Source organism: Eurosta solidaginis, chromosome 1, assembly GCF_040869045.1.
Source record: "Eurosta solidaginis isolate ZX-2024a chromosome 1, ASM4086904v1, whole genome shotgun sequence".
In the NCBI taxonomy this organism is placed as follows: domain Eukaryota; kingdom Metazoa; phylum Arthropoda; class Insecta; order Diptera; family Tephritidae; genus Eurosta; species Eurosta solidaginis.
The window spans coordinates 350979573-351267930 of record NC_090319.1 but is presented as its reverse complement, the minus strand read 5'-3'; the positions used below and the strand labels follow the sequence as shown (position 1 = coordinate 351267930).

The 288358-nt window shown below is 36.4% G+C and overlaps 3 protein-coding genes across 9 annotated transcripts; 2 read left to right on the top strand and 1 right to left on the bottom strand.

Annotated features, from left to right (window-relative positions):
* Window positions 1-60004: 60004 nt before the first annotated feature.
* Window positions 60005-175215, bottom strand: LOC137238065 (uncharacterized). 3 transcript variants are annotated; one of them, XM_067762640.1, is made up of 5 exons: window positions 174705-175215; window positions 126693-127134; window positions 117490-117600; window positions 81076-81247; window positions 60005-61252 (listed from the first exon to the last, which is right to left on the bottom strand). In XM_067762640.1, exons 2-5 carry the CDS (start codon window positions 127083-127085, stop codon window positions 60702-60704), a joined length of 1227 nt encoding a protein of 408 aa, XP_067618741.1. In that variant the 5' UTR covers window positions 127086-127134; window positions 174705-175215; the 3' UTR covers window positions 60005-60701. The 3 variants fall into 3 exon arrangements, with proteins under 3 accessions (XP_067618741.1, XP_067618739.1, XP_067618740.1); XM_067762638.1 differs by having other exon boundaries at window positions 117490-117609; window positions 174705-175214; XM_067762639.1 differs by having other exon boundaries at window positions 117490-117609; window positions 126693-127123; window positions 174705-175214.
* On the top strand, window positions 66975-69384 carry Nepl15 (Neprilysin-like 15). The gene has a single exon (XM_067762637.1). The coding sequence runs from the start codon at window positions 67107-67109 to the stop codon at window positions 69159-69161; it is 2055 nt and encodes a 684-aa protein (XP_067618738.1). The 5' UTR covers window positions 66975-67106; the 3' UTR covers window positions 69162-69384.
* Window positions 175216-187090: 11875 nt separating the features above from the next.
* LOC137238062 (uncharacterized) lies at window positions 187091-274121 on the top strand. Of its 5 annotated transcripts, XM_067762632.1 has the most exons (7): window positions 187091-187488; window positions 195878-195946; window positions 237343-237465; window positions 251497-253699; window positions 260261-260474; window positions 260541-260589; window positions 273445-274121. In XM_067762632.1, the coding sequence occupies exons 1-4, from the start codon at window positions 187243-187245 to the stop codon at window positions 253312-253314; spliced, it is 2256 nt and encodes a 751-aa protein (XP_067618733.1). In that variant the 5' UTR covers window positions 187091-187242; the 3' UTR covers window positions 253315-253699; window positions 260261-260474; window positions 260541-260589; window positions 273445-274121. The 5 variants fall into 5 exon arrangements, with proteins under 5 accessions (XP_067618733.1, XP_067618737.1, XP_067618735.1 ...); XM_067762636.1 differs by lacking the exon at window positions 195878-195946; XM_067762634.1 differs by lacking the exon at window positions 260261-260474.
* Window positions 274122-288358: the final 14237 nt, after the last annotated feature.

Genomic DNA, 288358 nt, shown 5'->3' with positions numbered 1-288358 from the left:
TATGTACATTTGTAATAGTGGTATTCATACATGTAGATTTGTATTAATGGTATGCATACTTGTAGATTTGTATGCAAAATCAGCATGCTGATATTCATGTAAAATGTTTGTATGTGAATATTTGGTTAATTCACATTATTGGTTGTATGTAAATATTTTGGTGACAAACTAACATTGACGATCGGCAGTGTATTGACCGGAGTGTGTGACTAAGCAGAATTTGTTATGTGTGAACTGACAAAGGTTTCATATTCGGCATTCCATTGATGTTAGCTAACCGCCGTGTTAGGTCAATGTAATTTATGTCGCATAATATTGTAATATGGTTATGCTATTACTAAAATGCCGCAAATGTATTGCATAGGTGGGCATGTCGCATAATGCTGCAAATGGGCGTGGCACCGCCCACTTTTAAAATAAGGTAATTTAAAAGTTTTGCAAGCTGAAATTTGGTAGGCACGTTACTCTTTTACTATATGTGTGCTAAATAAAACTTAGCGAAATCGGATGACGAACACGCCCACTTTTAAAAAAAATTTTTTTTGAAGTCAGATTTTAACAAAAAATTTAATACCTTTACAGTATAAAAGTAAATTATGTCAACATTCGACTCCAGTAATGATATGGTGCAACAAAATACAAAGATAAAAGATAATTTCAAAATTTTACCAATCCTTGGTAGGGACATAGATTCTTTGACGATAAATGTTTTCTGTGAAAATGGGCGAAATCGGTTGAAGCCACGCCCAATTTTATACACGATAACTTGCGCAAAAAACGATATATCTTAACAAAACTTAGTTGACGTACTTATCTGAAGTCACTTTATCTTGGTATAAAATATGGCCAAAAACCCAATTATGGCCACGCCCACTTCTCCGATATGGAAAATTACGAAAAATTAAAAAAATGACAGAATTCTGTACCAAATATGGAAAAAGAGATGAAACATGGTAATTGGATTGGTTTATTGACGCATAATATAACTTTAGAAAAAACTTTGTAAAATGGGTGTGACACCTATCATATTAAGTAGAACAAAATGAAAAAGTTCTGCAGGGCGAAATCAAAAGCCCTTGGAATCTTGACAGGAATACTGTTCGTGGTATGACATATATAAATAAATTAGCGGTACCCGACAGAAGATGTTCTGGGTCACCCTGGTCCACATTTTGAACGATATCTTGAAAACGCCTTCACATATACAACTAACGGCTACTCCCTTTTAAAACCCTCATTAATACTTTTAATTTGATACCCATATCTTACAAACACATTCTAGAATCACCCCTGGTACACCCTTATTGCGATATCTCGAAAAGGCGTCCCCACCTATAGAACTAAGGCCCACTACGTTTTAAATAATCATTAATACCTTCCATTTGATACCCATGTCATGCAAACACATTCCAGGGTTACCCTAGGTTCATTTTCCTACATGGTGATTTTCCCTTATTTTGTCTCCAAAGCTCTCAGCTGAGTATTTAATGTGCGGTTAAACCCGAACTTAGCCTTCCTTACTTGTTTTTTTTTTTTTTTTTTTTAATTTTGTCGACGTGTGTAATTTGTATGAACCTCAATATGCTGAACTCGAGCTTTTGATCCGTTTAGCTCGAATTCACTAAAATCTTCCTCATTATCAGTGAACTCTTTAGAAATATCGACAGTTCGATAATTTGTTTTTTCTTCTTCTCAAAACACTCTAATGCACGTTCATATACATAAATTAACCATTTGATCATATTAGTTCAGTGGTTTATTAAGCTAAAGATGTTATATACATACATTTATCGCTATTCCCGCAAATATGAAAAAGATTCATTGGATGTATATATGAGTTAAATCGAGTTTAAAACACAAATGATGTGATGTTGATTATATGCGAAGCTTTCAACGAAAGCCAATAGATAACAGTATATATACATATACTTCCAAGCAATACAAACCCTTACAAAGTTCCATACTTGTATAGATGTACTAAAATACTAAGTACGTTGTTACAATGCCACATCATTGAAAGAGGATTTTACCACATAACTTTATTTTTGGTGTTACTACCTCTACACTTTCGTGCGGATAACATTTTGGTGCATTGCATTGCTCTATCATAAGTAAAGCTAAGTTCAGGCTGGCGTTTGTTCACAACACTCCTACTCTTAGGGTGTATGCGGTGTTATTAGTTCTGCTAAGATTGATGAATTTCAAGAATACTTTGACACATAACATATATATGGTGAGTTGGAATAATATTCAGCTATGTATATCAATACTGAAATGTTTGTTGTTCGTCAAGTGCTAAGAATAATTTCGCACAGTAAAAATACAAACAAACGAAATAAGTTGATCTTCCATGGGATCGAATATATGTCCACCATACAACCGATTGTTAAATTTTTTAGAATATGCACTAGGGCGGGTCGATATAAAAATCGCTCATTGCTCTGTGAAAATCGTATTCTAGGGATCAAAATAAGAAACTTTGCAGAAGGGACCATACCTTTAAAACGAATTCTGATGTCCCCCCCTTTGGGTCGAACTTTTGGGTAGGGGCAATTTCAATTCTATCTGCTGTGTCTTGTGGTGGCTTAAAAAAACAGCACAAGCAATTTTACGATCTGCAATTGTGTCACAGTGATACCTTCATTTTTTAAAACGGTTGAATAAAAAACCCACACAACTATGTTTACGACATGCAAAAGCATCACAGTGATGCCTTGGTTTTAAAAGGGGATTGCAAAAACGCTAATTTCTAATAATTTTTTTTAATTTCTTTTCTATTAATAAGTTAAATTCATTTTTTCATTTACATATGTTCTGACTAAATAAATTTCTAAAGAGAAAAATAAACTCCAAAAAGAAAAAACATAGGCATTTCAAAGTGAGATTTTTCAAAATTTGCCCCTACGACCCAAAGAGGTATGGTTCCTTCGGCAAAGTTTCTTATTTTGATCCCCAGAATATGATCTTCTCAGAGCAATGGGCGATTTTTTTGCCTCCCCACAAATCGACCCGGCCTAATATGCACGCAAATACTGTGCAAGCTTTTCTGAAAAATGCATAGAGATGGATGATCTATATATCTTCTTCTTCAGTATTGATTACGATAATCTCTATATAGTCGCTCCCAACGAAAACTACTTAGAAAATTTTAAATTTATTTATTTAATTCATTCAGTCTGAAAGTATATGCTTTCTTACAGACTAGTTAAAAATAGAAAACAATTCAAGCTTAAACTTATATAAGCTATTATTAAAATTAAGAACACTACTGAATCGGTTTGCTAGATGTATAGTCCTAGTTAAAGGTTCATTCATAGCATAATTCGTTTTATGAGTTATTTCGATAAATAATCTATTATGCCGAAGATCACGCAGTGGAATATATGGAATGAACAAATTAGATAAATCAGAGCAATTCGTGCTAAAGTTTATTACATTATAGGCAAGTTCTTCTGTCGTGCAAAGCCTGAAGGCCAAGCAGTTTGCGCCAGTGAAGCATTTTCGTAAAAGATTTTTGAACTCTCTCAATTTTATAGGAGTTAGATCCATAGAAAGGATTCCATATTATTGAACAATATTCTTTAAATCACTGGTGTTTCGTCTAATGAACCCAATCATTGCAAAGGACTTTGCAACAATGAAGTCAGTATGACTGGATAAAGCGAGTTTGGAGTAAAAAATTACACCCAAATCTTTAATCTCTTGACAACGATTAAGAGATTTAGCATTTAGTTTGCAGTTAAAATATGTCACTGTTGTCTTTTTGGAATAAGACACAATGCAGCATTTGTTTGTATTTAAAAACAAGTTAAGGTGTCTAAGATCGGGTGCAACCGAACATTATATACTCAGCGTGAGCTTTAATTGTACATTTCATTTCAGACAAATTACTTTTCTACATAACAGGTGGCACCGCCCGTTTAAAAGAAAAATGCCTCTCCATTTCCTCTTAAAATAAAACTTGATAAGTGAAATATCATTGATTCAAAACTATTTTTTGCTAATTTATAGCTTATTATTCTAATCTTCTACCCTTTTAAATTTGTTTTATATCTAAGTTGCCGTGTTCTTGAACCAATCCGGTCAATTTTTACTAGAAATATTTTCTGCTATAAAGAAAATGTGTGTACATAATTTCATTACGATATGTTAATTTTTCTTCGAGTTATGGCTCCCGAAACATAGAAAATTGCTTAGTGATAAAAGGGGGCACTGCCACGCCCATTTTTCTTTAATTTTGAAGTTTTTCCTATTTATTGGTATAAATCTACTTGGGAAATGAAATACCATTGATATTAAGCTCTTTTTTGCAAAGATATAGCATATTTTATTCGTCTACGACCCTTTTAAAAATCTTTAATATAAAATTGGGGGTGGTCTTTAACCGATCTCGTCTATTTTTTCCAGAAATATTTCCTGCTATAAGGAAAATACGTGTTCCCAATTTTGTTGCGACATGTAAATTTTCCTTCGAGTTACGGCTCCCGAAACATAGAAAATTTCTTGGTCATAAAAGGGGCGGCGCCACGCCCATTTTTTTAAATTTAAAATGTTTCCTATTTATTGTTATAAATCCACTTGGGAAATGAAATACCATTGATATTTTGCTCTTTTTTGCAAAGATATAACTTATTTTATTCGTCCAATACCCTTTTAGAAACCTTTTATATAAAAGTGGGCGTGGTCCCTAACCGATTTCATTAATTTTTCTTCAAAGCATTTCTTACAGCAAAGACAACCACCCTGCCGAATTTTGTTCCGATAGGTTTAACGATTTTTGATTTATGATTAATAATATTTGTAAAATTGATTTTATCACAAGTGGGCGGTGCCACACCCATTTTAAAAAATTGTTCCAAATTTTTATCAAGAGTCTCAATATCAGCCCACACGTCAAATTTCAACATTCTAGGTATATTATTTACTAAATTATCAGATTTTTTGTGTTTCCAAAATTTTAGAAATATAAAAAGTGGGCGTGGTTATCATCCGATTTCACTCATTTTCAACACCAATCTATTATGAGTCCAGATAAGCTAGTGTACTAAATTTGGTGAAGATATCTCAATTTTTAGTCAAGTGATCATGTTAACGGACAGACGGACGGACGGACGGACGGACGGGCGGACGGACGGACATGGCTCAATCGAATTTTTTTTCGATACTGATGATTTTGATATATGGAAGTCTATATCTATCTCGATTCCTTTATACCTGTACAACCAACCGTTATCCAATCAAAGTTAATGTACTCTATTGCCGTCTTTCAGTGAATTTTACAGCTCCGGCTCACGCTCAATTCTCATGGGAATGCTCTGGATTGAGAGACTTGAGAAGCAGATGTCGTGAAATTTTCGCACACGTTAAATGTGATAGGCAGATATCGCCGCTGTTTTTCATTTAACTCATACGGCGAAAGGCTAAGCCGCGACATCTATTTTTGAAAAAGTAGGTATATTAAAGGCCGCGTTGCCAACCTAAAAAGAAGTAATTAACAAATTATCTGGCTCACAAGTTGAACGAGACTTCTATCTGGATTTATCTGGCTCAAATCGTTGTTGTTGCATTTACATGCAAAATTATTTATCTGGCTCAGGATTTTGCCACCGGATGATAGCTTATGTGTTAACGTCTGCATTATCAACTACAAACCTCACCTGGAGGGGTCGCTAGTAGAAGACTCGCTGCAAGTACTCGTTGCTTTTTTTCCTTTCTTGGACTTTGTTCCATCATACGGATCCGTTAAATGGCATCAGTTCCTTAGAGCCTATAAAAGGGACGAACAGCTATAGAATCGCCCTTATTCTTCTATCAGCGATCCACCAGGTGAGTGTTTGCCAATACATTTTTATTTTATCCTTTTATATTTTTAATAAAGGCCTGTGCGACAGGCTATCATATATATATATATATATATACTTTACATCTTTGGATATTTAACTTATCTGTTTGTTGTTGGACAGCTAGGCACAGCTGGTAAGTTTTCCGTTTCATTATCGCGAGTTTCAAGAACCGGCTCCACACAGGTTCCCCGTTTCCGGAATTCACGAGGAATTCCGGCTCCATTTATCCCCTCTCGAACACTATATGTGCAAAGCACCCTGAGTATAAAAACACATTTGGTTTCAGTATGTTTTGAACCCAACACCTCCCGCATGCAGGATGATAACACTAGCAGCTATACAATTTATTTCTAGTTTTGATTTTCATAAAATTCCACGATTCAAATGTGAGTGGAATTCAGTTATCAATTAATTGTTTATTTTAATGAGTGCCGGTCTTGCTTACAACATTTAAAATAAAACAAAACTACATAAGCGAATGCGTGCCAATATACATATATTTTCAAATTCAATTTTGAAGCAACTCGGTACTCTAAATAAAGCAGATGAGGTTTCAAAAATGTAGCAATAAATCATTGGCACCAAAATCTGTGAATTACGAATTCGGTGTGCTTTTGTAAGTCAATACTAAAATTGAAATCCAATTTATTTTATATCACTAATACTTAATTACATTAGCATACATAAATATAAAAACAAGCTTCGCAATGAAAAATTAAACGGAATGAAAATTCGCACAAAATATTCATTAGAAAGTTTTCGCATAAATTGTTTTTTAAATTTTAGTGATTCAATAGTGAAACTGTTCAGCGCACCATGCCTAAAATATATTTATTGTACTTAGTTATCGAAAAACTTGCATTAAAATATTTTGAATTTTTAACAATTGCATAATTAAATCAAACTTTTCGCATATAAAATTCATGAGCCAAAGCGCTACACGCATATACTTATTTACCAGAAGAGTTTGCGTCAACGATACGCAGTCACCAACATGCATTTTTGGTGCACATAATATAGCAATAGGGTGTCACAATTTGGCTTTAGTTTGCTTGTTGCATCTCAATTTCACGTTTTAGCCTAAAACCAATTAAACTCCGAAATGATCAAGATGAAAAACTGAGTTAAATTTGTCGGAACCGGCCGGATCGGATCATTATAGCATATAGCCCCCATATAACAGCTTTTTCAGAAAAGACGATTTTTGTCACATCTTTCTCAATATATCAGATTGAAGCTTAAAACTTCATGATATGCTTTATTATATTGCACATATTATTATCTAAAAAATTGATGAGATCGGTCGTATATATAGCATATATCCACTACAACCGATTGCTCAGATAAGAAACCTTTCTTAATTTCTGCCCCATTTTAACAGCCAGAAGCTTCAAATTTCACCAAATGCCTACGTATATAACATATATTCTTGTCTGAAAAAATCATAGTTTGCAAACTCACACAAACTACTTACCTATTTCTGTACCCAGCTGTACTTGTACACAGTGTATTATAAATTCGATTGGATAACGGTTGGTTGTACAGGTATAAAGAAATCGAGATAGATACAGACTTCCATATATCAAAATCATCAGTATCGAAAAAAAATTTGATTGAGCCATGTCCGTCCGTCCGCCCATCCGTCTGTCGTTTAACACGATAACTTGAGTAAATGTTGAGATATATTCACAAAATTCGGTACCCGACCTTATCTAGACCCAGAATAGATTAGTATTGTAAATGGGCGAAATCAGATGATAACCATGTCCACTTTTTATACTCAGTTGAGCAGAACTCACAGAGTATATTAAGTTTGATTGGATAACGGTTGGTTGTACATATATAAAGGAATCGAGATAGATATAGACTTCCATATATCAAAATAATCAGGATCGAAAAAAAATTTGATTGAGCCATGTCCGTCCGTCCGTCCGTTAACACGATAACTTGAGTAAATTTTGAGGTATCTTGATGAAATTTTGTATGTAGGTTTCTGAGCACTCATCTCAGATCGCTATTTAAAATGAACGATATCGGACTATAACCACGCCCACTTTTTCGATATCAAAAATTTCGAAAAACCGAAAAAGTGCGATAATTCATTACAAAAGACAGATAAAGCGACGAAACTTGGTAGGTGAGTTGAACTTGTGACGCAGAATAGAAAATTAGTAAAATTTTGGACAATTGGCGTGGCACCGCCCACTTTTAAAAGAAGGTAATTTAAAATTTTTGCAAGCTGTAATTTGGCAGTTGTTGAAGATATCATTATGAAATTTGGCAGGAACATTACTCCTATTACTATATGTACGCTTAATAAAAATTAGCAAATTCGGAGAAGGACCACGCCCACTTTTAAAAAAAAATTTTTGTTAAAGTAAAATTTTAACAAAAAATTTAATATCTTTACAGTATATAAGTAAATTATGTCAACATTTAACTCCAGTAATGATGTGGTGCAGCTAAATACAAAACTAAAAGAAAATTTCAAAATGGGCGTGGATCCGCCCTTTTTCATTTAGTTTGTCTAGGATAGTTTTAATGCCATAAGTCGAACAAAAATTAACCAATCCTTTTGAAATTTGGTGGGGGAATAGATTTTATAACGCTAACTGTTTTCTGTGAAAATGGGCGGAATTGGTTGATGCCACGCCCATTTTTTATACACAGTCGTCTGTCTGTCCTTCCGCATGGCCGTTAACACGATAACTTGAGCAAAAATCGACATATCTTTAATTAACATAGTTCACGTGCTTACTTGAACTCACTTTATCTTGGTATAAAAAATGAACGAAATCCGACTATGACCACGCCCACTTTTTCGATATCGAAAATTACGAAAAATGAAAAAAATGCCATAATTTTATACGAAAAAAGGGATGAAACATGGTAAGGTAATTGGATTGTTTTATTGACGCGAAATATAACTTTAGAAAAAACTTTATAAAATGGTTGTGACACCTACCATATTAAGCAGAAGAAAATGAAAAAGTTCTGCAGGGCGAAATAAAAACCCTTAAAATCTTGGCAGGTATTACATATATAAATAAATTAGCGGTATCCAACAGATAATATTCTGGGTCACCCTGGTCCACATTTTGGTCGATATCTGGAAAATGCCTTCACATATACAACTACCACCACTCCCTTTTAAAACTCTCATTAATACCTTTAATTTGATACCCATATCGTACAAACTCATTCTAGAGTCACCCCTGGTCCACCTTTATGGCGATATCTCGAAAAGGCGTCCACCTATAGAACTAAGCCCCACGCCCTTTTAAAACACTCATTAACACCTTTCTTTTGATACCCATATTGTACAAACAAATTCTAGGGTCATCCCTGCTCCACCTTTATGGCGTCCACCTATGGAACTAGGGATTACTCCCTTTTAAAATACTCATTAACATCTTTCTTTTGATATCCATATTGTACAAACAAATTCTAGGGTCACCTCTGGTCCACCTTTATGGCGATATCTCGAAACGGCGTCCACCTATGGAATTAAGGATTACTCCCTTTTAAATACTCATTAACACCTTTCTTTTGATACCCATATTGTACAAACAAATTCTAGGGTCACCCCTGCTCCACCTTTATGGCGATATCTCGAAACGGCGTCCACCTATGGAACTAGGGATTACTCCCTTTTAAAATACTCATTAACATCTTTCATTTGATACCCATATCGTACAAGCGCATTCTAGAGTCACCCCTGGTCCACCTTTATGGCGATATCTCGAAAATGCGACCACCTATACAACAACCACCACTCCCTTTTAAAACCCTCATTAATACCTTTAATTTGATACCCATATCGTACAAACACATTCTAGAGTCACCCCTGGTCCACCTTTGTGGCGATATTTCGAAACGGCGCCCACCTGTATAACTAAGGCCCACTCCCTTTTAAAATACTCATTAACACCTTTCGTTTGATGCCCATATTGTACATACAAATTGTAGGGTCAACCCTGGTCCACCTTTATGGCGATATATCGAAACGGCGTCCACATATGGAACTAAGGATTACTCCCTTTTAAAATACTCATTAACACCTTTCTTTTGATACCCATATTGTACAAACAAATTCTAGGGTCACCTCTGGTCCACCTTTATGGCGATATCTCGAAACGGCGTCCACCTATGGAATTAAGGATTACTCCCTTTTAAAATACTCATTAACACCTTTCATTTGATACCCATATCGTACAAACGCATTCTAGAGTCAACCCTGATCCACCTTTATGGCTATATCCCTAAATGGCGTCCACCTATAGAACTATGGCCCACTCCCTCATAAAATACTCTTTAATGCTTTTCATTTGATACGCATGTCCAGGCATGCTTAACGAACGAAACGATATCATTTCGTTACGATAATCAACGTTAATAAACGAAACGAAGTCATTTCGTTTCGTTTATTAACGTTAAGAACGCCAAATTAACGTTAATTTGACGATCTTAACGTTAATAAACGAAACGAAGTGACTTCGTGTCGTTTATTAACGTTGATTATCGCAACGAAATGATATCGTTTCGTTCGTTAAGCATGCCTGCGCATGTCATACAAACACTTTCCAGGGTTTCCCTCGGTTCATTTTCCTACATGGTTATTTTCCCTTATGTTGTCACCATAGCTCTCAACTGAGTATTTAACGTTCGGTTACACCCGAACTTAACCTTCCTTACTTGTTATATATATAACTGAAAAAGTACCTGTACAAGTACAAGTAACAATACCTCAGTACTTCGAAAAATGAGTACAAGTATAAGTATCGAGATACTTGTACTTGAATTGTTGAAGTACAAGTAAAGTACTTGTAAGTTCTTTTGAAGTACTTTGATAAGTATTGAACGGCTTTGAACGGTTTTGAAGCGGATCAACCAGCACCCTTACGACCACCTAACTTTGATAAAATGGTTGAAGAAGGGTTTTAGAGGTATTTTAATGAACATCAACAGATTTCAATATGCTTCAGAGTTATCCTTTTATGAAGGACCTATCACTCAAAATGTATACATTCTCAGCTTCCTCGGATCCAGTAGAGCGTTTATTTTACTTAGCAGGCATTGTTTATAGTCCTAGAAGGCAATCAATAACGGACTTTTCGTTTTAAAAGCTAGTACTAAGGAAGGCAAACAAAAAAACTACTTTAATATTGTTAGTTGTTGTACAATATATACTTATTTTATATTTTGTTTTACTTCTTGTTGCTTTCTAATATAAATTTTACTCATATTTTGATTTATGAACCACACTGACATATTTTATCAGAAAAAGTACTTCCGTGTACTTGCAAGTATATCGTATGTCTATATACTTGTACTTTCAGATTCCAAGTACAATTACTGTAGTACTAATACTTTGTACTTAGATTTGAAGTACTTGAGTACTTGTACTTACTTGGTACAAGTACAAGTATGTACTCAGTACTTTAGAGGTCTGTTATTTAGTAAATACTACACCTAGAATGTTGAAATTTGCCGTGTGGACTGATATTGAGAATCTTGAAAAAAATTTGAAAAAAAAAATTACAATAAGCGTGACACCGCCCACTTGTGATAAAATCAATTTTACAAATATTATTAATCATAAATCAAAAATCGTTAAATCTATCGTAACAAAATTCGGTAGAGAGGTTGCCTTTACTATGTGGAATGCTTTGAAGAAAAATTAACGAAATCTGTTAAGGATAACGCCCACTTTTATATAAAAGATTTTTAAAAGGGACGTGGACGAATAAAATAAGCTATATCTTTGCAAAAAAGAGCTTTATATCAATGGTATTTAATTTCCCAAGTGGATTTATAACAATAAATTGGAAAAACTTCAAATATTTAAAATGTGCGTGGCAATTCCCCTTTTATGACTAAGCAATTTTGTACGAACATAAGTCCATGCAGTGTTCTTCTAGAGAGCAGGGATTTAGGTTAATCAACGTACACCGAGACACATAAGAAGGCAGCGGATCCTCGAAATAAAGAGATCCAAGCCCACACTGAACAAATTTCCTTTGAACCCTTTCAGTTCTAGCCTGACAGCTGTCAATAGGGTTCCAAATAATAGAAACATATCCGAGCTTTGAGCGAACCAAGGAAATATATAAATTTTCCTGGTATAGAGATCCTTAAAGTCCTTTGCATAACGCCTGCAAGATTTCTATAAGCTGTCGGAATAACATAACAGGTATGATTAGAAAAAGAAAAATTTGTATCAAATAAGACACCAAGATCAACGAAATATTTGACTGCATTCAATCGACTTCCGAAAACAATTCACAAACATTAGGGAAGTGGCCCCAAAGGCTTCCAAAACATGATTTTACGGAAACTCCCTAAATGATCGAAGCATACAAGAAGAGATCCTAAAACGTGCCCATTTCGTTCGCGGAAGAGAGGAGAGGTTGGCACTGCTAACTTTTTCACAAACCTTGTACCTCAATTAAGGGACCAAGATAACAAATACTATTGGCCTAGCTCAAATGAGTTTAGTTGAATTCAGTGAAACAGATAAATACTGAATTTATCACTGAGGAGTTATCCTGAACCCTGCCACAGAAAAATCATTGTTCTTGCCAAGTGAAAGCATGTTATTTATTACTTTCCCACATAGAACATAATTATTGATACAAGATACTTTCTGGTTTATTATTGAAAGATATACAATAGCATGCCTTTACGCGAGCTAGGTAATCCTTTGCTGAGAATAGACTACTTCGAGCAATTGAAAAATTAGAAAAAATTTAAGAAAGGTTTTATTATCTGTATTTGATTAGCGAGATATGCTGACATTGATTTAAGCAATTGCTTTTGTTTTTAATATTAGAGAAAAATTACAAGATTATAAACGGCGTTGGTTGCTAGGAAATGTTTTTGAATTTCACTTCTTCATCAGCTCCCAAGAGTACAGAACTCGAAATTTCCAACATTCATATTTCATACAAGTGTTCACTCAGCCATATGAATGCCCCGCTACTAGCTTTGCAAAAAAAGTTTTATACAAAAATAGAATTCCACAGAAATGTTCCTCAATTCAAAAAATGTGCTTTTCTTGTGCTCCTTACGACCGGTTCGACTTCTCCTTTTCCAAAAATGTTAAATAAACACAAATTTCCACTGAGCTAAGTAGGTAAATAAGTACATGCATATGTGCCAGTCTAAACATATTTATTAGGCCGGGTTGATTTGTGGGGAGGCAAAAAAATCGCCCATTGCTCTGTGAAAATCATATTCTAGGGATCAAAATAAGAAACTTTGCCGAAGGAACCATACCTCTAAAACGAATTCTGATGCCCCCCCCCTTTGGGTCGTAGGGGAAAATTTTGAAAAATCCCAATTTGAAATGCCTTTGTTTTTTCTTTTTGGAGTTTATTTTTCTCTTTAGAAATTTATTCAGTCAGAACATATGTAAATGAAAAAATGAATTAAACTTAGTAATAGAAAAGAAATTAAAAAAAATTATTAGAAATTAGCGTTTTTACAACCCCCTTTTAAAACCAAGGCATCACCGTGATGCATTTGCATGTCGTAAACATAGTTTTGTGGGTTTTTTATTCAACCGTTTTAAAAAATGAAGATATCACTGTGACACAATTGCAGATCTTAAAATTGCTTGTGTTTTTTTTTTTTAAGCCACCAAAAGACACAGCAGGTAGAATTGAAATTGCCCCTACCCAAAAGTTCGACCCAAAGGGTGGGACATCAGAATTAATTTTAAAGGTATGGTTCCTTCGGCAAAGTTTCTTGTTTTGATCCCTAGAATATGATTTTCACAGAACAATCAGCGATTTTCAAATCGACCCGCCCTAATATGTATGTATGTATATTCAACAAAATAAGACTATTTCGAAAAGGTTGCCCCAATCGCTTTAGTTCACTTTGAATCGCAACTGTGCAACGGTAAAAGCTTTGCAAAAGAAAGAGGCGAATTGTACAAAAATTTTGGTCCAAAACATTTTCTTCGATGGCGGATGCAATTGACTCTTCAAAAAAGTCATCATAGTGTATTATACAAGCAGCGCACTTATGGAGAGTTTCTTCCTAGTACTTATATGTACTTACACAAACATACGTATGTATGTATGAATGTATTGAACACAACTATCGACACTTTGTAAACATATTAATAACGCTTAAGAGAAAAAGTAAAATATCAAAAGGCAAACTTAGATTTCCTAAGAGTTTGTCTAGTAGAAGAGTTGTCTGGCTTGGCGCCATCTTCCACGTGATTTTTCAATTCCTCATCAAATATTTGTTTGATAATTTTGGTGCTAAATCGCATTATAAGTTATTATTTTATGTCTGCGTTGCCGAGAACAGACAAACATGAGGAAATAAAATATTTTAAGCCTTCAAATTCTAACAATTTTTATAAAGTTTGGCGTGCTTCTTAACCAATTTCGCAAAAACCTTTTATGATAACAAATAAATTTTATTAATAAAAATTATACTTATCCACTTAGTTAAAGTGCCCAACGTTTAGATTAAACTTAAGGTAATCCAAACAGTTCATAATGTGGCCAACATTCAGATTAGCTGGTTATTTCTCATGGGAAGCAGGTCGTAGGGAAAGCGAAAAATCGTGTACTTATTATTAAGAATTCTTTAGCTTAACACCGGCTTATAATAATTGAATGTTCAATTATTATGTTTTTCTGAGAGAAACTGAAAAGAAAGAAAGAAACATTAACTGGCATATTGCGATGGTACCAGTTCGAAAACCGCCAACGAATTCATCATCAGGCAATTTCGTAATGTTATGAAAGGTTCCACCGAGATTCGAACCGCGAATCACACGGTGAAACTTTTAGTTGCCTTAACCACTAGGCTACCCTACTTGTATTTGTTTACTTGATTAATTCAGTTTAACTCATTTCTACACAAACAAACAAGTGAGACATTCTGCCTCTATTAATATTGTTGTTGTTGTAGCGATAAGGTTGCTCCCCGAAGGCTTTGGGGAGTGTTATCGATGTGATGGTCCTTTGCCGGATACAGATCCGGTACGCTCCGGCACCATAGCACCATTCAGGTGCTAGCCCGACCATCTCGGGAACGATTTATGTGGCCACATTAAACCTTCAGGCCATTCCCTCCCTCCCCACCACCAAGTTCCATGCGGAGCTTGGGGTCGCCAGAGCCTCGTCTGTTAGTGAAACAGGATTCGCCGCGGATAGGTGAGGTTGACAATTGGGTTTGGAGAAGCTATATATTGCGCTGGCAACTTGAAGGGTTGCGCTACACAGCCCCTTCAATATTGTATTTTAGTCGCCTCTTACGACAGGCATACCTAACGCGGGTATATTCTGATCCCCTAACCCGCTGGGAGGTGCCTCTATTAATTTGCGTGGTCTGTAGATTTGTTATTATAAAGTTTCTTTTTCGTTTTGCGAATGGGAAGTTTTGTAAACTCGTGCTCAGTTTTACATATTTATATTTGTTTGTTTTAATGGTGTGTTCAATTTATACTTTAAAGAAAAAATATCAATGAATTTTGAAGCTGAAATTATGCAAACCAATTTCAAAAAATTCGAAATTTATTACTTGAATTTTCCTGGTTCGAAACGAGCTCAAGGCTAGAACAATAATTTTTTGTAATGACTATTGTTTTTTTTTTTTAATTTTTCTATAATTGAAAAACTGTATTTTGTTTTTGGAATAGTAAGTAGAAAATTTTTCAGACAACCTGCCATAGCTGCGCAGATATATCCATTTCGAAGGGTGCTAAGCCTTCATCATCAGTAAGCTTTAGGCACGCTGCGCTAACCATTTATTTTCTAACTAACCATTTTAATTGTATACCAAATACGAAAAAAGAGATGAAACATGGTGATTGGATTGGTTTTTTGACGGAAAATATAACCTTAGAAAAAACTTTGTAAAATGGGAACTTTAGAGCGTTGTTCAATTGCTGGCATAAAAAGCTGCTTGTCCAAGCTCCGCAAGAACTTTCGTCGCGCGTCTGTACGATGGTCATATGGATTCTTTTCCTAGTAAATGATGAATGATGCAAGTGCACTTATATCTAGCATGTAATAAAACATGGCCAAGGGTCAACGCAAAGTTTTGTGTTTCGGTGAATATGCAGAAAGCATTTTATCCATTGCGTCGACGTCTCCCTTGTTTGTATTGTAATCAAGGATATATTGTGGTTAGTTTTTCTTTTTTTTTCAACTGCAATTGAATCTGTTAAAGAAGTACTGGCAAGTATTATGACTGCTCTGTCTCTTTTTGGGACGTAAGAAAAATGTCCATCTAGAAACCCGAAAATGGTAGTCTCTTCTGCTCGATTGCGGTGAGCCTTCATTTCATTTGGTACAAAAGTCTTAGCTTAGCGCACAGTATCAAGAAGAGCGAGAACTTTGGGCATTAAATATTTGCCCAAGTTTAGCGATGTGAAAAAATTTTCACAAATTAGAGTCCTTCCGGTGTTCTCCCAATGGCATACTAACCTTTGCACAACACTTTCTCCTACGTTGGTTGCTCGACTAGCATTTGAGTTCTTTCCCATAACTAAATCACTTTTGAGTGGATAGAATGATTTAGCATCGCACGCAAACTAAACCTTTATCTCATACTTGGCAGGCTTAGAGGGTATGTACTGGGTAAACCAGCGTACTTGGGTAAGGCAAGCGTGCAACAAGCTGAAGTCAACAATATAATGATATTTTGCATACATTTATATGGTGACTACAAATGTAGAATACCGGCTGCAAGATGATGTTTTCTTCAAGTAGGGTCTGGGGGTCAGGCAAATAATATTTCGAGTGATATTATGCTCTTAATCGCCTTAGAATTGATAACTAGGAAGCTACTGAAAACCTTGGGCATTGCTGTTTCGGAACTTTTTCTTTTATTTTGACTTTTTTCCCCAAATTGCTACAATTGTAGACTACCGGGCACATGAAGGTTAAAATACTCATTACCACCTTTCATTTGGTAACCATATCGTACAAACACATTCTAGAGTCTTTATGGCGATAACTCGAAAAGGCGTCCACCTATAGAACTATGCCCCACTCCCTTTTAAAATACTCTTTAATACTCTTTGATACCTATGTCATACAAACACATTCCAGGGTTAGGTTAGGTTAGGTTGAACTGGCCGGTCCATGAGGACCTCACATAGACTTATTGAGTCCGTAGTGTTAACAGAGGTTTGTTTTAACGACCAAACTGAAAAACCCTATCAAAAACCAGGACCTATGTTATAAAAAAATTCCGTCCTCTTGGCAAATACTAGAAGCTTCCTAGGACTCAAGACACTTGCTGCTTCTAGATCTGACAGCTGTATTACTCCTAATAGCGAGAGTCTTAGCCTGGCAAGTGCAGGGCACGAGCACAGAATGTGCTCGATCGTTTCCTCCTCCAACCCGCACTTCCTACATCTGCTATAACTGACCAACATTCCAATGTTACTCTAGGTTCATTTTCCTACATGGTTGTTTTCCCTTATTTTGTCTCTAAAGCCCTAAGCTGAGTATGTAATGTTCGGTTACATCCGAAATTAACCTTCCTTACTTGTTTTTCTAATATCTATAACAATCTAGCTATTCGTTGACTAATTTACAGGAATACAGAAAATAATTCAGTTAAGTGTACTAAAAAATAGAAGGCATACAAAGTAGGTTTGAAGTCAGACAGCGTTGTAATACCAGTAACCAAAGCTGACTACGTTTTGCCGTGACCATGGAAAAGTGGTCAACTCCTTTCAAAGATGATATATAAAAAGGACCGCAGACCTAACCAAAGTCAGCTTGTTTTCCTGCAGGGATAATATACTACATATTTGTATTAGTTGGTAACTTTGCTCGTCTTTAATACCTTGTTTTACGAACCTGTTTTCCACTTCCCTTTTTTGCAGAAGCTAACCTGCAAGAGGTATATGTTCCAACATCTTTACGCCCCTTTTTGTTTGATTATTGAATATTGAAAATTTTAGCTGTCCTGCTTTAAAAAAAAATTGCATCTCAAATCCGCTTATGTAACCAGGTGTCGCTTAAACCGAATTTGTAGTGCATAGAATTGTGCAGTTAAACCATACTTCGAATATCCATATGCAAACATTATTAAACCTCTTCATTCTTCAATATTCTTTTCACAAGTCAACATCAATATACATATATGTATACCTTTACTAAAACATAAAGCTACAAAGGCGACAGAAAAGGTTTAACCTTTTGGCGGTTGCCATTTGTGACAACGCCTAATGCCGTGAAAGACATTGTCTACAGAGTTCTTAGTTATAATTATGTTGTCGCTAAGGCATAGAAAACGTACTCCTCAAGTAGGAATGCTGAGAAAATTACAAAAACAGCAAAGCAAGCTTTATAGGTACACCAATGACGTGTTAAATTCCAGCAGACAAATTGGTATGTGTGAATACAAAAGCTTAGCTGTACCTGGAAAATAAAGCCAGGAAGTACAGGGATGAGCAAGTCAGTGAAATGTACGAGAATGGAAGAAAAGCATGTTGTCAGTGATGCAGATTTATTTGGCAAGGATTTTACTGATTCGGTCTTATACTTACATACTCGCTCGCACTGACGTTTTCTTGAAATGTAGAAAACGCCCGTGTGTATGCAAGTTTATGCATTTACATTGTACGTGTGTGTGTGAGTTTATGTAGAGCTTGACGCCATGGCGACCAGCAGAGCAATCGGTCGGAAGTGCATGAAATAGAATAAGATGTTACAGAGTTAGTATGTATATTAGACTGAGATGATTTGTGTGACAATAAAAAAATGTCAGGTTTATATGGAAAACTTCCAAGGTTTTTCTTTCCTTTTATATGCTCCTACAACATATTTAGGTATAACATACAATGTTGTTTGTTTGATACACTACAAAACAAAACACAAAATAAATATGTATACACTTTGGTGTGTTTATTTGGGCATTGCATAGTGAATAAAAACGTCAGTGACGATAGCCTCCAAAGAGGTTTTAGGCCGAGCTTCTCATTAAATTCGCGCCGTACACCTTTTTAATTTTTCCTACAAATTGGCGGTCGTAGTGTCCCATGTTTTATGCCAACACCCAGCAACATTTGAAAGGCAGATGAGCTTTCCCTGAGAACCTTTACATCTCAGAAATACATTCGTAATGATTGCCAAATCACTGTCGAGGACGACCCAGCTTTGAGATTAGTTTGGGACTTTTTCGGATCGCCATGTAACCAGTTTGCAACAATTTTGGGATCTCTTCGTAATGGTATAGGTAACGCGAGCTCATCTTAAGTCCACTTCGGCACCCCTTCGATATTACTTCCGGCGCATTTCGACATTACTTTTGTTATTTCGGAACCATATTGAGATGATTTCGGGGCCATTTCTTTATAATTTCGGCATTGTTCGAGAAGAGCTTTATTGGTTTGTATCGTTAAAATACAATATTGACGAGATATCGGTTTTTTGTCGAAGAGTTGCGTAGTGCTATCAATTTGCTTACAGAGTATTAATGCTTGTTCCGTGGTACTTTACCAGACACTCGTTGACTTGGAGTTTTAGTATTTTTAAATTAGAACATAAATTGTAACGAAAACGAAGTATTCGAATGGATACCTTTTTGAGAAACACTTCTGAAGTTGTGTTCAACATACGCCGGAGTAAGTTAATGACCCGGCTGCTTCAGGTTACTTTAGACATGATATATTTGGTGTCGCTGCTAATTTTAACTATTCGCAATTCTCGAACTACTCTTAGCAGTTATTGCCCCACATTCATAAAAAATAAATGTAAAGCGCGATAACCTCCGAAGAGATTTAAGGCCGAATTTCTCTTCGAATTTGCGTCGTGCTCCGTTTAACTTTTCCTGCAAATTGGCAGGACGTGATCTACATGGCTTATGCCGACTCCGAACGGCATCTGCAAGGCGGATGAGTTTTCACTGAGAAGCAGTGGCAAAAATACGCTCGAAATGCTTTCCAAATTACTGCCGAGGGGCTACCTTGCTTAGAAAAAATGTCTGCTAATTGAAAAAACTTGTTGCTTTATTTGGGTTTGATTCGCCAAGCGCGTGAACCGAGGTTCTCCGGTTCGGTAGGCGGAGCACGTTACCCGCACATTACAGCGGCCTACCATCATTTATGGATAGAGGTTTAAATTGATAAAAAATTAGCAAAGATACCTTCCTCATACGCTTCAAATTTAACCCTCGTCATGTCTTCGCGTCGAATTTGACCAATATTAGGAAAATAATAGTTTTTTTCCGGAAAAAATTTTCTTTTTGTATATATTTTGTAATTATACCCAGCGTTTTTTGATTGTATTACGGAAGTACGAAATGGCCTTAAGGAATCAAGATAGATACAGACTTCTGTAAATTAAAACTATCAGCAACAAAAAAATGTTGATCGAGACATGTCCGTCCGTCCGTTAACAGGGTAACTTGAGTAAAAATTGAGTTTTCCTTAGGCAATTATTTATGTAGGCTTACCTGGAAGCAAAATAGTTTGGTGTTAAAAATGTGCGAAATCGAACAATAACCACGCCCACTTTTGCGATATCGAAAATTTCGAAAAAAAAGGAAACTAATGCGATGACTCTTTGCAAAAGACAGATAAAGTAATAAAACTAAATAGGTGAGTTGATTTTCTGTTATGAAACAGAAATTCCGAAACATTTTCTAAAACGGGCGTGACCCATATTTACAAGAGCCAAATTTTTATGTTTTTTAAGCCGTAAATCAAAAGACTTTCAGGCTGGTACGAGTTGACCTAAATTTCTACCTAAATAGAGAATAAAAATGGCTTAATTTTGGAAAATGTGCGTGACACCGCCCGCGTTTAGAAGAAGAAAATTTCATAAGTTTTGCAAGCCGTAAATCAAAAGCCATTGAAGGTATCAAGTTAAAATTTGGCATGAAGGTTGTATAGATATATTAATTAATCGAAAATAAACAATATCGGTTGAAGCCGATATTCAACACCTACGAACAACAACAGATCAGAACAAAAAATGATACTGGAGATAACACAACGCCGAACCCACTTTGTCTCTTAACCAAGGTTGACAAGGGATGACGGAAAATCTTTACAATATATAGTAGTTTGACCCATTTAGAAAAATTATTTTGTTTTTATTGGCCAAATTACTTGCCAACATTCTAGCTTATTAAACTAATTTTGTACCATAAATTGACTACTGGGGTCAAATTTATCCAAAGAACTCTACTAATATTAACACTGAAGAACTTACAAAGGTTAAGGGCCACATTTTGCTACTGTTTTTTCTATGCATCCAGTCTAATACACATATACATGAGCATATTTGAGTGCGTTTAAACGTTTCTAAACAATTTTGTTGGCATACCATTTTTTATGCAATACAGTGATCACACATACATATGCAAGTATATTTATACTTATGCATATGTATATGAGTTTTTCTTCTTCTTCCTTAGTTAATTCATGCATGTCGCAATTTACACTTGAATTTTATGTAGCGTACACATTGCCAACTATCGCCTGAAAGTCGACTACACTTTTGTTTTGTTGGCATTTGTAAAGAGATTTGTGAATTCCGGCAGTTGTGAATGCATTTTCCGCACATCAATTCTTTACGAAAATAAGTCTTATTTATTTTTTAATTCTTTATATACACATAAATATGTGCTAAATAGAACTGTGCTGAATGGCTGTTTTCATGCACTTCACATGGTTTTATATGACTTGACTTTGTTTTGTCAATTCTAAACGTAAACCTACTTATTTACACGAATTATTGAAGTGGAACATATGTACTTCTTAATGTAAGTTACTATTAAAAATTTATTTATTTTTTTTTCAATTTTTGTCTTAGTTTTAGAAAAATATTTCACGCGCAAACCTAAGCACTCGTGCAGCAATCACTACCTTGGAAAGCCCATTCCGACCTTTCTTTATTAAAATTAGCAGCTATAAGAATTTTTAACAGATAAGATAAACGCACTTGGAAGCAACGGACAGAAGGTTACCTGTTGGAGCACACCTTTTATACTTATGAGTATAACTTTCTCTATTATATTTCATACATTTCATATGTATATATATATATAATTTTCGCTTTATTATATTTCAATTTACATCTAACATGTAATCTCGCATGTAATCAATGAATTCAAAGTTATTACTATCAATAATTGTTTGCACTCTGCAATGCCTTAATTATTAAACTTTTTGTTTTATATGAATGCACCCCTACGTGTATACAAACACTTATACATCTATTCTCATTTAAATTTAAAATTTAAATACTCATTTTTTCATTTGAATTATATGCACTTTATTTATGCAGTGAATTCGCAATACATAAATATATACATGCACATTTATCCAACTCATATTCATCGTTGACAGATTGACGACGCCGTCGTCATTTTGACGATTTTCAACTAAAATGACGCTTGGACGATTTTGTAATGAAAAATTAAGATTTAAGCCAACATTCCAAATTCATTTTTTATTCTACATAGTAGCGCCGGTAAAGACTGGCTTAATGCATTCTGTAAACGATACAAGGACAAGTTAAGTATCCGTTCTCCTACTGGAACTTCGTTTGACAGATCAAAAGGTATCAATAAAGAAAATGTTAAGATGTCTTTTGATTTGCTTGAGGAAGAGTTTGAGAAGCATAAATTTTCAGCCACTCGCATTTATAATATAGATGAGACGGAGCTTTCTGTTGTGCAAACCAAATTTTCAAAAGTCATTGGAAAGGAAGGTAAAAAGCAAATCGTAATAAGGTGCGTGAGTGCTTCTAGATATTTTGTGCCCCCTTACTTTACTTTTCCTAGAAAAAATCACAACGATCAGCTTGTGAAAAATGGGCTACCTGGCTCTCGATCTTCTTGCCACTTATCAGGTTGGGAGCAGCTTGACATATTCACAATGGTTTCTTCATTTTCTCAAATTCACAAAAAAAAAACGAAAGAAGATCCAGTAATGTTGATTTTAGATGGACTAAAAATAAATAAATGTAAGGCGCGATAACCTCCGAAGAGATCTAAGGCCGAGCTTCTCTTCCAATTTGCGTCGTGCTCCTCTTGATTTTTACCTACAAATTGGCCGGACGGGACCTACATGTTTTATGCCGACTCCGAACGGCATCTGCAAGGCAGATGAGTTTTCACTGAGAGCTTTTCATGGCAGAAATACAATCGGAGCGCTTGCCAGACACTGCCGAGGGGCGACCCCGCTTAGAAAAATTTTCTTCTAATTGAAAAATATTATTTCTAAAATTTTGATGTTGCTTTGCCCGGGAGTTGAACCCAGGGCATACGGTGTGATAGGCGGAGCACGCTACCATCACACCACGGTGGCCGCCATTTTAGATGGACACTACAGTAATAAATATTGAAGAGCTCAACTTAGCTCGTGAAAACGGAGTGGTGATGATATCATTGCCTCCGCATTCCACTCATAAAATGCAACGGCTCGACAGAGCATTCGTGAGCCCACTCAAGACTTATTACAGCAACGAATTAAACCATTTTATGAGAGAAAATGGACGAAAAGTTACTCAATTCGATTTAGTTCAGATCACAAATACTAAAACAATTGCATAAGTGTGTGTAAAAATTGAGTAACAACTACCCACAGTGTGCTAAAAGAAAATGTGGACTATGAAATTCGAAATTAAAAAGGACTGTGGTTATTTTATTTCAAGATAATCCTTACAATATTTACTTATATAACTAACAACGTGGAGGTAGAAGATATGGTGTTTCTTCAATGCAAAATTTACTTAAAAAAATCACTTTTTCATTAAGAAAGAACTATAAAACAAAGTAAATGTAAAGATAGAAATATATATTTTTATACTCAGTTGAGCAGAGCTCACAGAGTATATTAAGTTTGATTGGATAACGGTTGGTTGTACATATATAAAGGAATCGAGATAGATATAGACTTCCATATATCAAAATAATCAGGATCGAAAAAAAATTTAATTGAGCCATGTCCGTCCGTCCGTCCGTCCGTCCGTTAACACGATAACTTGAGTAAATTTTGAGGTATCTTGATGAAATTTGGTATGTAGGTTGCTGAGCACTCATCTCAGATCGCTATTTAAAATGAAGGATATCGGACTATAACCACGCCCACTTTTTCGATATCGAAAATTACGAAAATTGAAAAAATGCCATAATTTTATACCAAATACGAAAAAAGGGATGAAACATGGCAAGGTATTTGGATTGTTTTATTGACGCGAAATGTAACTTTAGAAAAAACTTTATAAAATGGTTGTGACACCTACCATATTAAGTAGAAGAAAATGAAAAGTTCTGCAGGGCGAAATAAAAAACCCTTAAAATCTTGGCAGGTATTACATATATAAATAAATTAGCGGTATCTAACAGATGATGTTCTGGGTCACCCTGGTCATCATTTTGGTCGATATCTGGAAAACGCCTTCACACCACTCCCTTTTAAAACTCTCATTAATACCTTTAATTTGATACCCATATCATACAAACTCATTCTAGTGTCACCCCTGGTCCACCTTTATGGCGATATCTCGAAAGTCCACCTATAGAACTAAGCCCCACTCCCTTTTAAAATGCTTATTAACCCCTTTCATTTGATACCCATATCGTGCAAACAAATTCTAGGGTCACCCCTGCTCCACCTTTATGGCGATATCTTAAAACGGCCTCCATCTATGTAACTAAGGATTGCTCCCTTTTAAAATACTCATTAACACCTTTCTTTTGATACCCATATTGTACAAACAAATTCAAGGGTCACCCCTGGTCCACCTTTATGGCGATATCTCGAAACGGCGTCCACCTATGGAACTAAGGATTACTCCCTTTTAAAATACTCATTAACACCTTTCTTTTGATACCCATATTGTACAAACAAATTCAAGGGTCACCCCTGGTCCACCTTTATGGCGGTATTTCGAAACGGCGTCCACCTATAGAACTAATGCCCACTCCCTTTTAAAATACGCATTAACAACTTTCTTTTGATGCCCATATTGTACAAACAAATTCTAGGGTCACCCCTGGTCCACCTTTATGTCGATATCTCGAAACGGCGTCCACCTATGGAACTAAGGATTACTCCCTTTTAAAATACTCATTAACACCTTTCTTTTGATACCCGTATTGTACAAACAAATTCTAGGGTCACCCCTGGTCCACCTTTATGGCGCTATCTCGAAACGGCATCCACCTATGGAACTAAGGATTACTCCCTTTTAAAATACCCATTAGCACCTTTCATTTGATACCCATATCGTACAAACGCATTCTAGAGTCAACCCTGATCCACCTTTATGGCTATATCCCTAAATGGCGTCCACCTATAGAACTATGGCCCACTCCCTCATAAAATACTCTTTAATGCCTTTCATTTGATACACATTACAGGGTTTCCCTCGGTTCATTTTCCTACATGGTTATTTTCCCTTATGTTTTCACCATAGCTCTCAACTGAGTATGTAATGTTCGGTTACACCCGAACTTAACCTTCCTTACTTGTTAAAACATAAAGTCATTCAATAAAAAAAAATTTATAAAAATTAATAAAACTAAGTAGAACGTATAAAAAGTTACTTATATTAAATTGTCAATATTAATATGTATGTTCAAACGAACTTAATAATACTAACTAAAACGTATTAAAAGTCACTTTAACATTGCAGCATATTGTTTTTATTATGTGCCCAAAAAGTAGCATGGACTTTTCCTTTGCATTCACTGTTGATTTTAGTGAGTGACAAGCGAGAGCAAACGATAGTGATTGCACACCGTTAGCGTCTGTCTGAAAATACGAACTCAAATTGCACAATGTGCAACTTTTGGCCGGCTCTGATTTAGTTGGTCCATTTTCCAAAGCGTATTTTAAGGTTCAGACTGGCCAGGTTGCAGTTAACGGTTTCAGATCGAAATATTTTTACTGATGCAGACTATATTGCTGCAAATGATATGTATGAGCACGTAACTGCCGAAAACTCTGAAGTTTCCGAGCAAAATAATAAAACTTCTGAGACTGGACGACGTAATCTTACTTCACCGACATCTAATACAAATCGAGTGACTTCTCCAGAACCTGTGGCATCAACCAGTAAAGGAGTCATTTCACCATGGCAGATTTTACCATTGCCAAAGATTAGAAAGCCAGTTGCTACCGGAAGAGGAAGAAAGTCAAAAGTGACAGTATTAACAAAATCACAATATAAGAATCATTTGGAAGATAGCTTTCTGAAGATCCGGGAAAAAGTGAAGCCAAAAATTAAAAAAGAAAAGAAACCTTCAAAACACAGCAGCGAAAGCTAGAAAAGCTGGATGTGAAGTATTAACCAGTGACTCCGAAGTAAGCGTCGTCTACGTAGAATCGAACCAAGGGGATTTTGTTGAAATGCGTCCAGACGGAGCAATTTGCTCCTTTTGCGAAAGGTTAGGGAAGGACACAAAAAATATATCAGAATGTAGTGCTTGTTTACAATGCGATACGGTTTGGGCTCTTACCGTCTGCATTCCCAAAAAGAAACCAATTTTTATTTAGAATCCAATCTTTATTTTATTACTAGCAGACCCGGCAGACGTTGTTCTGCCCTAAATTTTGGCCTACCTGCATACATTTTAAAAAGCTTTTTCCATCTAACTCTGCCCTCCCCCTCTTCACTTTTTCCTAATCTTTTATTCACTCCTACCTCCATCTTTTTCGCTTCATCTATCTCCATCTTCGTCTCATTCTATCTCTCTCTCAGTCTTTCTCTTCTGTTCCAGTTCCAGTCCCAGTCCCAGCCCCACTCCGAGTCTCAGTACAAGTCCTAGTCCTAATTACAGTCCTAGTCCATCTCTGGTCGGAAAAAAGGATCGTAAACACTAACATAGGCAAATCTATATACCAAATTTCAGGCAAATCGAATAGGACGTATGTAAATAGATATGTGGGTATTATTAATTCATGTCTCTATTTCGGCTTCGCATGCATATTATCAGTTTTGCCAGGTTGATGCGACTAAATCGAATATCACAATGAAAATTACTTTAGAGCTCACAGCAACAGCTTTCGTTTGATATCCATATTACCCGCACATTCTAGGGGTATCGAGGTCCACGTTTTATGCTATATCTCGAGACCCTAGTCACCCAGCGGTATAGTATATTGCTCTGTACTAAAGCACTCATCAACAGCTTTCATTTGATATCCATATTACATAAACACTGTCTAAGCATTCACAGGCCCATGTTTTGGCCTATATCTCGAGACCCTAGTCACCCAGGGTTACGAAAGTTACCCTCTACTAAAGCACTCATCAACCGCTTTCATTTGTTATCCATATTCTATAAGCACATTCTAGGGGTACCCGGGTCCACGTTTCAACAAAATCGACTGACGCATCTCTTCAAACACCGGCGACCAACTGACACAATTTAGCCTTTCCTTTTATATATAGATTTTTATTTTTCACACTTCACTATAATATTAAAACAAAATGCAGATATTCATTGCTTTTGAAATTCGGCTTAAAAATTGCACATGGAACAATTAAAGACTCTCCTGAATTAAAAAAAAATGTCTTAGTACTTCTAAATCGCGGGTCCCCTGAGAAACCCCGAGTCCGGGGGTAATCCCTCTTTCCCCCTGTCTCTCGACGGGCCTGGTGATGTGCTATACTTGATACCATTCGCTATAATATTTTTTATTGATAAGCAGGCTATTTAATTAAACACCAAGCAATTACACGGAAGTATATCCGCATCACCTGAAAATATGAGTGGCGCTGCGTATACGTAACATTTTATTATTACGTATAAACATTTAAAAAATTTGCAATAAAATAGCATTGCTAATATAAACGGAGATATAAAGTATCCTATATTTCAAGTTAGATCAAACTACACACGGGGTGCAAAACAAATTCAAAATCGGCAGTAGTTTAGGAGTCCATCCCAGACAAACATAGTGACACGTGATTTTTATATATAAAGATTAATAGTTTTTAAGCAATTTTGATATTTCCAATAACTTATTCATTTTTAATATCAACGAGCCAAGGAGGAATTTTATTTTGTCTTTTGAGATGCTATTTATATTTTATTAATCAAATTGGTAAATTTGAAAAGAAGTTCAGTTTATACTTATATTTAAGAATTCATGAGCTTAACACCGGCTTATAATAATTGAATTTCAATCATTATGTTTTTCTAAGAGAAACTGAAAAGAAAGAAACATTTACTGGCATATTGCGATGGACCCATTTCGAAAACCGCCAACGTAATCATCATCAGGCAATTTTGTAATGTTATCAAAGGTTTCACCGGGATTCGAACTGTGAATCACATGGAGAAACTGCAGTCGCCGTTTCTTTCTTTTCAGTTTCTCTTAGAAAACATAATAATTTGAATTCAGTTATTATAAGCCGGTCTTAAGCTCATGAATTCTTAAATATAAGTTGAAAAGAAGTTAATTAATATTTTCTTTAGTAAAACTGATCTGGTTATTATTCGGGTTAAATGGTATATTATACCAAATTAGCCTACGTTTGCGTACCACATTACCCGCCAATCTTTGTGGAAGGGGCATTTCGGGCTCACCTGAATTTCGTGTTATAAATTGTAAACCGTTGATGATATAAAATTTTTGATAAAGTACGCTATAGATGATATTTTACCAAACAAAATGTGACAAAAAAGATGTGAATTGGACTTTTGGTTACGTCAAAATTACCCAAAAACTAAAATAATAGCATTAAGAAAGTGTTGCACACTTCCAGTCAGTGTGGCAGAAGGGAAGCGTTCTTTAAATCATTGTCTCGCGTGAACAGTGTTTTACGTTCTACTATGAGCCAAAATCACTTGACAAGCCTTGGAACATTGGAGTTGGGGTTCAGCCTTGCTGGCAGCATTAGTTTTGAATCGCTAATTTCCATATTCGCAGACCAAAAAGCACGGAAGGTTTTCCTTGGCTGATTCAAGCTTTTAAAATGTACATATTTAGAAAAAGTTAATGTAAACATATCAAACAATGAAGTCTAACATTCCATTTACGTAAGTGCTCCAGTAAATCTTATTTTATATGAAATAAAACTGACAATGTGAATTGAAAAATTTATGCCTGTTATGTTATTTTTTTACTGGATCGAGTTTATTTTTTAGGGGGGGCCCGTAATCGCAAACTGTCCCAGGGGCCCGGCTCGGCTCTCTGCGGTCCTGACTAGAAGCTACGCGGTTAAGAAAAGTGCAGCAAAAACGTTAATAATCACAGCTCCGTGGGTGTGTAAAAATCAAAAGAAACTTGTTGCTGATTGTGGTTGGTGATATATTTGCTAATAAAACCAAATTTTGGTGCTGGTTGTTGCGAGTTCCAAAATAAATATTGGCAAAACTTGGTGGTGATTGACGATTTGGTGCTGTTGTTGTTGGTGCTGCGATTTGGTGCGGTGGCTGTTGGCAATATTGGTGGTGCGTTGTGGCGATTGTGTGCTGTTGTTGTTGGATCACTTTAGTAAGTCTTGGTGCTGTTGTTGTTGGTACTGCGGTTTGGCGCTGTTGCTGAGATTTGGTAAATTGTGGTGGCTGCTTATTACATACGTACATAGTAAGCAATGTGTTTAGGATTGGAAGAGGTATGTAAATTGAAATTAAACAAGTAAGGAAAGTTAAGTTCGGGTGTAACCGAACATTACATACTCAGTTGAGAGCTATGGTGACAACATAAGGGAAAATAACCATGTGGGAAAATGAACCGAGGGAAACCCTGGAATGTGTTTGTATGACATGTGTATCAAATGAAAGGCATTAAAGAGTATTTTATGAGGGAGTGGGCCATAGTTCTATAGGTGGACGCCATTTAGGGATATCGCCATAAAGGTGGATCAGGATTGACCCTAGAATTTGTTTGTACGATATGGGTATCAAATGAAAGGTGTTAATGAGTCTTTTAAAAGGGAGTAATGCTTAGTTCCATAGGTGGACGCCGTTTCGAGATATCTCCATAAAGGTAGACCAGGGGTGACCCTAGAATTTGTTTGTACGATATGGGTATCAAATAAATGTATTAATGAGAGTTTTAAAAGGGAGTGGTGGTAGTTGTATATGTGAAAGCGTTTTCCAGATATCGACCAAACTGTGGACCAGGGTGACCAAGAACATCGTCTGTTGGATACCGATAATTTATTTATATATGTAATACCTGCCAAGATTTCAAGGGTGTTTTATTTCGCCCTGCAGAACTTTTTCATTTTCTTCTACTTAATATGGTAGGTGTTACAACCATTTTGCAAAGTTTTTTCTAAAGTTATATTTCGCGTCAATAAACCAATCCAATTACCATGTTTCATCCTTTTTTTCGTATTTGGTATAGAATTATGGCATTTTTTTCATTTTTCGTAATATTCGATATCGAAAAAGTGGGCGTGGTCATAGTCGGATTTCGTTCATATTTTATACCAAGATAAAGTGAGTTCATATAAGTACGTGAACTAAGTTCAGTAAAGATATGTCGATTTTTGCTCAAGTTATAGTGTTAGCGGCCATGCAAAAGGACAGGCGGACGACTGTGTATAAAAACTGGGTGTGGCTTCAACCGATTTCGCCCATTTTCACAGAAAACAGTTACCGTCATAGAATCTATGTCCCTACCAAATTTAAAAATGATTGGGAAATTTTTGTTCGACTTATGGCATTAAAAGTATCCTAGAAAAACTAAATGAAAAAGGGCGGAGCCACGCCCATTTTGAAACTTTCTTTATTTTTTGTATTTTGTTGCACCATATCATTACTAGAGTTGAATGTTGACATAATTTACTTATATACTGTAAAGATATTAAATTTTTTGTTATAATTTTACTTTAAAAAAAAAAATTTTTTTAAAAGTGGGCGTGGTCCTTCTCCGACTTTGATAATTTTTATTGAGCGTACATATAGTAATAGGAGTAACTTGCCAAATTTCATCATGATATCTTCAATGACTGCCAAATTACAGCTTGCAAAACTTTTAAATTACCTTCTTTTAAAAGTGGGCGGTGCCACGCCCATTGTCCAAAATTTTACTAATTTTCTATTCTTCGTCATAAGCTCAACTCACCTACCAAGTTTCATCGCTTTATCTGTCTTTGGTAATGAATTATTGCACTTTTTCCGTTTTTCGAAATTTTCGATATCGAAAAAGTGGGCGTCGTTATAGTTCGATATCGTTCATTTTAAATAGCGATCTGAGATGAGTGCTCAGGAACCTACATACCAAATTTCATCAAGATACCTCCAAACTTACTCAAGTTATCGTGTAACGGACAGACCGACGGACGGACGGACATGGCTCAATCAAATTTTTTTTTCGATCCTGATGATTTTGATATATGGAAGTCTATATCTATCTCGATTCCTTTATACCTGTACAACCAACCGTTATCCAATCAAACTTAATATACTCTTTGAGCTCTGCTCAACTGAGTATAAAAAGGCAGAACTCGTACCTTTGTAAATAGTAAAAAGTAAAATTAGTAGAATGAATTTAATAAATTAAAATCCCCTAGCAGAATTTATTGAAATAAAACCTCAAATTAAAATTAATAAAGTGAAGTCCCCAAATTGAAATTAATAAAGGAAAAAAGCGCATAAATTATAAAGGAAAATTTGCAGAATTTCGACATTAGAAAAATAGCGGAATTTTATTGAATGAGCACCGGTAAAAATTATATATAACTCCAATAGAAAATATAAATTTGCAACAGGAGAGCAGGTATATAAGAGAGCGGTAAAAGTTAAAAAGCCGGCTACGGAAATTAACGCGCGTTTTTGCTGTTGGACATGCACATACCGAAATACATGTAATTTCAAACGCCCGCATTAGTACTATATATGTACACATTGTACACAGTATACATAGATGATCACATATTTCCCCATAGGGACCCGTTAACGAAATCATACAATTTAATATATGCACTATAATACGGTGATGCAAAAGCAACTGTTGCTAACAGCTAAAAACCAAATTAAATTGGTATACTGATGTTGCATTAGAGTGTCCATCTTTTGATAAAAAATAATTTTCGGTTTGAAAATTTGGTTTTGGGTTATTGGCAATGGCATTTAAAAAATTTTTGTTTGATATAACATTGGGTTATTGGAATCCAAATAATACTTTGGAAATTCTGATTAATAGTTGTTGGATATAAAATTGGGTTATTGAAACCGGATTTAAACTTCAGAAAATTTGAGCAGAATTTTGACAAAATTAAATCGAAAATTTGTTGATATTTGAGCCAAAGGTTTATTGTAAATCTTTTCATAATAATTTGGAGAACAAATCGAAGCCATCTCACACTACAAAATACAGTTTAGTATTTGTGTACAAGTATATGTAGAATACTAGTTCAATTGTTGTCGCCTATTGCTGCAGTTCATCCATTAATTATACTCAGTTGAGCAGAGCTCACAGAGTATATTAAGTTTGATTGGATAACGGTTGGTTGTACATATATAAAGGAATCGAGATAGATATAGACTTCCATATATTAAAATAATCAGGATCGAAAAAAAATTTGATTGAGCCATGTCCGTCCGTCCGTCCGTCCGTCCGTCCGTCCGTCCGTTAACACGATAACTTGAGTAAATTTTGAGGTATCTTGATGAAATTTGGTATGTAGGTTCCTGAGCACTCATCTCAGATCGCTATTTAAAATGAACGATATCGGACTATAACCACGCCCACTTTTTCGATATCGAAAATTTCGAAAACCCGAAAAAGTGCGATAACTCATTACAAAAGACAGATAAAGCGACGAAACTTGGTAGATAGGTTGAAGATATGACGCAGAATAGAAAATTAGTAAGATTTTGGACAATGGGCGTGGCACCGCCCACTTTTACAAGAAGGTAATTTAAAAGTTTTGCAAGCTGTAATTTGGCAGTCGTTGAAGATATCATGATGAAATTTGGCAGGAACGTTACTACTATTACTCTATATGTGTTAAATAAAAATTAGCAAAATTGGATGAAGAACACGCCCACTTTTTAAAAAAAAAATTTTTTAAATTCAAATTTTAACAAAAAATTTAATATCTTTACTGTATATAAGTAAATTAAGTCAAAATTCAACTCCAGTAATGATATGATGCAACAAAATACAAAAATAAAAGAAAATTTCAAAATGGGCGTGGCTCCGCCCATTTTCATTTAGTTTGTCTAGAATACTTTTATTGCCATAAGTCGAACAAAAATTTACCAATCCTTCTCAAATTTGGTATGAGCATAGATTCTATGACGGTAACTGTTCTCTGTGAAAATGGGCGAAATCGGTTGAAGCCACGCCCAGTTTTTATACACAGTCCACCGTCTGTCCTTCCGCTCGGCCTTTAACACAATAACTTGAGCAAAATCCGATATATCTTTACTAAACTTAGCCCACGTACTTACCTGAGCTCACTTTTTCTTGGTATAAAAAATGGGCGAAATCTGACAATAACCACGCCCACTTTATCGATATCGAAAATTACGAAAAATGAAAAAAATGCCACAATTCTATACCAAATACGAAAAAAGTGATGAAACATGGTAACTGGATTGGTTTATTGACGCAAAATATAACTTTGGAAAAAACTTTGTAAAATGGGTGTGACACCTACCATATTAAGTAGAAGAAAATGAAAAAGTTCTACAAGGCGAAATCAACAGCCCTTGGAATCTTGGCAGGAATACTGTTAGTGGTATTGCATATATAAATAAATTAGCAGTACCCGACAGATGATTTTCTGGATCACCTGGTCCACATTTTGGTCGATATCGCGAGAACGCCTTCACATATACATCTAAGGGCCACTCGCTTTTAAAACCCTCATTAATACCTTTAATTTGATATCCATATCGTACAAAAACATACCAGAGTCACCCCTGTCCCACCCTAATGGCGATATCTCGAAAAGGCGTCCACCTATAGACCTAATGCCCCCTCCCTCTTAAAATGCTCAGTAACACCTTTCGTTTGATACCCATATCGTACAAACATTCTAGAGTCACCCCTGGCCCACCCTAATGGCGATATCTCGAAAAGGCGTCCACCTATAGACCTAGTGTCCACTCCCTCTTAAAATGCTCAGTAACACCTTTCGTTTGATACCCATATCGTACAAACATTCTAGAGTCACCCCTGGAACACCCTAATGGCGATATCTCGAAAAGGCGTCCACCTATAGACCTAATGCCCACTCCCTCTTAAAATGCTCAGTAACAGCTTTCGTTTGATACCCATATCGTACAAACATTCTAGAGTCATACCTGGCCCACCCTAATGGCGATATTTCGAAAAGGCGTCCACCTATAGAACTAAGGATTACTCCCTTTTGAAATACTCATTACCACCTTTCATTTGATACCCATATCGTACAAACACATTCTAGAGTCACCCTGGCCCACCCTAATGGCGATATCTCGAAAAGGCGTCCACCTATAGACCTAATGTCCACTCCCTCTTAAAATGCTCAGTAACACCTTTCGTTTGATACCCATACCGTACAAACATTCTAGAGTCACCCTTGGTCCAGCTTTATGGCGATATCTCGAAAAGGCGTCCACCTATAGAACTAAGGATTACTCCCTTTTAAAATACTCATTACCACCTTTCATTTGATACCCATATCGTACAAACACATTCTAGAGTCACCCTGGCCCACCCTAATGGCGATATCTCGAAAAGGCGTCCACCTATAGACCTAATGCCCACTCCCTCTTAAAATGCTCAGTAACACCTTTCGTTTGATACCCATATCGTACAAACATTCTAGAGTCACCCTTGGTCCACCTTTATGGCGATATCTCAAAAAGGCGTCCACCTATAGAACTAAGGATTACTCTCTTTTAAAATACTCCTTACCACCTTTCATTTGAAACCCATATCGTACAAACACATTCTAGAGTCACCCCTGGCCCACCCTAATGGCGATATCTCGAAAAGGCGTCCACCTATAGACCTAATGCCCACTCCCTCTTAAAATGCTCAGTAACACCTTTCGTTTGATACCCATATCGTACAAACATTCTAGAGTCACCCCTGGCCCACCCTAATGGCGATATCTCGAAAGGGCGTCCACCTATAGACCTAATGCCCACTCCCTCTTAAAATGCTCAGTAACACCTTTCGTTTGATGCACATATCGTACAAACACATTCTAGAGTCACCCCTGGCCCACCCTAATGACGATATCTCGAAAAGGCGTCCACCTATAGACCTCATGCCCACTCCCTCTTAAAATGCTCAGTAACACCTTTCGTTTGATACCCATACCGTACAAACATTCTAGAGTCACCCCTGGCCCACCCTAATGGCGATATCTCGAAAAGGCGTCCACCTATAGACCTAATGCCCACTCCCTCTTAAAATGCTCAGTAACACCTTTCATTTGATTCCCATATCGTACAAACACATTCTAGAGACACCCCTGGTCCACCTTTATGGCGATATCTCGAAACGGCGTCCACCTATGGAACTAAGGATCACTCCTTTTCAAAATACTCATTAACAGCTTTCATTTGATACCCATATCGTACAAACACATTATAGAATCACCCCTGGTCCACCTTAATGGGGACATCTCGAAAAGGCGTCCACCGATAGACCTAAGGCACACACCCTCTTAAAATGCTCAGTAACACCTTTCATTTGATACCCATATCGTACAAACAAATTCTAGAGTCAGCCCTGGTCTACCTTTATGGCGATATCCCTAAATGGCGTTCATCCATAGAACTATGGCCTACTCTCTCTTAAAATACTCTTTAATACCTTTCATTTGATACACATGTTATACAACCACATTCCAGGGTTACTCCAGATTGATTTTCCTTATTTTGTCTCCATAGCTCTCAACTGAGTATGTTATGTTCGGTTACACCCGAACTTAGCCTTCCTTACTTGTTTTTTTTTTACTTAATTTTGCTCAAAATGCCTCCGAATGAAAACGTCTCTGATTCATTAGCAAATTCTATTGCTACTTTGAAACAACAGCGCGCCTCTTCTCGTAAAAATATAACTCGCATTAAAAATCTTCTTGATGATTCTTTAACGTCATGGAACCCAGTAGACCTTGAATGTAGGTTAGACATTTTAGACTCATATATAAAACAAGTTATCGCATATCAAACTGAAATAGAGAAAATCGACTCTGAAGATGAACAGCGAGGTGAAATTGAAGAGTTATGTGTTTCAACAAAATCCAAGTTGCTTTCGTTGTTAGGTAGAAATAGACGGCATGATAGTACAGTATTGGTAACTACGTTTAGTGCCACAATTGCATCCGTGAATCGCTTACCCAATTTAAAGCTGCCAAATTTTAACAACAAATATGCAGATTATAAAAATTTTATTGGGACTTTTACAACATTGGTTCATGATGAGACGTCTGTTTCAAACATTGAAAAGTTCTACTATTTATTAAGCTGTTTATCTGGTGAAGCTCAGCATACAGTAAAACGTTTCAAGATACTACCGAAAATTACCCGAAAGCATTAGCGCGTTTAGCTGAAACATATGACAAAAAGTGTCTAATATTTTTTGACAGTGTAGAGCAAATGTTTAGTACACCAAAATTTCTCAGCCAAATGCGTCCCTCCTCCGTAATGCCGTCGATACGACTTCAGCCACATACGATTCATTAAATTTATTAGGCATCGATAAGGATATAACAAATGCGCTACTTATTAATTTAGCCATGTCTAAAGTTGATGGTGCAACAAGGGCAAAATGGAATGATCAACTTCATTAATCTAAACTACCAACATGGAATGATTGCGCTAAAGTTCTTATCAGGCGCTGTCAGTCTCTAGAAGTAAATGACCATAAAAATTATAAGCCCTCGTTGCTCAAAGAAAATAAGTCAGCGGAAAAGAGATCTGAAAAATCCGCATTCACCATTACCGAAGCAAAGGTCAATAAATGCCGTTATTGTAAACTAAAGGATCATTTTATTACAAATTGTGGAGCGTTTTCCAATTTAACCGTCACCGATCGATTTAGTTTCGCAAAGAAAAATGCGCTTTGCATTAATTGTTTAAAAGTAGGTCACAGCGTGTCTAGTTGTCGGGCCGGACGATGTCGGGTTTGCTAATGCACACATAATTCACTGCTACACAAATATCAAGTTCCGTCAGTTTCTGCAGCAAGTAATCATGTTCCTAATATTTGTCAGGCTGCACCAAACATTGCGTCCGTAACTTATCCGGCACATAGTGCAGTCAGTCATGTCTCGGTCTCAGATGACCGGAAGCAGTGATCCAAATTAAAAGACAAACCGGTGAATACATATTAACTAGAGCATTACTAGATTCAAGGTCGTCTACTTTCGAACAAGATCGATCTCACCCCTCTCCTTCGAATATCCTACTAAGCCGGGATCGAAAACTTTCACCTAGTTCTGGCCATTGCTGAGTAGTAAAGCATGAAATGTATCTAAGATGCCACCTCGTCATCCTCAATGCAGCTGCACCTAGAGGGGGTTTCCAGTATGAGACGTAGCACATGAATTCAAAATGGACCTTAAACCGTCTTATCCACAATAACTATTGATTTAAGAGCCTCGGTGAAGCTATCTGCTATCAGAAGGATCTTGCCAAGCTGCAAGAGTTGGTATCCGCCCAGTGTTTCCATAGCTTACTTGAGGAACATCTATACAAGAACAAACCAAAGGTTGCTTCGGGTACTAAATGTTAACTACAGCCTTCTTCATTCAGGTAAAACCATTTGCGCTAAGCTATCCGCGTAAGAGTTTCCAGGGATATTGCTATGACTCGGGACCCAGATTAACTTAATCTTAAAATAGTGTGACGCAATCGCAAAGGATGTCAGACATTACCATACCGTACTCGATCGTGTCACAGTTGAAATAAGGACTTTAAGAATCGCTTAGCTATCAAAGTATATATTAAATTCTCTAAACAAAATAGCACTGGACAGCATTCCATCTACCAAATCCTTAATAGCACGACACCTGCCGCTTCGAAGACGTTAAAGTGATCGCGCAACTTCAACTTGCGGCTTACGTCGATCTCCCGGAAGAACAACCTAATCACCTATTCCTTACACCCTACTACGACACTATATAATTTTCTGACTACATATTTGTTCGATTCGATTTCAAATTCAGCTATAAAGTAATTGTTATGACAACGCTGCATGGCTTGAAAAACAATAAATAGCTTACATTTTTAAGTTAACTAGAAGTTAGATACTTTCCGGGATTCCGACAGACGTTGACTGTCTTAATTAGTTTTTTTACTAATTCATATTTTTTATAATCAGCGTGCGTTGCACATAGAGTATATTTACTTTGGTAACGTAACCGTTGGTTGTCAGGTTAAAAGAAATTGAGATAGATATAGAGTTCTGCTAGCAAGTATTGCGATATCATCACCAAATTCGGTATATGGACTTATCTGTAACCAAAATAGGTTGGTATACAAAATGAGTGAAATCAAATGATAACCACGCCCACTTTTTATATATATAGCCATTTGGAAAATACAAAAAACCTGATTATTTAGTAAATAATACACATAGAATTTTGAAATTTTATGTGTGGACTGATACTGAGACTCCTGATAAAAACTTGAAAACATTTTTTTAAACGTGTTATATAAAAAAGTAATTTATCTGAAATGAACTGTACAGCTGAGGCTTTCGATGAGTATATAACGTTCGGTTACACCCGGACTTAAACACCCTTACTTATTTCTGCTTGCTTTAGCGTAGCGATGCAAAACTTCTCTAAAATATGAACTATTTTTTTATAGTAGGAAAGGTTATTCAACTCAAAAAATAATCATTGAAATAAAAAAAAATAAATGTAAGGCGCGATAAACTCCGAAGAGATTTTAGGCTGAGCTTCTCTTCCAAATCGAACATACCGACACAGGATTAGAAGGTACTTACTCTATCTCAGCATACGGAGGAAGGCCAGTACTACATCTTCCAAATAAAAAGCAGGTGGAGTGTATATGATGAGGGACCCGTAAAACATACGGCTAACGCTGGTGACGTTGCAATTGTAATAAGTGGAAAGAGCCTTCACCGATTAGCTCTTTGATGGATCGGGCGCTTCGGGATATTCATACCTGGGCATCAAATTTCGGGTTGAAAGTCAACGCGGATAAGTCGGGTATGGTCTTGTTTACAAAGAGGTACAAGGTCCAAAATTGGATCAGGCCTAAGTTAGGTGGGGTGAGCCTACAGGAGAAACCTTGCACAAAGTATCCAGGAATCACCCTAGACAGTAAGCTGTCATGAAAGCTCAACGTGCAGGAGAGGGTGAAGAAGCTTCAACGGCACTTTATGCATGTAAAAGAATGCTGGGGTGTACGTGGGGCTTAGCGCCTTATCTTTCTCATTGGGTTTTTACAGCGATTGTAATCCCTATCCTATACTATGGAGTTCTTGTTTGGTCGAAAGACACACAAAAAGCAACTTACCTCAAAAAAATAGAGTGGGTATGCAGACTATCAAGGCTTAGCATTACGGGAGCCCTGAAAACGACCCCGACAGCTTCAATGTATGCCATTCTGCACATTCCACCAGTAGACTTGGTAGCAAAGAACATAGCGTTAACAACTGCAACCAGGCTCGGTGCCTCCGGGCAGCTTGAGCGCCGACCATACGGCCATAGTAGTATAGCGTTATCAATCACAAGACGAACAGATTACCTGATTCCCTATCTGCGCTTCGAGGGCGATATTAAGGCCACAATAGAGGTGGACGGTTGGCGCAAGGGTGCTCAAATGGCGGACGAGGCGATACATGTGTACACAGATGGTTCCAAAGTAGTGGCGGGAGTAGGGTCTGCGGTATACTGTGCTGATCCGGAAATAAACAGATCCTAGAGGCTGCCGGATTACTCTAGCGTTTTCCAAGCGGAAATAGTAGCCGCAACCAAAGCAGTAGAAACCCTGGAAGAAAATAGCCCAAGTTGCAATCGTGTTAACTTTTATATTGACAGTCAAGCAGCAATTAAGGCAATAATCTCGCATACCACAGCATCTAAATGCATGTTAGAGTGAAAGCAGTCCGTGGAGAGAATCACGACAGGGAGAAGCATACATCTATATTGGGTCCCAGGGCATATCGGAATAGATGGGAATGAAAAAACGGATGAATTAGTTAAAAATGGCGCATCCATTGAAGCTTGCTCCGTAGACGTCCCAATTAGACTGGGCGAAATTGAGCGAAGGCGAGAGGTGCACATGATCGACCAAGCAGGGAAGGCATGGGTTCAAGCGCGGGGCTGTAATGTGTCGAAGATTATGTGCAGTTCTTACAACCTTAGACTAACAAAGTTGCTTCTATCATTAAAAAGAGAGAACTGAAGACTCATCCTTTAATCCTAGGAAGCTTCTAGTATTTGCCAAGAGGACGGAGTTATTTTATAACATAGGTCCTGGTTATTGATAGGGGTTTTCAGTTTTGTCGTTAAAACAAACTACTGGTAATACTACGGACTTATTCAGTCTATGTGAGTTCCTCATAGACCTGCCAGTTCAACCTAACCTAACTTTATCTTCCAATTTGCGTTGTGCTGCTTTTAATTTATCCTAAAAATTGGCGGGACGAAACCTACTTGTTTTGTACCGACTCCGAACGGCATCTGCAAGTCAGATGAGTTTTCACTGAGAGCTTTTCATGGCAGATATACACTTGGAGTGCTTGCCAAACACTGCCGAGGGGCGACCCCGCTTGGAAGAATTTTCTTCTAAATGAAAAAGCTTGTTTCTAAAATTGTTGATGTTGCTTTGCCCGGGGCGTGAACCCAGTAACCTCGGTGTGGTAGGTGGAGCACGCTACCATCACACCACGGCCGCCGCTGAAATGCAAGAATTAATTTAAGTTTAATCTCAGCATTTTGTTTAACAACAGAGAAAACATGAGCCACACTTTATTTTGAAAGGCCCTGTATGAAAAAATAATCTTCCATAATTGAAAAACAAGGAAAGTTTAGCATGCATTATCTTGTCGAATATTTTTGGACATATTGGAGCTCTCGGAAGCGAATGACAACAAAAACAAAAGCAAGTGATACAATTAAAAAAGTACCAATAAACAATGTACCAACCCCCAGCTACATTGGAAAGGTTTTCAGTATTTTTATACTCAGCGTGCTTTGCACACAGAGTATATTAACTTTGCTTGGATAACGGTTGGTTGTACAGGTATAAAGGAATCGAGATAGATATAGACTTCCATATATCAAAATAATCAGTGTCGAAAAAAAATTTGATTGAGCCATATCCGTCCGTCCGTCCAACCGTTAACACGATAACTCGAGTAAATATTTAGATACCTTCACCAAATTTGGAGCACGCCTTATCTTGACCCAGAATAGATTGGTATTTAAAATGAGCGAAATCGGATGAAACCACCCCCACTTTTTATATATATATATCATTTTGGAAAACACAAAAAAACTGATTATTTATTAAATAATACACCTAGAACGTTGAAATTTGAAGTGTGGACTGATATTGAGACTTTCAATAAAAATTTGAAAAAAAAATTTTTAAATGGGCGTAGCACCACCCACTTGTGACAAAACTAATTTTAGAAATATTATTAATCATAAATCAAAAATCGTTAAACCTATCGGAACAAAATTCGGCAGAGAATTTGCCTTTACTATAATGAATATTTTGAAGAAAAACTAACGAAATCGGTTAAGGACCACGCCCACTTTTATATAAAAGGTTTTTAAAAGGGTCGTGGACGAATAAAATAAGCTATATCTTTGCAAAAAAGAGATTTATATCAATGGTATTTCATTTCCCAAGTGGATTTATAACAATAAATAGGAAAAAAAAACCTGAGCAATTTTCTAAGTTTCGGGAGCCATAACTCGAAGAAAAATTAACGGATCGTAATAGAATTGGGTACACAAATTTTCCCTATAGCAGGAAATATTTCTAAAAAAATTGAAGATGTCGGTTAAAGACCACGCCCACTTTTATATAAACGATTTTTAAGAGGGTCGTAGACGAAAATAATAAGCTATATCTTAACGAAAAAGAGCTTTGTATCAATAGAATTTTACTGTCTAAATTGAATTATAACATTAAATTGGAAAACACTAAAAGTTTTAAAAAGGGGTGTGGCACCGCCGCTTTTATGACTAAGCAATTTTCTATTTTTTTTTTATTTTTTTTTAATTTTCTATGTTTCAGGAGCCATAACTCGAAGAAAAATTTACATATCGTAATGAAATTGTATACATAAATTTTCCCTATAGCGGAAAATATTTCTAGTGAAAACGGAAGGGATAGGTTAAAGACCACGACAACTAAGACACAAAACAAGTTTAAAAGGATCGTAGACTAGAATAATAAGCTATAACTTAATAAAAAATAGTCTTGAATCAATGCTATTTCACTTATCAAGTTTTATTGTAAGAGGAACATTTTTTTTAACGGGCAGTGCCACGTGTTATGTTGAAAAGTAATTTATCTGAAATTAAATGTTGTTGTTGTTTTATCGGCTTTCATGGTTACTACCCTACAGTCAAAAGCCAAAGTAGTCAGCAAACATTGTAGTTCATTGACTAGAATTTTGTGGGTTTATTCATACTGATCAGTTTTAGAATGGTTCATTGACTATAATTTTGTGGTGTTATTAATACTAGTTAGTATTTAAATAATTCATTTGACTAGAATATCGTCTGTCGGCTCGAGGAAATGCGCGAGTGCTTTCTGTAGCCAATTTGCAATGCATACTTCAGTTGACAATGCAAGATATCATCCAAATCAACGGGCACATAAACACAAGCATGACGAGTCAACCCTCACCGTTACCTCAACAGAGGTTAAAGAAGTTATTGAAAAGACCAAGCCTTCCATATCAATAGTCCTAGACGGAAGACCTATACCGATGCCAAAACACCTTGGCCATGAGGGCATCAGTAGCCTAGGACATTTTTTCTACTTGTCGTTAAAAGCCTATGCCTTTCCAGAATAATAGAGAAAGACCGGAAACCCAGCCAGTGTCTACCGATATTATCCCTTTAGTCAGTAACGAAAACGTTTAAAGCCGTTATGATTCCCTCAATTACATGGTGAACCCATAAACTTAGCCCTGCGTCTTGAGATTGTGTCACATTCGTGTGCTATTCCGTTACTTTTTAGTTTTCAAATATATGTACGTATTTTTATTAAAATTTATTCCAAAGTATAATGTAATGAAGTGATAAATTTTAAAGTTATATACATATGTGTATATATACCACCCTTTTATATATATGAAATATAATGAATAACATAAATTTGAGCTAATTTATCAATTTTCAAGTAAATTTTCAACCCAACTGAGACTAGTATATTAAATAGTGGGATGCTGATGCAAATATCGAGTAGTATGTCAACTGTTATTACAATGATGCATAGACTGAGTAGTATGCCAACTGGTATGTTGATGTTGAATACACGGACTAGTATGTCAATTGGTATGATATTGGTGTATATAATGACTAGTATGCCATCTGGTATAATGCTGGCGCAAAGGCTGACTAGTATGTTAATTGGTATGAGTCTGATGGGTATGCTGACTAGTATGTTATCTGGTATGATGTTGGTGTATATAATGACTAGTTTGTCAATTGGTATGATGCTGATGCAGACGCTGGCAGTTGATATTTCGTAGGACATCGCCGTGTTAAAAATACCAGTTGCTAATATGGAAAAAAGACAGAACTCATACTAGTTGGGATTTTTGGCAAACTAGAATGCTTCTAGTATACAACTAGTTGGCTTGACTGCAGGGTATTTAAACAATAGTCGACCAAGTGCATTCCACTGTTCCTGAAGATGACTTCAGAATGAAGTCGAAATATCGCCAAAAATAAAAATTGACAAATACATATATGTTTACACATAATCATTTTTTGGTTTAAATTTCTATATATTTGATCTGGCCTAGAGCTTGACTATTCTTTAAATATGAAGTGAAATGTGCAATTGAAGCTCACGCCGAGTATATAATGTTCGGTTACACCCGAACTTAGACACCTTTACTTGTTTTTTTGCCTTTATATTTTATTTTGCATTCGTAGCTGAAAGCCATTACTGTCCTGTAAGTGCTGGGAAAACTTGCAAACGATGTCATTTTTAAATTATGTAAATTGGAATTCTTTCATGCCTAGGCATATTGCTTGGATGTATTTATGTACATACGCATGGATTGTGTTAAAATCGAAATATAAGTAAATATGTTGTTAATTGAAAAATGTGTATTAAAATTATATTAAAAAAAAAAAAAAAATTGTTTTCATTTAATTAAAAAAAGTGTGTCCAATTCCACTGCGTTTGTTATTTGTATTTGCTATTTTAGTAGTTCGACTCCGATCTATGAAGATTCTTGACTTTTTTGTCTACGAAACAGCGAAGCCTACAGACTTTTTCAGATAAAAATTTCAGATGGCATTGCAAAAATAGATTTTTTTTACACAAGGCTACAGTTTTCGTTTAGTTTTATAAACACTTTGCTTGCTTTTGTTTTTCGTATGTCTTGTCCGGCTATTCGGCTTTGGAACCTATTTTTTCTATATCGGCGTATTTACATACCATTTTATTCTCACTTCAAATTAAAGATATGAGTTTATTAATGATGCCTAAGACTGATATTTCACTTTTTATCATGAAAGTTGTTAATAAAATGCTTTTAAATGCTAGGCGTTAAAAAACTGATTTATATTGGAACGATTTTCAGTCATCTCTTAACAAATTTTGTATGGCGAGAAGCCGTTATCAACGCTGTGTTACCTTCAATGCCATTTTATATTCAATCTCATTTGATTTTGTGCATTTTAACGATTTTGCGCCATACCATGTCAAACTTGCTTTAACAAAACCCGATAAGGGGCGTTAGGACATCTTCAGTGTCAGATTTCGTTCTGGACAATTAATAAATATTTGAACGTTTTTCCGTCATTCTTTTAAAATGTTTAAAAAAAGGTCGGTACCATCTTCAGTGCCAGTTTTCGTTTTGGTTCTATGTCTTCTTATAAAGGCAAAGATACTACCGGTGGTTTCGGAGAGCGCTAACGATGTGTTGTTTCTTTACCGGATATAGTTCCGATACGTTCCGGTAACAAACACCGTTGAGGAATGGAACGACCATTTCAAGAACGATTTAATAAGACGATACTTAACCTTCTAGACTATCTCGACCCCATCACCTAGTTCCATGGGGAACTTTGGGTCGCCAGATTCTGGCCTGCATAATAGATGTATGACGTATTTTTAAGAGGTTTCGCCTCGAGCAGTTAAGTTAGACGATTGGATTGGCGAACTGTGTGACGGCCATAATTTTTTGTTTATTTTTTGGCAGGTGTACAATTGCTGCAAATTTTAATGATTCTGCGTACTCCCTTGTCAAATTTGGTTTGGGAACAAACCATTTACGTCATTTAGCCATCTTCTGTGCAATGCCGAATATACATCAATTATAAATGAATGGCTGTCAGAAAACTCGATAGCAAAACAAAATGAACCACACAAGAAGCTTGACAAAATTGTTTATTATATATTTGGACTTTCTACTATTTAAGTTCATATTTAACATTGGTTCTAGTTACTTAATCGTATCATCCTTCCTATTTGCGTTAAGATACGCTTATTAGAAACGTCAAGGGAGTCCAAGTTATCTTTCACACTTTTCCTTTCCCTTGTTGCAAAAGACAAGTCCTAAAAGTAATACCTTCGCACTAAAGTACGATAATGTGAAGTAAGACTAATTTTTGGTTTGCCTTATTTTGTCTTTAAAATGCAGACTTACAATTCTACAAATTCAAGTGTCATTTCATTTTACTTTTGCTATTAGTTCGTAGCATTTCTTGCTGTCAATTTTCATTTTAACAATTTTATTCAACTGTCGCAAAGCTACAGACAGTACGCCCAATCAATTGCATTTATTTTCACCTTTTTGTGAACAAAATATCTAATGGAAAATTTTTTGTTGAGAATCAATATGATATGAAATACGAAAATCTTGCCGTTAGTTGAACTGTACTTAAACAAGTAAGGAAGGCTAATTTCGGGTGTAACCGAACATTACATACTCAGCTGAGAGCTATGGAGACAAAATAAGGGAAAATCACCATGTAGGAAAATGAACCTAGGGTAACCCTGGAATGTGTTTGTATGACATGTGTATCAAATTGAAAGTATTAAAGAGTATTTTAAGACGGAGTAGGCCATAGTTCTATGGGTGGACGCCATTTAGGGATATCGCCATAAAGGTAGACCAGGCGTGACTCTAGAATTTGTTTGTACGATATGGATATCAAATGTAAGGTGTTAATGATTATTTTAAAAGGGCGTGGGCCTTAGTTCTATAGGTGTACGCCTTTTCGAGATATCGCCATAAAGGTGGACCAGGGGTGACTCTAGAATTGGTTTGTACGATATGGATATCAAATGTAAGGTGTTAATGATTATTTTAAAAGGGCGTGGGCCTTAGTTCTATAGGTGTACGCCTTTTCGAGATATCGCCATAAAGGTGGACCAGGGGTGACTCTAGAATTGGTTTGTACGATATGCGTATCAAATTAAAAGTGTTAATGAGTATTTTAAAAGGGAGTGGGCCTTAATTCTATAGGTGGACGCCTTTTCGAGATATCGCCATAACGGTGGGCCAGGGGTGACTCTAGAATTGGTTTGTACGGTATGGGTATCAAATGAAAGGTGTTAATGAGTATTTTAAAAGGGCGTGGGCCTTAGTTCAATAGGTGGACGCCTTTTCGAGATATCGCCATAAAGGTGGACCAAGGGTGACTCTAGAATTTGTTTGTACGATATGGGTATCAAATGAAAGATGTTAATTAGTATTTTAAAAGGGAGTGGGCCTTAGTTCAATATGTGTACGCCTTTTCAAGATATCGCCATAAAGGTGGACCAGGGGTGACTCTAGAATTTGTTTGTACGATACGGGTATCAAATGAAAAGTATTAGTAAGTATTTTATAAGGGGGTGGGCCTTAGTTCTATAGGTGAACGCCTTTTCGAGATATCGTCATAAAGGTGGACCAGGGGTGACTCTAGAGTTTGTTTGTGCGATATGGATATCAAACGAAAGGTGCTAATGAGTATTTTAAAAGGGAGTAGGCCTTAGTTCAATATGTGGACGCCTTTTCGAGATATCGCCATTAAGGCGGACCAGGGGTGACTCTAGAATTTGTTTGTACGATATGGGTATCAAATGAAAAGCGTTGATGAGTATTTTAAAAGGGAGTGGGCCTTAGTTCTATAGGTGGACGCCTTTTTGAGATATCGCCATAAAGGTGGACCAGGGGCGACTCTAGAATTTGTTTGTACGATATGTGTATCAAATGAAAGGTGTGAATGTGTATTTTAAAAGGGAGTGGTTGTAGGTGTCTATGTGAATGCGTTTTCGAGATATTGACCAAAATGTGGACCAGGTTGACGCAGAACATCATCTGTCGGGTACCGCTAATTTATTTATGTATGTAATACCACGAACAGTATTGCTGCCAAGATCCCAAGGGCTTTTGATTTCGCCCTGCAGAACTTTTTCATTTTCTTCTACTTAATATGGTAGGTGTCATACCCATTTTGCAAAGTTTTTTTCTAAAGTTATATTTTACCAATCCAGTTACTATGTTTCATCCCTTTTTTCGTATTTGGTATAGAATTATGACATTTTTTTTTTTTTTTCGTAACTTTCGATATCGAAAAAGTGGGCGCGGTCATAGTCGGATTTCGGCCATTTTTTACACCAATACAAAGTGAGTTCAGATAAGTACGTGAACTGAGTTTAGAAAAGATATATCGATTTTTGTTCAAGTTATCGGGTTAACGGCCGAGCGGAAGGACAGACGGTCGACTGTGTATAAAGACTGGCCGTGGCTTCAACCGATTTCGCCCTTTTTCACAGAAAACAGTTATCGTCTTAGAATCTAAGCCCCTACAAAATTTCACAAGGATTGGTAAATTTTTGTTCGACTTATCGCATTAAAACTATCCTAGACAAATTAAATGAAAAAGGGCGTAGCCACGCCCATTTGCAAATTTTCTAATTTTTTTTTTGTATTTTACTGCACCATATTATTACTGGAGTCGAATGATGACATAATTTACTTATATACTGTAAAGATATTAAATTTTTTTGTTAAAATTTGACATAAAAAAATTTTTAAAGTGGTCTTGGTCGTTCGCTAATTTTGCTAATTTTTATTAAGCATAAATATAGTTATAGGAGTAACATTCCTGCCAAATTTCATCATGATATCTTCAAGGACTGCCAAATTAAAGCTTGCAAAACTTTTAAATTACCTTCTTTTAAAATTTTATTAATTTTCCAAATTGTCCAAAATTTTATTAATTTTCTATTCTGCGTCATAAGTTCAAGCCACCTACAAATTTTCATCGCTTTATCCGTCTTTGGTAATGAATTATCGCACTTTTTCAATTTTTCGAAATTTGCGATATCGAAAAAGTGGACGTGGTTATAGTCCGATATCGTTCATTTAAGTAGCGATCTGAGATGAGTGCCCAGGAATCTACATACAAAATTTCATCAAGATACCTCAAAGTTTACTCAAGTTATCGTGTTAACGGACGGACGGACGGACGGACGGACATGGCTCAATCAAATTTTTTTTCGATCCTGATTATTTTGATATATGGAAGTCTATATCTATCTCGATTCCTTTATACCTGTACAGCCAACCGTTATCCAATCAATGTTAATATGATCTGTGAGTACTGCTCAACTGAGTATAAAAATATATTAAATTTGGTTTTAAATTATTGACAGCTCAATGAAAGTTTATTGCTTATCTTGGTATCTCGACCTCGGCTCAACTTGTCTAAATTTTTATCTATATTTAATGCACGGGTTCTTTGTAGAAATTGTATCACAAACTGTCATGGGCCACTTAACCACTTTTTAAATTTCAAGTCCATAGTTTATCAGGAAGTTTCTTGAAAACCACTCCAAAAACTCCTGTCCCTTATGAATTTTTCAATTAATTCGATCCGTGCTCCACCTTACGAACGTTTTTTTAACTTGGTTTAGTTGTCAGGGTGATCTAAACTAAGTGCTAGGTTTGGAGGTTGTAAAGGTACAAAAAAATCGCCATCCTTCGCTAATCTAGTTGAATTTTTTATCTTATGTATGGAATTTACTTGGACCATAAGCAGTGTTAAAAGTGTCAGTTCTCCCTCTTATCGAAAAGTTACTTTTAATTCAAGTTCAAAATTTTCGAATTCGGACGAGTCTCTTAAGTAGCACGATCACTGCGCCACCTAGCAACATTTTTCTTCCTCACATTTCATTATCTTCGGGCAAGCTCTTTCTCTATCTACACAAATGTGAAACTAACCAAAGGGAGTAAAAAGGTAAAAGAGCTTTTTATAACCGACTAATCGATTAGCAAAAGTTTGTTTCAAAGTTGTCTTGTAATCGATTAGCACTAATCGACAAGTTGTTTTGGTTTGACTTATGACAGATTCGCCTGTTCGAATAGTACTTTTTTTGTAAATTTGCAATAGGGGAATTCCCTTTGCTTTGCAAACGGTGCACGCATGGAACGAATATATTGCACGAATAGTGAAGTTTCAAAACCAAAATATACGCAAAAAATTATATGCTATCCATTAAATTTATGCTATGCTCATGCTATTTTCATGCAATGAATTTGATAGAAATAAAAATCAGCCCTGCTTCAACGGTATTTCTCTGAATCCTTCAATTTCACAAAGAGTGTGCACAATTGTTTTTCATACTTTTCAAAATATTTTTTTATTTTATGTGCCAGTTTTTTTTACGTCTCTTGTTGATACTTGCTTTAACTTTGCAATGGGGTGCTATCGCAGTATTTCATATTGCATCGTGGGATGTAGCAATGCGCGTAGGCCGTGTACTTTGCAAGACAAAGCGAAACCCCTCAATGAGCTCTGCATTTCGTGTAGACGTTTTAGAGTTCTTGTAAGTCATCTGCAGCTCTCATTAATTGTATTTGACTTCTTTGGCATCTTCGGAACTAAAAAAGGGATTCAGCACACCGCTACATTTTCGAAAACTTATTTTGCAGCAAACAAACTCATTTTTTTAAATTTTAATGGCGAAATATTTTATTGATGTAATTTAAATCTTTAATGACAAAACACGTAAATTACGTATATGCGCATAGCGGTCTTTAGATTTTCAATCAATGCAAACGTTGCTACTCAACTAATCGACTAATCGATTATCCGGAAAATTGATTGTTAATAAGAGCTAATGTATATTGGAACGATTTTCCGTTATCCCTTGTCAAATTTGGTTTCGAGGCAAACCGGTTTCAGTGTCGATTTTCGTTCGAACGAACGAACGATGGTGGCACAACGCCGAAACCGGTTTTTCTCGAAACCAAATTTGACATTTTTCCACCCTGCCGGAAAATCAACAAAACAAAATAAATCAGTAAATAAGAGCCTTGTGAGTTCCCTAAATGGCTTAGAATTTAAATTAAAAGTTTTATTAAAAAATAATTATAGAGTCCACACGGTTCTTTATTCGTGGTAGGTGCAATATTTTAGTCCGATTTGGTTTTGGAGACCATGGAAACAATTTAAAATACTTAAAACTGTACCGTGCATATTTCACTTTTGTGAACTGCCAATTTTTTTTTTATATTTGTCTCAAAAGTGGAATTCAACATAATTTTTTAAGCTAAGCTTTTGAAGAACAATAAATATTCAAATCCGAGAATACGGATATTGAAAAAACGGGATTGCGAAATTCGAAAATAATTTAAATCTCTAGCCAGAGTAAATAGTGACTATTGTTACGTATACGCCGTGTGCTTGGTACAACAATGCATACATAATATGCATTGCATATCCATTAACCTGGGTCGATTTGTATGAACGAAAGTTAACAGATATCGAGCCATCGATTTTTTGATAGGATTTGGACTCATGGGTTTTGGGGAGTGTTTTGGTCGAAAAATTGACCCTTTCGGCATTTTTTTCGCAGGTTCGAAAATTAATTTTTGGGTATGCGTAGTGGAATTTTTTTTCCTGAGCCCAAATCCTATCGAAAAATCGATTGCGCGATATTGGTTAATAAATCGACCCGGTCTTATATCAATATTCCGTGCATATATAGAGCCCTGATAGCGTTTGTATCGTAAGCGCCAAGTTATTTTATTTCACTGAGCCTAAACTATGAGTGTTTATGCTTAAGGATACAAAATATGTGGGGATAATTCTAAACAGGAAGTTATCCTGTACGCTTAACGTGGAAATGTGCGTCAAGAGGGACTCGACGGCATTTTATGTATTTAGAAGAATGATGGTCTATTGCCATCTTATTCGTTCGAACGAAAATCGACACTGATGATGGCTCAACGCCGAAACCGGTTTGTCTTGAAACCAAATTTGACAAGGGATGACGGAAAATCGTTCCAATATACATTATTCTAGAAAGCTTCCCCCACCTGATTATGATGAAGTCAGAATAGCAATAACCAGATTGAAAAACAACAAGGCCGCGGGCGCTAATGGATTGCCTGCGGAGCTATTCAAATACGACGGCGAGGAGTTGGTAAGGCGCATGCATCAACTTCTTCACAAAATATGGGCGGACGGGTGCATGCCCGATGATTGGAATCTAAGAGTCAAGCCAAGTCCACAAGAAGTGGGATACTGCAACCTGCACCAACAATCGGGGAATCAGCCTTCTTGATATCGCATATAAGGTCCTGTCAAGTGTATTGTGCGAAAGATTGAAGCCCGCCGTGAATCAACTGATTGACCCTAATCAGCGCGGCTTCAGACCTGGTAAATCTACCATCGACCAGATTTTCACAATGCACCAAATCTTGGAAAAAACCCGCGAAAAAAGAATCGACACACATCACCTCTACGTCGATTTTAAAGCCGCCTTCGACAGAACGAAAAGGAACTGCCTATATGCCGCTATATCTGAATTTGATTTCTCGCAAAACTTATACGGCTGAGCAAAATGACGTTGAGCAACACCTTCAGCTCAATCAGAATTGGGAAGAACCTCCCCGAGCCGTTCGAAACTAAACAAGGTTTCAGACAGTGTGACCCCCTATCGTGCTATTTCTTTAATTTGAAGCTGGAGAAAATTATACCAGCTTCAGAATTTAACCGCTCTGCAATTACTGGCATATGCTGATGGCATTTATATCATCAGCCTAAACACCCGCGGTCTGCTTACTACAAACTGGGAAAAGAAGCGAAAAGATGAGTTTGATGGTGAATGAGGAGGCACATACGCGCCCTGGCAACCACGCTACTGTTGGCAGCCATAATTTCGAAATAGTAAAAGACTTCGTTTATTTGGGAACCAGCATCAACACTAGCAACAACATCAGCTCTGAAATCTATCGAAGAATCACTCTTGCCAATAAATGCTACTTTGGACTAGGTAGGCAATTGAAAAGTAAAGTCCTCTCTCGGCAAACAGAAATCATACTCTACAAGTCACTTATCGTACCCGTCCTGCTATAAGGTGCAGAAGCATGGGCCATGACAACAGCAGATGACGCGGCTGTGGGAGTGTTCGAGAGAAAAGTCCATCGAAAGATTTTTGGACCTCTACGCGTTGGCGATGACGAGTAGCGAAGAAGATTTAACGATGGGCTCTATGAGCTATACGCAGACATCTACATAGTGCAGCGAATTAAAACGCAGCGGCTGCGCTGGCTAGGCCATGTTATGCGAATGAAAGATGATGATCCGGCCAAGAAAGTGTTTCTATCGGAACCCGCCTACGGAAGCAGAGGTAGAGGGCGGCACCCACTCCGTTGGAAGGATCAGGTGGAAAACGATTTAAACTCTCTTGGTGTGACCAATTGGCGCCGTTTGGCAGAGAGAAGGAGCGACTGGCACGCCTTGTTGGATGGCCATAACCGTTTAAATGGCTAAGCGTCAATTAAGTAAGTAAGTAAGAAAGCTTCTAGTATTTGCCAAGAGGGCGGCGCTTTTTTATAATATTGGCCCTGGGTTTTGATAGAGTTTTAAACAAATTTCTTGCACGCCTTCGCTCATTCAATCTATGTGAGCTAGAGGATGGCAATATTTGTTTATCATATTGTTCATACAAATTTACATAAAATAATAAATGGCGTTAAATAAAAGAAAAATTATCCACTGTAAAGTTTGATTCTTGGCATTTTTGTTAACACAAAATACTGGTTCAATGTGTCTGTATGCAGGCTTACAACGAGAGAAAGTAACAAATCAAATTCACCAGAAGTCAAACACCAGTAACCGCAGAACTCATATATCAATGTATCAACTATGCGGTGCGACAGAAAAGCCAACTGCCACACACAAAATGTTGGCGTGCACGTAAATGCTATTTAAATTTTATGACAACTCGCTATAAATTCGGTTAGGTTGGGATTGTTGAGGTGACATTTAGTATCATGTTTTAGTACGAGCTTTTTTGGTAACACCTGCGGTGTGTGAAAGATATGTGGCGCAATTCGTAGCAGCCATAAAATGCTAACGTAAACAAAGTTTGCTTATGGTACTCAATTTATTTATATTTTTTTTTTGAATTAATTGTTTGATTTTTAGAGGAACAATACAGCAGGTTTTTCAGTACAACACAAGATTCATTTATCAAAAATTTTTAAGTCAAATGATGATTCCTCAACTTGTGTTTTAAGAACGTCCTTTTTTCGTTTTCGATTATGAGGTGAAATTTTGATTTTTAACAACAACAAATCAAACATTCTGCAGTTATCTCCCTTTCCGCTTACGAATCTGTACAATCTTGCCCTTTTGGCAAAAATTCACCACAGCTTTTCCTGGTTTGAGATAACTGACGCAGAGCGAGAGCACCAGAAGAGATTAGGCCTTACTTCAATTGCCTCTCGAATTTCAGTGGAAGTCTCCACTCCCTCAGGTTCCAAATATGGTTGTCGATAGAAATACTTTCTTGGCTGGAACGTCGTCATCCATTCGCACAACTTTACCTAGCCAGCGAAACCTTTGGAATTTTATTTATTGCACTATCTTCATATCTAAAAATGGGTTGTATACCCATCATTAAACATCCTTCGATACTCACTGTTCGCCTGACGCTCAAGAGCATTCATTTTTCCAAAACCTTTTCCCTCGAAAACACCCAGGACAATCTTATCTTCATCCGCACCATCCATGATTCTAAGCCGCACATCAGGGAAAACCTTACTTATGAAATGCAAACTCAGTCTTCGGTAGCACTTGATACTAAGAGCTATTTTTTATTTGATTTTTAATTTGCTTTTTTCTCTGTATTCTGGCAATTCGATAAATATTCTATTCTATTCTACTCTACTCTATTCAAACTAACCTAACATGTATCAATTCCAAACATTCGGAACCGAACCAGAAGTCGGAAGTTCAAGTCACTTGGAACTTTTGAGGTATCGGAATCGAAGCTTTCGCATATTACTAATTGTAACACCCTGCGATTTATAGAACGACTTCTTTTATTCCGCTATTATAATCATGTTCATGCATCAAATATGAATGAGGTGTTATTCTCTTTAGCACAAAATGCTCACACTAAAGGCCAGTGAGTTGATACTGCATCGCATGGGTATGAGTAAAGAGAAAAACATGGAACACCAAAAACATGCCCCAGCTCTTTTTCTGGACATTGCCGGGGCTTTCAACAATGTCACGAAAAAACAACCATTAACGCTGATCAGCAAGCAATTATCTAGGCGATTCGACAGGGGACTAGTCAAACTCATGGCGTATGCAGATGACGTTTCATTCATCTTTAGCGGCAGACCAACAATTAGCTCTCTAATGAATCATGCGCTTCGGAATGTACATGCCTGGGCATCTGGATTGGGGTTCGCCGCCAACGAGGAAAAAAACTAATCTTGTATTATTTACTAGGAAATATAAGATCATAATTGAACTTAGCCTAAGCTTGGAGGGGTTACCCTTCGAGGATAGTGCATCACAAATATATAGAAATTATACTAGATAGAAAATTTTTGTGAAAACTTCGTTTGGAAAAGAGGACAAAGGAAGCCTCCGTCGCACTGTTTTCGATCAAGGGGATGTTGGGTATATACGAAAATTTTCAAGCCCATACTTTACTATGGGCTCCTAGTTTGGTGGGTGGCCACACAAAAAAGTACGGACACCAAAACACTTTAGGCGGTATGCAGGCTATCAATGATCTACACATTCCACTTGCAGATCTAAAGACCAAAAATATAGCGTTAGCAACTGCAACTAGGATAAGGGCTGCGGGGCAGCTTGTCGGCCGTATGGCCAGAACCGTAAAGTGCCACTTAATAGAGGGCGAATGGAGTACATGGTCCTGCGACTGAGTTTCGGAAGAAATCTTGGGCCACAATACAGCCGTAAAGTTCTCAAAAGGGTGCATAAATGGCAGAACAAGCTTTTCACGTAAACACTGATGATTACAATTCGCGGGAAGGGGTCAGAAATGCTGTTAACTGTGTCGATCAATGATTAACTTGGCACTGCCTTCTGATGTCACATTATAAATTAGGCTTCGTCAGTAACAGCAAATGTAATAAATGCGAACTGCAGTGGGAAACTGTTGGTAGCATTCTGTGTTCTTTTCAAGCGCTGGAGAGGACAAGGCTTCATCTTCTAGAGGCGGCATTGTTTCCAGATCTCGAGGAAAGAATTCAGTTTGGTACTACAAAACTTCTAGCATTTGCCAAGAGAACACAGTTATTCTATAACATGTTTTCTGGTTCCTTATTGAGCTTTTCAGTTTGATCGTCAAACAAATTCTGGTAACACTATGGACACATTCGGTCGATGTGAGGTCTTAATTAACAGTTCAGCCTAACTTGTGCATGGAGCTAAAATTGCTACATAGGCAAGTTCCAATTCCAATCCAAAATCCAATTGAACTCGTAGATATAAATCAGAAGTTTCTTATAGGGTAGTCTGTTTTTTTATATATGTACTGGTAATCTTTTGTTGCATGCTATGTGTAAATGTTTAAAGCAATTTCGAATATCGATATGAGATATATATACATACTAAGTAACACGTTGAGCACATAAACTTACTTACATTGCATGTTACTTTATCCTGGAAACAAGATGGCAAATTTGTGATAACAGATTTTCTATTTCGAAAGTTGTAAATAAACTGGAAGTTTTTTGTGTTTGTGTGTGTGTGTTTTTTTTTTTTTTGTATTTATTCCAAATACCTTTATTTGCGTTGACAAATTGCTTGTTGTTATCTGTACGATTTTCTTGTATCATGATGCAACTGTTGGCTTGATTGAAAGCTGCGCCATCAATTTTATCTTAGGTAAAAAAGTTTCTCATTGCAGTTCAAAAATAGTGCAAGGTTTTTATCGAGCTAGTGAGTACTATATATCGAACTTGATTTTGGTCGACATATCTATGTATATATGTATGTACGTAGATATTTACATTTGTGGCTTTTAGAGGGGGTTATTGCAGCAGGGAAGATACCATCGATAAAAAAATTAAACACATGGTTATACAATTCGTGACATCCTCTAGGAAACAGCTTATGACTGATATTATGCATAGATTATCAAAAATCTATCGCGTTATTATAAAAAATATATCGATTTGTTATTCGGGTGTTATCATTTTAGTGTCAGCGCATTATCCCTTTCGATTTGAAAAATTATAGACTTTCTTTCAAAACCTTGTCAATTTCTAATCGAAATGATATTAATATTCCATCAAAACATGTCTTTTTTGCATAATAGAGTTATCAATTTATTATCAGCTCCGCTATATATCGAAAAGTTATCGATGTGCAATTGAAAGTTTGTCAATTATCTATCTATTTGTCATCTAGATGTAATCATTTGGCTGCTAACTTTTTATTATCGAAAAGTTATTATTTTCAAAGAAGTATCGCTTCTTTACAGAAAACCAATCGAAATACTATCAAAAATTTATCGATTCGTTATTGCAATATCAACAATTCGTTATTGTAATGTAATCGATTTGTTAGAGAAAACTTATCGGAATACAAGCACTTAGCTATCGTCATGTTATCGCTTTCTTATCGACGACTGAACAGTTTGGTGTAAAATTTATACCGATAAACCTGCAATTAAAAACAAGTAAGGAAGGCTAAGTTCGGGTGTAACCGAACATTACATACTCAGCTGAGAGCTATGGAGACAAAATAAGGGAAAATCACCATGTAGGAAAATGAACCTAGGGTAACCCTGGAATGTGTTTGTATGACATGTGTATCAAATGGAAGGTATTAAAGAGTATTTTAAGAGGGAGTGGGCCATAGTTCTATAGGTGGACGCCATTTAGGGATATCGCCATAAAGGCGGACCAGGGGTGACTCTAGAATTTGTGTGTATGATATGGTTTCAAATGAAAGGTGTTAATGAGTATTTTAAAAGGGAGTGGTGGTAGTTTTATATGTGAAGGAGTTTTCGTGATATTGACAAAAATGTGGACCAGGGTGACCCAGAACATCATTTGTGGGGTACCGCTAATTTATTTATATAGGCAATACCACGAACAGCATTCCTGCCAAGATTCCATGGGCTTTTGATTTCGCCCTGCAGAACTTTTTCATTTTCTTCTACTTAATATGGTAGGTGTCACACCCATTTTACAAAGTTTTTTTTCTATAGTTATATTTTGCCTCAATAAACCAATCCAATTACCATGTTTCATCCCTTTTTTCGTATTTGGTATAGAATTATGGCATTTTTTTAATTTTTCGTAATTTTCGAAATGGCCGTTGTCATAGTCGGATTTCGGCCATTTTTAACGCCAATATAAGGTGAGTTCAGATAAGTACGTGAACTGAGTTTAGTAAAGATATTTCGATTTTTGCTCAAGTTATCGTGTTAGCGGCCGAGCGGAAGGTCGACCACTGTGTATAAAAACTGGACGTGGCTTCAACCGATTCCGCCCTTTTTTAAAGAAACCGGTTATCGTCCTAGAATCTAAGCCCCTGCCAAATTTCACAAGGATTGGTAAATGCTTGTTCGATTTATGGCATTAAAAGTATTCTAGACGAATTAAATGAAAAAGGGCGGAGCAACGCCCATTTTGAAATTTTCTTATATTTTTGTATTTTGTTGCACCATATCATTACTGGATTTGAATGTTGACATAATTTAATTATATACTGTAAAGATATTAAATTTTTTGTTAAAATTTGACTTTAAAAAAATTTTTTTTAAAAGTGGACATGTTTGTCATCCGATTTTGCTAATTTTTATAAAGCATACATATAGTAATAGGAGTAACGTTTCTACCGAATTTCATCATGATATCTTCAACGACTGCCAAATTACAGCTTTCAAAACTTTTAAATTACCTTCTTTTAAAAGTGGGCGGTGCCACTCCGATTGTCCAAAATTATTTCTAATTTTATATACTGCGTCATATGTTCAACTCACCTACCAAGTTTCATCGCTTTGTCCATCTTTGCTAATGAATTCTCGCACTTTTTGTGTTTTTCGAAATTTTCGATATCGAAAAAGTGGGCGTGGTTACTGTCCGATTTCGTTATTTTAAATAGCGATCTGAGATGAGTGCCCAGGAACCTACATACCAAATTTCATTAAGATACCTCAAAATTTACTCAAGTTATCGTGTTGACGGAGGGACGGACGGACGGACTTGGCTCAATCAATTTTTTTTTTTCGATCCTGATTATTTTGATATAAGGAAGTCTATATCTATCTCGATTCCTTTATACCTGTACAACCAACCGTTATCCAATCAAAGTTATTATACTCTGCGAGCTCTGCTCAACTGAGTATAATGACACTCTTTGAGCCGTGGATAATAAGCCGATAAAAAAGCAATAATAAGCCGGTGACTCAGCTAAAATATGCTTATGACAAACTCGACGATAATAATTCGATATCGATAAAACGTCGATAATAAAACAAAGAACTGGTCGGTATTTGTTGTTACCGAAAAGAAGCCAACGCAGGATCCCTCTGTTTCATTTCTACTTCTAGACGAGACTTAAGTTTATTTTAGAACATTTGTTTTCTAGACGCACTGGTATGTTTACACATCGAAATTCACGAGAACTTAGAACACTTGCTTTTTTGTACAATATTTAAGAGAAGGTAAGGGAAGGTTGAACTGGCCTGTCAATTAAGACCTCACATAGGCTGAATTGTTCCATATTGTTACCAGAATTCGTTTAACGACCAAACCGAAGAACCCCAACCAGGTCCGTAATTATGTGTTAGAATAACTCCGTCCACTTGACAAACGCTAGAAGCTTTCTAAAACGTAGAATAATTACTACTTCGAGATCTGGCAACTCTTCCACCCCTTATTGCTAAAGCCTTGACCTGGCTAGCGCAGGACATGAACACACAACGTACTCAACCGTTTCTTCCAGCAGCTCGCACTTCCTACATCTGCTGTTACTGACGAGATCCAACTTATAAGCATGCAACGCCAGAAGGCAGTGTCCAGTTTGTATGCCCATCATGAGAATTAAGTCTTCTCTCTTCAAAGATATGAGCCACTTTGTGAGTCTTACATCAGAGGATTTGCACATGTTCTAAGAAATTTTGTCCACGCCCTTCCTGCTAGATGAATCATATGCAACTCCGGTTTCATGCTGATTTTGCCAGATAAGAACGTGTATAGTCAACGTAGCGAGGGCTGCACCTTCTTTGTCATCTCATACGTTTACACATGCATAGTATGTTCTGCAATTTTTACATCCTGGCAGCAACCTTCCGGCTCAGTTGTGACCACAAGATCTCTTTCGAAGCTGGGCACGGCGCTATATATTCCATTTGCCCGATATTAAATGGCGTTATACTGCCATTGTCATGAGGCCTTGTTTCAGGCAAGGCAAAGTCTGCCGAGTCTTGAGACACCTATTTTAAAACGTATGAAGATTTCTCTCATTTTTACTCATTATGGCATCTGGATTAGAAATAAACACGGTGTTCTTGTCAAGTCACTGCCGAGGGGCGACTCTGCCACAAGAGACAATTTTTTCAAAGTATTTTAATGTTGCTCCTCCCGGGACTTGAACCGAGGAGCACTTTCGGTGTGGTGACCGAGCAAGCTGCCATTTTCTTTATATACATACTTCTCAGCTTAAAATCAATCGTTTTAGTGAAAAGTGTAGCTAAGGTCTCCCGGATACTCTCTGACTCAATTTTCAAATTCAAACTTTGCGACGTAACATCTTCATCATTGCGCATCTTTGAACGCTTAAGTAAATTTTTGTTTTTATTTATTTATTTATATTATATTTTTTTCAACAATTCTTACCTAACTTAAAGTTTTACTTTTGTATTCCACAGACTCCAAGTGGTGAATGTTGCAAATATAAAATACCTCATTATTTCCCAGCGGGGCTATGATGATTTTGATATTGTTGCTAATCCTTCAGTAGGAACAAATTGCAAGCATTGCGCTGCATAACTTAAGCTCTGGCTCAGCAAATGTCAATTGCAACAACAGATAATCTGGGTATTATAACTTTTGTTGTTGTTCAGAATTCAGTGTATTTTTGCTACTCACACCGCTGCTTGGAAGCAAGTTTACAAAATAATTTTGGTGCAACTGTAAACACATACATACATACTATGTACTTAGTTACATCAGTTACGCTTTATTTTCACTTAAAAAAAATCTTTTGCTCTTATTATTTTTATTTTATTTGCTTATATTTCATGTATTTTTAACTTATTTTATGTTTTTACTGATTTCTTTTCTCACTTCAACTAGAGTTTAACGAGAACATTGTTGACCATCGCATTTCCTTCCGTCACAACTTTACTTATAGTACATACACTAACATTTGAAAAATCAACCCACCCTTTACATCCATCATTCAAGTATCTCAAATATCTATCACCACTTTATATCAGTTCGTGTGTTTGTGCGTTTTTACAAAAGTTTTCTACAACTATTCAACTACTACCGTTTGTTGTCTTCATTGTCGTCATCGCCCTGGACACTGTGTTGTACAACTGTTCATCTGCGTGTCTCTTATAAACTTGTAGTATTTTACTTGTTGAGACTTTCCCTTGCTCTTGCTGGTGGTCTTTAACCGTTCGGGTTCGACCCCTTAGCCATTGCCAGCGACAACCAAGCGATGAGTTGTAATATTCATTTCCCTCAAGCTTTGGTACGCTCTTTTTTCTACTAACTTCCAGTTCGTCCTTATTTCGGTTGCTGGTATCTACTGAGTTCCTGTTCACTTGTTGTACATCATTTATTGTTGTTGTACATTCTTTTGCAGCAACTTTTCCATTCGACCCATTCTTTTGGTTAGTAACAGCAGTTTTGACCTTTTTCACATCTTTCTGTTGCATTTCTTTGGCTTTTGTTTGTTGAATTTGTTGTTGTTGCTGCTGATGATGTTTTTGTTTATTGCTATGTCGCTCTGCTGCAGCCGTACACGCTGTGCGAACTCCTTTTGATTCAGGTGAGCATTGTGGAGAATTTTGGTTGCTTCGAACTGCAAATATAAAAAAAATCAAAATAAATGTTAAATACATGAAGATTTAAAATTTACTATTAATCGAAAATAATTTTGAAAGCAAGAAAATCTAAGCCTAAACCGGGTATCATGCTTCAGAACACTAGAAACGGTTTGCTAATTTATGCGTTACACCGAGAGCAAGAGGAAGCTAAGTCAAAAGGCTCAAATTTCGAAGTTATGAATACCAATTTGGAAATACGTCTTATTTAATAAAAGTTTAAGCTTAGCTTAAGCGACCGATCTGACAGGGTTAAACTCTGGTTAATCTTTTAGTTATTTGCGCAATGGCGTTTGGCATTTGCGCTTTGGTACCCCGTCACATAAGCAGTTTTTCATATATGTGACCCGGCCTATGAAAAGGTGGCTTATGACTCAATAAAAACATTTAACTTAAAAATTTAAATTCTCGATCCTTGTCTAGCGATATAAAGTAATTTCTATTTCTGTATGTAATATGTGTGCCAAATATGAGCCTAATTGGAGTAAAAATAAGATTTTTTTGAATATCTCGATGCCTCCGCCACCCAACGCCGATTTTTTTATAGGTCGCTTTCTATTCATGTATATATTGTGGTGTCCAAAGATGAGCCAAATCGGACAAAAAATAAAATTGTTTTTAAGATCTCGATTCTTGCGCCACATTCATAGGGGTCGATTTATATTCATGTATGAGCCAAATCGGACCACAAATACGATTTTTTTAAATATTTCGCTCAATGCGCCACCTATCGGAGTTTTTTTTTCTTATTATTGCATTTACATCGGGTTCTGAAGTATATTCCAAGTTTCAAGCTTGTAGCTTATCAAGAAGTTACTTAAATTTAAGGTTTGAGAATAATTTGAGAATGATATTGGAGATCAACTCGACCAAACTTCTAAAAGGATTGAAGAATGATATTGGAGATCAACTAAAGAACTAGATATACATATATATATTACTCGAAGATTGGAGAGATCTTTTTTCCTTTGTTACGTGAAGAAATGCCAGCTGTTTCCGTATCCACAAATTATTTATACAATGAAAGACATTTGTTCAAGCATGAAAATATTTTCGCTATTAATTTCGACATAGGAAAAGTCATTGGTGGATAAGGGTTTTATAGATTTTCAAGTTTAGAGATTAAAACCAAACGTGACTAAGAGGCAAGGCATGCCCCAGCCTCTTTGTTAAAACATGGTCAGACGTATGTATGTCTGACGAATGTAGTCTAAGTGTTCTTAGCTCAGTCCAGAAGAAGACTGATCCTATAAACTACGCTAACTATCCCGGAATCAGCTTTCTTAATATCGGTGCTGTCAAACGTATTGTGCGAAATATTGAAGCCCACCGTGTATCAGTCCACAAATCGCCAGACCTGGTAAATCCATCATAGACTAGATTTTCACAATGCCCCAAATCTGTAAAAAAAAACGTGGAAAAATATTTGACACACATCACATTTTCCTTGCTCCTGCGGGTAACGGTAGCATACACACGAGATAGGAAAACTGGTCGTAAAGGACGACCTTAATAAAATGACTAGCCAATCCTGGGCGATGACAACTCGAAGAGGGCCAATGTGGATACGTGTTCTGCGACCCTTTATGGTCCTTAAACACTGTGTCGCGGGGAGCAGGAAAGGCCAGTTGCGACCTATATATAATGTATCATATGACGCTTACAAGTCTCATCTTTTTCACTTGGGATAGGCTAGTGAGTGAATTTCTGGGTTTATTGTTGCTGTTGTTGTAGCGATAAGGTTATTCCCCGAAGCTTTGGGGGGTGTTATCGATGTGATGGTCCTTTGCCGGATACAGATCCGGTACGCTCCGATAACACAGCACCATTAAGGTACTAGCCCGACCATCTCGGGAACGATTTATATGGCCACATAAACCTTCATTACATAACTCCCTCCCACCCCCAATTTCCATGGGGAGCTTGGGGTCGCCAGAGCCTAGTCCGTTAGTGAAACGGGATTCGCCTCTCGAAGGTGAGGTTGACAATTGGGTTGGAGGAGCTATATATTGTGCTACACAACGCCATGAATCCCTTCGGGGGTTGTGGTCTCATATGGCGGGGTTAGAGTTGACACAAAAGTATTTCATTCGAAATAGTGCGGTATTGTTCATTGGAAAGTTTACAAATATAAGTTTTTCAATTATTCTTCTGCGGTAGGCCAAAGAAAAAGTTAGTCAAATCTTTTATTTGTGGCCCTGTTGTATGTCTGTGGATTGTTGCCTATGTAGATGCCTCGAACGGACATTAATCTAGGTGAATGTGATTATTAGATCAGGGTTTAAGTCGGTGACTCGAAAAGAAATTCAAACAAGCCGATAGAAAACATTGTAATCAATCCGTCTAATTGTGATGCAGGCTATCCTTGTGGTCAGAAAGAGTTCTTCACATCCCTTAATACCTGTATTGAAATTGTAAAATTGTATCACGCATCTGGCGGTATCCCAAGCGTGATAACTGACGCAGGGAATCATGATTCGGCAACAAAGTGTTTCAATTGGGCCGCAGATCACGCAATTAGATCTGTATGTCTGACACCGTGAGGTTAAGCCCAAGAGGTAATCAGGTTAAATACACATGTTTTCACCTTCATTGATTTTACAGCAGCCTTTAAGAGCACGATAAGGAGCAGCCTATGTACAGCTATGTCTGAATTTGGTTTCCCCGAAAAACTTACTGCTGTGGAAAATTACGTTGGGCACCACCATAAGTTCAGTCAGAATTTAACATTTAACACACATTTAACGATTTTTGGGACAGGGTGACCCCCTATTATGCGATTTCTTTAAATTGATGCTGGAGAAAATAACACAAGCTTTAAGTTCACAAACTTGCTATCACGGATTCTTGGAATTTGTACGGCTTGCCACCTCCTTTCCTTGGTATCAATTGTTTTCTTCTTAAACTTAAGTACAGTGCACAAATCGAGTACAAGGCGGCACTGCATCAAGGCTATATATATATATATATATATATATATACATCACATATATAAGACACTATATATATACATATCTATGACGATAGCATGGGCAATCATAAAAATAATAGACATAAAAAAAATTCTGAAAACTATCATTTTATTTCCGAAAAACATCATCCCTATTAATGTTGCTTTAATTATATGCTGGCCTTGATGTGCTTATATTATATAATTAAAAAACCCACTGAAGGTACGTAGCCAGTAAAGATTCTTTAATTAAGTATTTTGTTAAAACAAAACAAGTAAGGACGGGACTGACGGCTGAACAATAATCTTATTCCATTCGTAATCTCCAAATACTGCGCTGTATAAGATAAGAAATATATAGTGAACAGATGTACATACCTAAACGACTTTAAGATAGATATAAAAAAATGGTGAAAAACCCTCTTATCTGAACGATCGGTTGTATGGGATATATATTATATATAGCTCCGATCGAAATGATTTTTACAGGAAATTTTCTATGATATATTAGAATATATATCATCAAGTTTAACGTTTTTATATTGGAAATTAAGGGAGAAATTGCCAAAAATATTTCAATATGAACGATCGGTTGTATGGGATATATACTATATATAGCTCCGATCAAAGTGATTTTTTTCTCAAAATTTTCTATGATATATTAGAATATATATCACCGAGTTTCAAGTTTATATAAATTGCGGTAGGAATGACCAAAATCGTATTATATGAACGATCGGGTGTATGGGAGATATATGTTATAGTGGCCCCATCCTACCGGATCCTACAAATGTCTAATATAATACAAAAATACATCCTTGTGCCAAATTTCACTGAGATATATCAAAATTTGAGGGACTAGTTTGCGTTCAAACAGACAGACGGACGGACGGACAGACGGACATGGCTATATCAATTCAGTTCGTCGCCCTGATCAATTCGGTATACTAAATGGTGAGTCTATCTTCTACATTTCTCAACGTTACAAACATCGGGCCAAAGTTAATATACCATTTCATGTTCATGAAAGGTATAAAAAAAAACATTAAAGCAGCACTACATCTATGTATTTATGACATCGCTTAATGTAAATTAATTAGGTCTGACATCAATGCTATATTTCTCTTCTATTCAAATGCCTATAAATATGAGGGGCAAAACGGACAATCTACATATTGTGTAAATAAAAACAAAACAACAATTCACTTGTGTGCAATTTTCAGCAGCATACACCATATTCTGAGGTATTGTGCAGGAATTAAGCAACGTTTGCTGATGAGTAACGCGTGCTAAACGTTTAAAATGTGCTCAATTAATTAAGAAATATTAACTTAATTAAGATTGAAACTAGGAAAAGCGTTGTCCGCGACGTCGATGATTACTAGAAGTGAAACTTCTTTTCGTTAATTTCTTACATATTGTCAGTATTACACAACGTGGATTATATACATATATGGTGAATCACAAAAGATAGTATACAGAATATTCTGATTTTAAATCAGTTTCTTGCATTTGAAAGCTTAGCTATGTGAGATGGACATTTTCAGTATAAATTGCAGGTATATTTTAAATCGGTTTGGCAAATTTAAGGTATGTATATATTGTAGGGGCGTGTCAAGTTGCCAAAATGTAGTAAAAAATTATAAAATTTTTGTTTACACAGCTTATAACTCATAAACGAGTGGATCAGTTTTAATATAAGTTAATTATTAAAAATATTTACCTCCGTTCTGCATCAAAAAAAATCTTCATTTCTTTCTTATATGAGCAAAATTGTTTAAACAAAAGTAACAATTTTTCCAAAAAATCCAGTGTCTTTTTTTGTTCGCTGTGATGTTTGCGAGCAAACTTGCTTTAACTGAGATATATACATTACATTATATATTTATACATAGCATTTGATAGCGTTATTTAAATCCAGGAGTATATATATATAAATGTATGTATGAATGTGTATATGAATTTTCATTTCATATCAGTTGGACATACATTTACATATGTGAGTTGCCAAGTGAAGGCAACATAAATGATTAAGAATGCATACAAAAAGTTTTCTGAAGATAACAGCAATACTATATATATCTATCTATACTTTTTTTCCGGAAATTGGACCAGATACCGGTTTATTGGCAAATATCATTTATGCTGTGATTTGTTTGGGGAACGTAGTGTTTCAGAGAGTGAGGGAGAAGAAAATATAAATTAAGAAGGCGAAACAGAAGGATAAAAAAAAACAAATACAAGGCGCCATATACCCCCTGAAAACGTTAGGGTGAGCTTTTCTTCCGATTTGCATCGCGTTGCTTTTAACTCTTTCCACAAATTGGCGGGACGGGACCAACATTTTTTACGCCAATTCCAATCAGCATCTGCAAGGCAGATGAAAGGCTTTTCAAGGCAGAAATCCATTCGGAGTGCTTGCCAAATCACTGCCGAGCGGCGACCCCACTTCTAAAAACTGTATTTCTACTTGAAAAAACTTTTTTCCAAATATTTTATGTGCCTTGCTCGATACTTGAACCCAGGACCTTCGGTGTGGTACATCAATCAGAATATACTAGAATAGTTTGGGCAAGAAACAGTTGTTAAAATTTTGTTGCTTGTGTTATTTACCCCCAGCGAGAGGCTAAAAGTTTTCACTTCAAAAAGAGTGCACAAGCTATACCGCTGTAAGTATGTATGTGATGAGCTAATTGATGTTGTCTTAGGAGGCTTCAAAGATGATTGTGATAGTCTGGATCAGTCAACGATAGACAAACGGCGCGTACGGTTCACAGATATTTACAAACGATAACGAAATTATTTGCATACTTCACTTCGCACATTTAAAAAAAAAAAAAAGCAATTTATACACAAAAATTGATAGTACTAGCTTGAAAAAAATGGGTACTCGCTCACATTTTCAAGCGCTATTGGCAGCATGTGCATTACTGTTAACTTTCACTGCAACGCGGCAAAGTCCACTTGCGCAAAATTACAGCAGCGGCATTTTGCGTATGGCGAAAGCTGCACAAATGCGCGCCTATATGGACCCTGAGACGGACTGCTGTGACGATTTTTATCAATTTGCATGCGGTAGATGGCAAAAATTGCAAAGAACATCATTGAAAAAGCCAAAGACTGCATATCTCGATCAATTGGAGGATCTATATGTGCGCAAGTGTGGTGATATGCTGCAAAGTGGACGTGAAATGGATAACTCCGCCGATCGTAAACTTACATATTTTTTTGAATCCTGTCGTAATGATGCCGATATACAAAAAATTGGTTTTGAACCAATCTGGCATGTGGTAGATTTTCGAGGCGGTTGGCCGATTATTACGTCACACAGTTGGTATGAGTATGAATATGATTGGTTGAAGGTTGTTGCTGAACTGCGACGTCGTTTGGGTGTAGACATTTTAATTGGCTTAGAAGTTGTTGAAGATTACGAAGAGGCGGACATGAATCGATTAAAAGTGGGAGCACCGAAATTACCTTTAGGCACAAAGGAACATTATTTGGAAGATCGTTATGATGATGAACGTGATGAATACAGAGAAAATATAGAAGAAAAATTGTACAAATATTTTCCGAATATGGGTGAAAAGTGGTCCACAGAAGTAGCTAAGCAAGTGCTCGATATCGAAAAGAATTTGGCTAAAGGTTTGCCAGAATATCAGAAATTAACAATGCCACAAATGACACGACAACGTTTTGTCAGCGAACTTAAGTCAGCTTATGGCAATTATGTTGACCTAAACCGTTATTTAACAATTGTGCTTAATCAGACAATTTATTCAAAAGTATACGAAACCCCCGATGAATATATGCCAAATTTAGTTGAAGTGGTGCGAGACACACCCAAATTACACATCGCAAATTATACAATGTGGCGTGTGCTTGAACATCTCGATTTTGCTGGTGAGATCAATCACGCTGATAACGATATGTGGTGCGTACGTAAAATAATATCATACTTTCCAGCGCAATTGCAAAGTATGTTCAATCGCAATTTCAACAGCGTTATAATGGTTAATGAGCTACAATCTACATGGGCAGATATAAAACGTTCATTCCATGATGAACTTACATCGGAACAACTCGCATGGATTTCGGAGAAAACACGTCAACATGGCATTCAAAAATTAGAGAAAATACGTCTTAAACTCATTGCATATGACGATGTTGAGCTTGCAGATCAACTCAGTGATATAGATATATATCCAGGTCAATATTACAAAAACTTGATCAACATACTCGAATGGCAAAGTAAACATAAACTTCAAGCGCTATTTTCAAAACCACAACCCACACAATCAGAAGTTCGTCTACCACGCTATAATCACATTAGTAATAACATCGAAATACCAGTTACATTTTTACAATCGCGTTTCTTTTGGGATGCGGAATATCCACATGCTTTGCGCTATGCTACACACGGATTTCTATTAGCACATGAAATGTTACGCGCATTCGATGCGTCTGGACGTCGTTATGATCAAAATGGCTATCAGCGTTCTTGGTGGGATGCATCCTCGACAGAGGCATATGACGAACGTGCAAAGTGTTTTGTTAAAAATCATTATAGCAAGTTCAACTATCGCGATCATAATCTTTTTAGCGCACAAGCAGAACAAGAAAGCATTTTAGATAGCGGCTCATTAGCGATTGCTCAACGTGCCTATCAGCAGTGGTGGGAAAATGTGGCTGATCGTGAAGATTTGCTTAGCAAAGAAACATTACCATTACTTTATCATACACCACAACATTTATTCTATATTGGTTTTGCACAGCTGTGGTGTGCAGATTATCATGATTCGATAGAGAAATTTGATGAGTTACCAGAACCACTACGCGTAAATGATGCATTAGCTCACAGTGGAGAATTTGCACGTGAAATGAAATGCAAGCTGGGCAGTAGAATGCATCCAGAGAGGAAATGTGTACTATTCTAATAAATAAAAATAACAAAAATTAAGTTCATTGTTTCAAATATAAGTTAAAGTAACGTAATGGAATCCTACAAAGAAAAAGTGTATACAAAAATTATTTTTGTTGTAATATATACTAACAAAACGAAACAAAACGATTATAGTAGTAACATCGTTTAGTGCATTTTACACAATAAAAACACCAAATTTATTAATCATATAAATAAAAATTATATATGTACATATATATATTTATTATTTCTTATTTTACAAAACTTCTAATGTGCGCTTCTCAAGCGAAAAAAAGTTTGCGATAACCCTACGCTCCACTCGACGCATTATCATTCACAGTTTCTGAACAAGCGAGAAACCTCTTGTTACATTTTTACAAAGTGTAAGAAATATTTTAAATAAAGTTTAGTTGCAGAGGTGGGCACAGTGCACTCAACTCTCATTTCCAAATAAAATTAAAAATTTTGTGACGCTGAACAGATTTTCCTACTATCTTAAAATATTAAATGATAATCGAAACTGCTCTGCTATAACCGAGTGGGAGACAAAAAAAAAACTGTTGGTAATCTTAGTTATATATTATTTCTAATTACTGTTTTTCTGTTTCTATAAATAAAGTTTTAGTTTTAAAGATGGGTATTCGTGCTATTAGCGAAAAAAATAAATGGTTGTGAGCATGATAAAAATATTACCAGGTAAAACCGGTGAGAGACAAATGACGTTTAAAAAAATTTAAAAAGTCTCACGTTTCTCACATTTATTTTTTTATTTTGATTATGTTTTCGCATGATTCAATTACTAGAGGCATAATGTAATGATAGAAGGTGGCGGAGGATTTGGCAGCTGTCATATCGAATGCCCTTAGCTCTAGTGAGCCCCAGGTTTTATTTTGGAAGTACAAGAGAATGGGGGCATAAAAGAAGGCCCCTTTTTGAAATGGTACTTAATTCCTTCTTTTTCAATAATGATAAAATACAGAAAGGAGTGTATTTAAATTGATTTTTGCGCAATTTAATCATAAAAATTATGAAATGAGGATTGTTTTTTTTTTTTAATTTTGAAACATTTGCAGCTTATAAATTTCTTTTGAACGCATCAATTTTGCTGGTAATATTCTAGAAAAGGGATCGAATGCTAATAAACGACAAAAAATGCCAGCAGAGGTGTCAAAAGACATGTTTTTACTTCGGTATCAATAACCTGAAAGATTTCACTAATAAAAGGTATTTGCAAAGAAAAAAACGTTTAAAATTTTATGCACAAGTGTTCTGCGAAACGGAGGCCTGGATCTTACCCCCGGTTTTGGAGCGGACCGGGGTCATTGCTCAGATTATTGGTACATAGGTGTCTTTTGAACACTTTCTTGACATTTTTGGACATGAACTAAGAGTCTACTCCTCTTCTGGAGTATTAACTAAGGTAGTTTTTAATATATTACATGATGGGAAAAGATATTCAACACATAACAGTAGGACGGACAAGGCAGCAGGTATACTAATTTGGTGGATATTAATTGAGGTTCTGGTCTTGATCCCTTAAACCTGAGGTGTTTGAGCTGTGAGAAGATCCGTTTTTGGCCACCTAACATTGAATTCGACGCTGCGGCGAACTATAAGAAGGGTTCCGGAGCCGAATAAATCGTGTACATGTCCCGTTCGGGACATCGTCGTGTGTATGTTCTAACGAGCATAACGTCTTCATTATATAGCGCACGTTGTTGCTTTAACGACAAAGACACTCACCAGATGCTTCGGGGGAATGTTGGGTGTTGATAGTCCTTTGCCGGATTATACTCGCGGATTTTGGTGTTGTTGTAGCGGTAAAGGTATTTCCCGCAGGTTTTGCCGAGGGTTCTCGATGTTGATGGTCCTTTACCGGTATATGTAGATCCGATACGTTTTGGTAACAAGCAACATTAAAGGTACATGATGAGTTTCAAAATAAACTCGAATCTTTTCATGTTCATTTTACCATCTTTTCGGAACCATAATAATGTGGGTGCTTGCTTGGAGGTACTGCCACCAGAGCTCACTACTAAAAGTTCTTCAAACAGAGTTCGTTCTATGACACATGCCAACTTCTGAACGCATTTCTGTTGAGATCTTTAATCCGTCAGAATTAATATGTAATAAATAATGCAAAATTAGCGGTCAGGTCACAAAGAAAGCCGCTCAGTCATTCATTTCGATGACTGACGCGAATGAAAACCTTAAAGGAGATAAATACAAAAACAGGGAAAAATCAGTTACAAATCGTAATGAGTGAGAATTGTGCTACCACTACATGAGTACACCCAGCGGGTTAGGGCGTCAGAATATACCCGCGGTAGGTATTCCTGTCGTAAGAGGCGACTAAAGTACCAGATTTAAGGGGTTGTGTAGCGCAACGCTTTCAGGTTGCCAGCGCAATATATAGCTTCTCCAAACCCAATTGTCAACCTCACGTATGCGTGGCGAATCCTGTTTCATTAACAGCCGATGCTCTGGCGCCCCGAACTCCTAACTAACTAATAAGGTTGCATGTGGACATAGCAAATCGTTGCCGAGATGGTCGAGCTTGGTACCGGAACATACCGAATTGCATGCGGCAAAGGACCATCAACATCCATAACACTCCCCAAGGCCTACGGGGACTATCCTTATCGCTACAACGACAACAACATGAGGTCGAAAATTCCTTTTGGCAGAGTAGATGTGAGATCCAAGTGGAGAAATCATCAACTGTATGTTACGTGGAAAACGAGGTCATTGTCGATTGTTGGACCTACAAGAATGTGTACGTCCGCACTGCTGATATGCCTGCCGTCGATCACGATGGGTCCTCTTTGATTTTGTGTTCTGTGGTTAAAGTAGCTTGGTGGGCCTCTTTTTGCTAGAACCTGGTACCTCAGATGACATCTCGAGTTGTGGTGAAGTAGATAAACTTTCCCTGCCCAAAGATGGTCGACTTTTAATACGCGCCCAAAAATATCGAGAGAAGTGTCAAAAGACGCGTATTGACCTCGATAACAATAACTCGAAGGCGGAAATAAAAATGTTAGCCCGTTCAAAAGATATTGACGAAAAACCGAAAAATTACCCCGGGTTGCGTTAGCGGCCTTCAGCCGAGCTTATAAAAAATTACCCTGGCCGGTCCACCAATGAGGTGGGATCAAAATTAAATGCGTGCAAAATCCCTTTGTACACAAAATCTTTTTCAGTGCACAAAAACATTACAACAACCACATGAAAATTGCCAGCTTCAACTGCAAATATCTCCGGACAGAGATACAATTTGTCTTTCCGCCTTCGGATCATTGTTGCCGAGGTCACCTCTCTCGATATTTTTGGACGCGTATTAGCAATAGACTCCTATTATAGACCTTTATCTGAATTAGTTAACATGCCCAATGCGTACATTTCGTTATGGCATCTCCATTATTTACTAATGACATTTTTAAGTGAAATGTTTTAATAGTCGAGGTTTTGACGTTGAACGATGAATTTTGAATTGGTTTAGGTTTTTTTTTTATATAATAGTTTTATAATTATAATAGAACTATAGTCCTGAATTGTATGAAATATTTGCCACGCTTTGGAAGAATAGCAAGAGAAGGAGCTTCAACACAAATGCATCCAAAATGGACTACAAGGCACAGAGATGCAACAAAATTCTCTCAAGTCCTAGTACTTAAACGGGATGTCTTCTTAAGACGTTTGACCATCGAAGAATCTCAGAACATATCTGCTTGTTGTAGTTGCGCCTCCAATACACATAAGGCTATGTCTATTAAGCCCTATGGGGAGATCTGGCGTAAGCTCCAGAGAAAACTGGCTGGCCTTCAAAAGAATCCACACAGATTCTGTGGGTTTATTCAAAGCAATCGCAGAAGAAACAAACACTAACATCCCTTAACTGGATTAGGTGAATCGGTCTGCTTCAAAGACCTGCAACATATCTGTTGTTGATGGCATGTTAAAATTCGCGGTTAAATCCTCCAAATTAAAAAAAATGTTGAAGCCGTATCGTGAAAAATTCATAACAAATTTTGGATTTTGTTTTTTTTTTTAATTTTTTTTATTTGACATTTGAAAAAAGTAAAATATTTCAAAACCTCGGTTTGTATTCTTTGGTTTGGCATTTCCACAAAGTTTTAGAGAGTGATTTTAAAACTTTTTTAAAAATCAGAAAATCATTATGGCCGCCAAGGAGAGTAAATTGTTTTACCTTCTCATATTTTTATCATGGTTATGAGCATACAAAGAAATCTATTTGTACTATGGCACTATTGTGAATATTTGATTAGAATTAACACTGCATTACCGGCAGTTGCGGACATTCGCCAGATCGCAGTGCAAGCGCATTGATAGATGACTGATTGATAGAACAGCTGATTTCTGTTGATATTTGATATGAGACTTTTATATTTCTTGCGCAAAATTCGCACGGGTTCGGCTCGTATTTGATATAATCAGTTTCTTGTATGGCACGAAATCATGGAGATGTAGAATTCAGTTGAAGTTAAAGTAAAAAAAAATAAAAACTCTCATTAACAAAGAAGGAAGTCTAAGTTCGGGCGAAACCGAACATTATATAACCAACGTGAACTCCCCACATACATATGTATGTATGCATATACATTAAGGATATATTTAAGATGGAATTTCAAGAACATTATGAAGATGAAATAAACTAGACACACCCATGCCAATATCGCCTGCCGCAAGCACTGCTGTCATAGAAAAAAATGTCTTACAAAATCTCTTAAAAAGCTGCCGCTTTTTGTTTGACTTTGGTATTAAAACTTTTGTGTGTTCACCATAAACATTCATTAAATTTCTTAAATTTTCGTTCTTTCCACTAACATATCGTGAGCTTAATGTGAAAATGTGCTAAGTCACTTTTTACGAATTTTACAGGAGATGAAAAAAACTGAATAATTTTTGAAATAACCTTTTTTTTCAAAACTGTGAATGAGGATACCTTAGTTGCATTTCTTTTGAGTGTAGAAGCTTTGAAAAAGATAAATAAAATTCATGTATGCTAACCCAGCAGCTATTTTACGACTTAGCATAATTTCCTCACTCAAAACAAATTTTTTCTCCTGACTTAGCACTTTTTACTCAATATGTTTCCCCATCACTTCTCCCCTTTAATGATTAAAATATAACACTAAAACTATATATTTCACAAAAAATACTATTTATTTGTGAAACTATTTCTAACTATTGGTGGCCACCGTGGTGTGATGGTAGCGTGCTTCGCCTACCACACCGAATTTCTTATCATAAGTTCAAACAACGTGTCAATTTATCGGGCTTTTATAATGGTAATTATGAAATTTCGCCCACATTCAATAGAAATCTATTCTTGGATCAGATAAACCAGTGTATTAAATTTCGTAAAAATATCTTAATTTTTACTCAGGCTATCGAGTTAACGGACGAACAGACATGGCTTAATTAAAATTTTGTTCGATGCAGATAATTTTGAAAAATGGAAGTCTATGTCGATTACTTTATTTCATTACGTACTACTGGCTTCCAGTTAAAGCTATAATACCCTTTTGTGCAAGTACATGTTGGACACAAACAGAAACAACGTCCTTACGTACTAAAGCCTTTTCACAGTACCAGATTTGGTACGGAAGTAACAATTATGACAACACTGTAACTCAGCAATTTCTTCAATTCTTAGTACGAATTTTTCCTATTTCAATGAAATTTATTGCAAGAAAATATGTGTCAATGAGCTTTTGAATAGGATAAGCTGTACTGAACAAAATAATCGTGGCTACCATTTTCGTCCGTATATCCAGACATCTGTAGCCGACAACGAAATCGGTAGCCACTTTATCATATAGTGCATGGATCACTTTATCATAAAGTAACTGTCAAGACAAATAGTAAGATGTTAGCGCTTTATATTACAACTCTACTGTTGCAATGTTGCAATTGTCAAAAGTTGAATTAGAGATCCCAATAGAAAATAGTAGGAATACTTATGGGCATTCATATTTCCAGTATGTATTTTGGCACTGTCACTTTATTTATACGCAAAGTGTTCCCACAAAAAAAAAAGTATTGGCAACACTCTCACCCACACTTTAGTGCAACCCTTTACTTGAATCCAAGTTTAATTTTAAACCACGTCACTATAGTCTATTAATCAAGCTCTTTTTATGTTCCTTATTGTTGCTTGTTTCATTTTTGTTGTAATGGATATTTTTAAAGATTACAACAATATACTTTCGCCGTCATTGTTTACTTTAACTGTTTATAGTTGCAAGCATCCCTTGGTATCGTTAGTGCTATTCATAAAAAAGTTTAGAGTACACTACTTGGTGTACTTTATATTATATGCCTTTATTAGAGGCAACGATAAAAGAAAACACATACATAACCCATCCAGCGGTTTATAGTCAAATTCCATAGAAGTTTAAGAAAAAGAAAACGTTACTCGCGCACACTCTCTTATATCGTAATTTAATCCTGCGTGCTTCATTTTTATTTTGCAAAACAAATAGATTTTCCCAGCCTTTTTCTGTATAGAGAAATGTATATTATTTCAGGAACTCAACTAGGAAATCAATGTAAGACAAGGCTCTTGTACTCACTACGTTGGAACAGCGATTACGATATATGCTAAACGTGAGTACATGTCAGTGGATGACTCAATCCCACGGTGTCAGACATGCATATAATTGCATGATCAGTGGCCCAACTACCGGCTCCATGTTGCCTTCCTTAACACTTCTTAGCCGAATCATTGGCACTAACTTAGCTTGCAATCGGATGTTTCAATCACAAGTTCTTACCTTGGTATGATATGGAGTGTATCAAGCTCCCACCATTTTAAGGACATTGGCATCCGGTTGTAAGGCAACTTCACCTTGGATTCCCTTACTATTCTATTCTATGCACAAGTATTTCGTAATAATATGTTCTGATGCTAGGTCTCAGAAGATACATGATACTATTCCACAATTTTAAAACAAGTATGGGGGGGATGTGAACAACCCGTTCTGAGCACCAGGAATAATAATAAAACGAAACTTGCTTCACAATTAAGGGTGTGTGATAAACCTTTCCAACACATCATGATCTAAAATGTCCGTTCGCTGTGAATAACTACTTCGACGCCATCTATGTATAAAGCGCAATATCCATTCGTTGTGAAAAAAATGATCTGATGGTCAAGTAATGATTACTCACAAGTACTTAACACACTTACTCGCAAGGCATATGCTTTTTTTTTCAAACAGCATTTAAAACTCCATTCAAAATTTGGGATATGATCAACCTTTTCTTTGACCTTCGGCAGAAAAGAGTCTTTGAAATATTTGTGCATAGAAGAGAATGAGTAGTGATGCAGTTTAACCATGTAGACGGCCCAGGAATAAACTATATGTCAACTTTCCATTGAAGAAGACCACATTACTTCAAAGGTCTGATTTGAAGGCTGAAGCGACCGCTTACTCCGAAGAGAATACTTTATTGCCTACTCCAACGGAAAAGAGACTGCATAGCTTCATGAAGATGATACACGATGATAAAAATTGGTAACACTCCGGTAAGAAACCAATAACTTTTAGATAACAAATTGTTTGCACTCCGATAACAACATAGTTCAGAAGACCAGGGTGGAATAGGGGTCGATATAATTAGAAAATTCTAGCGAGATTTTGAATTTTGCGGTATATTTTTAAGTAACCTTCCGCCTAGCTAAAAATTTGCGATTTTAAAGATAATTTAGAGACCAACGAGAGTGCCTACCGATCACAAAAAGCTAAGCTAGGGGACGCATGGATCAAGGTATTAAGAAAATTCGCATTGAAGATTAGGAGGAATTAAGAATGAATTTTCAAATGACTAACCACTGAGCTATAAACTGGAAATTTCAAAAATCCTTCATAGCACCGAAGCAATGCAAAATAAAAAAGAGAAACACTTGTTCTGTACAAATGGAATGTGACATAAGTTTGACCGAATATGAAATTTAACCAATAGCCATTGTGTACAGCTTATTGGAATTAAAGCTTTACGAGTAGAGAGTAATTTCTATACCTTTAACTGCTTTTGCAAAAATTCCCGTATAAATGAACTTAAATAAATTGATAGTCTTAATTCGGTAACTGCGTTCCACTTTTGAACTTTTTTACATTTTTTTTTAAGCTGTTCACAATAGGTGGTACCTGCCCTAGTAGGGGAAACTCCCTTGGAAAGCATGAAGGTCCGTCGTGATACCACATAAAATAAAGATGACCTAAGCTATAGCTGCTTAGCATCTAAATGCAAATCGTCGATAGAGTTTCGAATGCGACCGATCTAAATCGCGACCGCAATGTTTTCGCCTATGTTCGCCTTTACACAAAAGCTATTGCTAAAATTTCCTAAACAAAATCCATAGACATTATGCATGTTTTAAGCACATATTATCCGTTGCGTTTTGATTTATTTATACAAACGAGGTGTTCAAATATTTTTTCCTTCCTTTCTGTTATATTTTTTCATACTTCGAGCTCTATCACAGATATCTGTTTAACATCATTAGTGTCTGCAAACATCAACTTAATTTTAATGTTATACGAGACGACTTGAGAAAATTCCAACAAGTTCAAATACGAACAAATTTATAAGAAAAGAGAAAATATAATAAAACTCGGAAAATAAGACTTATGACACCTGCAAAGAAAATGAAAAAAAAAAATAATAATAAGGAAATAAGTATCAGAAGTAGATAGGTAAGTGGATAAAATCTACGCGACTTTGATGGCAACGGTGCTAGCATGACTGAAAACTTGGATGACAGTAGCAACGGCGACTAAACGGAAATTAATAAGCACTTCTAATGATTTTCACAAAGTTATCACCACATAACACCACTCAGCTGGATTATTGTAATTGGGCGCTGGAGAGGTCATTAATGGGAATAAACTGAAGTCCATACATTTCAAAGGACTTTTGTGTGTAAATTACTTTGTCGTTACCTACTACATCATTTTAAGCTGCTTGGTCGTTATGAAACGTTTTTTCGCCAGTGTCAGCGTAAATTTAAATAATGTAGTTTTTCACATATGTACAAAGAACAACTATTTTGTAAGCGTATTTAGGATTTTTTTCATGAAAAGATTATAAAATATGACGTTACGATATGGAAAAAAGTTAGTTATTACGAAAAATTTATGTTAGTAAAAAATTAATAAATTTTCATAGTATAATGCTTAATTAACATGACTAAATTTCACATTGAATCGTGTTGCTTTAACACTAAAAAAATATTAATAAATTCAGGCTTCCATTTTCGTTGTTGTGAATTGCTTGCCCTTACACACTTTCCGCATTATTACAGTATACTGCAGAGCCTACTCCTCCCATTTTTTGCAAACATCGGTAAGCACGCAAATAGCCTCTTCTGCTCCTGTTATTATTTTGGAAAAAACATCGGTATATTAGCAAACGGCCTCGTTTAGCACTCTTGGTGACGCAGCCACTTCTTTTGCGACTCGAAGAGACACGTCGAAGCGTGGGTAGGAAACTGGGTAATCTGTCCGCTAAATGTTTGATAACGACGTGCGTTATTTTTTTTCGTATGTTTTTTCCACCAAACAAGGACTCCATAGTATAGAACTGGCTTTACAATCGCTATTAATATCCAACGAAAAAGACAAGGCATAAAGTGTCGTCGAGGCCTTCTTCACTTTCTCCTCCATGTTGAGCTTCCACGTCAACTTACAGTCTATAATTAGTCATAGATATTATGATCAAGGGGTCACCTGCAGGCTCACACCTCTTAGCATAAAATTAGACAATTTCGTGACCTTTAACCTATACCGACATAGGTAATGGTATGTACTCATGCCACCCGAATAGCCCGATCAGTCAAACAGCTAGTTTTAGAAGACAATTTGAGCTTATTGCAAATATGACGCCACCTGCGTACGTCGTTAGTTTGAAGGGTTCCACATTTATACATCTGAGCAGTTTGTTAACAACCAGTGTCAACAGGAGAGGTAACAATATCCCACCCCCCTCGCCCCAACTCCCCCGTCCCTCCTGCGGCGTGCCCCTGTCCACCGATTTTACAGTCTCCATAGCGAAGTTATTTTCTTGCAATCAACCATGTAGACGATGAGCTGTATGTACTTAAATTCTCTTGAGACCATCACCGATCGGCTGTTTGGGTGTTCGGGGCTGAAAGCCCCGGCAATGTCTTCGAAGAATTCTAAGGAGTACTCTTTATTCCAAGGCTTCTTCTATGCTTAAAATCACTCTATGCATTGCCGTGTATATCGCCTTGCCATGGTCTACGCATCTTGTGTTTTGAAGAATAGTTGTTTGTATTATAACATGTATCATGGTGTACTATATATGGGGTATTCCATCCCAATGTTGAACCCAACCCCTTTAAAATTGGATGAAAGTTTTTTTTTTTTTGTTTTTCTAGCTTACGAAAGACGTTTTTCAGAATTTTTTCAAATTTTTTCATACAACTCAAAAAAAGTTATGAATTTAAAAAAAAAAAAACCGTTTTTGTTTTCAAAATGCTATAACTTTTTCAAAAATTGACCGTTTGGGATCTTTTTTTAAAAAAATGTGTTTTTAAATGTACTTTTGGGAAAAAATACAAAAAATTTTTAAAGTTTTTTTTTTAATTTTTCAGTTTTTCGAGATTTTTCGAATGTCGCTATTTTTTTTTTCTCGTAAAAAACTTCAATCAATTCTGCAATCATCCCCACTAATCCCGGAGTGGGCCGATTTTTTTTTATATTTTTTTTATTTAATTGAAAAAAAAAAAATTTTTCAAAAATTAAATTTTTTTTTTATCAATTTTATTTATATAACAAAAAAATGTAAGAAAATGATTTTTGAGTATTCTTTTCTTAAGCGAGTCATTTTAATAGTAGATTACCATAATATATAAAGAAAAGAATACTTAAAAATCATTTTCTTATATTTTTTTGTTATATAAATAAAATTGATAAAAAAAATTTTTATTTTTGAAAAGAAATTTTTTTCAATTAAATAAAAAAATATATAAAAAAAAATCGGCCCACTCCGGGATTAATGGGGATGATTGCAGGATTGATTGAACTTTTTTCCGAAAAGTACATTTAAAAACAAATTTTTAAAAAAAAAGATCCCAAACGGTAAATTTTTGAAAAATTTATAGCATTTTGAAAACAAAAACGGTGTTTTTTTTTAAATCATAACTTTTTTTAGTTGGATGAAAAAATTTGAAAAAATTCTGAAAAACGTCTTTCGTAAGCTAGAAAAAGAAGAAAAACATTCAGCCAATTCTAAAGGGGTCGGGTTCAAAATTGGTCGAAATGGGATGGAATACCCCATATACACATCTGTTAACATTTCAGAAATGAAAGTAGAAATGATGTTAAGTTAATTGTTCTGTAGTCTTTGGGATACATATGACCTTTGGTAAGAAAACGATACGAGTACGTGTCCAAGAGTTTGGTACATGATTCAGTTTTATGCACCCGTCAAATATTGTTTAGATCAAGTTGAACTGGGTTTTAAATTCCCTGAGGAGCCTATAAACTACGCTGTTGTTCCTGATTTCCTGTTATGTTAATCGTGAATTTCTACATATTATAAAATAATTTGCATTGTTAAATTGAGAGGTGTTCGATAAGAAAAATATTGAAGCGATGCCAGAAATTCAGAGTCGACTTTATTTTGGGGACCACTATGCACAAATATATTTTATTAAATTATGGGCTTATGGGTAACTTAGAAAATTTGAGACGGCAACGCTGTGTGCAATATATAGAGAAAGGGTGGCAAAAACACACGAACTAACAATTGTTTTTTTTTTTCTATTTTTACAAAAAAGTGCAGAAAACGGAAATTAAAACACAAACAAGAAAGAATAAAAACTACTAAAACCAAGTGTTACGGATATATTTAGCTTGTTTTTGTGGTTTCCTTACCGCCATCACAGGGAAAACTCTCAGCCAACACGTTGAATAATTTATCTGCTAGTAAACAGCGACCTCTGGGACCCAACGGCACACGACACACCGGACATTTGACTGAACGGCTGCGGCAATTGTTACATAACACATGCCCGTTACAGCACTGCCAACCAGGGGGGCGAATAACCTAGATTATAGGAGAAAGTAAACAAAATCATGTGAGAATGTGGACAAAGTTCAGATGCATGTCCATATATATGTATAGCCGTTTATATAATTGCATGTGTAAATATGAATGTGTGTTTGAACATTTCGTGTGTGTGTTCAATTGGTTTTATTTATGTTTATTTTTTTTACCTGTTTAAAACTAAACCCAAATTTCATTACAAAAAGTAAGTAAGCACGCATAACCAACACGCAAAGGCGTTAACACAAACAAACATAATTACCCACACAAACACATACATTTTTAGAACATCAACAAGGATATGCAAAATGAATGTCAATTTGCATGTGCCAATTCTAACACATTGCATTTACATGAATTAATTATCTTATTATGTAATAATAAAGCTCAGTGGTGCCATTTACATATAACTTACATTGCATGTAACACGCAGCAACAAAAATTACTTTCATATAAATGTGAATGAGTACCACAAACCACATCAAAGTGCATTATGCCATCTTTTGTGAAAGGTTTGGAAGGATAAATACTCAGGCTTGCAATGGCATGAACTATTTCTCTTTGATTCGACTCAAGAGAAATCACTTTGTATTTGTGACTAATACATCAAATATTTAGCACACATTTTTGCTAAATTTTAAAAGGCAGGAGAATGATTTTAATGAAATTAATTAAAACAACTAAGAACGCTACTGTCTTCGGCTGTACCAATGGCTTGAATTTATACCTTTCACGAATGAAGCTGAGCAGTAATCATATCTCAGTCGTAATAAACGTATTGGCTGTATAACATATTTGATATTTAGAGAATAGATGTACGTACTCAAGCGACATTTTCTATAAATAAAAAATCGGTACTTTGTGTGAGGATACAAAGTTTCACGTTTCTTGTGGTCTCCATGAGATATATGACGTCTACGTAAATATTTGATGAAATTTGAGGATGTTATCTGTAAAAATTGTGAAAATATTGAGAATCTGAAATTATCCAAATGCGCATTTTCCACCGTTTAAGCTAATATCGTATGTACAAGTTGGACGAAATTGAATGTATACGGATGTTATTAACTTGCAAGTCGATGTCATTTAAACAGACTTTAGCAAAGCTTTGCATAAAACTTCTCACTCAATTTTATTACTAAAAGATGTCCTCATGATGTTTAGCTGGCGCTGCACATAGGTATATTTTCAAGTTTTAGGCGGTCAAAAATATTTTATTGCCTATATCTTCTTAAAACAGTTTAATAAATTAAAAATTATAATAATTTGTATTATTAATCGGTTATATTAAAAAAATAGATATTACACTGTGTAACACTAAAAATTTTCTGCGCAGTGAGGCTATTTTTCTTGTTGTACACCAAGAAGTGTAATAACTTAGTTCTGTCTTTATCTAGGATAAATTTTTAATAGGTTTTATGAAAAATTATAATAATTTGTATTATTAATCGGTTATATTAAAAAAATAGATATTACACTGTGTAACACTAAAAATTTTCTGCGCAGTGAGGCTATTTTTCATGTTGTACGGCAACGAGGGTGTATCAAACCCTCTATCTAACCCCCTATCTACAAGTATCTGCAGCTAAATTTAATGCGGTTGGCAAGCTAATTGTGCCAAGTACCATATTCAAAACTAATTTACAATTGGACGGACTTGGAAACATAACAAAACTGGTTTTGAGCACCAAAGATCAAAAAAAAAGAAATTTTTTTTAACATCCTAAATAAAATAGGTTCTTTATCAATTTATAACTTTTAAAAATCACAAACACCATTAATAATGTTAGTATTTACCTGTAATATCAGAACCCATCACAATTACTCAATTTAATTGTTTTAAAACTTAAAATATTCACGTTAAAACATGCAATTTCACATTGGTTAAAAAAACCATAACACGCGTTTCAGAAATAGCTAAATTCCGATTACTTGACACCTAACGCCAGATATGCGATGAATGGCAAGGGGTAGAATTATTGTTCCTCTGTCTATTCTTAAGCTGTGGGGGTGCTTTTTTTGTAATTGTGGCAACTTCCAGAAATTCTACTATGGCCGCCTAAATGTATAAAATCTACCTACACTTAGGGAAAACGACGTTCTAAAATCCAGCAACACCGGGCTCATTTCAAACCTTTCATGTTCTTACTTTTTTGTTCTTTAAAAACGAACAACCTGTTCTCAAAACAACTTAAAATATGAACAAATGTTCTATTAAGGAGAACAATGTTCTTAAATTAAGAAAAATGTTCTTAAATTAAGTTTAAGAAAAAAGAAACGGTATAATTCGTGTGCATTAAAATGTTAAACACAACATTTGGCATCACCTACCAAGCAGTTGTAGTGGAACAGCGGCTACGATGTTGCGGTTGCGATCGTGTTCCGCGAGCTCGATCACCGTCAAACTCTGAAGTTTTTTAAAACAATTTTTTTATATTCTATTTTTTTAACTCGTATTTTTCGTTCAGTTCCACTTATATATGTACAACTTATTTTCAAACTTGTTATGAAATGTTTTAAGTGTATATTCAGATTGCATAAATAAAAATAACAATTTCTCAATAAGAGAAAGACATGAAAAAATGCATATTATGCGTTTTTTTCATCTTCTGGTCTTTAATAATAGCTTTTTTGTTATTAATATTTTTTATTAATTACAAAAAAATTATTATTAATAAAAATAAATAAATAAACGGGTACTAATTGCAAAAATCACCTTCCCACTCCATCCCCCCATCCCTCCTCCAAATATCAAGAAAAAACCGTTCTTGAATTGAGACCGAAAAATATTAAATCAACCACAAATCGTTCTCGAAGCGTGAGAACGAAAATTCTTAAATCAAGCCGAAGTAGTGCATGAAATGAGCACTGAAGGTTTACACATCAATACCAAAGTGGTCATAATATACAAATGTTGTGCTTGGAAAAAGTGTTCTTAAAACAAGCCCATTGGTCACGAGTTAAGAAAAAACGTACAAACCAGACTTTTGTCAACGAATGTTCTTAATTTTGAACTTGTTTCGTTCGTTTTAGAACGATTTTTTCTCTGAGTGTATGTACGCTGCCTATCCGTACGTCAGAGGATAGATAACGAAACCGTTGTGTATTCATAATTTCACTATAAAATTGAAAAAATCACTGCCTTCACAAATAATATACATATATATCACCGATATCTATGATTTTTTCAGACAAAAATTTATGCTATATACGTAAGCATTTGGTGAAATTTGAAGTTTCCAGCTATTAAATTGGGGCAGAAATTACGAAAAGTTTCTTATCTGAACAATCGGTTGTAGGGAAATATGCTATATATACGACCGATCCCTTCGAATTTTTCAGACAACAATATTTGCTATATACGAAGCATATGGTGAAGCTTGAAGCTTCAATCTGATAAATTGAGGAAGATATGACAAAAATCCCCTTTTCTGAAAAATCGGCTGTAGGGGGGATATATACTATAATGGTCCGATCAAAAATTGAGGGACTAATTTACATAAAAGCAGACAGGCGGACATGGCTCAATCAACTCAGTTCTTCATCCTGCTCAATTTTATCAGGTTTAAACTCTATCTTACTTAAATTCGCAATGAAGACCCGACCCGGCTGGAAGTAAACAAGTAGATATTACATGACCCCAGCAGAACAGTTACATAATGTGGTGGCTGTTGGCAAAGTAAGCAATTCTTATATTGAGTTTATTTCCTTTACTTTCTTTCAAAATTTAAATCTTGGAAGTTTTTGTTTGTCACATAGCAATTTCTCACCTTAAGCCAACAGTAAACCCTTTAGATTAAAATCGAAAAAATGCACATTCATTGTTCAACCAAGAGTGCGACGATGTATGTAAGTAGAGCCTTCCTGAATCATTTCCATTAATATTTATTTCATTATTTTTTTTTATCCACCCTAATATGTAGAGCGTATTGTGTACTATACATACGTATGTTGCAGCTTGTGTCCAAATATTCTATAGCATAAGTTCGTTAAAATCAAGCGTGTCGATTAAAACCATAAACCAACCACAAATATAGCCACCTAATTCGAATCAAATGGCAAAAATTTCAATACCTGCTTTTAACATTATAAAAGAAATTATATTTTCATATACATACGTACAATTTTAATTATGCACCTTCGACTAGGCTGTTTTTTGTCAACACCACGCGTCTGGAATTCAATCGCTGCTTCTGTGAGAAACTCTCCAGACCAAAACAAGTATAGATGTATTCTTTAGAGCTACTTTTCTAATCTTGAAACTTAAATTAGCTATCTAAAATAATTTCAAATTACTTCTCTGTAATTCTTCTATACTACTTTCTTATACTCGTTTTTTATATTTTTTGATCTGTAACTTAAATTAACATTTAAGCATATTTTGTTTCATATACAAATTTATAATTGAATTGTAATACGTGGTTGTTGTACTCTTCAAAGATTTCATTATCTTAATGTACTAATGTGATTCAATAAATACAATACAATACAATACAATACAATACAATACAATACAATACAATACAATACAATACAATACATTACAATAAAAAACAAATGCCTAGCACCAATATATGTATATTAAGCTGGGTTGATTTGCATGGACGAAAGTTAACCCATATCGCGCCATCGATTTTTCGATAGGTTTTGGCCTCAAGAAAAAAAGTTCCACTAAGCATACCCAAAAAAATAATTTTCGAGCCTGCAAAATTTGAGTTTTTTGACTTTTTTTTCTTTGATTTTTAAGGTTTTCTTCATGAACTACTTAAAAAATTTTCATTTGTTTTTAAAATTTTCATGTATACCCTGTTCGACTCAAAATTGTCCGCTAACAAATTTTGCGATAACAGTTTTTTGAAAACAAAATATTTTTTGAGTTTTGAGGAGTGTTTTTTTGAAAAAATTAATTTTTTCGCCGTTTTTTTTAAGGGTTTCTTCAGAAACGTGCAAAAGTGTTGCCGATGAAAGCGAATTTGTCTCATAGTTCCTGTCCCACTTAAAATTATTCGAGCAAATCGCTGTCGTTAACAGTTTTAAAAAAAAATTTTTCTTTTTTGGTTTTTGGGACTTGTTTTGGTCGAAATTGATTTTTTTCATTTTCAAGGCTCCAAATCATTTTTTATGTATATGTGTCTCTTAGACCCACTAATAAGTATACCAAAATGATCAGGGGACGAGCTGAGTTGATTTAGCCATGTCCGTCTGTCCGTCCGTTCGTCCGTCTGTCCGCCTGTCAGTTTGTTTGAACGCAAACTAGTCCCTCAATTTTTGAGATATCTTGATGAAATTTGGAAAGCAGGCATACTTTGATGGGGGATTTGACATTTTTCCGGATCGGGCCACTAAAGCATATACCTCCCATACAACCGATTGTTCAATAAGAGGGTTTTCGCCATTTCTACCCCATTTCTGCCTCATTTTAACAGCTAGCAACATCAAATTTTACCACAAGCTTATCGTCAAGATCGAACATATTTATAATATATATCCCATATAACCGACTGTCATTTTTGTCGAAATCGATTTTTAGTCCGATTTAGCCGATTTTTTCAGACAACTATCTATGCCCAATACGTAAGCTTGTGGTAAAATTTGATGTTGCTAGCTGTTAAAATGACGCAGAAATGGCGAAAACGCTCTTATTGAACAATCGGTTGTATGGGAGGTATATGATATAGTGGTCCGATCCGGTCGATTCCGACAAATGTCAAATCCCCCCTCAATATATGCCCGCTTACCAAATTTCATCAAGATACCTCAAAATTTGAAGGACTAGTTTGCGTTCAAACAAACGGACAGACGGAAAGAAATAAGGACGGCCGGACAGACGGGCATGGCTAAATCAACTCAGCTCATCTCCTAATCATTTTGGTATACTTATTAGTGGGTCTAAGAGACACATATACATAAAAAATGATTTGGAGCCTTGAAAATGAAAAAAATCGATTTCGACCAAAACAAGTCCCAAAAACCAAAGAAAACAATTTTTTTTTTTTTTTTTGAAAAACTGTTATTGCCAACGTTTTATCGCATAATTTTAAGTGGGATAGGAACTATGAGACAAATTCATTTTCATCGGCAACACTTTTGCACGTTTCTGAAGAAACCCTTAAAAAAAAATGGCGAAAAAATAAATTTTTTCACCAAAAAACTCCTCAAAACCCAAAAAATATTTTTTTTTTTTTTCAAAAAACTGTTTCCGCCAAAGTTTTTAGCGAACAATTTTGAGTCGGACAGGGTATACATGAAAATTTTAAAATCAAATGAAATTTTTTTAAGCAGGTCATAAAAGAAACCTTAAAAATCAAAGAAAAAAAGTCAAAAAACTCAAATTTTGCAGGCTCGAAAATTATTTTTTTGGGTATGCTTAGTGGAACTTTTTTGTCCTGAGCCCAAAACCTATCGAAAAATAGATAGCGCCATATAGGTTAATAAATCGACCCAGCTTAATATACATATGTATATGAAGTGTGCATGCCCAAATGTAGGTTTTATGTTAAACATGCGTATGTAACATTTTCAATGAGAATTTCGATGCGTATTTGCATAGATTTTGTATAGGAATTGAATATGAATATTCGATTTGCATATCATAAGCACATGCAGTCATGCTTTCTTAGTATTATACATATCGACATATCTATATACATTAGAGTGGTCCTTATACGGGCCCGATTTTTTTAAATTTGATTTTTCGGCAAGACACTAACTCAATTGGTTCTCCACGCTGAGAAACTGTTTGAGAATTTTCAAAATTTTTTTGAAGAATATTTATGGGGCGCTACCAAGGATTGAATATGATTTGGTCAGTGTGATGTATGGGCATGGTCCTTTTGCGGTGCTATTTACTATTTTACCTTTTCTAGTAACTTTTCACGATTTTTTTTGTCCAAAATAGCTAAGATAATCTTTTATATGCAGACTGAAAATGATATATTACTCCGGAGTCTTTTTTTTTTTTTTTTGCTATGCTATTGCTCGGGCTCTGAACAGAGAGAGCATGGAGCAGAGCTGTGGCATAAAAAAGTGATAGTATTTCTTACGCTCTGCTGCGAGCTACCACGTCTTTCAGAACGGAGCAAATAGCATAATAAAAACTCCAAACGAAATAATGTTTGTTGCGGAACGGAAACTCAAAAAATGTACTGATATTTTCTCTGTTCGGTATTGTAATACAGAGCATTTTGGTTGGAGTTTTTATTTTGCTATTTTCTCCTGTCTAAGACACGACGTAGAACGTAGTAAAGCATAAGAAATGATATCACTTGTTTATGCTACGGCTCTACTCTATGCTCTGTTCTTGTTTAGAGCGGCTATCAATTCAATTAAGTTGTGTTGAGCATGGACGTTAAATAAAAATATTTCCAACATCCACATATGCAGTTTAAAATATCAAGGAGCTTTATTGAAGAACTTCTACTACTATGTTTTTCATTGTATTCGGTTTTAATTCAAACTTTTGGCTAAAAAATTTAAAATAAAAGATTTCATTTACTGAAGGTGCTTCAAGATTTGATAGCTCAATGGCTAGAGCACACTATTGTTATTCGAAGCACGTAATTTTTAAATGCGAATATAAACTTCTCTTTCTTAAATTGAAACTCATCTCTGGCCACTCATGTTCACAAAGACCGGTATAATCTATGTTTAAAATAAAAATGGGTCTGTCATATATGTAGTACAAAAAAGTTTCAGATTTAGACTCATACTTTTAACAGTGTATGGCCAAAAAAATCATGTATAATCTAGACATGGTGAAAATAAAAACTTGATACTTATGTGTTAAAATTTCAAATAAGGTTTGGTTTCGTTAGAAGCACTAAGCACTCACTATGTATTATACTAGGTTGGCCTCAACCTCAATGCATGGACAAAAAAATAAAAAAGTTAAACAGCTCAGGGAATGATGTATGTATTTCACTAACATTTTTTTACATTATATTTCATTTTCAAATCATCAATAATAACGTACCAACGTCAATACGCCGAGGGAGAATGATTTTTTTTAAGTCGAAAAATAAGGACCGCCCTAATGTACATATATATGCATGTTTACTTAATACAAGAACGAATTGAATAATTAAAAAAAAAAGATTCTAATATTAATGTAAATATGAACAAATGAACAAGGGGTGTCAACCAATTATATGTAAATCCATAACTTAACCTTTTTATAGACTTTCATATTTTCTCAGAATGAATTTATTAGTATATTCCGATTAAAATATTATTACTTTTTATTATCTATTCAATATTTTGTCATTTCATCACAATATGCTTATTATGTGTTTATATTGTTTTGGCTTCTTACTTGGTAAATATGATTTTTTTAAATTTCATGTAGCCGCGATATTAAACTTACGCAGTCTGCCGGAAGTCTTCATTTGTTCCAAGCATGCAGCTTCATCTAAAACTAAGATGGTGTTTAAGAAAAAATATTTCTACGTTAATAAGTTTCTTTCTGCGTGTGTTAAACTAACGTTTTATCAAAAAATTTAATAAATGTATCTATAAATTCACTGCACTAGGCACTGTATTTATAAGAAACAAAGGGGACACGGGTTTAAGTAAATAAATGCACGATCAGAAATAGAATAAGTACGATTTGTTGCGTTAAAATAAAAAGATTATTCTTTTATTTCAATTATTTTTTTTTTCACAATTCTTTACAATTAATCACTTTGAAAGAAAATATATATATATATCTATAAATCTTATAAAATAAAGTCGCTAAATGCCATGTATGAACATAACTTCACACAGAATACTCCGATTTTAAAACGCTTTTTGCATTTGAAAGCTTAGCTACGTGAGATGGTACAGTTAATATAACTTGAAGATATATATTATAGGGGCGTGGCAAATTGCCAAAATGTAGCAAAAAATCATAAAATTATAACTCATAAACGGATGGATGGATTTCAAAAATTCGACTTTTCATTAAAACTTTGAAATATTTACCTTCGATCTGCATCAAAAAAAAATACTTGATTCCTTTCTTATATCAGCCAAATTGTTTAAACAAAAGTAACATTTTTATCAAAAAATGCGTATGTGTGTTTGTTCGTTGTGAACTGTCCGCGCTAATTGCTTTTGAGTGAGGCTTGATGCGACACATACATACGTACATATATAGCATTCGCTGCGTTATTTAACTTCGGGCGTAGGTTTATAGGCATGTATGAATGTACATATGTATGTATTTTCATATCGTATCAGCTTGACATAGGTATGTACATACATATTTATGTAACATAAATAGTTAATTGTTAATGCAACATAAATGCATACATCTATTGAAAAATAATCTTTCGTTAAAAATATTAAACATTTCCTTAAAATTCTTCAAAAAAGTTTTATTTTTTGGTATTTTTGCATGTATCACTATCACTACATATTATAAAACAAAGTCGCTTTTTCTGTCCCATGTCCCTTTGAATACTTAAACCTTTAAAACTACGCAACGGATTTTCATGCGCTTTTTTTTATACTCAGTTGAGCAGAGCTCACAGAGTATATTAAGTTTGATTGGATAACGGTTGGTTGTACATATATAAAGGAATCGAGATAGATATAGACTTCCATATATCAAAAAAATCAGGATCCAAAAAAAATTTGATTGAGCCATGTCCGTCCGTCCGTCCGTCCGTCCGTCCGTTAACACGATAACTTGGGTAAATTTTGAGGTATCTTGATGAAATTTGGTATGTAGGTTCCTGAGCACTCATCTCAGATCGCTATTTAAAATGAACGATATCGGACTATAACCACGCCCACTTTTTCGATATCGAAAATTTCGAAAAACCGAAAAAATGCGATAATTCATTGCCAAAGGCGGTTAAAGTGATGAAACTTGGTAGATGGGTTGACGTTATGACGCAGAATAGAAAATTAGTAAGATTTTGGACAATGGGCGTGGCACCGCCCACTTTTACAAGAAGGTAATTTAAAAGTTTTGCAAGCTGTAATTTGGCTGTCGTTGAAGATATCATGATGAAATTTGGCAGGAACGTTACTACTATTACTATATATGTGCTAAATAAAAATTAGCAAAATTGGATGAAGAACACGCCCACTTTTTAAAAAAAAATTTTTTTAAATTCAAATTTTAACAAAAAATTTAATATCTTTACTGTATATAAGTAAATTAAGTCAAAATTCAACTCCAGTAATGATATGGTGCAACAAAATACAAAAATAAAAGAAAATTTCAAAATGGGTGTGGCTCCGCCCATTTCCATTTAGTGTGTCTAGAATACTTTTAATGCCATAAGTCGAACAAAAATTTACCAATCCTTTTGAAATTTGGTATGAGCATAGATTCTATGACGTTAACTGTTCTCTGTGAAAATGGGCGAAATCGGTGGAAGCCACGCCCAGTTTTTATACACAGTCCACCGTCTGTCCTACCGCTCGGCCGTTAACACAATAACTTGAGCAAAAACTGATATATCTTTACTAAGCTTAGCCCACTTACTTATCTGAACTCACTTTATCTTGGTATAAAAAATGGCCGAAATCCGACCATAACCACGCCCACTTTATCGATATCGAAAATTACGAAAAATTAAAAAAAATGCCATAATTCTATACCAAATACGAAAAAGGGATGAAACATGGTAATTGGATTGGCTTACTGACGCAAAATATAACTTTGGAAAAAACTTTGTAAAATGGGTGTGACACCTACCATATTAAGTAGAAGAATATGAAAAAGTTCTACAAGGCGAAATCAACAGCCCTTGGAATCTTGGAAGGAATACTGTTAGTGTTATTGAATATATAAATAAATTAGCAGTACCTGACAGATGATTTTCTGGATCACCTGATCCACATTTGGTCGATATCGCGAGAACGCCTTCACATATACATCTAAGGGCCACTCGCTTTTAAAACCCTCATTAATACCTTTAATTTGATATCCATATCGTACAAACACATTCTAGAGTCAACCCTGGCCCACCCTAATGGCGATATCTCGAAAAGGCGTGCACCTATAGACCTAATGCCCACTGCCTCTTAAAATGCTCAGTAACACCTTTCGTTTGATACCCATATCGTAAAAACATTCTAGAGTCACCCCTGGCCCACCCTAATGGCGATATCTCGAAAAGGCGTCCACCTATAGACCTAATGTCCACTCCCTCTTAAAATGCTCAGTAACACCTTTCCTTTGATACCCATATCAAACAAACATTCTAGAGTCACCCCTGGCCCACCCTAATGGCGATATCTCGAAAAGGCGTCCACCTATAGACCTAACGCCCACTCCCTCTTAAAATGCTCAGTAACACCTTTCGTTTGATACCCATATCGTACAAACATTCTAGAGTCACCCCTGGCCCACCCTAATGGCGATATCTCGAAAAGGCGTCCACCTATAGACCTAATGCCCACTCCCTCTTAAAATGCTCAGTAACACCTTTCGTTTGATACCCATATCGTACAAACATTCTAGAGTCACCCTTGGTCAATCTTTATGGCGATATCTCGAAAAGGCGTCCACCTATAGTACTGAGGATTACTCCCTTTTAAAATACTCATTACCACCTTTCATTTGATACCCATATCGTACAAACACATTCTAGAGTCACCCTGGCCCACCCTAATGGTGATATCTCGAAAAGGCGCCCACCTATAGACCTAATGCCCACTTTCTCTTAAAATTCTCAGTAACACCTTTCGTTTGATACCCATATCGTACAAACATTCTAGAGTCACCCCTGGCCCACCCTAATGGCGATATCTCGAAAATGCGTCCACCTATAGAACTAAGGATTACTCCCTTTTAAAATACTCATTACCACCTTTCATTTGATACCCATATCGTACAAACACATTCCAGAGTCACCCCTGGCCCACCCTAATGGCGATATCTCGAAAAGGCGTCCACCTATGGACCTAATGCCCACTCCCTCTTAAAATGCTCAGTAACACCTTTCGTTTGATACCCATATCGTACAAACACATTCTAGAATCACCCCTGGCCCACCCTAATGGCGACATTTCGAAAAGGCGTCCACCTATAGACCTAATGCCCACTCCCTCTTAAAACGCTCAGTAACACCTTTCATTTGATTCCCATATCGTACAACTAGAGACACCCCTGGTCCACCTTTATGACGATATCTCGAAACGGCGTCCACCTAGGGAACTAAGGATCACTCCTTTTCAAAATACTCATTAACAGCTTTCATTTGATACCCATATCGTACAAACATATTCTAGAGTCACCCCTGGTCCACCTTTATGGGGATTTCTCGAAAAGGCGTTCACCTATAGAACTAAAGCCCATTCCCTTTTAAAATACTCATTATCACCTTTCATTTGATACCCACATCGTACAAACACATTCTAGAGTCAGCCCTGGTCCACCTTTATGGCGATATCCCTAAATGGCGTCCATCCATAGAACTATGGCCTACTCTCTCTTAAAATACTCTTTAATACCTTCCATTTGATACACATGTCATACAACCACATTCCAGGGTTACCCTAGGTTCATTTTCCTACATGGTGATTTTCCTTATTTTGTCTCCATAGCTCTCAACTGAGTATGTAATGTTCGGTTACACCCGAACTTAGCCTTCCTTACTTGTTAATAGATGGAGTGATTGAAGTTTGTAGATTGTATAATAACATCCATTAAATAGTGGAGAAATACTGTTATTTTTGAAGTTTCAAATGTGATGTATTTATGTATTTATAACTCAAGAACGGATGAACAGATTTGACTGAAAATTGGTGGAGGGGTAGCTTAGAACCAGGAGACAGATATAGGATACTTTTTATCCCGTTCTGGATAGGGTCTGAGATCACAACGTGGACCTGGGTAATCCTGGGATATGTTTGTAAAATGTGGGCATCAAATGGAAGCTGTTTATGGGTACTTTGATACGGGGTATTTTTCGTACCCGTGGGTGACTAGGGTCTCGAGATATAGGCCAAACTGTGGACCCGGGTACCCCTAGAATGTGTTTATAGAATATGGATAACAAATGAAAGCTGTTGATGAGTGCTTTAGTATAGGGTAGTATTCATACATATTGGTGACTAGGGTCTCGAGATTGAGGCCAAAACGTGGACCCTGATACCCCTAGAAAGTGTTTATAGAAGAAGGATAACAAATGAAAGCTGTTGATGAGTGCTTTAGTACAGGGTAATTTTCATATATGTTTGTGACTAGGGTCTTGAGATATAGGCCAAAACCTGGGCCAGGGTAACACTAGGATGTGTTTTTACATTATGGGTATCAAATTGAAGCTGTTGATGTGTGCTTTAGTACACAGTAATTTATACCGCTGTGTGACTAGGGTCTCGAGAAATAGGCCAAAACGTGGACCCAGATACCCCTAGAATGTGTGTGTAATATGGATATCAAATGAAAGCTGTTGCTCAGAGCTTTAAAGTAATTTTCATTGTGATATTCGATTTAGTCGCATCAACCTGGCAAAACTGATAAATATGCATGCGAAGCCGAAAAAAGCATGAATTGATAATACCCACATACCTATTTACATACTTCCTATTCGATTTGTCTGAAATTTGGTATATAAATTTGCCTATATTAGTATTTACGATCCTTTTTTCGGGGAAGTAGACCAGAGACGGGCTGGGAATGCGATTAGGACTAGGATTGGGACTAAGACTCGGAGTGGGACTGGAACTCGGAATGGGACTGGAACAAAATACATACCACCCTGGGGGACTGGCAATGATGGATGAAGAAGAATTGGAAAAACTTGAGAGAAGAGAAAAGGGGGAAGGAGAAGGAGACTGAGAAAGAGATAGAGTGAGACGAAGATAGAGATAGATGAAGCGAAAAAGACGGAGGGAGGAGTGAATAAAATGATTAAGAAGTGAAGAGGGGAGGGCAGAGTTAGAGAGAAAAAGCTTATTAAAATGTATGCAGGTAGACCAAAGTTAGGGCAGAACAACGTCTGACGGGTCTGCTAGTATATATATAAATCTAACTCGACGGCGGGCGAGCGACAAAAAAAATAAACGAGCGTTGACGGGTACGACCGGTGCGTGTTAGATGGTAATTTTAAGTAAACTGATTTAGCTTATGCGAGGTGGTATTCGCAAGCACAGCTGAGCTGCTGAGGGTGTTGCCAGACGGAGGGGGCGGACTTAGTCCGAAAACTGTATCATGTTTTGAACAATTTATAAAATAAGATTAAGTTAATTCCCCTCTTAGTTTGCGTTAGCTCGAGTTCACTCAACCCGTTCACAATATCGACAAGAAACAGTATGAGTTGCTTGTTTCTCGTTTGAAAACCTAGAAGTCGCAGAAAGGGATCGATTCAGTGCCATTTCTATGGTATAGTTTGAATGGCTCAAGCACTAAATCGACTTAGAATTGATAATTAGGAAGCTACTGAAAACCTTGGAACCTTTTGTTTTGGAAATTTTTATTTTATTTAACATTTTTTTTTTTTTCAAATTTTCTTCAAATGTACCGGTTACATGAAGCTTAATAAACCAATTTTATGTTTATGAGTAAGGGAGTTAAGCTATCATGGAATTTTAGATTTATTTCAGTTAAGCTAAAGATTTGAGCTGGATAAAATTATGAAATGTACAATGTACAAAAGGACGTATCCTTATGTCAGGCAGCTACCAAGCCAGCCTTGCGAGCCTTGTAGTCCTACACAAAAGCTTCCAATCTAGTGGATGAATACAAAGAGTCCTTAATGATCTGGGAATTAAAGAGAGGTTTTTTTATAATGGGTTCCCGGGTATCCGGGACATGAATAAACATGCAGACAACATATCCAAGTAAGGTGATATAGCAGCATTCTGAGGATCAGAGACCTTCTGTTAACTAACGCGCACATACTATGGAAACAAAACAGTACAGACAAAAATTACCGCACTGAATGCCCATGGCAAATACAGGCCAATATTTATATGTAAACAATCCCCCCACGGGCTAGGGGGCTTGGAATATAACAGCGGAAAGTATGCCTACCGTAAGAGGCAGTTCAAATGCCTAGTTCCTAATGGATCTATGGGGTGAGAGGGCCGGTTTCATGTGGTCATACTAAATTGTTCCCCGAGATAGTCGGGGTTAGTACCTTAACGGTGCTTGTTACTGTAGTGCACCGAATACATATCCGACAAAGACCAACCACATCGATAACACTCCCCAAATCCTTTGGGGTAGCGTCCTTCCAGCTACAATCACAACAACAGGCCAAATAGTTTATACTCCTGGCAACGATAGTAACAGTCAAACTCATAAGTCCAAGCAGGGAGTACCTACAAACTCTCACTGGGTACTATTCGAGACACTGTAGTCTGCGATATCACCTAAGTGAGTTGAATCTTCAAAGCAGCACACTGATTATTTAAAGGCTTATGATGTACTTCATCGAACCATCTTCTAACTAGAATACAACAGAACATTTTCACATTATATTTCCGCTTCATACTGTTGGCCTTTCTGCTTCTAATGTACTCCCAAGCATGATGTTAAACAGAGACCCAAATTGTTATTCCTTTTACAATAAAAGTCATTAAGAACAAGTAAGCAAAGCTAAGCTCGGGTGTAACCGAACATTACATACTCAGCTGAGAGCTTTGGAGACAAAATAAGGGAAAATCACCATTTAGCAAAATGAACTTAGGGTAACCCTGGAATCTGTTTGTATGACATGTGTATCAAATGAAAGGTGTTAATGCTTATTTAAAACGTAGTGGGTCCTAGTTCTATAGGTGGACGCCTTTTCGAGATATCGCAATAATGGTGGACCAGGGGTGACTCTAGAATATGTTTGTACGATATGGGTATCAAATTAAAAGTATTAATGAGGGTTTTAAAAGGGAGTAGCCCTTAGTTGTATATGTGAAAGCGTTTTCGAGATGTCGACCAAAATGTTGACCACGGTGACCCAGAACATCATCTGACGGGTACCGCTAATTTATTTATATATGTAATACCACGAACAGTATTCCTGCCAAGATTCCAAGGGCTTTTGACTTCGCCCTGCAGAACTTTTTCATTTTCTTCTACTTAATATGGTAGGTGTCACACCCATTTTACAAAGTTTTTTCTAAAGTTATATTTTGCGTCAAAAAAACCAATCCCATTACCGTGTTTCATCTCTTTTTTCATATTTGGTACAGAATTATGGCATTTTTTTCATTTTTCTTAATTTTCGATATCGGAAAAGTGGGCGTGGTCATAGTCGTATTTCGGCCATATTTTATACCAAGATAAATTGACTTCAGATAAGTACGTGAACTAAGTTTAGTTAAGATATATCGTTTTATGCGCAAGTTATCGTGTTAACGGCCCAGCGGAAGGACAGACGGTCGACTGTGTATAAAAACTGGGCGTGGTTTCAACCGATTTCGCCCATTTTCACAGAAAACAGTGACCGTCTTAGAGTCTAGGTCCCTACCAAATTTCAGAAGGATTGGTATATTTTTGTTCGACTTATGGCATTAAAAGTAATCTAGACGAATTAAATGAAAAAGGGCGGAGTTACGCCCATTTTGAAATTTTCTTGTATCTTTGTATTTTGTTGCACCATATCATTACTGGAGTCGAATGTTGACATAATTTACTTTTATACTGTGAAGATATTAAATTTTTTGTTAAAATTTGACTTAAAAAAAATTTTTTTTAAAAGTCGTGTTCGTCATCCGATTTCGCTAATTTTTATTTAGCACACATATAGTAATAGGAGTAACGTGCGTACCAAATTTCATCATGATATCTTCAACGACTGCCAAATTACAGCTTGCAAAACTTTTAAATTACCTTCTTTTAAAAGTGGGTGGTGCCACGCCCATTGTCCAAACTTTTTCTAATTTTCTATTTTGCGTCATAAGGTCAACGCGCCTACCAAGTTTCGTCGCCTTATCCGTCTTCTGTAATGAATTATCACACTTTTTCGGTTTTTCGAAATTTTCGATATCGAAAAAGTGGGCGTGGTTATAGTCCGCTTTCGTTCATTTTAAATAGCGATCTGAGATGAGTGCTCAGGAACCAACATACCAAATTTCATTAAGATACCTCAAAATTTACTCAAGTTATCGTGTTAACGGACGGACAGACGGACGGACATGGCTAAATTAATTTCTTTTTTCACCCAGATCATTTTGATATATAGAAGTCCATATCTATCTCGATTAGTTTATGCCGTTACGGATTACCGTTATGCGAACAAAGTCTATATACTCTGTGAGCTCTGCTCAGCTGAGTATAAAAGTTATTTTCGGGCTTTTATTTTTTTAGTCCGAAAGAAATAATTCAATGCAGACTTTTATTTTTTAAGGACAGAATAAAAGTCTGGCCCTATAACTATGGAACGGCTCATCGAAATGAGACTACTTTTTTTCTCATAGAGAATATTTCTTGTTTCTACAGAAAGCGATGTATCAAAATTGAAGGCAATATCGCAGTTGGTTGAAACTTTATGGGGAAAAAACAGGTGCAAGTTCAATATGGAAAAGTATAAGTATAGTACCGTGAGAGTTGGTTTTATTCTATGAGAAATCTGTTATTACTATCAAGAAATTTCAAATGACCATAAATGTTTCAAATCTAGACATTTAGAAGAATCTATTAATAAAATCATTTGAATGATAGAGTCCAGCTTTTTGTGCTTAAATTATGAAAATCCATTCGGATTTTCATCTTTCATCTTCGGACTTTTGAAATAAAGGTCCAGATTTTACTTTTATTTGTGGATTAAAAAAATTCCCAAAAATAAAAAATATTAATGATTCGTCATGAAAATTCTTCGGGCATCATAGCGATTCGATAAACTTTAATCTAGGAAAATTTTTAGAACCGGACTTTTTCGACTCAAAAAAAGAAAATTACTATTGAAATGGGTCCCTGGTTAAAAATTATGACAAAGCACTAACTTAGTAATGCAAAGTGCTTGCAGGAAAATACACAATACTATGGAACAATACGTTTAGCAATTTATTTGATTCCAGATATTTATTTACAGTTATAAATAGATTTGCAATTGTATTTATGTTTGTTTTACTGACTGAGAGTGATATTGCTTAGATATAAGCATATTATTACCATATGTGAATATACATAGACATAATCTACATACATCGTCTTGCCAAAGTGCTAAGCGTTGTATCTTTTGCATAGATTCTCGTTATTAGATTTATTATGCATGTTATTCTTATGTTACCAAACAGAATTATTCCCCAGGCTAATATGATCTAAAATGAATGCGTAAACACGAACAAATGTGGAATGATTTGAAAACACTACACATGAACGTCTCTACCAAAGATAAGATACTATAAGTACACTTGTGTATATGTATGCGTTTAAAAGGAAAACTAACTCTGTAAATCCAGTTTCTTATGTATCTTAAATTTATTTCGTATCAAAAAAATCATTCACAATGTTAACCTGAATACCTCCTTTGTAATAACATTTGGTTTAATATCAGCCCTAGAATAAACATTCCTATACAATTATAAGATAAATTATTAATGTGTCCTACATAAAATTATGATAATTTGAAAGCTATTGCAATAGGATAATTAGATAGCAAGTACTATATTATTTACATATGTATGTGCAGCTACAGTAGAGCTTTGATAGACCGCATACTCGATATCAGCATAGCGAGCCTACTTAGGCTACTATAATTCAAACATAAGATTATTCTAGCAATAAATAAATTTTCTTGGACGATTACTATGCTGTAATTGAAATAACCTTTATTTTGTTTTAATTTTACTGTTCCTCACCTATTCTTATGTGTAAACACCTTTGCAACTCAAGAAAGTTAAACAAGATAGATTAAAGAAAAGGAGGGAAGAGCAAAGAACGCAGCCATGACCAGACGGTCGAAAAAAATATCTATATGCTATCAAAAAGATTTCATTCCAATATTAGTGTTACCAATTTGATATCGATGTGCAATCGGTTTTTTTACAAAATTTATTGATTTTTTATAGAAAAGTTGTCAACATGCTGTCGAATAGTTATCGATCTATTATCTTAATGTGATCGGTTACTGATCGTAAAGTTATCGATTTGGTATTAGAAATTAGGCATTTGTCATCGAAAAGCTATCGATTCGTTATCGAACTGCTGCCTATATATTTCCAGCGTGTTGCCGATTTGTTATCGAAAAGTTGTCGATTTGTTTCGTAAATGTATCGCTTTGTTAACGAAAATCTTTCGATCTGTTTTCGGAAAGACAGAGAATTGTTATTAGGAAGTTATCAACATGCTATAGAAAAGTAACCGATTTGTTATCGAAGAATTATCGACTTTCCATCGTAAAGTTACCGATGCGTTATTGGACTGAGGCAAATTTGTGACCAGCGTGTTGCCGATTTGTTATCGAAAAGTTGTCGTTTTCAAAAAGCTTCGATTTATTATCAAATTATTATCGATTCGATAGTTTAAAGTTATCGATATGCTGTATATATTTTTTTCAGGGACGGAAAATAATTTTTTTTCGGAGTCCAAAAAGTCCTGATCAAAAAATTGTCCTAGGTGAAAATATTTGAGTTCCCAGGTATCCCTATATAAATATCATGTGGAATCATGCATCCTTTTTATTTTTCGAACTTTTTCCATGTGCACCTTTCACATATAAAAGTAAAATCTGTATTTTTATTTTTTGAGTCCGATAGAACTAGTTAATCTCGGGCTTTTATTTTTAAAATTCCAAGTTTAACTAGTTCTATCGGACTCAGGTAATAAAAATCGAAAATAATTTTTATCTTGATCCAAATATATTAAAAGTCCAAAATTAATAGTTTTTTGTATTATAAAAGGAATAACAGTTTCTGCCCCTGATTATCTTAGACTGTGTTTGTTTGTTGTGAAATAGATATCACAGCTTAGGATTTCTTCTTGAACACAAGCGAGATATCCAAAGAATCGGGAACTTGGCTTCTCGCTGATTTCTCGTCTTTCAAAATAATCTTGCGAGCTTCTCGACAATGATACGGCGATAGAAAGCCGATAAAAATCGCTAACTTGACGATAACAATCCGCTTTTGATAATTAGAAAATAATAAAACAATAACTTGTCGTATCGGTTGTAACCGAAAGGAAACGGAGTAAACTATTCGTCCAATGCAGGCATAAGCGGTTGTAAGCAATAAGAAAAACTGGTTTCACTCCTAACAAATAAACCTTTGAAAAAGTAAAATGAGAACATCATATGTCTTATATTAACGCCTTATTTTACGTTTATTAATGCTACAAATAACGCGTATCCCTAAGGTAAAACAAAAAATTATGTTGTCTAAACTTAAAAGGTACATTATAAATAGAGCCTATATCTAGTCGTTAAATTTTCGTAATATTTTAAAGGAAATTGGATATTCTTTTCGTTTTTCTTACCCAGTCTGAAAAAGTGCACCGAAAACTTTTTGAATTGTCAGCATGCATCGGTCTTGTTTAGGAAGGCAACATCAAGACAGTAAAGAGCTAAATAAGGGGAGCCGCAGCCTCCTTTCCCGCCGGAAAGAGTCACCATGGTTTCCTAGGCCGATTACTTATAATGGCAACATGCTCTGGCCCTTTCATAGGTGTACAAGTCCTCGGCGATTTTATTTACGACATGGATGTGCAAATATAGGTAATATTGGACATACACTTCGATGGCATTATGCTACTAATCGATAATTACCCGCATTTTAATGCTGCCGCAATATCACATACAGTTTAGATCTGTAACAAAATCCCCTCAACTCCCTTGCTAGCAGCACTTGAGACAAAGACAGAAAAACGCATCTAAAGAACGAGGCTGGAGTACTCTTCATAAAGGCGATTAAATAAATGCTGAACAAAATTTTTTTGTTAAATTCCGTGAGGATCCTTAAAGACAACTGTATGATGTGGACCCGTCTCCCAGGTATATAGGCAGACATCTGCACATCCGAAAAACAGAAATTCAGTATTGTGAAAAAGAAAAGCACAAAAACGCCTGAATCCTCATCCACAAAGAGTAGACAAAGTCTTATGCAGATAAATGTCCGGCGAATACCAAAATCTCCCAAGCTCTTAGTAGAGGAAAGCTAGGAGTGGGTGCGCCACAGAGTTGAAACACACTTAACTGAGCCTAATTTTTGCAAGTATTTGACAACAAGCCTGGAGCAACCCATTACCTTTACAATTACTGCAACAGCGGAGCTTATCTCCTTCTTAAGCATAGTATAGAGCAGCTCTTTTCTTGTTAAATTTTTATTGAACTAATTTTGGTAATAATTGTTTTACTCTGTTACGAACATTTATTTACGAACCAGAATTAATGTGGTGATATTCACTGTAATAAAATGTCACCTTTAGACTGTTAAAATATGGAAAAAATTTTAATCTAAATTATTTGATAAATGGAAAAATAATGTGCTTCTAGGATTTTAGAAATAACAAGTAAAGTTGTCTAAGTTCGGGTGTAACCGAACATTATATACTCAGCGTGAGCTATAATTGTTCATTTCATTTCAGATAAATTACTTTTCTACATAACACGTGGCACCGCCCGTTTAAAAGAAAAATGCCTCTCCATTTCCTCTTACAATAAAAATTTATAAGTGAAATATCATTGATTCAAAACAATTTTTTGCTAAGTTATAGCTTATTATTCTAGTCTGCGACCCTTTAAAACTTGTTTTATATCTAAGTTGCCCTGGTCTTTAACCGATTCCGTCCATTTTTGCTAGAAATATTTTCTGCTATAAGGAAAATATGTGTACCAAATTTTGTTACGATATGTAAATTTTTCTTCGAGTTATGGCTCCGGAAACATAGATAATTGCTTAGTCATAAAAGGGGCGGTGCCACACCCATTTTCAAAAATTTTAGTGCTTTCCAATTTAATGTTATAATTCAATTTATACAGTAAAATTCTATTGATACAAAGCTCTTTTTCGTTAAGATAAAGCTTATTATTTTCGTTTACGACCCTTTTAAAAATCTTTTATATAAAAGTGGGCGTGGTCTTTAACCGATCTCGTCCATTCTTTCTAGAAATATTTCCTGCTATAGGGAAAATTTGTGTACCCAATTTTATTACGATACGTTAATTTTTCTTCGAGTTATGGCTCCCGAAACATAGAAAATTGCTTAGTCATAAAAGGGGCGGTGCCACACCCATTTTCTAAAATTTTAGTTTTTTCCAATTTAATGTTATAATTCAATTTATACAGTAAAATTCTATTGATACAAAGCTATTTTTCGTTAAGATAAAGCTTATTTTATTCGTCTACGACCTTTTTTAAAATCTTTTATATAATAGTGGGCGTGGTCCTTAACTGATTTCGTTAATTTTTCCTCAAATCATTCCTTATGGTAAAGGCAACCTCTCTGACGAATTTTGTTACGATAGGTTTAAAGATTTTTGATTTATGATTAATAATATTTGTAAAATTGATTTTATCACAAGTGGGCGGTGCCACACCCATTTTAAAAAATTGTTCCAAATTTTTATCAAGTCTCAATATCAGTCCTCACGTCAAATTTGAACATTCTAGGTGTAATATTTACCAAATAATCAGGTTTATATATATAAAAAGTGGGTGTGGTTATCATCCGATTTCGCTCATTTTAAACACAAATATATTCTGGGTCCAGATAAATTTGGTGAAGATATCGCAATATTTACTCAACTTATCGTGTTAACGGTCGGACGGACGGACATGGCTAAATCAAATTTTTTTTCGATACTGATGGTTTTGATATATGTGGAAGTCTATATCTATCTCGATTCCTTTATACCTGTACAACCGACCGTTATCCAATCAAAGTTAATATACTCTGTGTGCAAAGCACGCTGAGTATAAAAATCCTCAGTATTGTTTTTCCTATGTAGAATGGGAATTTGGAAAAATACTAACCATTGAGTTTCGGCATTTACGAGGTCCTTTCTTTTCCCTAAAAAAATACTGCGCCCTTTATGTTAAATAACGGCAAGCTTTCCATACCTCACCACTTTCATTTGCCGTTTACTTATCTCTTCAGTGATGCTTAGGAAGTGCCCAATTAACACTGCCAATTTACCGATTTAATTTCATAATTAGCATCATTTCGACAAAAGATTATTTTCAGTTGCAAAATGCAAATTTTCAAGCCACAAATGCATATGCACATACATTTAAATAAATGTATATTTGAGGCTACCTGTTTACTGTGCGTGTTTGCTTATGAATATTTTATACATACATACATACATACATACATAAGTTAAAATTCTATATGTTGCTTCTCTCAAATAATACAATAAGTTGTATATTCCAAATGCAAATAATTTAATTGCTATTTAATTTTACAGCATGATATTTTGCTTACGAGGGTTGTTTCGGCACTTTTGACCACTTGGCAGCACCTCCAATTTGAGAATAATACGTGCCACCTCGAGTTGCCTTTATTGTTTGCAATGACTTTCATTTCCGAATGATTCGTTATATCTAAATATCTGAATGCTTGTTGATGCGTGATTTTTAAAAACTTGGAGTAGTTTTTTTTATACTCAGTTGAGCAGAGCTCACAGAGTATATTAAGTTTGATTGGATAACGGTTGGTTGTACATATATAAAGGAATCGAGATAGATATAGACTTCCATATATCAAAATAATCAGGATCGAAAAAAATGTGATTGAGCCATGTCCGTCCGTCCGTCCGTTAACACGATAACTTGAGTAAATTTTGAGGTATCTTGATGAAATTTGGTATGTAGGTTCCTGAGCACTCATCTCAGATCGCTATTTAAATGAACGATATCGGACTATAACCACGCCCACTTTTTCGACATCGAAAATTTCGAAAAACCGAAAAATTGCGATAATTCATTACAAAAGACAGATAAAGCGGCGAAACTTGGTAGATGAGTTGAACTTATGACGCAGAATAGAAAATTAGTAAAATTTTGGACAATGGGCGTGGCACCGCCCACTTTTAAAAGAAGGTTATTTAAAATTTTGCAAGCTGTAATTTGGCAGTCGTTAAAGATATCATGATGAAATTTGGCAGGAACGTTACTCCTATTGCTGTATGTACGCTTAATAAAAATTATCAAAATCGGAGAAGAACCACGCCCACTTTAAAAAAAATTTTTTTAAATTAAAATTTTAACAAAAAATTTAATATCTTTACAGTATATAAGTAAATTATGTGAATATTCAACTCCAGTAATGATATGGTGCAACAAAATACAAAAATAAAAGAAAATTTAAAAATGGGCGTGGCTCCGCCCTTTTTCATTTAATTTGTCTAGGATACTTTTCACGCCATAAGTCGAACAAAAATTAACCAATCCTTTTGAAATTTGGTAGGGGCATAGATTTTATGACGTTAACTCTTTTCTGTGAAAATGGGCGAAATCGGTTGATGCCACACCCAGTTTTAATACATAGTCGTCCGTCTGTCCTTCCGCATGGCCGTTAACACGATAACTTGAGCAAAAATCGACATATCTTTAATGAACTTAGTTCACGTGCTTACTTGAACTCACTTTATCTTGGTATGAAAAATGAACGAAATCCGACTATGGCCACGCCCACTTTTTCGATATCGAAAATTACGAAAAATGAAAAAAATGCCATAATTCTATACCAAATTGGATTGTTTTATTGAAGCGAAATATAACTTTAGAAAAAACTTTATAAAATGGTTTGACACCTACCATATTAAGTAGAAAAAAATGAAAAAGTTCTGTAGGGCGAAATAAAAAACCCTTAAAATCTTGGCAGGTATTACATATATAAATAAATTAGCGGTATCCAACAGATGGTGGCGGCCACCGTGGTGTGATGGTAGCGTGCTCCGCCTATCACACCGTATGCCCTGGGTTCGCACCCCGGGCAAAGCAACATCAAAATTTTAGAAATAAGGTTTTTCAATTAGAAGAAAATTTTTCTAAGCGGGGTCGCCCCTCGGCAGTGTTTGGCAAGCGCTCCGGGTGTATTTCTGTCATGAAAAGCTCTCAGTGAAAACTCATCTGCCTTGCAGATGCCGTTCGGAGTCGGCATAAAACATGTAGGTCCCGTCCGGCCAATTTGTAGGGAAAATCAAGAGGAGCACGACGCAAATTGGAAGAGAAGCTCGGCCTTAGATCTCTTCGGAGGTTATCGCGCCTTACATTTATTTATTTTGTTTATCCAACAGATGATGTTCTGGGTCACTCTGGTCCACATTTTGGTCGATATCTGGAAAACGCCTTCACATATACAACTACCACCACCCCCTTTTAAAACTCTCATTAATACCTTTAATTTGATACCCATATCGTACAAACAAATTCTAGGGTCACCCGTGGTCCACCTTTATGGCGATATTTCGAAAATGCGACCACCTATACAACAACCACCATTCCCTTTTAAAACCCTCATTGATACCTTTAATTTGATACCCATATCGTACAAACACATTCTAGAGTCAACCCTGGTCCACCTTTATGGCGATATTTCGAAACGGCATCCACCTATAGAACTAAGGCCCACTCCCTTTTAAAATACTCATTAACACCATTCGTTTGATGCCCATATTGTACAAACAAATTCTAGGGTCACCACTGTTCCACCTTTGTGGCGATATCTCGAAACGGCGTCCACCTATGGAACTAAGGATTACGCCCTTTTAAAATACTCATTAACACCTTAATTTGATACCCATATTGTACAAACGCATTCGAGAGTCAACCCTGATCCACCTTTATGGCTATATCCCTAAATGGCGTCCACCTGTAGAACTATGGCCCACTCCCTCATAAAATACTCTTTAGTGCCTTTCATTTGATACGCATGTCATACAAACACATTCCAGGGTTTCCCTGGGTTCATTTTCCTACATGGTTATTTTCCCTTATGTTGTCACAATAGCTCTCAACTGAGTATGTAATGTTCGGTTACACCCGAACTTAACCTTCCTTACTTGTTTTTTTTTTTTTTTTTTTTATTTGTTAATTTTTATGGGTTTGAGACGTATTCGCAATAATTTCACTTATTAAATTATTGTATTTTTATTACGATGGAAAAACTGAAAGAAATTAAATATACTGGCTGATATTATTGCCATGTCGATCCTGCCAAAGATCTCTTTCTTAATTAGAAATCATATTCGCCCCGAATCTCACAACCTCTAGTCTTAAAATTTTTAATTCATAATTTTTTTTTTTTTTTTGGCGCCCAGTAAGTATTTGGAATGAACCAGCCATCCAATCTACCATTATTATTATTCACTTCAATAATAATAAAATTTTTATGTTTTTCTAGAGTTCTGCTATGTTTTGTGAAAATAATATGCTGCGGGTTTGGAGTCAATTATAGAGCTTAACGTAGACGTACATTAGATAGTTCGTAATATGCATTCTGAAAGTTCCACACATCGAGCCATATCCAAAAAAAAAATATAAAAAATTTAATCGATGTTTAAGCAGGAATTTTTTAAAATAGCGGTTATATAACGATAAGGTAAGTTAACCCATTCACAACCGTACTACAAGAAGAGGTCTGCCAAATATAAGAAAATTTTTCCCATTGCTTTTCATACAAACTGTTGATTAGATTGATGATAATGCAAGGATGTATTACAAAATGCCGACAGAAAGTTCTCGCGCATTTTTTCGAGTTTGACAGAAATATTAGTACATGTGTTATCATTGTCGGGTAAGACGAGGATTTGAAGGTTGAACAAAATTTACTTCTTCAGAGGCTCTTCCATTTGGTACGGTGTGTTCATTTATTAGGCGCATAATATCAAACATGAGAATCCTAATTTTAGGGTCTCAAGGCTCGAGTTGCTTCGCTAGGTCAAGTTCTCTTGCTAGGTCTGCAGCTTCAGCCAGGAAATAACGTATAATTTCGGGTATTCTACAGGCCACTGTAAAGCGTGTCGGAGCTGAAGCGCTCGCCTTGCCGTACATCATTCGGAATGTGGAGAGCAGCAAAACACTGATTTTTAATAGCTCTATAGGCTTCTCAGCTTGACATCAATAAATCTCCTAGAGGTGACAAAATTTGCTGGTCGCTGATCTGATCTTGAACAAGAAACATTTCATATACTTGATTACTTGTGCGAGAAAAAAAAATGTTAAGCTCAAATCAAAAAAGAAGCTCCGCCTTAGGTTGCGTCCATGTTATAGGCTCGGCGCTAGCTTAAATCACAGCTTCAATTTAAATATTATGAAATGGAAACTTGGATGTGCAGAGCCACACAACAAAAACAAATATCTTTGTCTAACTGTTTAATGTGGTAATGTACACATTTTATTTTATGAAATTGAGGTAAGTAATAATTGTAATATTTTGAATATATAATATCATGTTTCTCTCAAATTTGTTATTCGTTATTTGATTTGTTTATAATTAAAATATCACACATTCACCTAGAAAGCGTAACGAAAACTAGGTATTGTAACGAATATTTGCAGTTCTATACACCACTATGCTGCTAGTAAATAAATGCACAACAACAGCAAAATAAGCAGCCATACATGCATGTAAACCGCTAAGCTAACAGCAAGGAGAACATTTCACATACATACATGTATGTAGTCGGCAGCTAAGAGCAGAAGTTGTTACTCACATATAACTAGAAGAGAAGCGTAAATATCAGGTATATAAAGGAGATATAAATGCTGTCCGAAAAAAGTCTAGACCTTCGGAGAAATGGGTAGAGGAGATATCCGAGAGTATATAAACGACGCACACTGAGGAATAATGAATCAATTTGATTTTAAACACGCTATTAGTGAAGTACGCGATAATTGAAATTGTGAAGTACGCTAGTCGCGTACTTATCTGGTTCAGTCATAGGTGTTTCTGAAGTATGGGCTACCATTGAGTATTTAAGTTATTTTCCTTTAGCTGTTGGTACAAGTGCAGCTACTATTGTTGCACCCAGTATTCGATTAACAATCTTTCGGAGGTAGTCATTAAACCTGTTGTGCGAAACTGGTGCTTCGCGCGACTATGCCCCATTTATCCGGCAGGGCAGTTTTTAGATATACAAAGACAAACACATAAACATGCGCGTGTTGAGTGTGAAACAATACTAACTTCCAGAATAGTACTCTTTTGATTTCGAGCAACATGATTAGTCCTCATAAATCAGTGCTGTTTCATTATATACTTTTTTGCAGTCAACCATTATCTAGAAATTGTTAGTCGAATTCTTCTGGTTTCACAAACAAAACAATACTTGGCGCAGTTTACCTCCGAAGAGATTCAGGACGAGCTTCTCTTCCAATTCGCGTCGTTCTCGTTAAAACTTTTCTTACAAATTGGTAGAGTCCGAACGGCATTTGCAAGATAGATGAATTCTCTGAGAAGCCTTTCATGGCAGAAATACATTCGGAGTGTTTGCAAAAGAGGCGAATATGCTAGAAAAACTTTGTTGTAATTCAAAAAAAAATTGTGTTTCTATATTTTCGACATTATGTTGCACGAGACTTCAACTCGGCAACTTCGATATGGTAGGCGAAGCACGCTACTATCACATAACGGTGGCCACTTTCGCAGATAACTCTTTGAAATATTTGCTTTTCAACTTGAATTTCTCTCAGCTCTCACCCTTTTTGTGCACACACACATACACTTAGGGTGAAACTAGCTTCTATCCATTAAGGTAATGGAAGCTTGGCAACAATGAAGTTACGAATAAGGCACACATTTGTCTTGTACATTTTCTCGAAATGAATTCGCTCCGACCGAGATATTTACACCACAATCTCGCAAAGGCTGGTTAACTGAGCATAAAGTGATTGAATGATTCAACCTTGTTGTATTTAATACACCTGTGGATGTCTAGTATATTATTGTGCACCGCATAGATTCCTGTTGGGCAGTGCCCAGTTAACACTCCAAATAGTAGGATTTGTTGATCGCTTAGACTAAATTCAGAACAGAAAAACCTGGGCACATTACAAGAGGTGGTGTCTGCACAGCGTTTGCTTAGTCGCCCTTATGTTCACCTGCCCAGAATCAAAATGCAAATTGCCAGTGGAGTCCCAAAGTCTCCACGTTTAAGCGTACCTCCGTCAGCTTCCAGCAGCAACGCTGCCCAGCAGGCCACATCAACCCTCTGCAGTTGCCCGCATCAATCGGTGCCTCCAGCTGACGAGACCGTCCCAACCTATCACTACAATCTACATAGCATGGACAGAAGCATACAGAGCACCAGCCTTTACTCTAGTACCACCCCTCCTTTTCCGATACACGCACTCTCGTAAGAAAGAGTCATCAACTTCTAGTCCCCAACATCCGACCAACATCTTACCAAGTAGTCGCGTCCATTTAATGGGGCGCAGGATTGTTAACACAACAACAATTCAGTATGCTGTGGTGCCCGTAATTCACAAGCTAATATGCCCCGACACAATTGAGAATTGCGTTTAGTGTCAGTGTAGGTGTTGTACAAAGGGGCTCTCTTATTGTAATCATTGAAAATCACTGCACTTCCTCCAAACTTTTGACCGTGGAAGAGGATCAGCTTGGCCATCATATCATAAAGCCAATGCACCATCTCACTAGAAAGGCCTTAGCGTTTTCTAGTTGTCAATTGACAGCGGTAAAAGTCAAGGTGTCATAATTATTGTTTTGAATATATTTATATTTTTGTATATCGCAGATGCTTTTTCTGGCCATCTGTCGAACAATTGCTATAAAACCACAATTAAGTTTCTTACGGCAATTTTGCTATTGACGCAAATTTTATGAGATCTCCTCTCAGTTATAACGCGCCTTGTGTTTATTTTATTTTTTAAATGGTAAACATATAAGTTACATCAATTTATATCGATTGTAAAATTACTGCAGTATTTATTTTTTTTTTTTTGTGCCAAATACGTATACAAACTTCGTTAGGCTTTTACAGGCATTATCAACGGGATAGGTTAGGTTAGGTTAGGTTAGGTTAGGTTAGGTTAGGTTAGGTTAGGTGGTAGATGCCCTGATAAGGGAAGCTCATTTGAAGAACATGAAGGTCACTTGTGATACCACATACAATAAAATAACCGTCCCCTAGATATACTACATATACCTACTTAGAAAATCGTTGGGTAGCAACGATAAAGTTCCGAATGATACCGATCTCAATCTTGGATAAATCCTCGGGAGATCCAAGTGTGTCGCGACCAAATTACTTTCGCCCAACTTTTGCCAGGGCAATAGAGCATAAAGTGGTTTAGTAATTCCACCTCATTATCCTCCATACAGCTGCAGCAGGATGGAGTTTTCAGTATATTGAGCAGTACCGCATGGATACCCATGGCACAGTGCCCTCTCAAAATCCCAATGACCATTGACAGGGGAGCCTTAGTGAACCCAATTATTTCGGCAAACCTACTGCCATCCACTTTCGGCCAGAAACAACTTGCTACCCTGCAACAGGTTGTGTGTTTGCTGATCTGACCAGAGGCCCAGCTATGAAGGAGCAAACCATAGGTGGCCATTGGAATCCCGAAATCCCTACAGCCATTCGGTTCAGTTATACCGATGCGGGCTAAGAGATCTGCTTGACAGTGATGTGGGATATCACTCTGGCCCAGGACCCAGATAATCTTAATTATAAAATAGTTCGATGCAATCGCAAGTGAGGTCAGGCACTCCCAGACCACCCTCTATCGCACTGTAGTTCAACTCAAGGCCATGATAGCCGCTTGCCTATCAGAATAGATGTTATATTCCCTAACCGTAGTAGCACTGGATAGCATTTCATCCACCGCATCCTTAATCGCAGCAACTTCCGCTTGATATACACTGCAGTGATCAGCCAACTTAAACTTGCGGCATACATTTAGCTCTTGACAAAAGACCCCCAACCAACCTTTCCGTCCAACTTCGACCCATCCGTGAACAAGTTTACCAATTCCCTGTCCACGGGATAACAATATTGAGTGCTTCCTCCGACAGAGCCCATTTAAGGACATTAAAACCAAAGCAATATTCTCAATCGCCAGCTACGATTCTTTTGTAGGTACTATATTTTGGAACGATATTCCGGCCTCCTTTGCAAATTATATTTAAGTGTTTACGCTAACCTTTTTTCATGTAAGCCACTTTTATAAGGTTCAAAAGATAGCTATTGTTGAGAATTTATTTACCTATATGCAGTTATTATACACTTTAACGTACATACATTTACTCTTGTTTAGGTTAATCATACGCCCCGTTTACCAAATATGACTGCACTTAAATATATCGACAGGAAATTGGATGCGCTTTGTATTTCATAAATTGATTGGACATATCGCGTTACAATTTTTTTTGTTGTGTTTGTGTTAGTTCATGCGCTTTTGAGAAATATAAGTGCATGATTGTTAGTGTATGTGTTTGTGTGTGTTGTGAGAGCGAAAAACCGGCGAAATACAATTCATTCGAAAGCGTAATGTCGCGAAATGTAGGCGTTGTTAAAATATAGGACGGCAAATTCATTCTGAAAATTCATTCACTTGAATTTCGTTGTGCACTGGGACTCAGCCCAGGCAGATGTTTAGGTGCCTTATAGACGCCAGCGATTTTCGACATCTCCGCGCGATATCCGACTTTATCACCTTGGATTCTAAAAAAAAAAGCTCGTTGCATAAATGTATGGGACCGTACAACCCTTTAGTAGTATGGCTGCTCTCTTTATAGCATAGATCTCCACTTGGAAGACACAGCATTAGTCAGGAAGTAGGTATGATTGTGATGCTTTGAGTACATTCCAGCTCCTGTACCCTTTTCCACTTTGAGCCACCTGTGCCCATTTTTATGCCCCTACCACTGACTAGGCCTTCCTCCCATTCCTTTCTTAAAGGATATCTTATTTTGTGCACCTGGATATCAAAAGTCACAGTGATATAGTAGATGACGTACGTTAGTTTAATTGTGATCGCGTTTAATACCCTTGTTATGTCATATAATATTGTGGCGTTGTTGTTTTTGTTGTAGGGATGAAGACACTCCCCAAAGGTTTTGGTAAATTACCGGAGTCGGCAGAGCCTCGAATGCTAAATAAACAGGACTCACTTGGAGAAGCTATAAATTGTTCTGACGGCCCCTAGAAGGTTGTTTTACACAACCGCTTGAATCATTTGGGTATATTACAACAGGAATATCTGCCGCGGATATATTTTAAGCAGCCTTACCCGCTCGACGGAATATCGTGGCGTATCCGTATTTGGTTAATTTTCACATGTTGGTTATTCTTAGTCGTACAGCGCCTCTTGCTACCAATGCCTGCACGAACACTAGTAGAAGCATCAAGTTAAAAGTTACATTTAACCCTTCCTGCTTACTGCGCGTTACATACCCAGGTATGATATCCTTTTAATTTTAATGAAACTCTACAAATTTAAATTAAAAACAAGTAAGGAAGGTTAAGTTCGGGTGTACCCGAACATTACATACTCAGTTGAGAGCTACGGTGACAACATAAAGGAAAATAACCATGTAGGAAAATGAACTGAGGGAAACCCTGGAATGTGTTTGTATGACATTTGTATCAAACGAAAGGCATTAAAGAGTATTTTATGAGGGAGTGGGCCATAGTGGACGCCTTTTCGAGATATCGCCATAAAGGTGGACCAGGGGTGACTCTAGAATACGTTTGTATAATATGGGTATCAAACGAAAGGTGTTAATGAGTATTTTAAAAGGGAGTGGGCCTTAGTTCTATAGGTGGACGCCTTTTCGAGATATCACCATAAAGGTGGGCCAGGGGTGACTCTAGAATGTGTTTGTACGATATTGGTATCAAATTAAAGGTATTAATGAGAGCTTTAAAAGGGAGTGGTGGTAGTTGTATATGTGAAGGCGTTTTCCAGATATCGACCAAAATGTGGACCAGGGTGACCCAGAACATCATCTGTTGGATACCGCTAATTTATTTATATATGTAATACCTGCCAAGATTTCAGGGGTTCTTTATTTCGCCCTGCAAAACTTTTTCATTTTCTTCTACTTAATATGGTAGGTTCACACCCATTTTACCAAGTTTTTTTCTAAAGTTATATTTCGCGTAAATAAACCAATCCAATTACCATGTTTCATCCCTCTTTTCGTATTTGGTATAGAATTATGGAATTTTTTGCATTTTTCGTAATTTTCGATATCGAAAATGTGGGCATGGTCATAGTCGGATTTCGTTCATTTTTTATACGAAGATAAAGTGAGTTCAGAAAGTACGTGAACTAAGTTCAGTAAATTATGTCGATTGTTGCTCAAATTATCATGTTATCGGCCATGCGGAAGGACAGACGGAAGACTGTGTATAAAAACTGGGCGTGGCTTCAAACCGATTTCGCCCTTTTTCACAGAAAACAGTTAACGTCATAATATCTATGCCCCTACCAAATTTCAAAAGGATTGGTAAATTTTTGTTCGACTTATGGCATTAAAAGTATCATAGACAAATAAAATGAAAAAGGGCGGAGCCACGCCCATTTTCAAATTTTCTTTTATTTTTGTATTTTGATGCACCGTATCATTACTGGAGTTGAATGTTGACATAATTTACTTATATACTGTAAAGATATTAAATTTTTTGTTAAAATTTTACTTTAAAAAAAATTTTTTTTAAAAGTCGGCTTGGTCCTTCTCCGATTTTGCTAATTTTTATTTAGCGTACATATAGTAATAAGGGTAACGTTCCTGCCAAATTTCATCATGATATCTTCAACGACTGCCAAATTACAGCTTGCAAAATTTTTAAATTACCTTCTTTTAAAAGTGGGCGGTGCCACGCCCATTGTCCAAAATTTTACTAGTTTTCTATTCTGTACCATAAGTTCAACCCATCTACCAAGTTTCATCGTTTTAGCTTTCTTTGGTAATGAATTATCGCACTTTTTCGATTTTCGAAATTTTCGATATCGAAAAAGTGGGCGTGGTTATGGTCCGATTTTGTTCATTTTAAATAGCGATCTGAGATGAGTGCTCAGGAACCCACATACCAAATTTCATCAATTTACCTCAAAATTTACTCAAGTTATCGTGTTAACGGACGGACGGACGGACGGACATGGCTCAATCAAATTTTTTTTCAATCCTGATTATTTTGATATATGGAAGTCTATATCTATCTCGATTCCTTTATACCTGTACAACCAACCGTTATCCAATCAAACTTATTATACTCTGTGAGCTCTGCTCACCTGAGTATAAAAAAATGGTTGTAGCGGTGAACTTTCCTGAGTGAGTCAAATTGACCCAAAGCACTAAGCGTGTGCTTTTCCTAACGTAATAGGAGGGTTACGCGAAATTTCCTACCAAAAAAATTTGACACTCTCAGTAAATGTTTGTGGTATTGTAAAGGTCTACAAGTAGGATATGTAGCAGCACGCACATACAGAGCCACGCTCATCTGATAAAATGCTTGTTCATGTTCGTTTTTTTTGTGGGTGCTATTTGGCACTGTTGTACTTCTTATGTCCAAGAAAAGTGTAGTAGCTGCTAACGAAAACCGCATAAAATTTTTATCGTAAAATTACAAAGAAATATCCTTACTTACTTTCAAACGAGCACTTAATTTCATCTCTCTTTAAAATCCATATGTTTTTGACAATTTTAATTAAAAAATTGTGATAATTTATTACCGGGGACGATTGCTAAAACACGACCAAAACCGTCGGCGGAGGGATTAATAGACGCGTTTTTGCTTCGCTTCCAATAATTCGAATACTTTTTGCCTTTGGACTATTGATAATAGGACAAAACGCATCTTTTCATTTCTCCTTCCACATTTTTGGACAGGTTATTGCAGTAGACCTCGGTTTCAAACTGTTTTTCGCGGAGAACTTTTGAACGGGTAGAAAAACTTAGCACCCGTGTTTGTATTCTTAATGCTGGAATAACTATGCGTCCTCAGATACCCCAATTCAAGACTTTTGTGTAATTTTCTGTAGTACCCATAGAGGTGCACTACATTTTCATACTAAAATCGTTCAAAAGAATTTACCATCACAGCAACCCATATCTGATATTCCGCTCGGTTTTTTGTTTCCCTGTGTCGCTTTTCACGACAGCAACCCCGGTAATTTTGTCACTTCGTTCAGTGTCAAACGCAGGTTCCACTGAGTTCCACAACAGTTTGACATTGACTGAAGTGTCAAACTGCAGTGTGTTAGAAAGAGAGAGGAATTGTTTCCTTCTCATACATATCATACTTTTAAACCTGTACTATGATTTGTGGAGCGAACTCTCCGAACTGAATCTCCGTTTTAGCATCCGCTTTAAAAATTTCTTTTATTTCCAAAAGCTGTATTGAATATTTATTTTAGGTAGTTGCGAATGCTTTCCGACAAGACGCTGACGGCTGAACGGCATTTCGACCGTAATTTATATGTGAGCGTATATGTATGGATGGAGAGTCAACGAACATAAGTAAACAACAGTGCAGGTTGCAACTTTTGCAAAACCAAACTTAATTTAGGAACCTGTCTATATGTTTATGTACGAGTGTGCCCTTGTTAGTGCCCATTTGCCAACTCACTCTCAATTTTTTGTTTCATTTGTTGTTTAACGATAGCTGTTCATATTTACTCAGGAAAGGCATGCCAATTTAGTACAGCAAAGCTTCGTGTGTTTATGCTACGTTCGCATGTTTGTCTGCTGTGCACAAATAAAATTTTGAAGTGTGTACTTAGAATTGTTTTCAAATGTTTTTTTTTTTCGTTTCTAGCTTTTTTGGAGTTTTTTGTTCTTTTTCGGAAATTTTGTTTCAAAACAAACAGTAACAATTGCAGCGTGGTGCTATAGCAAAAGCTAATAGAAAGTTTATACTCATATGCTGCGCGACTATGATTAGTAATTGCAACGATGCGTACGTTACACACACACATGCAAACACACAAACATTTGGATGTATGCGCTCTCACACTTCAATGCCTAACCAATTGTTCGGACTGCAGTATGTTTGACTTGTTGGCTGCTGCGCCTCATTTCGCAACATTTTCCAAGAGTCAAACGCTTTAGCAACTTAAATTGGCCAACAATGAAGTTCATCCGCACATACATTTGTATATATTAGCAAATATGTTGGAGCTTTGCTATTAGCCAAACTCTGCATTTACAACGAACACACCAATTTGTATGCGTTGTATATACACACACACATAGATGTATATACAGATATATTTATGTATACATATATTGATTGCAAGCAAATATGCATTAACTTACCCCTTGCCATAAAGTTTGTCTATACATATATATGCATATATATGACAGCTATTATAAATATATGTATGTACATATGTAGTTACATATTAAACTGTTGTAAGCTCATCGATATGCAATGCATGCAACTTACCTCAAGGCAAACAGGACACTCCAATAATTGGGCAATGTGTTGGAGGCACGTGGCGAACTTCTGCAATGACTGCTGATTAATGCTGGAATTTTGCTGATGTTGATATGAACTCTGCTCGCGCTATCACAAGTTTACAAATATAACAACGAAAAGTTTTGAAGTCGTTACGTTGGCAAAGAAATAAAATGGAAAAGAAAAATTCAAAAAAAATAAAAGTTTTGTAAAATAAACGATTTCAATTATTGAGTATAAAATTAAAAGAATGAAATGATGCATAGAACTCTCTCCCTCAAATTGCAGCTAGTAGATACGAATTGATTTCATTGCTTTGGAACTTTTTTTTTCTAATATTATAACTACATTGGCATATAAAAACCAGCATGGGCTTGACTTTTGTAGTCATTGCAAGAGAAAAAAAATTGGAAGGCCTCTGCATTGAATCTGGATAATTTCGTTATTTAGAACAGTTGTTCATGATCTATATTTATATCTATACAATATTCATTTAGCTGGGTCGATTTATTAACCTGTATCGCGCCATCGATTTTTCGATAGGTTTTAGGCTCAGGAAAAAAAGTTCCACTAAGCATACCCAAAAAAATTATTTTCGAGCCTGCAAAATTTGAGTTTTTTGACTTTTTTTCTTTGATTTTTAAGGTTTTTTTCATGACCTACTTAAAAAAATTTCATTTGATTTTAAACTTTTCATGTATACCCTGTCCGACTCAAAATTGTCCGCTAAAAACTTTGGCGATAACAGTTTCTTGAAAAAACAAAAAAATTTTTTGGGTTTCGACGAGTGTTTTGGTGAAAAAAAATTTATTTTTTCGCCATTTTTTTAACGGTTTCTTTAGAAACGTGCAAAAGTGTTGCCGATGAAAACGAATTTGTCTCATAGCTCCTATCCCGCTTAAAATTATGCGATAAAAACGTTGGCATTAACAGTTTTTTTTTAAATTTTTTTTTTTTTGTTTTTGGGACTTGTTTTGGTCGAAATCGATTTTTTTCGTTTTCAAGGCTCCAAATCATTTTGTATGTATACGTTTCCGTTAGACCCACCAATAAGTACACCAAAATGATCAGGGGACGAGCCGAGTTGACTTAGCCACGTTCGTCTGTCCGTCCGTGCGTCCGTCTATCCGTCCGTCTGTCCGTATGTCTGTTTGTTTCAACGAAAACCTCAATTTTTGAGATATCTTGATGAAATTTGGTAAGCAGACATATTGTGTGGGGGGATTTGACATTTGTTGGAATCGACCGGATCGGACCACTATAGCATATACCTCCCATACAACCGATTGTTCAATAAGAGGGTTTTCACCATTTCTGCCCCAATTCTGCCTCACTTTAACAGCTAGCAACATCAAATTTTACCACAAGCTTACGCATTGGGCATAGATGGTTGTCTGAAAAAATCGTCTAAATCGGACTAAAAATCGATTTCGACAAAAATGATGAAAATCCTTTTACCTGAACAGTCGGTTGTATAGAATATATATTATAAATATGTCCGATCTTGACGTCCAAATTAACCCAGCTTAATATTCATACAGAAGCTGAAAGAAAATAAAATAAAATAAAATAAAGGGGTCGAAAGCCCAACTGGGCAGGGCACTTTACGCTGAATAACATAATGGGTAAGAACTGGGATTCAAGGGGTTGAATTTTCAGCGTCAGGCGAATACTGTTAAAAATAAGATGCATCATACACATATTTAACAGGCGACCCCAACTTACTGCTAGAGGATGGGGGACGTATGTCATAGAAAGGTTATCGTGGTCATATAAAGCCATTTCCAAAATGGTGGAGGTAGTAAACAGACAAATTACTTTTCTAATCCTAGATGAGGCATATTTTAAACACTAACTATTCCCAAAAAAGTAAGGGCGTCTAAGTTCCGGTGTAACCGAAATTCGATTTACGCTGCTGTTTTTTTACATATTGTGACGAATATTAGTGACACTAAGTGATACTCATATCACTAGTCTGATGCTAAGTAAATGAAGCCACAACAACAATAAAGCAGGCAGTCACTTGTATCTACATAAACGAATCAATCATTATGTCTACACAAATGTACGTACACGCAGCGGAGGGAGACGCACAAAGACATGCATATATCTTATCTGAGATGCTCCCAAAAGTAGGCAATCATCTTTGGAAGTATCACTCACTTATGCACGCGCATGGGCTATGCGAGAAGCTATAGCAATTGTGCATCTGTAGTTAAAAAAAAAAAAATCTGTAGTTATAGCTGAGAAATTTATAGCTGGTAGTAAATTCTGGAGATAGAAACGTGTAAAAGTATGCGAACGAGGAAATCACAGAGTATATAAGGTGGTAAAGCTGAGAATCGGAGTGAGATTGATTTAAGCAAGCTATCTGTCGAGAAGTAGAAAGGTTATTGTGAAGTACTTTAACAAAGGCCATTTATTGAATATTGGACTTATTTATTTAACAGTTTAGTGATTCCAACGTTAGTAGAAGGTTGCAAATAAGCGGAATTTCCCAAAATTCCTTACAATATTTATTTACAAATCCGTTTTAAGGAAACATACATTAAACTTTAAGCTTTCGTTACTTTTCAATATTATAGACTTTGGTAATATAACGGTTGATCGTAACCAGTGTTGCCAGGTTAGCTTTTTCGAGGGTAGATTTAGCCTTTTTTTTGCCTTTAGCCTCGAAATTTTGGGTTTAGCTTCGTGACTTTTTTCTAGCCTTTTTTACTCCGAATGTATTTTTAATAATTTCTAAAATAAAATAATTTCAATAGTTCCTGTGAACACCTAATACCTAATAATATGAGTTATCTACAAAAGATTAATTCTTTTTCTGCTGAAAATTCGTTGAAAGTTTCAAAGGCAGATGTATTTTCTTACTTTGAAAAAGAGAAGTATAGTTATTCTTCAGGTCAAATAGCATTAATAGAGCTGCAGTGGCGAAAACTTATAACAATACAATGGAAAAATGTACACTCCACCATGGAATTTTGGTCGGAAGTCCGAGAACATAAAAATGTATTAAACGAACCTCCTTTTTTAGAACTTGTCGAAATCATATTTAGTTTTTTAGTATTACCACTCAGTAACGCGGAAGTTGAAAAAATTTTTAGTGGCATGAAAATTCTGAAAACTAAATTAAGGAACAAACTAAAAATTAAAATGCTTAATGCGCTGTTTAGTATTAGATGCTCGTTAAAACGCTTATCTAAATGTTGTAAGGATTTTGAAATTACCGATGATCTCATATGGTAAATAGCCAAACTTTATACGCAGACTTAAGCTCTTCTGATTCTTCAAACGGGGAATATTTTATATATATAATTAGTTTGTAATATTTTTTTTATATATATACACTAGGGTGGGTCGATTTAAAAATCGCTCAGTGCTCTTTGAAAATCGTATTCTAGGGATCAAAATAAGAAACTTTGCCGAAGGAACCATACCTCTAAAACGAATTCTGATGTCCCCTCCTTTGGATCGAACTTCTAGGTAGGGGCAATTTCAATTCTACCTACTGTGTCTTGTGGTGGCTTAAAAAAAACAACACAAGCAATTTTACGATCTGCAATTGTGTCACAGTGATATCTTCATTTTTTAAAACGGTTGAATAAAAAATCCACAAAACTATGTTTACGACATGCAAGTGCATCACGGTGATGCCTTGGTTTTAAAAGGGGGTTGTAAAAGCGCTAATTTCTAATAATTTTTTTAAATTTCTTTTCTATTACTAAGTTAAATTAATTTTTTCATTTACATATGTTCTGACTTAATAAATTTCTAAAGAGAAAAATAAACTCCAAAAAGAAAAAACATAGGCATTTCAAAGTGGGATTTTTCAAAATTTGCCCATACGACCCAAAGGGGGGGAAATCGGAATTCGTTTTAGAGGCATGGTTCCTTCGCAAAGTTTCTTATTTTGATCCCTAGAATATGATTTTCACAGAGCAATGGGCGATTTTTTTGCCTCCCCACAAATCGACCCGGCCTAATATACACATATGCAATCATTTAAAGTAATTCCATGTGCTAGTCAAGGAAAATGTGCCTGATATGTTTTGAATAAAGAGGTTATGTTTATAAGTTTTTATTTACAAATGTGTAAACTAATATATAAAAAAAAATTTTATGAATTAACCAAAAAAATTTCTGGCCGTTTTTCAGCTTCTTTTTTTTTCTAAATTTAGCTTTTTCTAACCTTTTTTTTGCCAATCTTGTTTTTTCATCACCTGGCAACACTGATCGTAACGTAAACGAATCGAGATAAATATAGACTTCCATATATCAAAATGTTCGGGATGAAAACAAAAATGTATTTAGCCATATCCGTTCGGGCGTCCGAATGTCTGCCTCTGGACACGATAACTTGAGTAAATATTGCGATATCTTATTTAAATTTTGTATATGGGTTCCTTTGCACTCATTTCCCGTCGCTGTTTCAAATGAGCGAAATCGGATGATAACCAGCCCACTTTTTATATATATAAGATTTTGAAAAACACAAAAACCTGATAATGCGATAATTGATAGCTACATTTATAATGTTGAAATTTGATCTAGGCCATTTTACTAGTAATATTTCCTGTAATAAGGAAAGTATGTGTTCTCAATTTTTTTACTGTCCGGTAGTTTTTCTTCGTGTTATGGCACCCGAAACATAGAAAAGTGCCCGTCCTTAAACAGGGCGGTGCTACTCCATTTTCAAAAATTTGAATTTTTTTCCTATTTCTTGTTATAGTTTCACTTGGGGAAAGAAATATAATTGTTATTAAGCTATTTTTTGCAAAGATATAACTTAATTTATTCACCCACGACCGTTTTAAAAATCGTTTGTATAAAAGTGGGCGTGGTCCTTAACGGATTTCCTTAATTTTTCTTCAAAACATTTTTTATAGTAAAGAAAAATTCTCTGCTGAAATTTGTTTTGATGGGTGTAACGGGCTTTGATTTATGATTAATAATATTTGTAAAATTGGTTTTACCACAAGTGGGCGGTGCCACACCCATTTTCAAACTTTTTTTCAAATTTTTATCAAGAGTCTCAATATCAGTTCACACATCAATATTTAAACATTCTAGAAGTATTGTTTACTAAATAATCATGTTTTTTGTGTTTTCCAAAATGCTTAATATAAAAAAGTAGGCGTGGTTATCATTCGATTTCGTTCATTTAAAATAGCGATGGGAAATTAATGCCAAATAATCTATATATCGAATATAATAAGATATCTCAATATTTACTCAAGTTATCGTGATCATAGACAGACGGATGGACGGGCGGACGGACATGGCTAACCCAATTCCTTTTTTCATCCTGGACATTTTGATTTATGGAAGTCTATATTTATCTCCATTCGTTTATGCCGTTACTATCAACCGTTATGTTACCAAAGCTAATGTACTTTGTATGCAAAGCACGCTGTGTATAAAAAATGAAATACTCGCGCTTACGACAACCAATGCTAAAAGATAGTCTTCATGGAGCTACGTGCTCGATCATGTGCGGCTGTCAATAGTTTTCAAGTCATATACAAATATGTGTGTATACAAATCAAACTTGATTATTACACACACATAATATATGCAAGAATAGAAATTGACCTGTGAAAAAAAATCGCCGCTAGGTGGTGCATGGATCGAGATATTCACAAAAATCGTATTTGCGGCCCGATTTGGCTCATATTTGGAACACATAATACATGCAAGAATAGAAATCGGCCTGTGAAAAAAAATCGCCGCTAGGTGGCGCATGGATCGATATATTCACAAAAATCGTATTTGTGGTCCGATTTGGCTCATATTTGGAACACATAAAACATATAAGAATAGAAGGCGGTCTATGAAAAAAACAAAATCGACCCTAGGTGGCGCAAGGATCGAGATATTCACAAAAATCGTATTTGTGGTCCAATTGGGCTCATGCTTGGAACACATAATACATACAAGAATAGAAAGCGACCTATCAAAAAAATCGCCGCTAGGTGGCGCAAGGATCGAGATATTCACAAAAATCGTATTTGTGGTCCGATTTGATTTGGTCCGTATTTGGAACACATAATACATACATGAATAGAAAGCGACCTATGATACCCGATTTAGCTCATATTTGGAACAAATATTGCATACAGTCCGGTAGAAGTGACATCAAAATATTTTGGAGTTGGAGGAGGGACAAGCATACGTGGTGCAGAGTCGAGTAAAGTCTTTGGAAGGATTATGTATTGAGGACTTAGATTGTAACAAATTGTCAGGAAAGAGTCCGTGTAATAATGAGTCACTAAATGAACTAAATAGAATGAGAAATAATAGGCAATTAAATAAAGACTAAAAACTTGAAAATAAAATAATTAAAAAAAAAATGTTTAAGTTAAACGGTTTTATTGAAAACAATACTTACATGAAGTAATAATAATACGAAAAGCTAGAAAATAATTAGGTAGGTCCTAGGTACTAGTCATCACACTCCTTATAAATCTATGGCGTTGATCAGACAATTAAATAAAAGCGTTGGGCGAGTGAAATTTCTAAAAATGTTAGGCGTAGCATAACCTGATTAAGGTTCAGTTGGTTTTACTTATGACTATCAATAGAAATATGACGAATCCAACGCGTTTATTTAATTGTCTGATCAACGCCTTAAATTGATAAGGAGTGTGATGACTAGTACCTAGGACCTACCTAATTATTTTCTAGCTTTTCGTATTATTATTACTTCATGCAAGTATTGTTTTCAATAAAACCGTTTAACTTAAAATATTTTTTTAAATTATTTTATTTATAATAGGTTGGCCCATGGTCCACTTGCTTGTCAATAACGAAGCCCTTGAACCTAAACACAAGCAAGTCGCACCATATAGATATATGATTTTTTAGAATAGGTCAGAATCTAGTCCATTTCCCAGGCTCTCTCCCAAATATTAACTTGGTAGGAGGTACCCCTGTGCTCACCTTCAAGCTAATCGAACCATAAATTATATATTTTTTGAAAATTTCGGCTCATGGTGAATGAAAAGGAATAAATCAAAATAATATGTAAATACATCCGAGCACACAGAAGACAAATCTGCTAATATCTAACTCCGTTTGATCCTGATGCTTAGTAAAAACCAAAATGACTGACAACGAAAACTGCCTCAAGCTGACCCGCGGTCAGTTGGCGTCAAAGGAGTTTCCATAACGAGTGGCTCGAAGTCGATAAGGCAGTGACTGGCCGATAGAACTGGATTCGATTTTTTGGAGAATCGATTTTTTCGATTCGATTCTCAAAAAAAATTAATTTAAACGATTAAATCGAGCTGAAAATAGTTGATTGCTGCTCAGTTGTTTGCCAAGTTTGTACCGCTAAAAAGCTCCCCAGTTTCTTTATTAGAACCAAAGGGTTATTCATTGGTTCCTCCCATCGGAGTGAGATTGATAGTGTATTCGATACCTAAATATCATGCTTTCTGTTTTTTTTTCCACGTATTCCAATTTTGTGCGCAGACATTTCTTCAGTTAATTCCGCCTTCTCTGAAATGTTAGCTTATAAATCACAAGTAGAACAACGTTTGGCTATAACCCTCTCTTAATCTCTCATCATAGCTGCGGTATCGAGAATCGATGGCATGGCTCTTTTCAAGATAAAAGCATATCGATGAATTATAGTCACCTCCGTCAAACCAGCCGATAGGCCTTGTTATTGGAATTCATGAAAAGTTTCGGCAGAGCAAGCGTTCATATCGGCATCCGTTTTTGGAAACAGACGAAGCGAAAGTCCTCCGCCAAGAAGACTTGATCTCGCTTGGTACTCGCAGTTGGTATCATTTATGTTGAAGCCGCTATAGCTACGCTGACTTGCGCAACTCCAATTCCAAAAACTCCTAGGCGGAAAAGCGCCAATTTTTGGTGATGACAAAATTTCTTCATATTCTCCTTTTACTCAGACCCACCATCGTAATGGCTTAAAGTCATAGTTCATGGTTTTTAAAAAAGCCGACCTTTTGAAAAATTTAAACACTATTTTATTTGGTCTGTGAAATTACAACAAATTTATTTTCTGCATGTTTTTATCAATAAATATGAAATAGGAACAGTTGCTGAAATATGATCAAAACTTCGAAGGCCGCAAAAATCGAACGATTCTAAAAAGAAAGTCGATCCTTCATTTCTCATTTCATTTGAAGATCGATTGAATCGATTAAAAGTCGAATCGAAATCCAGGTCTACTTGCCAAAACCCACTCTAACATTTTGTGTTCATTTATTTCACAGTTTATTTCATTATTTCCCGTTTTTTCCACATGCTTTGGCATTATTTATTGATTGGACGCCTGTTGGCAAACGAAAATAAATTGCCAAAATGTTACCGAATGAAATTTTAATGTCAAATTTGCTATACCGTTTGGCAATAGCCGTTTTCACTTTTTAGTCAATGGAATTGTCAATTTGTAGTCAAAACGGGCGGCGAACACATTTGATGCAGTATTACAGGCCGTTTTCATTGATATTGCCAAGTTTGTGGTCAAACCTAGTGACCTAGTGAACACCAAGCATAACTAAGCTTGGGTGCTATTTCAAAAACTAATCCACTCAGCTACGAATAAGCCAGCCGATGTGAAGAAGTGAAATTCACAAAACATGTCCTAGTAAAAGTTCTCGTGTGAAAGTTTTTCTCTAATATAAATAATATTCCACTCAAATTAGGCATATTGGAATGCATATATGATGTATAATCATTTTTGATAGATTCAATACTCTGTCGCTAGAAACTTATTCATACAAAAACAAATTAAATAACTAATTACTTGCTTTATAAGAGTGATATTTGAAATTAATCTAAGTTAAAGAAAATCAGCGAAGCATTTTATACCGTTGAGGTAACACTATTGACCCAATTTGATTGCACGTGAATGCAATTTGTAAAGCAACAAAAAAAATATTTTTTCCTTCTAACACTTATATAACAACGAAGCGTACTGATGATGATTACACTAATTGAACAAGATTGCGTCATGAAGAAAAAAATATTATGCATCTACAAAAAATACCGAAACTAATGCATCGCGTGACATGCAAACTGCAACACGTTCGATACGTTTTCTAGGTTGCATCAACAGCAATTTATAACGCTTCGTTGCCTTTTAACGAGCAAGTATGTGTTTCAAAAAAAAAAAAACAACTTTAAATATCTAGCTTAATACATATATAAACTTCTCTACTCACCTTTCTTTTGTTTTTCGCCGGAATCGTTTCATCCACACTATCATTACTGTCTGTCGCATTATATTCTTCCTCATCTGCATCACCAACATCATCGGTTTCATCACTGCAACAACCATTCGCCTCAGTTTCATTACGCCAGATAACCACCGACACATCAGTGGCGCCACTTTGCCAATGTTCGCGCATTCTTGTTGCAATTTCCAAAATTCTCTTACCCAACACATCATTACCATTAAACTGTAGCACTGTATCGCCGATGCGCATACCTGCTTCTTCTGCGCTGGAACCCTCTTGTATGCCACTCACCCACGGATATGGATCCCAGGGTGCTCGACTCAAATGCAAACCGATTGTTCCGTTTGGACACGCATTTATTTTGCAGACTTTTAACATTTTGATGGGGCGTAAAGCTTTTGCGTTGGGATTATTTACTGCAAAAACAATAAGAGATTTGATTTATTGAGTATGAAAACGAATTTCTTTTTAAATTTATAAAAAATATTAGTCATAGTTTCTTTTGCTGGAAAAAAATGTAAGGCGCGATAAACTCCAAAGAGATTTGCGAGCTTCTCTTCCACTTTGAGTCATGCTTCTTATATTTTTTTCTACAGATTGGCGGGACAGGACCCACGTGTCTTATGATGAATCCAAATGGCATCTGCAAGGCAGATGAATTTTCTCTAAAAAGCTTTTCATTGCAGAAAAATATTCGAGTTATTGCCAAATCACTGGCGACGGGCGACCCCGCTAAGAAAAACTTTCTTCTAATGGAAAACACCATTTTATAAAATTTTGATGTTGATTTGCCCGGTGAGTGAAGCCACGATCTTCGGTTTGGTAGGCGGAGCACGCTATCACCACACCTCGTGTCTTCAAAAAAAAAGCCAACTTACTCCCAGCTCTTTGCACTTTGATCGACGTGCGCACAAGTTGGGATAGAGATCTAGTGATTATTCTGGGAACATGTTTCTTTAAGGAAACGGCTTCAACAGAGACTCTTAGATTTGCGATAAATGTTGACCGAGTGCATCAGTTTTCCATCAGAGGTAATCCCAACACTAAGAAGAATGCTATGTTGAAGCAAACGGCATGAAAAATGAATGCCTGTCGTGAAGAGTAACTCAAGAATAATGCATTGCAATAATTAAAATTAAGTTCATATATTTGTTTACTTAATCGTAATACGCTTGAAATTTCTTTTTATCAACATTTTAAAATTTAACAATTTTATATTTGATTTGCTGTAAACACTTTTGAACTTAACCCTTAAAGAGCTGATATTAATTTCAAGGTCACAAAATCACTTTAAATTCGCTTTCCCATTAAGCCCAAATGCAACAACAAAACTATTGGCATAAGCCATGTGTGTGTTTCATTGTAATCGAAATATGCCGCCAACCAAACCTTTGAGCCATTAATGCTTTCAATGGATGGCCACTTCACTTTCGATGGTGATAACGTGATCGCCCTGCAAATGATGTCATTTACAAAGATTTTAAAGTATGATATAACAGTAAACACAACTACATACATAAACCAACAGCGTGAAAAAAGCAATCAGCAGGTAGCAAAATTCAAATATACATACAACATGGGTGTAGACAGAGATGTGCCCGAAAAGGGGCCTCATTTAAAACGAAATATTTAGAAAAGTAAAACACAGATTTATGAATTCATACTAATATACATATATAGGTTTAGCTAAAGATAATCTTACCTAGTAAAGCAAAAAGAGTAGTTTTGATTTACCAAAACTAATTAGTTTCTCATAGCCGTGGAAAAATAGTAGCAGCTTTAATCGGGATTGGAAGAAATTGAATTCTTTCCAACTCTGTTTTATCCCAAATCACAATTTTTCATGACTCATGCTAAAACACTTGGGTCCTTTGACTAGATCATTGTTAAAATTTAGGCACAAGTTTCCAAACGTGTTGAAGTGCGATGAATCTCGTCGAAACAAAAAAAACGAGTGACAGACGTCTTTTTTTTCTAGATGTACGAAATTAGATCATGGCGGCCGCCGCCGTGTGATGGTAGCGTGCTCCGCCTACCACACCGAAGATCCTGGGTTCACGCCCGGGCAAAGTAATATCAAAATTTTAGAAACAAGTTTTTTAATTAGAAGAACATTTTTCTAAACGGGATCGCCCCTCGGCAGTGTTTGGCAAATAATTCGAGCGTACTTCTGCCATGAAAGCTCTCAATGAAAACTCATTCTTCTTGCAGAAGCCGTTCGGAGTCGGCATAAGACAAGTAAATCCCCTCCCGCTAATTTGTAGAAAAAACGAAAAGAAGCACGACGCAAATTGGAAGAGACGCTCGGCCTAAAATCTCTTCGGAGGTTACCGAGCGTTACATTTACTTGTTTTTAATAAATTAGATCATCATTGCACGAAACGAAAAGAAGCACGACGCAAATTGGAAGAGACGCTCGGCCTAAAATCTCTTCGGAGGTTACCGAGCGTTACATTTACTTGTTTTTAATAAATTAGATCATCATTGCACATTATCGAGATGGAGCTTTTTGCGCTATGAAAGCCTTTTGAGAGAGTATCCAATGTGGCGGTGCTTCCTGGCGACTAGTTATTTTAAGCAAGTAATAGAATGAGACACAGGATCAGACCACGACAGTATGTTCAAAAATTAGATATTTTGACTTTATTATATATTGCTTATTTACCTTAAATAATGACGAACTTTATTTCCAAGCAGCGACATTCGCAAATTTTTGAGACCGTATTATATAAAATAGTACACTACCTTTTTCTATCATTGCTGCAGCGGTCATAAATTTTGGGATACTGAGAGGCAACGAGAGATTGCATATGAATAAAACCCATAAAAAATCAGAAGGTTTGATTAGTCGTGTTGCTCTCTTTAAGCAGTCTGTGTCGCAGGCAACTTCTGAGATTTCTGAGAAATTCGTTTTCATTTTGTACTTGACTGAAGCTTGAATATTTATTGGAATAGAAGATATTTATCGCTTGAGTGAAAATGGGTTTCGAACCATTAAATTTAATAAAAAGTTGATTACTTTCAAAAATATTTCTCCTAATAATTTAAAGTAAAGAATAAAATTTGGATTAAGTGATTTTATTGATATTAGAGGAAATTGCAAAGTGTGCAAACGGCGATGGTTACTAGGACTTGTTTCTGAATTTTACTTCTTCATCGACTAGCTTCTCGGAAGATGAGTATTGAACTCGAATATCCAACATTCATACCAGTGTAAATGCAGGTGCCTTTAATCGCTCAGCCATATGAATGCCCCGCTGCTCGCTTTGCAATTGGTCTCTAAGTATTGCCTCGTAGTAATCATAGCCGTTTGTAAGCTTTGCAATTTTTCTTTAATATCAATAACAAAGTTTCACGTTTTTATGCTCAGCTGAGCAGAGCTCACAGAGTAGATATATTAAAATTGCTCGCATAACGGTACCCTGTAACGGCATAAACTAATCGAGATAGATATAGATTTCTATATATCAAAGTGATCTGGGCGAAAAAAGAAAGGCATTTAGCTATGTCCGTCCGTCCGTCCGTCCGCTGTCTGTTATCACAATAACTTGAGTAAATTTTGAGGAATCTTGATGAAATTTGGTATGTAAGTTCCTGGGCACTAATCTCAGATCGCTATTTAAAATGAACGAAATCGGACTATAACCACGCACACTTTTTTGATATCGAAAATTTCGAAAAACCAAAAAAGTGCGATAATTCATTACCAAAGACGGATAAAGCAATGAAACCTAGTAGGTTTCACACACAGAATAGAAAATTAGTAAAATTTTGGACAATGGTCGTAGCACCGCCTACTTTTAAAAGCTGTAATTTGGCAATTGTTGAAGATATAATGATGAATTTTAGCGGGAATGTTACTCCTATTACTATATGTGTTCTAAATAAAAATTAGCAAAAATTATTATTATTATTATTATTATTATTATATAAGCAAATTATGTCAACATTCTACTCCAGCAATGATACGGTGCAACAAAATACAAAAATAAAAGAAATTTTCAAAATGGGCGTGGCTCTGCCCTTTTTCATTTAATTTTTCTAGAATACTTTTAATGCCATAAGTCGAACAAAAATTTACCTATCATTGTGAAATTTGGTAAGGGTATAGCTTCTACGACGATAACTGTTTTCTGTAAAAATGGGCGAAAACGGTTGAAACCACGCCCAGTTTTTATACACAGTCGACGGTCTGTCCTTCCGCTCGGCCGTTAACATGATAACTTGACCAAAAATAGATAAATCTTTACTAAACTTAGTTCTCGTACTTACCTGAACTCACCTTATCATGGTATTAAAAATGGGACGAAATTCGACTGTAACCACGCCCACTTTTTTGATATCGAAAATTTCGAAAAATGAAAAAAAAATGCCATAATTCTATACCAAATACGAAAAAAGGGATGAGAAATGGTGGTTGGATTGGCTTTTTGACGCAAAATATAACTTAAGAAAAAAATTTTTAAATGGGTGTGACACCTGTCATATTAAGTAAAAGAAAATGAAAAAGTTCTTCATGGCGAAATCAAAAGCCCTTGGGATCAGGGCAGGATTACTCTTCGTAGTTCTACATATATAAATAAATTAGCGGTACCCGAGAGATGATGTTCTGGGTCTCGCTGGTCTACATTTTGTTCGATATCTCGAAAACGCCCATTTTCTTTTAAAACCCTCATTAATACATTTAATTTGATACCCATATCGTACAAACTCATTATAGAGTCACCCCTGTAGCGGAATTCAGTAACTTTTTTAACTACATTTGCCATCGCTTTATTTGCGAATCGATAACTATAACGATTTCGTTATTCAGTAACTATTTTGTATCGATATTCGTTTATCGACGTTCAGCTGTGTTGTTAAATAAACGGCAAGTAAATTGCCTGTGTTAAAAATCACGAAATTAATATTTCTGGCAATTTTAGTTAAAAAAGAAAATTTGGAACTTTAATTATATACTTTCAAAGACCAAAAGCTGCTTTATTTATAAGTCAAATGACATTTGAGTGCTTGGCATACGTTTAATCACAAATTGAAGAATTACTAAGTCCATCGCCAGTGGACAGACACCTTCTTAGAGAAGTAGATAACCCATTCCACTTGAATGCAACAGAGTTTCGAAAGCTGTACCGACTAACCCCAGACTTGGCTCATGATATTATTTCTCAACTTGATGGTCAATTAAGGTGTACAAGAGTAACTGCGAAATAAACAGAGAAAAAAAAAAAAGAAATTAATACCGCATTTACTTACCTTTTGTTAAACAAGGTAAAAACTTGCACAATAATGACTTATAAAAGCAGTTAGTATACGGAATTTGCTTATTTTTGGCGTTCTTTTGTGCTTGTTGCATTTGTTGAGTTTCGTTAAGCTGTGCTGCCACCTTTCTACTATTAAAACGAAATTTAAGTGCCATTTATTTTTAGTCGTTAAAACTAAGTTAATGAATAGTACAATCGATAAGGCAAGCTACAAAATCGTGAATTAAAATATCGACAAATCGCATCGTGAATTCATGAATTCCACTACAGGTCCACCTTTATGGCGATATCTCGAAAAGGCGTCCACTTATAGAACGAAGGCCCATTCCCTTTTAAAAATACTCATTAACACCTTTTATTTGATACCCATATCATACAAACTTATTCCAGGGTTACCCTACGTTCATTTTCCTACATGGTGATTTTCCCATATTTGACAAAGGATGAAGGAAAATCGTTTCAAAAAACGTCACTCTTGGTTTACAATTGGGTCGATATTTCCCAAACGTATCTGATATGGAATTAAAAACCACTACGAAACCCTTCGAAACCAACGCAGCTAGCTGTATTATGTAATGTTCGGTTACACCCGAGCTTAGCCTTCCTTACTTATTTTTTTTTTACATAAGATAGCTTAGATTATGAATTTCATATCTGAAAAATATATTGTATAGGTTGTGTACTATATATTTCACCGATCTATACGATATTTTAGCTTTAAAAGTGGTGCATATATGACGAAAAGGTTCTTAACTTAACAATAGGTTTATAAGGGATATAGATATATTATGTATGCGACCGATCTCTTGAATTTTTTCAAACGTAAATAAGTGTCAAGTCCGTAGTTATTTTGTGAAAAATTATGAAAAGCTTCTTATCTGAACAATCGGTTGTATGGGATATATGCTATATGTATGACCGATCTTTGCGAGTTTTTCAGACAACAGTATATGCCATATAAAAACAAGTAAGGAAGGCTAAGTTCGGGTGTAACCGAACATTACATACTCAGTTGAGAGCTATGGAGACAAAATAAGGAAAATCACCATGTAGGAAAATGAACCTACGGTAACCCTGGAATGTGGTTGTATGACATGTGTATCAAATGGAAGGTATTAAAGAGTATTTTAAGAGAGAGTAGGCCATAGTTCTATGGATGGACGCCATTTAGGGATATCGCCATAAAGGTGGACCAGGGCTGACTCTAGAATGTGTTTGTACGATATGGGTATCAAATGAAAGGTGATAATGAGTATTTTAAAAGGGAATGGGCTTTAGTTTTATAGGTGAACGCCATTTCGAGAAATCCCCATAAAGGTGGACCAGGGGTGACTATAGAATACGTTTGTACGATATGGGTATCAAATGAAAGCTGTTAATGAATATTTTGAAAAGGAGTGATCCCTAGTTCCCTAGGTGGACGCCGTTACGAGATATCGCCATAAAGGTGCACCAGGGGTGTCTCTAGTTGTACGATATGGGAATCAAATGAAAGGTGTTACTGAGCGTTTTAAGAGGGAGTGGGCATTAGGTCTATAGGTGGACGCCTTTTCTAAATGTCGCCATTAGGGTGGGCCAGGGGTGACTCTAGAATGTGTTTGTACGATATGGGTATCAAACGAAAGGTGTTACTGAGCATTTTAAGAGGGAGTGGGCATTAGGTCCATAGGTGGACGCCTTTTCGAGATATCGCCATTAGGGTGGGCCAGGGGTGACTCTGGAATGTGTTTGTACGATATGGGTATCAAATGAAAGGTGGTAATGAGTATTTTAAAAGGGAGTAATCCTTAGTTCTATAGGTGGACGCCTTTTCGAGATATCGCCATAAAGGTGGACCAAGGGTGACTCTAGAATGTTTGTACGATATGGGTATCAAACGAAAGGTGTTACTGAGCATTTTAAGAGGGAGTGGGCACTAGGTCTATAGGTGGGCGCCTTTTCGAGATATCGCCATTAGGGTGGGCCAGGGTGACTCTAGAATGTGTTTGTACGATATGGGTATCAAATGAAAGGTGGTAATGAGTATTTTAAAAGGGAGTAATCATCAGTTCTATAGGTGGACGCCTTTTCGAGATATCGCCATAAAGGTTGACCAAGGGTGACTCTAGAATGTTTGTACGATATGGGTATCAAACGAAAGGTGTTACTGAGCATTTTAAGAGGGAATGGGCATTAGGTCTATAGGTGTACGCCTTTTCGATATATCGCCATTAGGGTGGGCCAGGGGTGACTCTAGAATGTTTGTACGATATGGGTATCAAACGAAAGGTGTTACTGAGCATTTTAATAGGGAGTGGGCATTAGGTCTATAGGTGGACGCCTTTTCGAGATATCGCCATTAGGGTGGGCCAGGGGTGACTCTAGAATGTTTGTACGATATGGGTATCAAAGGAAAGGTGTTACTGAGCATTTTAAGAGGGAGTGGACATTAGGTCTATAGGTGGACGCCTTTTCGAGATATCGCCATTAGGGTGGGCCAGGGGTGACTCTAGAATGTTTTTACGATATGGGTATCAAACGAAAGGTGTTACTGAGCATTTTAAGAGGGAGTGGGCATTAGGTCTATAGGTGCACACCTTTTCGAGATATCGCCATTAGGGTGGGCCAGGGTTGACTCTAGAATGTGTTTGTACGATATGGATATCAAATTAAAGGTATTAATGAGGGTTTTAAAAGCGAGTGGCCCTTAGATGTATATGTGAAGGCGTTCTCGCGATATCGACCAAATGTGGATCAGGTGATCCAGAAAATCATCTGTCGGGTACTGCTAATTTATTTATATATTCAATAACACTCACAGTATTCCTGCCAAGATTCCAAGGCCTGTTGATTTCGCCTTGTAGAACTTTTTCATTTTCTTCTACTTAATATGGTAGGTGTCACACCCATTTTACAAAGTTTTTTCCAAAGTTATATTTTGCGTCAATAAACCAATCCAGTTACCATGTTTCATCCCTTTTTTCGTATTTGGTATAGAATTATGGCATTTTTTTAATTTTTCGTAATTTTCGATATCGATAAAGTGGGCGTGGTTATGGTCCGATTTCGGCCATTTTTTATACCAAGATAAAGTGAGTTCAGATAAGTACGTGGGCTAAGTTTAGTAAAGATATATCGGTTTTTGCTCAAGTTATTGTGTTAACGGCCGAGCGGAAGGACAGACGGTGGACTGTGTATAAAAACTGGGCGTGGCTTTCACCGATTTCGACCATTTTCACAGAGAACAGTTAACGTTATAGAATCTATGCTCCTACCAAATTTCAAAAGGATTGGTAAATTTTTGTTCGACTTATGGCATTAAAAAATTCTAGACACACTAAATGAAAATGGGCGGAGCCACGCCCATTTTGAAATTTTCTTTTATTTTTGTATTTTGTTGCATCATATCATTACTGGAGTTGAATTTTGACTTAATTTACTTATATACAGTAAAGATATTAAATTTTTTGTTAAAATTTGAATTTAAAAAAATTTTTTTTTAAAAAGTGGGCGTGTTCTTCATCCAATTTTGTTAATTTTTATTTAGCACATATATAGTAGTAGCAGTAACGTTCCTGCCAAATTTCATCACGATATCTTCAACGACTGCCAAATTACAGCTTGCAAAACTTTTAAATTACCTTCTTGTAAAAGTGGGCGGTGCCACGCCCATTGTCCAAAATCTTACTAATTTTCTATTCTGCGTCATAACTTCAACCCATCTACCAAGTTTCATCGCTTTAACCGCATTTGGCAATGAATTATCGCATTTTTTCCGTTTTTCGAAATTTTCGATATCGAAAAAGTGGGCGTGGTTATAGTCCGATATCGTTCATTTTAAATAGCGATCTGAGATGAGTGCTCAGGAACCTACATACCAAATTTCATCAAGATACCTCAAAATTTACTCAAGTTATCGTGTTAACGGACGGACGGACGGACGGACGGACGGACGGACATGGCTCAATCAAATTTTTTTTGGATCCTGATTATTTTGGTATATGGAAGTCTATATCTATCTCGATTCCTTTATATATGTACAACCAACCGTTATCCAATCAATCTTAATATACTCTGTGAGCTCTGCTCAACTGAGTATAATAATATGTTATAATTAGGAGCATGTCTTTTATAAATTGAGAAACATATGACAAAAATGTTTTTTCTGAAATTCGGTTGAATGGAATATATACTTATGCTACATTAGTCTTATCATTCGGTTCAGACAAATATCTAATCGGATATCAAAATATACCTGCTCACCAAATTTGACCGAGATATCTCAGAAATTAGAGGACTAAATGGCATTAAAACGGACGGACGGACTGATGGATATAGCTAAATCAACTCAGATTATCATCCCGATCATTTCGGTAAACTTGATATAAGAAAAAAAATAAATAAATGTAAGGCGCTATAACCTCCGAAGAGATTTAAGACCGAGCTTCTCTTCCAATTTACATGGTGCTCCTCTTATTTTTTCCTACAAATAGGCCGGATGGGATCTATTTGTTTTATGCCCACTCCGAACGGCATCTGCGAAGCAGATGAGTTTTCACTGAGAGCTTTTCATGGCAGAAATACACTCGGAGTGCTTTCCTAACACTGCCTAGGGGCGACCCCGCTTAGAAAAATTTTCTTCTAATTGAAAAAACTTGTTTCTAAAATTTTTGATATAGCTTTGCCCGGGGCGTTAACGCAGGATCTCCGGTGTGGTAGGCGGAGCACGCTACCATCACACCACGACGGCCGCTTTATATAATATTATATTTTCATGAAAGATATACATATAAGGACATATGCGAAACTCCGCCAAACTTATCTACGCCCCTGCAACAATGGAACACGACGTACGCCAAACGCCACCTGTGGTGTGTCGCCGACCACAACAAATGTAATTTAGAGTCAACCAACCAAACAAATAACAAACAACAAATGGAATTTTGGGTGCATTTACAGTTGCAGACAAATATGTGAATACTGGCCTAAAATCATACACACAGTTGCGAAGATGAAAATAGCAGTGGCAATTTTAATCAAATTTCGTCAATATGCATATATCTTCTTCTTCTTTATTTTTGATAATTTAAGAAAACAAATGTCATTTGTGACTGAAAAATGTTTTGATGCGTTTACTGTTCGGGGTTTTCGCTTTGTTGTGGACTTGAAGGATTTAATCCCCTTGCCAAGTAGGGTGTGAATTTTTTTACATATATTGGATCGGTACATTCCTCAGGATATGGAAAAAGGGTCGCAGAAAAAGACACGGGATGCGATTTTATCTAAGAAACGTGGGTTTAATAACGGGGCTCATTGAGCTGCATGTAGCAGTTGTCTGCAAGGATGCCTCGTTTTGGAGGCATCCCCCGGGTGCTGAGATTCTCAGGGGGCCCGCGATTTAGAACTACTAAGACATTTTTTTTTTAAATTCAGGAGTCTTTAGTTGTTCCATGTGCAAATTTTAAGCCGAATTTCAAAAGCAACGAATATTGATAATAATTTTTTGCCTGGGCCTTTGAACAGTGAGGAGACAATAAAAACATCAAACAAAAATGTATGTTTACATGAATCCAAAATCGTAAAGTTTTCGTGGTGACACTGATGAAGGTTCATCTTCAAAAAATCTTCCAACAATACCACCAACTCTGTTTCAAAGTCCAGATTATACAAACGACTTCGACATCGCTACCGTGAATAATGAGTTTTTAAGATCTGAAGAAGTCAGCGAAATAATTCGTCGAGGTCATTAAAAGTGTCCTGTTATTTTTCCACGTGATCGTCATGGCGAGGCATTTCCTACTTCGTTGTTAAACAGAATATTGCCAAATGGAGAGAAAGTGAAGGGTGACTGTTTTGTGTGAAGTGCCAGTAGCAATGCTTTTTATTGCCTACCATGTCGTCTGTTAAGTACCAATCGAGCTAAAATTAGTTGTGTGGATATTCGAAATTCCAGGTATGGAAGAAGCTATACGATAAACTGCCATCACGCGAAAATACTCAAGATCACATTAAATGTTATATTCAATGGCCATCTTTACAAAACCTAATTCAAAAGGAGGCTACAATTGATTCACTTATCAATGAACAGCTAATCACTGAAACTCAAAAATGGAAATAAATTTTATATAGAATTTTGGACACTATTTTATTTTTGGAGAAAAAAGCCTAGCTTTCAAAGGCGAAAGTATATATCTTGGTGAACGAAACGATGGACATTTTTTGGGCATCTAAGATCTCATAAGCCATTATGATCCGATACTTAGAGATTATTTGAAAGGTAGGATTTCTCAACAGCAGCACAAACGTTTACAAATTCACTATCTTTCCCCAGACATTCAGAACAAGTTTATAGAAATTTGTACAAAGCACGTAAGGGAAACTATATTAGATCAAGGCAAGAAAGCCAAGTATTTTGCTATCATCGTTGATGCTATGCCTGATGCTAGTCATGTTGACTACGTTCATTTTCCGCTAACTCCATTTCAATACGAAAGCAATAAATTTTACAATTCAAGAACGGTTTTTGGCTTTCGTGAATTGGAACCAAAAAACTGGTCAGAAAATCGCTGATCTAATTTGCCATACTCTAGGTAAACATGAAATCCCATTAAAAGATTGTGTGCACAAGGGTACGATAACGGCGCCAATATAAAAGGAGCTTACAACCGAGCACTGCGTCACATTCTCGACAAAAAATCGAATGCTGATTACTCGCCTTGTGCAACCCACAGTCTCAGTTATGTGGTGTTTATGCTGCAGAATGTTGTACGGCTGCAATTACTTTCTTCGGAGTTGTAAAAAATGTTTTACTATTTTCATCCGCACTCCACAATGATGGGACATCCTCAAAAAAAATGTACCGAGCTCTCTTCATTGTCTTTCAGCCAAAAGCCAAATATGACTGCGCAAGCATAAATAGATGTTACCGGCATTCTAAAGTACATCAGCAATTTCGAATGTATCTTGCTGTCCTCAATTTGGTTCAAAATGCTGACCATTTATGAAAGAAACGTGGTCCTCCAAGCTAGAGACGCCACCATAGATGTTGAGGTCCGACACCTAGATGCCTTTTTAGCCGATTTGCAGTATGATCAGGAACCAATGATTGACAATTTTAAACGAACGCAAAACAGTTGCTATTCAATTGAACATCCGCCAAAGTTTCCGGACGTGAAGAGAAACCCCAAAAGACGTTCTGAAGATAATTTAAATGAGATGATTACGTATGATTCAGAGTCTGATTTCATAAACAATACATTCGTGGTGATCGATGATTCGGTAATCTCTGGCATTACTGAACGATTTGCAGCTATGGGAAATTGAGCGAGACTTTTTCCTTTTTGTGGCAATTTGAAGACATGGATGAAACTACGGTTAGGGCGAGCGCAGCAAAATTTGTCGAAAAATACAAGTCGGACATTTCTCAAAGCTTAGAATGCGAAATATTTCACATGAAACACATTTACGAATCAAATTTTGATAAAGGTCTCTCACCATTGGAATTGCTAAATGCCATCTATATTCAAAATCGTAATACAATTTCCTCCAACATTTGTGTTGGCTTTACATATCTTTTGCACTATACCTCTCACTGTAGCTAGTGCAGAACGTTCCTTCAGGGTCCTTTCAAGGATCAAAAACTTTTATCGATCGTCTTCACCTCAAGAGCGAGTTTCAGGATTTTTACGCTTTTTTTTGAATCCGTTTTGGCAAGACAGTTAAATTTTGATATTTATAAAAAATTTTGCAGCGAAAAAAGCAAGAAAAGTCACTCTTTGATATTCGAACTTTCTATATTGAATAATTAAAATTTATAATCATCTTTAAATTTATATGAAAGGTATTAAAATGTTACCAAAGAGCTAGAAAAAAATTTGAAACAATGTGTGAAAGAGAATTTTATTTCTACGTTACAATAAAATAGTATCAATAGTAAATATTCTGTATTAATTTTATTTTCAGCTCTTAGTCCAAAAATCATTTAGTTGATGTGGCAAACATTTTTTTTTTTTTTTATGTAATCCATCAATAATGATTCATAAATGATACGTCATTAATTCAAGTTAATCAAATGAATTAGTAGATTTTTTATAGGGGGCCCGTAAATTGTTTAGTCCGGGGCCCGGATTTTCTCTTTACGGCCTTGGGAAGAAAGGTTTGTTTTTTGCTTGCGGTTATTAAATTGAAGTGCCATGAATGGCACATTTGTGTTTCAAATCTTTCTTTAAATCTTTCTTTTAAATGAGCTTACAGAAAATCAGACTACATATTAATATTCATTTTTAAAATCAAGTTAGTACATTGAATTTGAGCAGCCAGTTATGCAAACATTTGAAAATATGTAAATAATACAATATACCAGTCGTCTGCAAAAATGTTTGAAAAACATTATTAAGCAAATGATTTAAGTAATCGAACAGCGATTGAACAGGTGATCGAGGCTGTTTACTATTGTGAACGTTTTTATCAAACAATCGCCACTTGTATGAATTCACAATGCTTTTAATATTTGTATCATGGCTACCATCACAAAAATTTTGTAGGCTTTCTTGTTTTGATTTCGAATTCAAAACTCATTGCGAGCATTTTCTATTAGCAATATAGGAGTATTACTTATATGATTTTTAACAATTCATTTCGAAGCTTCTTTTTCTTTCCAATACAAAAAACTCTGCTCCATTCGTTTGTAAAAAAATATAAAACATCCTTTCCAAACAAAAATTTTAAAAAGCAATATGAAATTTGAGGGATTTATAACTTGTACTTTGTAAGACTTAAATTGATTGAGCTTATGATTCAATTACTAGTAGAGCTTAAGATTTTCGAGACCCGAGAAATCGAGAACTCGACTTCTCGCGAGATTCTCGTGTCTCGAAGTCCTCGTAAATCTCGCGAGCTTCTCGACATTGTTACTTAATCGCTGTATGGACAGTATTTATACATTTGTTTTTTTTTTTACTTTTGACTTTTTTGATGGTTATATTGCTTCAATGAAATTTAACTCAAAACATATTTATTATACATATAATTTTGTACGCAATATTTTATTTTTCAACGAGACGTCAAGAAGGCGGCTTCTCGCGATATTCTCGAATCTCCAATTACTCGTAAGGCTCACAAGATTCTCGAATCTCGAATTTCTCGTAAGACTCGCGATATTCTCGAATCTCGAATTACTCGTAATACTCGCAATCTTCTCGACTTTCAATTCAGTCGCTGCATTGGCAATATTCTACACATTGCGGAGTTTTTTACTTAAGTTTTGCGGACATTTTGGCTTGTGCTCCAGAAAAAATCGTAAGCTCTATATAAAAAAAACAATTAATCGATTTAGTTGAATGTCGAGAAGCTCGCGAGCCTTACGAGTAATTTGAGATTCGGGAATCTCGCGAGCTTACGAGTAATCCGAGTTCGAGAATCTCGCGAGAAGGCGAGACTCGCGAGAAATCTCCTCTCGAACATGTTCGAGAAATCGTAAGCTCTAATTACTAGAGGTTTGTTCTCCAATGATGACAGGCACTCCCAAGTTTAAAAATCTGGTCGGGTTGCTTTTACGAAGTATGGAAAACGGGAATAATTCAATCCCCTTCAGCGAAAATTGTATTAGAAAAGTACCTTTAGTAACATATTAGTAATGATTATAAATTTGTAATTGAATTGATAAACAGTAATATTGGTTTGGTAATTTTTTCATATTTTTTTGAAGAATGCCGTATGTCAGAATTTTATTCAAAAATACACTATCTCAAATTTTGCTTCAAATACTTCATATCTGAGCATAAGTTTAATGCATTTTGATATAAGAGGGAGCTAAAAGCACTCTGAGATAGGGTGTTCTTCAACCGTATTCTGATATAGGACGTTTTTGGAAATGGAAAATTTTTGAAAAATATTTTGAGATAGGATGATTTCGAACTAGCAGCCGATGGGGGGATACTTTACTAAGTAGCCGCAATGAAATGACAAAAAAAAAGAAAATGACTCATTGTCTTAGAATTTCATATTCCGGCCTTGAGTTTGACAGAAGAGTTAAGCTTTTGTGCGGCCCTGCTACACAGGGAGTATTTTCTTTTTTGTTCTGAAATTTTGGAAAGATCTTTTCCGTTCAAGTATTCATGGAAGGGTTCCGCATAAACCGTTAATATAAAATATTCGGAACACGTTCGTTTGATAATACCTTACGAGGTCCGAATATTCCAAATAAGTATATATATTAGACAGGGTTCATTTATTAACCGATATCGCGCCATCAATTTGTCGCATACCCAAAAAAATAAATTTTGGAGCCTGTGAAATTTCATCAATTTTTTCGATTTGTTATGCATTTTTTTTTTTTATTTTCAAGGCTCCAAATCATTTTTTATGGTAAATGTATATTTAAAAAAAAAATTCTTTTATGGAGATTTAGAAGAATTTTGGTCGAAAAATCGACATTTTTTTCGCAGGCTCGAAAATTATTTTTTGGGTATGCGTAGTGGAAATTTTTTTTTCTGAGCCCAAATCCTATCGAAAAATCGATGGCGCGATATAGGCTGACTTTCGTCTATACAATTCGACCCAACCCAATACCATACTATTCCAAATATACATAAAACGATTCCACAATATCTTGAATGGAAACGAATGTTCCGAACATACGAAATTAATAAGTTAACCAGCTCAATGAGTACATTTCGTTATGGCATATCCATTATTTACTAATGACATTTTTACGTGAATCGATTAACGAGTTTTTGACGTTGAACGATGAATTTTGTATTGGTTTAGGTTTCGTATGTTCATAGATTTATGAAAGTGCACTATTCCTTGGTATCCGCAATTTTCATAAAATCAGCCACACTAATAGACTATGACATAGTTAAAAAAATTATCATAAAATTGAAAAAATGTATCTAAGGAATTATGCAGTTCAGTACTTATCGGGTATTTGTAAACTGATCGCTTCCTATTTCTACTACTCATATATTTCGATAAATCGCAGAATCAAACAGAATCACAGAAATAACACAGTTAATAGATTTCAAATCGATTTGGGAGCAAAATGACTGCAATTGTCAAAACTTTGTCTGCGGAGCAAACCTCTTGTGACTGAATCATGGATTGAGCTAAAAAACTCTGCACTTAAAAAATTATGAAAATTCTAAACAATAATTTCTGATATTTTGATTTTCAGAGCTTTAAGGCCGTTAGCGAAAGACAAAAACTATGTTTTTTCTTCTTCTCCTACGCGTTTCGATGTTTTCTACATCTTCTTCAATTTTACAAATTTCCTAAAACGTTACGTGAAGTACGGAAGGCACGCCCTAATTACAAAAGTTATACCGCTGTTGTAATCAGGAATACAAAAATTTCCACTGTACTTTAATTGTTTAAATCTTTGTTATTTTTTCATCAGCGTTGTGCTCAAAAAATTGTTAAAGAGCTGCTGTTGTAATTTTTATTGTCTATCTTTCTTTATTTTCGGTTTATTTGTTTTTGTTGGCTGCTAACAACAATTTTGTAGGTGAAGGCTTTGTGCCAATTCAGCCGGCAATTAAATTACGTCAACAAACACGCATCGTGAGCTGAACACCAAGTGTCAAGTGACAAACACCTTAGCCCAACGATAGTGTCGCATCGGTTCAATCAATGCAGCAGCTGCGCATTTTGCCTCTGCTTTTGTTGTGGTTTTGATAGCATTACTTTGAGGTCATTGAGCATGTGTCGCTGAAAATTTTAATTTTACGGCAGAGCTTCACGTTTGTTTGGTGGTTTCGTCATATCTTCTGATGTTGACAACGCCCACGATTTCTTATACACTTTATTGTACACAAAGATTTATTTTTATACTCAGCTGAGAAGACCTCACAGAGTATATTAATTTTGTTCGCCTAACGGTAATGCGTAATGGCATAAACTAATCGAGATAGATATAGACTTCTATATATCAAAATGATCTGGGTGAAAAAAGAAATTCATTTAGCCATGTTCGTCCGTCCGTTAACACGATAACTTGAGTAAATTTTGAGGTATCTTGATGAAATTTGGTATGTAGGTTCCTGGGCGCAAATTCAAGATTGCTATTTAAAATAAACGAAATCGGACTACAACCGCGCCCACTTTATCGATATCGAAAATTTCGAAAAACCAAAAAAGTGCGATAATTCATTACCAAAGACAGATAAAGCAATGAAACTTGGCAGGTGAGTTGAGCTTATGACGCGCAATAGAAAATTAGCAAAATTTTGTACAATGGGCGTGTTACCGCCCACTTTTAAAAGAAGGTAATTTAAAAGTTTTGCAAGCTGTAATTTGGCAGTCGTTGAAGATATCATGATGAAATTTGGCAGGAACGTTACTCCTATTACTATATGTACGCTTAATAAAAATTAGCAAAATCGGATGACGACCACGCACACTTTAAAAAAAAAATGTTTAAGTCAAATTTTAACAACAAATTTAATATCTTTACAGTATATAAGTAAATTATATCACAAATCAACTCCAGTAATGATATGGTGCAACAAAATACAAAAATAAAAGAAAATTTCAAAATGGACGTGGCTCCGCCCTTTTTCATTTAATTCGTCTAGGATACTTTTAATGCCATAAGTCGAACAAAAATTTACCAATCCTTGTGAAATTTGGTAAGGACATAGTTTCTATGACGATAACTGTTTTCTATGAAAATGGGCGAAATCGGTTGAAGCCAGGCCCAGTTTTTATACACAATCAACCGTCTGTCCTTCCGCTCGGCCGTTAACACGATAAATTGCGCAAAAAACGATATATCTTAACTAAACTTAGTTCACATACTTATCCGAAGTCACTTTATGTTGGTATAAAATATCGCCGAAATCCGACTATGGCCACGCCCACTTTTCCGATATCGAAAATTACGAAAAATGAAAAAAATGTCATAATTCTGTACCAAATATGAAAAAGAGATGAAACATGGTAACTGGATTAGTGTTTTGACGCAAAATATAACTTTAGAAAAAACTTTTTAAAATGGGTGTGACACCTACCGTATTAAGTAGAAGACTATGAAAAAGTTCTGCAGGGCAAAATCAAAAGCCCTTGGAATCTTGGCAAGAATACTGTTCATGGTTGATATATATAAATAAATTAGCGGTACCCGACAGAAGATGTTCGATGGTCGATATCTCGAAAACGCCTTCACATATACAACTAAGGGCTACTCCCTTTTAAAACCCTCATTAATAACTTTAATTTAATACCCATATCCAAAAAACACATTCTAGAGTCACCCTTGTCCACCCTTATTGCGATATCTCGAAAAGGCGTCCACCTATAGAACTAAAACCTACTACGTTTTAAATAATCATTAACACCATTCACTTGATACACATGTCATACAAGCACATTCCAGGGTTACCCTAGGTTCATTTTCCTACATGGTTATTTTCCCTTATTTTGTTTCCGAAGCTCTCAGCTGAGTATGTAATGTTCGGTTACACCCGAACTTAGCTTTCCTTTTATTTTTTATTTTTATACTCAGTTGAGCAGAGCTCACAGAGTATATTAACTTTGATTGGATAACGGTTGGTTGTACAGGTATAAAGGAATCGAGATGGATATAGAGTTCCATATATCAAAATCATCAGTATCGAAAAAAAAAATTTGATTGAGCCATGTCCGTCCGTCCGTCCGTCCGTTAACACGATAACTTGAATAAATTTTGAAGTATCTTGATGAAATTTGGTATGTAGGTTCCTGGGTACTCTTACCAGATCGCTATTTAAAATGAACGAAATTGGACTATAACCACGCCCACCTTTTCGATATCGAAAATTTCGAAAAACGGAAAAAGTGCGATAATTCATTACCAAAGACAGATAAAGCGATGAAACTTGGCAGGTGAGTTGAGCTTATGACGCACAATAGAAAATTAGTAAAGTTTTGTACAATGGACGTCTCACCGCCCACTTTTAAAAGAAGGTAATTTAAAAGTTTTGCAAGGTGTAATTTGGCAGTCGTTGAAGATATCATGATGAAATTTGGCATGAACGTTACTCCTATTACGATATGTACGCTTAATAAAAATTAGCAAAATCGGAGAAAGACCACGCCCACTTTTTAAAAAAAAATTTTAAGTCAAATTTTAACAAAAAATTTAATATCTTTACAGTATATAAGTAAATTATATCACAATTCAACTCCAGTAATGATATCGTGCAACAAAATACAAAAATAAAAGAAAATTTCAAAATGGACGTGGCTACGCCCTTTTTCATTTAATTCGTCTAGGATACTTTTAATGCCATAAGTCGAACAAAAATTTACCAATCCTTGTGAAATTTGGTAGAGGTATAGCTTCTACGACGGTAATTATTTTCTTTAAAAAAGGGCGAAATCGGTGGAAGCCCCGCCCAGATTTTATACACAGTCGACCGTCTGTCCTTCCGCTCGGCCGTTAACACGATAACTTGAGCAATATATATCTTTACTAAACTCAGTTCACGTACTTATCTGAACTCACTTTGTATTGGTATAAAAAATGGCCGAAATGCGACTATGACCACGCCCACCTTTTCGATATCGAAAATTACGAAAAATGTAAAAAATGCCATAATTCTTTACCAAATACGAAAAAAGGGATGAAACATGGTAATTGGATTGGTTTATTGACGCAAAATATAACTTCCAATATCCAACAAACATATTATAGACTCAACCCTGCTCCACCTTTATGGCGATATCTCGAAAAGGCGTCCATCTATAGAACTAAGTATCACTCCGTTTAAAATACTTATTAACACCTTTCATTTGATACCCTTATCGTACAAACAAATTCTAGAGTCATCCCTGTTTCACCTTTATGGCGATATCTCGAAAAGGCTTCCACCTATAGAACTAAGGCCCACTCCCTTTTAAAATACTCATTAACACCTTTCACTTGATACCCATATCGTACAAACAAATTCTAGAGTCACCCCCGGTCCACCTTTATGGCGGTATCTCGAAAAGGCGTCCACCGTAAGGCCCACTCCCTTTTAAAATACTCATTAACACCTTTCGTTTTATACGCATATCGTACAAACACATTCTAGAGTCACCCCTGGTCCACCTTTATGGCGGTATCTCGAAAAGGCTTCCACCTAAATAACTAAGGCCCACTCCCTTTTAAAATACTCGTTAACACCTTTACTTGATACCCATATCGTACAAACGAATTCTAGAGTCAGCCCTGGTCCACCTTTATGGCGATATCCCTAAATGGCGTCCACTTATAGAACTATGGCCTACTCCCTTTTAAAATACTCTTTTATACCTTCCATTTGATACCCATGTCATACAAACGCATTCCAGGGTTACCCTAGGTTAATTTTGCTAAATGGTGATTTTCTATTATTATAAGCTCTCAGCTGAGTATGTAATGTTCGGTTACACCCGAACTTACTTGTTTTTTTTTTTAATTTTTTTTTATTAACTTATTTTTATTTTACTTATATGTTTAGTTAGCTTGGATAACGAGTTTTTTACTCCTTTTTCTTCAAGTTTCCTCTGATGAAAGTAAGCATATTTAAACTAGTTGATTATTAAGGAAAAGAAGCAGCAAAATATCTGGCAACTGTCACTCGCATCTCCTAGCGCGTATGGATAGAATGGAAAAGAATGCAGCCATGTGTAGAGCATACGGAGTAAACCTGTCCACCTGTGGCTTGCTCCTCTATAGTGGTCTCATGAAGCTTTTGGTTTCTATATATATCTTGAATGTTTAGGATTTCGTTGTATCACGGTGCAAAAGCAGCTTATGCGGCACGTCTCAACATAATAATAAACCTCTCTCGATGCAGCTGCATGGAGGATGTGCTAGAATTATCGAGAAACTGCATGCGATACTGTACATATTTTGCCAAAACTATGCGAAAGTAGTTCGATCTTGTCTCACTAGGATCTACAAACGACTTATCCAGGGTACATATCAGTTCTTATTCTTTCTGAAGGCTATACGTTATACATTAAAAATTGCCACATTTACAATTCATTTATGTAGTTTTCGAGGCATCTATGGGAAATTTATGTATAACGCATAATGACGCAACGAGTCATTTTTTTTTCTCGTCTGAACCAAATTTTTATGATACAAAAGCATTCATTCAATTCATTGTGAATCTGAATGACTTCGAAGCAAAGTGTCGTTACTAAACTAATTGCTCATAACTTTTATATCCTCTTTCTTTCAAATTCGCGAAAACTATGAATACTTTATCAGTGACTTATCTATCTCTTAGTAAAACATACATAGACCACAATCTCTAATAGCACTTAACCCATATAACGAGCCGATTCCCACACTTCGCAAAATACATAATTAATTTAAATTTTTCAACTTCTTTTCGGAACAGTCCTAGCACTGGTCTATTTGGATTATATCGGTTCTAGTTATAAACGAATTGTTTTCAGTTCGGTGCATAATTGCAGGGGCAATACTATACACGTACATAATAATACTTCTAACAATACCGGAACTTCATACGAGAGCAAATGTTGTGAACAGCGCACACTTAAAAATATAATAATAAATAACAGCAGCTACAAAAATAAATGTAAACAAAAGTCAGACTGATAAAACCTGTCAGACGGCAATGTTATAATACCGACGTAAGTACTTGAGTAGAAGCTCAAGCAAATTATCTTCTCAAGCTGCATACTTCACTCAATTGAATGCTTAGCTTTAACTCATTTAATCTACTCGCCGATATTCAAGCATCGTATGGTAGGTGCTTAAGTGATGAGTTATAACATAAGGCGGAAAAATGCAGATATACAGGCTTCTGACTTCTTTTGCGGACATTTTTGGGTCGGACAGGGTATACATGAAAATTTTTTTAGTAGGCCATGAAAAAAACCTTAAAAATCAAAAACCAAAAAAAAAAAAATAAAAATTCGTAGGTTCGAAAATTATTTTTTTGGGTATGCGTAGTGGAACTTTTTTTCCTGAGCCCAAATCCTATCGAAAAATCGATGGCGCGATATCGGTTAATAAATCGATCCAGTCTAATATACATATCTACATATATATTTAAATGCATATTAATATGAGCTAATGCATAATTACTATTTGCCACACTTAAGTGCGTCTGATCGTATGTTTACCAACAACAACTCACTTCACATCATCAATCTGAAAGTGAAGTGAGAATAAATAAAATTAACAAGCACTTTATCATATTTTTGAAAATGCTTCCTTAATTTGTATTTGTTATATACTCAAAAACGTGACGCACCAACAATTTGTTGTCATTTGGCGTATTTGGCGCGAGCCAGAATGCCTTACATCCGCTTAGAGCATTGATTGGAAAAAATTAATAAAAATTGTTAAATGTCAAAAATGCCAAAGTCATCTTAAGTTAATTTAAATTTGTAGCATTGTTAATGAGTTACCAAGTACAAGACGATTATTAACATACTTTTAGTTTATATAGGGTGTATGAAAAAAACGATTTTTTTATGTTTGTATGTATGTGTATCCAGATATTTTATTTGTGACTCTTTGCAACAGAACAGCTGAAGGTATTAGTGTGAAATTTGGCACTGCCCCTGGGTGCAAATACTTTTCCATGGGTCATATAAATCGAGCTCTGACAATTTTAAAAAGCGGGTTTTGCCAACGCACCCCCTTCCCCTCAAAAAATTTCTGCAGATTCTTGCAGGGAAAAATTTTACAAAGTTCCAGTACAACGGTGGCACCTTTTTTTCTCGCCTACCCCTTCCTTTTCACAAACATTTTTATAAATCGTTATAATTCTGGGTTTTTCTGACCTACACAAATGAAATTTGGGGAGTATATGGTTTATTTACCATACAGATCACAATACCTGTAAATCGACGAGTCGCATCCTCCCCTCTTGCAGTTATTTTTTATAAAAACATTCATAAACCTGAGTCTAATTGACTCAAACCAATAATAGCTTTTGCAGGGATCATGAATGAAGTTTTAAGATATCTGGAAAAGTAAGCAAGGCCTCCGGTCATATTCTTTCGGGATATTTCCGGAGTACTTGGGTAAAATTTTAGAACCGTTTCGTAATTGTTTTAAATATCATATCGGATTTATTTTGGTGTCCTTTTTGATTATTTTTGGGTCTTTTTCGGTATCATTTCAGAATATATCGGTGTTGTTTTCTGGATAATTTCCAGACTTTTTTGTAACCATTTCAGAAAGATTTCGGGAAAAATTTGGAACTATTTTAGGATCATAGCAGAAACTATTTGCTGATGATTTTGGAACGATTTTCGTATTACATGGAGATGTTTTCGCGATAATTTGGGGACTATTTTAGTATTAGTTTTTGACTATTTTGGGATGAATTCAAAACTTTTCCCCTACCATTTCAGAATTAACTCTAGATTATATCGCAATTATTTCATGTTATTTTCGGGAATATTTTGCGGTTTGTTTTCCAATATTTCTCCACTGTTTCGAGATTATTTCAAGGCTATTTTTGGACCGTTTCGGTACCATGTTCGGACCAATTTCTGTATTGTTTTCGAAATAGTTTTGAGACTGTTTTCACGTAAGTTTTTGATTTGTTTTGGGGCTATTACTTTATCTGGATTATCTCGGGATTATTTTATATATTCTGGGACCGTTTCAAGACTCATGTGGGAGACTATTTTGGATAATTTTGGAAAAAAATTTAGGAAGTTTTATAGGACTATTTTAAGCTGATTTAATTAAGTAAATTTTTGTTTAAGTATTTTTCTCATTTCTATTTGATTTGTTCATGAAAATTAATCCTTAGACGGATAGAGAGTTTAGTTTTAAAAATATCTCATTTTTTACTCAGGAAGCAATATATTAAAATGAACGTACGTGGAATGATTGAATACATGCAGTTAGGTAGTATTACTAATTACAATGGTCAACAGTGAAAAATTTTCCAGACTTTTTTTAGTCGTTTTAAGTCAATTTAAGGGTGCTGATTACGAAAAAATAATTTGTTTCTTTCTAACAGCTCTGGTTTTTAATTTTCGTATAGGTGTTAAATTCTTAAAAAATGAGAATTTTTACATACTTAATTTTAATGATTTACCGCGTATCAGCACAAAATTGCCTTTTATAAGACTTTCTTGCCTGTGGGCCTTGTTCAAGATCCCGACGAAGACTCCAGCTGTAACGGGCCATCATATGCGTGTCCCATCTTCCTTCAAAATCTGATGACGTGTGCTGAACTGACGATTCGTTTGAGTGCAGAAGTGGTCGCTGAGAAGAAGGCAATGTCAGATAGGACCATTTATTTTTGTTTGCCGAGTTTATTCCAGTAATGTTTATCACACAAAAATCATGATGATTCGTAGGTTCCTGCCAAATCATTGGTGTCTTAAATTTGAGAGCTGATCTTTTTCCATTCGACCATTGTCGCAGAGACACAACACAATTTTGGCACGCAGTTTTTGGCAACCATGGCTTCTCTTCATCGCAAATTTTCACACCAAAATAATTAAAATATCCTGCTTTAACAAAGTCCGTGATGACTTCACGAAACTTTTTGAATGTATATTCACCACAAATGACACAGAAACTATCTGCATCTTTCAAACAACGCCGTCTTTTTGTGGTCATTGTTAGAATCAGAATTAATTGTACTAATTTTAAAATAAAAGTCACGAAAAAATTTGGAGATGATATAAGAAAATACAATAAATTCCCTTAATCAAAACCAACACGAACGAACAGTAATTGAAAAGTGCAAAAGCGAAAGACACAAACTTAAATTTAATTTTTATTTTAAACTATTTGTTTTGGCATTTGTTGTTTAATTTAACAAAAGTTTAAGAAAAAAACAAAATAATGTCGACCACTTTCGCTGACATTCTTGTTTAATTTTCGGTAAATGAAACAACAAGTACACAACAAACCAATAGTATAAAATGAAAGAACTAAGGCAAATAATAAATGATGTATTAAAAAAATTTAAGTTTGCCTTTGTAAATTGTTGCATTTTTATACTCAATTGAGCAGAGCTCACAGAGTATATTAACCTTGATTGGATAACGGTTGGTTGTACAGGTATAAAGGAATCGAGATAGATATATACTTCCATATATCAAAATCATCAGGATCGAAAAAAAATTCGATTGACCCATGTCCGTCCGTCCGTCCGTCCGTCCGTTAACACGATATTTTGAGTAAATTTTACTTAATTTTAAATTTGGTATGCATCTCAGATCGCTATTTAAAATGAACGATATCGGACTATAACCCCGCCCACTTTTTCGATATCGAAAATTTCGAAAATTCGAAAAAGTGCGATAATTCATTACCAAATACGGATAATGCGATGAAACTTGGTAGGTGAGTTGAACATATGACACAGAATTGAAAACTAGTAAAATTTTGGACAATGTGCATGGCACCGCCCACTTTTACAAGAAGGTAATTTAAAAGTTTTGCAAGCTGTAATTTGGCAGTCGTTGAAGATATCATGATGAAATTTGGCAGGAACGTTACTCTTATTACTATATGTATGCTTAATAAAAATTAGCAAAATCGGAGAACGACCACGCCACTTTAAAAAAAAAAATTTTAAAGTCAAATTTTAAAAGAAAAGTGAATATCTTTACAGTATATAAGTAAATTATATCAACATTCAACTCCAGTAATGATATGTGCAACAAAATAAAAAAATAAAAGAAATTTTCAAAATGGGCCTGGTTCCGCCCTTTTTCATTTAATTTGTCTAGGATACTTTTAATGCCATATGTCGAACAAAACATTACCAATCCTTGTAAAATTTGGTAGAGGCTTAGATTCTAGGACGATAACTATTTTCTGTGAAAAAGGGCGAAATCGGTTTGAAGCCACCCCCAGTTTTTATACACAGTCGACCGTCTGTCCTTCCGCTCGGCCGTTAACACGATAACTTGGGCAAAAATCGATATATCTTTACTGAACTCAGTTCACGTACTTATCTGAACTCACTTTATATTGGTGTAAAAAATGGCCGAAATCCGACTATGACCACGCCCACTTTTTCGATATCGAAAATTACTAATAATTAAAAAAATGCCATAATAATATACCAAATACGAAAAAAGGGATGAAACATGGTAATGGGATTGGTCTATTGACGCAAAATAAAACTTTGGAAAAAAACTTTGTAAAATGCGTGTGACACTTACCATATTAAGTAGAAGAAAATGAAAAAGTTTTGTAGGGCGAAATCAAAAGCCCTTGGAATCTTGGAAGAATAACTGTTCGTGGTATTACATATATAAATAAATTACCGGTGCCCCACAGATGATGTTCTGGTTCACCCTGGTCCACATTTTGTCGATATCTCGAAAACACCTTCACATATACAACCACCACCACTCCCTTTTAAAACCCTCATTAATACCTTTAATTTGATACCCATATAGTACCAACACATTATAGAGTCACCCCTGGTCCACCTTTATGGCGATATCTCGAAAAGGCGTCCACCTATAGAAGTAAGGCCCAATCCCTTTTAAAATACTCATTAACACCTTTCGTTTGATATCCATATCGTACAATCAAGTTTTAGAGTCACCCCTGGTGCACCTTTATGGCGATATATCGAAAAGGCGTCCACCTATAGAAGTAAGGCCCACTCCCTTTTAAAATACTTATTAACACCTTTCATTTAATACCCATATCGTACAAACAAATTCAAGAGTCAGCCCTGGTCCACCGTTATGGCGATATCCCTAAATGGCGTCCATCTATAGAACTATGGCCCACTCCATCTTAAAATACTCTTTTAATACCTTCCATTTGATACACATGTCATACAAACACATTCCAGGGTTACCCTAGGTTAATTTTACTACGAGGTGATTTTCCCTTATTTTGTCTCCATAGCTCTCAACTAAGTATGTAATGTTCGTTTACACCCGAACTTAGCCTTCCTTACTTGTTTGTTTTTGCACTTTTCTACTCCTGTGGGATAAGTTTTCGGGTAGTCGCAAATATCTCGAAAACTAGAGCTGTTACAAAAAAATAAAATGATTTATGAAATCAGCACACAAAATTACATCTAACGTGATAAATATTTCCTTGGAAATTTTTGAAAAGTTGAAATTTGTTCCGCAGTGTTATTTCGTTTTTGATATTTATAGACATAGTATCATGAATACAATGCGTATAACTCCCGTGAGAGAAACACGTAACTCTTACTTACGCGCAATTTTCTTGCTATGAGTTTTCAAAATCCCGACAAAAATCGATTAAGGACTTCGACCCGTTTTTTTTTTTCTATCTCATTTCTAAGTGCTTTAAACTCAAACCAAAATAAAACAACGTAACTTAAAATGTATGAAAACCTTAAATAGGTGCACTACAAAAGCAAGTACATTTTAAAGAATCCCCGTTATTGCTGCACACATTGCAATTAAAACAGACCAATTCTCCAATATCCTTAGAAGCTCCACCAAAAGTGTCATTGCACAATCGGTGATGGACTCTAAAATTTCGTCATTTTAAAAATATATGAAGATACATGCTTTAATAATTTAAGTGTATGACGCAAAAAAATTTGTGAACTTAAGTCCAAGTTACGTGGTTTGACATAAAAAATTATTTTATACGAAATGCTAAAAACATATAATTTTCTAGGCGCGTAACTTTAATAAAATTATTTCAAAATTCAAATTTAATCCAAAGTTGAGAATCAAAAATATTAGCCCCTTATTCCTAAAAAACTTTAGAGTTTATGCTATCTAAAGGGATAAACGTCTTTTAAATAGATTTGTATTTGAGTTAGATATGGACTTCTACGCAAATCCTTAATTTCCCACAATGTTCAAAAAAAAAATAATTACATGCTTTTGTTCTATCACGGGAGATAAGTCATTGTTCTTACAAAGTCGTATCATAATTGTTTTCGGCAGTATGGAACGCCCTGCCAATGGCATTCATCAGAAAGTTTTGTGTTACAGCCATTAGAATTGCTATTACCAATCTGAGTCTTAGACCAAAGTAAAAATATATCAAAAACTTCCCATCTTTCCCCTATCTAAATAACTTTACTTAATCAAACATCTCCAATTGCCTAATGAAAACATGTTGTATCTTTAAAAGCTGTTTATATTCAATAATGCACACAATAATCCCACGGCAATTCACCATTAAGCAATAACAATCATACACAGTTACACAATTAATTTGAAGAGAATTTATAAATTATGGCGGTGAGTGTCATAAATACTTTCGTGAATTCGTTATTATCTGCTTCATTAGTATATCCCTTTACGCTCTAATTGCCATCGCTAATACGAATTACAAAGTATTTTTTTATTTGTAAGCAAAGGTTAACGCACTGTAATAACAGAGGAAATTAAAATAACAACTTATATATTTATAGACATTGGTTCTACATACTTATGTAAATTAAACGACAAAAAATAAAAATACGTATGCGACCAAACTGCCAACAAAAATAAGGGGACATAATAATATTACAAAAAATTAAATTATTCTGCATCGTAGAATGTTGTGAAATAGCTGGTATTACAAAATGTTTAATTAATTTTAATTTAACAAATAAGAGTAAAAAATTTATTAAAACAAGTAAAGAAGTCTAAGCCCGAGCGAAACCGAGAGAAATGTAAAGAACATTATATGATATGAAAACTGTAATATACTACCTATAAATATGTAAATATCGTCTTCCGAAAGCAGATATAAATAAAATAATTAAAAAAATTGGTTTAGGTTAAACGGTTTTATTGAAAACAATACTTACATTAAATAATAATAATACTAAAAGCTAGAAAATAATTAGGTAGTTCCTAGGTACTAATAATCACACCACTCATCAATCTAGGGCGTTGATCAGACAATTAAAAAAAAGTTTTGGGTGCGTGAAATTTCTAAAAATGTGAGGCGTAGCATAACCTGATTAAGGTTCAGTTGGTCTTATATATGACTAACACTAGAAATTTTACGCGTCCAACGCTTTTATTTAATTGCCTGATCAACGCCCTAGATTGATAAGGAATGTGATGACTAGTACCTAGGACCTACCTGATTATTTTCTAGCTTTTCGTATTATAATTACTTTATGTAAGTATTGTTTTCAATAAACCCGTTTAACTTAAAAATTTTTTTTTTAATTATATTATTTTCAAGTTTTTAGTCTTTATTTAATTGCCTATTATTTCTCATTCTATTTAGTTCATTTAGTGACTCATTATTACATGGACTCTTTCCTGACGATTTGTTACAATCTAAGTCCTCAATACATAATCCTTCCAATAACTTTACTCGACTCTGCGCCACGTATACTTGTCCTTCCTCCAACTCCAAAATATTTTGATGTCACTTCTACCGGACTGTATGTAATATTTGTTCTAAATATGGACCAAATCGGACCACAAATACGACTGTTTTGAATATCTCAATATTTACGCCAACTAGCGGCAATTTTTTTTCATAGGTCGCTTTCTATTCTTGTATGTATGATGTGTTCCGAATATGAGGCAAATCGCAACACAAATACGATTTTTGTAATATCTCGATCCTTGCGCCACCTAGCGGCGATTTTGTTTTTTTCATAGGTCGCCTTCTATTCTTGTATGTTTTATGTGTTCCAAATATGAGCCAAATCGGACCACAAATACGATTTAGTGAATATCTCGATCATTGCGCCACCTAGCGGCGATTTTTTTCTTGTTACTGCTCTGTCATCGGGTTCTGAACTATATTCCAAGTTTCAAGCTTGTAGCTTATCGAGAAGTTACTTAAATTTTAATTACATAATTCGTTCACAACGGCCGGCTGTGCAGACGTGCAGCCTGTCAAGTCAACATAGATAAAACCGTTTAAAAAGTTACGCTTATAGAATCTATTATCTTACCAAATATATTTAAATTTGGTAGCTTTTTTGTTCGACTTCGATGTTAAAAATTTTGTGAAATGCATGAATAAAAGAAGTGAACCAAGACAATGTACACCTCTTTTATACTTTTCATGAACATGAAATGGTATATTAACTTTGGTCCGATGTTTGTAACGTTGAGAAATATAGAAGATAGACTCACCATTAAGTATACCGAATTGATCAGGGCGACGAACTGAGTTGATATAGCCATGCCCGTCTATCCGTCCGTCCGTCTGTCTGTTTGAACACAAACTAGTCCCTCAAATTTTGAGATATCTCAATGAAATTTGGCACAAGAATGTATGTTTGTATTATATTAGACATTTGTTGGATCCGGTAGGATCGGACCACTATAACATATATCTCCCATACAACCGATCGTTCAGATAAGACGATTTTGGTCATTCCTGCCGCAATTTAGAAAGTATAAACGTGAAACTCGGTGATATATATTCCAATATATCATAGAAGATATCCTGAAAAAAATCACTTTGATCGGAGCTATATATAGTTATATCCCATACAACCGATTGTTCAGATAGAAAGATGTTTGGTAATTTCTCCCTTAATTTAGAAAGTAGAAACGTGAAACACGTTGATATATATTTTAATATATAACGGAAGCTTTTCTGAAAAAATCACTTTGATCGGAGCTATATATAGTATATATCCCATACAACCGATGCTCATATAGAAATATTTTTGGCAATTTGTCCTTAATTTCCAATGTAAAAACGTTAAACTTGGTGATATTTATTTTAATATATCACAGAAGATTTTCTGTAAAAATTATTTCGATCGGAGCTATATATAATATATATATCCCACACAACCGATCGTTCAGATGAGGGGATTTTTGCCATTTTTTATTTTGTATTTACTTAATTTATTTTTTATCTTATAGACCCGATTATTTGGACATTACGAACGGAATAAGATTATTGTTCCGCCCCATTCATGAAAGGTATGAAGTCTTCGGCACAGCCAAAGACAGTCCCGTCCTTACTTTCTTTAATTTCTTATTTTGTTTTACCATATCAACATTGGTAGTGAAGTAACGTCTAATAAATATAATACTCTTACGGATTTTAGCAAATTCTTTATAATACTACACCTTATGTTATCATTTTAATCGCTGAACTTTCGAATAAATAACTCAAATATTCAGCATAGCAAAATGTTCTTTATTTACAACACTACTTTGGTAGTAATACTTCACAATTAAATTACTCGCGTTCTTCACTTATAGGGTGATAAAATCAAACTTATTTACTATGCCATAGCTTGCGCTGATTTTTATCTCGCATTTGTCTCGTTCGCCTATTTCTTCTAGGGTATAGACTTTTCACGAATAGCCCTCTAGAATAAAATAAAGAAACATTTTAGAACAAGCTTATCTTTCAATTAACGTCGTGTTCCTTTTATTTTTCCTACAAATTGGTGGAACGGAACCTATATGTTTTATGACGACTCCGAACGCCATACGAAAAGCAAATTAGTTTTCACTATGAAGCTTTTCATATCAAAAACAGACTTAGTTTTAATTTATACATTTAGAAATATCAGAAAAATGCTCCACTAACCGGAACTTGATGGCATCTGATTCAAATTCACTTCTTGCTGATTCATGGCTTCGATGCATTTGTTGTGCCAAGTGCCAAGGGCCATCTTTATGTATGACGTTTCGCTGAATATACGCTTAGCATTTTGTCCATGCTTTCAACACCTCCCTTGTAAGAGTTGTAACATTGAATAATCTTTGGCTTATTTTATGTACCAGAAACTTCCTTTTTGTAATGAACTGTGGAAAAAGGAATTACAACATTCTTCTTTTTTGGCATGTAGGAGCACATGGTGACATCGTCATGAAAGAAAAATGCCGTTCATCCCTGTACGATTTTTTTAATAAGTACTATTAATTGCATATTTCTGGTATCGATTGTTTTCCTCTATCCCTTTGAATGAGTAGACGAAAAGAGTAAAAGGCGATATCAGAACAAAACTGGCTACAACCCGGTTTTAGGTAATGACTACTGACGATTGTTACTATCGCATTAAAAATCCGCTAATTATGCACCGGAAAATCAATAAGTCCAAATGAATCAGTTTTTATTCACTTTTCACTTCGATTTGAAAATAGTGAATAATATAAAAAGTATCACAACTTGCATTTTCGAATAAAAAACTATCAATCAAAACTTGAAATATTAAAAAAAGTATGACAACCTATCCAATTATATCGACATGGCAATACTGCTCACAATTTACATCACGAAGACCTAAAAGCTCAAAATCTATAAGTAAATACTAAGATAACTAGTTATCCGCAAATTCATAGCTCACACCGCCGCGCCAACAAATTGTCAAACTTGTACTCTGACGTAAATAAAAAAACCCAAAAAAACGAAACAAAAAACTGCATGTCTTAAGAAATCCGCAAATTATTTACGTAAATACTTACAAATATCTACACATATGCTAGCCGGTATATGTGTGATTTGTACAGTGCTTCAGAGAATAGAAAATATTTATAAACTTTAACGGTCTGATTATACATCGCTTACGTTGAATTGGTCAGTTCTAAACATATTTGGCCACAATGCACTCAATTTTTAATTCCACCATCTACTAAAAATTTAGTGGCGGACTTTAAATATTTTATTTTTGCTCGGCAACGGCATTAACCAAGCATATTTGGGCACCACTAAAAAATTAGTGGTAGTGAAATTGAAAATTTGGGGCACCGTGCCCAACCATGGCTCTGAAAGTCAAAGTTCGAATGTAGCCAAACATTTTATGCCTGATTATAAGTTGAACATGCAAGTCGCGTTTTATTTTCTGTTTTATAATTATAATAAGAAAAATCGCTCTTGCCAATAAATGCTACTTGTTGTACGGCCATAACCGTTTAAACGGTTAAGCGCCAATTAAGTAAGTAAGTTAATTAATTATAATAATAAGTTATATATTAAGTAATTATAATAATAAGTTATTTATTAAGTAATTATAATAATAACTTATTTATTTTTTACATAAAATATATGTATCATAAATTATAGTTACTTTAATTTTTTGTCAATAAGTGTCATTTGGGCAACCTCGGAATGCATTTTAGGCATAAGTTTCTTGAACCCAAAGTTTTTTTATTTTAAAAGATGTTTCTTCTGGATCGCTAACCGTTATTTCAAGCGAAATAAAGCTTTGGATGCAGAGTGAGTTAAAAATTTCAAAGATTTTCCATAAATCGATCAAAACGTTTACCAGGGGGTATCTCAGAAGTTTCCCTGAAGGGAAGTCAGTAACTAGTGATGCAAATTTCTGGTTCAAAATCAGACCTAAAATGCTATAGAAATACTAGTTCGATAGTGACTACATTTTCTCCAGTTATAAAATGGACAGTTTGTGTAGATCTAAACTGTAATTTTTTCACTACACGTTATACATTTGGAGTGCTTCCTAAGCCTCTGCCTAGGAGCGATACAGTTTAGGAAGCAAGCAGAAACTTACGGTAAATATCTAGGAATTGTAGACAGTAAATAGTGGTGAAAGGTTAACGTGAAGGAGAGAGTGAGAATGACACATTATTCTTTAATCACACACAACAACCTATGGTTATATTTACAGTGCATGATACCTTACAAACTAACATCTTTATATATATATAAGGTGTATAAGTTCTGGTGTAACCGAACATTATATACTCAGCGTGTGAGCTTCAATTGTACATTTCATTTCAGATAAATTACTTTTCTACATAACACGTGGCACCGCCCGTTTTAAAAAAATATCTCCCTATTTGCTCTTACAACAAAACTTGATAAGTGAAGTATCATTGATTCAAAACTATTTTTTGCTAAGGTTTAGCTTATTATTCTAGTCTACGACCCTTTTAAATTTGTTTTATATCTAAGTTGCCGTGCTCTTTAATCGATCCCGTCCATTTTTACTAGAAATATTTTCTGCTATAAGGAAAAGATGTGTACAAAATTTCATTACGATATGTTAATTTTTCTTTGAGTTATGACTCACGAAACATAGAAAATTGCTTAGTCATAAAAGGGGCGGTGCCACACCCATTTTCAAAAATTTTTTATGTTTTCCAATTTAATGTTATAACTCAATTTAGAAAGTAAAATTCTATTGACACAAAGCACTTTTTCGCTAAGATATAGCTTATTATTTTCGTCTACGACCCTTTCAAAAATCTTTTATATAAAGGTGGGCGTGGTCTTTAACCAACCTCGTCCATTTTTCCTAGAAATATTTCCTGCTATAGGGAAAATTTGTGTACCTAATTTTATTTCGATCCGTTAATTTTTCTTCGAGTTATGGCTCCCGAAACATAGTAAATTGCTTAGTCATAAAAGGGGAGGTGCCACGCCCTTTTTTTAAATTTGAAATGTTTCTTATTTACTGTTATAAATCCACTTGGGAAATGAAATACCATTGATATAAAGCTCTTTTTTGCAAAGATATAGGTTATTTTATTCGTCCACGACCCTTTTAAAAATCTTTTATATAAAAATGGGCGTGGTCTTTAACCGATCTCGTCCATTTTCCCTACAAATATTTCCTGCTATAGGTAAATCTTGTGTACCAAATTTTATTACGATCCGTTAATTTTTCTTCGAGTTATGGCTCCCGAAACATAGAAGATTGCTTAGTCATAAAAGGGGCGGTGCCACGCCCATTTTTTTAAATTTGAATTTTTTCCTATTTATTGTTATAAATCCACTTGGGAAATGAAATACCATCGATATAAAGCTGTTTTTTCGAAGATGTGGCTTATTTTATTCGTCCACGACCCTTTTTAAAATCTTGTATATAAAAGTGGGCGTGGTCCTTTACCGATTTTGTTAATTTTTCTTCAAATCATTCCTAATAGTAAAGGCAACCTCTCTGCCGAATTTTGTTACGATAGGTTTAACAATTTTTGATTTATGATTAATAATATTTGTAAAGTTGATTTTATCATAAGTGGGCGGTGCCACGCCCATTTTGAAACATTTTTCCAGATTTTTATCAAGAGTCTCAATACAAGTTTACATGTCAAATTTCAACATTTAGGTGTATTATTTACTAAATTATCAGGTTTTTTGTGTTTTCCAAATTTTATATATATAAAAAGTGGGCGTGGTTATAATCCGATTTCGCTCATTTTCAATACCAATCTATTCTGGGTCCAGATAAGCTGGTGTACTAAGTGTGGTGAAGATATCTCAATATTTACTCAAGTTTTCGGGCTAACGGACGGACGGGCGGACGGACGGACGGACATGGCTCAATCAAATTTGTTTCGATACTAATGATTTTGATATATGGAAGTCTATATCTATATCGATTCCTTTACACCTGTACAACCAACCGTTATCCAATCAAAGTGAATATACTCTGTGTCCAAAGCACGCTGAGTATAAAAATGAATGTCCGTTTGTGTGAGGCTTTGGGGGGTGCAGATTTAGACGGAAAAAGCCTATTAAAATGTATGCAGATATACCAAATTTAGGGCAGAACAACGTCTGCCGGGTCTACTAGTTTTAAATAAAAATTTATAATATAGAAAGGCTATTCAGGTAGGCCTTCATATCAGGTTACCTGGTTAATAAGTTATAAGTTTTACACAGCACATACTAATACTCTAGACCAAAATAATCCATAACCAATTATGTAGATAAATAAGCTGAAGTTTATAGACTGAGAATATTTGAAGAGAATATTTCAAATATTTGAAGAAAAACAATATCCGGAGTAAATAGAATAGATGAAAAACATATACAATGAAGAAATAAAGAGGGAGTGGTACACAAATCGTTTGGCAAAGTGTTGCATAACTTCGTGTTTGAACCGGCTTGTGTTTTTCTGCTTTTCTGGAAATTCTGCATTCATAATTCCGGAAGTCGAAACACAGGAAATCAATATTATGGAAGTCAATATTCTGGAAAAAGCCGATCAAACACCGGCTGCGCCATGCACAGTAATTCTGCGTAGAAAACCTTTCTGCATAAGAGGCCTTCGGCCGCGCTTATAAAAAAAAACCCTGGGCTACGCCATGCCAAGTCCGGGTGTGTGGTATAACCGTGGCTACCGCTACGGTGATGTCCTTCTGCGTAATACACCTTTCTGCGTAGTCGGCGTTGGGCCGCACTTTAAAAAAATGACCCTTAGCTGATCCAACACCGGCTACGCCATGCCAATATTCCGGAATTTTGACTTCCAGAATTTTGTCGACCCAGAATTTTGATTTCGGAATTTTGACTTCAGAATTTTGATTTTAGAATTTTGACCGTTTCCCCTATTGGTAGATTATTCCAAAGGCGAACTGTGAAAACCAAAAAAATGTCGCTTGTTAACCGAGCCAGTATATTTCATGATACAGATAGCGGGTGATCGAGAGAATCTCATGAAACTAAAACGCTCCTTCAAATAATCTGGCTCATGTGTAACTAAGACTTTATGTGGTAATGTTAAGCATGGAAAATATTTTTAGAGCAAAAGTTGAGATTTGATCATAACGTTTAACGCTGTAAATATACCTAGCCAGTTTGTTGTATATGATATTGAATTTCCTCCTACCCATGCTATCACAACCGGCATATAGATCACAGCCATATAGCAATGTCGGTATAAGATACGCCTTGATCCGCCACTGGAAGGGGACGTGGATACTTGTTTCCTTATTTTTTTACCAGATTTTTCAGTTTGGTCATTGAGCAAACTTCTGGAAAAATAATGGACACTATTTGAGGTCCTCATTGGCAGGCCTGTTCAACCAAAACTAACCTTTCTTCATGTTTGTTATGTGCTAAGACCTACTGTGTTTATACCGATACCGAATTGCAGCTGCCAAGGCAGACGTTCCTTGTTGATTTCTCAGAAGGATATTTACTTCAATAGTTTATTTATGAAGCATGGTACTTTACTCGGCTATGTTGCGCTACCTATCATAGCGTTCATTATCTAAAATTGGCGCTTCCCTAATATAGATTCTTGTTATGGTGGAAAGTGTTCCCATAATTCTGCCAGCCCCTGTAGGTGAAATCTCCGTCCACTCTTCTTAAGTTGCCTTTTTGAGTGTTAAATTTGTAGTATCACTCCCACTGTAACGCACTCTGCTCCTAACTACTAGATCTATCAAACTAGTTTTTCGCTTACGTCTTATGCTTGTGCAAGTTAGCCAATGTGGGTAATAACTTTGCCGTGCTAGCCAAACAAGTACTTACGATTACAATGCACATTTATGTGGCAAATTACTCCACCACATCTGACTGGTAACACGCATTTATTATATTATCTATGTGGACTATACGTAAAGCGGTTTATAAGTGAATAGGTGAGTTGGTTTTGCAATATAAATACATATTTTTTACCCACAAGACTTTGTATTACAGTTCATAGAGAGAACCAGTTTTATGCTGATTGATATGCATTCATTTAAAGTAGGAAATGTCAATAATGAAGTTATTGTTCCATTCCGTATTTGCGTATTTAATTAAAGCTTAATTATAAAAGTAATCAAGAATAAAAAAGACAAAAATGATGAGATTGAAAAATAAAACTTTGTTTCTGGTATTCACGGGGCCTAAAATATGCGGTTCAACGCATGTTTATAGTTACCCTGTAGGAAAATCAGTAACTAGTGATACAATTATCTGCTTCAGAACTAGTGCGATAGTAACCCGATTTTATTTAGTTCCAAATCGTCAGTTTGAGTACTTATTTAGTCTAAAAACCTGTTAAAAATTATTTGATTGACTTAAAGAGTAATTTATTTTTCCAATAAGAAACAAACAAGCACCATTTTTTTCGTATTCAAAAAATTATTATTGTTAATTCTCACATTCAGAGGTATCACGGACTGTATGAATCAAGCGGGGGTTGCCCGTATTGCTCTTAAATGAATGAAAACCTTTATTTCAAGCAATTTTTAATTTATAATTTATTTAATAATTTGGGAAAAATTTAAACAATGTGACAACAGGACGGACTGTTAACAACAATTTGACATCGTCTGCAAACATTAAACATAAGGAAAAGTTGAAATATAGAGACAAATTATTAATAACAAATAAGGAAGGTTAAGTTCGGGTGTAACCGAACATCACATACTCAGTTGAGAGCTATGGTGACAACATAAGGGAAAAAAACCATGTAGGAAAATGAACCGAGGGAAACCCTGGAATGTGTTTGTATGACATGCGTATCAAATGAAAGGCATTAAAGAGTATTTTATGAGGGAGTGGGCCATAGTTCTATAGGTGGACGCCATTTAGGGATATAGCCATAAAGGTGGATCAGGGTTGACTCTAGAATGCGTTTGTACGATATGGGTATCAAATTAAAGGTATTAATGAGAGTTTTAAAAGGGAGTGGTGGTAGTTGTATATGTGAAGGCGTTTTCCAGATATCGACCAAAATGTGGACCAGGGTGACCCAAAACATTATCTGTTGGATACCGCTAATTTATTTATATATGTAATACCTGCCAAGATTTTAAGGGTTTTTTATTTCGCCCTGCAGAAATTTTTCATTTTCTTCTACATAATATGGTAGGTGTCACAACCCTTTTATAAAGTTTCTTCTAAAGTTATATTTCGCGTCAATAAACAATCCAATTACCTTACCATGTTTCATCCCTTTTTTCGTATTTGGTATAGAATTATGGCATTTTTTTCATTTTTCGTAATTTTCGATATCGAAAAAGTGGGCGTGGTCATAGTCGGATTTCATTAATTTTTCATACCAAGATAAAGTGAGTTCAAGTAAGCACGTGAACTAAGTTCATTAAAGATATGCCGATTTTTGCTCAAGTTGTCGTGTTAACGGCCATGCGGAAGGACAGACCGACGACTGTGTATAAAAACTGGGCGTAGCATCAACAGATTCCGCCCATTTTCACAGAAATCAATTAGCGTCATAAAATCGATGCCCATACCAAATTTCAAAAGGATTGGTTAATTTTTGTTCGACTTATGGCGTTAAAAGTATCCTAGACAAATTAAATGAAAAAGGGCGGAGCCACGCCCATTTTGAAATTTTCTTTTATTTTTGTATTTTGTTACACCACATCATTACTGGAGTTGAATGTTGACATAATTTACTTATATACTGTAAAGATATTAAATTTTTTGTTAAAATTTTACTTTAAAAAAATTTTTTTTTAAGTGGGCGTGGTCCTTCTGCGATTTTGCTAATTTTTATTAAGCGTACATATAGTAAAAGGAGTAACGTTCCTGCACAATTTCATCATGATATCTTCAACGACTGTCAAATTACAGCTTGCAAAAATTTTAAATTACCTTCTTTTAAAAGTGGGCGGTGCCACGCCCATTGTCCAAAATTTTACTAATTTTCTATTCTGCATCATAAGCTCAACTCATCTACCAAGTTCCGTCGCTTTATCTGTCTTTTGTAATGAATTATCGCACTTTTTCGGTTTTTCGAAATTTTCGATATCGAAAAAGTGGGCGTGATTATAGTCCGATATTGTTCATTTTAAATAGCGATCTGAGATGAGTGCTCAGAAACCTACGTACCAAATTTCATCAAGATACCTAAAAATTTACTCTAGTTATCGTGTTAACGGACGGACGGACGGACATGGCTCAATCAAATTTTTTTTCGATCCTGATTATTTTGATATATGGAAGTCTATATCTATCTCGATTCCTTTATGTATGTACAACCAACCGTTATCCAAGCAAACTTAATATACTCTGTGAGCTCTGCTCAACTGAGTATAAAAATTATTATTCCACAGTTAGTTCCTTGCGGAATTCCCGAACAAGTATCAATAGTGGTGACAACTATTGAAAAATTTCAGCATGATTCCATAGATTCCAAGCATATTCAACTTACGCACCAAAATCCAATGGTCAACATTGTCAAAAGCTTTCGATAACTCGGTATACATGATGCGGGTTTCTCAGATGTCTCAAATGCATCGAAAATGTATTGATCGTCAAAGCTGAGTTAGTTGAAGAGGCCCTCTTAGGCAAAAAAAAAACCATGCTGGCACTCAGCCATTTCCCTACCCAGATGAACGAATAGTTAACGCTTAATAATAGCATCAAATATCTTTGCCACAGCACGAAATCGTTCTAGAAGCAACGTGTATAATTTCGGTCTGGTTCGGGATCGACGGAATAGTACCAATAAAAGAAATAGATCTAAAGTGTAAACTTCCACCCTAGTTGGAGCTACCTAATAGTAACAATAAACGGACTACATCTATACTAAAGATTTTTGGAGCTATCATAAATCAACTAGTTCTAAAGTAGAAATTTGTATATATATATAGATATATATTCGGGACTACAGAAAATTTAATGTGGAGGGAAAAAATTCCACCATGTTATTGCCATGTTAATTTCGCAAGTTGAAAGCATGTGAAAGAGATAGAGGGCAAACTAGTTGTAGTTCCGCATGCACTAAAAGCGCGGCAATTTCAAACTAGCGATTTTCCCTACAGGGTGCCTTGATATAAGTAATTGCTATCTTTCATACCGAATATTAAGCAATCTAACAGCGTTCTAAATGCGATAATAAATTAAATCCAAACAAATTGTATTATTGGGAAGTAATGACTCATTTAATTTTCAAATCGGAAAATAACTGAGACACAATATAAATTTTGTTGTAAGTTCAAAACATTTCAACACTTAAAATACACATACATTAGTAAGCATTTAAAAATAACTGTATAAATTATTGAAACGCGAACAAATGGTCAAGTTCATTGCAATACATATTTGCATTTGATTGACGTTAAATCACGTTGATCGCACGACTTTGGCACACGTGCTTGAAAACATGATTTAGTTATCTACGTTAAGGCATGACTTGTAATTAGATAGCGTTTCGTAAAATTAAATGAGCTTAATAATGGAAAAAATAAAAATTTAGCTTTTTTTTTTTTGTTATTCATCAATAGCTTTCATTACTTTATATGAATGCACCGCTCAGCTGCTTTCATAAAGCATTCAACGTTTAGCAGGAAATAGTTTGTCCAATTACAAATATATGAATAAATCAGAATACTTTTAAAAGTTCAAATTGTGCGATATTACTTTCAGGAATTAAAACCCGATTTAATACAAAAAATGTTATTGTAAGAACTTCCTCGGAACCACATGCTATTTCAAGGAAACTCTCATCATCCTCCAAACACTATCCAACCTTCGGAAATTTTTGGAAATATATAGTTATCCTGTTGACATCCAACGTCATTTTCAAATTATTCTCCAACGTTTAAGAAATTTTTTATATGTATGGTTCTCAAATGAACATCCATCATATTGCTCCAGTCTATAAACTTGAGCACAAGTTTGGAACTCCTTTTGTTTTTTTTTTTAAGAAACGCAATTTTTATACTCAGTTGAGCAAAGCTCACAGAGTATATTAAGTTTGATTGGATAACGGTTGGTTGTACATATATAAAGGAATTGAGATAGATATAGACCTCCATATATCAAAATAATCAGGATCGAAAAAAAATTTGATTGAGCCATGTCCGTCCGTCCGTCCGTCCGTCCCTCCGACCGTTAACACGATAACTTGAGTAAATTTTGAGGTATCTTGATGAAATTTGGTATGCAGGTTCCTGAGCGCTCATCTCAGATCGCTATTTAAAATGAACGATATCGGACTATAACCACGCCCACTTTTTCGATATCGAAAATTTCGAAAAACCGAAAAAGTGCGATAATTCATTACAAAAGACAGCTAAAGCGACGGAACTTGGTAAATGAGTTGAACTTATGACGCTGAATAGAAAATTAGTAAAATTTTGGACAATGGGCGTGGCACCGCCCACTTTTAAAAGAAGGTAATTTAAAATTTTTGCAAGCTGTAATTTGGCAGCCGTTGAATATATCATGATGAAATTTGGCAGGAACGTTACTCCTATTACTATATGTACGCTTAATAAAAATTAGCAAAATCGGAGAAGGACCACGCCCACTTAAAAAAAAAAATTTTTTAAAGTAAAATTTTAACAAAAAATTTAATATCTTTACAGTATATAAGTAAATTATGTCAACATTCAACTCCAGTAATGATATAGTGCAACAAAATACAAAAATAAAAGAAAATTTCAAAATGGGCGTGGCTCCGCCCTTTTTCATTTAATTTGTCTAGGATACTTTTAACGCCATAAGTCGAACAAAAAATAACCAATCCTTTTGAAATTTGGTACGGGCATAGATTTTATGACGCTAATTGATTTCTGTGAAAATGGGCGGAATCGGTTGATGCCACGCCCAGTTTTTATACACAGTCGTCCGTCTGTCCTTCCGCATGGCCGTTAACACGATAACTTGAGCAAAAATCGGCATATCTTTAATGAACTTAGTTCACGTGCTTACTTGAACTCACTTTATCTTGGTATGAAAAATGAATGAAATCCGACTATGACCACGCCCACTTTTTCGATATCGAAAATTACGAAAAATGAAAAAAATGCCATAATTCTATACCAAATACGAAAAAAGGGATGAAACATGGTAAGGTAATTGGATTGTTTTATTGACGCGAAATATAACTTTAGAAAAAACTTTATAAAATGGTTGTGACACCTACCATATTATGTAGAAGAAAATGAAAAATTTTTGTAGGGCGAAATAAAAAACCCTTAAAATCTTGGCAGGTATTACATATATAAATAAATTAGCGGTATCCAACAGATAATGTTCTGGGTCACCCTGGTCCACATTTTGGTCGATATCTGGAAAACGCCTTCACATATACAACTACCACCACTCCCTTTTAAAACTCTTATTAATGCCTTTAATATGATACCCATATCGTACAAACTCATTCTAGAGTCACCCCTGGTCCACCTTTATGGCGATATCTCGAAAAGGCGACCACCTATACAACAACCACCACTCCCTTTTAAAACCCTCATTAATACCTTTAATTTGATACCGATATCGTACAAACAAATTCTAGGGTCACTCCTGGTCCACCTTTATGGCGATATCTCTAAACGGCGTCCACCTATGGAAGTAAGGATTACTCCCTTTTAAAATACTCATTAACACCTTTCTTTTGATATCCATATTGTACAAACAAATTCTAGGGTCACCCCTGGTCCACCTTTGTGGCGATATCTCGAAACGGCGTCCACCTATGGAACTAAGGATTACTCCCTTTTAAAATACTCATTAACACCTTTCATTTGATACCCATATCGTACAAACGCATTCTAGAGTCAACCCTGATCTACCTTTATGGCTATATCCCTAAATGGCGTCCACCTATAGAACTATGGCCCACTCCCTCATAAAATACTCTTTAATGCCTTTCATTTGATACACTTTCCAGGGTTTCCCTCGGTTCATTTTCCTACATGGTTATTTTCCCTTATGTTGTCACCATAGCTCTCAACTGAGTATGTAATGTTCGGTTACACCCGAACTTAACCTTCCTTACTTGTTTTCTTTATAAAATGTTCCCTTTTGCTGATAACGCTATAATTCTCAAGTTGAGCCAGTGTTTTGAAACAACTATTGAAATTTTAGAAGTATGTTGATTATCAACATGAGCTCTAATGGTACTCAAACCCCCAAAAGCTTATTGGGTATATTCTACGCCATTGCGAACAAACGGAAATATCTGATAGGTTAACTAGAGTCAAACCCTGCCAGATCGGCCACTAAAACTCAGCTTAAACTTCAGTTAAAGCAGAATGATAAACTGCAGAATAAGTTTAAGGGTAGTTTAGCTGACAAACAGAGTTGAAGTTGTACTGAAAAACCATGCCTAAGTCGCTTTCGCTTCATCTCTACTAGAGAATTAGCAAATCCCACGATTTTCGATTCACAACAGGATTTGTGATCGTGTCCTCTCAGTCGCAGCATCTTTTTTTCATTGAATGTAACGAAATAGTCATGGAAGAGCAATGTGATCTAAATCGCAATCGATATTTTCAAATATTGCACACGAAGACCTGATCACAGCAGACCAATTTGCTGCGACAACATACATAAATGAATTAATTCTTAATTTTTGTAGCTTTCTACTGCCAGATTTTTTAGTAGACTATTACATAAGCTGCTGCACAACATCCACATTTCTAGCTTACTTCGACATCTACATAGTATAAGATAGAAGCTGCCATGAAGCTGCTTCTGTGACTAGGGCTACAATTGGTCTTTAGTTGTTATAATTCGTATGGGTGAATAGAAATGAAGCACAGATACCATAACAGTCACTGTGATTTTTTTAAAGCTATCGCTGCGATTCACTGTGATCTTTAAGTGGTTGTGACAAGATCAATGGTACATGAATACTTGCGAACTCAACTTTCAATGATAATGCTAAATCTCTATTAGCGCCATATTTTCGAAAGCACGGTTTTTACTAGATATTGATATAATCAACAGAACTACTAGGTGAGATTATTACATCCTGCTTATGTCCAACCAGTCAGTTATGTCAGTTTAACCGAATGCTTTTAATCTGCTCATATACAGTGATTTTCTCTTAACTCTATATAAGTTCAACCATATTTCTTTATTTTACTCCATGAAAGGTTTTAGCATTTTCTGCTAATATTCTTATATCCTGAAGTCTGCTAATCGAGATCAATGACAGCGTATGGCAATATCGTTCTCAGATTTGGAGTTAGAAGCGAACGTTCGTTGTTGCTAGTGACAGCGAAGCACTTAGGAAAATTACTACATAAACGAAGACCGCAAGTTTTTGCATACGCCCCTCAAACACAAAACTAGTTCTCTTCACAACCAAGACAAAAGTCGAATGTTTTCACCCTCTCTTTATAGTCAATATCTAAGGATTTCTGATAGTGCTGGAATGTTGTGACTCTTAATCTGTACTGAGGGCTAAACATGGAACATAATAAGAGGTGTCCGGACTTACCTGCAAAAATATGCTAGGGTAAAAGTAGGGTCTGACTCTAAATTCCAAAGCATACATATATATAGAAGGCGTTAAGTCGATCGGTGCTTATATACCAGACATGTGAACCACATAAATGATATGCGGAAGTCGATGAATCACATAAATGATATGCTAGAGAACGCTCAGCGACGTGCCTGTATGACGTTCGCAGGGTCAATTAGATCAGTGTGCCTATGACAGCCTTCGATACAAATTTTGCTATCGGTTTTTAAGTAACCAAAGACTGCAAAGATGGGAAGCTCACTCAGCGATTCGACAGCTCAATTTTTACTAACGGATCGGAAATGGCTTTGTTGCGAGAGAACCTTGGGCTCTGCCAAAATTCCTCCACATTTATGCGCCATCCAAACTTAGTAAGCATGTTTTTATCCAAGACTTTCGCTATGCAAGAGGCGTGTAAATCTTTACTGATTACAAATAATAACAACAACAGTTTAGCCATCTCCGATAGCTAGGTGCCTCTTTGGGTTCTTGTGGTAGCGACGATAATATCAGGTTTGGCTGTCAGTGTAGAAAGTGAGCCATGGCTCCGGCGGTTCGATATACCCTTTCTTTGATCAAGGTGCCGCGTCATCGTAACATACAGGGCAACGAGATGGCCGATAAGCTACGCATCAGCACACAGCACTTACACAGCGAGGTTTACAACAGGATAAGAGTTTGTAATCTTTAGGAATTTCAAAAAAATTAATGTGGCCATAACACAATGAATGAATGTAGCATCTGCCCTTCTGCCTTCCGTTATAAGAGATGCTGGTTAAGAGATGCCACCCAGTTTTAGTTTTTAGCTCTGCTACTGTGACGCTGAGGGTGGGTGGCTAATACTTGGCCTCACCCTCGATGGTATCTAACTAGTTCAAGACTTAAATTGTTTGGGTACAGGTATAAAAACTTTCCTATATGACTTGATTTCAGCTGTCTGTAGATCCTTAGCGATTCTTTGACCAATTTCTGTTTGCTAATGTACAGACGGATATCGATTAGCTATTCAACACATAGTTGGATCTGTCAATGTAATTTGAACGACAAGGGGGAGGGGGGGGGGGGGGGGGGGGGGGGTGGAATCATGCAGTCATTTATGCGTATCTGCCTAGATTCTGCAAAGATCGCACGAAAACAAGTTGTTCGGGATATTATTGAATAACCGGAAGGAAAGGTGGTATTTCAAAGGACTATATTATGTGGCACCACGTAATGCTACCTGCTCTTGCTACCTTCATTATTATACTCAGCTGAGCAGAGCTCGCAGAGTATATTAACTTTGTTCGCATATTGGTAATCCGTAACGACATAAACTAATCGATATAGATATAGACTTCTATATATCAAAATGATCTGGGTGAAAAAAGAAATTCATTTAGCCATATCCGTCCGTTCGTCCGTCTGTAAACACGATAACTTGAGTAAATTTTGAGGTATCTTGATGAAATTTGGTATGTAGGTTCCTGGGTACTCGTATCAGATCGCTGTTTAAAATGAACGAAATCGGACTACAACCACGCCCACTTTTTCGGTATCGAAAATTTCGAAAAACAGAAAAAGTGCGATAATTCATTACCAAAGACGGATAAAGCGATGAACATGAGACGCAAAATGGAAAATTAGTAAATTTTTGGACAATAGGCGTGGCACCGCCCACTTTTAAAAGAAGGTAATTTCAAATTTGAAATTTGGCAGGAACGTTACTCCTATTACTGTATGTGTGCTAAGTAAAAATTTGCAAAATCGGATTACGAACACGCCCACTTTAAAAAAAAAAAATTTTTTAAGTAAAATTTTAACAAAAAATTTAAAATCTTTATATAAGTAAATTATGCCAACATTCAACTCCAGTATTGATATGGTACAACAAAATGCAAAAATAAAAGAAAATTTCAAAGTGGGCGTGGCTCCGCCCTTTTTCATTTAATTCGTCTAGAATACTTTAAAGGCCATAAGGCGAACAGAAATTTAGCAATCCTTGTGAAATTTGGTAGGTACATAGATTCTATGACGGTAACTGTTTTGTGTGAGAATTGGCGAAATCGGTTGAAGCCACGCCCACTTTTTATACACAGTCGACCGTCTGTCCTTCCGCTCGACCGTTAACACCATAACTTGAACAAAAATTGATATATCTTAACTAAACTTAGTTCACGTACTTATCTGAACTCACTTTATCTTGGTATAAAATATGGCCAAAATCCGACTATGCCCACGCCCACTTTTCGATATCGAAAATTACGAAAAAAGAAAAAAATGCCATAATTCTATACTAAATGTGAAAAAAATAATGAAACATTGTAATTGGATTGGTTTATTGATGCAAAATATAAGTTTAGAAAAAACTTTGTAAAATGGGTGTGACACCTACCATATTAAGTAGAAGAAAATGAAAAAGTTTTGCAGGGCGAAATCAAAAGCCCTTGGAATCCTGGCAGGAATACTGATCGTGGTATTATATATATAAATAAATTAGCGGTACCCGACAAATGATGTTCTGGGTCACCCTGGTCCACATTTTGGTCGATATCTCGAAAACGCCTTCAAATATACAACGAAGGGCTACTCCCTTTTAAAACCCTCATTAATGACTTTAATTTGATACTTATATCGTACAACACACATTCTAGATTCACCTCTGGTCCACTTTTATGGCGATATCCTGAAATTGCGTCCACCTATAGAACTATGGCCCACTTCCTTTTAAAATACTCTTCAATACCTTTCATTTGAAACCTATGTAATACAAACACATTCCAGGGTTGCCCTAGGTTCATTTTGCTAAATGGTGATTTTCCCTTATTTTGTCTCCAAAGCTCTCAGCTGAGTATGTAATGTTCGGTTACACACGAACTTAGCATTCTTTACTTATTTTATATTGTAAGCGTTTCAGTTGTAAAATAATGCCAGCGGGCAATATTTTGTGGATAACTGCTGTAACTTCACTGCACCTTGTTCCATTGTATATATAGAAACATAAACTTTTATTTCAAACTTACCGTAATAGGAGAAAGATCTCGAAGAAAATTAAGTTATAAAATCTACAACGAGCTCCTTTTGTAATTTTCAAATACACTTTGTTTCGAACGCTCTTAAAATAAATAAAATATATCCACTACTTTTGTTTTTGTAATTTGAGCACTTAAAAAACTTATATACTTAATTGTAATTACGGCAAGTACTAGATATTATGTTGATATTTATTTTTCTTTTTTGTTTCTTCAATTTTATTTTATTTTATTTTTTTCTTTAAGGACAAACTTTTTATGGCGAATTTTAGGCCAACGCACGCACGCGCTCTGCTCCCGTCTATGTAACTGGGAATTCGTTTATTTACTTTAGCTTGTGAAATACACAAATATTTCACTTCATTTATATCGTTTTGAACTTTGTTTAATTTGTTACTTATTTTTTGTTAATCACGTTATGCACTCTTTATGCGCATGCGCGTTTATCACAAAAATCGAATGAGTGCGCGCTATTGGAAGATACGAATAAGTCTGACAACAGGTAATAATGAATATTGCCTTGCTAACGCTTTTGGCCGAAAGCATCTCGTTTGAGTTTAGTTTCTGTTAAATTGAGTGAGTGCAAATTGTTATGCGAAGAGCTTTTGAGTTCAGTATAATTGTGAATGCGTTCATTCTTACCTGTTTTGAGTTTTTATTAATTTGACTATTTTAGCAGTTAATTTTGAAATTACAAATGAAACAGATATGTAAATCAAACCAGGGGTTGTATTTAGTAAGTGCAATTTTTGTAATGTACATTATTTTTTCATAAAAATTATATTAATGAAAAGTGTACATTTCAACATTCACACACACTGAATCACCCCCAGGAAAACGAAAAATTTTGTAGGCTCATTCCATTTCAAGACACCCGGTTCGCACAGGACATGATTTTTGATTTTGATGAAATTTTAGTGTTGTTCTTTGGGAAAAATAATGAAACACGTGTTTTTTTTTTCTTCATAAACATTTTTTTTCGGATTTATCGGCATGGAATTCATCCATAAAATGGAATCGATATTTTTTTCACCTATTTTTTCAACTATCAATAAATAAAATAAATAAATAAATGTAAGCCGCGATAACCTCCGAAGAGATCTAAGGCTGAGCTTCTCTTCCAATTTGCGTCGTGCTCCTCTTGATTTTTCCCTACAAATTGGCCGGACGGGACCTACATGTTTTATGCCGATTCCGAACGGCATCTGCAAGGCAGATGAGTTTTCACTGAGAGCTTTTCATGGCAGAAATACAATCGGAGCGCTTGCCAGACACTGCCGAGGGGCGACCCCACTTAGAAAAATTTTCTTCTAATTGAAAAATCTTATTTCTAAAATTTTGATATTGCTTTGCCCGGGAGTTGAACCCAGGGCATACGGTGTGATAGGCGGAGCACGCTACCATCACACCACGGTGGCCGCCAATAACTATCAATAACTTTGTCAAAAATTAACCGATTCTCATGATTTTTTCCTTGAAATGTTCGTTATTATATGATGTATATTGGAACGATTTTCCGTCATCCCTTGTCAAATTTGGTTTAAAACAAACCGGTTTCGGCGTTGTGCCATCATCAGTGTCGATTTTCGTTCTGATCTGTTGTTGTCGTTTTTCCTGTATTTATAGTTCGTAGGTACATGAGCAGGTATTGTCAAAATTAATGCTTGTGTATATTTAGTTATGTGTATGTGCTGTGTGTTCATTCGGAACCGAGGGTGGTTTTTACTGATCGATGTTTTGACTGACTGTGGCAGGTAAAAATCCCTAATTTTAGTCGTTCGACCTTCTTTGTGGGTTTGTTGTTTGATGCGTTAATTATTTTGGGTTTATTTGTTGTTGTGTGTTTGTCTGCTGTACCTATGTGATTACTTTGTTTCTTGTAAACTAGCTTTAAAGGCTCGAATATTGTGTCAGAAATTGTGTTTATCTGTTCGTTTATTATTCTACCGTCGAATGTTTTCTGTTTGTAGAATTCCATGTTTTCGAGTACGTTGAGGCGTCGGCCTTTTGCTTGTATGTGAAGAACCCTAACTGTTTTATTGATGTTTGCTGGGGAACATTCATTCTCGACCATGTGATTCGCGAAATTAGACTCTGGTATACTGTTTAGATTCCATATTTTTTTGTTGTAATCTCCAATAAGTTCTCTGAACCTCGTTCTTATTTGCCGTCTTGTTTGTCATATGTAACTATGTTGGCATTGGCAGGTAAGCTTGTATATGCCGTGGCTGCTAAACGGATCCTCTGAGTTAGTGCTAGTTCTTATTTTTCGCCATAGATTGTTAGAGGTTTTGAATGCTGTGTTACTGTTGTATTTTTTAAAGAAGTTTGCCAATTTATATGTTGCTTTTCCAGTATTATTTTCCTTTTCATTATTTCTTTTTGGTTCTCCATTTGTCCTTCTGAGCCTATCTACTAGTGATTTTTTTGTATCCGTTGTTTGCAGCGATGTTATATATGACCTCAAGTTCTCTCGTATATGCCTCTTGTGTAAGAAGTGTACTTTCAAGTCTATGTACCAAATGTCTTAATGCTGCATTTTTATGCTGTTGGGGGTGATTCGAGGTATTATGTATTATTGTGTCGGTGGCCGTTGGCTTTCTATATATGTCATAGCTAAATCTTTTGGCTGCTTTATCAATATTTATCGTGAGGTCTAGACAGTTGTTTCCTCCGTCTTTTTCGGTGTCTTGAAATGGAATGAGCCTCTAGAAATAAAATCGAATTTCGAAAAATTATCAACACTTTATTTTTTATGTCAACGAAAAAAAAACGTTAATACCTGTATGACACTACTTTACCTTCTCTGTATTTTTCTTATATTTTTTCTTATTTTTTTGTCGCCCTCCCTCCTAGCACGGTTTCATTACTGGTGTAAATGTGTAAATTATATTTCAAAAAACTAAAGAAATACAAAAATAAAATAATTTTAAAAAAAAGTTTAAGTTAAACGGTTTTAGTGAAAACAATACTTACATTAAGTAATAATATTAATAAAAGCTAGAAAATAATTAGGTAGGCCCTATTTACTAGTCATCCCACTCCTCACAATCTAGGGCGCTGGTCAGACAACTAAATAAAAGCGTTGGACGTGTCAAATTTCTATTCATATTCATTTGTAAATCCAACTGAACCTTAATCAGGTTATGCTACGCTTCACATTTTTAGAAATTTCACGCGCCCAACGCTTTTATTTAATAATGTGATCAACGCCCTAGATTGATGAGGAGTATGATGACTAGTATCTAGGACCTAACTAATTATTTTCTAGGTTTTAGTATTATTATAACTTAATGTAAGTATTGTTTTCACTAAAACCGTTTAACTTAAAATTTTTTTTAAATTATTTTATTTTCAAGTTTTTAGTCTTTTTAAATTGCCTAATATTTCTCATTCTATTTAGTTCATTTATTGACTCATTATTACAAGGACTCTTTCCTGGCAATTTGTTACAATCTAAGTCCTCAATACACAATCCTTCTAAATACTTTGCTCGACTCGGTGCCACGTATGCTTGTCCCTCCTCGACAACCAAAGTATTTTGGTGTCACTTCCATCGGACTGTATGTAAGAATTTTTCCAAATATGATCCAAATCGGACTAGAAATACTAGTATTTTTTAAACACCTCGATCCTTGCGCCACCTAGCGCAGATTTTTTTCATAGGTCGCTTTCTATTCATGTATTGATTATGTGTTCCAAATATGAGCCAAATCGGACAACAAATACGATCTTTTGAAATATTTCGATCCTTGCGCCACCCATTGGAGCTTTTTACTTATTATTTCATTGTCATCGGGTTTTGAACTATATTCCTACTTTCAAGATTGTAGCTTATCGGGAAGTTACTTAAATTTTGATTACAAAATTCGTTTACAACGGCCGGTCGCACGAACGCTACACAGAGTCAAGCTAAATAAAACGGTTTAAAAAATGTCACCTTCGATAAAATCGGATATACTTCAGAAAATTTCACCCAGTTGTAAGAGTTCTACAAACGAATTAGAATTTTTTTGAATAACGGGGTAAAATAGTAAAAATGCTTTACTTTCCCTATTCGTTGTTTTTATGAGAACTCCACACGCAGGTTGGCAATGTCGACCACGTCTATTTGCTCCGAAATGGTGTACCATTGCGAATCATATAAGTTGCTCTTCCATGCAAATTGTTTTTCACTGCTAGTCTCCATCTTAAAGTAGAATATATTTGCAGAGAGCGAGTGAGGGAACCGGGTTTCAAAAGTAACTATTAATATATATATAGAATTAAAATATAGAAACAAATTAACGGAAGCTAAATTTTCTGTTTGCAGGTCAAAATGTGCATATGTACGCCACCAGCATCTTCTGTCAGAATATAGCGAGACACACTTAAATGTCAATACTTTGTGGCGGTGTCAAACTTGTGCGTTGTTTTTTCTTGGAGGGTGCCAAACTCAGCATACACCGCGATTAAGGACCTCTAAATTATTCACATTTTTATAATGCGATCTGCTTGCCCAAAGCTTGACACACATTTTCAGCTGCACCTCATGTTAAGCCGTTACTGGAATGACCCACTTAGGTCTTCCTATCGCTACCCTAGGTTTCAGAAAAATTGGTTTACGCTACTTTTATACTATCCTCGCTATCCATAGTGAACGAAGGTGGTCGTAGGAGTAAGAACTTTTCCAATACCCCAGAAAAAAGAGAAGATAAGTAGATTGGCCCCTTTTTGCATACAGCGTTATAACAATAGCACCAAGTTCATTAAATAAACTTATTTTATGTGTCTTCTTAGGTCACAGCCAACGCAAAATAAAAGAGAGCATTGAGTGGTCTAGATATCTTTCCCAAATAAGGTAACATTTTCAGAGGAGATTGCTTTTCAACTAACATCGAAAATATTCACAAGTTCAGTCGCTCTTCTTAACACAATTTTATTCAAACGTGTGCATGTCTACAAAAATTGCTAAAAATTTAAACTTAACTAATTACGTGTCATAATTGTTAACCGTGAAGTGCACTTGGTCAGTGACACCTGATGTGTGCGCTCTCTTTTTTAATCGCATTGCTAATTGTCTAATAAAAAATGCCAAAAGCAACAAATTACTGATGACCGAAGGTTCGGCTAAAACGCATAATTTATAAAAAGACCTACTACCCACTGTGGTTTTGAGCGTCTATCAAAATCGAATTTTCTTGAGTGGTGATCTAAAATTGCGTTTCAATACTGCACCCACGTATTCCTGCGACCTATGCAAACAAAAAATATTAAATACATTTTTTTAGAGTTTCATACAAGCTTTCCTCGAAATTGTTGCTGAAAACTCTCCTCTTAATCATGACATCTCGGATAAGGTACGTTGGAAAGGTATTTATTATACTCAGCTGAGCAGAGCTCACAGAGTATATTAACTTTGTTCGCATAACGGTAATCCGTAACGGCATAAATTAATCGATATAGATATAGACTTCTATATATCAAAATGATCTGGGTGAAAAAAGAATTTCATTTAGCCCTGTCTGTCCGTCCGTCCGTCTGTCCGTCCGTCTGTAAACACGATAACTTGAGTAAATTTTGAGGTATCTTGATGAAATTTGGTATGTAGATTTCTGGGCGCTCATCTCAGATCGCTATTTAAAATGAGCGAAATCGGACTACAACCACGCCCACTTTTTCGATATCGAAAATTTCGAAAAACCGAAAAAGTGCGATAATTCATTAAAAAAGACGGATAAAGCGATGAAACTTGGTAGGTGCGTTGACTTTATGACGCAAAATAGAAAACTAGAAAAATTTTGGACAATGAGCGTGGCACCGCCCACTTTTAAAAGAAGGTAATTTAAAAGTTTTTCAAGATGTAATTTGGCAGTCATTGAAGATATCATGATGAAATTTGGTAGGTAAGTTACTCCTATTACCATATAAGTGCTAAATAAAAATTTTTTTAAGTCAAATTTTAACAAAAAATTTAATATCTTTACAGTATATAAGTAAATTATGTCAACATTTAACTCCAATAATTATATGGTGCAACAAAATACACAAATAATAGAAAATTTCAAAATGGGCGTGGCTCCGCCCTTTTTCATTTAATTTGTCTAGGATACTTTTAATGCCATAAGTCGACCAAAAATTTACCAATCCTTGCGAAATTTGTTAGGGACATAGATTCTATGACGGTAACTGGTTTCTGTGAAGATGGGCGAAATCGGTGGAAGCCACGCCCAGTTTTTATACACAGTCGACCGTATGTCCTTCCGCTTTGCCATTAACACAATAACTAGCGCAAAAAATGATATATCTTAACTAAACTTAGTTCACGTACTTATCTAAAGTCACTTTATTTTGGTATAAAATATGGCCGAAATCCGACTATGACCACGCCCACTTTTCCGATATCGAAAATTACGAAAAATGAAAAAATGCCATAATTCTGTACCACATATGAAAAAAGAGATGAAATATGGTAATTGGATTGGTTTTTTGACGCAAAATATAACATTAGAAAAAACTGTGTAAAATAAAAAAGTTCTGCAGGGCGAAATCAAAAGCCCTTGGAATCTTGGCAGGAATACTGATCGTGGTATGACATATATAAATAAATTAGCGGTACCCGACAGAAGATGTTCTTGGTCACCCTGGTCCATATTTTGGTCGATATCTCGAAAACGCCTTCACATATACAACTAAGGGCCACTCCCTTTTAAAACCCTCATTAATACTATTAATTTGATTCCCATATCGTAGAAACACATTCTAGAGTCACCCCTTGTCCACCCTTATTGCGATATCTCGAAAAGGCGTCCACCTATAGAACTAAGGCCCACTACGTTTTAAATAATCATTACTGTCTGTCTGTTTGAGCGCAAGCTAGCTGCTAATGTTTTGATATATCTTGATGAAATTTAGTGAGCATACATCTCCTAAACAAAAAAATGTTCAGGTAAGAAAGGTTTTGTTATTTCTTTCCAATTTTAACAGCTAGAAGCTTTACCGTATGCTGATGGATCGTATATATATATTTATTTGTATAAGCAAATACTATATACAACCTAGCACACATTTTTGTTTGGTTACAATTTAAAACGCATTAAGTCAAAATTCTCTAACGTTTAGTCTTCCACAAAAACGAGACTAAAGCATTTTCAACTTAAACAAACTTTTTAATGCTGGTATTATCGCTATTTTCAAAGCAATATCTCAAACAAGAAGCAAGTGAATAACGAAACTTCTGCGAGTATACATATTGTAACGAATTTAGGGAATTTGCGCTTATTTGTAACTTTCTGCTTACGTTCGTGTCGCTAAACTGTTGAATAAAACACTCCAATATTCTGTATTACAAAATGGCCTTTATTAGACTTCTTTGAAAGTACTTCACAATTAACTTCACTTCGCAACTGATAGCGTGTTCAAAACAAACTGATTGCTGCTTACTCAGCTTTCGCTCCTTTTATACTCTCCGCTGTCTCATTCGCATACTTCTAGGCATTTCTTCTTGTAGAATTTACTACTTAGTTACCATATATATATATATATATATATATATATATATATTTATATATATGCATGTGTTTGTGCGTATCTCTCCACTGCTTGTATGTACATATGTGTAGACATAATGATTGATTTGTTTATGTAAACACAAGTGACTGCTTAGTATCGGCTTAGAGATGATAGTATCCCTTAGTGTTGCTAATATTCGTCACAATATCTTTAGCCGTGTCTCTTTTAAATTGTATACATTTACATTTGCGACTAAAAAACGCTCATTGACATTGTATATAGCACTACATTACTTACATTTCCTCTGTTGACATTTTAATTATTAACTGGGGATGGTAAAACATTGAAAAATTCGATAAAAACTACACAATGAAACTTCGAAGTTTTGATTTTATAAACACCTATTTCGTAAGCGAAGTATCACTCTTGCCAATTAATGCTACTTTGGACTAGGTAGGCAATTGAAAAGTAAAGTCCTCTCTCGGCAAACGAAAATCATACTCTACAAGTTACTTATCGTTCCCGTCATGCTATATGGTGCAGAAGCTTGGACCATCACAACATCAGATAAAACGGCTCTGGGAGTGGTTGAGAGAAAAGTTCTTCGAAAGATTTATGGACCTTTACGCATTGGTGATGGCGAGTACCGAAGAAGGTTTAGCGATGAGCTGTGCGAGCTATACGCAGGCATAAATATAGTCCAGCGAATTAAAACGCAGCGGCTGCGCTGGCTGGGCCATGTTATGCGAATGAAAGATGATGCGTCGGCCAAGAAAGTGTTTATATCGGAACCCGCCTATGGAAGCAGAGGTAGAGGGCGGCCCCCACTCCGTTGCAAGGACCAGGTGGAAAACGATTTAAACTCTATTGGTGTGACCAATTGGCGCCGGTTGGCAGAGAGAAGGAGCGACTGTCGCGCCCTGTTGGATGGCCATAACCGTTTAAACGGTTAAGCGCCAATTAATTAAGTAAGTAAGTAATTTCATTAGTGTGGATAAAGTTAGGCACTTGACAGTCCATACAAACTTTAATTGCAGATGTATATGCACGTAATAAAAAAACAGCGTGCTTTGCATACAGAGTATATTAACTTTTGTAACAAACGGTTGAACGTAACAGCATGAACGAATCGAGGTAGATACAGACTTCGATAAATCAAAACGCTCAGGACGAAAAAAGGAATTAATTTAGCCATGTCCGTCCGTCCGTCCATCTATCTGTGATCACGATAACTTGAATAAATATTGGGATATTTTATTTGAAATCTAGTATATGGGTTCCTTGGCACTCATCTCCCATCGCCATTAAAAATGATCGAAATCGGATGATAACCACGCCCAAAGTTTGTGGATATAACATTTTGGAAAACACAGGAACCCTGATTATTTAGTAAATAAGAAACCTAGAATGTTTAAATTTATTTGCGGATTGATATTAAGACTCTTGACAAAAATTTTAAAATGAATATGGCACCATCCACTTGTGATAAAATCAATTTTGCAAATATTATTAATCATAAATCAAAAACAGTTGAACCTATCCTAACAAAATTCGGCAGAGGGGTTTCCTTTACAATAAGGAATGCTTCGAAAAAAAAAAACATTTACGAAATCGAAGAGAAAAAGACCTTTTTATTAATGGCGTTTCATTTCCGAAGTTGACTTATAACAAAAAAAGGAATGGTAAAAATTTTTTTAAATTGGCGTGGCACCGCCCTTTTTATAACGAAGAAATTTTGCTATGTATCGGAGCCATAACACAAAGAAAAACTAACGTATCGTATTAAGGTTTGGAATACACATTTTCTTTATAGCAGGAAATATTTTCAGAAAAATTGGACGAACTCGGCTATGGACCACGCCCACATTTATATAAAAAACTTTTGAAAGGGTTGTATACGAATATTATAAGCTATACCTTTGCGAAAAAGAGCTTAATATCAATGGAACTACCTTTAACAAAACGTTATAAAATATAAAAATTTTTGAAAACTCAAGCTTATCGCATAATATTCGGTTACACCCGAACTTAGACACCGCCTCTTAGGGTATTTTGAGCTCTTCTGACCAAGTACCTTTCGGGGAACATAAAATTGAAAACTTTGTTAGATTTGGCCATATATTTTTATTATCGTATCTTAAAGCTAATTAAAAAATCTGAAATTTTGAAGTTGTGAATACCACCACGCTACCCAATTCAATAACTACTGAAGTGTATTCTCGATTTATTAACACCTTAACTAATCAACGAGAAAAAGCTTTGTAAAAAAAAAAAGCTGCACATATGGGGAAAGCAAACAGTTGTTCGCGATTTCTGAACATTGCAATTTTTTTAGTTAATTGCTGTATGTTTTATACGATATATTTTTTTACTTAATTGGAAAAATTTTTCTAAAATTACAATAAGGAAGAATAAAATCTTGAAAAAGCTGGTTGTATGGATCTACTTTGAATGCTGATAAACCATAATGTGATACCACCTTGTTTAATTCTCTTAGATTTTGAGATTCCGTTTCTAAACTGAACCCACGCTTGCCGACCATTCAGATAATTTTCGGACCATCTTTTAGAAAAAGGGAGGGGCGAGCGTCTTGGAGAAGTGTGAAGTGACTAACTGTGTCAAAAGCTTTTGACAGGTAAAGTGCCACGAACACCGTCCTATAATAGGTTTTTCCTGGTTCAGTCTGTAATTTGCCTGGGTGCTACAGCTGTGCTAAGCTTAAGCGATGTATGTTTTCATATATATTCGCCACTTTTATTAATTTTCATAAGAACTATCTGCTTTCTATCTCTATATTATGTAAATGATTCTTGCTTCCATTCTGTCTGCAACATAATTACTCTGTAATACTAGTTTTATCTGACCTTTCTCAATTGAACTTATGTATTTGATTATCCCTTGTCATTTCAGCTCTTTGTTTTTTGTTATAGAAGTATTTCACAGTAGTCCACAATTAACCTTGATGATATCGTAAATTACTTACATATTACACGCCATAGCTTGACACATACTACACAAACCTGTCTTGTAAAAAGTTTTTTTTATTATACCTTGCCCTACATAATAAATTGTACATTATTGTATACTATTCAAGTCTCTCAAACAAGCTAACGATACCAGAGTTGCCATGAAAAATCAAAACAAGAGCTAGAAATTCATATGGATTTTTCTGGACTAAATAATTGAACAAAAATATTTCCCAAGCGTAGATGAAAACTGCTCAGGTAAAGATATAAACTCACCAGCTAGGTAAAATACATGTATGTAAGATTTAATAGATAGACAGGAAAATAGACTGTAAAATGAAGATGGAACTTTTTTAATGTAAAGAACAGCTGAGTAGGATGATATTTGGAATACGTAGGTCTATTACGAAACTAATATCATGCTCTACAAGTCACTTGTGAATTAAAACGCAGTGGCTACGCTGACTAGGCCATGTTAGGCCAAGTAAGGTCTATTACTACGAATATAGCTGAATGGCACAAGCGGAAGCACGGCGAACTAAACTACTACCTCACTTGGTTTCAAGGAGTATACATAAAAGTGTAGGATAGATGAGGATCCTTGTGCCCACACTGTCCCATCAAATTGGAAAACGCAGAACACTTAATATCTTATTGCTCTCGTTTTCAAGGCGACAGACTCTTTGTACACAGAGTTTTTGGAGAGGAGCCTTTCATTTGTAATTTAGTTCCCCCAATGTGCAGTGGCGACTAAATCATGTTTCCCCCGGTGAGGTTATGCCTAACGGCGGTACCGCGGGGTGTGGGTACATGAACAGGTTTAACCTGATTTAATTGGGCTTTAACAGGGCAGTGCGCTGCCCAACGTCCAACAAAAAAAAAAGGTGTATTACTACGGAATTTTCTAAATTATCCTTGAACTATAGCGAACAAAAAATATTAATAATAATCGAAATCGGTCAAACCGTTTTTGAGTTTAAGCGAAATTAACGCATAGCAATCTGTTGGAGAACATACATAAACAGCAAAAAAAAAAAAAAAAACGTCAGCTTAGAAATTAAATGGAGAATAACTGGTTTCACCAAGTGCTGCTTTGGACTGAGAAGGCAATTGAAAAGTAAAGTCCTTTCTCGACGAACACAAATTACCTACGCTCTGCAAGTTGCTCATCATACCTGCCCTGATGTATGCCTCGGAATCATGGACGGTGTCGAGAGAAGGTGAGATGGCTCTTGAAGTGTTCGGTAGAATAGTTCTCGGAAAGATTTTTGGTCCAGTCCGTGATGCCAATGGCGAGTATTGAAGGAGGTATAATGGCGAACACGCTCCGGCCAAAAAAGTATTTCAGACGACACCACAGATTGGAAGCAGAAGAAGGGTGAGGCCTACACTGAGTTGAGAGAGGCAGGTGGAAGAAGACTTTACCTCTCTTGGTTCTCCCAACTGGCGTCAGTCATCGGGAAACAGGGATAGTTGTCGTGACTTATTGCGGAACGGACAAAATAGTTTAGGCGATTTAGCGTCAATTAAGGAATGAATAAACGCGGAGCAATTATTTTTTTAATTATATGGATATGAACTAATAAAAAAAACCTGAATTAAATTTGTGACCAAAAATAAGTGCTAAATATAACTCCAAACAAAAATGACAACACTGGTATGCAAATTGAGAGCAAAAAACAATTTAATGTGTTTACAAAAGAGTAAAGTACCGATGGATATACATTCATATATTCATATATTTTTGTTTATACGACTAAAACATAGTTCACCTTTATCAAAATGAGAAGACAGAGCGAATGGAGAAGGCATAAGCGATATCACATATTTGCTTTTAGCCACATTTATTTATGCATGTATTGTGTGTACCTTAAGCTTACCTTACCGCGGTGTGAAGACGATCAGGTGGTTGTTGCAAAGTCAGTAGAACTTTAGCGCCACGGTTAATAAAATACGATCGATGGTACGGATGTGTTTAAAATGAACATAATACATGCAAACAAATAAAATAAATATTAATTAGCGACTTTAAATCTTTGTTGTATATGAGAGCAAAAGTAAGCAATTAGATAATGAATGTACTTAGTTCACAAGATCATGTGAAAAAGAGTTTGAGCGTGCCATGTGTAGATAACGTGCCCAGTGCTGAGGTAGAAATGCAGCCAGACGGAAAAAGTGAAACCAAACCAAATGTCCTTGAGACTGATGGAATTTATAAGCATTATGCACCATCGTTACGTTTGCTGCGTATACGAAAAACCGTAACTGGCTCATGTGGCTTTAATTTGACTCGTACAAAATGGGATCCATATCCATGGGTGCGTATGACTAACTGAAATCAGTTTGGTTAATTACATATAGTAAAGGGAAATTAAGAGATAAATATCTTGCTATTAATTAAAATATACAGTGATTGTTCAATTTGTTGCATTCATAATTGTTTTATATTTCAATAACAAAGGGTGATTTATACAGTGTTATTAATTAAATGAATAAAAATCGAAGTTTGATTCTATCGAAACATCCATGCGATTTCGGGATATACATATGGGGTATTCCATCCCATTTCCATCAGTTTTGAACCCGACCCCTTTAGAATTGGCTGAACATTTTTCTTCTTTTTCTGGCTAACGAAAGACGATTTTCAGAAGTTTTTCGAATTTTTTCATCCAACTCAAAAAAAGTTATTAATTTTTAAAAAAAACACCGCTTTTGTCTTCAAAATGCTATAACTTTTTCAAAAATTGACCGTTTGCGATCTTTTATTTTTTTAATTTGTTTTTAAATGTACTTTTCGGAAAAAATTCAAAAAAATTTTTAAAGTTTTTTTTTTTTTGTAATTTTTCAGTTTTTCTAGAATTTTCGAATTTCGCCCTTTTTATCTCACATGTTTTACCCCGACTCCGAGCGGCTACTGCAAGGAAGATGAGTGTAAACTGAGAAACTTTTCATGGCAGCGGTACATTCGGAGTGTTTATCAAATCACTGCCTAGGGGCGACCGAGCTAAGAATAACTTTTTTCTAAATGAAAAAACTTAATTTGAAATTTTTGATATTTCATTGGTAGGCAGAGCTTACTACCACCACACCTCGGGGCCGCTAGTATTGAACTTTAACTTTCACCGAAAGCCCTACCATCTAAGGGCCATTTTTATCATCTTCAGATAGTCTTACTTACTTAGTTAATTGGCGCTTAACCGTATAAACGGTTACGGTGGTCCAACAAGGTGCGCCAGTCGCTTCTTCTTTCTGCCAGCCGGCGCCAATTGGGTTCACCAAGGGTGTTTTAATCGTTTCCCACCAGGTCCTTCCAGCGGGTTGGGGCCGCCCTCTACCTCTGCTTCCATAGGCGGGTTCCGATAGAAACACTTTCTTGGCCGAAACGTCATCTTTCATTCGCATAACATGGCCTAGCCAGCGCAGCCGCTGCATTTCAATTCGCTGGAATATGTTGATGTCTGCGTAGAACTCGTACAGCTCATCGTCAAATCTCCTTCGGTACTCGCCATCGCCAACGCGTAGAGGTCCATAAATCGTTCGAAGAACTTTTCCTTTGAAACCTCACAGAGCCTCGTCATCTGATGTTGTCATGGTCCATGCTTCTGTAACATATAGCAGGACGGGTACGATAACTAATTTGTAGAGTATGATTTTGGTTTGCCGAGAGAACTTTACTTTTCAATTGCCTACCATGTCCAAAGTAGCATTTATTGGCAAGAGTGGTTCTTCGCTAGATTTCAGAGCTGATGTTGGTCCTGCTTGATGTAGTGTTAATGCTGGTTCCCAAATAAGAGAAGTCTTTCGCTATTTGGAAATTACGGCTGCCAACAGTAGCACTTAGATTCCAATCGTCGGGCATGCTCCCGTCCGAACATATTTTGCAAAGAAGCTGATGCATGGACCTCACCAACTCCTCGCCACTGTATTTGAATAGCTCCGCAGGTAATCCATCAGCGCCCATGGTCTTGTTGGTCTTTAGTCTGGTTATTGCTATTCTGACTCCATCATAATCGGGCGGGGGACTTTTCTATAAGTATTCGAAATTTTCGTTTTCTCAATGCTAACTGAAGCTTCGCGTCTCAGTTATGTTCAAGGAAAAAGAGTAATCCAAAGTCAGCTGTTGGTTTGTGCTCGTGGATTCACAATCGATTTTCGCCATTTGTTCTACAAAATATTCACATTATCGATTTCGTCACGAAATGAATACGAAAATATCAAGTGAAGCAATCTGATAGATTGCTATTCTCCACATAAAATCTAACTTAACTGGAGATTGTAAAAACAGCCCTAAGTACCATTTCCTCCTGGTACAAACGTCAACTGTTCCGTCGGTAAGTGGGTTGAATATATTTGTGCCATGGTGCAGTACTTTCAGGAGCGAAATCGGATGATAAACAGCAGTAGCGTAGCACCGCCCCTTTTATGACTAAGCAATTTTCTATGTTCCGGGAGCCATAACTCGAAGAAAAATTAGTTCAGAATAGAACCATATGTATATGTATTGTTACGCAGCCTTGTAACATTATTAAGCATACAAAACAAACAACAACGGCATTTCAAGTTTACAGCTGGGTATGTAATGTTCGGTTTCACTCGAACTAAGACTTCCTTACTTGTTTTTAAATATTTTTTTTCCTTCCAAATACAGCCGAAATTGATTTTTTATTGTAACGCTTATTTGGCATCCGCTTTTTGGAATTAGTACTTTATTATTTTTGTCTTGGACATCTTATAATGTCCTTTCGACCTATGAAGTCGTTTTCACATGATTCGCCAGTCAATCGGGCCCTATCTTCCCTAAAGCATCGTTTTGGTTTTACCAGACAAGAGTACGTCATTCATTGCAATGGTTCTTTTGAACCATGTCCCTAAGATTATGAACAAACAAGTAAAGAAGGCTAAGTTCGTTTGTAACCGAACATTACATACTCAGCTGAGAGCTCTGGAGACAAAATAAGGGAAAATCACCATTTAGCAAAATTAACCTAGGGTAACCCTGGAAAGTTTTTGTATGACATGGGTTTCAAATGGAAGGTATTAAATAGGGTTTTAAAAGGGAGTGGGTCATAGTTCTATAGGTGGACGCCATTTCAGGATCTTGCCATAAAAGTGGACCAGGGGTGACTCTAGAAAATGTGTTGTACGATATGGGTATCAAATGAAAGGTGTAAATTAGTATTTTAAAAGGGAGCGGGCCTTAGTTCTATAGGTAGACGCCTTTTCGAGATAACGCCATAAGGGTGGACCAGGTGTGACTCTAGAATGTGTTTGTACGATATGGGCATCAAAGTAAAGGTATTAATGATAGTTTTAAAAGGGAGTGACCCTTAGATGTATATATGAAGGCGTTTACGAGATATCGACCAAAATGTGGACCAGCATGACCCGGAACATCATCTGTCGGGTGCCGCTAATTTATTTATATATGTAATACCAGGAGGGTGGAGCCGTGTGTAGAAGTCCACGAAAGTGGGGAAAGCTTCTGACCGCCATTCACCTGGGAATGGCCAGAGCGATTCTTTTGCATGCGGTTCAAGCAGCTCACTACTGCCGGTCGCTTGCGGCCAAGTATCCTCTGGGTAGCCGCTAAACATCCGTTTAGCGGTGAGCTAATATGAGAAGGCGACAACCTGGCTAGGCCACTCTGGCATAATCAGTTTAAGGGCTAGCCGGAGGGAGATCACATCGACAGCGTCTGTATACCTCTAGGTCTGGCTGCAAGCGGGCGTCTGTCTTGGAGCAAGCGGCTCGCTATATAAACGTGCAAGTAATATTTTCACCCCCGCTGAGCGGATTGTGCGCTGGGCTTGGGACCCGCCACGTAAAACCATACCCCAATGAAATATAACAACAAGCCTCGGATAAATACACTCTCTATTGATGATGACATTTGAAGGACAATGAATTGAGGGCATGCACCTGGAACGTCCGATCCCTGAATGGGATTGGTGCAGATGCCCGGCTGGTTGATGTCCTCGTCAAAGCAAAATCTGACATCACCGCCATCCAAGAAATGCGTTGGACGAAGCAAGGAAGAAAGAAGATCAAAAATTGTGACATCGAATAAGCGCAGTTTTGACGTCGGATTCGTGGTGGGAGAGAGACTTTGTCTCCAAGTGCTGGCGTCCACGCCTGTGAACGAGCGTCTCGCCGCTATCCGAATAAAAGCAAAATGTTTTAATATATCATTCATCTGCGTCCATGCGCCGACAGAGGAGAAAGACGATGAGGTGAAAGACACTTTTTATGAACAATTAGAACGCACATACGAGCGCTGCCCCCTCCATGATATAAAAGCCGTGCTTGGCGACTTTAACGCCAGGGTGGGCAAAGAAGGTGTTTTTGGCCCTACAGTCGGAAAGTTCAGCCTACACAATGAAACTTCTCCTAATGGACTGAGGCTGATTGACTTTGCCGGTGCTCGAAACATGGTCATATCCAGCACGAGGTTCATGCATAAAAAGATACATCAAACTACATGGCTGTCTCCTGATCGAAATACTCGCAATCAGATCGATCACGTTGTGATAGACGGACGGCATGCCTCCAGTGTTTTAGATGTGCATACGATCCGAGGACCTAACATCGACTCGGACCATTATCTCGTTGCAGCCAAAATACGCAACCGCCTCAACGCGGCTAAAACCAAGGAACAAAAAACACAAGGAAAGCTAGACGTCGAAAGCTTAAATTACAACAGACTGCCAATGATTTCGCAACTCGACTCTCACACCTGCTCTCTGAGAGCACAACTCATGCTGAAGGAATACAGGAGCAGTGGGAGCATATCTCCAAAGCACTTCGTACTGCCGCCGAGGAAAAAATTGGTTACCGGCGGCCACGAAAAAACAACTGGTACGATGAAGAATGCCGCGTTGCAACCGAAAGAAAAGGCGCTGCCTACAGGGCTACGTTAAAATCGAGCGCGACAAGAGGAGTGTGTGAACGCTATCGTGAGTTGAAAAGGGAAGCGAGACGCCTTTTCAGGAAGAAAAAAGCAGAAGCAGAAAGGCGTGAGTGCGAGGAGCTTGAGCTGCTAGCCACCAGGAATAACGCCCGAAAATTCTACCAAAAAATACGGCGACAGACGGAAGGTTTTAAGACCGGGGCAAACTCCTGTAGGAATGAAAACGGCGACCTTGTAACTGATTTCCAGGGAGTGCTTAGATTATGGAGGGAATAATTCTCTGCTCTCCTAAATGGAGGCAGCAATTCACCGCGCAGAGATGAAGAACCCGATCCCGTAATCGATGATGATGGAATATATGTCCCCCCGCCCGATTATGACGAAGTTAGAATAGCAATAACCAGATTGAAAAACAATAAGCCTGTGGGCGCTGATGGATTGCCTGCGGAGCTATTCAAGTACGGTGGCGAGGAGTTGGTAAGGCGCATGCAGCAGCTTCTTAGCAAAATATGGGCGGACGAGTGCATGCCCGACGGTTGGAATCTAAGTGTTCTTTGCCCAGTCCACAAGAAGGGGGGTACTACAAAATGCACCAACTATCGTGGAATCAGCCTTCTTAATATCGCATATAAGGTCCTTTCAAGTGCATTGTGCGAAAGATTGAAGCCCACCGTGAACCGGCTGATTGGACCTTATCAGTGCGGCTTCAGGCCTGGTAACCATCGACCAGATTTTCACAATGCGCCAAATCTTGGAAAAAACCCGTGAAAAGAGAATCGACACACATCACCTCTTCGTCGACTTTAAAGCCGCCTTCGACAGCACGAAAAGGAGCTGCCTTTATGCCGCTATGTCTGAATTTAGTTTCCCCGCAAAACTTATACGGCTGTGCAAAATGACGTTGAGCAACACCATCAGCTCAGTCAGAATTGGAAAGGACCTCTCCGAGCCGTTCGAAACTAAACGAGGTTTCAGACAGGGTGACCCCTTATCGTGCGCTTTCTTTAATTTGATGCTGGAGAAAATTATACTAGCTGCAGAACTTAACCGCACTGGAACAATATACTATAAAAGCGTGCAATTACTGGCATATGCCGATGACATTGATATCATCGGCCTAAACACCCGCGCTGTTAGTTCTGCTTACTCCGAACTAGAAAAAGAAGCGGTAAAGATGGGTTTGAATGAGGACAAAACGAAGTACCTGCTGTCATCCAGCAAAGAGTCGGCGAATACGCGCCTTGGCAACCACGAAATAGTAAAAGACTTCGTTTATTTGGGAACCAGCATCAATACTAGCAACAACATCAGCACTGAAAAGTAAAGTCCTCTCTCGGCGAACGAAAATCATACTCTATAAGTCACTTATCGTACCCGTCCTGCTATATGGAGCAGAAGCATGGACCATGACAACAGCAGATGAAGCGGCTTTGTGAGTGTTCGAGAGAAAAGTTCTTCGAAAGATTTATGGACCTCTACGCGTTGGCGATGGCGAGTACCGAAGAAGATTTAACGATGAGCCGTACGAGTTCCACGCAGACATCAACATAGTCCAGCGAATTAAAACACAGCGGCTGCGCTGGCTAGGCCATGTTATGCGAATGAATGATGATGCTCCGGCCAAGAAAGTGTTTCTATCGGAACCCGCCTATGGAAGCAGAGGTAGAGATCGGCCCCCACTCCGTTGGAAGGACCAGGTGGAAAGCGATTTAAACTCCCTTGGTGTGACCAATTGGCGCCGTTTGGCGGAGCGACTGGCGCGCCTTGTTGGACGGCCATAACCGTTTAGACGGTTAAGCGCCAATTAAGTAAGTAAGTAAGTAATACCAGGAACAGTATTCCTGCCAAGATTCCAAGGGCGTTTGATTTCGCCCTGCAGAACTTTTGTCATAGTCTTCTACTTAATATGGTAGTTGTCACACCCATTTTACAAAGTTTTTTCTAGAGTTATATTTTGCGTCAATAAACCAATCCAATTACCTTGTTTCATCTCTTTTTTCATATTTGGTAAAGAATTATGGCATTTTTTTCATTTTTCGTAATTTTCGATATCGAAAAAGTGGGCGTGGTCATAGTTGAATTGCGGCCATTTTTTATAACAAGATAAAGTGAGTTCAGATAAGTACGTCAACTAAGTTTAGTTAAGATATATCATTTTTTGCGCTAGTTATCGTGTTAATGGCAAAGCGGAAGGACAGACGGTCGACTGTGTATAAAAACTGGGCGTGGTTTCAACCGATTTCGCCCATTTTCACAGAAAACAGCGTCATAAAATCTATGCCTCTACCAAATTTCAAAAGGATTGGTAAATTTTTGTTCGATTTATGGCATTAAAAGTATCCTAGACGAATTAAATGAAAAAGGGCGGAGCCACGCCCTTTTTGAAATTTTCTTTTAGTTTTGTATTTGGTTGCACCATATCATTACTGGGGTTGAATGTTGACATAATTTACTTATATACTGTAAACATATTAAATTTTTTGTTAAAATTTTACTTTAAAAAATTTTTTTTTTTAAAGTGCGCGTTTTCGTAATCCCGTTTTGCTAATTTTTCCTTAGCACACATATAGTAATAGGGGTAACGTTCCTGCCAAATTTCATCAATATATCTTCAACCACTGCGAAATTACAGCTTCCATAACTTTTAAATTACCTTCTTTTAAAAGTGGGCAGTGCCACGGCTATTGTCCAAAATTTTACTAATTTTCTATTCTGTATCATAAGGTCAACCCGCCTGCAAAGTTTTATCGCTTTAACCGTCTTTGGTAATGAATTATCGCACTTTTTCGGTTTTTGGAAATTTTCGATATCGAAAAAGTGGGCGTGATTATAGTCCGATTTCGTTCATTTTAAATAGTCATCTGAGATGGGTGCCCAGGAACATACGTACTAAATTTTATCAAGATACCTCAAAATTTACTCAAGTTATCGTGTTTACGGACGGACGGACTTGGTTAAATGAATTTCTTTTTTCGCCCAGATCCTTTTGATATATAGAAGTCTATATCTATATCGATTAGTTACCGTTATGCGAACAAAGCTAATATACTCTGTGAGCTCTGCTCAGCTGAGTATAAAAAGTGATAGCAGTTTTAATATTATTTATAGCTGTTTATAATAAGGGTCAGGTTATTACGTGCGAATCAACAACACACAAATGTTTATTTTAAGTTCTAAAACGATAAAATATTAACGTTATATCACTTTTAAATACTGTTAGAAAACTAAATATTTATTATTTGCATACCTACAACAAAATATGAAAAATACAAGAACTACAACATAATTTGCAATTGCACAAAGCTTCTGACAGAAGTAAAATATTTGGCATCAGCCTTGGGACGATTGTTATTTAGTTCAAATCGCGTCTTTTGGTAGCTCTTCCAACATTTTTGCACGTGTCTCAACTGTGGACCCTTTTGTTAAGCCTTACTACTCTAACCTTTTTAAGCGTGAAATCCCATACAATTTTATATTGAAAATATATCGCAATTTTGGCATGGTTTAAAGCACTAATAATACTAGTTATTTGTTTTAACTTTTTAAGTAAAATTTTATGGAGCGATTCGGGAAAATAGTTTGAAAATAACAGACAACCTATTATGTGTACACATTAGATGAGGGCTGCCAACTCTCATAGTACTGATCCGTATCTTTCCAATGGGTTTTGATCGTTATCCAGCGTAGGATGGCTCATTGGACGCCCTAAATATATTTCATCTTAGCAAAAATAATAAAAATATTCTCTGTATGGATCACCCTGAATATAAATTCATACTCTCATATTTATTTGTCATTAGGTGAATGCGGTTGATGCACACACTGCAGCGGAAATGAGCGGTCTGAAACCAGGCGATTGTGTATTGGAGGTCAGTGAAATGAATAGAACTTAAAAAAATAGTAAAAAACATTTTTTTTTCATTTCATTTTAAATGCAATTTAGTTTGAAAAAATTTGGTTTCTGCATGCAGCTCTTTTCACATGTCACTTTTTCATGTTTTACAAAACAAATAAGAAACTCGTAAATTTATTTATACAATTTAATTATATATGTATACAAGTTAAAGTAGAATAATCATATTAAATTTGAGCCAATATTTAATCTGAATGCATGTACTTACATATGGTTCGATAATTTGTTATGCATTGAGTGATTTTTTAAGGGTTTAAAGTACAACGATGTTTTATATGAGGAAGGTCCAACTTTTTATGACAGCGTACGTTTTTTAATATTCTTTATATTCTGTTAATATTTTGCTAAATCCTATATGTAATACTTCTAACATAAGTATGTTGCTTGTTATAAATTGTAAATTGCGCTAAAATGCAAACTACGGGACGCCTTAGGCGTAAACAGCAAGATGCCACAAAGGATTTGTAAAAGTTACGAGGACGACGGGTTTTGGGGTCTAGCCCAGAATATCCCGTCCGGTGTAACCATCCCTTATCTGCTTTAAATACCTGTATATCTATAATATAAACATAAGTCGGGTTTTCCTTCCTGGCGATATAACTCCAGAACGCACGAGCCGATTTCCACGGTTTTGCATTCATTGGAAAGGCCTCGGGCTCCGCGTGGTTTATAAGCCAAATAACCCGGGTATCCCCAGAATGTGTTTATACAATATGGATATCAAATGAAAGCTGTTGATGAGTGCTTTAGTAGAGGGTAATTTTCATACACCTGCGTGACTAGGGTCTCGAGATATAGGCCAAAACGTGGGCACGTGAACGCCTAGATAGTGTTTTTACATTATGGGTATCAAATTGAAGCTGTTGCTGTATGCTTTCGTGCCGAGTAAGTTTTACACCGCTGGGTGACTAGGGTCAGGATACACCTAGAATGTGTGCGTATTAAGGATATCAAATGAAATCTGTTGCCGAGAGCTTTAAAGTGATTTTCATTGTGATATTCGATATAGTCGCATCAACCTGGCAAAACTGATAAATATGCATGCGAAACCAAAATAGAGACATGAATTAATAATACCCACATACCTATTTACATACGTCCTATTCGATTTGCCTGAAATTTAATATATATAATTTGCCTATATTAGTATTTACGATGCTTTTTTGCGGGAAGTAGACCATAGACGGACTGGGACTGGGATTAGGATTGGGACTGGGATTAGGACTAGGAATGAGACGAAGATGGAGATAGGTGAAGCGAAAAATACGGAGGGAGGAGTGAATACAAAGATTAGGAAAAAGTGTAGAGGGCGAGGGCAGAGTTAGACGGAAAAAGCTTACTAAAATGTATGCTGATAGACCAAATTTAGGGCAGAACAACGTCTGCCGTGTTTGCTAGTACATATGTATATGGGGTATTCCATCCCACTTCGACCAATTTTGAACCCGACCCCTTTAGAATTGGCTGAAAGTTTTTCTTCTTTTTCTAGCTTACAAAAACTTTTCGGAAAAAATACAAAAAAATTTTTAAAGTTTTTTTTCAATTAAGTAAAACAAAAAAAAAAAAAAATGTCGGCCCACTCCGGGATTAGTGGAGATGATTGCAGAATTGATTGAAGTTTTTTATGAAAAAAAAATGACGAAATTCGAAAAATCTCGAAAAACTGAAAAATTACAAAAAAAAAAATTTAAATTTTTTTGTATTTTTTCCGAAAAGTACATTTAAAAACAAATTTAAAAAAAAAGATCCCAAACGGTCAATTTTTGAAAAAGTTATAGCATTTTGAAAAAAACACCGTTTTTTTTTTTTTAATTCATAACTTTTTTTGAGTTCAAAAAATTCTGAAAAACGTCTTTCGTAACTAGAAAAAAAACTTTCAGACAATTCTAAAGGGGTCGGGTTCAAAATTGGTCGAAATGGGATGGAATACCCCATATATATTTGCTTCTAACTTGCAATCGAAACAAGTAAATAACAGTATATAAGACTATAAGACAATATCTACTTAGCGAAGCTTGTTAAAATGTTTGATCAATTTTAGTTTGCACAGCATTGCTAAGTGTTGATTCATTTGTTTTTTGAGTATCGGCTATGTTTACGTAAGTTTCTTTTAAAAAATATTTTAAGCTCTTTATTGTAGGGTTCAGAAAATCTACTCGATGATTCATCTTCTTCACTGAGCTTAGCAAGAACTCGCTAAAAAATGTAATACTTTTTTCTAAACACTCATTAAAATATATATATGTATCATTTATTTCGTATTCATATTTTTTACATGTTCACGATTTCCTCAAAAAAATTTATATTGAAAGACTCACTCAATATTTTTTTCAATTAGTAAATTCAATCTTCTAAAATTATGACTCATAAAGACATTTTAAAAGTGCACAATTTTTTTAGACACTAAGGCCTTTATTTCGCTGTGCTATTTGTAGGTTTGTCTTTAACCTTGGCGATCACGCCACTTTTGGCATTCATAATTTCGAAATGGTAAAAGACTTCGTTTACCCCGGAACCAACATTAACACAAACAACATCAGCTCTGAAATCCAGCGAAGTATCACTAAACGTTAAATCTAAATAGCTTTGAAATCGTGAGCCCGAATTATGAGACATGTGAACTAGAGGCTTTGCGTACTAAGTAGTTAGATTTATAATTTAACATAAATTGTTTAAATAGTTTCATAAGAAAGGAGTCCGATACGAATCGTAACACACGATACGGGCTTAGATTGCAACGGCGAGTAGCAAAGAAAATTTAATGATGAGCGGTCGAGCGAACTAAAATACAGCGACTACGATGGCTAGGCCATGTTATACGAATGCAAGATGATGCTCCAGCGAAGAAGGTATTTTATTCGGGTTGAAGAAGCCATAAATTGCGCTGACAACCTTTCTAAAGGGCTGCGCTATAAAAACAGTGTTCACTTTAAAGCTCTTCAAATACTCGTTCATGAGTGAAGCATACAATTAAGGAGTAAATTGTGAAAAAAATTCCTTCAAATGATAAATATCTATATGTCAAGCTATTTATAAAAATTTTAATAAAACATGGATCTAATGAGTACATATGAGCATAAGTAGATAAACATATGCCATTCAAAGGACTCACCATTTCTGAGCTAAGGTGGAACTCCATCACATAACGCAATAACAAAAAGCAACATTGATTTCTAACAAAAATTACATTAATGAGTCTTTTTTGACACGTTTAGATGTCTAAGTAGTGATTCATGTTTCACGCGATTAAAAGAAGACCCAAAAATGACTCGTTCATACGATTGCAAAATGGTTTATTTAAAACACAATAACAAAATGTCTAGCGATCACAAGCGAATATAAATAATCCAAAGGAGTTATTGAAGATTACATTTTGTAACGTCGAGAAAGTACACTATGACCAGCAATGAGTGCATTTTAAAGTGGCGAATATGATTGAAAGTTCTGTGCGGGAAATTGATACGACACTAAGAAGACTATAAAGTGATAGCTCCCACCACTTAATTAAAACTAAAAAAACTAATATTCGGAAATGAAATTTCAAAGAAAAATTATTTAAAAAAATTTTGTAAAAAGACCGTTAAAAGTCATAAACCAAAACAAAAAGGTGTCGCGAAAAAGTATTTTTTTATCATCACTCTAATACTTAATAAATGCCATGTGAGTACGCGTAACAATTTGGGTCAAAATCGCTTTTAGCGCGTGATCGTATAACATAATATGAGCCCAGAGGTGCAAAAATTAGCATTCGAAGTATTTAGTCATATGTACTTACTATATGTTTTAGGAGACGGTGCTTTCCCCATTTGTCTTTCTCGTTTTAATTACTTTCGCAATGCCTTGCTAATGCCTTTTGTTTCCTTCTAATTATTTTTGTTTTTTCTTTGGATTATATACACCCACTCACTGACATCAATTGGTTGCATCTAAAGCAAGGTGTGTATATGTTGATCTTTCTGTAAAGCGTTATGATAAAAAGTTAGTACAGTTAGTATGAATACAAATCCCGTAAATACCCAAATGAGTCATTTTGGGTAAAAAATCCGAAATGTCAAGAATTCCCAAAATCGCATTTATGGAATGACTCATTCGATCGCATTTCGCCCGCAAGTGCAATCCGCACGTCCGACCCACACACGCTGTTAACATTTTCTCACTTAAAGAAACCCGGCAAGAACACATTGGTTAATCAACGTATCATAACCTAAGTCAGTGGTTAACAACGTTGGTATGTCTTTACATAAAGAAGGTTTAAGCATAGAACTCACTGCTGGATGGAAGGAAGCCCTAGAGTTCACCCCTGATCTAAGGGTATAAAGTCACCTTTTAGACACAAGAAGTTTTATTGCTGATTATCGGTAACTCCTATCTTGAAGTTGCGTATCATATTTGCACACGGCGACTTTTTCCTAGCAACAATTTTACATTTCTTTTCCATTCCTTACTAAAAATGGTTTTATTTATTGAAAATTGATGATGCAATAAAACCAGACAGGTGAGTTCAGTAGTACAGCAACAAAAATTTAACGGACTATGAGGTTCGGTCATGATTTTTAAAGTAGTATGGAAGGAAAACTCTTGGTACTATTTTGCAACTGTTTTACTACCTTAGTAACGTGATAAGCGGAAAAAGCGATCTCCACATTGGAAACGGGGACACGAAAAAAAGAGAAGAGAAAACGAAGAAAATGGAAGAAGTAGAGGAGGTTGGAGGGAAGTTGTAAAAGTAATGAAAAAAGAGGAAGATGGATAGTGAGAGTAAAAGTGAGAATAAGGATAATAGCTAGAGTCAAAGTAATAAAAAGAGGTTAACAGGGAGATTATGGATAAGGACAACATTTAGAGGGATAGTGAGAGCTAGACTTGGACAAGAGCAAGAGCTGTAAAGTAAGAGGAAAAGTGGATTTACGGAATAATTAAAGCGATAGGCAAAGTTAAGACAAACTAGAAAATGCAGAATGGAGATGAAATAAAAAGGGAAAGGGTTAGATAGAGAAGAGGCGAGTGTATAGATAGAGTAAATCAGAACAATTCCTATCATGTCTGATTATACGGCTGCGAGTATATCATTTTTTTCTAAACCTTTTCAAGAATAGCCAGGGCTCTTTAAGAAAAATTTCTCTTATGCCAAATTATCTTTTTGCAATTAGGTAAACCTATAGGCTCTGATTTGTTGAAGCATCTTTGCTGTAAAACCCCTGCCGCTATATATTTTTACACCAGCCACCTTTATCTGGTCAATGGTCCAACCCCAATGCTTGGTTTACATAGATAAATGTTGGGTCTTGGGTCCGTATACCGTCAATCCCGAGTTTTCGTATTACGAGCCTCTCAGATACTCATTCGCAACTTCACGATATTGCTGTAGATCGTGTATCATTTGTCAATGAACAAATTTGTGAAATCGTCAATTGTTGTTCCAAATCAACAAAAAGTTCTTGAATAAAAAAAAAAAAACAAAACAAAAATTTGACAACAGCAGAAAGACAGCAAAGACCGCCTGTTCACTTTCGCGCCACCCTCTGTTCTTCAAGTAACGAGTGTTGGCTACAAAAATATTTGTGTTTAAATAGCGGAAAAGCAAAACTGACAATTCTTCCAGAAACTGCTTTTTATTTTTAATTTTTTTATCGTACCATTATTTAATCAATTACGTCAGCGCATTTTTTGCGATGGATTGCTGTCCTCGCAGTCGAGTCTTGCAGGGCAGCTTAAGCGAGCTGCGAATGAGGCTTATGTAAACGCTTTCAAATGACTCATTTGGAAGTAAGCATTTTAGTCCCTCAATTTTTGAGATATGTTGATAAAATTTGGTCAGCGGGTATATTTAGGTGTCCGATTAGACATTTGGCGGAACCGGCCGGATCGGACCACTATAGCACATATCCACCATACAACCGATTTTTCAGAAAAGAAGATTTTTGTCATATCTTCCTCAATTTATCAGACTGGAAGCTTCAACTTCACCATATGCTTTCGTATATTGCACATAAGGCCAGTGTAAATGTAATATAATATAAATAGAGGTAAATATGAGTTGCATAATGAAATACACTACATTATTTAATAATTCAATGCTACTCTTACAGTTCATTGTATAATTTTTGCATTGCTAAGTTGAACCAGTAATATTGAGGAACACTCCGTTTAATTTTTTTTAAATAATTTAAAAAGTCTTCTTTTTTACTTCGGATTTAAAACAGGTTACATACGGCGTGAAAAGTTTCGGCTCAAACTGTATATTAAAAGATGCATTACCATTGATGCGATTTGTATGCAAGTCACGTAATGAAAATGAATTAAATTTGCACTCATTTTTTAAATAATTTTATCACATATATTTCTAAAATTATATACATATTTACTCCTTTGCACGATGGTTAGGGAATATTTTAAGGCCAGTTGGCATATATTCAAAATTGTTTATAGACAGTTTGGAAAAGCATTACGAGCAAGTAAGGAAGGGTTAGTTTGGCCGAAATAAAATTATGTACACAGCTTTATCGTTAATACAACAATGGCAACAATAAAATATACCCATCTTTGCTTTTTAAATATATACTTATTTTGAATAAACTTAAGGAGAAATATCACGATATTTTATTTATTCTTCATAAGCAAGTATCGTCATCCGTAAGAGTATATAAAATATTTATGTGCTTAAAATAACCTTTCTACCAAATTTCATTAAAATTGGTCGGTTTTTTTAGTCTCATGGCATTAAACGTTTTGCGGATGTACTGTAGCTACTAGAGATATACGACGGCGATAAACGCCGCCGCCGATTTTCGTCGTTTTCCGAATGTCAAAAATATCGACGCCGCGGCGGCGGCGTTCGGCGCGTTACTATATTTTATACTCATTTAAGACTGTCTAGGCCATTTATTGTTCATGACGAAAATTTGTCCGATATGGTCGAAAGTGTTATCAACGGATGCGCATCACTGCCAGTTATAAGAAACCGACCTTACACAACCTACCGATTTTTTATTTATAGAAAATGTCTCTTAATTATGTACATCTATGCTCTGTATATTCAATATGTTATACAGCCAATTATTCGCATATTACGACTGGGATGAGATTACTGCTCAGCCCCATTCATGAAAGGTATGAAGTCTTCGGCACAGCCCGAAGACAGTCCCGTACTTGTTTGCTAAATTTTCTATTGCGCAAAAACTTTAAAAAAATCATGGCCGCCCAGAAGAGAGAACGGTTTACCTGGAGTTTGTTTTTATCATGTTAGCAGGTTTATATTTATTTCAATTCAGTCCCACCGAAGTTATAATACCGTTGTGCACAAGTACACCCTGTGTATAAAAATATGTATAAACTCAGCATGTACTTTATAAACAAATATTTGCATTATGCTACTTTTTTTCTGGAAGCACCATAAAAAACCATGAATGGTTTTTGTTGTGTTTGAGCGGAAAATTCCCAATTGTTTCGGGTATGGAACCTTTTTTAAATAGTCTTCAATTTAAATTTTTTAAATATTTAGGAAAAATTTAAACAACACTACATAAAGACGACAGCTGTTTTTGTTTAACAACAAGCAATAGCATCTAAGTTAGTTAATGTGCCTTAAAAAAAAAAAACAGCATAATTCAGAAACTTGTTTATAAACAACAATCCAACAACAATTCATAGATTTAAAACACTTAACAAAACAAAGTATGTTATGTAAGAAAGCATAAATATTTTTAATAGAAGAAGGCAATTGAGAAAAAATTTTACAACAAGACTAGGCTTTGTGGAGTCTGTTTGCTTGCTTATCAATCATCGCAGGAGTGTGGGCTCGAATACCACATCCGGGAGAAAGGGCATTTCTTAAAATATTTAGTGAATAAAATCAAAACTTGCTTTAACCTTCATTTATACTGATGGCTCCACCCAGACCTTTTTGCATTTTAATTCACAGTTTCTATAACAGGAGATTATATCCTCAATTTTTTCAATCATATATTTATAAAATTTAAAAATATTTATTAAATTAAGGTTTGTGTGAAAAATTCATATTGAGTACTGATGGGTGGATGGTCAGACCATATATATGTACATATATGTAATCAATATCTGTTCGTTAGGTTAGGTTAGGTTAGGTTTACGTGGCTGCCGTCCGCATCGCTTAGGCCTTTATAGGCCCATTGTGAACGGATTTGTTTTTATTCTCCTAATAAAACCACTTCGTTGAGTTTGTGAAGCTAACTAAGCGTCGTGTGTTGACCTCAGCTATATCAGTCAGATCGACGTGAAATATCTTGCCCACAAAACATCACCTTCTTTTACCGAGCGCTGGACATTTGCAGAGTATATGCCTAATAGTTTCAGGCTCTTCTTCGTTGCCGCATCTTCTACAATAATCATTATATGAAGCGCCAATCCTTTCCGCATGCGGTCCAATACAAACATGACCAGTGGGAAGTCCTACAACTAAGGAAGGATCTGTTCGTTAGGCTAGCTAAAACTCGAAAACGTTCATACCGATTTGGCAAATTATTGTTTTGAATTATTTCTGAAAGTCCATAGAGGGTTTAAAAGGAAATTAAATATGATAAAAGTATTAGGAACTAGATGGGAAATGGGAATGAGAGGGGTATTTTAATATTTTATTTTATTTATAGAATTCATTATTCTTGTTTTCGAAATTAAAAAAAAATAAATAAATAAACTGAAGTTTCCACAAAATGTTAAATTTTCTTTTAGGTCCAGCCAGGCCCTATCACGGCTGCGGTTTCGAAAACACCCTATCTCAGAAAACGTTAGATTAACACCCTTTTTTAGAATTTGTTTGCCAAACGCCTTATCCTAAGGTTTTTTTTTCATAAACACCCCAGATAATATCGAAATGTATTGAACTCGAGCTCAGATAGCGCGTTTTATTTAAATAAAATCTGAGATGAGACATTTTTCAATCGAGTTCTAAGCTACGGCGATTTTGAAAAAAAAAAAAAAATCAGAAATAGGGCTTTATTGAAACGTTTTCCATGATAGGGTGTTTTCAAAACGGCTGCAAAGATAGAGTGGTATTCCACTCAGATGACGAAATATCATTTAGTTAAGCTTGCGGAAAATGGCAACAGTCGTGCTTGGATAAAAGTGATGGAGAAGAAATTTAGACAGTTACTAAAGCAAAGATTTGTTCAATGACCTACATACCGAGAAGAAAGAAAAGTCTTTAAAAGGCAAAAAATCCAATAAAATTCCTGTGCGGGAGAGAACGACTTTTTATGATTAAGATGACCTGAATAGATTTTACACATGCCTGTTACATAAACACCAAACTTGTGCCCTTATTTGGTACGGTTTTAATATAAACTCACAGCCGATTATATAAACAGTGAGATCAGTGAAACCATGCGCCGTCTTGCAGTCTATATAATCCATGTGGATAATTTCATTGAAGAATTTACCAAAAATTTACTTGCAAACCTGTCCAAGTGTCTTACTTAGTTTCTTATCCAGATAAGGCAGAATGTGCGGTTATTGTGATATAAAAAATCACTTTAAATCTATTTTAGTTTCAAGCATTCGATAACAACATTACGATAAAGTCTTGAAAAAACTAGCAGACCAGCATAAAGCTCACATTGAAGTCTTTTCGTGACGACGTACGGGGAAATTTCCATAGAATTTCAACTAAGCGAATGGGATAAGAATAATTTAGAGAACAGAACGTAAATACGTAAATACTTCGCACGATACATTGCTACAACAAAAACAACAACAACAACGATAAATCTGCTAGGAGATTTAGGCCGATATTCTCTTCCAATTTCCATCGTGTAACTTTTTTAACTTTTACTACAAATTGCCGAAGAGGACCAACATACTCTAAGTCAACTTTGAACGACATCTACAAAGCAGCTGAAATTTCCAGAATAGCTTTTTTATAGAAGAAATACACTCGGACTATTTTCCAAATTACTACCGAAAGTCTACCGCGTTAAAAAAAAAAAAATTCTGAAGTATTTGGTTGTTGCATTTCCCGGGAATTATACCCATCACCTGAGGCGAATATGCACCACCACACCACCGCGACCGCTAAGAGTGATATATCGACGGTTAATTGTAAAGAGAGGTAAATAAAACATTTTATTTTTCGAGCTTTCATGATACCACAAAACAGCCGGCTGGTGAGATTATGTTCACGGACATATATAGAACACTTCGAGGGGCAAAAATTACCGGCAATAAATGTTTCACCTTTATAACAAAGCTGCCGTGGTGTGATAGTATCGTGCTCCGAAGATCCTGGGTTCAAGCCCGGAACAAATCAACATAAAAATTTTACAAACAAGGTTTTTCAATTGGAAGAAAATTTTTCTAAGCGGGGTCGCCCCTCGGCAGTGTTTGACAAACACTCCGAGTGTATTTCTGTTAAGCTTTTAGTGAAAACACATCTGCTTTGCAGATGCCGTTCGGAGTCGGCATAAAACAAGTAGGTCCAGTCCCGCCAATTTGTAGGAAAAATAAAAAGAGCACAACGCAAATTGGAAGAAAAGCTCAGGTTATCGCGCCTTACATTTGTTTTATATTTATGAAAAAATAAAACTTTATTTGCGTTCACCTGCGAGATTTAAATTTGTAATTACGTCAGTTTACAACAGTTGCGTTTCAATGAAGCCTGATCGAGATACCGATAAGTAATAATATAATTTAATAATAATTTTCGTTTTTTTTTTACATATATATACATATACGCTTAAACTTTATGTGGACTGCTAACCGTCAAACTTTATCTACCCTTCTGAAATTGCTGCGCATAAAATTAGTACTATCAAATTTCAACACGCATTATACTCAGATGCAACTGAAATATGTGTCTATGTTTCACCTCTAAAAATGGTGGGTGTCCACTTTTCATTGCAACCGATTCAGCTATATATTATACACTATGGCCACCAGAGGTTTGTTCCTGCGCGCTTTTCGGTACAATATGTTATGTAGCTAGTTGCCGCTAGATGGGTATCCTAAGCATTATCTAAGGGAGGCTAAGCATTTATTTACGCGCAAACGTAAACATATACGCATTAAAAAAAAAATCACGTCTAATATTATGCATACCGATGTAAATAACGACAAGATGTTAAAACGCCAACGATTGAATTATCTGAAATGTATATGTTTATATAAAAACAAGTAAGGACGGGACTGTCTTTGACTGTGCCGAAGACTTCATACCTTTCATGAATGTGGCTGAACAATAATTTTATCCCGTTCATAATCTCCAAATAATCGGATGTATAAGATAAGAAATATATAGTGAACAGATGTACATACCTAAACGATTTTTAGGATAAATATAAAATAGGAACTAGCAAAAAAACCCCTTATCTGAACGATCGGTTATATGGGATATATATTATATATAGCTCCGATTGAAATGATTTTTACACGAAATATTCTATGATATATTAGAATATATATCACCAAGTTTCACGTTTTTATATGGGAAACTAAGGGAGATATGGCCAAAAATCTTTCTATCTGAACGATCTGTTGTATGTGATAGGTATATACTATATACATATAGCTCCGATCAAAGTTATTTTAACAAGAAATCTTCTATGATATATTTGAATAAATATCACCAAGTTTAAAGTTTTTATATTGGAAATTAAGGGAGAAATGGCCAAAAAACTTTCTATCTGAACGATCGGTTGTATGTGAAATATATATAGCTCCGATCGAAATGATTTTTTCATGAAATCTTCTATGATATATTAGAATAAATATCACCAAGTTTCACGTTTTTATATGGGAAACTAAGGGAGATATGGCCAAAAATCTTTCTATCTGAACGATCTGTTGTATATGATAGGTATATACTATATACATGTAAGTCGGGTGAGGAGGCACTGTGACAGCACGCATATACCAACACATATGGCGGCGCAAACGTAAAACACTCAAGACGAATAACGAGCGCACAGCCTGAGTAAATTAGCTCGGAGAAAATCTAATAGCGAGCGGACAGTCAGTCGTAATCAGCCGTCGACCAAAGCAGCCGTCGTTACTATAATTATTCGCTGTACCAACCTACTTTAATTGTAATCCACTTTAAACCATAACTTTAATTGTACTTATTTTTGAATACTCAACTTTGAATTGAATAATAAACGTTATTAATTGCATAACTTTACATTTGGGGGCTCAACCTGCCGAACCTTTATACAAATTGAATCAAACTTATGTAAGTTGCAGCCGAATTGAAGAACAATAGGCAAGCAGTGCAATAAAGTGAAGTGGGCAAAACAGTACTTCTACAGTTGCAGTTCAGTCGCAAAAAAAAAAAAAACAAAAAAAAGGGTCGTTGATCGGTCAAAAAAAATTCCGTTCAACGCATATGACTCGTGCTAGTCGCCAAAGCGCAGGCGATTCAAAAAACACCACCAAAGTCAAAAAGCAGACAAAGCAGGTAGAGGAAGTGAGACGGCGTTACAACACACGCTCAACAAAGCAGGCAACGAGGTGGAGAGAATACGCTCAGACAGCTTCCAAGAAAGTCATGGCCGAAGCAGAGCAGCAGAAAGCAGTAAAAGAAGCAGCGGCAATGGCAGAACAAAACAAAACAGTGGAATGTAAGAATAATGAATTGCTACAACAGCTGGTGCAATTGCTTACATTGAAAATCCAAGCAGACGAAACAAAGCAGGCCGAAACCAAAATTACGGCAGAAAGTTTTGGCAAAATTATACCCGAATTTGATGGAGGAAATATGCCAGTGAAACACTGGTTTACTAACTTTGAATTAAACGCAGCTGCATACGGTTTGAACAATGTACAGAAGTACGTGCAAGCAAGGGCGAAAATGACGAAAACTGCGAAACTTTTTCTTGAATCGGTAGCTGTTTACGAATATGGTGCAATGCGCACAATGTTGGAAGACGAATTTGACAAGTCAAAAATGTGTAGTGCTGATGTTCACGCAGAGCTACGAGAACGGAAAAAACAAAAGAATGAGAGTTTCCACGAATATGTGCTGCAGATGAAGAAATTGGCTACACGTAGTAATATAGACACGCAGTCGGTGATTCGTTATATAGTTGGTGGACTGCAATTAAAAGACGAATTTAAATACAACCTTTGGAGCTGTAAGTCATATAAGGAATTGCAAGATCAATACGAAGTTTACGAGAAAATAGTTTTGCGGGAAAAAAGCAACAAAGAGCATAAAGGGCAAGTACACGTAAACGAGAAGCGTTCGCACATTTCAAGCGAAAAGAAAACACATTGCTTTAACTGTGGCGCTACGGATCATATGCGGAAAAATTGCCAAGCAGAAACAAAGTGTTTTCGTTGCAATAAAAGTGGGCATATGTCGAAAGACTGTCCAACTGTAGCTGCTGCTGTAAACCTGGTTCATAATTCGAAACGCTGTTAAAACATAAAGATTAACAACGTCGAAGTAAGCGGGTTAGTAGACACGGGCGCAGATATAACTATTATGAAAAAAAGTACATTCGAAAAAGTTGGTGGAGGTGTGCTGCAAACATATATGCAACAGCTTCGCGGCCTCGGTACTAAATCTACAAAACCAATTGGGTGTTTCGTTGCTGAAGTAGGTGTTGACGACTTACTGACGCAGCAAAAATTCATTGTAGTATCTGACAAAGACGTTATGTATGATGCGCTACTGGGTTACGATTTTATTTCGAAGTTCAACTTGGCGGCGACGGCAGATGGATATAAGTTTTCTCCACTAAACGTGGGGGAAACTTATGAGGATTTTAATCAGATAAGTATTTATAATGTAACCGACACAAATTCTCATGTTGATGTTCCTCCGCAGTACGAAGCCGAAATTCGCTCCTTGAGTGCCAACTACAAGCCAATCGATTATGTTGAGGAATGTCCAGTTGTATTGAAGATCATTCCGGAGGGTAACGTTGTCCCGTTCAGGCACGCTCCAAGTCGCATACCATTCCACGAAGTTGAAGCAGTCAACAAGCAAATTGATGAGTGGCTTAAAGCTGGAATCATAAGACAGTCTACGTCCAGCTTCGCCAGCCGCATGGTTATCGTGAAGAAAAAGGACGGTACGTGCCGCATTTGTGTGGATTTTCGAAAACTTAACTCGGCTGTACTAAAAAGATTGTTTTCCGGTCCCTATAATTGAGGACGTACTCAAAAAGTTGCAGAAGTCGAAATTTTTTACGGTTTTGGATTTGGAAAATGGGTTTTTCCACGTCCCCATTGAAGAGAGTAGCAAAAAATACACCGCTTTCACAACAACAAGGGGGCTTTACGAATTTAATAGGGCTCCGTTTGGCTTCTGCAACTCTCCCGCCGTTTTTATACGTTTCGTTAACTACGTCTTCCAGAATCTAATAAATAATAACGTATTAGACTTATATATGGACGATATTATCATTCACGCAGAAACAGCTGATGATTGTCTTCGTAAGACAAAGCTGGTTTTTGCAACGGCAGCAGAACACGGTTTGAAAATCAAATGGCCAAAATGCCATTTTATGCAGGCATCTGTAAGTTTCCTGGGTCACTTGGTTAAAGATGGATGCGTGTGGCCAGGCATAGAGAAAACGGATGCGGTTAATAAGTTTGCAATCCCAAAAAATGTTAAGGCCGTGCAGTCGTTTTTAGGCCTAACGGGATTTTTTCGAAAGTTCATTAAAGGATCCTCACACATCGCCAGACCATTAACAAATCTACTACGTAAAGACTCTGCGTTTGCTATCGGTCCAGCTGAAGTCGAAGCTGTACAAACGCTGAAAAATTGTTTGACTAAAGAGACAGTACTAAGGTTGTACAACAGAAATGCAAAGACTGAGGTACATACAGATGCGTCGAAGGATGGTTTCGGTGCAACACTATTGCAATGGTATAGCGGCCAGCTATACCCAGTGTACTTCTGGAGCAAAAAGTCGACGGGGGCAGAAGCGCGACAGCACAGTTATGTTTTGGAAGCGAAGGCGGTATACCTCGCTTTTAAAAAGTTTCGTCACTACCTGTTGGGTATTCATTTTAAGCTAGTGACTGATTGCGCGGCGTTCAAACAAACGTTAAGTAAAAAGGATGTACCCCGAGAAGTTGCCTCGTGGGTGGTTTATTTGGAAGACTTCGACTTTAGTGTAGAACACCGAGCAGGCGAAAGGTTAAAGCACGTTGATTGCCTCAGTCGATACCCACAGCAGGTTATGATAGTAGCGTCGGAGTTGGCGGCTCGTATTAAAAAAGCACAGCAAGAGGATACAATGACTAAAGCAATCGCAGATCTACTGGATAGCCGACCATACGGAGCTTTTAAAATAAAAGGTGGGCTGTTATATAAAAATATTGAGGGTAACGATCTTTTGGTGGTTCCAAAGCAGATGGAAAAAGAAATTATTGTCGATGCTCATAATGTTGGTCACTTTGCGGTGCAGAAAGCTATGCATGCTATACAACAAAATTATTGGATACCACACCTGGAACAAAAAGTTACGCAGGTAATCAACAATTGTGTGAAATGTATCATTTATAATAAGAAGTTGGGTAAAAAAGAGGGTTATCTGCACGTAATTGATAAAGGTGACCAACCATTGCATACGTTGCATATTGACCATCTGGGACCAATGGACGCTACCTCAAAGCAGTATAAATATATCTTGGCAATCGTCGACGCGTTTACCAAATTTGTGTGGCTGTACCCCACAAAGAGCACAGGTTGCGAAGAAGCGGTTCAGAAGCTGGAGTCATGGTCTGCGGTTTTTGGAAACCCCGCACGCATAGTTACCGATAGAGGTGCCGCGTTCACGGCACATATGTTTTCCGAGCACGTAAAGGAGAGGGGTATTGATCACATCTGGAGCACTACCGGGGTCCCACGTGGAAACGGACAGATCGAAAGAGTGAATCGAACGGTTATGTCGATTATTGCAAAGCTCTCGGCAGAAGAACCTGCAAAATGGTTCAAGTTAGTTCCAAAAGTACAGCAAGCTATTAATTCACATACTCATGCGTCTACAAAGCGGCCGCCGTTTGAACTTATGTTTGGTGTCAAAATGAACCACACATGCAGTGATCAGATACAACTTTTACTCGAGCAGGAGCTATATGATGCATACGACGAAGGGCGGCACAATTTGCGGCAACAGGCGAGGCACGAAATCGAGCGCGCTCAGAATCAATACAAAAAGCAGTTTGATTTAGTAGCAATACGACGCACGCAGTTTGTAGCCGGACGAAAGCTGGCTAGCGAATATCTCGGCCCGTACGAAATCACACAAGTTAAACTAAATGGCCGGTTCAACGTTAGAAAGGCGGCAGATGTAGAGGGGCCATGTAATACGTCCACGAGTTGCGATAATATGAAACTTTGGAAGTATACAGTCAACAACGAAGAGCTTTTGTCATCTGAGGCAGATGACTAATCAGGGTGGCCGAATGTAAGTCGGGTGAGGAGGCACTGTGACAGCACGCATATACCAACACATATGGCGGCGCAAACGTAAAACACTCAAGACGAATAACGAGCGCACAGCCTGAGTAAATTAGCTCGGAGAAAATCTAATAGCGAGCGGACAGTCAGTCGTAATCAGCCGTCGACCAAAGCAGCCGTCGTTACTATAATTATTCGCTGTACCAACCTACTTTAATTGTAATCCACTTTAAACCATAACTTTAATTGTACTTATTTTTGAATACTCAACTTTGAATTGAATAATAAACGTTATTAATTGCATAACTTTACATACATATAGCTCCGATCAAAGTTATTTTAACAAGAAATCTTCTATGATATATTAGAATAAATATCACCAAGTTTAACGTTTTTATATTGGAAATTAAGGGAGAAATGCCAAAAATCTTCCTATCTGAACGATCGGTTGTATGGGATATATACTATATATAGCTCCGATCAAAGTGATTTTTTCAGAAAATCTTCTATGATATTTTAAAGTATATATCACCGAGTTTCACGTTTATACTTTCTAAATTGCGGCAGGAATGACCAAAATCGTCTTATCTGAACAATCGGTTGTATGGGAGATATATGTTATAGTGGTCCGATCCTACCGGATCTGACTAATGTCTAATATAATACAAAAATACATCCTTATGCCAAATTTTATTGAGATATTTTAAAATTTGAGGGACTAGTTTGCATTCAAACAGACAGACGGACGGACAGACGGATATGGCTATATCAACTCAGTTCGTTGCCCTCATCAATTCGGTATATTTAATGGTGAGTCTACCTTCTATATTTCTCAACGTTACAAACATCGGACCAAAGTTAATATACCATTTCATGTTCATGAAAGGTATAATTAGTTAAGATCTCAAATATATCCTTTAAGAAACCCTCTGCCGAATGTTAGTCGGCATCTTAATAAAGATTCAGAATCATACAAAATTCGTTAAATTGACTTTCATATCTCAAGGCCCTTGCTATGTATTATTTAAATATTCTATTAATAATAAGTAAACATTTTATACCTTTTCCGCATTTTTAGAATTAAAAGCGACAGTTATAAATGCATGCATGCTATCAATTTCTAAATATTCAAGTGTCTACACACTTTACGCAACATTTAAGTTGAACGAGCATTTAATAAACATTAACGAGGTCAGGTTCATGGGACAACATAGAACAGCCTACATACTTTGTTAGATGCATACATACATAAGTGCATACAAGTGCGAGTAATGCATACCAACAAGCAAACATGCTGTAAAAGCATTAAAGTCAGCATTGAAAGTAAAATAGAAATATACAAATTTGTAAAAGCTAAACCAAAATCATCAACTCGGAAGTTACAGCTGGCAAATTCTAAAAATATAACTGGTTTTTAAATGCTCAAGTGAATCGCTCACTAAAAGCTCGGAGGTAAATCGTATGCTTTAAGCTCAGAATATATGTAAATATTTATTAACAGATCTTGTCGTAGCAGATAATGCAGTTGAGTTGCTTTGGAAAAATGTGTAATCTTAATTGGAAGTAAAATAAAATGCAAAGAACTACAAAAAAGCTTATCTATTTTTAAACGGTTTTATTTAGCTTGACTTGACAGGCCGGCCGTTGTTTACGAATTTTGTAATTAAAATTTAAGTAACTTCCCGATATGCTACAAGCTTGAAACTTGGAATATAGTTCAGAATCCGATGGCAATGCAATAATAAGATAAAAAAACTCCTACAGGTGGCGCATGGATCGAAATATTTCAAAAAGTCGTATTTGTGGTCCGATTTGGCTCATATTTGGAACACATAATACATACATGAATAGAAAGCGACACATGAAAAAGTCACCGCCAGGTGGCGCAATGATGGTTATATTCAAACAAATCGTATCTGGGGTCCGATTTGGATCATATTTGGAAAATATAATACATACATGAATAGAAAGCGACCTATAATATTGAGAGAAATATGAATATGAGATATTCAAAAAAACTCGTACTTGTCTGTCCGATTTGTAACAAATATTACATACAGTCCGGTAGAAGTGACATCAAAATACTTTGGAGTTCGAGGAGCAAGCATCATGGCGCCGAGTCGAGTAAAGTATTCGGAAGGATTATGTATTGAGTACTTAGATTGTAAAAAATTGTCAGGAGAGAATCCTCGTAGTAACGAGTCACTAAATGAACTATGTTAATAGAATGAGAAGTACTAGGCAATTCAATAAAGACTAAAAACTTCAAAATAAAATAATTAAAAGCAAATTTTAAAGTTAGACGGTTTTATTGAAAACCATACTTATATTAAGTATTAATAATACTAAAAGCTAAAAGATAATTAGGTAGGTCCTAGGTAGTAGTAATCACACTCCTCATCAATCTAGGGCGTTGATAAGACAATTAAAAAACAGCATTGGGCGCGTGAGGTTTCTTAAAATGTGAGGCGTAGCATAACCTGCTTAAGGTTCTGTTGGTCTTACGTATGACTATCATTAGAAATTTCAACGCTTTTAAAACCGTTTAACTATAAAATTTGTTTTTAATTATTTTACTCACATTTAACTTAATTCGCTAAAACTCATGAATACCCTGGAGTGAAACAATAAACAAGTAAGAGCAAAATACTGATTAACAATAAATATTCCTAACTAGATTTTACTGGTTCAAGAAGATTCAAAGCGGTCATATTAAACTGTTCCTGGAATGACTGGGCTTGTAACTCAATGATGCTTGCTACCGAAACGTACCGGATCTATATCCGGTGAAGGACCACGAAACATCGATAACACTCTTCAAAATCTTCGGTGAGGGTCTTTATTGCTACAACAATAAAAACAACAACATTTACTGTTTTATAATGGGCTTATTGTTGCTAGGGAATTACTATCGTCGAGTTATCGCTTTGTTATTGCCAGGTCACAGGATTCTTATTAGATTCTTGTCGAGTCACAAGCGTCTTATTGGTTTATTTTCGACTTCTTATATCTGGGTTACAGATGTGTCATTGACTTTATATTGTGGTTTTATCCGTAACTCTTTCATAACAATAGATGAGTCGTCGTTTGATGCGTCTGCCATAGTGGAGTCTGTAAATATTGGTCAGTTCACTATTACAGAGGAAGAGGTCCTGAAGTCCTTTATGAGCTGGATACGATCTTGTGTGGAGCTGGATATGACCTTCTGTCACCCTTGTTCTTAAGGAACTGTTCGATTTCACTTTATTCGCCTCTTACTAATATCTTTAACAAGTCCCTTGAATGTGGTAATCTCTTTGACGAATGGAAAGCGGCATTGGTATCGCCAATTTATAACTCTCGCCCTCGAAACAAGGTAGACAACTATCGACGCATTGCTGAGCTATCAATCATCGCAAAGCTGCTGGACAAAATTGTAAATGACCAGCTATTTGCAGCTTTGAAAAACTATATTGCCCTTAACAGCATGATTTTTATCCAGGGAGATCTATCAGCACAAATCTCGCCATATTTGTAAATTTTGTGTTTAACGCGATTGAGGACAGCAAACAAGTGGACACTCTGAACACCGATTTCGTAAAAGCTTTCGACAATCTCAATATTATTCCATTACTTAATAAACTTGTGAAACTCAGAATCCACTCCAACGCTCTAAGTTGGCTTGAATCATATCTTCAAAACAGAAAATGTATAGTAAAGATTGGCAGCAATCTGAACAGCTATTACTTTAACGATAGCGGCTCATTCAATCGTACAACACAACTCAAAGATTTAGGAGTATACTTAGACTCGAAACTTAGGTTCGACTTTCATAGTTCCATACGACTTTCATAATTCCAAAGTCGGCTTTCTCAAACGAAATTCCAAAGAGTTTTTGATGCGCTAACGCTGAAAATCTTTACATTAGTCTTGTAGAATCCATTTCGGAATATGCCTATATCATTTGTGACTCAGACTTCGTCAAACACTCCAGCCGGTTAGAAAAATTTCAAGGGAGATTCATTAAATTCGGCCTTTGACATATGTTCACCTTTCTTATGAACCAAGATGTAGAATTTTAAATATTCAGTGCCTTAATAGTCGAAAAAAAATTTGTGATATTCTCTTTATCAAAGACATTTACGAAAACAAAATCGATTTTCTGGAACTACTTTTTCTTCTCCCTTCTATGGACCTGAAAGGTGTCTAATTGCCAAATACATTTTCTACGTTCAAACGCTCAGAACGAATTTTGCAAATAATGAACCTATTCACAGAATGATTTCCTTATGTAACTCTGTTTGCAATTATGCCAATTTTAACTCATGTAAAGAACATTTTAAAGCTGATATTGTTGATTGCTTTCTTTCAGTTAGTATGTTCCGGTATTCCTATTAATATTTAAGTGTACACACATATGTAAGCCGTAGCGAATTATTTAAAAAAAATGTTGTAATTATGTCACTGTGTGATGGCAGCGTAGTCCGTGGTGTGATGGTAGCGTTCTCCGCCATCCACACCAAAGATCCTGGGTTCATGCCCCGGGAAAATCAACATCAACATTCTAGAAACAAGTTTTTTCAATTAGAAGAAAAATTGTTTAAACGAGGTCGCCCCTTGGCAGTGTTTGGCAAGCAGTACGTGTGTATGTCTGCCATGAAAAGCTCTCAGTGAAAACTCATCTGCCATGCAGTTGCCGCTCGGGGTCGGCATAAGACAAGTAGGTCCTCTCCCGCCAGTTTGTATGAAAAAATCAAGACGAGCACGACGCAAATTGGAAGAGAAGCTCGGCCTTAATCTCCTCTGAGTTAATCGCGCTTTACATTTATTTTTTATTTGTTTTTAATTATAAATTGGTATCATATATTTTTCTATTTTCTTAATTATACTCAGTTGAGCAGAGCTCACAGAGTATATTAAGTTTGATTGGATAACGGTTGGTTGTACATATATAAAGGAATCGAGATAGATATAGACTTCCATATATCAAAATAATCAGGATCGAAAAAAAATTTGATTGAGCCATGTCCGTCCGTCCGTCCGTCCGTCCGTCCGTCCGTCCGTCCGTCCGTCCGTCCGTTAACACGATAACTTGAGTAAATTTTGAGGTATCTTGATGAAATTTGGTATGTAGGTTCCTGAGCACTCATCTCAGATCGCTATTTAAAATGAACGATATCGGACTATAACCACGCCCACTTTTTCGATATCGAAAATTTCGAAAAACCGAAAAAGTGCGATAATTCATTACAAAAGACCGATAAAGCGACGAAACTTGGTAGGTTAGTTGAACTTATGACGCAAAATATAAAATTAGTAAAATTTTGGACAATGGGCGTGGCACCGCCCACTTTTTAAAGAAGGTAATTTAAAACTTTTGCAAGCTGTAATTTGGCAGTCGTTGAAGATATCATGATGAAATTTGGCAGGAGCGTTACTCTTATTACTGCATGTACGATTAATAAAAATTAGCAAAATCGGAGAAGGACCACGCCCACTTTAAAAAAAAAAATTTTTTTAAAGTAAAATTTTAACAAAAAATTTAATATCTTTACAGTATATAAGTAAATTATGTCAAGATTCAACTCCAGTAATGATATGGTGCAACAAAATACAAAAATAAAAGAAAATTTAAAAATGGGCGTGGCTCCGCCCTTTTTAATTTAATTTGTCTAGGATACTTTTAATGCCATAAATCGAACAAAAATTAAGCAATCCTTTTGAAATTTGGTAGGGGCATAGATTTTATGGCGCTAACTGTTTTCTGTGAAAATGGGCGAAATCGGTTGATGCCACGCCCAGTTTTTATACACAGTCGTCCGTCTGTCCTTCCGCATGGCCGTTAACACGATAACTTGAGCAAAAATCGATATATCTTTACTAAACTCAGTTCACGTACTTATCTGAACCCACTTTACCTTGGCATGAAAAATGAACGAAATCCGACTATGACCACGCCCACTTTTTCGATATCGAAAATTGCGAAAAATGAAAAAAATGCCATAATTCTATACCAAATACGAAAAAAGGGATGAAACATGGTAAGGTAATTGGATTGTTTTATTGACGCGAAATATAACTTTAGAAAAAACTTTATAAAATGGTTGTGACACCTACCATATTAAGTAGAAGAAAATGAAAAAGTTCTGCAGGGCGAAACAAAAAACCCTTAAAATCTTGCCAGGTATTACATATATAAATAAATTAGCGGTATCCAACCGATAATGTTCTGGGTCACCCTAGTCCACATTTTGGTCGATATCTGGAAAAAGCCTTCACATATACAACTACCTCCACTCCCTTTTAAAACTCTCATTAATACCTTTAATTTGATACCCAAATCGTACAAACTCATTCTAGAGTCACCCCTGGTCCACCTTTATGGCGATATCTCGAAAAGGCGTCCACCTATAGAACTAAGCCCCACACCCTTTTAAAATACTCATTAGCACCTTTCTTTTGATACCCATATTGTACAAACAAATTCTAGGGTCACCCCTGCTCCACCTTTATGGCGATATCTCGAAACGGCGTCCACCTATGGAACTAAGGAATACTCCCTTTTAAAATACTCATTATCACCTTTCTTTTGATGGCCATATCGTACAAACACATTCTATAGTCACCCCTGGTCCACCTTTGTGGCGATATTCCGAAAAGGTGTCCACCTATAGAACTAAGCCCCACACCCTTTTAAAATACTCATTAACACCTTTCTTTTGATACCCATATTGTACAAATAAATTCTAGGGTCACCCCTGGTCCACCTTTATGGCGATATCTCGAAACGGCGTCCACCTATGGAACTAAGGATTACTCCCTTTTAAAATACTCATTAACACCTTTCTTTTGATACCCATATCGTACAAACAAATTCTAGGGTCACCCCTGGTCCACCTTTATGGCGATATCTCGAAACGGCGTCCACCTATGGAACTAAGGATTACTCCCTTTTAAAATACTCATTAATACCTTTAATTTGATATCCATATCGTACAAACGCATTCTAGAGTCACCCCTGGTCCACATTTATGGCGATATTTCGAAAAGGCGACCACCTATAGAACTAAGGCCCACTCCCTTTTAAAATACTCATTAACACCATTCGTTTGATGCCCATATTGTACAAACAAATTCTAGGGTCACCCCTGGTCCACCTTTATGGCGATATCTCGAAACGGCGTCCACCTATGGAACTAAGGATTACTCCCTTTTAAAATACTCATTAACACCTTTCATTTGATACCCATATCGTACAAACGCATTCTAGAGTCACCCCTGGTCCACCTTTATGACGATATCTCGAAACGGCGTCCACCTATAGAACTAAGGCCCACTCCCTTTTAAAATACTCATTAACACCTTTCGTTTGATGCCCATATTGTGCAAACGCATTCTAGAGTCACCCCTGGTCCATCTTTATGGCGATATCTCGAAAAGGCGTCCATCTATAGATCTATGGCCCACTCCCTCATAAAATACTCTTTAATGCCTTTCATTTGATACACATGTCATACAAACACATTCCAGGGTTTCCCTCGGTTCATTTTCCTACATGGTTATTTTCCCTTATGTTGTCACCATAGCTCTCAACTGAGTATGTAATGTTCGGTTACACCCGAACTTAACCTTCCTTACTTGTTTTATCTAAATTATTACATATCTGTGAGGACTATGTCCGGTAGATAAATACATAAATAAATTTAGGATATTGTGACGAATATTAGCAATACTAAGGGATACTACTAACACTAAGCGATACTAAGTAGTCACTTGTATGTACATAAACAAATGAATCATTATGTCTACACATGTGTACATACATGCAGCGGAGAGATACGCACAAACACATACATATATCTGAGATACTCACAAAAGTATGCAATCATCATTAATCACATATACACGCGCATATGGCTATGCGAGAGGCTATAAACCACAGATACACACGCGACGTATATAGCTGGTAACCAAAGAGAAAATTCTACCAAAAGAAACGCCTAGAAGTATGCGAACGAGACAGCAGAGAGTATAAATGGAGCGAAGTCTGAGTAGGCAGTGATCAGTTTGGTTTAAGCACGCTATAGTTTGCGAAGTATAAGTAGTCTAATAAAGACAATTTTGCATTATTGACTACTGGAGTTATTCTATTCAACAATTAAGCCATACAAACGTTAGCAGAAGGTTGCAAATAAGAGAAATTTCATTAAATTGGTTACATTATCAAGTACGGAGAAGGAAGTAATATTTGGCTTAAGCTGTAGTAGTAAGAAATGAATGAAGAAAGAAACAAGAAAAACATTAAAACAAGCTATATAAACACATTAATCATCATTTACCCACACACATACAAGGCAATGAAGAGATAACTCATACACAGATGTAATCATCAGCCGAAGTAGTACTGACATATACAACCGCATATGCCTAGGCGAGAGACTATAAACTAGAAATACACACGTATATAGCTGGTAACCAAGTAGAACATTCTAGAGGGAGAAACGTCTAGACAAGGCAACAGAGAGTATAAAAGCGGAGCAAGCTGAGTACGCTATTGGTTGCGAAGTATAAGTGTTATTGTGAAGTACTATCAAACTAGTCTAATAAAGACCATTTTGCATTATTGAATATTGGAGTTATTTATTCAACAACTTAGCGTTACGGATGTTAGTAGAAGGTGTAAAATGAGCGGAATTTCACTAAATTCGTTACAATTGCTGTCAGAAGAGGAATTGTTGAATAAATTCCGAAGATTTCGAAAACAACTTGGGCATGGCAAAGTTAAGTGAACTAAGTATCCAGCAACTGAAAAAGGAGTTGGAGAACCGTGGATTGAATACATCCGGCAATAAGATTGAACTTCAAGCACGGCTACGAGAGGCAATGAAGTTTGAAAGAATTAATGTGGACGAGTATGTCTTTCATCCTGATGGGGACGAGGAAACAACAAAAATTTAAAATAAAAACGGAATATCACAGAAAGTTACGAGCACAGACTTGAACACGATTTTGGCTGCAATATCTGCTCAAAAATCGACAGCGTCATCTCAACTGGCAGAATGAAGACATATATGGCATCCCAACTGGAATCCCAGGAGGCACGCATTTCAGTAATGTCGTCGCAAATGTCATCTCAACTGGAATCGCAGCAGAACCGTAAAACATCCAAGTTGGAAGAACAGAAAAGATATATGGCATCCCAACTGGAATCGCAGGAGACATGCATAACATCAAATATGGAACAAGAAACATGCATAACGGGTTGGTAACGAAATCCTGTTTTTGCAAAATCCCGAAAGCAAAATCCTGCTTTTTAAAATCCTGCTTTTTTTAAATCCTGCTTTTTTAAAATCCTGCTTTTTTAAAATCCTTATTTTTTAAAATTCTGTTTCTCAGAATACCGAATTAGAAAATTCTGTATTTATATGTAATATAAACAATGTTAAAGTGGAGCTTTCATTATTTTGAAAAGTGCGCACTTTTCAAAGTAATGACATGTCCACTTTAACATTTTTATACTCAGTTGAGCAGAGCTCACAGAGTATATTAACTTTGATTGGGTAACGGTTGGTTGTACAGGTATAAAGGAATCGAGACAGATATAGACTTCCATATATCAAAATCATCAGTATCGAAAAAAAATTCGATTGAGCCATGTCCGCCCGTCCGTCCGTCCGTCCGTCTGTCCGTTAACACGATAACTTGAGAACGTTTTGAGGTATCTCGATGAAATTTGGTACGTAGGTTCCTGAGCACTCATCTCAGACCGCTATTTAAAATAAACGATATCGGACAATAACCATGCCCACTTTTTCGATATCGAAAATTTCGAAAAATTTAAAAAGTGCGATAGTTCATTACCAAATACGGATTAAGCGACGAAACTTGGTAGGTGAATTGAACTTATGACGCAGAATAGAAAACTAGTAAAATTTTGGACAATGGGCGTGACACCGCCCACTTTTAAAAGAAGGTAATTTAGAAGTTTTGCAAGCTGTAATTTGGCAGTCGTTGAAGATATCATGATGAAATTTGGCAGGAACGTTACTCTTATTACTATATGTCCGCTTAATAAAAACTAGCAAAATCGGAGAACGACCACGCCCACTTTTTAAAAAAAATTTTTTTTAATTCAAATTTTAAAAGGAAAGTTAATATCTTTACAGTATATAAGTAAATTATGTCAAAATTCAACTCCAGTAATGATATGTTGCAACAAAATACAAAAATATAATAAAATTTCAAAATGGGCGTGGCTCCGCCCTTTTTCATTTAATTTGTCTAGGATACTTTTAATGCCATAAACAAACAAAAATTTAATAATGCTTGTGAAATCTGGTAGAGGCTTAGATTCTAGGACGATAACTGTTTTCTGTGAAAAAGGGCGAAATCGGTTGAAGCCACGCCCAGTTTTTACACACAGTCGACCGTCTGTCCTTCCGCTCGGCCGTTGACACGATAACTTGAGCAAAAATCGATATATCTTTACTAAACTCAGTTCACGTACTTATCTGAACTCACTTTGTATTTGTGTAAAAAATGGCCGAAATCCGACTATGACCACGCCCACTTTTTCGATATTGAAAATTACGAAAATGAAAAAAATGCCATAATTATATACCAAATACGAAAAAAGGGATGAAACATGGTAATTGTATTGGTCTATTAACGCAAAATATAACTTTAGAAAAAACTTGGTAAAATGGGTGTGACACATATTACATATATTAATAAATTAGCGGTACCCGACAGATGATGTTCTGGATCACCCTGGTCCACATTTTGGTCGATATATCGAAAACCCCTTCACATATACAACTAAAGGTCACTCCCTTTTAAAGCCCCCATTAATACCTTTAATTTGATACCCATATCGTACAAACACATTCTAGAGTCACCCCTGGTCCACGTTTATGGCGATATCTTGAAAAGGCGTCCACCTATAGAACTAAGGCCCACGCCCTTTTAAAATACTCATTAACACCTTTCATTTGATACCCATATCGTACAAACAAATTCTAGAGTCACCCCTGGTCCACCTTTATAGCGATATCTCGAAATTGCGTCCACATATAGAACTAAGGCCCACGCCCTTTTAAAATACTCATTAACACCTTTCATTTGATACCCATATCGTACAAATAAATTCTAGAGTCACCCCTGGCCCACTTTTATGGCGATATCTCGAAAAGGCATCCACCTATAGAACTAGGGCCCACTCCCTTTTAAAATACTCTTTAACACCTTTCATTTGATACCCATATCGTACAAACAAATTCTAGAGTCACCCCTGGTCCACCTTTATGGCGATATCTTGAAAAGGCGTCCACCTATAGAACTACGGTCCACGCCCTTTTAAAATACTCATTAACACCTTTCATTTGATACCCATATCGTACAAACAAATTCTAGAGTCACCCCTGGTCCACCTTTATAGCGATATCTGGAAAAGGCGTCCACCCATAGAACTAAGGCCCACTCCCTTTTAAACACTTATTAACACCTTTCATTTGATAACCATATTGTACAAACGCATTCTAGAGTCAATCCTGGTCCACTTTTATAAATATATTCCGAAAAGGCGTCCACCTATAAAACTAAGGCCCACTCCCTTTTAAAATACTCATTAACACCTTTCATTTGATACCCATATAGTACAAACAAATTCTATAGTCACCCCTGGTCCACCTTTAGGGCGATATCTCGAAAAGGTGTCCACATATAGAACTAAGGCCCACGCCCTCTTAACATACTCATTAACACCTTTCATTTGATACTCATATCGTACAAACAAATTCTAGAATCACCCCTGGTCTATCTCTATGGCGATATCTCGAAAAGGCGTCCATCTATAGAACTTAGGCCTACGCCCTTTCAAAATACTCATTAATACCTTTCATTTGATACCCATATCGTACAAAATTAATTCTAGAGTCACCCCTGGTCCACCTTTATGGCGATATCTCGATAAGGCGTCCACCTACAGAACTAAGGCCCACGCCCTCTTAAAATACTCATTAACACCTTTCATTTGATACTCATATCGTACAAATAAATTCTAGAGTCACCCCTGGTCCATCTTTATGGCGATATTTCGAAAAGGCGTCCATCTATAGAACTTAGGCCCATGCCCTTTTAAAATACTCATTAATACCTTTCATTTGATACCCATATCGTACAAACAATTTCTAGAGTCAGGCCTGGTCCACCTTTATGGCGATATCCCTAAATGGCGTCCATCTATAGAACTATGGCCCACTGCCTCTTAAAATACTCTTTAATACCTTCCATTTGATACACATGTCATACAACCACATTCCAGGGTTACCCTAGATTAATTTTCCTACATGGTGATTTTCCTTATTTTGTCTCCATAGCTCTCAACTGAGTATGTAATGTTCGGTTACACCCGAACTTAGCCTTCCTTACTTCCTTACTAGGTCTATAGGTGGACGCCTTTTTGAGATATCGCCATTAGGGTGGGCCAGGGTTGACTCTAGAATGTTTGTACGATATGGGTATCAAACGAAAGGTGTTTCTGAGCATTTTAAGAGGGAGTGGGCATTAGGTCTATAGGTGGACGCCTTTTCGAGATATCGCCATTAGGGTGGGCCAGGGGTGACTCTAAAATGTGTTTGTACGATATGGGTATCAAACGAAAGGTGTTACTGAGCATTTTAAGAGGGAGTGGGCATTAGGTCTATAGGTGGACGCCTTTTCGAGATATCGCCATTAAGGTGGGCCAGGGGTGACTCTAGAATGTTTGTACGATATGGGTATCACACGAAAGGTATTTCTGAGCATTTTAAGAGGGAGTGGGCATTAGGTCTATAGGTGGACGCCTTTTCGAGATATCGCCATTAGGGTGGGCCAGGGGTGACTCTAGAATGTGTTTGTACGATATGGGTATCAAATGAAAGGTGGTAATGAGTATTTTAAAAGTGAGTGGGCATTAGGTCTATAGGTGGATGCCTTTTCGAGATATCGCCATTAGGGTGGGCCAGGGGTGACTATAGAATGTGTTTGTACGAGTGGGCATTAGATCTATAGGTGGACGCCTTTTCGAGATATCGCCATTAGGGTGGACCAGGGGTGACTCTAGAATGTTTGTACGATATAGGTATCAAACGAAAGGTGTTACTGAGCATTTTAAGAGGGAGTGGGCTTTAGGTCTATAGGTGGACGCCTTTTCGAAATATCGCCATTAGGGTGGGCCAGGGGTGAGTCCAGAATGTGTTTGTACGATATGGGTATCAAATGAAAGGTGGTAATGGGTATTTTAAAAGGGAGTAATCCTTAGTTCTATAGGTGGACGCCTTTTCGAGATATCGCCATTAGGGTGGGCCAGGGGTGACTCTAGAATGTTTGTACGATATGGGTATCAAACGAAAGGTGTTACTGAGTATTTTAAGAGGGAGTGGGCATTAGGTCTATAGGTGGACGTCTTTTCGAAATATCGCCATTAATGTGGGCCAGGGTGACTCTAGAATGTGTTTGTACGATATGGGTATGAAATGAAAGGTGGTAATGGGTATTTTAAAAGGGAGTAATCCTTAGTTCTATAGGTGGACGCCTTTTCGAGATATCGCCATAAAGGTCGACCAAGGGTGACTCTAGAATGTTTGTACGATATGGGTATCAAACGAAAGGTGTTACTGAGCATTTTAAGAGGGAGTGAGCGTTAGGTCTATAGGTGGACGCCTTTTCGAGATATCGTCATAAAGGTGGACCAAGGGTGACTCTAGAATATTTGTACGATATGGGTATCAAATGAAAGGTGTTACTGAGCATTTTAAGAAGGAGTGGGCATTAGGTCTATAGGTGGACGCCTTTTCGAGATATCGCCATTAGGGCGGCGCAGGGGTGACTCTAGAATGTGTTTGTACGATATGGGTATAAAACGAAAGGTGTTACTGAGCATTTTAAGAGGGAGTGGGCATTAGGTCTATAGGTGGACGCCTTTTCGAGATATCGCCATTAAGGTGGGCCAGGGGTGACTGTAGAATGTTTGTACGATATGGGTATCACACGAAAGGTGTTTCTGAGCATTTTAAGAGGGAGTGGGCATTAGGTCTATAGGTTGGCGCCTTTTCGAGATATCGCCATTAGGGTGGGCCAGGGGTGACTCTAGAATGTGTTTGTACGATATGGGTATCAAATGAAAGGTGGTAATGGGTATTTTAAAGGGAGTAATCCTTAGTTCTGTAGGTAGACGCCTTTTCGAGATATCGCCATAAAGGTGGACCAAGGGTGACTCTAGAATGTTTGTACGATATGCGCATCAAACGAAAGGTGTTACTGGGCGTTTTAAGAGAGAGTGGGCATTAGGTCTATAAGTGGACGCCTTTTCCAGATATCGCCATTAAGGTGGGCCAGGGGTGACTCTAGAATGTGTTTGTACGATATGGATATCAAATTAAAGGTATTAATGAGGGTTTTAAAAGTGAGTGGCCCTTAGAAGTATATGTGAAGGGATTTTCGTGATATCGACCAAAATGTGGACCAGGGTGATCCAGAAAATCATCTGTCGGGTACTGCTAATTTATTTATATATGCAATACCACGAACAGGATTCCTTCCAAGATTCCCAGGGCTGTTGATTTCGTCTTGTAGAACTTTTTCATTTTCTTCTACTTAATATGGCAGGTGTCACAACTATTTTACAAAGTTTTTTCTAAAGTTATATTTCGCGTCAATAAACCAATCCAATTACCATTTTTCATCTCTTTTTTCATATTTGGTATAGAATTATGCCATTTTTTTTCATTTTTCGTAATTTTCGATATCGATAAAGTGGGCGTGGTTATAGTCGGATTTCGGCCATTTTTTATACAAGATAAAGTGAGTTCAGATAAGTACGTGGACTAAGTTTAGTAAAGATATATCGGTTTTTGCTTAAGTTATCGTGTTAACGGCAGAGCGGAAGGAGAGACGATGGACTATGTATAAAAACTGGGCGTGGCTTCCACCGATTTCGCCCATTTTCAAAGAAAACAGTTACCGTCATAGACTCTATGCCCCTACCAAATTTAAGAAGGAGTGGTAAATTTTTGTTCGACTTATGGCATTAAAGTATTCTAGACAAACTAAATGAAAATGGGCGGAGCCACGCCCATTTTCAAATTGTCTTTTAATTTTGCATTTTGTTGCGCCATATCATTAGTGGAGTTGAATTTTGACTTAATTTACTTATATACAGTAAAGATATTAAAGTTTTTGTTAAAATTTGACTTTTAAAAATTTTTTTTTAAAAAGTGGGCGTGTTCTTAATCCGATTTTGCTAATTTTTATTTAGCACATATATAGTAACAGTAGTAACGTTACCGCCAAATTTCATCATGATATCTTTAACGACTGCCAAATTACGGCTTGCAAAACTTTTAAATTACCTTCTTGTAAAAGTGGGCGGTGCCACGCCCATTGTCCAAAATCTTACTAATTTTCTATTCTGCGTCATAGCGTCAATCCATCTACCAAGTTTCATTGCTTTATCCGCCTTTAGAATTGAATTATCGCATTTTTTCTGTTTTTCGAAATTTTCGATATCGAAAAAGTGGGCGTGGTTATAGTCCGATATCGTTAATTTTAAATAGGGATCTGAGATGAGTGCCCAGGAATCTACATACCAAATTTCATCAAGATAATTTTGATATATGGAAGATGATTTTGATATATGGAAGTCTATATCTATCTCGATTCCTTTATACCTGTACAATCAACCGTTATCCAATAAAAGTTAATATACTCTGTAAGCTCTGCTCAACTGAGTATAAAAAAAAACAAGCAACTACGAAGAGTTATTAAAAAATGAATGAATTAAATCAACCAAGTTATTTGAAGAGAGTTGCAAAAAATATTTCAATTTACTAGACTAAAATATTTACATACATACACACATACATATATAAAAACTTGTTACATCTAAAATCGCTGTGTATGAGTTTGAATACTTTCGCTGCGTATGTCGGATCATTTCATTGTTCAGAAAGTTTATCTAAAGGGTAGTAAACTAAAAGCAGAATTTGTCAAGCCGGATTTAGCAAAAGCAGAAATTTTGGAAAACCAGGATTTTAGAAAAGCAAAATATTATAAAGCCAGGATTTTACTTTTGCAGGATTTTTTAACATTTTGCAGGATTTTGCGAGGTAGAATTTTCCAAAACAGGCAAACGTTACGCTCCCGTTGAAAGGCTGGCAAACCCGGGGAATACACAGAAAGGGTAAAAATCCAGAGCTTTATTAATGGAATAAGGGATATCCAAACGAAGCAAGCGACATACGCAAACCCAAAACATACATTCACAGAAATGGTATCACATGCTCTGATTCAGGAAACAACATCGCTTCTATTAAGCCAGCGTTCAAAGCTCGCCGTGTGGAGGTAGGAAGGCCAGACTGGGTGAACACAATATTGGAGGCACTGAAAGGATAGCAAAAGCGGAGTGAAAGAGTTATCAAATGCTTCAAATGCGGGAAGCCAGGTTACATTGCATGCCATTGCGATCTTGATCTTTGTAGTTTCAACAGCATGGGTGGTCTTAAGAACAAACAAAGGAGGAGATGACCAAGAGCGTGTCAGATGTAAAGATCGAGAGCTAGCACCAGCTGTGGAATGTCCTGTGATATCTGTGTCGCAAATTGGAATGAAATCAAGCAGTCTTACCGTCAGAGGAAATGTGGATGGCAAAGAACGTGTACTGACTGTAGATGCGGGCGCATCTCATTCGTTAATCCGATCTGATTTGTTCAACAGGAGAGTAAAGCCATTACCTGGAGATTGCGTACGGTCAATGGCGAGTATAACCAAGTCCAGGAAGAAGTAATATGTGAAGTCTTAATTGGCAAGGTCATGGTTCTACACAAATTCGTTGTGGCAGAGGTTGTTGATGAAGTCATATTGGGAGTGGACTTCTTAGTTGACCACGACATCCGGATCTATATGCAGAGAAGGTTATGCGTTATAAGAACCAGGATGTACCACTCAACTTCAGTTTGGAGAAAGGGCTCAGCAGTAAACGAGTGCGGGTGGAGGAGATTCAACAAATACCTCCAAAGTCTAGGAAAGTAAATCAGGCAAAGGTTGATGGATCAAATGGGCCAAACAAAGCAAACTCAAAGATACCTGCGAGAGAAACACTGGAACCATATTGACGCACTAAAAAGAAGGAAAAAATTTCCCAGAAAGAAAGCCATGGCGCACTACTGTTGTGAACCGTCAAGATGATACAGATGATGCAAAGTCAATCCGTCAAAATCAAGCTCTGCGAAGTAGTTCATTGGCCAAACAACAGAGTGTGAGGGAGCGGTCCAGGATAATGAGTAGTAAGATGAAACACAAGTACGACAAGAACAATAATTCGGAAGGTTTCCTGGAGGGTATTGCTAGACAACCCTCACCGGCGGAAAGGTGATCCATCCAAATTTTGGTGCAGTTGGGAAGGCCCGTTCAGAGTTGTGAAGAGGACCAGTGATGTTGTCTACCGCATACAAAGAATTGGGAAACCACGAAATAGAAGTGTGGTTAATTTGGAGAGGCTAGCAGCGGTTAGATCGAGAGATTTGTCTGATCGGGACGGTGAGACTTAGGTGGAGGGCATCTTCACACCACTAAATAAATGCACAACAACAAAAACCTTAAAGAAAGCTATACAAAAACATTAATCGTCAAATACATACAAGGTAATGAAGAGATAACTCACACACAAATGTAATCATCAGCCGAAGTAGTACTCTCATATACACACGCATACTCGTATGCCTATGCGACAGGCTATAAACTACAAATATACACGCATATAGCTGGTAACTAAGTAGAACATTCTAGAGGGAACAACGTCTAGACAAGGCAAGATAGAGCATAAAAGCAGAGCAAGTTGAGTAATCAATAATCAGTTTGATTTAAGCACGCTATTGGTTGCGAAGTATAAGTGTTATTGTGAAGTACTTTCAAAGTACTCTAATAAAGGCCATTTTGCATTATTGAATATTGGAGTTATTTATTCAACAATTTAACGATACGAACGTTAGAGGGTTACAATATGTATATAAAAAAATATTGCTTCAAAATATTCAGCCAGAGTTTTCATTGTGAATTTCAACTAAAGATAAAATGTGCTCAAGTCAGGACAACCAATTTGCCACAGAACCAAGTTTGGAAGTAAAAGTTTGTATAAGCATTCAATTTGGAAAGACTATACTGAGCTCATCTGTTACTGCCTCTTAAACTCACTTAAATACCGAACATTTATCCATCATATCGTTCGCCATTGAATCATTAAACTAAATCAAACGAGAGCACAATTTTAAAAGAACAGTGAAAACAGAAAATATGTTAATAAATGAAGCGAAATATCGTCAATTTATGCTATCGATTTTCCATTCTGCGGTTTTGATACCTAACAAATCATTACCAGCATCGATTGACATATCCTGATGAACGTGTCAAAGCTGCTGTCAATGCTGCCGCATATAAAATATCACTAACACATGCGCTTACATTCGGAACATTCGGAACATTCGATGCCAACTCGTACAAGTGAGATAGTTTTTCTGAAATTTGAATAAGTTTTTTACCCTTTGTTGTGCACAGCTAAGTGTACCCAACAGGAAAGAAGCTAACTACAAGTTATTTTCCACGATCAACAGACGGGTTCAATGTATGAAATCAGATCTGGGCAAAGGTGGGGAGACACTTATTTTCATATTTTTTTAAACATTTTAAATATAAAGGGCCTCCTGAGAATTTGACACAAGGGCCCCCACGACTTCCGGTACGACCCTGGTTCCCATATGGGTACAAAGGGGATTGGTCTTATTCACTCCTTTCGGGTATAAATGTGTACAATTAGTATCTTCATAGGACATGCTCAAACAATAGGGTACAGTTTAACTCATACAAAGAGATCAAAACTGCCATTGGTCGCATACTCCTTTGCGACCATTCGTCCTAGACTAATCGTATTATTTGTAAGGTACATATATAAAGCATCAATACATACCAGTTGAGAGCGTTTAAGCAATGTATGTGGCAAAATATCTTTCACTACAGTTTGGTATATCAATAAATATGACTACACAAAATTTAGCAATTTAGAATTGAAAATTCAAATAATTCTTTGGAGGGGGTTTTCCGATTTGGGACTTGGAATGATGTCTCTACATGACCGTTGTTTTATAGCAGGGGAAAATAGAGACACAATCTCAAACAAACGTTTTGAAATTTTAAACAAGGACAAGTCTTAAGTCCTACACCGGACGCGAAAAGAAAAACTCGTTTATGCGCATCCATAAACTTAGGAATATCAATTTAGTATTTAGTCATATATGTCCTTATATACATACATACATATACTCTATAGAATGTTGTCAGAAGCTTTGATAGGTGTTGCCTTTTTTGGGCCACCTTTCCTATTGCTCTTTTTCACTCGATTTTTCTCAAACATACAATATATCCTGATATGTTCGTAGATATGTGTACTAGGGTGGCCCTTATTTTCCAAAGTGTTCCGATTCTCGATCTCACCCCCTAGACATATGCGAATAGCCTAAAACCTAGAATATACAAAGTTTAAGGTCATTCGAAAAAGGGTTAGAGGTGGCCCCAGAACTTGAAATCCTGAAAAATTACGAATTTTGACAATTTCTTAAATTTGCTCAACCCTACTTCATTTGTTATGGGCGAAACGTAATTTATCGTGTTATTGGTAAGTTCTAGAGATATTTGACTTTCAAATAAATCCAAAACAATAAAAATTGGTCAAATAATAATAAAGTTATAAAATAAATTATGCCTTAAACACGGTGTCATTACTTCAAGAATGTGTATATAATGAGTATATGTAAATGAGTTTGTTTCAAATTTTTATACTCAGTTGAGCAGAGCTCACAGAGTATATTAAGTTTGATTGGATAACGGTTGGTTGTACATATATAAAGGAATCGAGATAGATATAGACTTCCATATATCAAAATAATCAGGATCGAAAAAAAATTTGATTGAGCCATGTCCGTCCGTCCGTCCGTCCGCCCGTTAACACGATAACTTGAGTAAATTTTGAGGTATCTTGATGAAATTTGGTATGTAGGTTCCTGAGCACTCATCTCAGATCGCTATTTAAAATGAACGATATCGGACTATAACCACGCCCACTTTTTCGATATCGAAAATTTCGAAAAACCGAAAAATTGCGATAATTCATTACAAAAGAGAGATAAACGAACGAAACTTGGTAGATGAGTTGAACTTATGACGCGGAATAGAAAATTAGTAAAATTTTGGACAATGGGCGTGGCACCGCCCCCTTTTAAAAGAAGGTAATTTAAAATTTTGCAAGCTGTAATTTGGCAGTCGTTGAAGATATCATGATGAAATTTGGCAGGAACGTTACTCCTATTACTATATGTACGCTTAATAAAAATTAGCAAAATCTGAGAAGGACCATGCCCACTTTTAAAAAAAAATTTTTTTCAAAGTAAAATTTTAACAAAAAATTTTATATCTTTACAGTATATAAGTAAATTATGTCAACATTCAACCCCAGTAATGATATAGTGCAACAAAATACAAAAATAAAAGAAAATTTCAAAATGGGTGTGGCTCCGCCCTTTTTCATTTAATTTGTCTAGGATACTTTTAACGCCATAAGTCGAACAAAAATTAGCCAATCCTTTTGAAATTTGGTAGGGGCATATATTTTATGACGTTAACTCTTTTCTGTGAAAATGGGCGAAATCGGTTGATGCCACGCCCAGTTGTTATATACAGTCGTCCGTCTGTCCTTCCGCATGGCCGTTAACACGATAACTTGAGCAAAAATCGACATATCTTTAATGAACTTAGTTCACGTGCTTACTTGAACTCACTTTATATTGGTATGAAAAATCAACGAAATCCGACTATGACCACGCCCACTTTTTCGATATCGAAAATTACGAAAAATGAAAAAAAATGCCATAATTCTATACCAAATACGAAAAAAGGGATGAAACATTGTAAGGTAATTGGATTGTTTTATTGAAGCGAAATATAACTTTAGAAAAAACTTTATAAAATGGTTGTGACACCTACCATATTAAGTAGAAGAAAATGAAAAAGTTCTGCAGGCCGAAATAAAAACCCTTAAAATCTTGGAAGGTGTTACATATATAAATAAATTAGCGGTATCCAACAGATGATGTTGTGGATCACCCTGGGCCACATTTTGGTCGATATCTGGAAAACGCCTTCACATATACAACTACCACCACTCCCTTTTAAAACTCTCATTAATACATTTAATTTGATACCCATATCGTACAAACTCATTCTAGAATCACCCCTGGTCCACTGTTATGGCGATATCTCGAAAAGGCGTCTACCTATAGAACTAAGGTCCACTCCCTTTTAAAATACTCATTAACTCCTTTCGTTTGATACCCATATTGCACAAATGAATTCTAGAGTCACCCCTGGCCCACCTTTATGGCGATATCTCGAAACGGCGTCCACCTATGGAACTAAGGATTACTCCCTTTTAAAATACTCATTAACACCTTTCTTTTGATACCCATATTGTACAAACAAATTCTAGAGTCACCCCTGGTCCACCTTTATGGCGATATTTCGAAAATTCGACCACCTATAAAACAACCACCACTCCCTTTTAAAACCCTCATTAATACCTTTAATTTGATACCCATATCGTACAAATACATTCTAGAGTCACCCTTGGTCCACCTTTATGGCGATATTTCGAAACGGCGTTCACATATAGAACTAAGGCCCACTCCCTTTTAAAATACTCATTAACACCTTTCATTTGATACCTATATCGTACAAACATATTCTAACGTCACCCCTAGTCCACCTTTATGGCGATATCTCGAAAAGGCGAACACCTATAGAACGAAAGCCCACTCCCTTTTAAAAATACTCATTAACACCTTTCATTTGATACCGTACTAACAAATTCTAGAGTCACCCCTGGTCAACCTTTATTGCGATACCTCGCAAATATAAATATAAATACACCTTTCTATTGATGCCCATATCGTACAAACGCATTCTATAGTCAACCCTGATCCACCTTTATGGCTATATCCCTAAATGGCGTCCACCTATAGAACCATGGGCCACTCTCTCATAAAATACTCTTTAATGCCTTTCATTTCACTTAGTATGTAATGTTCGGTTACACCCGAACTTAACCTTCCTTACTTGTTTTATTATAAATTTTTTTGAAAATACATTTTTAAAACATATACATATATCTTGTGAAACTTTAGCTGACACATATATAATGTGATATTATTTCCTAGGATCTAATTAAGGATGATTTAGTATGTCATTCAAATTGTTTATGTAATCAGTTACAACTTGTAAAAAAATTGTTTTTCTTGTTCGTCATTTTTAAGTATTCTATTATATTCTTCCATAACCTTTACTCCCCGTTCTGCTGTGTCGTTAACTACTTTTATATTTATAACAGTATCCTTAGCTTTTTTATAGGTTCCTGTATCCCTCCAGTATAGTGGATCTACCTCCAGAAATTGAGATGATATCCCAAACCGACCAAAAAAATCAATTGTATTTCTTGTTACTAAATCATGTAGTTCCTTTTCTATGAATTTATCGATTTCACTGGGCTCTAAGTGTAACCTCTTTACATTTTCTGTTTCCTTGTCGCAGTTGTCTTATGCTTTTGATTTTTTCCACAATATTTTTCTTCATGGTACAAGAGACGTCATCATCGAACAATGCCAATGCAATACATTCTTCAGATAGGTACCACAGGTGGTTAGAAAACTTTTTTATTGCAATGTCAGATATCTTTTTATTAACATTTCTGTATTTATAAATTTTTTTAATAAAAGATAAGTCTTGAAGAGGTGCTCTATGAGGATTGGTACAGTAAAACCAAAGCTTAACATAGAATTGTATAATAAACGCGCATATACTTGCTATCGAATTCTCTTCATACTCCGTTAGTTTAAACGAGCGTGATGAGTGGGCTTTCGTACACGAACTTTATGCCATCACTTGCTCCTAGACATATAGATGTTAATTCCACTAATTTCCTATAGTCATTTCTTACTATTTTCTTTTTCAACTATTCCTTAGAGGGTTTTTTAAAATAGTATCTTTGCTATCGCTTAAAAGTAGTTTCAATTCGTTATTATATAGCAAATCTCTTAAACTATTTTTGTCGATGTTCTTGCAATTTTCTTGAAATCGCCGAAATAACTGAACGTCCTTACTAGTATTTACTGGAAAATAACTCTCAGCAGAACTTCATAAATATGATGACGACAAGGTAGATAAAAAAGTTTTCGTAATTGATATTAGAGAAAAATTGTAAGTTTACAAACGGCGATGGTTACTAGGACATGTTTCTGAATTTCACTCTTTCATCAGTTAGCTTTTCGGGAGCTGAGCATTGAACTCGAATCTCCAACATTCATATCAGTGCAAGCCTTTAGCTGTTACGCCATATGAATGTTCCGTTGTTTGCTGTACAATTGGTCTCTAAGAGTTGCCTTTTTGTTTATATTCCTTTTGATCACCATGTAGGCACATACACTCTGTATGTAGTTTATTCCTAATGGTGTGGATATGATTAGGAATAAACTACATACAGAGTGTATGTGCCTACATGGTGATCAAAAGGAATATAAACAAAAAGGCAACTCTTAGAGACCAATTGTACAGCAAACAACGGAACATTCATATGGCGTAACAGCTAAAGGCTTGCACTGATATGAATGTTGGAGATTCGAGTTCAATGCTCAGCTCCCGAAAAGCTAACTGATGAAAGAGTGAAATTCAGAAACATGTCCTAGTAACCATCGCTGTTTGTAAACTTACAATTTTTCTCTAATATCAATTACAAAAACCATTGTATAAAGCAATATGGGCAAAGCTCGCTAATTAAATATATAAAAAAGTTATCGCTCAAGTTGTTCTTCTAATAACGTTGCAGCTCCTTTTATAACGCCCGTGTTGACCGATGTCATATCAAAACAACAGGCCACAATATCATCCTTCAGATCCTATTCAAATAACAGTTCATAAAACGTACCAGCTATTTCAGAGCCTGTTGCAGCATATAATTTTGGAGCTCTTATTAAATGTTCGCCATTCCTGTAAGTAACAACAACTGGAAGTCGTTTGGCCTTTTCACGACCTGTTATTTCTGGAAGTGGTTTTCCATCCCAATGCAAAGTGCGCAATTTATCTATTTAAAAAAACCCTACTATTCAAAATTTTTTCATTCAAGAGCAGTATAGTTTTAATAAGAAAACGTCAAAGAAATTTTTTGTAGTTGTTTGCTATTTTAAAATATATATTTTCATTTCTTTATACTTTTTTTTAATTTCTTTCGACATGCTTCTTGCAAGAACAAGTTGCAGTGCAGGCTTAAATTTGTTGTGGCATTACGCATTTCGAAAGAAAATTTATAAAAAAATATATGTGTATACTTTTTTAAATAAATAAACTTCAAATTTGTCTTCAAGGTATATATGTATTGGTGTATAAAAAAGTTTATTTGATCGTTTTTTACTGGAATACCACGATTCACTGATAAACACATTTGCACAGACTTAATTTACTTTCCATATTTGTTTGTAGAAAGCGATATATATTTTGCCCTGTAACTCTGTTATTGATCGACCGATTTTGAAGATTGTGGTCATTTTAGAAAACTAAGAAAATACAGATCTTATTACGGTATGGAAAAGCAGTAAATTAGAAAAGGGTTTAGAAATATGGAATCCTGCTCCCGTCTAAACCTTTTTTTATTGGCCTAAAACTTTGTATATAATAGTTTTTGAGCTATTCGCATATTTTTAGGTGGTGAGATCAAGAATCCAAACACTTTTTTTCCCTCCATACAACGAAGGGCCACCCTAATATGTACATGTACGTATGTAAATATATACAAACCTAAATTTAAATACTTTGTGTTGGTTATACAAATGTGGAAAATGACATTTTTAAAATTTTATTTTTAGGTTAATGGTGAAGACGTGTTGGGGATGCGTATTATGGATATTACGAAATTGGTTCAAGCTAAATCAGGGCATGTCTCATTGTTACTCTGGAGTTGTGGTAGTGATTTAAAATGTGACCCGGAGGTAAGTTGTTGCATGTGCAATGAAATACAAATATCCTAAATATATATGTATGTATATATTGTGCATTTGACTCACACACCGTAACACTCGTTTATGAATATCGCACACTGATTTGGTCTTATTTTGTGGCTTAAAAGTCATATTCCTCATTTACTTACATACATATATAAAAATATTTTCGTGCAAGTTATTTAATTGAAGGCTGAGCGAAAATAATATTTTTCACATAGAACGAGTTTTATTAAAATAAAATTTAGTATAATATATTTTTTTTACCTTTGCTCTTCTTAAATTACGTTCGTAAAATTAAATGAGTTTCAGACGTAGTGCACAATAAGTTCTTCATTAAATTATTGTACTTTATTGTAATAGGAAAACTGAAAAGGATTAAACATACTAGCTGATATTATAGCTATTCCTTAAATTGTTCATTTTTGCGGTAGTATGAAATGGTTTAGAATTTGCAAACTGTTCGCACTTTTTAGGTTTGCACCTTATCGTTGATGTGGGGACTTAGTTGAATTCCATAGCACCCGACTAAGTTGATGAGCGGTTTAGCTCTGACGGCTGCATTCCAACGGAGCCTTCCAGATACCGAGCCACCTCGGGAAGTATTGATGGCTTACCAGAGTAAGGGGTGCTGCTGAGACGGACGGTTTTCCCCTTATATTTATTACTTGACCGCTGAGCCTGCCTTGTCGTGCAGCGGGTCGTAGGTGTAAGATGCACTACTCAATATCGTATTTTAATAAGTAGGATGAGAGAGGAAGAACGGAGCCGCAAGCCAAGGAAGACAAAAGCGCATTAAGCGTTGACCTGGGGGAGCGATATTAGTGGAGAGTCAATGAGCTCCGTTATAGAAAAGCATACAAATGCAAACGGAGAAATAGTGTGGATAAGGGTATGGTGCAGTGGAAGTAAGAGAGTTATATCGCAGTACCTTATTACAGCACTATGATTTATTGGGAGCAGTGGTAGACCAAACAAAACTGTAGAACATGTGCTTGGAATAAGCCCGCGGCGGTAAGGCGTTAGAATAAGGTCAAAGGCGATACTGCCAGGAAGAAGATGAGTCGAATGGCAGAATGAAGAGGAATCATTTGGTGAAGGTGACAAGCCTGCTTTCAAGAGCAGAAAGGACCCAGCCCAAGATGACAAGGTAGGACAGCCACATAGACAAGGCATGTAGGCCTAAATCTGTAGGACAGATGGGCCCCAATAGCGAGGAAGCAACTACCTCGAAATCAATAACCCCGAAAGCTGCAAGTCAGAAAGAAGTCACTGAAGGTAGCGATATGCACACCAAGGAGGTAGGAGATAAGCCTTAGAGTGATTAAGCTAAGACTGTGGCTTTCTCGGAGTTGTCAATGGGAGGTAACACCAAGAATGCGACTATTCCCGAGAAGATAATTGATATGGCATAGCAGTTGCTGACTGTGGCGCTTGTTGATCGTAGCAATCCTTTCGGACATATGACTACTGAAAGTTGGAGATCTGTAGAAAGAGAGCTAATTTGCTTAATTCTAAAGATGATGCGGGAATACCATGTAAGCCCCATTAAACCTTTGATTCGGGGGGTTGGTACAGTAGCGTGAAGATGATATCGTACGGCAACATCGCGAGCTTGCGGTGGCTGGAGGAAGCTGTTCCAAATATCAAAGGGCAAGGCAATAATGCGCGATTTGAGGTGGTGGATAAAGCGCAGATCTCCGCGTTACTAAAAGTTAAGTAGGGATACCATGCGTTATGAAGCCGTAGGATAAATCAGAACCCGAATATACTGACACAGGCTTGAAGGGTATTTACTCTATCTTGGCCTACGGAATAGGGTCGGTTCAACATCTTCCAAATAAACAAGCAAGCGGAGGATATATTGTAAACGCAGCTTGGAAAAGTGTCCTGGGGTACAGGAAAAATTTGTATGCGACTCAGGAAATTGGTGTTTTTTTCTCTCCATGCTAAAGAGAAGAACAATCATTCTTAAGTTGGGGGAACAACCGAGTCAAATGTGGCCACAAGGATATGCCCTCAAGCGGGTGTACTCGCTCCTCCCTTCTGAGCCCTTATCAGAGATGACCTCTTTCAGTAACCGAAATCCAATGGATTTGACACATACAGGTATGAATGAGGAAACATTATCCAATGCAGCTAGCCCTGCATATCATAGAAAGGTGGTGTGATGCTAAAGGACTGTCTATCAATTTCTACAAAACTGTCCTGGCCTGCTGCCTTAAACAAAGCACCAAAAGCTTTCTTTGTCTGTACTTCGATTCTATGGCGAAATATGGGTGCTATTTCTCAAAATGGTATACTGGATAATATAGTTTATAGCTACCTATGCTTAGATAGTTTGGTGGCCGGAGACCAGCATTAGCAAAGTAAAGCAAACGCATGAATTAGTTTGTATAGTGGGAATACGTGCCTCTTTTCTAATAGAGTAAGAGGCAGCAGTTGATGCTCCAAGACTTCAAAATATCTCGTGAGCTAAAAAGCGCAAAAATGGCAGGCAACTTTGTGATTCAGCGGCCCCTACGCTCAGACTCTCATGGAGTTTTTAGGTGTTCATTGTAGATAGACCTATTTGGGAAAATATACACAGAAGTCTGTTTCACGGTTGAATCAAAACTTCATGACGGAAAAATGGGAGCTTTCATCAATGGGAGGAACTTCAATAAATAAATACCAATGGGTTGGTACTAACCCATTTTTCAGGCAAGAATCATTGCAGTAGATATTTGGGTTGAATGATGCCTACGAAGTGCCTTATCCTCGGGGAGAATCCTCATTATGTCAGACAGCCAGGCAGCCTTGCGTGCCTCGCAGTCTTTACAATAACTTCTAGGATTGTGGATGAATGAATAACATTCTAAAATGACCTGGAGCTAAAAACAAGGTTTTGTTAAAATGGGTTCCGCAGTATCAGGGACATGAAGGTAAAGCACGTGGAGACCACCAAGCGAAGTAGGGTGCTATATTATTGGTCCGGAACCCATCGGGGTACTCACAAAAACATACACGAGGGAAACAATAAGTAGTTGGAAAATAAAGTAGTTCATATAATACTGGATTTAATGCCCAAGGAAAAGACAGGCCAAATTGTGTATAGTCCCAAATTATTTTCCCGAAATTATTTTCCAAACTCATTAATCTAGCAGAGAGGATCTACGAACTCTCGCGTTAATTTATCCCACACACAAATGTGTCGCTTTTGTGAGCTGAAGGATTAATCGCCGATTCACATACTCTGTGGATATATCGATCTGGCAAGGCAGGGACTCTCTCATGTAGATGGCGTGGCCCTTAATCTATACGTGAAATGCCTGAAGAGGTACTGAAATATATTAACAGCTTCCACAAATCTCAATAAAGGTCGCAGTGCATCGAGACCTAATAGTAATAATTGGCGAATATTAGCAGTTTCTATGCGTCACTATGCTACTAGTAAATAAATGCCAAACACAACAAAGCTAAGAGTGAAGAAGAAAGAGATACCGTCACGTATACAATCAGCTAAGAGCGAAGATTAAATTACTCACATCATCTACATGCATGTATCCAACTAGATAACCAATTAAGTGGTACAGAATGGAAGAATATACAAGCAACTATTCGAGAGAGCTGTTCCTAAAAATTCCAAGCAAGTGGTGGCAGCAATTGGAGTTTTGGCTGTGTTAGTAAGACCAAAACCATCGTAGTGACAGTCGTTTAGTCGTTGATAAAAAAACCAATACGTTGAGAAGTATGTACGCATGTTTGTTAACACTCAAAAATAATTCGTAAATATGCCATTGCTTGAGTTTAACAAAAAAATAATAAAACAAGTAAGGAAGGTTAAGTTCGGGTGTAACCGAACATTACATACTCAGTTGAGAGCTATGGTGACAACACAAGGGAAAATAACCATGTAGGAAAATGAACCGAGGGAAACCCTGGAATGTGTTTGTATGACATGTGTATCAAATGAAAGGCATTAAAGAGTATTTTATGAGGGAGTGGGTCATAGATCTATAGGTGGACGCCATTTAGGGATATAGCCATAAAGGTGGATCAGGTTGACTCTAGAATGCGTTTGTACGATATGGGTATCAAATGAAAGGTGTTAATAAGTATTTTAAAAGGGAGTAATCCTTAGTTCCATAGGTGGACGCCGTTTCGAGATACCGCCATAAAGGTGGAACAGGGGTGACCCTAGAATTTGTTTGTACAATATTGGTATCAAAAGAAAGGTGTTAATGAGTATTTTAAAAGGGAGTGATGCTTAGTTCGACAGGTGGACGCCGTTTCGAGATATCGCCATAAAGGTGGACCAGGTGTGACCCTAGAATGCGTTTGTACAATATGGGTATCAAACGAAATTTGTTAATGAGTATTTTAAAAGGGAGTAATCCTTAGTTCCATAGGTGGACGCCGTTTCGAGATATCGCCATAAAGGTGGACCAGGGGTGACCCTAGAATTTGTTTGTACAATATGGGTATCAAAAGAAAGGTGTTAATGAGTATTTTAAAAGGGGTGATGCTTAGTTCCAGAGGTGGACACCGTTTCGAGATATCGCCATAAAGGTGGACCAGGGGTGACCCCAGAATTTGTTTGTACGATATTGGTATCAAATTAAAGGTATTAATGAGGGTTTTAGAAGGGAGTGGTGGTTGTTGTATAGGTGGTCGCCTTTTCGAGATATCGCCATAAAGGTGGACCAGGGGTGACTCTAGAATGCGTTTGTACGATATGGGTATCAAATGAAAGGTGTTAAAGAGTATTTTATGAGGGAGTGGGCCCTAGTTCTATAGGTGGACGCCATTTAGGGATATAGCCATAAAGGTGGATCAGGGTTGACTCTAGAATGCGTTTGTACGATATGGGTATCAAGTGAAAGGTGTTAATGAGTATTTTAAAAGGGAGTAATCCTTAGTTCCATAGGTGGACGCCGTTTCGAGATACCGCCATAAAGGTGGACCAGGGGTGACCCTAGAATTTGTTTGTACAATATGGGTATCAAAAGAAAGGTGTTAATGAGTATTTTAAAAGGGAATAATCCTTAGTTCCATAGGTGGACGCCGTTTCGAGATATCGCCATAAGGGTGGACCAGGGGTGACCCTAGAATTTGTTTGTACAATATGGGTATCAAAAGAAAGGTGTTAATGAGTATTTTAAAAGGGAGTGGTCCTTAGTTCTATAGGTGGACGCCGTTTCGAAATATCGCCATAAAGGTGGACCAGGGTGACTTTAGAATGTGTTTGTACGATATGGCTATCAAATTAAAGGTATTAATGAGAGTTTTAAAAGGGAGTGGTGGTAGTTGTATATGTGAAGGCGTTTTCCAGATCGCGACCAAAATGTGGACCAGGGTGACACAGAACATCATCTGTTGGATACCGCTAATTTATTTATATATGTAATACCTGCCAAGATTTCAACGGTTTTTTATTTCGCCCTGCGGAACTTTTCATTTTCTTCTACTTAATATGGTAGGTGTCACAACCATTTTATAAAGTTTTTTCTAAAGTTATATTTCGTTTCAATAAACCAATCCAATTACCTCACCATGTTCGTATTTGGTATAGAATTATGGCATTTTTTTCATTTTTCGTAATTTTCGATATCGAAAAAGTGGGCGTGGTCATTGTCGGATTTCGTTCATTTTTCATACCAAAATAAAGTGAGTTCAAGTAAGTACGTGAACTAAGTTCATTAAAGATATGTCGATTTTTGCTCAAGTTATCATGTTAACGGCCATGCGGAAGGACAGTCGAACGACTGTGTATAAAAACTGGGCGTGGCATAAACCGATTTCGCCCGTTTTCACAGAAAACAGTTAACATCATAAAGTCTATGGCCCTACCAAATTTCAAAAGGATTGGTTAATTTTTGTTCGACTTATGGCGTTAAAAGTATCCTAGACAAATTAAATGAAAAAGGGCGGAGCCACGCCCATTTTGAAATTTTCTTTTATTTTTGTATTTTGTTGCACCATGTCATTACTGGAGTTGAATGTTGACATAATTTACTTATATACTGTAAAGATATTAAATTTTTTGTTAAAATTTTACTTTAAAAAAATTATTTTTTAAAGTGGGCGTGGTCCTTCTCCGATTTTGCTAATTTTTATTAGGCGTACATATAGTAATAGGAGTAACGTCCCTGCCAAATTTCATCATGATATCTTCAACGACTGACAAATTACAGCTTGCAAAATTTTAAATTACCTTCTTTTAAAAGTGGGCGGTGCCACGCCCATTGTCCAAAATTTTACTAATTTTCTATTCTGCGTCATAAATTCAACTCATCTACCAAGTTTCGTCGCTTTATCTGTCTTTGGTAATGAATTATCGCACTTTTTCGGTTTTACGAAATTTTCGATATCGAAAAAGTGGGCGTGGTTATAGTCCGATATTGTTCATTTTAAATAGTGATCTAAGATGAGTGCTCAGGAACCTACATACCAAATTTCATCAAGTTACCTCAAAATTTACTCAAGTTATCGTGTTAACGGCCATGCGGAAGGACAGACGGACGACTGTGTATAAAAAATGGGCGTGGCATCAACCGATTTCCCCGTTTTCACAGAAAACAGTTAACATCATAAAATCTATGCCCCTACCAAATTTCAAAAGGATTGGTTAATTTTTGTTCGACTTGTGGCGTTAAAAGTATCCTAGACAAATTAAATGAAAAAGGGCGGAGCCACGCCCATTTTGAAATTTTCTTTTATTTTTGTATTTTGTTGCACCATGTCATTACTGGAGTTGAATGTTGACATAATTTACTTATATACTGTAAAGATATTAAATTTTTTGTTAAAATTTTACTTTAAAAAAAAATTTTTTTTAAAAGTGGGCGTGGTCCTCCTCCGATTTTGATAATTTTTATTAGGCGTACATATAGTAATAGGAGTAACGTCCCTGCCAAATTTCATCATGATATCTTCAACGAATGACAAATTACAGCTTGCAAAAATTATAAATTACCTTCTTTTAAAAGTGGGCGGTGCCACGCCCATTGTCCAAAATTTTACTAATTTTCTATTCTGCGTCATAAATTCAACTCATCTGCCAAGTTTCGTCGCTTTATCTGTCTTTGGTAATGAATTATCGCACTTTTTCGGTTTTACGAAATTTTCGATATCGAAAAAGTGGGCGTGGTTATAGTCCGATATCGTTCATTTTAAATAGCGATCTGAGATGAGTGCTCAGGAACCTACGTACCAAATTTCATCAAGTTACCTCAAAATTTACTCAAGTTATCGTGTTAACGGACGGACGGACGGACGGACGGACGGACATGGCTCAATCAAATTTTTTTTCGATCCTGATTATTTTGATATATGGAAGTCTATATCTATCTCGATTCCTTTATATATGTACAACCAACCGTTATCCAATCAAACTTAATATACTCTGTGAGCTCTGCTCAACTGAGTATAAAAATAAAAATAAAAAAATACATTAACTGTGTTGTTTCTTTGCAATTTTTCGAAAAATATTAGTAGCAAAAATAGGAAGCAATCAGTTTACAAATACCCGAAATATACTGAACTGCATAATTCTTAGAACATTTTTTTGAATTCTATGATGAACTTATTAATTATGCCATGATCTATTTGTGTGGCGGTGAACATAGGTTTTAGGAAAGTGCGGACTTCAAGGAATTGTTCTCTTTCGTAAACCTATAAACATACGAAACCTGAACCAATTCAAAATTCATCATTCAACGTCGAAAACTCGACTAGTAAATCGATTCACGTAAAAATGTCATTAGTAAACAATGGGGATACGAAATGTACTCATTGAGCATGTTAACTTATTCATTCCGTATGTTCGGAACGTTCGGAACATTTGTCTCCATTTAAGAATTTGGTGAATCGGTTTATATTTGGAATAACGTGTTCGGAATATTCTAAATTAACGGTTTATACGGAACACTCATGAAAAGTTAACGGAAAACAAATTTCAGAATAAAAAGGTGAATACTCCCTGTGTAGCAGGACCGCACAAAAGCTTAACTCTTCTGGCAAAGTCAAGGTCGGAATATAAAGTTCTAAAACAATAAGCCATTTTCTTATATTTTTTTTTTGTCAATTCATTGCGGCTGCTGAGTAGATTATCACCCATCTCTTCTGCCTGTTCAAAATGGTTTTCAATAATTTCCCATTTCAGGATTTGTCACAACAACGCCGTATATTAGAATTAGATTGAAGAACGCTTTATCTCAGAATGCTTTTCATTAACTCCCTCTTATGTCAAAATGCATTGAACTTATACTGGTATTGGGAGTTTTTGAAACAAATTTTGAGATAGTGTATTTTTTTTATTCAGAACGTACGAACGTACGTTTATTCTAACGTACGGCATTCTTCAAACAAATTCAGAAAGAATGACCAAACCAACATAACTTTTTATCAATTCACGAAATATTTAGTAAAAAGTAATTATTTCCCTAAAACCTGTTGGCATTTAAAAATTTATTATCCCTACTAATATACTACTAACGCCCCGATTCTAGTGTGGTAACAACATTCTTCTGCATCAGGGTAACGAAATCATGTGGCAACTTTTACACCCTTTTGGTATTCTACCTGCGAAAGTAGCCGGACAATTTTTTACCCACAAAAGTAGGTGGTTACACCGAAATAACCGCACAACAGCTGTTTTTTAGAAAAATGCAAAACTGAAAAATAAAGAATTGTAGGCGCAAATAAGTAAAGATAATAGTAAAAAAGTGTTCTCTCTTGCTATACATATTTGTTTACATTATGTACTTTCATAGAATAAATTACAATATACCTATGTACAACCTATGTTAATCTCGTATCTACAAATGAGACATTTTCGGTAAAGCGAACACGGTTGCCACACCGTGTTTTTATTTTGAACCAAAATTCATCGAAAAAAGGACCAAATTTTTGTTTTATTTTATTAGTATAAAATACAAAATTTAAGATGTTTCTATATAAAATTTTACTAAACATAGTGAAGACTTTCCTTTAATTCAAGCTGAACAAACAAATATATGTGCATGCAACCAAAAATGGTACTATATTTTGACATAGGATAAGTCTATGTCTTTCACCAACCAAACATTGTGAACCTAGTTTTGGTCACAAAGCTCTTGGTTCTAGCATTATGTTGTTGTAGCATTGAAACGGTTAAAAATTTACGTTCTGGTGTTGCCGAAATATGTATGTGGAAAACTCAGTAAATCATAAATGAAACTAGGCAATTTAGTTAGTGCTATTTTTTAGACTCTTACTTTTTATACTCAGTTGAGCAGAGCTCACAGAGTATATTAAGTTTGATTTGATAAGAGTTGGTTGTACATATATAAAGAAATCGAGATAGATATAGACTTCCATATATCAAAATAATCAGGATCGAAAAAAAATTTGATTGAGCCACGTCCGTCCGTCCGTCCGTCCGTCCGTTAACACGATAAATTGAGTAAATTTTGAGACATCTTGATGAAATTTGGTATGTATGTTCCTGAGCACTCATCTCAGATCGCTATTTAAAATGAACGATATCGGACTATAACCACGCCCACTTTTCCGATATCGAAAATTTCGAAAAACCGAAAAAGTGCGATAATTCATTACAAAAGACAGATAAAGCGACGAAACTTGGTAGATGAGTTGAAATTATGCCGCAGAATAGAAAACTAGTAAAATTTTGGATAATGGGCGTGGCACCGCCCACTTTTAAAAGAAGGTAATTTAAAATTTTGCAAGCTGTAATTTGGCAGTCGTCGAAGATATCATGATCAAATTTGGCAGGAACGTTACTCTTATTACTATATGTCTGCTTAATAAAAATTAGCAATATCGGAGAACGACCACGCCCACTTTTAAAAAAAAAAAATTTTTTTTAATTCAAAATTTAAAAGAAAAGTTAATATCTTTACAGTATATAAGTAAATTATGTCAACATTCAACTCCAATAATGGTATGGTGCAACAAAATACAAAAATAAAAGAAAATTTCAAAATGGGCGTGGCTCCGCCCTTTTTCATTTAATTTGTCTACGATACCTTTAAGGCCATAAGTCGAACAAAAATTAACCAATCCTTTTAAAATTTGGTAGGGGCATAGATTTTATGACGCTAACTGTTTTCTGTGAAAATGGGCGAAATCGGTTGATGCCACGGCCAGTTTTTATACACAGTCGTCCGTCTGTCTTTCCGCATGGCCGTTAACACGATAACTTGAGCAAAAATCGACATATCTTTAATGAACTTAGTTCACGTGCTTACTTGAACTCACTTTATCTTGGTATGAAAAATGAACGAAATCCGACTATGACCACGCCCACTTTTTCGATATCGAAAATTACGAAAAATGAAAAAAATGCCATAATTCTATACCAAATACGGAAAAAGGGATGAAACATGGTAAGGTAATTGGATTGTTTTATTGACGCGAAATATAACTTTAGAAAAAACTTTATAAAATGGTTGTGACACCTACCATATTAAGTAGAAGAAAATGAAAAAGTTCTGCAGGGCGAAATAAAAAACCCTTAAAATCTTGGCAGGTATTATATATATAAATAAATTAGCGGTATCCAACAGATGATGTTCTGGGTCACCCTGGCCCATATTTTGGTCGATATCTGGAAAATGCCTTCACATATACAACTACCACCACTCCCTTTTAAAACTCTCATTAATACCTTTAATTTGATACCCATATCGTACAAACTCATTCTAGAGTCACCCCCGGTCCACCTTTATGGCGATATTTCGAAAAGGCGTCCACCTATAGAACTAAGCCCCGCGCCCTTTTATAATACTCATTTACACCTTTCATTTGATACGCATATCATACAAACATATTCTAAAGTCACTCCTGGTCCACCCTTATTGCGATATCTCGAAAAGGCGAACACCTATAGAACGAAGGCCCACTCCCTTTTAAAAATACTCACTAATACCTTTAATTTAATACCCATATCGTACAAACTCATTCTAGAGTCACCCCCGGTCCACCTTTATGGAGATATCTCGAAACGGCGTCCACCTATGGAACTAAGGATTACTCCCTTTTAAAATACTCATTAACACCTTTCTTTTGATACCCATATTGTACAAACAAATTCTAGGGTCACCCCTGGTCCACCTTTATGGCGATATCTCGAAACGGCGTCCACCTATGGAACCAATGATTACTCCCTTTTAAAATACTCATTAACACCTTTCTTTTGATACCCATATCGTACAAACGCATTCTAGAGTCAACCCTGATCCACCTTTATGGCTATATCCCTAAATTGCGTCCACCTATAGAACTATGGCCCACTCCCTCATAAAATACTCTTTAATGCCTTTCATTTGATACACATGTCATACAAACACATTCCAGGGCTTCCCTCGGTTCATTTTCCTACATGGTTATTTTCCCTTATGTTGTCACCGTAGCTCTCAACTGAGTATGTAATGTTCGGTTAAACCCGAACTTAACCTTCCTTACTTGTTCCCTTAACGTTTAAACTTCATATCAGAGCCTAGATTAAGTAAATTTGAGTTTTGATCACAGGCAGCAAGGGTTCTGCTAGCACCTACGAGTTAAAATATTTCTTGTGTTACTTAATTTTCAATTACCTTGCGTGGCTTAACACCACAATAGTCCTGAAATTCCTTGAACTCATTGGGCTGGGTGAGAAAGATTTAAATATCAACGTGCCAAATGAGAAGTAATGCATAATATAAGATTTGAAAGTGTTAGGCTCACGTCGGAGTGCTCGCCATAAGCTATGCTATGCGAGAAGCAATTTTTATTTTCATATATTTTACATAGTTTTGTATTACCGATCGAAATATCTAGCAGTTATTAATAGCCGTGTTTTTTTTTTTTTTACACGCGTCTACGTTTCTTTTGCGCGTGAAAAAAAACGCCTATCCTCGCTTAGATAATGTTCAGGACATTCATCTATCGGCAGTGGTTAAACAACTAGCTACAGCACAGGGTGTACCGAAAAGCGGTGACACAACCCTTTGTTGTATTTCTGTGTATAACATATAGCTGAATTAGTTGTGATAAATAGTAGACGCGCATAGAATACCTAGAATTAGTCCAGAGGGTGAAACATAGACACATATTTCAGTTACATCAGAGTATAATGCGTATTGAAATTTAGTAGTACTAGTTTTATGCGTAGGAATTTCAGAGGTATATTTGAGGTTTGTCGCTTAGCAGTCCATATAAAGTTTAAGCTTAAACGTGTATAGATGTGAAAAGAATACAGCTCATATTATAAAACAAGAGTTTTTTTTCTTGATTAGTCGGTTATTTCATCAAAAATTAACGACAATGTGTTTGCCAACACTTTTCTTTTGAATGTCTGGCATAAATTATATCCTAGGTGAAATGTTATTGTTCTGGTACATTTTGTTGACTGAACAATTTTTTGTGGTGAGATTTCCATTGAAGTAAATTCAAAATTATATGGAGGCTAACGAAAGTTAAAAGTAAAAAGGACCAAAATTGAAGAAAAGGGACCAGCGGACCAAATGGGGTTGGAAGGGACCATTTTTGGTCCAAATGGACCAAAGTGGCAACCGTGAAAGCGAAGAAAACTACCCTTCAAAAAACACGAGTACTCTATAAGTAATTTAAGGAATACTCCTTTGGGAGTATAGGACTGCTCCAAATCTAATCTGTATTCATACAAAAAATGTGCTCCAATTAACAGTGCGATGTCCTAGGAGAGGAGTAGGTGATCCCACTATCGCTTTGTTTGTGAGTATTCCATAGAGTACATACGTGAGAGTACTTTCCAAAGTACTTTTACTGTAGTACTCCATGGAGCACCCACAGAGGATCATATGCCAAAGTCTAAAGAGGGATTGTGGCGGAAAGAATTATGGAAGTGAATTTAATTTAAAATGAAAGTAAATGAAGAGGGGCAATATAACTTTTATATTTTATACTACGAATATTCTTATGTTATTTAGCATTTGCGTGAATAAAGAAACTAATATTTCTCTATACGTACTATAGTATATATACATAAAACCAGTGCGCTGTTGCATTTTATCAGAGTTGCCAAAGTAAAATTTTATTATTAGTTATTTGTATGCAATATGCAATATTTTACTTTTGGCAACTCTGTTCGATCGTCATCGTGTCGTGATCGCTGTCGTTAAAAAACGAGCAATGATCGGCTGATGGTGGTCCGCAAACGCATTGCAAAGGAGTATTGTTATAGTACTCCAACATGAAGAAAATGGAACACGTAATCCAACAATTTTTGCAGGGTACCTTTAAAATTTCTCTACAGCCACTGGTGAGTTTTTCGGTGATGACAGCGTTACCACTTGGGTTAGAATCACGAATAAAAGAACTGGTAACGCTATTCGGTTACATAATGTTCTGGGTATTATTTTACCGGTAACTCTCAGAAGCGGGGCGTAAAAGTAATTTTCTATTACAATTTTCATTGAAGAGAATCGAATTGTGCCCCGCTTTCCTTACTTCGTAAAAGTAACCCGTCCAGATTTTTCAATTTGGGAGTGTCAAAGCTCTGCCGTCACCTCTAGTAATTTAATCATGATGGGAAGCACTTTGTTATGGAGCCCGATTGTATCCGTTGAGCATATTGTGCTATAATAAATTTCTATGTAATTTAATGAAATAAAAATTAATCACATGTTTTCAGAAATGCTTTAAATCATTTAAACACTAAAGAACACTCCTCGTTATGAAACAATAACTAACTTACATGATTAGAAGCTTAACATATTTTGAGACTAAAATTGATTTGTCGTTTTGCCAAACAAACGCTGCTTAGCTAATATTTTATTTAAACAGAACTTTAACACAAGCCGCGATATCTGGCACTAATAGCTCAAATATTCTTTCTACCTAATGGCCATGCAATAAACTAAGCAATTACACTGAACACTCATTTACTACACAGATTTTCAATTATTCATTATGAACATTTGCACATCCATTATGCATTAATAATTACATTTTTTTCTTTCTTTTACATGTTTAAATACTCGCGATTTCAACACGGTTTACAATAACTAAAACAAGAATATTTGCTGTGCACCAATGCCACTCACCCTACAACGCCTTGCCACCATCGTCCAGTCCATATTGACCATAATCGAGTGTCCCGTCTGTTTGGACACCATAGCGCCACCGGCGATGCAATGCCAAAACGGTCACTTACTTTGTCTCAACTGTCGCATACGCGCTGAAAAATGTCCCATTTGTCGAGATCGCTATACACCACAGCGCGCATTAATTGCTGAACAAATCTACACAGCCATCACAAGTGCATACAATTTATGCAGCGCCAATAAAGACAAATTACGCCAAAAGCTATTTGGAATGGGTGGCTTGGCGGAAGTTAGCATGAGTGTAAAGAATCGACGTTGGCGACGAACTGAAACAGCAAAGCAAACAATTGAGTCTGATCAGCAAACGGAAGCAGGTGAAGAACGATTGCAGATGAAAAAGCGAGGGAAAAGTCAAAAGCAAATAAGAAGAAGATGTCAAAGTCTGCACGTGGTGCCTGATGCTGGGCAGACGGGACGTTTTGGTTTTATGAAGGAAGCAGACGCAAACGCAGAGGTGGTAGTTGAAAAGACTGCTACAGTCACAGATGTAACGGATGTGAGCGCAACGAAGTATGAAACAAAGAAAAAAACGATTCTAATGAAATTATGGAATGCTAAGGCTGCGCCCATGGATCATTTCTCAACAAGTTGGGCAGACAAAATAAAACCATTTAAAAGAGGACAACAAAATAGCAGAGTGATTGATATGAGCAAAGATGGCAATGAGATTCATAGTAAAACGATCCCAGTGATAGAATCGCAAATTACAGATGGATTACCAGCGTATACAGTAGAATACTTTTCAAAACGTTCTGATAGTATTAAGGCGAGCAGTGAATGGGGGGAGTTGGTGAGAAAAATTTTGCAAAATCAAACAGCTTTGAACAAAGATAAAAATAGCGACAGCGCACGTTATATCAAGGATGACGTTGAGGAGGAAACCATAACGACAACCACAGGGACAATGACGATAGCTACGCCAATGACAATGCAGACACAAATGCGCATGAAGCCGATGACAATACCAATGATATGTGCAAAGACAAATAAAACAGTTTTAAATGATGCAGCAACAAATAATATGCCACACATAAATGGCATGTCAAAGCTTTTAACGTCCCCTTCCGCAGCGCTAACTACAAATGATGTACCGGCAACACAGACGCCACACTCACCACAGCTTGCACGGGAACAGCAACCCCAACAAGAAGCTTGTAAAAACAATAGAGCAGCAGTAGAAAAAGTTAAACATAACGACAAAGGTGTACCACAGATGCAACAGCAGGTTCAACCACAACATCAGCATCAGCAACAGCCACATTTTACTAGCTTCAAGAAATGTGACAACATTACAGCTGTGACATCGTGTGCACCAGCAATGTCCACTTCAACTACCATCATTGCTTTTGGTTGTTGTTCGCAGCAATGTCATCAAAGCGACACGAAGGGTAGCATTGAAAACTGCAGCTATTCATCATCAGTCTCACTAGCTTCGGAAGCGAAACCATATTGCGCTGCTCACGCAGAGAGTTGTTCTAGGGAGAAAACCAAAAGCAAATGCGACTGGCCAGAGGCAGAAACAATTTCACTGCCACCTGCTGATTTGAAAAAGTGTTGTAATAGTTATGCAACAGGCAGCAGTAGAAATGGTTCAAAATCCAGTAAATGCACCATCAATAATAGCTACAGCAGTGATTCATCACATTCAACACTGGCATCAACAAATTCTTCCGGTATCTGCTGTAGTTCAATGGACCTAAACGATTTCGTTGTGACCACCGTTGAGTAGTGCAAAATGTAATAGAACCAAGGCATTAAAATTACTATCAATAAAAAATCGTTATTTTCGTACATGAGCTTTGTAGCAGTCACCATCAACTATTTCGCCATTGCATTATCTTTCGTTCTTAACGTCATCATCCCTTTCATCTGCATCTAAACTAGTGGCGCAACCTTTCAAACTGATGACGCTTACTCTTCTAAAGGATGCTTACCGTGTATTGCTTGACTCTCCATGCATAAATACCTGACCCCCTGTCAAATTACGTGGTCATAGAAGATTCATTAGCAACGTATTTAGTCTCATCTTCATCGAAATTTTTTGCATGCGGAATCGATTCGATTATGTTAAGAGTTGAGTTGACATTGTCAAAGCTTCAATACAAAATTTAATAGTGAGTACCATCTGATTTTTAATTCTGGATCTGGGTCCGTATCGTGTAATACGATTAGGGATCGAAATAAATTTATTATAATACCAAATTTTCTACATATATAAATTTGAAAAATTTTTCGAAATGGGAGGGGCATCGCCCAATTTCAAAAGAAGAATTTTAAAAAGTTATTCCATCTGTAAACCAAAAGATCGTTGAAGATATTGTTTTGAAATTTGTCATGGAGACTGTCCTTGCTATTATACGCTTTACGAAAATGAGCAAAGGCAGTTTCGCGATCACGCTTATTTAAAAAAAACGATATAGAAATTTCGAAAAAAGATAAAAATAGTATTATTTATTACCAAAGACCAATAAAGTGATGGAATTTGACACTTTCATAAACTTTAAAATGGTAGGCGTTCATATTTCGAAGAAGAATATTAAAAATCGGCGATTTTATTATACTGAAATTTCGCACTTTATGAAAATTAGAGGAATCGGTTTGGCGATCATGCCAACTTAAAACAAGTAAGGAAGGCTAACTACGGGTGTAACCGAACATTACATACTCAGCTGAGAGCTTTGGAAACCAATGTGAGAGTTAACTTTTGACATAATTTACTTATATTCTGTAAAGATATTCAATTTTTTCTTAAAATTTGACTTAAAAAAAATTTTTTTTTAAGTGGGTGTGTTCGTCATCCGATTTTGCTAATGTTTATTTAGAACACATATAGTAATAGGAGTAACGTTTCTGCCAAATTTCATCATGATATCTTCAAACGACAGCGAAATTACAGCTTGTAAATCTTTTAAATTGCGTTCTTTTAAAGGTGGGCAGTGCCACGCCCATTGTCCAAAATTTTACTAATTTTCTATTCTGTGTCATAAAGTCAACCCACCTACCAAGTTTTATCCGTCTTTGGCAATGAATTATTGCAATTTTTCGGTTTTTTGAAATTTTTGATATTGAAAAAGTGGGCGTGGTTATAGTCCGATTTCGTTTATTTTAAATAGCGATCTGAGATGAGTGCCCAGGAACTTACATACCAAATTTCATTCAGATACCTCAAAATTTACTCAAGTTATAGTGTTTACGGAGAAACGGACGGACGGATGGCTAAATATATTTATTTTTTCGCCAAGATCATTTTGATATATAGAAGTCTATATCTATCTCGATTAGTTTATGCCATTACGGGGTACAGTTATGTAAACAAAATTAATATACTCTGTGAGCTCTGCTCAGTTAAATATAAAAAGGGCGTTGTTCAAGCATTTTCTAAGATAAGGCGGTTTCGTGCTACGCGTTACCAGTTTCGTCACAAAACAGGATGTCCATGCAAAAGAAGAAAGCGCATTACTAATGGATACACGAGTCACCCTGGCCCTTATTCTTTGTGGATACTGTAACAGGTTAAACTATTACTTGTCCAGAATCAACCCCGAAATACGTAATGTATGTCCTACATGCGATTTGTCCCCACATGACACCAACCATCTTTTCAATTGTAATGTGGAACCCACGCATCTAACACCAATCTCCCTATGGTCCGCCCCTGTTGAAACTGCCAGGTTCCCGTTAGAGGACTTTGATGACTATTTAGTAGTCATATCCATTGAAATCGGGCGAATCACTGTTAATACAACAACAACAACACCAGAATAGTGGACAACTGCAACAGGACATCACCGCACTTGTCAGTGAGCAAAAGTTGCAGTAATAACATCATATCAACAATACCAAAGCCCCACTGCTACAACAACAACAACAGTACTAGAACCCCAAAAGATCACACTCCCGCGACTTGTCGGAAGTTATAGACTATTGCCGCTCTACCTCGATGAATTCGCTGCAGGCGCCTTCCAAATCTTGCAATCGTTTTTTAAGTAACTTCTCATTGAGCTACAAACGTGAAACGTTACACATAGGTTAGAACACCGTGACAATGCAACAAAAGAAAAAAATTCCGTAAGGTGGCGCACGAAATAATTAGATAAGAATTTTTTTTTTCTCGCTAGAGACTTGAAATTTCAAACTTAATTCAGAGGTCGATGGCAGCCGATGACACGATACAAAAAGATTCGTTAGGGGGCGTATGGACTGAGATATTTAGAAAAATCAAACGGAACGGAGGGAATTTTGGGATTGATTTTTATGTAAGTTCTCATTGAGCTACAAGCGTAAAATTTAACATATAGTTTAAGACATCGAGAAATGTAAGGAAAGGAGAGAATAAATATAAAATAAAAAAATTTTAAGCACTTCCTTTATATAAATGGACAAAAATAAGAAAAAAATTTCTCCTTATGTAAAGACATATTCGTGCTAAACTTTGATTTTCAAATTTTGACATAGAAACTACAAAAATATTTATGAGAAGTAAAAACAAAGCTTTGATTTCGCTTTGCTTTCTTCGCTACTTATTCAAATTTAGCGCCCTACATTGAGAAACAGGATTCAGAGGGAAAACTCAATCATCTCCATACAACTTATATGTATATATTTTTTTCTGTCTCTGATGGCATCCTATTGAACTGCATTCATTTAATATTTTGCACCATTATACTTTTTTGATATGTAGTATCACCACAGTTACAACAACATGTCAAATACGCATATACTTAGCCCGTCCATATTGAACTTTGAAAGGCCTTGAGTGTACGCGTATTGCTGAGGAGCCATTATAAAATAGGCAGTCGCTGATATAATGTTCTAAACATAAGCGCTGACAAAAGCGAAAACACAAGTAACAGTATCAACAACTGAAATGAGGACAATGCGTTCATTGATGCGAGCGTCTAGGGAAGTGAACCATTAGAGTTGCAAGCACTGTAAAGGAAAGCTACGAGTACATAGCTATGTATGCGAGATAGAAAGGTTGCGCGCAAATGGAAGAAGAATGTTCTTTTTTGGTTGGCCGGATCACAAAGAATGGATACTCGAATCAAATTAAGAAGCAACTAGAGCAAACCGAAGAATGTTGGATTAGATTAAAAAGGCGAGAGTATGTATGTTTGTGGTTGCGAATTTTACCGTCGTAGCACAATTATGCAGTTCAGCGTGCTATCAGAAATCGTAAGAGCAGATTTCAGTCAACTTGATATCGTATTGTAAATAGAAAAACTATTTTCCAAGATCAACAGTTGAAAGAAAAATTGCAAGTACATACATTTATAGGTTGAACTCATTAGAGCAAAACAAGTAAAGAAGGCTAAGTTCGGGTGTAACCGAACACTACATACTCAGCTGAGAGCTTTGGAGACAAAATAACGGAAAATCACCATGTAGGAAAATGAACCTAGGGTAACCCTGGAATGTGTTTATATGAAATTAGTATCAAATGGAAGGTATCAAATGAAAGGTGTTAATGGGTATTTTAAAAGGGAGTGGGCCTTAGTTCTATAGGTGGACGCATTTTGCAGATATTGCCATAAAGGTGGACCAGAGGCGATTCTATAAATCTATCGGTATCAAATTAACGGTATTAATGAGGATTTTAAAAGGGAGTGAACCTTAGTTGTATATGTGAAGGCGTGTTCGAGATATCGGACCAGGGTGACCCAGAACATCATCTGTCGGGTTCCGCTAATTTATTTATATATATAATACCACGAACAGTATTCCTGTCATGATTCCAAGGGCTTTGGATTTCGCCCTGCAGAACTTTTCCATTTTCTTCTACTTAATATGGTAGATGTCACACCCATTTTACAAAGTTTTTTCTAAAGTTGATTTTGTGTCAAAAACCAATCCAAGCACCATGTTTCATCCCTTTTTCGTATTTGGTATGTAACTATGGCATTTTTTTCATTTTTCGAAATTTTCGATATCGAAAAAGTGGGCGTGGTCACAGTCGGATTTCGGCCATTTTTAATACCAAGATGAAGTGAGTTCAGGTAAGTAGGTGAACTAAGTTTAGTAAAGACATATCGATTTTTGGTCAAGTTATCGTGTTAATGGCCGAGCGGAAGGAGAAGCGGTCGACTGTGTATAAAAACTGGGCGTGGCTTCAACCGATTTCTCCCATTTTTACAGAAATAAATTATCGTCATAGAAGCTATGCCTTTACCAAATTTCACAAGTATTGGTAAATTTTTGTTCGAATTGTGGCATTAAAAGTATTCTAGACAAATTAAATGAAAAAGGGCGGAGCCACGCCCATTTTGAAATTTTCTTTTATTTTTGTATTTTGTTGCACCATATCATTACTGGAGTTGAATATTTACATAATTTACTTATATAATGTAAAGATTTTCAATTTTTTGTTTAAATTTGACTTTTAAAATTATTTTTTTTTAAAGTGGGCGTATTCGTTATCCGATTTTGCTAATTTTTATTTAGCATACATACGGTAACAGGAGCAACGCTCCTGACAAATTTCATTATGATATCTTTAACGACTGCCAAATTACAGCTTGCACAAATTTTAAATTACCTTATTTTAAAAGTGGGCGTTGCCACGCCCATTGTCCAAGATTTTACTAATTTTCCATTCTGCGTCATAAAGTCAATCCACCTACTAAGTTTCATTTATCCGTCCTTGGTAATGAATTATCGCAGTTTTTCGGTTTTTCGAAATTTTCGATATCGAAAAAGTGGGCGTGGTTATAGTACGATTTCGTTCATTTTAAATAGCGATCTGTGATGAGTGCCTAGAACCGTACGACCCAAATTTCATCAAAATACCTCAAAATTTACTTAAGTTATCGTATTTACGGACGGACGGATGGACGGGCATGGCTAAAGGAATTTCTTTTTTCGGCCAGATCATTTTGATATCTATCTCGATTATTTTATGCCGTTACAGGGTACCGTTATGCGAACAAAATTAATATACTCTGTGAGCTCTGCTCAGCTGAGTATAAAAATCATAGTTAGCTGTGAAATAAATTTTCTCGGCGTGACGTCACGCTTTTAACAACATGTTTCATTGCTGACGCAGTGTTTAGCCTTTATTCCAATCGGAGTATTTTGCCCCGCTCTTACCTCCTACTAAATTTTTCATCTCAAAGATTTATTTGGCTCGAGTAAATAGTATCACTACCTGATATCTTTTGGTTGAAGTTTTCATTGTACACGTATAAAAAGCTGATTGTTTACAAGTGACGATTGGATGAAATGACGTGAATTCATTGTTCGTTTCTTAAAACATGTTTGTTCACATTTTACTCACAGTTTTTGTACTTTTTTTATACGGAATAAGAAGAGAAGGAGTAAAATGTAAGCAAAAAATCAGTCCGGGCGAGATCTGTAAATTCTGCGAAAATTCAACATACAGCACTTCTTGAAGTTTTATATAAAAATGAAGTACGTTGAGTCAGTGAGGTAAACTAACCTGGTTTTGCCAAAGCAGTCGCCAATTGGGCGCACCAAGCAAGGCCAAATCTTCCTCCAACTGTCTCTCCCAACTCACTGAAGGTTTTCCATTTCCTCTGTTTACGAACTATCGGAGCTTTTTCGTTTATCCGCATAACATGACCTAGCTAGCGAAGCTTTCTGTGTTTATTCGCTGTACTGTCGTCATATCTGCGAAAAGCTCATATAGCTCATATATATATAGCTCATCATTATACCTCTTTCAATACTCGTCGTGGACATCACGGATAAGACTATAAATCTTCCGGAGAACTTTTCTCTCGAATACTCCAAGAGCCATCTCATCTTCTCTCCACACCTTCCATGATTCCGAGCCATACATCAGGACAGGTATGGTAAGTGACTTGTAGAGCGAGAATTTTGTTCGTCGAGAGAGGACCTTACTTTTCAATTGCCTAAAGAAGCATTTGTTGGCAGGAGTTATTCTCCGTTTGATTTCTAGGCCGGCATTGTTTTTGCTTTTAATGCTGCTTCACAATATACGAAATCCTTCACAGTCTCGAATCTTCATAACTTGGCACATTCTGATTTTTTAGCCGTGATATTGCCATTCTCACTTCGCCATAGTTGGATGCCGGAGAGTGTTTTTCATCATCGGCGATCGGGGTATTGGGTTCGTCTTCCCCCACACTCTGTACGTCAGTTACCAGGTCACCATTATCGTTCCTACAGGAACCTGCACTGGTCTTGAAACCTTCTGTCATTAAAAGAGCATGAAATATGTTTGGTCAACCGAAAATAATAATATTAATATTTTTTCGCGATAAATATACGGGAAGATAGAGCCCACTGTTAAAAAAAATATACTCCGAAAATTTAATTTTTACTCCGATGTATTCGCTTTCTCAGGCAACAGTCTTAAATACTACGAACACTGTAATAAATCGAAAAATTTCAAAAGCGCTACGTCATCAAACTTTTTTTCAAATTCGATTACAAATACAACAATTCCGGAATGCGGGATCTTGGCTTATTTGTTTATGGGTTGAACTGGCCAGTCTATAGACTAAGCATATAATTGCGTTATCTAAACAATTATTTTATGTTACAAATATCATTACACTAAGTAAATTAAGGCGCTGTTGCTCTATGCGCTGCTGAGTTATTTAGTAGACACGGAGGTTTGAATTAATGCAGCTTACACCTTATTTTGTGACACCGTGGCGCAATTAACACCAGACTAGTACAATTTGTTTCAGCTGGCAACACTTCAACACACTTCCCTTATGACTGCTAAAAGCTTTGAAAGCGGAATTATATAACAGCTGTTGTGTTAACTGCAGCATTGTGGGTCCATAATGGAATCACCAGGTGAAGTAAATAAAAAAAGAGAGAAGATGTACGATATCTGAAACGGAAGGGATGTACTTTCAGAGGTCAGAAGAGGGTGCAATTTTTACCCGCTTTGAAAAAGTAGGAGTAGAAAAATAAGTACCTTGCTACAAAAGTCATTACAGAAACTATTTTTTTTTTTTTCAGCATATCAGTGCCATCGAACGCCAATGCAAAAGGGGATACACAGGTCCAGGTGAGCTTATATTACTTTTGGCATCGAATAAAAATAATAAACTTAAACTGTGATGAGCAGTAAAATTCAGTAATGCGTCTAAAGTTAACTGACCTCAACTTCACCCGTAATTGAAGCTTTCATCAAAAACGCGGACATAAAAGTAAGATATGTTAGCCATTATTTAGATGAACTGTGGTAACTTTGCGTACTTAAATGGGTTTCGTGTTTGATGAAACGTTTTACAGTCACACTTGGAAGTGAACGTAATACCTTTAAATGTGTTTCAATCCCAATCCCAAATCGATAGTTTTTTCCATCTGCTCTGTTGATTTTTCGTTGAGAGTCGGAAGTAAACATAGTATTAATAAAAATAGTATGCCCTTCTAATATATCCTGACTAACTTCCTGACTTTTATTTTATAATTCCGAAAATTAAAGTTAAATGTGGACTTTTAATTTTCAAGGACAGAACAAAAGTCCGACCCCTTAACTAAGGAACGGCTCATCCAAATGAAATAAATTTTTTACCAATCGATTCTCTTGAATATCTAAATTTAAAATCTGTAGAAACACTTTAAAGATTCATACTACACATTTTGCATCGAAAATCCATAACAAACTCTCATAGTACTGTAGTTATACTTTCCATACTTAGCTTGCAGCTCTTTATTCGCCATAAAATTTGATCCAATTATGATATTGCCTTGACATTGAATACACCTCTTTCTCTTGAAATAAGAAGGGTTTTCTACGAAATACAAATTTGTTTCATTTCAATGAGCCGTTCCACAGAAGATGCCCCAAAAGCTCTTGATAGTTTAATTCATGCTGTATTACTAATGTTACCAAGTTATTATTTACTAAAATGTGACAGGGGATAGATACATAGCCTCGCGGCAAACGCCGTGGAAACAGAATATGCGGATCCGATCGAGCCGGATTCATATATTCTAAATTATAATCCATAACTGTAGCATTCCTGTTATTTTAGTGGTCTAATTGACAGCGGGTTACAATTTTTGTAACTACATTTAGAAATCCATTATTCAAGTGAAGTTTTTTCATAAATAAGGTATAATATGACAGTTTTGGTGTTCTTGATGCAGCAATGACAAAAATATTTCTCGAAAGTCTTCAGTAGCGCTGCACAGGCGAAAATTCTTGTTGGATGTGACGTGAATACAAATAGTTTGTTTTAACAAGGACCTGTTTCAATTTTTTTTGGAACAAATTTAACATACATATATAATGGAAACATCAACATTATGAACGTAATAGTGTAGCACGACCTTACTTATGGACGCCAACACAAAACGTACCCAAATGGTGAATCTCTGTAATTAAATTCAGTAAAGGTCCATCGATATTCGCCTACTTGTTAATGTGAAAAAAGTACTAAAATTGCCTTAATTTATCCCTGAAAAATGCAAAAAAAAACTCAATTTTCCGGGGACAACATTTTGAGATAGCCGAATGACAGAACAAAGAAGAATTTAGAGCTAGACAATTGACGGCTTACTTCACCTGGTTATTCCACCAAGTTGTGGGTCCACAAACAAGTTTGTTCGCAAATTTTCATGGATTTAGCTCAAAAAATAAATGAGGTAAAAACAAACTAAACAATGGTTGTGTAGTTGTGCGCTTAATAGATATGCTGTAAATTTTCAGGTGTAAAAAGTGTATTTATAGGTTCAACTGGCCGGTTTGTAAGGACCTCACATAAGCTGAATGTCTTCAATGTGTTACCAGAAGTTTATTCGATGACCAACCTGAAAAATCTCGTCAAGAACAATGACCTACAAAATAACTACGTAATATTAGCATATACTAGACATTTTTTAGAGTTCACCTCACTAGCTGTTTCTTGACCTGAAAATTTGATTTGTCATAATTTTTGGCCGCTTGCAGCGCTTCGCTTGGTATCACAACCTTCCTGTTTGGTTGATTGTGTACAACTTTTATCTTCCCTCTAAGATCATCTGTCTTTTCGTTACAATATTATGCCTATATGACCGATGGCCTAAAATTATTTTAACTTCACTCCGTTCCAGTTCTTACCAGTGCTTATTTGCACTTTAATTACGATATCCTATTTACAGGATCGGCACGGTATACCATACACCATTCCGGTTCCATTATTTCCGCTGCCCAGGTGTAAAATGTATCGAATCTTCTGGCCTTTTTGCGCACTTTCCCTACCAGTCCATCCTAATTGGAGTTCGAAGATCTTAACCGAAGCACAGGCTTACATACTTTTTAGAGCATTGCAATATAAAACTTTGTCTTTAAAACATATTTTATGAGTACTAACCCCCCTATTGCGAGTGTCGATTGCAGTAGATAGTCGACCGCTGAGCGATAATCGATTATCTTTATAATGTATACAAATTATGTTATATACATGGAAAAGTTGAAAAAATAGCAAAATCTGTCTTGTATAAAATAGCTGTTTATAATGGTCCAAAGATTTGGCGATTAATTTGTATAGTAATAATATTACATGCAAAAAATGAAATCAACAAATTGTCGATTCTATTCCGATCGACACTCGCAATAGGGGGGTAAATCTTTCAAATATCTCTTGGGCGGACAAAAGTTGGCTGACGCTGAGTATCACTAGTTGCGCCAATAACACCAAGCTCGTGTCTGACACACAAATATCGTTCGATTCCATCGCGCATGTAACGCTACACACTCACTGCTAAGCAGCGTAAAAAATTCGCTTGTTGTTATTGTGCTAACTCACTGAGTTGACAGTGGTCTTGGCGTATGGTGTCAACACCACAAAAATGCTTCAAACCTATTAAAACGATGTTTGGCAATTGTTTCTTTCAATGCTAATTTTTTTACAGATTTTCCACTTTATGCGACAATACGCTTACGCCGCAATGGTGTTTCCTGCGATAAATGTATGAGAGGAAGTGTATACATGTATGTGATTGGGTATGTGCGTTCAGGCTATGAAATCCCAATTAACATTTTTTGAAATTTAACTTTAAATATAATAACAATTTACATATATAAATATTCATAAATACTAAGTGCGTTATTTTATACATTACCGTCAGTTTCTTCAAAAAAAAGGCCTCTCGAAGTTGTTTTAAACAAAGCCTATAATAAACAAATTTTTGCCAAAGCAAAAGCAATCGAAGTAAAATAAGAAACCAACATCAACTGAAGGTTAAGCTAAGAGGGCGTACCTGAGAATTTCCCACACTTGCACTCGGAGACATTAGTCCATTGTGAGTACACTCAGTGAGTTCCGGGGGCGGCACAATCGTGCAACCAGATTCCTTCCTAGTAGTCCTCAACAAATCATTTGCTTTCTCTGTTGAACCTAAGCAGGAGTGAACGATCCTCTCCCCCATCCTCTGCGATAGAGATATACGCCGCCGATTTTTGTCATTTTTCGTACGCCGCCGCCGAATGTCAAAAATATCGTCGCGGTGGCGGGGTCGGCGGCGTCCGGCGCGTTACTATATTTTACACTCGTTTAAGACTGTATAGGCCATTTATTGTTCATGTCGAAAATTGGTCGAATATGGTCGAAAGTGGTATCAGTGGATGAGCATCACTGCCAGTTATAAGAAACTAATTGCGAAATTTAACTCCTTCTAACTGTTCAAAGTTATTTTAAAAAACGGCGGCTTTCGATGTCACGTAAACACGGACATCGCACAACCCAATTCACCAAGTTATTAAAACAAAACACTAAAAGAAAAGTTATATAATAAGAGTTTAAATGCACACTTTGCATATTTTTTTCAAAAAATTAATAATGAACAATGAACTGAAATAAAATGACCCAAGGCAACAAGTTTTCAAATTGTCCTCAAGTTATTACAAAAGCCTAAAACAGGTGCCAATTTTTTTATTTATTTTATATTGCGATTGGCTGAAAGAATAAGCAAAATCAGTGAAGCAAAATCCTTTAGTAGGTTTAAGGGCATACAAACTCCTTTGAAATTATTCTTACCTCATACTTAAGATGAGCATATATGTATGTACGTATGAGAGAGGTTTGAAAAATCACTTGGGCTTACATTCAAACATCTGTTGTGTATTTACGAAACTATACAATAGCGTCTGAAATCTAAATTTTGATTATCACACTTCATCCTTCAACACCCAAGTCTCCCGGTTTGACATTTCCTAAAGTTGGCGGCCCTATTCAAAGCTAGTCCCTTGGAGTTAATCACATTGATTATAGCCTATCAACCAAGTTTCACCTACACGTTATGGCTCCATTTACAAACGTGAATAAGAAAGCACATATATTTACCAGGTGAGGATTTGTCTTTCGCAAGAACACTCAAAGTGGTGGAGCAAAAGCTTTCCCAAGGCAGTCGAACTAATGACCGTGTGTACTACTACCCTAATGAAGTGGAGAGTCAAACTAGTCTGAAAACTGAAACTACGCGGTAATCCATAATAAGCTCTTATATTATAAGGCCGGAAAACAGCAGTTAACATCTTTCAACTTAAAATCGGTCGACTTTCATTCTAAAATATTGTTTTGATTTAACGAAGACTATTGAAATCGATGTTGTGAATACAAACGTCTGCGAAATTTGGTCTGCATTTTAAAATATTTATCCAAGGTCCTTGTAAAATTTCAATTATGTAGATGCGACGAGGATTATACCATTTTCACCCATGAGTTACGCAATGACATCCACTTAGACTGCTTATGATTTCAAGGGCGGCATCCTTGGCCGAATAGTCACTCGCCAACGTTTCAAGGTGTTTTTCCGGTGTAGCTCGGCAGCATAGCGCTACAAAAACATCCGTTAGAAAGTCTTCCTGGCTACACTTAGAGCTTCAAGGAAAGTGACGTCGACGAAAGTATGAGTTCGAAGTCCCAGTCCTATAGCTTCTGTGCTGGCATACGGTGTGAAAGTCAGGAGGCGTGAGAGCGACTGGTGGTTGGGATTGCTGCTGTTCGCATATCGGAAATTGTAGCTCTTAAAAACAGCCAAAAAAAAAATGGAGGCGCCCTGTGCTACGAGAGTCATGAGTATTAATAGACCGTTAATAGCAACCATAAGTCGCCTTTATGCGTAACCGCCAAGGAGCCACAAATAATTTATATAGAGTTCGCGACGATTATTAGGAGTTAACCCCAGGTGAAACTAAGCGTGACTATTTTATGTATCTCTATTTCTTTTCATCAGATGCAGAAGTACCAATTTCAAAGACTGGGGTTAGGTTCGAAGCCTCTCTGGAATAAGTAAACGAGGGACAATCCCGCCGCAAGGAGCTACTCCTCAAAATTTTTGAACGACCTGCGAGATTTTGTGGCAAAAACCGCGGATCTTTCCGAAATCACCAGAGCTTTGATTTCCTTAAATACATATAAACAAAACCTTTCCTAAATATATTTTTTTTAAATAAAAAATTAAGCTCTTTAAAGTAAGAACGCCGGCGTACGCCGGCGCGCCACCCACGCCCCCGCCGCCGCCGATAAAATGATCGGCATAAACCTCTACTCTGCGAGACTGTCGAAAAACCGTGCACCAAAAAATGTGAGAAGTATTGTTCGATTTACTGGACATCGGCAGAGAAAGTGATAAACTGACTCCTCTTCCTTCTCATGCTGACTACTTCTGCAGTTGGAGCTAGTTGGTATGCGCCACTTTTGGAGCATTTGTGCAATAGCGGAATGGCCTTTGATGGCACCCGTAAGTATACTCACTGCAGATTTGTTTAGCTTGAAAAAAAGCTAGCTGTTTTTATCCAAAAGTGGTCATAAGGTCCTTGAGATATCGCAATCATCCTCGCTGTTATACAGCTAGTCCGTTGCCCTTATCTCATATTTCTCCAGTTTCCTCAGGAAATATCACAGCGGTGGACGTGCTGAATAAAGGCAAGTTCATTCCATATTCGGTTCCCCTCTCCATATTGAGACGTCTGTGTAGATTGTAATGCGCATACCACTGTCTAGACCCTACTCCCATTCCTCCCATGGACGGTGGACGTGCGCTGCTATTTGCCCCTGACATACTTAGGCATGCTAGTCTTCCCTATGTTGATTATTCTTCTCGTTTCAAAAGAGAGAGATCTATCGTTGTGCCGTTTAGCCTCAGTATGTTAAGGAAGGGGATTTTTGTTAGATTTACCCCCCACCCTTTTTTCCCTGCCTTTTGTAAAATGCTTCACAATACAGTATCCATGCTAATGGTTGGCAGGAAATTACCTGTGATCAGAATCACTAATTCGTCGGCGCATGCAACAACCCTCATTCCTTCTGCCCTACAGATTTCTAAACTTTCATAAATTATCAATATTTTATTTACTGAGTTGGCTTCTCAAGCTGGCCGCTTGAAAGCAATTCAATGTTTTCGCGATGACGCTGACTACCGTGTAAAGGTATTTGTGCTAAGCTACGTCCATCTTCCAAAAATTCACGTTATCCCTTAAATGCAATGCGATATGTATCTACATTGTTTCTAAAATGAAAAGGATAGACTAGTTGGCATATAGTCTTTGGCTTTCGAGCGGTTATATTTCCCTACATTAGGAATGAACACCATTAGTACCCCTTTCCAGACTCCACATCGACCGAATGTATTATAAGTTTCAAAACAACTTTCACCAAGCGAAAAAAATACCATAAAAAAATAATTTTTTTATGCCTAGTTAATTGAGCTCCATCTCCCATCTCTAAATATAATAAAATTGTAACATGTCGGTCTCTGTACATTGATAATTATTATTTTAGTTTGTTGGGTTACTACTGATGTTCGTACATTGTGGGCACAGCAAAATCGATAGGCAAATCTAGCACAAAAAAAAACAAAACCGGCGTCCTTTTAGCATATAGCCTTAAAGTCGGAAGCAAAGTGCGGTAACGGGTTAGAATAAAAATCCAGATGAAGTGCTTTCAGTTGTGACCAGGCAGCATAATGGGGCTTTAATTTAAAATCCACTTTAAATCTATTCGGCTGAGGCAGCACTTTAACAAGCTTTCGTGCTGACTGGAAGTAAGTATTTCAAGAACCAGAACAAGAATTAAAATTAATAATAAAACAAGTAAGGACGGGACTGTCTTCACCTGTGCCGAAGACTTCATACCTTTCATGAATGGAGCTGAACAATAATCTTATCCCGTTCGTAATCTCCAAATAATCGGATTTGCAAGATAAATATAAAATAAAAAATGGCAAAAAACGCCCTTATCTGAACGATCGGTTGTATTGGATATATATTATATATAGCTCCGATCGAAACGATTTTTGCAGGAATAGTTCTATGTTATATTAGAATACATATCACCAAGTTTCACGTTTTTATATTGGAAACTAAGGGAGAAATGGCCAAAAATCTTTCTATCTGAACGATCGGTTGTATGGAATAGGTATATACTATATACATATAGCTCCGATCAAAGTGATTTTTTCAGGAAATCTTCTATGATATATTAAAATATATATCACCTTGTGGGCAGCCTCTTGTGGCCGCAATTGATTCAGTTGTCCCTCCCTTTTTCTACTCTTTAATATTGACAGCACCCATCGTATTATTATAGAGCTTATGTCCTTGTCAATCATAGCTTGTTCGATTGCGTGATGTGTTGCGTTATCGAAAGCCCCTGATATTTCAATGAAAGTGCAGAGGGCTCAATTTTTTGACTCTAAAGCCTTTTCGATTTTTACCGTGAGACTACGAATAGTCGTCTCCGTGGATTTCCCTGACTGATAGGCGAACTGATTCCTACACCGAGGGAGTTTATTCAGATTGGCCTCTCTTATATACTGATCTAAGATTTTCTACATACCTTTTAGGAGAAACGAGCTCAGGCTTATTGGTCGATACGACGAGGGCAGTTGCTCATGTTTCCTTGGCTTTGGTAAGAATACTACCTTGACCTCTGCCCACCTGCTCGGGATATGGCCGAGTAGTAGTGATGCCTTATACAAATTGGAAAGGACTGGGGCTATATGCTTTATCCCTTGCTGTAACAGACAAGGGTAAACCCTATCCGGTCCTGGTGACTTGAATGGGCTGAAATTAGACAGAGCCCATTGCACTCGTGAGCCTTGTTGCTAGGCTTTTTTCAGTACCACTGATCGTTGGCAAATCTGCCATTATAGGTGGTGATTGATAGCCTGCTGTGCAGACAGGAAAGTGTGTTTCGAGTAATAGTTTGCTCGCCTCTTCCGGCCGCGTGGTGTAGCTCCCATCTGTTTTTTTCAACGCGCCAATTACATTTCTGTAATCTCTAGAAAAGGCTTTTTGTAATCGAACCGCTGCTGGAAGATCATTAGTCTTTTCACAGTGTTCTCTCCAGGTAGCCCTTTTAGATTTCCTAAGTTCTTTATTGTAAGATGTTAGAGCGACTTTGTATGAATCCCAGTCGCCCGCAGCTCTCGCTTTATTTAACAGCTTCCCAGCCTGGCATCTTATCTGCCCAAGCTTTTTGTTCCACCAAGGCACATTACGTTGTGTATGTATCTTTCCTTGGACGCAACTCTCATTGAAAGCTGTTTTAATGTCTGAGTGGAGCTGTTCAGCTTCCTTCTCAAGCTCCTGCAAGGTGGTTATAGGTCGCTGTAAGCTGTTACCAGCTTCCTCAATAATAAAACGGAAAAGCTCCCAGTTCGTTTTCCTGGGATTTCTAAAAGCTGGCATGTGTTCCGGAAAGTGACCAATGTCGAAAACAATGTGTTTGTGGTCCGACATGGATTCCTCTCCTGAATCATGCCATTTAGTGATGGTGCTGGCCATATTATGGCTGCACAGAGTAAGATCTAAAACTTCCCCTCTAATAGCATTTACAAAGGTGGGTTCATTGCCCCAATTGATAGTGCTTATGTTATTACTACTGATAAACTCAGGGAGATACTCACACCTGTTTTTGATGTTCATACTACCCCATGTTGTATGATGGGAATTTGCGTCACAGCAGAGGATCCAGTTATGCTGCTGCTGCCAGTATTTGATGGCGGCCACCGTGGTGTGATGGTAGCGTGCTCCGCATACCACACCGTATGCCCTGGGTTCACACCCCGGGCAAAGCAACATCAAAATTTTAGAAATAAGGTTTTTAAATTAGAAGAAAATTTTTCTAAGCGGGGTCGCCCCTCGGCAGTGTTTGGAAAGCGCTCCGGGTGTATTTCTGCCATGAAAAGCTCTCAGTGAAAACTCATCTGCCTTGCAGATGCCATTCGGAGTCGGCATAAAACATGTAGGTCCCGTCCGGCCAATTTGTAGGGAAAATCAAGAGGAGCAAGACGCAAATTGGAAGAGAAGCTCGGCCTTAGATCTCTTCGGAGGTTATCGCGCCTTACATTTTTTTTTTTATTGTTTGGGTTGTTGGGCCCGTTTCTTCCTCTCCCGAAAAGTAGGAAGAGGCCAAGATTGCCTCTTGTTCGCCTCTTGGGGTTGGCTGCCTTGGCATGGTGAAGATTCACCTGAAGGCATTTCAGACGTCTTTGCTTTTGGGCTTTGATAGGGAGGGTAGACACTATTTATGGTCTTTACGGCCACGTGTAGCCACCTTCCTTGCCCTGTTGTTAAGCGAATTTACGGCTTCTTCAGCCGTTCGTCTTCGTCCTTTTTTGTTCCCTTTCCTGACATTGGGGCTCCCACGAGGTGGTTGCCTTATTTCCGTGTTTTGGGGGACAGGCGGACTTTCGCTGCCTCGTTTGGCCTCTGTGGGCCAACGCTAGACCCAGAAGGCCTGCGCTCTTCGTGAGAAGGTTTTTGGGGTGTGTCTGATTGACTCGGCAAATCCTGCTCTTCAGTAGGTAAATGCATACCAAATACCTTCTGGTTCTTCGAACATCACGGTTTGTCATCGTCAACCGTATCATCCCCCTCACCCTTATTGTCACTGCCGCTGGTATTTATATTTACCAGGGGCAGGAATAGCTTGGTTTTGGGCCTTAACTTGACCCTGTCAATCCCACAGGACATCAAGTAGTTGCGTTGCTTTAATAGCTCCGCAGACAACGGATAGACGGCTATAGTGACTTCCGCCACCATCGACTTTCGAACTCGGTTTAGGTTTCTCCAGTTCCTGGTATTCAAGCCAACATTTTGGGCCTCAGCTAACCTCAAGATGTCGTCGTTTTAGGGGCATTCCTCTTCCTTAAAGTACCCCACGAGAATGATGCGACGTGGTATATCCGCATCAGATACCGCCTTCAGCTTGGCACCTTGCCATGGAGTGAGCTTTGGTGCGATAGCCCTTAGCCACTCCGCGGTGGTTGTATTCCTGCAGGTGATAGAAAGCCAGCCTGGACGAGGTGTGCCACCGCTAAAGGTGGGCTTTATAGCACCATATTTTTGGCTCATCACCTGTCCAAGTATGGCCTTGTGTATGGCCTTCAGTTCCCCTGAAGACCAGACCGTGGTTGGATAGTCGGGAGGTATAATGCCCAGCCTTACCCCACTCAGGACATCCCTGAAAGTTGCCGACTGCTTGGCTGTTGCATTACGATGGGGATGCATGGTTGCCTCTACATTTGATTCACAGCTTTCCACAGGTTTTGACAATATTTTTGTATTGCCGGCTGTGGGCAGCGACATCTTTTTGGGTTCTTTCTCTGGTGGAGTCGAGCTAACTGAGCGGCCTCTCTTGGCTGACCCCTCACCACGGACCGATCCCAAGGGTTCTTTGGCAAGTCCCCCGGCTTCTAATCCCCCTGGCCAATAATCGCTTGAGACATTTTCGAGCGGCACCAGTTAGCCGATCGCGCTCTGCATTCCGGCCAGGCTGATCGCCTTTCGCTGGAGAGGCAAGGAGCCTCCCTTCATCCTCCGGCAAGACTGTGGATTGTGACTCTACCCGATTTGCATCCTGCAGAGTCCCCACATCTGCCATCTCCACGTCATGCAGGGGACTATTCGGCCCCGGCAAGTCTGTGGCGACAGCTGATTGGCTTGCACCGAAAGGTCGCAATCGACCTGATCTATTGGGAGCTGTTCAGTTCCATTTTGGATGTTTTTTATATTATTTTTATCCATAAAAATACCCACGAGTATGAGGGAAGATAGGTCAGCTGGGACATAGCCCTCAGTATCCCAGCAAGACTAATTACAACCAGATGGCGTCAGGTATTTGGAAGCCACCATTATAAGACACACTAACGTAGTGCCATTCATCCCATGAGCACGGTTCGGATGACACTCGAAATTACGGGTTTTATCGAGTTGTCCTCTCTAGATCCGCCATATTTGTTAGCAAAGCTGGGGCACCTTATTCAGGGTGTGACTCTTCGTCACGTATGGCCGGTCTTGAGCTAGAAATAGCATCTGTTTATAGGAAAACTTGTCCCAAGGGAGTTCGGACGGGAGATGGGAGAAGAACGGAAATCTGGTTGAAGGGAGGAGAAACGGGTCGCCGCTCGCATTCTCCGCCGAAGCGTTACCAGGTTTAACCGCGAGGATGCTTCACCCCAATGTGGGGGGAGGCTGTAAGCACCTACGAGTCGACGTTTTGAGATGACGCCGATGTGTGCAAGGCGAAACATCCCCATCAAAGACACCCGTCGAATAAAAAAGTCCAATATTCAGTATTGCAATATGGTCTTTATTAAGATTGCTTTGGGAGTACTTCACAATAATACTTAACAACCAATAGTGTGCTTAAATAAAAACTGATTACTGATTACTCAGCTTGCGCTGCTTTTATACCCTCTGTTGCCTCGTCCACATATTTCTCCTAAGGTCTAGACGTTTCACCTTCTAGAACTATTGTATCTGCTTGGTAATTGAGCTATGTGCGTGTGTATGTGTGAGTTCCAACTTCGGCTGATGACCACATATGTGTGTGTGAGATATCTCTTCACTTGGAGCTGCTGGTTATGTGTGTGCATGTACATAAGTTTGGCTGCTTGTTGTATTTGTGTTGTGATTATTTACTAACAGCATAGTGATGCTAATATTCGCCACAATATTTTGCTTACGTGTCGCGAATAAAAATCTGGCTTAGAAATACAATGGAAAAGTCTATAGCACGAGCATTCGATGGAAAATCGTTAATTTTTGCCGATTTTTGAATTGCTCCCCTAATTAGTTTTCAATGCCAATATATTTGAATATATCGCACCTCAAAGTTCCAAAGAAGAAGAATTTAAAATTAGTATCAGCTTGAGAACAAAAATTTGAAAAATAAAATTAAAATTAAAAATTGGTATAGAAAAAAAAGAAAAAACAATTGAAAAATAAAATAATTCTCAAAAATTGCTCAACAAAAATGTGTGTATCTTCATGTTGATAATCTGAAGAAACTATACTAAGCCTGTACCTGGTTGATAATGTGAGTATAAGTAAACTGTAGTAAATTTTCAAGTAAAAACATTGCCTTAAATAACCACGGCATAAAATTTCTTCATAAAATACAATGTGGAGGGAATGGTTCACAAGTTTTTCGCCAACTCCAAACGATATTTGATAAGGCAGATGAAGTTTCAGTGAGAATCTTTCTATGGCAGAAAAATACTGGAAATCACTGCCGGTGGCCGAACCCGCTTAGAAAAAGTTTTCTAATTTTGATTTTATTTTGATGAGAACAAATCGAAGGTTGAGTATTATAGATAAGTTGTATCCCGGCTGCTAGTTTGAAAACGCACTATTTTAAAGTATTTTTCGAAAACACCCTATTTCAAAACTCGCTCAAATAATGCCTCATCTCCAATTTTTTCAGCTAATATCAAAACTTTTTGAATTTAAGCTCAGGTAGGGCAATTTTTAAACAAAATTTTAATATAGGATGTAAAGTAAAATTTTCTAAGATAGGGCGAAATGTCAGCCGTTATAGAGTGACATTCTACTCAGCACTCGAAACAGAAATTTAATTAAAAATCTCTTTGCTTTATAAGCTAATATTAGTATCCATTTATGTACATATATATTTTGTCATTTCAGTAATTTCATTTCCTCATCGACCGCAGCATAAAAATCCTGATTATGTGTTAAAAGTATAATTAAGGAGCAAAGATTGTTAACAAAACGAAAGTCGAACGTGAGTAGAATGAAGCAAATGAGCTGCAGCTACACTAGTGGCCAAAACGACACATCAAAACGTTCCACAGAAAAGAGCAAAGAGCATTGATAAGTAAACCAAAAGAAGCCACAACAAAGGCAATGGAGAGCTACAACAATTTTAAAAACTATTAACATTATGACGGTGCAACAAAAAATATATAAAGAGTATAAAAAGCAAGCAGTGTTCTGTCGCAGTTTAAAACTACATTTAATGCAGGCATCAGCGACAACAGCAACAAAAGTACCTTACAACTCCAGCAAATATAACGCCATCACAAAGCGGCCAATATGAATATGACAACAAAGCAAACCAGTTTGCGAGAACGGACAGAATTGTAATACATTTATAGCAACATTTGCTTTGCAGCTTTTATAGATGAAACAAACGCACAAAGTATTCGTGTGCATATTATTAAGTGCAAGTGCACTTACTCACCTCAATAATATATGTATATTGTAATCATGTTAAGTACGCTCATAGTGTAAAATTATAGTAAATATTTATGTTAGTATGTAAATGAAAGTAACTTTAATAAATATTGTGTATTTCAGCAACACTTTTATTTGAAGTGCATGATATTGTTAGTATAAAGTAGCGTTTAATTACAACACTATTAAGTATGAATATAAGTCTTTAATGAAAATTTCAGCGTAACATTTGCAGTGAAAAACATATTAAAAGAAATAGCATAAATAATGAAAATTTTAGCGTAACATTTGCAGTGAAAAACATATTAAAAGAAATAGCATAAACCGCCGCATCATACATTTTTTGTGTTTACTCAAATAATAAAATTAAAGAAAAAAAAAACTTTTTTAAAAATAAGATTTTATTATTGGTTAATAAAATTAACTAAAAAGTAAACAATAAATTGACTGTAAAGAAACATAACACTTTGTAAGTTCATTGTAATCTTTAACGATAATTAGGCTTCTTCGTCTGCGACAAAAAAATTCCATATTGTACATATTAATATATTTTTACACCTAAATTATTAAACTGTACAGTTTATATCACAGTTCTAATTGTTCTAATAAAAAACGTGTTGAATTTTGATGGTATAATTAAGAACATTTAGGATCTCCTTTTCTTGCTATCGCAATGTAACACGTTTTTATTTGAACAATTAGGACTGTGATATAAACTGTAAGATTTAATAATTTAGGTGTAAAGTTTTAATGTCAAAAATATATAATCATGTACAATATGAAAATTTTTGTTTTCGCAGACGGAGAATTAGGTTTCTCTTCGTTAAAGGTTACAATGAATTTATAAAGTGTTAAATTTTTTTTTACAGTCAATTTATTTTTTTACTTTTTAGTTAATTTTATTAACCAATAATAAAAGCTAATTTTTAAAAAAGTTTTTTTTTTCTTTAATTTTATTTTTATACTCAGTTGAGCAGAGCTCACAGAGTATATTAAGTTTGATTGGATAACGGTTGGTTGTACATATATAAAGGAATCGAGATAGATATAGACTTCCATATATCAAAATAATCAGGATCGAAAAAAAATTTGATTGAGCCATGTCCGTCCGTCCGTCCGTCCGTCCGTCCGTCCGTCCGTCCGTCCGTCCGTCCGTCCGTCCGTTAACACGATAACTTGAGTAAATTTTGAGGTATCTTGATGAAATTTGGTATGTAGGTTCCTGAGCACTCATCTCAGATCGCTATTTAAAATGAACGATATCGGACTATAACCACGCCCACTTTTTCGATATCGAAAATTTCGAAAAACCGAAAAAGTGCGATAACTCATTACAAAAGAAAGATAAAGCGACGAAACTTGGTAGATGGGTTGACGTTATGACGCAGAATAGAAAATTAGTAAGATTTTGGACAATGGGCGTGGCACCGCCCACTTTTACAAGAAGGTAATTTAAAAGTTTTGCAAGCTGTAATTTGGCAGTCGTTGAAGATATCATGATGAAATTTGGCAGGAACGTTACTACTATTACTCTATATGTGCTAAATAAAAATTTGCAAAATTGGATGAAGAACACGCCCACTTTTTAAAAAAAAAATTTTTTAAATTCAAATTTTAACAAAAAATTTAATATCTTTACTGTATATAAGTAAATTAAGTCAAAATTCAACTCCAGTAATGATATGATGCAACAAAATACAAAAATAACAGAAAATTTCAAAATAGGCGTGGCTCCGCCCATTTTCATTTAGTTTGTCTAGAATACTTTTATTGCCATAAGTCGAACAAAAATTTACCCATCCTTCTCAAATTTGGTAGGAGCATAGACTCTATGACGGTAACTGTTCTCTGTGGAAATGGGCGAAATCGGTGGAAGCCACGCCCAGTTTTTATACACAGTCCACCGTCTGTCCTTCCGCTCGGCCATTAACACAATAACTTGAGCAAAATCCGATATATCTTTACTAAACTTAGCCTACGTACTTACCTGAGCTCACTTTTTCTTGGTATAAAAAATGGGCGAAATCTGACCATAACCACGCCCACTTTATCGATATCGAAAATTACAAAAAATAAAAAAATGCCATAATTCTATACCAAATACGAAAAAAGGGATGAAACATTGTAACTGGATTGGTTTATTGACGCAAAATATAACTTTGGAAAAAACTTTGTAAAATGGGTGTGACACCTACCATATTAAGTAGAAGGAAATGAAAAAGTTCTACAAGGCGAAATCAACAGCCCTTGGAATCTTGGCAGGAATACTGTTAGTGGTATTGCATATATAAATAAATTAGCAGTACCCGACAGATGATTTTCTGGATCACCTGGTCCACAGTTTGGTCGATATCGCGAGAACGCCTTCACATATACATCTAAGGGCCACTCGCTTTTAAAACCCTCATTAATACCTTTAATTTGATATCCATATCGTACAAAAACATACCAGAGTCACCCCTGTCCCACCCTAATGGCGATATCTCGAAAAGGCGTCCACCTATAGACCTAACGCCCCCTCCCTCTTAAAATGCTCAGTAACACCTTTCGTTTGATACCCATATCGTACAAACATTCTAGAGTCACCCCTGGCCCACCCTAATGGCGATATCTCGAAAAGGCGTCCACCTATAGACCTAGTGTCCACTCCCTCTTAAAATGCTCAGTAACACCTTTCGTTTGATACCCATATCGTACAAACATTCTAGAGTCACCCTTGGTCCACCTTTATGGCGATATCTCGAAAAGGCGTCCACCTATAGAACTAAGGATTACTCCCTTTTAAAATACTCCTTACCACCTTTCATTTGATACCCATATCGTACAAACACATTCTAGAGTCACCCTGGCCCACCCTAATGGCGATATCTCGAAAAGGCGTCCACCTATAGACCTAATGCCCACTCCCTCTTAAAATGCTCAGTAACACCTTTCGTTTGATACCCATATCGTACAAACATTCTAGAGTCACCCTTGGTCCACCTTTATGGCGATATCTCGAAAAGGCGTCCACCTATAGAACTAAGGATTACTCCCTTTTAAAATACTCATTACCACCTTTCATTTGATACCCATATCGTACAAACACATTCTAGAGTCACCCTGGCCCACCCTAATGGCGATATCTCGAAAAGGCGTCCACCTATAGACCTAATGTCCACTCACTCTTAAAATGCTCAGTAACACCTTTCGTTTGATACCCATATCGTACAAACATTCTAGAGTCACCCCTGGCCCACCCTAATGGCGATATCTCGAAAAGGCGCCCACCTATAGACCTAATGTCCACTCCCTCTTAAAATGCTCAGTAACACCTTTCGTTTGATACCCATATCGTACAAACATTCTAGAGTCACCCCTGTCCCACCCTAATGGCGATATCTCGAAAAGGCGTCCACCTATAGAACTAAGGATTACTCCCTTTTAAAATACTCATTACCACCTTTCATTTGATACCCATATCGTACAAACACATTCTAGAGTCACCCTGGCCCACCCTAATGGCGATATCTCGAAAAGGCGTCCACCTATAGACCTAATGCCCACTCCCTCTTAAAATGCTCAGTAACACCTTTCGTTTGATACCCATACCGTACAAACATTCTAGAGTCACTCTTGGTCCAGCTTTATGGCGATATCTCGAAAAGGCGTCCACCTATAGAACTAAGGATTACTCCCTTTTAAAATACTCATTACCACCTTTCATTTGATACCCATATCGTACAAACACATTCTAGAGTCACCCTGGCCCACCCTAATGGCGATATCTCGAAAAGGCGTCCACCTATAGACCTAATGCCCACTCCCTCTTAAAATGCTCAGTAACACCTTTCGTTTGATACCCATATCGTACAAACATTCTAGAGTCACCCTTGGTCCACCTTTATGGCGATATCTCGAAAAGGCGTCCACCTATAGAACTAAGGATTACTCCCTTTTAAAATACTCCTTACCACCTTTCATTTGATACCCATATCGTACAAACACATTCTAGAGTCACCCCTGGCCCACCCTAATGGCGATATCTCGAAAAGGCGTCCACCTATAGACCTAATGCCCACTCCCTCTTAAAATGCTCAGTAACACCTTTCGTTTGATACCCATATCGTACAAACATTCTAGAGTCAACCCTGGCCCACCCTAATGGCGATATCTCGAAAGGGCGTCCACCTATAGACCTAATGCCCACTCCCTCTTAAAATGCTCAGTAACACCTTTCGTTTGATGCACATATCGTACAAACACATTCTAGAGTCACCCCTGGCCCACCTTAATGACGATATCTCGAAAAGGCGTCCACCTATAGACCTCATGCCCACTCCCTCTTAAAATGCTCAGTAACACCTTTCGTTTGATACCCATACCGTACAAACATTCTAGAGTCACCCCTGGCCCACCCTAATGGCGATATCTCGAAAAGGCGTCCACCTATAGAACTAATGCCCACTCCCTCTTAAAATGCTCAGTAACACCTTTCATTTGATTCCCATATCGTACAAACACATTCTAGAGACACCCCTGGTCCACCTTTATGGCGATATCTCGAAACGGTGTCCACCTATGGAACTAAGGATCACTCCTTTTCAAAATACTCATTAACAGCTTTCATTTGATACCCATATCGTACAAACACATTATAGAATCACCCCTGGTCCACCTTAATGGGGACATCTCGAAAAGGCGTCCACCGATAGACCTAAGGCCCACTCCCTCTTAAAATGCTCAGTAACACCTTTCATTTGATACCCATATCGTACAAACAAATTCTAGAGTCAGCCCTGGTCTACCTTTATGGCGATATCCCTAAATGGCGTTCATCCATAGAACTATGGCCTACTCTCTCTTAAAATACTCTTTAATACCTTTCATTTGATACACATGTTATACAACCACATTCCAGGGTTACCCCAGATTGATTTTCCTTATTTTGTCTCCATAGCTCTCAACTGAGTATGTTATGTTCGGTTACACCCGAACTTAGCCTTCCTTACTTGTTTACTTTTTAGTTAATTTTATTAACCAATACTAAAAGCAAATTTTAAAAAAGTTTTTTTTTTCTTTAATTTTATTATTTACTTTTTAGTTCGTTTTATTAACAAGTAATAAAAGCTTGTTCTTAGAAAAGCTTTTTTCTTAAATTTAATTTAAATATCGATTTTCTAAAGACCTAACTCGGCTTAAAGCCACATAAGCTTGACCACCAGCAAATAGTTCGCAGCCTAGATAAATAACAGCATGATCTATAGTAGTTCCCTGCATTTGGTGCACAGTTAAAGCCCACGACAAAACAATCGGGAGCATTCTTTCAGCTGTGCCGTGATTAAATTTAGAACAAAATTGAACTGATTTAGGCTGTATTATCTGAACGCCGTCGTTACCAAAGTCTACGTGAACCGATGGTATATCGTTATGGTATAGTTGAGCACGTCTGTAATATGGCCATATAACTTCAGTGATGTGACCTGTTGCTCCACTTACAAGTCCCTTACAACGTCAACGTTAGATCACAACATAATTTTAGCACCAACAAATATTCCTAGTTCTTTTGGAAGACCTCCTGTTTTGTTAATGTCTGAGTGTATTATATTATTAACATCAATGTGATCATTGTTTTTTGTTCCATCAATTAATTGACCTTGCTAATAATCAGTCATCAGCTGAGTGAAAGAAATTGTGCTTTTGAAACGATACTTTGAGCCAACTGTCAAAAACCTATCGATACAAACTTTGAGTGAATAGAGCGGAAAATTTTTATGCTCACTAATTTGTCGTAAAGTTGCAACTGTGCGTTCCAATAAGTTATCACTAATCAACTACGCCAGCAGTTGCGCTTTTGGAATGCGCCCCATGCTTTGTTCAACTCATTCAAATTAATTTGTTTATATGCGCATTAACATGTTCACGTGTTCTTGCAACAACAAAACGTTAAATACATACATAAATACATATGAATATACACATTTTCGAGAAATCATAAATTGGCTTCACTTCGGATATCAGCATCTTCGGTTGTCAGATCTTTCGCGTTCAACGCTAACGCGGTGTCAGGATGAAAAAGACTCTCAACCAAATTACTGATACAAGTCGCTACGTTTAAATAACCCTGACTGAGTATGAGTACACGATTTTTTATATCATGATGCCAATATATTGGGGCATTTCATAATCAAAATAAAATTGGACTAAATTAGTTGAAGCATTTTTGACAGAGAGCACATATAAAATTGTGTCAAACAGTACTAACTAACTTAAAATCATAATTTGTTGTGACTTTGCATATGTCTCGTTCAGTTTACAACTACTCATTGCAGATCTCTGCTCTGTGGGTTAAATCTGTAAAACAAAATCAAGTGCGCAGAAAAGTATGCAACATTGAGCGATAACAGCCTAACTTCTACGTTCGTTGTATACACAAACAAAGCGAAGTTACCTCGTTCTTGAGTCGCTGTAGGTTATTCACCATCCCTCTAAACAAAGGACTTAGGCTTTTATTCCCTTGTAATATTGCATTGTCATCGGAGTTATACATGTGTGCAAAATTTCAGCTCAATCGGACACCGAGAAGTGTATCAAATTTAACTTGCAAGATTTGATTACAAACAACAGCCATGTGAAAGTAAATAAAATCTTGTAAAAAGCAATATTTATATATGGACCGACTTCTGCTATTAGCCGTGTTTTTTTTTTACACTCGTATACGTTTCGTTTACGCGTGAAAAAAAACGCCTATCCTCGCTTAGATAATGTTTAGGAGACCCATCTAGCGGCTGTGGTTAAACAACTAGCCACAGCAACAGAGTGTACCGAAAAGCGGAAACACAATGCACTGATGGCCATAGGATATAACATATAGCTGAACCAGTTGCGATGAATTGTGGACACACATAGAATATATAGAATTAGTGTAGAGGGTGAAACAAAGACACATATTTCAGTTACATCCGAGTATAATGCGTATTGAAATGTAGTAGGACAAAATTTATGCGCAACAATTTCAGAGGTGCATTTAAAGTTTGTCGCTTAGCAGTCCATATACAGTTTAAACGTAAACGGATATACGCGTGTTAAAAAAGACGGCTATTATTAGGCAGTCGGATGCCATGGCGTATGAGTAACATTTTGGAGTATGAGTAACAGATGGAAGGTTGTTGTTGATGTAGCAGTGCTTCGCACCATCCAATAGGTGCCACCATTCACAAATTTTCATCAAAATCCCTTAAAGGGAGTCCAAGGAAACTCACAGTCTCAACCGTGGTGGACCAAAGTGAGAGGGGTGTTAAAGTCATTGGTTCCACATTGCAATTAAAGAGATGGTTGGTGTCATGTGGGGACACATTGCAAACAAGACATGGATTATGTATGTCGGGGTTGATTCAGGAAAGGTAAGAGCTTAACTTGTTACAGTATCCAGATCGAAGATGAGTTAGAGTGTCGCACGTCTCCCTAGGGAGAATGCTTTCCTATTCTGCGAGTTCAGGGTATTTATCTTTGAGAACGGGATTTGTCGGGCTGTTCCGGGCACAAAGTTCCGACGCCTTTTTGTTGATATCGCTGAGGACCTGCTCGTATTTTAGTCTACAGACGACGGTGTTTTCAGGTGCCGTGTTTCCTCACAATGCATGGGGAGATGACTACTTAAGAACCTGAGAAGTGGGGCCTCTTCAATCAGATGTCTTTTGGAATACCCATATTTCTGTGTATTCAACAGAAACTGTTCTCTGTCAACAGAAACTGTTCTCTCCCTAATGGGGAGTACTCTCACCTCATTATATAGGTGGTGTTCTGGGGACATAAGAAGACAGCCTGTAGTAATTCTGAGATCAGGGTTTTGGCAGGCCTTTATTTTCGTCCTGTGAGTAACCTTTATGCTTGTAGAAAATATTGGAGACGCGTAGTATGCAAGCGCTGGATAATTACTTTGTAAGTAGTAATGAGCGTCTTTTTATCTTTACCCCAAGTGCTGACAGCAAGAGACTTGAAGATTTTTACTACGGCTTTGAATTTAAGGTACAATTGCGGTTACATGCTCGACAAAATGTAGATCCTGATCTAATTATGTTTGTTGCGATGAAAGGAAAGTCCATTTTTTTTATAAGGTTATCACTTTTGAGTAAAAAACAAATGTTCGAAGTTCCCGGGGGTATATTGGTGAAGAATTTAGTAATACTTATACTGGTGTTTTAAAATGAGTACGTAAAAGTTAATATACTTATAAGATTTTCAAAGGTGTTGGTAGAAACTTTACGCGATGTTGATACATGTGAGTACAGTACGGTCATTACTCAATATCGAAATAAAAAAATTCTTCGATACGACATATCTGAAGAAATTATCGCCGGAGATATCGCTGTTGTTACGAATTCTAATCAATCTTCGAGAAGAACTGTGCTCCCAAATCGAGACGACATTTGGATACGAAAGCAATATAAATGGAATTTACTTAAGCGTTAAGACAAAAAGTATCCAGAAAGATAATATTTTTGTAAACAACTATTCCGATAATCTTCTTCAGAAACGGCTTGAGCTCTAGAATAAGAAAGCCATTTCTGAGGTGAAGAGAGTTACCTTCACCAATGTGTTGCCAATGCTGGGTTTACAGCAACGCCTCTGGACGCCAAGTAATTCAAAAAGGCGTGTAAATTTATGAAATATAAATAAAAGTGCGAAAGTATATTTTTGCGAATAAAAAAATAACATAGATTTTGGGTTTTGCTATTTTATTATAATATTTGCAAAAAATCTCTGTTTATACCATTCACCATAATACGTTTTTTCGAGTGCATATATAAAAAAAGGGTTCTCAAAAGTTTTTGAAATAAAGGAAAATTCAAAACGCTAATATTATTTATAGTCATAATATTTTCTTATAGAAAAAAATTCCAACGTATCGAATTAGATTGGCGATAGACGACAAATCTATCAAAAAAAATGTTTAGCCTTAAAATAAAAATACTCCTTTTTATTTGTACAACTTTCAACAAAATGAAATGGTATACTCATTTTCGTTCGATTAAAGGAGATGAGAGAGAGCCGTTAATAAGTATACAGAAACAATCAGTATGACAAGCTGAGTTTCTAAGCCATATTCATTTGCCTGTCTGTGAGTACTTTCCAAACCCAGTACATATTCAGCTCAATTGATAGGAAACACATACATATATTACGGCAGCATTAAATACTAATATAATTGAAAACTGTGTTCCAAATTCGTTGGTCTTAATTTGGCGGCATCTTGGTGTGATGGTAGCGTGCTCCGCCTACCACATCGTATGCCCTAGGTGCACACCCCGGGCAAAGCAACATCAAAATTTTAGAAATAAGGTTTTCCAATTAGAATACAATTTTTCTAAGCGGGGTCGCTACTCGGCAGTGTTTGGCAAGCGCTCCGGGTGTATTTCTGCCATGAAAAGCACTCAGTGAAAACGCATCTGCCTTGCAGATGCCGTTCGGAGTCGGTATTAAACATGTAGGCCCCGTCCGGCCAATTTGTAGGGAAAATCAAGATGAGCACGACGGAAATTGGAAAAGAAGCTCGGGCTTAGATCTCTTCGGAGGTTACCGCGCCTTTCATTGATTTTTATTTTAATCTGGGAGCAATGAAGGATTGCAAATACATCCTTTCCAATCTCCTTTAGAAAGTTGGCTGCCAGACTCGTCCGTTTGTTATGCAATTAAAAATGCTCATCCGAATCAATTCGCATTCCGCATGTTCAATAAAATTAAGCGGTAATGAATTTTATTTGGTAGTTTTAGTTTTGGCCCTAAACAGCCGTAGTAATAAATAAAATTATCTACATTATGTCGAACAACCAGGCCATCCTGTGTGCTTTGCAATCCTACACAGCTACATCTAAGCTAGTGGATGACTGCACAGAAATCCTTAATGACCTGGTATCCAAAAACAAGGTGTTGTTAGGATGGGTTCCCGGACATCAGGGATATGAAGGCAATGAACTTACAGATTACTTAACAAAGCAGGCTGCCTTAGCAGCATTCTATGGTCCAGAACCCTTTTGTGGACTTATAAAAGCACATACCAGGGAAACTATAAATAACTGGGAAACTAAACAATTCAGATGTCACTGAATTGACTGCCCAGCGCAAGGACAGGCCAAACTGTTTATACTTCCGGCAACGAAAGTATCAGCCAAACTCCTTAATCTAATCAGGAAAGACATAAGAACTCTCACTGGATACTATACGGAACACTGTAGTCTACGATATCAACTAAGTAAGTTAAATCCACTCCATACCCAAATTTGTCGTTTCTGTGAGCTGGATGATGAAACGCCGGTTCACATTCTCTTCGAATGCATCGCTCTGGCTAGGCAGAGACTCTCCCATCTAGGCGGTGTGAATCTTAAACCCTAAGTGATATAGAGTAAAAAGCCTGAAGAGGTACTTAGATATATCAAAAGCCTCTAGATACAAAATTAGGCTGAAAGATCATGCACAATATGTCTGCACAAAGGTCGCAGTATGGCCCAGTAATAATAATAAACAACAAATAATAAAAAAAAGTCCAAAGATGAATGCATACAAAATTTTCCCGCAAACCTCCAAAATTATGAGTTGCTGATAAAAAACCGGTTTTGGTACCATCGGATCCTTACGAGCCTATAACTTTGTTGGTTATAAACCGTTCTTAATTTATTTGCTGCTCTTATAAGAAGAGATTTAGAACTCTACAGGATATACATATATTATATAAATATATTAACTACGAAGACGTAACACAACTCAGAGATGTTAACTTAGCAATGGTTGAATAATATGACTGCAACTTATATAGTTCTCAATCCGATTTGCAGTTTTTTATCAGTTTCGGATAGATAAGACTTAATTCTTAAAAACGACTTACACACATATGAATTTGTGTGTATTCGCCCAACAAACCAGCAGAGAAATGACGTAAGGTGGTCAACAACTTACCGCTTAGCCGGTTTGACATGAGACCAGTCAAACTCGTGCAGTGTTTTTATTTCCTACAGCAAAAGAGCAGTAGCGAACATGAAAAGAGCACAGAGCAGAGCCGTAGCATAAAAAAGTGGTTGTATTTTTAAGCTCTGCAATGATCTTTGATGTGTTAAGAAGCAGAGGAAATAGCAGAATAAAAGCTACGAACGATGTGTTATTTGTATTAGATCTTACGATTTCTGCTCGAACACAAGCGATATTTTCGAGACCCGAGAAATCGATAACTTGACTTCTCTCGAGATTCTAGTGTCTCGAAGTACTCGTAAATCACGCGAGCTTCTCGGGATTTTTACTTGATCGCTGTATGAACAGTATTTATACACTTTTTTTTTTTTACTTGGGACTTTTTTGTTGATTATATTGCTTCCAATGACATCCCTGCAAAAAGCGTGAGTACTCCATGCATGCATGTATGGAGTACTCGCTATGGACCAACCGAGTACTCCAAAATTAACCACAATTCATACAAAAAATATGGTCCAATTAAAATTGCGATGTCCTAGGAATGTACCATATACTCCAGCTCCGCATAACATCGGAGTAATCCATAGAGTACCCACAGTCCAATAAACATCGCGTAGTGATTACAATCGTTAAAAACGAGCAATGATCGGCTTACAACATGTTCGTGTAGAGACATGACCCTGCAAAAATCGCGAGTAATCCATGCATGCATGTATGGAGTACTCGCTATGGACCAAGCGAGTGCTCCAAAATTAACCACAATTCATACAAAAAATATGGTCCAATTAACATTGCGATGTCCTAGGATCGGACCATATACTCCAGCTCCGCATTACTTCAGAGTAATCCATGGAGTACCCACAGTCCAATAAACATCGTGTAGTGATTACAATCGTTAAAAACGAGCAATGATCGGCTTACAACATGTTCGTGTAGAAACATGAGTTGGTCCATCGCTGCATTACAGTGGAGTAGAATGGTAAGTACTCCAATGGACCAAATGGTCCAACGATTTTTGCAGGGGAGTTGGTCCATTGCTGCATTACAGTGGAGTATAATGGTAAGTACTCCAGTCGACCACATGGTCCAAAGATTTTTGCAGGGATTTAACTCAAAACATATTTATTATATTACATATAATTTTGTTCGCAATATTTTTTTTTTTTTTTTTTTCAAAGAGACATCAAGAACACGTTTTCTCGTGAGATTCTCCAATCTCGAATTACCCGTAAGGCTCGCGAGATTTTCGAATCTAGAATTACTCGTAATACTCGCGATTTTCTGGACTTTAAATTCAGCCGCTGCATTGGCAATATTCTATACATTTCAGGGTTTTTGATTTTTGGTTTTGCGGACAGTTTCGCTTGTGCTCCAGAAGAAATCGTAAGCTCTATATAAAACAGCCAATGAATCGACTAAGTTGAATGTCGAGAAGCTCGACAGCCTTACTAGTAATTCGAGATGCGAGAATCTCTCGAGAAAAGAAATCTCTTCTCGAACATGCTCGAGAAATTGTAGGCTCTAATTTGTAGTGGAGTGAGAGCAATAAAAAATTTATTTGAATTTTCCCTGTTTGGCAATACTTGTTATGCAAAAATTGGTTAATCTATTGTTTTTGTTGTTAGAACTGATGCAGCGTTGTTGTTGAGAGAAGAATTAAGGGTCACGATGGGCATACTGGCTGGATACTGCCTTCAGGCGTCACATGCTTATAAGTTAGGCCTTGTCAGTAACAGCAAGTGTAGGAAGTGTGAGTTGCAGGAAGAAACGGTTGAGCACGTTCTGTGTTCATGTCCTGCGCTCGCCAGGTCAAGGCTGCAGCTATTAGGGGCGGCAGGGTTGCCAGATTTTGAGGCAGCAATTAAGCCTCAAAAACTGCTAATATTTGCCAAGAGGACGGAGTTATTCTATAACATATGTCCTGGCACCTGATTGGGGTTCTTTCGTTTGGACATCAAACAAATTCTGTTAACACTATGAACAAATTCAGTCTATGTGAGGTCTTTGTTGACCGGCCAATTCAACCTAACCTAACCTATTGTATAGAGACTCTTCTCCGTTTCCATGCTGTATTGCAAGTTGTTGTAGATAAGATGGAGCTCGCGAAAAAAAAATGTTATACGGGTATAAACATGCGCAACAGAGCAAATAGCATTACATTTTTTTCACTATAGCTCCACTACAAATAGCATTTTGACCGTAGTTTTAATTCTGCTTTTTTCTCCTCATTAAACACTTATTTACTTAATTTGCGCTTAAGCGTTTAAAATTTTAAATTTGGCAGGGGCATAGATTCTGTGACGATAACTGTTTTCTGTGAAAATGGGCGAAATCGGTTGAAGTCACGCCTTGTTTTTATACACAGTCGACCGCCTGTCCTTCCGCTTGGCCGTTAACATGATAACCTGAGCAAAAACCGATATATCTTTACTTAGTTCACATACTTATCTCAACTCACTTTATCTTGGTATAAAAAATGGTCGAAATCGGACTATGACCACGCCCACTTTTTCGATTTCGAAAATTGAAAAAAATGCCATAATTCTATACCGAATATGGGAGTTATTTCATTTTTATTGGCAGTTATTTCATTTTCTTAAAAATACAATTTTATCAAACTTTGACGTTCTTCTAACAGTTTCTATAACTGGTGTAAAGAAATCTGTATCAAAACAATGAGTTATTTTTCAATTATCAATCTGTACGCCATCAATTCTTGTTAGAAGTTTACTATTATAGTTCGGTGCTTAGTGAGAGTGCAAAAAAATGTCAAGTCTTGATTTTGAAGTAGTGAGTGGAAAAAGAAGAAATAGCAAATTATTGTACATAAAAAATGAAAAACAATTTTATTTAAAAAAATCTGAAAGTAATGGTAAAATATTCTATATGTGTACCAGTACAAAGTGAGTTCAGGCATGTACGATTTTTGCTCAAGTTATCATGTTAACGGCCGAGCGGAAGGACAGACGGTCGACTGTGTATAAAAACTGGGCGTGGCTTAAACCGATTTCACCCATTTTCACAGAAGACAGTTACCGTCATAGAATCTATGCCCCTACCAAATTTCAGAAGGATTGGTAAATTTTTGTTCGACTTATGGCATTAAAAGTATTCTGGACAAACTAAATGAAAAAGGGCGGAGCCAAGCTCATTTTAAAATTTTCTTTTATTTTTGTATTTTGTTGCATCATAACATTACTGGAGTTGAATGTTGACATAATCATATATATAAAATTCTTCTGTCACGGTTTTAGAGGCTGAACTCCTCCGAAACGGCTGAACCGATTTTCATGAAATTTTGTGAACATATTGGGTAGGTCTGAGAATCGGCCAACGTCTACCTTTTTTTTCGCTACGTGCCTAGGGTCTTGAGATCAAAACGTGGACCCGGGTACGCCAGAATCTGTTTATACAATATGGATAT

Excerpts from the sequence above, each read along its gene's own strand:
- Nepl15 (XM_067762637.1), top strand. The coding sequence starts at position 67,107 with ATGGGTACTCGCTCACATTTTCAAGCGCTATTGGCAGCATGTGCATTA.
- LOC137238065 (XM_067762638.1), bottom strand. The coding sequence starts at position 127,085 with ATGTTAAAAGTCTGCAAAATAAATGCGTGTCCAAACGGAACAATCGGT. Across the intron at positions 117,610-126,692 it reads CGGCGAAAAACAAAAGAAAG|CGCGAGCAGAGTTCATATCA; the intron begins GTGAGTAGAGAA and ends AACTTGTGATAG. Across the intron at positions 61,253-81,075 it reads GAGTTTTCCCTGTGATGGCG|TTCGAAGCAACCAAAATTCT; the intron begins GTAAGGAAACCA and ends TTATATTTGCAG.
- LOC137238062 (XM_067762633.1), top strand. The coding sequence starts at position 187,243 with ATGAATGTACTTAGTTCACAAGATCATGTGAAAAAGAGTTTGAGCGTG. Across the intron at positions 195,947-237,342 it reads CAGGCGATTGTGTATTGGAG|GTTAATGGTGAAGACGTGTT; the intron begins GTCAGTGAAATG and ends TTTTATTTTTAG. Across the intron at positions 237,466-251,496 it reads ATTTAAAATGTGACCCGGAG|AATATTTGCTGTGCACCAAT; the intron begins GTAAGTTGTTGC and ends AACTAAAACAAG.